Source organism: Schistocerca serialis, chromosome 2 (genome assembly GCF_023864345.2).
Source record: "Schistocerca serialis cubense isolate TAMUIC-IGC-003099 chromosome 2, iqSchSeri2.2, whole genome shotgun sequence".
NCBI lineage: Eukaryota > Metazoa > Arthropoda > Insecta > Orthoptera > Acrididae > Schistocerca > Schistocerca serialis.
This window is the reverse complement of record NC_064639.1, coordinates 1,163,162,868-1,163,451,225: the sequence shown is the minus strand read 5'-3', so window position 1 is coordinate 1,163,451,225 and position 288,358 is coordinate 1,163,162,868. Positions and strand designations below refer to the sequence as shown.

The 288,358-nt window shown below is 42.1% G+C and overlaps 2 protein-coding genes across 2 annotated transcripts; both read right to left on the bottom strand.

Moving 5' to 3' along the window:
- Positions 1–29,323: 29,323 nt before the first annotated feature.
- Positions 29,324–115,054, bottom strand: LOC126458635 (cytochrome P450 9e2-like). Its single transcript, XM_050095803.1, has 8 exons — positions 114,961–115,054; positions 88,266–88,653; positions 76,986–77,123; positions 40,556–40,764; positions 40,265–40,457; positions 39,312–39,533; positions 33,669–33,932; positions 29,324–30,102 (listed from the first exon to the last, which is right to left on the bottom strand). Exons 2-8 carry the CDS (start codon positions 88,648–88,650, stop codon positions 29,933–29,935), a joined length of 1,581 nt encoding a protein of 526 aa, XP_049951760.1. The 5' UTR covers positions 88,651–88,653; positions 114,961–115,054; the 3' UTR covers positions 29,324–29,932.
- Positions 115,055–134,978: 19,924 nt separating this feature from the next.
- LOC126458634 (cytochrome P450 9e2-like) lies at positions 134,979–266,705 on the bottom strand. Its single transcript, XM_050095802.1, has 8 exons — positions 266,665–266,705; positions 218,880–219,273; positions 207,096–207,233; positions 192,495–192,703; positions 192,216–192,408; positions 179,682–179,906; positions 167,689–167,958; positions 134,979–141,314 (listed from the first exon to the last, which is right to left on the bottom strand). Exons 2-8 carry the CDS (start codon positions 219,271–219,273, stop codon positions 141,151–141,153), a joined length of 1,593 nt encoding a protein of 530 aa, XP_049951759.1. The 5' UTR covers positions 266,665–266,705; the 3' UTR covers positions 134,979–141,150.
- Positions 266,706–288,358: the final 21,653 nt, after the last annotated feature.

Here is a 288,358-nt window from a genome sequence, read left to right as displayed (position 1 = left end):
TGTATGCGATCATTGATGAGCCATTCATGCCGCAGTGAATTACATTTTTGTCCCAGTAATAAACTTATGATCACTACAATAATTTCGTCATCCTGTCTGTTAACCGTTACGAAGTATCTCCGTTAGTGTCATTTACTGACTAATGGATCTAGGTTTCTGTAGCGACGTTTTTCTTAACAAGTGAGTCAGATTTTGCATACGATTTTAAACACAACAGGAGATCACACTGTGTTGTAATCAGTGTGCCACATTGTGCGCGGTATCATACAAGGGCGGCACAATTTCTCTGTAAAGGGCAAATTTAACGATCAGTGAATTTGTTACGGTTTCACGAAAGAAATACACGTTCATCGGCTCTAGCGCACAGGCTGTTTGCAGCGGCAGAAGGTGTTAGCCTTCCGCTGATGACGTCATAGTTCCGCCGTGAGGCCTGTGTATCAGAAGGTGCTGGCTGGTTCTGCCCGTTACCGCCGCTATCTTAGCGCTGCGAGAGCTCCCTTGTTTTCCCTCAGTGCCGTGTGTGCCCTTGGTACGTCGCATCGTTGTTTGTCTCTCAGCGTCTCGTGTTTGTGACTCAATTCGGACGTGGCGCTGTCTTGCGTCATGATGACGCCAGTGGCTCCCAGGAACATTCCACGTACTGGTACTGGCAGTTTTATTTTTGACAAATCCACACGGCATGTGCAGCCAAGTCCGTTAGAAATTCATGATTGGCTTGTAGACACGGTCAAGGCAACTTCAAAACAGGCTCACATGCTTATTTCGATTCTGAATCGTGTGTATTTTATGTTAAATTTCTAGACCAACTTCAGGTTGACAGGCTCCTTTTGCAGCACGGCCAGCACATTCATTGCGATGGATCCAAGAGTATGGCTGTTCTGGCGAACGCGGAGGGGAATATACGAATGTTAAGGTGTTTAACCTTGTGCCCGAAGTTGATGACAGCTTCCTCAAGACTGCCCTGCCTCTGTTTGGGGACATACGGAATATGCGACGGGAACGGTGGTCCGCTCAACACAGTTTACATACGGAATATGCGATGGGAATGCTGGTCCGCTCAACACAGTTTACAAATTTATAGTGGTGTTCGATCCGTGTACATGGTGGTCAAACGGAATATCCCATCTCATTTGCAAGTATATGGATACTGGGTACATATAATTTATACACAACAAAAAAGGATCTATTTTATATGTAATGAGAGTGGACACCTCCGCATAAATTGCCCAGATCGTGTCGTGGTATTAAAATACACTTACGATCAAAAGTCTGTGATAGCATCTGTGACAACGGGTCTTACGAAGAATGTTAAGAAAGTATGAACATATTTTTGCTTGGCAAGTGACAAGATACAAATTTAAGAGTATCTGACCAGTCAGCATCAGGTATTCGGTGATGGGGACGAACAAATGGCAAAAATTCAGAGGCATCGTGCATTATTATTTAGCGTATGGCTAATACAGACATATCATGATATTACATATACATATGTACATATTGACACACAAGAAACGTAAGTATGACTTTACAACTGAATATCCAGTCCTTCAATCCAGCGCACTGCACCTGGAGTTGCTAGCAGGAAGTCCTCATTGGCGCCGTGATAGGCTCGAATCCTGCATTCACTGACAATGTGGTGAACAGTCTGGTATGGAGCCCCGCAGTCACAAGCTGGATCAGGCAGCTTGTTCCACTTAAAGAGAGCATCCCTGCATCGCCCATGGCTGGTACGGATTCTGTTGAGAGTAGACCACGTCTTGCGTGGTAAGTCGAATCCACTTGGAAGTTTAGCACCTGAGAAGATGTTATGCAGGTGCACATCTGTCATTGCTTCCCACCGACCTTTCCATTCTTCAAGAGGTTTGAAATTCTTAGCAACCATGTCAGCAGCATCGCACAGAGTTGGATGACGTGATTTCAGTCTCTTGCGATTTAAAAGTGGCAGGTCGCTATGCACGGGTAGGTTAGAATTCCTGGAGATCTTGTGGAATTCTCTCACAAGGGCAGTACATCTGCGTAGATCAGGAGGCATTATACCGGTTAACAGTGGAAGCCAATAAACTGGAGTAGATCTGATTGTGCCAGATATTATGCGCATTGTCGTATTCAGCTGGGTATCTACAAGCCTTGTATGATGACTATTCATCCAAACAGGTGCACAATACTCAGCACTTGAGTATACCAAGCCCAGAGCTGAAGTTCGCAGGGTGGTTGCTGAAGATCCCCAGGTAGTTCCGCATAGCTTATGGATGATGTTGTTTCGAGTCCTCAGCTTTTGAGCTAAGTTAAGAAGGTGTTGTTTGAAGCATAGTGTTCGATCCAGGATGACACCAAGATATTTTGGGTTCCAGTTGTGATGAAGAATTCTGCCTCTGAAACTTACCTCCAGTTTTACGTTCGCCAACTGGTTATTTAGATGGAAGCAACACACTTCTGTTTTACTCACACTGGGTTGGAGTCTCCAGATTTTGAAGTAATTGTCTAATGCAGACAGGTCATTGGCTAAAATCTCTTCTGTTGTCTTCATTTCCTGGTGTTTGACGGCTAGAGCCAGGTCATCGGCATAGCAGTATTTTCTGGACGAAGTGTCAGGTAGATCAGATAGATATAGGTTGAACAGTAAGGGTGAGAGAACTGATCCTTGAGGCAATCCGTTGTTCAGCTTCCTCTCCTTACTTATGTTGCTTCCAGTGATTACCTGGAACTTCCGATCACTTAGCATGCTGTTAATCAGCCGAGCCATTGTTCTGCAGGGTATGATGCGGAGAAATTTGTAGATAAGGCCTTCCCTCCACACCGTGTCGAAGGCGGCAGTTAGATCAACAAATGCCACTGATGTTTTCTGCTTCATTTGGTATCCTGACTCTATGAAGGATGTGAGAGACAATACTTGGTCGCAGCAGCTACGCCCTGGTCTGAAGCCTGCCTGATCAACTGGAACGTTCTCTAAGATAGCGCTACTTATTCTGTTATATATTAGCCTTTCAAAAAGCTTGTAGCAGCAGCTGAGTAGGGAAATGGGGCGATAGTTTTCTACCCTGTTGCTGGGTTTGGCAGGTTTCAGAACAGATATTATCTTCACCTTTTTAAACTCAGATGGAAGTTGACCAGTCAGCAGGATCTCAGTGAAGAATTCTGCCAGCCATTTCTTAGCTTTTCCTCCCATATGGATCAGGAATTCTGGGTGGATACCATCGAATCCAGGTGCCTTAAGAGGTTTGAGGTCCTTCAGTCCAGAGTCAATGTCTGAAACTGTGAAGGGATGGGTATACTCAGATGAGGGAGATGCCTTCTTTTTAAGGTCACGAAGCTGTCGTCTGATATGTCTTGTATGTTTCTTGTCAGGAGGTACTCTTGAGGTGGTAATGATGTGGGAAGCAATTTGGTCTGGTGTTACTTCCGAATTTTTTCTGCATGCTGGTGCACTTCCTCCCAGTTTTCTCAGAAGAGTCCATGCTTTCCTGCTCGAGTGGGTAAAGTCCATAGTTTTGACTGTTTCTGCCCATTTCTGCCTCCGAGACATGTCCAAGCTGGACAATAGTTCCGTAGCTATCTCTGGGTCACCACTTTGCTGGAAGTATTGGTACAGTGTTTCACTTTCCTCATTCCATCCTGGAACATATTCTTTTCGGTATCCTCTTGGCATACACTTTTTAGCTGTTGCTGTTACTGCACCAATGAAGCGTTGATAGTTATTATGTGATGGAGGTATCCATCGAATGGTCTTATCCAGTTCCGTTGAAAACTTCATCCAGTCGGCTTTCTGGAAATTCCATCGAGCATGCGGAGTTGATCGTATGACAGGAACAGTGCAGCCAATTTGTATTATTACAGATCTGTGTTGGCTGTGAGGAAAGGCATCTATCACTTTCCTTGTGGTGTTGATGGGAAAGCCAGTTTCGTTGCAGCTAACAAAGCATAAGTCAGGATTTGAATCCTTGTCCCAAGCAGCTGACCTGAAAGTGCCTTGATCTTTGGCATCAAACACTAGATGAAGATTATTCTCTTCGATCCATTCTGCAAGCATGCTCCCATTTTCATCATTTTGAGAGTACTTCCAAAGTTCATGGTGACTATTGAAGTCTCCTATGTAAATTGCAGGATGTTCTGCTGTGTGTAGGACAAAATCAGGCCATGTTGTTTTGGGTGGTTTGTAAACATTTGTAATAGTAATGCCGTGCAATTGTATGACAACTGTATGTATATCTGCCTCCACACTTACAGAAATCAGCGAAGCTTCGTTTATGTTGTTACGGACATACGTAGCAATTCCATACACCTCGTGGTAAGTTACACCAAGTGCAGAATATCCAGGAATTCGACCTCGGCTTCGGAATATTTCTTCGCTGGAAACACGAGTTTCTTGAATGGCGACGACATCGATATTATTGTCCAGCAAAAATTTTGACAGATAGTCACACTTTGCCCTGCTAATGCTTTCGATATTCAGTTGAAGGAGTCTGATAGTTGGTCCAATGTTTCTTGTTAATGAGCTCTGAAAAGAACTGTTTCTGCTATTTAGTTGATATGTCATTGCCAGGAGATCCTATGGATAGTCTGGCTGCCTGTAATCACTGTTGCTCAATTAGCACCACCCAGGAGGCACGTGTAGGGTATTTTAAGGTTAAACCTACGGACGTGAGCAACGCTACCTCCCGGCATCGTGCAATATGCCCTAGACAAGTATGTTCTGAGTAATGTCTTAAGGGATGGGAAAGACCCACCATGGTGTAATAGCCGTATAAAAAAAGAGAACTTCATTCCAGATTCAAGAGAATTAAAAACTTAGCTGACAAACAAATGCTGAACGAAGCGAAAATGAGCGTAAGTTGAGCAATGAGAGAAGCGTTCAATGACTTTGAAAATAAAACTTTGTCAACCGACTCGAGTAAAAACCCTAAGAGGTTTTGGTCGTAAGTAAAATCAATAACTGTGTCAAAATCATCTATTTATTCACTCATTGACCATGCTGGCACCGAAACGGAAGACAACAGAGTGAAGGCCGGAATACTGAATTCGGTTTTCCGAACAGTTTCACGTCGGAAGGTCGTAACACGGTCCGTCCCCCCAATCGTCGTACGGACGTCGGAATGGGAGATAAAGGGATAACCGGTTGCGGAACAGAAGTACAACTACAATCGCTTAGTGGTGGAAAGGCTTCAGGTCCAGGTGAGATACTTACAAGATTCTACAAAGATTATGCTAAATAATTCACGCCCTTTCTAGCACTAATTTATCGTACATCACCCGAACAAAGAAGGGTACCTAGCGACTGGAAGGTCCATAGGACTGGAAGGTCCGCAGGACAGATTCGCACAGTTGTTGACCTATATCGTTGACGTCAGCCTGTTGTAGAATTATGGAACATGTTCTACGCTCAAGAAGTATGACGTTTTTGGGGAATGAAAATCTCCTCTATAAAAATCAACATGGATTCCGCAAACACTGGTCCTACGAATCTCAGCTCGCTCTTTTCCCCCATGAGATCCACAGCGCCGTACACGACGGAGCTCCAGCTGATGCCATGTTCCTCGACTTCAGGAAGGCATATATGATACCGCCCAAAACTGCCGTTTTGTGAAAAAAATACGAGCTTATCGAATATCAGAGCAGATTTGCGACTGGATTCAAGACATCCTTCCACAGAGAACTCAACACGTCGGACATAACGGAAGAAAATTGACAGATGATGTAAAGGTAATTTCCAGAGTACCCAAGAAACTGTCACAGGGCCGTTACTATTTATTATATATATATATATATATATATATATATATATGATTTATTAGAAAGCATCGCATGCTCTTTAAGGGTGTTCGCAGATGATGCGACTGTCTATAACAAAATAGCAATGGCAGAGGATAGTAACGATTTGCGGAATAACCTCCAGAGAACTGATGAATGGTGCAGGCTCTGGCAGTTGACCCTGAACGAAAATAAATGTAACAAGAATCAATACGCAAAGAAGTGGGATGCGGAAGTACTAAGGAATGACGAGATACGTTTGAAGTTCTCTAACGCTATAGATACAGCAATAAGGAATAGCGCAGTAGGCAGTACAGTTGAAGAGGAATGGACATCTCTGAAAAGGGCCATCACAGAGGTTGGGAAGGAAAACATAGGTACAAAGAAGGTAGCTGCGAAGAAACCATGGGTAACAGAAGAAACAGTTGTTTGATGAAAGGAGGAAGTACAAACATGTTCCGGGAAAATCAGGAATACAGAAGTACAAGTCGCTGAGGAATGAAATAAATAGGAAGTGCAGGGAAGCTAAGAAGAAATTGCTGCAGGAAAAATGTGAAGACATCGAAAAAGATATGATTGTCGGAAGGACAGACTCAGCATACAGGAAAGTCAAAACAACCTTTGGTGACATTAAAAGCAACGGTGGTAACATTAAGAGTGCAACGGGAATTCCACTGTTAAATGCAGAGGAGAGAGCAGATAGGTGGAAAGAATACATTGAAAGCCTCTATGAGGGTGAAGATTTGTCTGATGTGATAGAACAAGAAACAGTAGTCGATTTAGAAGAGATAGGGGACCCAGTATTAGAATCGGAATTTAAAAGAGCTTTGGAGGACTTACGGCCAAATAAGGCAGAAGGGATAGATAACATTCCATCAGGATTTCTAAAATCATTGGGGGAAATGGCAACAAAACGACTATTCACGTTGGTGTGTAGAATATATGAGTCTGGCGATATACCATCTGACTTTCGGAAAAGCATCATCCACACAATTCCGAAGACGGCAAGAGCCGACAAGTGCGAGAATTATCGCACAATCAGCTTAACAGCTCATGCTTACAAGAATAATATACAGAAGAATGGAAAAGAAAATTGAGAATGCGCTAGGCGACGATCGGTTTGGCTTTAGGAAAAGTAAAGGGACGAGAGAGGCAATTCTGCCGTTACGGCTAATAATGGAAGCAAGGCTAAAGAAAAATCAAGACACTTTCATAGGATTTGTCGACCTGGAAAAAGCGTTCGACAATATAAAATGGTGCAAGCTGTTCGAGATTCTGAAAAAAGTAGGGGTAAGCTATAGGGAGAGACGGGTCATATACAATATGTACAACAACCAAGAGGGAATAATAAGAGTGGACGATCAAGAACGAAGTGCTCGTATTAAGAAGGGTGTAAGACAAGGCTGTAGCCTTTCGCCCCTACTCTTCAATCTGTACATCGAGGAAGCAATGATGGAAATAAAAGAAAGGTTCAGGAGTGGAATTAAAGTACAAAGTGAAAGGATATAAATGATACGATTCGCTGATGACATTGCTATCCTGAGTGAAAGTGAAGAAGAATTAAATGATCTGCTGAACGGAATGAACAGTCTAATGAGTACACAGTATGGTCTGAGAGCAAATCGGAGAAAGACGAAGGTAATGAGAAGTAGTAGAAATGAGAACAGCGAGAAGCTTAACATCAGGATTGATGGTCACGAAGTCAATGAAGTTCAGGAATTCTGCTACCTAGGCAGTAAAATAACCAATGACGGACGGAGCAAGGAGGACATCAAAAGCAGACTCGCTATGGCAAAAAAGGCATTTCTGGCCAAGAGAAGTCTACTAATATCAAATACCGGCCTTAATTTGAGGAAGAAATTTCTAAGGATGTACGTCTGGAGTACAGCATTGTATGGTAGTGAAACATGGACTGTGGGAAAACCGGAACAGAGGAGAATCGAAGTATTTGAGATGTGGTGCTATAGACGAATGTTGAAAATTAGGTGGACTGATAAGGTAAGGAATGAGGAGGTTCTACGCAGAATCGGAGAGGAAAGGAATATGTGGAAAACACTGATAAGGAGAAGGGACAGGATGATAGGACATCTGCTAAGACATGAGGGAATGACTTCCATGGTACTAGAGGGAGCTGTAGAGGGCAAAAACTGTAGAGGAAGACAGAGATTGGAATACGTCAAGCAAATAATTGAGGACGTAGGTTGCAAGTGCTACTCTGAGATGAAGAGGTTAGCACAGGAAAGGAATTCGTCGCGGGCCGCATCAACCAGTCAGTAGACTGATGACAAAAAAAAAAAAAAAAAAAAAAATGCGCGTACATACGGAAAGAAACCTACTACTGTACAGCTATACTATTGATGACAAACGGCTGGATACAGTATCTGCCGTAACTATCCAGAGCGACCTTAAGTGGAACGACCACAGCCGGCCGGAGTGGCCGAGCAGTTCTAGGCGCATCAGTTTGGAACCGCGCTACCGCTACGGTCGCGGGTTCGAATCCTGCCTCGGGCATGGATGTGTATGATGTCCTTAGGTTAGTTAGGTTTAAATAGTTCTACGTTATAGAGGACTGATGACCTCAGACGTTAAGTCCCATAGTGCTGAGAGCCATTTGAACCATTTTTTTTGAATGACCACATAAAACAAATATCAGACTTAGATTCATCGGAAGAATCTTAAGGAAATGTAACTTATCCACGAAGGAAGTGGCTTAAAAGACACTTCTTCGACCGATTCTCGAGTATTGTTCTTCTGTGTGGGATCCCTACCAGAAAGGACCGATACAAGAGATAGACCAGATCCAACGAAGAGCGGCGCGTTTCGTCACGGGATCGTTTAGCCGGCGCAAGAGCGTTATGGCGATGCTCAACAAACTCCAGTGGCAGACGTTACAAGAGAGGCGTTGTGCATTACACAGAGACTTACTATTGAAATTTCGAGAGAGCGCTTTGCGGGAAGCGTCCCGGCACATATGTCTCGCGTATTGGCCACGGGAAGAAAATTCGAGAAATTAGAGCCAATGCAGAGGCTTACCGACAATCATTCTTCCCATGTGCTTTCGCGAATAGAACAGGGTAGGAGGGCCCATTAGTAATACAAAAAGTACTCCCCGCCACACACCATTAGGTGGCTTATGGTGTTTGATGTAGGTGTAGATGAACATCGTAAAAGGCTAACTTTAGTGGCGTGCCATTGTGCCTAACCAAGTTTCTGAGGGGCAACACGGGTCATTGCTTGATGGTCCCAGTGCATTTCTGCCGTTAACCTCGCGTAGCGACTTCGCCACTGTAGCTTCCGCGCCACCGCCATGTCCACTTAAAAACAAACGTAGACGGACTCAGGTCAACGAGGAGTGAGACGATTCCTCTTCCCATCTCCGCTCTGCTGAAATTTTTTTTTAAATTTGTGGTAAGGTCTTATGGGACCAAACTGCTGAGGTCATCGGTCCCTAAGCTTACACACTACTTAATGTAACTTAGACTAACTTACGCTAAGGATGACACACACACCCATGCCCGAGGGAGGACTTGAACCTCCGACGGGGGAGCAGTGCGGACCGTGACAAGGCGCCCCAGACCGGTTGGCCACCCCGCGGGGCGCCGGAAAAATTCCGTCGGAAGAGTCCTTTCTCCTCCGCGAGTTCAGACCAGATGATAACATGTCAGCTGCTATTCAAGATTCGAAAGCGCCCAGCAACCACTCCGATGTGCCCCCGAGAACACCTCTTCAGAATCACATGAGGACAGACCATTTCCGTAGCTCTATACTATATCGACGGACTTACCGGACATCCCTGAGTCTGTAACGTGTTCCCACCCTTCTGCGAACCCAAGCTTGGGGTCCAAACCTCTCGAACGATAACCTCGAGTGAAGATGTGTTCAACATCCAGAGGAGGCGATGCAGTTTTACTTTAATTATGGTCTGCCTCATGTGCCATGATGTCCATATGGTTTTATAAATGTTAATCCACGATTCAGATCCGATGATGGCACCTTCAGAGTGCTGAAACCGGTCATCTAGTAAACGATATTGAAGCGATCGTGGCTTTTCAATTGTTTTAAAAACAGAGTGATCGCCGCACGACACACCATGTGTTCACTGCAAAACAGTTTTACTGGTTGAGGCACATGATCTAAGATTACAGCTGCGGCACAGTCATCAGTGAAACAAGCGGGTATCACGTCTATCGCTGACAGTTGTCCACATAAAAATTCGGAAAGATAAAAACGATCGAGTTTGCTGTTGGAAGTAGCCGTAAACTGCGTATATCCGACGAGACTGGAATAGTGACAAATCCATGCTTAGCGTATTTGCGCAGAGCGCACCGAACCTTCTAGGTTCGCACTGAAATTAAAACTGGGGGTCTGATATACAGGACGCAAAACACTATTAAAATTTCCGCCTAACAGAAGTTTTGCGGAGTTTTGCGAAATAAATAAAGTATATCCTATTCAAAAAACGCGCGCGGTTTTTGGAACAGGCAGATCCTGAAGGGGGATAAAGAATAATGAACGTAAAGTCACAAAAGTCCAGCCTATCCCTCGTCCGTCATCCATAACTTCTAAATCAGTCCCTCTCTGTAAAATTACACAGTACCAATAGGTAATTCAGGAGCCACATTAAGGAAAGTAGGAAAGGCGGGGATATTCAAGGTAAGAAAGGTATAGGCCTGCGTCTAGTTATTACCAAAATAATTCAGCTGGTTACCTGCAAGTGACATTTAAAGTCGTGTATCACAGTCCATGCTAGAGTCAAAGGATGAATCTTGTTGTAAAGAGGCTGCTCCTTCACTTCACTGGTTGTTTCTTTTTTCGCCATGCCGCACGCTCTGGTTGTAAACACCGCTTGTTGCAGCTTTGCAGGAAGGCGACTGTCGCATTGGGCAACGTGCAACGTGGGGGGGGGGGGGGGGGGGGAGGGGGGAGGGGAAGAGGGGCAGAGGGGGGGGGGAGGTTCTGTGGAAATTAGTATCAGGTGCAGAGGACACACCCCCACTCTTCGACAGGTGGGCGGTGCGGCTCTGGAGAATCAACGGAAACCAAACTTGGCGGTATGTCTTTTACCGTTGCCACGTGTTCTACTGCCACGTTTGTGCCGATCTGGTACCGATACGCAACGGTCTGTGGCATACTTTCCCCATCTGTGGGCGTGAATCCAGCACCAAACGGATTGAACCATCCGGCTTTTCTGCTACCGCGAGGGGCTAGTTGTAAATGGAGGTGGTTGCTGGTTCAATAACGTCATCGTCTAGCATCCTCTTGACCGCTAAGAAAAGTTTACGACAGTAGGTCAGGTGGATCTGGTAAGGTACCACGAAGAATTTTGTGCGCTCGTGCACTAGGAGTGCATATTCAAAATTACGGACAGCTTCCGTTTTTGGCAGAAACACATCCTCGTTCTCAAGTAACATTTCTTTCAGGTCTTCCTTGTCACTCATTGGAATGTTTTCTAGACTCTCTAACACGTTGTAAATCGCATTGCGTAACTCCCTACGAGTTTGTTCATGTTCTTGCACGGTGCGACAACGCTTATCACGCCACAATCGATTACCATCTCCCTCCCGTTTTGTAGTGTAATTTCGGTTGAGGCATTCAGCAGGAATTTGTGCCCGTATTGCAAGATCAGCTAATGTAATTTTCTTGACAACATCTTTCTGCAGTCTGAGCCCTCCTTGACATCCAATACGGCCTGATGTTGGTTCAGGAGAGCCATGCTGAATATTATTTCAATTGCCAGGAAAGTGACGACCAGAAAGTTCGCTTCCAACGTGTGCCCTTTGCGGCTGAATACCAACCATGTTTGTATCCGCGCTTCCGTGTACTTTCCTCTCAGTGCGCCAGTGATTTTCGTTTGCTTCAGCATGAGTGCTGGACGTCGATGTTCCGCAATACATCTCTTGTATGCAGAGTCCGATATCGCCGTAACGTGGCTTCCATGGTCCACAGTTCCGGTTACATTCTGTTGCCTACGGTAAATATTAAGATGTAGATCCGGTCGTGTCATGATTTCCTTCTCTTCATACAAAAGCTCTGTTGCGTCTTCATATTCTAGCACGTTGATGTTTTCGTTCCGACTGTTCAAAAAATGGTTCAAATGGCTCTGAGCACTATGGGACTCAACTGCTGTGGTCATAAGTCCCCTAGAACTTAGAACTACTTAAACCTAACTAACCTAAGGACAGCACACAACACCCAGCCATCACGAGGCAGAGAAAATCCCTGACCCCGCCGGGAATCGAACCCGGGAACCCGGGCGTGGGAAGCGAGAACGCTACCGCACGACCACGAGATGCGGGCTCCGACTGTTCCTGCGGCTTTGTTTAGAGCCGTGTTGCAGCAGACGAGCACCAGTTTCTATTTAAACTTGTGCTTCGTTTTCTCTGCAACGGATTGGATGGCCTAATCTGAATATTATGATCTTGTTAGTTTTCTTGCTACTGTCAACTGTTGCTCTCCCAGTTGTTTCTTATCTGCTGTGGTTCTCCAGTACCCCGCTGGAACTGGTTGGGGTTTTGTAGTTCTCTCCAGTTTCTTTTTGCTGTTCGTTGTAATTGTCGTTGTAATGTCTCGTCTACCTTTGTCCTCCCACGGTGGTTGGTTATTCCCTCTATAGTTCACATTTTTGTTTTCCCGTGATCTATAATTTCCCCCCTTTCGTTTTCTGTCGTTCTGAGGAGTCTTGCCAAATGCGGTCATTGTTTCTGTTCCTGTCTCTTGGGTCTTGCATGTTGTAGATACAGTTTAATTCACCTAGCGCGCTCTTGATGCATTCAGTGGAACTGTTGCATCTTTCAATGAGGAGTTGTTGGCAGTGCAGAGGTTGTGTGAAGCAACAGTGCCTCATAATTTTCTTGGGACTGTACGGCTGGTCCGAAGACCGATTCTTCTTAAACAAGCGACTCGGAGAACTTCACTGGACTAAGGAATCCTGACGCTTCTAGATGTTGGCCCAGCATAATCTTCCGCTTGATTCTTTCTTGCTTGTCCTGCGACCAACACGTGTTACGGAACGCAACCTTGAATTCTGCCGATGAGCGACAGCACTCAGCAACACTGCGCGTGTACTTCGGGATCGAACCCTCTACAAGGCCGCAGATAAATTCCATCTGGTATTTTGTGGTCACGATTCTGGTAGCACATTATCGTCCTAAGCTATCCAACTATTTTGGATGTAATGTATTGTTATTCTCTGTGTACACTTGGAAACCTTGTATGGAAAAGAAATGTTTGTGGCCGAATGGTTCGACATTTCTTGCGAACGAATTTTCCCTTGTTTCTGCAGCAAATGTCTCCTTAGATCGGTGTCCAAACGATCCTTGTTCACTGTTAAGGCCCCTTCTTGTATCGTAAGATTCACGGAGCAATGATTGCGTTCGCCGCAGACGTACACAATTGTGTTCAGGTTCGTGTCTGCCATACTTTCGTCACCGACGGCGCGCGCTCTGTCGTGGGCACTATGATGGCTGGTGTGTTCTCCTTTGTGCCGGTGACGTAGCCTCATGTTGCGCATGACATGTCGTAATACATGCTCTTCTCTCCTCCCCTGATCACGGGGGAGTGCTGGCGTACCAGACCGTGGTTCTAACTGCGCAATCCGCTGACGTGCTTGCTGGACATCTTTTGGTAGGTCGTTTTGCCGTGCGGTGATCCGAGTCTACTCTTCTTTGACCTCTGATACTTCTGCGTGTTTGTTTTCGGTCTGCTCGATGCGCTTGACGTTCTCGATAACCTTTTCTTGCGTTTCCTGGACGCTCGTTCGTCCGCGTTTTTGGAGCGTGGCGAGAATCTTTTTGATTTTGCACATCTCGATTTTGGTATGTTTTAGTTGTTCTTCAGCTAACAAGGCGTTCTTGCGTGCACCTTGGGCTACTAATGTTGCCTCCAGGGCATCGCGTTTTGCCTCGTTCGCGACCTCTTGCGCCTCCGTCGATGTTTTCTTGAAGCATTCTACCTGTTGTTTAACTACCGCGTTTTCCTTCTTAATCTGCTCTATACTTTCTACAAACTGTTTAGCTACCATCTGATCTCCTTCGACTCCGTATTGACTAATTCCTTCATCTCCTTTGAGGTTACCTTTTCTCTCTCCTGCCTCTTCTCCTCCGCTTTTTGTCTGTCCGCTCCGCTTTGTGCATGAATCGTATGAGGGTCTCAAATTGAGAATTTCCGCTTATATCTCCAGGACTAGAGGAACGCGACTCCATCGCTCTGTGACGTTTTGTTCGTGTATCTGCTACGCTACTCTCACTGACGCTACGTCTTGCCATGCCAGCAGATTCTGTATGGCACTCTGCCACGATTTCACCTTCGTGCTCAATGTCTGACTGAGTTTCGTCGTCACAAAAGAGAATTCCGCGTTTGACATATCCGCAAGGTCAGCTACTAAATTCGCCTGAGAATTCTCCGCAACTTTCTCCTGATCAATACTACCGGTCCGCAATCGATCCACATGTGACGAGATTCGAATATTCTCGCTACCTTGGAGCAAATGTGCCTTGCTTCTAGTGAGCATCCATTCAGGTTTCTACTTCCCAGAGATTTCAATTGCTCTTTGTCGCAATGCCACACAATTTTACCCTGAAATTTGCTCTAGCGAGCCACTAATTCTAAATCGCTGACAAAGCATATCACATAAAAACAGCCCTATCCTACGATAAAATGAAAGAGCCACTAATAATCTACCATCCCGCACGTGAACACAGCGCCATTCTCCGCCAGGAACAATCAACAAGTGACACAGAAATCACAACAAATGAATAATAATACAAACAAACAACACACATAAAATTTAGAAATCATCCATGTATTTAGCGCTAGCAATTCTTATGGTAATGCGAAACTAATTTACCTCAGTGCTCCAACTGAATTTCCACATGTGAAAACAGAAGCCTTGTAACGGAAATTGCATCTCACGGTCACAGAAGATGCCATCAATTCAGGATCCTGGCAGGTGTCGTCAAACTGCAAAACCACAGTGGACTTGCAGTATGTTTTGGAAGACGACAGGAAACTCTTAGTTACCGCCCTGACACTAGTCACGGTAACTAGTAAATCTTTCACTTGGCTACCTGCCCCATGCATCTACTAAATTGATTTTGGCCTTTGACAATGTTTGTTGTTGATAGCCTGCATTAGAAGTTACCATATCTATCAGAATCCAAATGAACTTGAATGCTAAAATAATATTAATGAAATAGTGGCCCTTTCATTATTTTAGTCAATTGTTGATGGATGGTTAATACATCAACACGGGATTGATCTTTCGTAAAAGCTATGGCACAAGTTTATTTATTATAGAATGGGACAAAAAGATACATGTTAAGTGAGATGAGAAAATAAAACATGATCTGGTGGCAGCATAAATATGCAACGAACACTTAAGCCTCCCTTGGGTGGTGGCTGGTTGGCAAAGACTATGGTTTGTGTAACTGAAGTATTTACTCTGGCTCAAAACATGGATAACGAAATCTGAAATTATCTAACATTGAACAGACTTCGAGGGATTTATTCTAAACAGAAACTATACTACGCTGGCGCAGCTGAGAACAAGTGGCGAGATTGTGATCCTGTTTGCCCTAACAAGCCTGTACATCAATACAAGACTCATTTTCTCGATGTGTGGCGCTGTCTCAGGTGACGGTCACGGTTCCAGCGTCTGCCGTGCAGCGATGTGTGGCGCTTGTGATGCCCCGTCTTGGGCACGAAATATACCAAGTTGCAGCTAGGGATCAGTTAGACGGATCGCAATTACTCTCTAATGGAGCCCTGAAATCTCGGCAGATTTCAGTGTAGTACTGGTGCGAAAGCAAATTCAGGACAAGTGTCCCAAGTGCACACCATTCGTAACAAAAGTCGAGACCAGAATCCTCTCCAGACTGAAGTCTGAATCAGAAGACCAGTTTTTCCTCTCCTCACTTTCCGTCAAACCTCGGTAAACTCCACGAAAGCCCTCCCGCAACTGCCCCCACAGGGGTTTCGTGCCAGTCACAAAACTCCATGAGCTCCAAGTCTACCCTCTAGCTCAGCTGCTCTGCTCAACGGCCAATTCTAATCAAAGTTAACAATATTGTTCTCTTTTCAGGAGAAGTAGCCAATCCCTGACTCGCAAATTCCCATGCAGACAGGAGAAGAATTTGTGCTCCTGCTTTTTTCCATGGACGCTTTAGGCAGCATGTTATTTTGAGTTTATGTATAGCTCTAAAGTGAGCAACACATTTACCTTGGATATCATTATCTGGATCGCCCGAATGTTACCTCGTGTCCAACCAGAAGCCCGGCTAAACTTAGAGAAGTGCTTTTGTGTCCCAACATACATCATTTCAAAGCCGCCATAAATGTTGGGTTCCTTCTAAAATTGTTTTGAAGGCTTGACGTTTCCCAAAAAACTCTGTAGGCTAAGGGGCAACACCACATGATGGCTCTCTCCATAGCGTCCGGTCCACTGTGAACATGGAAACTTGTGCATTTTTATGGCCACCATCGTTGTTCACAAAGAGCGTTTATGACACTGTAGTAACTCGCTGGTTGGGCGACATAGCTTTCTCTCACGCCCCCTGCCCCTGAGGCGCCTAGTGGGTAGGTCCGCGTAGGCCATTTTTCGCCTCTTCGACCGAATGCATTGTCTGCACGTCGGTGCGAGAAATTCTTGGGCCCAGCATTCTGTACCTAGCAAGTGCTTTGAGATGTTTCTTTCCCTAATAGCTGCACATGGCTTCCAAGCCCCAAATGTTCACTGAAGGATTTGCTGTTAAATGACCAAACTGCCTACTTGTTCTCAAATAACTATTCGAAGGACAGCCACCATAAAGATCCCACAGGCAATAATAATGTACACGCTTCCATTCAATGCGTGCTCATGCTGACAATTTCCTGTCGTCTCATAAACATTATGACTTGGGTGAAAACTCGACATAAAATTGTACCCTTGAACGTGGGGAATAAGACTCGTCCCCTTCTCAACCCCATACATTACATACACAGTATAGTCACATTAATATGAGCCTGCCTGTGTTCGACGCCGGTGTGCAGACGACAGGTGGGGGCACCAGCAGTGGAGGGTACATAGACTGTGTCGTGGGGTGCGGGAAACAGTGCGGTCGTTGTCGTAATGCGGAAATGGGGCGATTTATCTGATGTCCAAGTGGGCATGATCATTGGCTTTCGGTCCAGGTGTCGGAGCATTTCACAAATGGCTAAAGTTTCAAATTATTCACATGACGCCGGGGCGTGCATGGCAAAATGGCGCTTTAGTGTTTGGACAAATTTACAATGTAAGTTCTCATGTAGCACCGACATGTATGGATATATAAACATTTATGGTTAATTTTAGGTAAAGGTAACAAAGACGAATATGTTGTCCTCAAAAAAAAAAAAAAAAAAAAAAAAAAAAATTAAGAAATACTTGACTGAACCCAGTATCATATTTTTTATGAGAGACACTAATGATCATGAAGTACCTCGGAAATGAGCGATTTAATCCCTGTTTACATTCCAGAATATCAGATAAAAACGTTATCAGATTTTAAGCAATTTGTAAAACAGACGGCAGCGTTCACATGAAACATTTAATACTTAATTAAGTATTAAATGCCTTAAATACGAAATAGATAAAGTGACCAATTTTTAATTCGAAAATGAATTATAGCAGAAAGACGTGCCTAGAAAATACATCCATCAGTCACTAGATCGAAGGAAACCTCGAGAACTGGACAGCACCATGATTGCAATCTTTTATTTATTAGTCGCCGTTGTCATGCATCACCTGCACTCTAAGAAACTATTACAGATAGTGTTTCACAAAGCACTGCAACAGCTCGTTGCGATAATACCTATAAAGGCCACTAGATCGCAGTCCGATCTAAAGGTAGAACAGAACCTGAGATTTCCCAAATTGTGACGTAAAATGCTCAAACAATTCGAGTCGTGTTCACACACAGCCCTAGTTGTCACATTAGTGTCATTGGACAATGTACATAAATGATGTAGTGAGCTGTCGATTGATGATGCTATTGATTGGTTGGTTGATATGGAGAGAGGACCAAACCGTGAGGTCTTCGGCCCCATCGGATTGGCGAGAGACGGGGGAAGGGGTCGGCCGTGCCCTTCAAGGAGGCCGTCCCGGCATTTTACTGAAACGATTTAGGGAAATTATAGAAGGCCTACATCAGGATGGCTGCTCGCGGGTTTGGACCGTCGTCCTCTCGAATCCGAGTCCAGTGCGCCACCTGGGTTATGAAGCTACCAGTCGTTCTCTTGTTCACAACTGATTGTCAAAGAAGTTCTACTGACTGCTGCTAAAAATTCAACTGCGAGAAATTCTGTAATATCAAATTGAATATTTAACATTATTTATTCACGCAAATAAAAAGGGACGTATGTACAGGTATGCGACTGTATCTCTAATGTAGTTATACACATGAAGATCAAAGTTACATTAACTTCTTACAGTCTATTTCTATTCTCTTATTACAGCAGTATGTTAGACATGTCTAAATAAAGATCTAAGGGATCTACTTCTGATAGTCCATCTTCTCCTTGTGTTTTTAGCTGCTGTTAGGAAGAATTCGTCGAATTTAGTGACCAGTGATTTGAATCTAGCGCCATGATATGTGCAGCTATTATCACCAAGGAGATGAACAATATTTGCTCTGTCACGTTTATTAGATTCATGCCTAATGATTGCCCAAACGGTCTCTGCTTTCTTAGCGAAATTCTTTTAGTTTCAGCCCCGGATCACACAAATGATGTGATAACCGATTTCGACTTCCTAATGAATGATCATCAGATAGTGATACCGTTTGTGTGACCTGAAATTGGAAAATAGAATTAAATAAATTTGGTTACAAGGCGGTCACTGTGTTCCCATAAGGTAGTATGCCTTGTCTGTGTAAGTATGCTTTGTTCTTGGAATTTTCACTTTTTTTTTTGCGCTGTGCATTGTTCTTGATTGTGCAATGACATGAGGAAGAACTTTGTGGCAGTGTTTGTAGTCCACCCACAAGTCTTGATTACAGCTAGTCCTCTACATTAATTAAAGATCTCTCTTGTTGCAGGTAGAAGGTACATCGAAGAGAGATGTTAACAATCTTTTCTATAAGCATGCATTACAGTTGCCACGGATCTGTTGTAAAGGAAACCGAAGTTTACAGTGTTGAAAGAATATTTTAAGGGAAGTGCTGAATTTCTCATCTCTCTCTTAGTAAACCTATTCCCACTGATCAACCACAAAGTTCTCCCTGATTAGTGTGACTGAGTCTGCGTGTATAATTGTATGAAACTATATTTTCTCCTTCTTAGATAAACCTAGCCCAGTCGTGACTTGTTGTTGGGGTCTGCGTACCACTTCAGGGTCTCACAATTAATTCTTGAAAGCTTGGGTTAAAAAGCAGTTACATAGTTCAGTGATGAAACTCCTGCCAGCACTGTAAAACAGATAAAATTACAGAGCAAAATTTTAGAGTCCTTTGGGACAAAGACTGACTTCAGATCAAAAGATGGACTTAATCCGCTTGTCTTCAATTGTATCTTAAGAAGTATCATTCGAGAATGGAGAATATCGCTGAACAAAGAAGAAGGAAACGCAATTCAGGTTCGGTTAGGACCCAAACTCAGTGGACTCTATGTTACCTGTCTGGCTTTTGCGGATGAGTTGGCTACTTTAGCAATCAGGAAATAAATCATCTTAAAGGAAAAACAGAGAGAGAAAAACTATAAATGTGAGAAGGTGAATTACATGATGAACTCAGTGATGGGCCAAAATTGATGGTAACTGACTATGGGAAGGTTGGAAGAATACCTGGGACAAGCAATCCAGCAGAATGGGCTAAAACAAGAAGCGAGTAGTATCCGTTTCTGGATATTTGATCGGGTGTATCAACTGAATAACAAAGTTTCTTACTGAAAGCACAAGTTTGTCGCTGGCATAAATCATTTTTGCAAGGCAGAGAACATGTTGATGATGAACCTCGCTCAGTGAAACCTTCATCTTCGAAAACCGACGAAATCGTCGGAGGTGTGCGTGCTCTCGTGAGATCAGGCCGACATTTAAAAATAAGGATGAGTGAGCTGTTAAACACTTTCACTGCACTTCAAATTTTGACCCAAGATTTGCACATGCGAATGGTTAAAGCAAAATGGTGCCAAGAAACCTCACAAATGAGTTGAAAGTCAATCAAAGAAAGGTCTGCTAGATGTACGTGAGAGGATTGCCAGTGACGACAAACGATTCAGTCGTGTAATTTTGGATTTTTTAGTAGATCCAAAGACCAAGCACACTGAGACATCTTCTTGACCAAAAAAAAGCTCGGATGAGCAAATTAGAGATCGAAACAATGCTGATTTACTGTTTCAGCAGCAGGTGTAACGCGCATAAAGAATTTGTTCCTCCAGGACAAACTGTCAACCAAGTGTTTCACAAAGATGCCCTTGAAAGGTGCATGAATCTAGTGAGGCTGGACATTGCAGACACGTGGATACTGTTGCAAGACAATCCCACATGCCACACAGCCACTTCCATCACGGAATATTTGACCACAAAAGGCATTTATGTTGATCCACAGACGCCCTGACCACCTGATCTGAGTCCCTATGAGTTTTTTCTTTTCCTGAAAATGAAAAATGTCTTAAAAGGACGTCGTTCTGAGACTCCGAAGAACACTCATAAAATGTGAGCGACATGTTAAAGGCTCTACCAGATAATGCCTTTCAGCGCTGCTACCAAGACTAGGAACGACGACTCCGCCGGTACTACTTCGAAGGGGACAATATTGTACACTCCTGGAAATGGAAAAAAGAACACATTGACACCGGTGTGTCAGACCCACCATACTTGCTCCGGACACTGCGAGAGGGCTGTACAAGCAATGATCACACGCACGGCACAGCGGACACACCAGGAACCGCGGTGTTGGCCGTCGAATGGCGCCGCCGTCAGTGTCAGCCAGTTTGCCGTGGCATACGGAGCTCCATCGCAGTCTTTAACACTGGTAGCATGCCGCGACAGCGTGGACGTGAACCGTATGTGCAGTTGACGGACTTTGAGCGAGGGCGTATAGTGGGCATGCGGGAGGCCGGGTGGACGTACCGCCGAATTGCTCAACACGTGGGGCGTGAGGTCTTCACAGTACATCGACGTTGTCGCCAGTGGTCGGCGGAAGGTGCACGTGCCCGTCGACCTGGGACCGGACCGCAGCGACGCACGGATGCACGCCAAGACCGTAGGATCCTACGCAGTGCCGTAGGGGACCGCACCGCCACTTCCCAGCAAATTAGGGACACTGTTGTTCCTGGGGTATCGGCGAGGACCATTCGCAACCGTCTCCATGAAGCTGGGCTACGGTCCCGCACACCGTTAGGCCGTCTTCCGCTCACGCCCCAACATCGTGCAGCCCGCCTCCAGTGGTGTCGCGACAGGCGTGAATGGAGGGACGAATGGAGACGTGTCGTCTTCAGCGATGAGAGTCGCTTCTGCCTTGGTGCCAATGATGGTCGTATGCGTGTTTGGCGCCGTGCAGGTGAGCGCCACAATCAGGACTGCATACGACCGAGGCACACAGGGCCAACACCCGGCATCATGGTGTGGGGAGCGATCTCCTACACTGGCCGTACACCACTGGTGATCGTCGAGGGGACACTGAATAGTGCACGGTACATCCAAACCGTCATCGAACCCATCGTTCTACCATTCCTAGACCGGCAAGGGAACTTGCTGTTCCAACAGGACAATGCACGTCCGCATGTATCCCGTGCCACCCAACGTGGTCTAGAAGGTGTAAGTCAACTACCCTGACCAGCAAGATCTCCGGATCTGTCCCCCATTGAGCATGTTTGGGACTGGATGAAGCTTCGTCTCACGCGGTCTGCACGTCCAGCACGAACGCTGGTCCAACTGAGGCGCCAGGTGGAAATGGCATGGCAAGCCGTTACACAGGACTACATCCAGCATCTCTACGATCGTCTCCATGGGAGAATAGCAGCCTGCATTGCTGCGAAAGGTGGATATACACTGTACTAGTGCCGACATTGTGCATGCTCTGTTGCCTGTGTCTATGTGCCTGTGGTTCTGTCAGTGTGATCATGTGATGTATCTGACCCCAGGAATGTGTCAATAAAGTTTCCCCTTCCTGGGACAATGAATTCACGGTGTTCTTATTTCAATTTCCAGGAGTGTAGTTTGAACAAAATAAAACAGTTGTTAAATAAAAGATCTGTCTCATTATTTTTCTCACACACCACCTACATTTATTCATTAGTTTTTGCTCGATCACCGCTAATTTTTCAAAATTTCTGTGGTTACTGTGATGATGTTCACACAGCACGTGGCAACAGTCCATACAGACATTCCCACTTAATACCTCCCACGCTCGAATATGATTGTTGTCTTCTGTCCGAAGGCTGGTTTCATGGAGCTCTCCACACCATTCAATGCTGTGCAAGCCTCTTAATCTCTGAATAACTGCTGCAAGCCGCATTCATTTGAACTTGCATACTGTTCTCGTCTCTTGGTCACCATCTATAATTTTTACTCCCCCCCCCCCCTCCCAGTACTAAATCGACGATTCCTTGAGGTCTTAGAATGTGTCCTACCAACTTACCTCTTCTTTTAGTCAAGCTATGCCACATATCTCTTTCTGATCAGTAATTCCTCATTAGGTCCTTTATGTGATCTACCCGCTTAATCTCCAACATTCCCCTGTAGTACCGCAATTCAAAAGCTTCTGTTGTCTTCTCATTTTCCAAGATTCATTTCTGTACAGGACACATACCAGAAAAATTCCTTCAGAACAGAATTCCGAAACCTTAAATCTATATTCACTGTCAACATAATTGTATTCTTCAGAAACGCTTTTCTTGCCGTCGCCAGTCTACATTAAATATCTTTACTTTGCCGGTCATAATAAATTATTTTACTGCCAAAATAGCAAAACTCATCTATTACATTACTATTACTCATTCCCTAACCTAATTCCCTCAGACTCGCCTACTTTCCTCTTATTTTGCTTCCCACCTTTCAAGATACACTACGTGATCAAAAGTATCCGGTCGCACCCAAAAACATACGTTTTTCATATTAGGTGCATTTTGCTGCCACCTATTGCCACGTACTCCACATCAGTGACCTCAGTAGTCATTAGACATTATGAGAGAGCCGGATGGGGCGCTCCGCGGGTCTCCGGACTTTGAACGTGGTCAGATGATTGCGTGTCAATTGCGTCATACGCCTGTACGCGTAATTTCCTCACTCCTACGCATCACTAGGTCCACTGTTTCCGATGTGGTAGTGAAGTGGAAACATGAAGGAACACGTACAGCATAAATGCATACAGGCCGACCTCGTCTATTTACTGACAGAGACAGCCGACAGTTGAAGAGGGTCGTAATGTGTGATAGGCAGGCATCTATCCAGACAATCACACAGAAATTCCAAACTGCATCAGAATCCATTGAAAGTACTATGACAGTTAAGCGGGACGTGAGAAAACTTGGATTTCATGGTCGAGCGGCTGCTCGTAAGCCACATATCACGCCGGTAAATGCCAAACGACTCCTCGCTTGGTGTAAGGAGCGTAAACATTGGGCGTTTGAACAGTGGGAAAACGTAGTGTGAAGTGACTAATCACGGTACACAATGTGGCGATCCGATGGCAGGGTGTGGGTATGGCGAATGCCCGATGAACGTCATCTTCCAGGGTGTGTAGTGCCAGCAGTAAAATCCGGATGCGGTGGTGTTACAGTGTGATCGTGTTTTTCATGGAAGGGGCTTGTACCCCTTGCTGTTTTGCGTGGCACTAACACAGTACAGGCCTACACTGTTGTCTTAAGCACCTTCTTGCTTCCCACTGTTGAAAAGCAATTCGGGGATGGCGATTGCATGTTTCACCACGATCGAACACCTCTTCATAATGAACGGCCTGTGGCAGAGTGGTCACACGACAGTAACATCCCTGTAACGGGCTGGCCTGCACAGAGTCCTGATCTGAATCCTACAGAACACCTCTGGGATGTTTTGAAATTCGGACTTCGTGCCAGGCCTCACTGACCGATATCGATACCTCTCCTCAGTGCAGCACTCCGTGAAGAATGGGCTGCCATTCCCCAAGAAACCTTCCAGCACCTGACTGAACGTATGCCTGCGAGAGTGGAAGCTGTCATCAAGGCTGTCGGTGGGCCAACACCACACTGAATTCCGGCATTACCGGTGGAGGGCACCACGAACTTGTACGTTATTTTCAGCCAGATGACCGGATACTTTTCATCACATAGTGTAGTACTGTCTATTCTGTTCAAGTGCACTTTCAGTTCCTTTGCTACCTATGATAGAATAACAGTTTCATTGGCAAACCTCAATTTTTTGCTTATTCTCCCCGAACTTTAATTCCTTTTACAAATTTTCTTTGGTTGTCTTTACTGCTTGCTCTATGTAAACATTGAATAACATTAGGAATGTCTACAATCCTGTCTCATTTCCTTCTCAACAGCTCTTTCGTTTTCACGCCCCTCGACTCTTATAACAGCCGTCTGGTTTCTATAAAAGTTCTATAGACGACAACCTTTCGCTCCCTGTATTTTATCCCTGCTATCTTCAGAATTTCAAAGAGAATGTTCCAGTCAACATGGCCAAACCTTTATGCAAGTCCACAAAAGCTACAAATGCAGGTTTCCCTTTCTTTAACCTGTCTTCTAACATAAGTCGTAGGATCAGTATTGTCTCGTGTGGTCAACATTTCTCCAGAAAGGAAACCGATCTTCCACGAGGTCAACCTCCACCAGTTTTTCTATTCTTTTGTTAAGAGCTTGTGTTAGTATTTTGTAACCATGTATTATTGAACTGATAGTTCAGTAACATTCACATCTGTCAGCACTTGCATTTTTAGAATTGGAATTATTGCACTCTTCTTGAAAACGCGTAGAATATTATAAATCTCGGAGACTCTTTTACCGGTCACAACGTTCCGTAAAATTTTTGTAGCCGTTTCGGAATCAGGACTGATTTCTTTCTTGTTTATCATTCTTCTCATAATATTCGTAGTTGAATCACCGAATGGAAGCCGCAATATGTTTAGATCACTCCGTTCAACTAAGACGGAGGACGAGTACAAAGTGTGATTTTCAATCTGCGGAGCCACAAAAAGTAAGTTAAGGAGAGTCAGGGAGAGTTTCAAACACGCAGACCTGGCTTCCGGCTCCTTGTATAGTTGATGCCCCACAACTTTTATCGAAAACCATGTTTTACCACCATCAAATGTTATGGTAGCCTTTATTACTCGTATTACTGTCAGGTAACCAATCATCATCAGATACAAGAATTTTTTTTTGTTAATTACAATAGCGACGTGGAACGTGATGTTCCGTGCTAATCTACATAACGTTAAAAACACGACAGAACAACTGCAATCGTAGCAGCCGACGACGGTACAACATGAATTTCGACAAATATCTACAAGTTGTGGGGCAATATATACTGAAAATGTCTTTTCAGTTATTATGGGCACCATAAGATCTTGCTTAAACGGTGGAACAGCGGAAAACCGTGGGTTAATCTGTGGTTTTTATGGAGAATAGCATGAATGTTGTGGATTACATTGGCGTAATTTACGTCCAGCTGCATCTCTTTATAATTGATGTCACTCGTCTCATCAGTCCGTGCCAAAAACCAGAATAATGCTACAGGCTTGGAGAAGCATAATGCCGAATTGGGAATGTTGGCTTGCCTCCCAAATTGCTGCTTGTCAACCCATCTAAACATATCTGGGATGTAAGTGACTGCCGACTGTTTCATCACGAAACATATCATCGTAATAGGCAGAAACTGTGCGTTAATGCCCGCCACTATCCACTTCTCTCCATAACAGGAAACAAACCCAGTCCGCACTGTTAACGCGGGTGCTTAAACCAATATTCCCACTGGAAAACACTACGCCGCATTCACCGAACGAACCGAATAGATTTAGGGCGATTTCCTTTCCTATACCCGTACAAAAGAGCAAATCTACCGTCTCTAAAGAATACGCCGTCGACACGATGTGAAATTCTCTGTTTTGACCCTCTTACACTGCTTTAGCTGTACTACGTCTTCTAAAAACTCTGTTACCGGGAAAGCGTCATGAGTCATACCGCACGTGATTTTATCGAATGTCCTAACCTCTTTAGGTCATCAGCAACAGTGAGATCAAATGCGCTCGTCATGTTTACAAATGAGATGCTGATAGGCTTTTCTTCGTTACCAGCGGTTGTTTACAGCCTCCGGCTTTAGGCGTCAGGCTTACTGAATTTTCTGTCAACACATCGCAGATATTAGCAGACGACTGTGATACTTCTATCAGATATTAAGAGTATTGAGAGGAGAGCGGCATGTGAATTGTGTTACAGTGGGTAGTTTCTCCTTTGTTATGAGACACTCATAGTAGATGTCGGCGCCCGTGTTTAAGCATTAAGGGACGGGCATGGTAGGAGGATTTGCAACTGATGTGAAACGTGTTAAGTCTCATTCTTTCTTTATCAAAACAACTGACTGCAGTAGTCACAGAAGCTATTCGTACAGCGCGCGTTGCCGCATCGTCATGTTTAGTGATGCCAGATTTACGTGGAGCCCTTTAGTAAATGTCAACGATACAACGAATTTGTAGTTACTACTGAGGAAAATAACGCTACGTAGAGAGCTGAAACTCAAACAGCAGAGAAAGTATTCGTGCAGGAACTTCCTTATAAAGTACAGTGGAGTCAGGTACATACCGTTTCTGATGCCCAGAGATAACATTTTATATGCATCCTTTTCATGCCAATTATTGCTTTAAGATCTCTAACTGCTGACTGAGGAAATGTTTTGGTCTCATTTGACCTCACGTTTCTCGAGTCTATATAAAAATAATCGTGTGGAGTCCATTACTGTGAGAAGTTTTTGAGATTTGTATACAGTGCAAAAAATATGAAAAATTATCTATGAAAAATTTAAGTGATTTGTTGCTCTCGTAAATATACTACATTAAAATAAGTTACAGCCGCCATAGGTATAGCTGGGGCAACTTTGGGACATATAAATAAATACATTAAAATATTTACGACTATTAATGTCGAACAGCGTGATGATATGAGACGTAGGCGCCAAAATATTTATTGAATGAAACAAAATATCTAATATTTTGTATGGGTTCTACACACCTATACCAAGAGAAGATCTGTTTAAGAGTTAAGAGTACAGACACTTCCATCTCACAGTACATTTAATCTATGTGAATAATCATCTTGAGGTTAAAGCTCTTCTGTTTGTATTTGTTTCCAAACAGATTTGCTTTTGTAGAGGGCCTACTTCAGCAAAACCCAATTTTTATCTTTATCTTTATTTCCCAGACATATTTCGCTGAAGTTTCAGTATCATCAGTGAGTTTTTTATTGTCTTCGTCTAAAACAGGAAAAAATACTCTTTACTACTTGTACACATACAAATTTAAGAGAGTACTTACATATTTGAGGAACCGACAAAGTTTTGTATATGTACCTTGTTACCACAGGCTGCAGTTTTCCTGGATTTTTACGTTTTTTTATTGCAGTTGCTTTGTTCAACAGTTTGACATTTGCAGCCATATAACTTAATGTAGAATAGTTATTTACTTCGAAATTTTGCGACTGAGAATGTTATGGTTGTGTCTACCATTAACTAATTCTATTTTGAAGATTGTGTATGTGTATGTGAATGTGTGTGTTTGCAATATGTTTCACTTACTTTTTATGGTTTCTCCACTATCTTCAATGGGAAGGCCTGCACTAATAAATTTTTGTTGTCACTGTTTACAAACTGCAGAAACAAGATGGCGGAAAGCTGAACAGTTGAATGTATTTTGGGTGTCAGTTTTGGATGTTTGTGAGCTGTATCTACCGTTTTGTGTGTGTAAATATGTATGTAGATGAATGGGCGTGAGCTTCATTTACTTAATTACTACTTTTTATTTTTATTTATTTTTAACTTTTTTTTATTGTGGTGTGTGTGTGTGTGTCTGTGTGTGTGTGTGTGTGTGTGTGTGTGTGTGTATGTGTGTATGTGTGTGTATAGAGGGAGATTTGGGGTATATATGGGTTGGTGTTGTTTGATGGTTCTTTGAGTGCAAAGTACAGAGTTACATTGCACAGAACAGTATATTAATTTACTACTTTTTTCCCTTCAATTATGACTTTTGTGTTTGATAGTCTTCTCCAGTTATTACTTTTTGTGGGAGACTGTTGCTGCATTTGAGCATTTAGAAGTCATTGTTGATGTTTTTCGGCTGTGTTTCATGTCCATAAGATGTAGAATGACAGATGTTACTTTTTAATGCTTTTCTGTGTTCTGTGTATCTGGTATTAAAGTTTATGCATGTATATCGTATGTGAATTGATTTGCAATCCTGGCATGTGAACTGGTAAATACCAAATGTGTTATGTTTGTCTGTGTTTGTAATGGTTGCTTTTAATTTTTTCTGTAGAGAGTTGTCTGTCGTGTGGGCTACTTTATGTCTTTTTTTTTTTAGTATGTTTCCTATTCTATGGGCTGCTTTGTTGTTGTAAGCCACAGTGCGCTGTTTGCTTGTTGCTATGTGTGTTTCTTGTTCATGTGTGCCTGTGTGTATGTTCTGTGTGTTTATATTCTGTGCCTTTGTGATCTGTGTGTTTATGTTCTGTGTGTCTTGCGTTTGTAAGTTGACGACAGGTTTTTATTTTTGTGTGCTAGGTGTCCCCTTTATTTTCGTTTTATTTCGTGATTTAGTTTCTCTATAATGTTTATATCATATCCATTCTCTATAACTATTTGTCTGATTGTCTGTAATAGGTTTTTGTATTTGTCGTCACAAAGTGGAGTTTTGTTCAGACTGTGTAGCATACATTGCAAAATGGATAGTTCGTGCATAAAGAGAGATTATGTATAGACGGTGGCCTTCCTGAATATGGAAAACTGGGTTTGCTTGTTTTGTCTGTTCTGTGGCGAATTTTATTTTTGCGTGAACTGCGTTTATATCATTGTGGAGTTGTTGGATGCGACTGGGTATTTCATCTAGAACGCACATGATATCATCTACATAGCGATACCAATATACTACTCTTTTTGTTTGGGTCTTATTGTTGTCTCAAATATTTTGTTTTCAATGTGATTGAGAAATATGTTAGCTAGGAGTCCACTGACTGGTGACCACACGGGAAACCTGTCCTGTTGTGAGTTGAGCTGGCTGAGTAGAACAGGTTGTCAACGAAAAAGAAAAACTGTGTTTTACTCAAGGTGGACGCTTTCTAGAACCAAATGAATCTATGTGAAATTAGTTTTTAACAATTCATGCAAAACTACTAGCAGGGAAATCTCTGTCTGTGACTTCGAAATGTGTGACATACATAGGTGAAACCCTTAGATGATCTACTAACAGAAATAAAATGCTTGAAAGACGGCAGTATTTACTTGGCAATACATTCTGTACAGAATATGAATACTGGTATATAAACAAGTTGTCAGTTACCTATAAACAAACTGCATGTTTATGTAAATAGCACAACTGCTGTCTTGAGGATTATGTACAAAAATGTGTAATTAGTACAACTACAAATCAATAAAAGTACCACAACGATAATTTAAAAACTATTTATTGAATGTGACAGCAATAAAGTTGAGAGTTTACATTATCATTGTCCAGGTGTTTCACTGAGATACACTCTAGCTGCAGTTTCACAACACTATTTTTTATTTTGTTTTAGATACGAATATCATGAGAAAAGACGTGAACAAATGATTCCTTATACACTATACCTGCATCACAACATAGTTTAAATGCTGACTGTAACACTCGAAAAGGAATAACTCAATTCATATATGATTGGTATCAGTTGATTGCGCCGTATCTCCTTCTCCAAAGCCTTTGCGAAGTATGGAACGAGTTCTGAGTCATCAAGTCATGTACTGGGAGTCATCTTAGTGTCTTAGTTTGAATAGCATCCAAAAACTACCGTTATGACAAAGTCCATTATTTGTTTTCAAAACTGTTCCACTATACCCTTTTTGCATCCGAACCATAAAGTTTCCTATACTCAAGTCAATAACTGGACGTACAATAGCGATTATCGCTTTTTTCTATGTGAACAGGGACGATGTCGGTGTGGAGGCATCCCTTGGTGCTCTGAATTACCAGTTGAACAATACTGTGAGATCTCCTTCGTTCTGCTGAAAGTGATGTACGTGTTAGGATCTCTGTCGAATGCCAAGCCACGCACCACCCTTTATAGAGAGCGACACACTATTGCCTGGATCGAGTTTTAACGGAATTAGTGTCTTGGAAACAACTTCTATATTAAACTGGGACATGAGGTACAGCAGCAAAGTTTTTGCCTCCATGGTAGCGAATCTCTGGGCTGCAACAAGGAAACATTAACAACGTTATTCTCATATCACATACAATGAGAGCAATATGATGGTAAATTTGTTCATACACCATAGATTTATGGTCTGTGAATTTCTTGCATTTTGAGCTGCTAACGGTGAGAAACTACAATTTTTGTCGGTGTGAAGTTGAAGTATTTGTAAACATGAGTCACAAGAGAAAGCATAGGACTAGCCACTTTACGCTGAGCAGGGCTCAATGTAAAGTGGCTAGTCCTATCCTGTCTGTTGTGACTTATGTTTACAACACAGTTTAACTTCACACCTACAAAGATCCATGCTGAAGCGAGTCTGAAACATTGGTACATAAATAAACCAGTACATGAAGCACGAATGATGACCAGAAATACACAAAACAGGAAAATAGGTTTTGTTAGTGCATAACATTTTACGATACAGACTCAAATTTTCTCTGAATCTAATTACTGTTTTTTAGAAAAAGATGAGTAAATTTACTTTTGCGGCTACACCAGCGTCAGTCCTTGGGTGAAGTGCACGTTTAGTCGTTCAGACAGCTAAATGTATTTACGTTGCATTTTTTTTACCAACAGTTCAAAAACAGCCATGTATCAAATAAGATTGGCGGTGGCGTAACATTTATGGTGTACAAAAGGTCATAATCAACTTTTTCTAGGAATAACAGCAAACAAACGTATCACCTTACGTACTCAAAGTAGGTACAATACAGAGTGGAGTAGTTGCGAATTAACGCGGCGCACAAGTGTGTTACAGGACGGATTTGAACTTCACTGATAAAGCTTCAGAAGTAGTTTAGAGCTGTTTTGCGAAGTAGAACCGTAACACTTCAAAAAATGGTTCAAATGGCTCTGAGCACTATGGGACTTAACAGCTGTGGTCATCAGTCCCCTAGAACTTAGAACTACTTAAACCTAACTAACCTAAGGACATCACACACATCCATGCCCGAGGCAGGATTCGAACCTGCGACCGTAGCAGTCACACGGTTCCGGACTGCGCGCCTAGAACCGCGAGACCACCGCGGCCGGCGTAACACTTTACTTAGTAATTATTTCTTCTTACTGATCTGAATTTGGCCAACTCTGGGCCATGTAAAGCAATATTTATAATTCAAATTGCTTTGAGCACTATGGGACTCAACTTCGGAGGTCATCAGTCCCCTAGAACTTAGAACTACTTAAACCTAACTAACCTAAGGACATCACACACATCCATGCCCGAGGCTGGATTCGAACCTACGAGCGTAGCGTTCTCGCGGTTCCAGACTGTAGCGCCTAGAACCATACGGCCACTGCGGCCGGCAAGATTTATGATTTAGTCTTTCGGTTGCTATTTATTTTCCTTTTTTCAAGTTTTTTTCATTATTTCGCTGTCATGGCTGATTATTTGCATTTTTTTCTTCTTATTCTTTAAAATCCTGACTGTTTTTCATTATGCTCTTAATATTTCTCTGTTTTGAAACTCTTAACCCCGTAGAGACATTTCTTCTAACTTTGGTCTTTTGACGGTTATTGACCCACATTTTTTTTCTTTTTGTTACTGAAATAATTGTTTGCTTAATCAGTGTTATTCCGTTCCTTTTACGTAGACGAATACGTGGGGAACTGCTTACTCTCCAACAAGATCGGCGGTGGTGGCTACTTTACTACCCCTATCTGTACTTCATAGACATCAACATCCTCTCTGATAATGAGTATAGTCTCCTCGGCCTTTACATAACGCATCTACAGTGACCTCTATACCACCTGAACGTTGAACTTCCGCTGTCTGATCGTGCCAGCCATAGATGATTATGTTTCGTTTCTTGCCGAACTACAACATGGATGCTAGGAAATGTCACTAGAACACGAAAAGGAAATACTTTCAGATTCCGCTCTCATATCAACCTGTTATATCACAAATTGACATAAAGTTCAAAACAAGAAATCGGTCTGCAATTCTTTGTCACGCACAGGCCGACCGATATTTCTTGCCAAACTGCAACATGGCGGACGATGCAAAGCACATGAATTTGCATACTCGCTGCAGTTCTGTACTCAGAGACCAGACTTCTACATCCAGGTTGTATAGAGATCTCTGTATTCGACCAATAGAATAGAAATATCTCTGGAGTGAGCATTCAGATGCGCAGAATTGATTTTCTATTATCAACATACTTTGCCACCATTGTCACGGGACGACGTAGATTTGTACGTAATGTGTCCTATAAATTTCGAATAGCGTCATATCACTCGTACCGTTAGTACAAACAGATTAACTTCGTAGGTGCCATGGACTTGGTATAGGCGATTTGTAGACACCATAGCAATATAAATTTGATGCCTGGAATAAGCTGGACTCGTAGTTTTGACCAGCAAAATGAACGGGAATCACGTCACGGTATCGTCACATCAGTTCGCTTAGCCCAGTACCGAAAGACGTAAATATATTTATGAGCCAACATCTGTGATACAAAATGTCAAAGGAATTGAGGAACTAACAACGTCAAAGGTTATTAATGGCCTAAACAAAATTCATAACGTATGTTCTTGACAAGTTTTGTTCGGTAATGTGCTGAAAAGTGAAACATCATTTAAAAACACCGACATTTAATTGCTAGAGGAAATATACACATACAAACACGTCAAGCAATAGCTATAAACGAAGAAATGGAGCCTGTTTACCTCATCCGTTATGTTTTTTTCTAACGTAGCTAATAACGTCATGAACAACTACGTTTTCTCCTTCATTAGAGTTGACGTTTTCACTTAACATGTTAGGTAGTGGAAATTGCTTCGTTAACTTATGTTCTTATTTACATGCATGTCAGCTCTGTTCTGTTATTGTAAAAACTGAATAATTTTTCGCTTTGAGATATCTGACATCGCTGGTGTAAGAACACTCAATATAAAAAGTATCCAAGTCGTCACGGAACATTTGCAACTTTCCACGAATGCAGAACAATAAGAAAATAAATATTACTATATTACGACACAAAAACACAGCAGCGAAAATAGGTTAACTTACGATGTTAGCAGGCGACGACACCGTCAAAACTTCCTTCGCGAGAAACTTTGTGCCGTGATGTAACGGTCCGTTGACGAGCAGTGTGAATGCCTCTATTTGAAATGCATTGTGAAATGTTTACACGTGACGAGACGTGACGCCCATTGAGAAATGGCCTTAAGAAAATAGCGTCGTCCCGAGAGATCACGTGACACTTCCGGTTTAATGCTGACAAGATGCTCTGAACGCAATGCTCGAGATATTTCTACTCAACGATTCGACCGACCTTTACATACACAACGCTCCTGCAGCACGAATTACGACAGTCGTTTTCCTTCGATGACGCAGGAGGAAATCACGGAAAACTTGAGTTCTCATTTGAACTTGACACGACACAAAAACCGAGGGAATTTCATCAATGATATTGCACTACTCGCTTGCAAAATCTCTGTAGTGTCTCCTCATACTTTTTGTTTTCCATCGTGTGTTTAACGTGTCTTTAATGTAGTGATGCTGATCCTGCTTTTCTTTAAGAACTGACATAATTCAAAATAAAAAATAAAGTACAGCTTACCTATACAAACACGAGGTCCTGACCCGAATGGAGAGTATGTGAACGGTACGATGAGCTGCTTGTTCTCCGGAGTGAAGCGCTCAGGCCTGAAGCAATCTGGCTCTGCGAAGTATTTGGGATCGTTGTGGATTCCGTGAACGGGCACCCAGATCCCGTCTCCAGGTCGCAGTTCGACGCTCGGGCACGAATCCGTGGCTGGTAGGCGGTACGTGCGGACGCATTCTCGGTCCAAGAAAGGCGCAGGAGGGTACATGCGCAGAGTTTCTGGAATGTTCATTAAGAAAACCATTGGATATTGCAGCTGTTCCACAACAGTTCTTTTCATTAATGTGAAGCAACGATCCCACAGGATTTACACATAGTAAGTAATAGTATACTAACAATCAGATCAGTTTGTAATTCGTTGTGTTTTCCCTGTGTTGTATTTGACTTTACAAGTGTGCAGTGAAGTTACAGTGTCTTTCTGCCGTTTATATTTTATTTCTTGGAAACTGCATAATCTACGTACTGTATAACCCGTTGCAGCAGTGGATCGTAACATTCTATAAAGTTGGTAAGGCTCTTGTTTTCCAAATACATCATTTTGTCACGAAGAATATTGTTTGACAGATATCCGAGAAGTGTTTAGAAAGACAAAGAGAAGCAGTACCACGTAGGGCTAAAAAGATGTAGAGACCGTCCACTACGTCAGCCATACCAAAATAAAACAACAACGCAACAAAACATCATGTGACATTCCGGTGACGGATTACACTGCAATCATCATATGGCACGCGAGATATCATCTGATTACGAACGTGACGTACGTCGCCGAGAAAGTGAGCCTACAAGAGACTATCACCCGTTACACACCGAGGAATGGTTCAAATGGCTCTGAGCACTATGGGACTTAACATCTGAGGTCATCAGTCCCCTAGAACTTAGAACTTCTTAAACCTAACTAACCTAAGGACATCACACACATCCATGCCCGAGGCAGGATCCGAACCTGCGACCGTAGCGGTCGCGCGTTTTCTGACTGAAGCACCTAGAACCGGTCGGCCACATCGGCCGGCTACCGAGGAATCATTTGAACAAGTTCCTGATGTTACTTGATCGTTGCTAGGAGTAATTCTTGCTCTAGGATCTCGAACAATCGAATTTTCTAACAGTGTGACTCGGGCCACCACAGATCCACTTGACGTTTCGCATCAGGAATTAAGAAGTCAGAGTTCTTCACATTTAAGCGGCCGTGACTAGAAATACGTGTCGTTTAACCAGATTCCTTCTTTTCACTCGGCAACGAACCAAATGTCATACTTCACGAATTATCTTCTCTGTTATACTTTGTGTTCTGTGATTGTAACTGGTTTAGATGTTGCTTTGCTACAGTGAGGTGGCAAAGCTCATGCGATATGTCGTAAAATCGTGTCGGAGCTCCTTCTGCGCGGCGTATGGTGGTTCAAAAAATGGTTCAAATGGCTCTGAGCACTATGGGACTCAACTGCTGAGGTCATTAGTCCCCTAGAACTTAGAACTAGTTAAACCTAACTAACCTAAGGACATCACAAATATCCATGCCCGAGGCAGGATTCGAACCTGCGACCGTAGCGGTCTTGCGGTTCCAGACTGCAGCGCCTTTAACCGCACGGCCACTTCGGCCGGCGGCGTATGGTGGTACAGCGTGCAATGTGTGGTTTTCATGAGCAATAAAAATGGAGGAAATGATGTTTATGTTGATGTCTCTTCCAATTTTCTGTACAGTTTCCGGAACTCTCGGAACCGAGGTGATGCAAAACTATTTTTGATGTTTGCATTTACCTAGAGAATGCTGCTGCTGATAGTCTGTTCTCTGACATTGCTGCTGTGTGATCAAACCAGGTCAACCTTCGCTCCTTTAGCACTTCTACGATATTACGGTGCTTGTTCAACTACCGCAGTTGTTCTTTCTATCTTATTCTCCGTCCCATGTTATTTTCGTCGAATACAAGCTGATTTTTTAAAAATGTTTTCGTTTTGGATATTAATAGTTTTTGTTCATCTCAGTTTCATTTTCTTCTTCTCTCAGTTTACAAGACGGGGCCTGTAGGAGTTTTTTAAATATTTTTTTGTCTGACGTCAGTTGTGATCAGTAGCCTCATAATTTCTCATGTAGCCTGGGGTAGCATCTTGCATGAAATGGGAATATGGCGACTTAGATACGAGTCAGAAGCAGTTCCTTACTTTTATTCTTGAAACCTAGGGAATGTTCGCCGGCTGCTTTTAAACCTAGCCGGTGGGTACGAATTTCAACTGCAGAGGTGTAACTTCGCGCCTACTTAAAAATCAATCAAGCAATCAAAATCAAGCCTTCGAGAAAATTCTGTAAGTTTTTTCTGTTAAGAAAGGACTTTATTACAGTTTCTGGCGTGCTCTTCCTGAACCCTGACTGGGCGAGCAGCTGACGCTGTTGTGTGTTGGCCTCTAACCCCCCCCCCCCCCCCCCACCACGCTCCCCTCCATAACATGTACAAGCAGAACGTCGCGTCAGGGAAGAAACGAACAAGAGATTCTGTGGTCACTCTTCTCAGAGTATCTGGAGAGTACGGACATTATGTTGTAGGGAGGAGACGTAACTTTGAGTCAGCTCTCAGTAAACCCTGTTGGTGTCAGCACCTTTAGCAATAGGTTGTGAATGACGATCGTTAATTTATATTTTGCCGTGTAAAATTTGCTTTCTCGTGTGAAACTTGGTACCATGTACTCAACATGATGTAGAGACTTGCACCCACTCATTTGAACGCCCCTACCGTCTCTGGTAGTCAATCTTGTAATTAGTTATCAGCTACTATTACTAGAGAGATTATACGCCCTCCACCTGTTTATCAATTTTATCGTCCGTATTCTACAAATCCTTCTAGAAACCGACGTGTCCGCCAGTCACAGTTTTCTCTTATTATCTTTCACTGTGCAACTAGGCCTTCATAACTGGTGCGTGAGTTGTAATCCACCCGTACGTACATCTTGATCCCACATAGCGAAGGAGGCTCCTTGCTGCTGATCGTCACACAAATTGTCATTATCCTCTCACCACATGTGAAACCTCGTGACCTAGTCACCTACGTTTGGTGATAAGATTGCTGGTTATAACTACGAAGGGTTCCGCGGCCAGTGTTATAATGATTAAGATTCTTCTGGGTGTTGTACCGCTTCGTCGAATAAAATACTTTAATTACAAACTTAAAACCGATGTTTCGACTGCATTACAACGCCCTTCCTCAGGGCAAGACTGGCTTTTCTGGAGGAAAGGTGGCTCTGTTTATTGCAGGCGGTCGGTGTCAGTATGACTTATATTTGAAACTTTAATGGGTCGAGTGTATAATAGGCTAGTCATGACGGAAGGCGGAGCGTAGGAAAGAAGCTATTGATTGGCTAGCCTGCTTGTCAGTGGTTGACGACAGTCTGCAAATCAGTGCCTGGCTTCTGGCGAGCACGTTTTCTTCATAGTGCGCGCGTAAATGCCCTGACAGTTCCCCTGTAGCTGTTTGTGTAGGCTGTCCCGATGCATGACTTCAGATTTTTCTATTTGCATCCAGATATTCTGTCTTCTCTTCATTAAAACTTAGTATAGTTTTTTCAGCCATTTTTTATTCTTTTGATTAATTATGTTTTGGAACTACTTATTAATACTATAACATCTACATTGGCAAGTGTAATAATGCTTACATCCCGCAGTTGGGTCCATTAGGGTCACTTTCAGTAGATTATCCACCGATCTTCTGTAAGGCGAGGTTAATATAAGTGAAATGGCGATCCCTTGTCTCAGCCCAGTGTAGACTTTGAAGAGCCTCAATAAATCTGAAGAAGGGCATGATTCCAACAAGCCTTATTTAAATTACTGTATTTGCACTACTAGTTTCAGACACTTTTCGTTTTCAAATGCATCTACATGTGCAGATATGGTCTCATCGTTATCAGTTCGTCAAAAACTCGCGCGTCATGCAGATCTGTGCTCAGCACGGTCGTCAACGATCATCTTATCAAATCACATTATATGCACTTGTGTGATTTGTAGTAAAAATTACTAGAAGATGACCGTTGACGACCGTGCTGTGCACAGATATGCATGGCATGAGGTTTTGTTTAACGAACAGATAAAGATGTGTCCATGTCTGTTACTGTAGATGCACCTGAAAATGGGACAGTGTCGGAAACTAGCAGTTCAAGTAATTTAAAACACAGTCTGAAAGAATCATGCAGTTTTTCATCATCATCATCGTCATTGCCGCCGTAGTCGTCATCAATATCTTCATCTTATACTGCTTCTTACTCGTCTTCCTCCTAAAGCCTATTTCCTTCACTACTCCAGAGTCTACCCGACCGGTTGTCGATCCATCTTTTCCTTGGACGTCCAGTATTTCCTTTACCTATTAGTGATTTATTTCTTACGGTTTTCACAATCTTCCGTTTATCCATGCCATCTGTTCGTTCCATTCATGATTTCTGTTATGTACCAACTCATTAAAGGAGCCCAATCTACGTTCTTTTCTAATGCTTTCTCTTCTCTCTCTGTTTCTCAGAGCCTTCCCTGTAATCCTTCGAAGAATGTTCATTTCTGTGGTTTCCAAAAGTCTTTGTTGATGTTTCAGGTCTTGTCTCAGCTGTGTATGCCATAACTGTCTCACTATTGTTTCATTTATTCCTGCCTTTACATCTTTCCATATATGCTTACCTTTCCAATTTATATATTTAAGAGCCGGCCGAGCGGTTCTAGGCGCTTCAGTCCGGGACCGCGCTGCTGCTACGGTCGCAGATTCGAATCCTGCCTCGAGCATGGTTTTGTGTGATGTCCTTAGTTTAGGTAGGTTTAAGTAGTTCTAAGTCTAGGGGACTGATAACCTCAGATGTTAAGTCCCCCAGTGCTTAGAGACATTTGAACCATTTTTATATATTTAAGCACTCTGACACTATTTTTGCTTTTGTTACTTGTTCTCTAACTTCCTTCACGACATTTCCACTGTCGCTGGACAGTCTCTTTCTTCCATTAGCCTATTGTGCCAGGCGGCAGCTTTGAAGGTCTGAGCTGACGAGAGAAAAAGAAGTACTCCCTCGGGCCCCGAAACCTAATGCCGTTGTGGTCGAGAACATAGGAACTGACCAAGAGAGTCCGGCAGGAAAGGCAACGGGAGGGGCTTGACGCCAGTAATTTCAAGTACCGTCGTCAAACTCAGCTCACGGACCTACGGTCGCTGACGCGTGTATTCCCGTAGTTCTTTTTCACATTTTTTTGATATTTTCAGTTTCTCCTACCGGTGTCTGTACATGACATAAAGTTTTCTCTCTACCAATTTCAACGAATCTGGTTAATTTCGAGGATATTTGAAATTTACAAATCGTGCTTAGACGTGTCTAACGGTGTATGCTATCACAGGCCTTTTGAAATATGGAAACATAGGAACATCTGCATTGTAACTTTTCTCCCCGTGAATAAATGATCCAGTGTGAATTTTTTTCTCCGGAAAACGTACTGTTAGTCATCAATTAGTTATTCAGTTAAGTGGAATAGCCTGTTTAACAACCAAATAAAAGATCTAAAGATCTAAAGATATCAGGAAACAAAAATAAGAAATAACGTTCAGAAACGACCGGCTGCAATTACTCGGCTTCGGTGTCATCCCGACTCACCGGAGAAGACCATGTCGAGGTACTGGCAGCCCATGACCTGCTCGTAGCTGGGCTGCCCCCCGCTCTTCTGCATCAGCTCGTCCACCTCCTGCTGCAGCCGCCTCTGGACGTCCTGGTGTGTGGCCAGCAGGTAGCTGCAGAACGTCAGTGCAGTGGACACGGTGTCGAAGCCGGCGAAGAAGAATATCATCGCCTGGGCCGCTATGTCCTCGTCCGTGAGATCTGCCGCAATGAGAGGAACACTGTGGGCCAAGTAAGGAAAAAAAAAATGCTCTAATAAAGATTCCGTTCTTTATTTACAGCTCTCTCTGGTAACCACATTGCAGAAATAATGAAAGTGAGGTCCCCTCTTATCGTAGAATGCCAATCTTTTTTTCATCTATACGTGTTTCGGGACTTACGGGACAAAAAACGATTCTTTATTTAAGTTTAAAAGAATAAAAATAAATTAGAAAAACAGAAGTTACGTCTTCGCGTTTGCTATTGTCGTCTTCTTATTCCGAGAAGATATTTTGTGTTGTTCAAGCCATGTTCAAGTTTACTCGGGCCTCAGAAAGTCTTTTGTTTGTAATGGTGTTTTCGATTTAGTTAAACTGGTCTTTGCATTGTAAATAAGTTCATAAAAGTACTGAGTCCCACTTCTGTACAACAGCCAGTCCCAACTCTAATCCACGTCAATCCGACACTAAATCTTTTAAGATTCTATGGAAAGACCACATCACGACAAAAGACTGTCTCGTTTTAAATTTTTGTGATGTGGACCCCCAGGCCGCAACCTAGAAAGCTGTGCATAAATTCGGCCCTGCAGTGTAGAACTATACCGTGCAAACCAATGTGACGTGCACGGCAGAGGGCGCGCCTCGTCGTATACGGCTAATCAGTGTAAACTCGCAGAAAGTTTTACCTGACCAGTGCTGTTCTTAACATAACGCTTCCTCCTGCCGGCTACTTACACCTGCGTTTGCCCTCGGCGGTGCCGTTCTTCTGCCCGTCCTCAGGTGCCAACTCGCCACGGCGCGCCTGCATGAGCAGGTGGATCATGTCGTGGCGGATGATTCCTTGCTTCTCTCGAGTCTGAATTGTCTCTACCACCAAAGACTTGAAGAAACTCACCGCCTTCTGACTGAAGAAGGGAATACCCAGCATCTGAAGTTCATAAAGTAAATTAAATCATTCTTTTGCTACACTGTAACTAAAGTGCCTCTACATGCCTGCGTAGTTTACAAACGGTACATATTACGAACCTCCATCATCCTTGCAGATATAAAATAGCCGAAACTGACGAATGGGCTGATATTGGACAGATCTCGGCCCGTGGTGAAGAACTCGTTGTCAGGTTCGGACAATGAGTCCACTTTGACACCAAACGCTGTAGTCGCAATCACGTCGTTAGTGACACGCCTGAAGAAGTCCCTCAGCTCTAGTGCTAGGACCTTCTCCTTCTGGGAACAAACTGGACCAGAAAGAGTAATGATTACATAGAGACAATTCTTACGAGTTGAAATCATAAAAATTCTTGTCAATAGTAATAAAGAAACAAAAATAAAAAAAATCCAATCGCGAATGAATAATGTGTAAGTAGGCCGTTTAGGTTTCTATGTTGGTAACGCCATGTAGCGCTCTGTATGAAAATCACTGGCTGTGCTGTGTGCAGTCTGCGGCTGGTTGGCATTGTTGGAATGTTCGCCATTGTAGTGTTGGGCAGTTGGATGTTAACATCGCAGTTGGAGGTGAGCCGCCAGCAGTGGTGAATGTGGAGAGAGAGATGGCGGAATTTTGAGAGCGAATGATCTGGACGTGTGTCCATCAGAGACAGTAAATTTATAAGACTGGACGTCATGAACTGCTTTTGAACACTATTAAGGTAAATACATTGTTTGTTCTCTATCAAAATCTTTCATTTGCTAACTATGCCTATCAGTAGTTAGTGCCTTCAGTAGTTTGAATCTTTTATTTAGCTGGCAGTAGTGGCGCTAGCTGTATTGCAGTAGTACGAGTAACGAAGATTTTTGTGAGGTAAGTGATTTGTGAAAGGTATAGGTTAATGTTAGTCAGGGCCATTCTTTTGTAGAGATTATTGAAAGTCAGATCGCGTTTTGCTAAAACTCACTGGAATCTTCTGATTTTTCTTGTAGTTTCTGTAATTAGTGTAGCTATTGTTTATTGCTAGCACATAATTATAGAGAGAAATTCCTTTGTAGTTGTAGGTTTTAGTTGTTGTACAGTAAAGCAGTTGTGGCATGCATGTACATTTGCACCAAGTATTTCGCAGCTGCGCTTGCAGTTAATGAGATATTATTTTCAATGCTATGTTAATGTGTTTTCTTATTTTGCTCTTCAAATTGTGCTTTTCTGTGTTATCATGTGAAATATTGTGACAATAATGGCGTGTGAAAAACGTAATACTAGGCTCCAAAGTAAACTGAGAAATGACAGTGAAGACGAAAGCAGTGTGTTAGCGCCACCATGTAATGAATCAACTAATGTTCAAAGTAGTAATTTGGTAATTGTGCATAGGGAAATGGAGCGGGCTGCAAATAATGGTGTAGACAGTGAAACAATTAGTGAACAGGGAAGCATTATCGATCGATCGGTCGGCAGCAGCTCGCCTCAGGAATCCGAAATGACAGGACACAATCTCGCAAATACTGTAGATTCAGGTTTTGGGTCCTCACCGTTTTCTCAAATAAGTCAAGACACATTTTCTGCTTGTCCAAATGTGAATGTTGTTGGTGCAAATTCACTGCCAAAAACACTGAGGAACATGTTTCATACACCAGTGCATTGTTATTATAATTAATACAACAAATGGGACAAAAGCTTCAAAAGTTAGACACAATGGAACAAAATCTTCGAAAGTTAGACACAATGGAACAAAATCTTCAAAAGTTAGACACAATGGAACAATATCTTCAAAAGTTAGACACCACGCTTGAACAAACACGTGAAGATTTAACTACTGAGTTACATAACATCGAATCGAAATGTCAAAAAGTCTGTAATGACGTAAAAACACAAATTTGTGAGCATTTTCAACCTATTTTCTCGCGGCATGAAAATGCATTACAGAATCACGAAGCAGCCATAAAAGAACTGCTAACTATTATTCATGAAATCATGAGGTTAAGCTACTTGCAAAAACTCAGGAAAACTTAAAGGACACAGTAGATACTCTGAAAATTGGTTTAGAAAGACACATGGAGGAAATTGGTTCATTATCAGAGGAAGTAGTCGAACTTTCGGATCAGCTAAATAATTTATCTACGAAGGTAGATGATAATCTGAATGACACAAGACCGGTAGTCTTTGATGACACAGAAGAGTACTAACAAATTAGGAAATTCAAACAAAATCAGAATCAAATTAATATGCAACACCAAAGAGAAATCTGGGAAGTAAAAGATCAGTTGGCACAGGCAATACAAGTATTACATATTTCAGAGGACACTCGCGATCCAATACGGGAAGAGGGGCATAGAAATACGGAACAGCCACAAAATAATAACACAGGGCACTTCGGAAATTATGAAAGAAATTGGTAAGGTACACCGAATTTTGAGATGGAACCGCCGAAACGACGCAACAATGACCGACATGCGACTCGCCGACATGATTTTAACTATAAGCTGTTTATTACTACACATAAATTCAAAACATTTAAGAATTCCGGCAACGACATTCGTCCACAAGCGTGACTTCATTAATTCTCTCATTGTTTTCCTCCCAACTGGTCACTAGAGCACAGATTAGAACTGATATGTGGCTATTTAGAGACTGAACCAGCTGGAAGAATGCGATCGGTCATTTATGATTGTCACAGTGAAGGAGAATTTTATCATGCCTTCCTCTCAGCATATTGGTCTCAAGCTACACAAGACCGAATAATACATAGCATCATAATGATGAAACATTTCGAACAATCTGAATTTTCCAGTGTTGTGAAATATTTTGAAGACATGTTGCACAAGAGTCAGTACCTGTCAGACCCATACAAGCCCCTCAGAACTCATCCGCATTTGCTTAATCAATTTGCCTGAACATTTACGACATATTATTTTGGCAGGACGTTGCAAAAACGACATTGAAGTTTTTCAGGGACTGTTATAAGAACTGGAAATTGATACTGACAATCGCGGGACGCGATAACAGGAACACAACAATTACAGGTCACATCCGTCACAACTCCGCGATGAAAGAAATAATAACTGGACACGACAAGGCTATTCTTACAACGTAAATCGTGACCAAAACAGACACAACCCGTATGACAACTGTTGGCAGAGTAGTAATAATTACAGGGAAAGATCACCTCTCCGCGGTAATTACTATCACAGAGACAATCAGAGAAACAGACAATATGGGAAAATAATTATTATCAAGAGAGACAGAATAACGTCAGACGCAACGGTTACGGTTACGATTCTGGGAGAAATTCTCCGCGGTAATGACTATCACAGAGACAATCAGAGAAACAGACAATATGGGAACCAAAATAATTATTATCAAGAGAGACAGAATAACGTCAGACGCAACGGTTACGGTTACGATTCCGGGAGAAATTCTCCACCACATGACCGACAAAAAAAAACTACGTAAACTACCGACAAAACGATAGCCCTGAATTTCATCAGAACTGGCGGGATTCAAACAGGGCAGGGCCCTCTTGAAAAGGTGAATTTGTAGAAGTTAGATCTCCAAATCCCAATAACGACGCGCGCCAACAAAGAGACAATAGGCAATGCCTCAGACCGCTGGCAGCCACAAAACGTACTTATGAAGCTGACGACGTAGCTGACGTGGCTAGTAATTACATATAAATGGAAGACATTAGGGACATCTTACGCCAGAAACATTACGTAAAACATAACAACATTGCATATCCTGTGATTCACATTACAGTAAATGACGTAAAATTTATGGCAGTACTTGACTCTGGCAGTCCCGTTTCAGTAATTAGTGAAACAGCCTTTAGCAAATGCAACAAATCGAACGATTGCCCCACACTTCCGTTGCGTAAGATTAAATTACAAGGTGCAATCTTTGGAAAAAGTGTAGATGTACGCCAACAAACCAATTTGAATTCTTTTGTCAAAGCCACAGCTTCTCTATGAACTTTCTTATTGTTCCATTATTGTCGACGAAAATTATATTGGGAGTAGACTTTTTGAATGAATACAGAGCAATCTTAAACTTTCACGATGCTGAAATAAGTTTAGAGAAAGAAGGTAAGTCAATAGCTTTGAAATTTGAAGATTGTCTCTCAAACCATGACGAGGAAATTAATCAGCTTTACCTTCTGTTAGACAACAGTTCGGAATTTTCGACGGAACTAGTCACTAACAATCACTCTGCAAGTACTGACAGGGATGATATCGACGGCATATTTGATATTAATGAGTTAATTCAGTATAAAATTCAAACAATTGAGAACTGTAATGACGCTGATAGGCAGGACCTTTTTGAGATTTTACAAGCACATTCCACAGTTTTTTCTCACAAAACAGGAACAATCAAGGGATTTCAATACCAATTTCGTGTTCGTGAGCATACTAAATTTTGTGTTAGACCATACGTAATTCCAGCACATTATGGGGACCGTGTTAGAACAGAAATACAATCTATGCTTCAGGAGGGCATTATTGAGCCTGCAGTAAGCTCATACAACAATCCATTACATGTTGTTGAGAAGAAAAATGGATCGATCAGGCTTGTCTTAGAATCGAGACAAATCAATACTATCATCATTCATGAAACAGACAGCCTGCAAACGGTGGAAGAACTTCTTCAAAATTTTAATGGTGTAAAAGTGTTGTCTTCTATTGATCTCAGTTCCAGCTTTTATCAGATCGAACTTCATCCAGAGTGTAGAAAATACACAGCTTTTCTTTGTTTCGGCGTTTATTATCAATTTCGGAAACTTCCTTATGGTTTGAACATTTCTTCGGCATCGTTCATTCGCGGGCTAAATTCCATATTACCTGATTTCTTAAAACGTCACATCACCTTATATGTGGATGATATTCTAATAGCAGAAGCCTCATGGGAACAACATAATCGCATCCTCAACAGTTTGTTACGTATTTTTGCAGAATCTGGAATTACAGTTAACTTGGAAAAGTCTCAATTCAGTAGGTCAAAGGTGAGGTTTTTGGGACATATTATTTCTTCTGAAGGCATTCAGCCGGAGCCTGAAAAGTTAGAAGCAAGCAGAGCCATTCCAGTTCCATCCACAAAAAAACAAGTCCGCAGTTTTCTAGGTCTCGTAAACTTTTACCGTCGTTTTCTGAATATGCAAATTCTAGTTACACCAAAACTTTGTTCTCTCACTGGAAAAAATACTATTTGGAACTGGAACGAACAAGCACAGTTGGAATTCAGTTCTTTGAAAGAATTGCTACTTAACGTGTCAATACTAGCTCATCCAGATCTGTCACAAGATTTTCTGCCTTAGCACGGATTCTTCTCAAGTTGGTCTTGGTGTCCATTTATTTCAAGAAGCCATATAAAATGACACTACTGTTCAGAAAACCATTGCTTTTGCTAGCCGAGTGTTAACAAAATCTGAAAAAAATTATTCCGTTACTGAACTAGAAGCTTTAGCTATCGTTTGGGCATTTAACAAATTCCGTTTCTTTCTTTCTGGTAAGTACGTAAAATTATACAGTGATCATCGCGCACTACAATTTCTTATGTCTTCAAAATTAAATTATGGCAGATTAAAACATTGGGCATTGTTTATGCAAGAATTCCACTTCACAATAGTCTATATTCCCAGCAAGGAGAACGTTGTTGCGGACGCACTGTCACGCGCACCAGCTGGGCTTGAGAAAAGTAACACAGAAGGCAACCTAGAGAAAAATTTCAGTATTCTTTTCATTCAGAAAGTCGCCTTTGAAAACTTCATCACCACACCTTTAAAGGACATTGCCCATGAACAAGATAAAGATCCGATTTGGAGAGACAGCAAAAGTAAATGGCATGAAAAGACACACACCCAGATTCGGCATTATTATCTGGTTAGAAACAACATATTCTTCAAACGCTGCACTGTTGAGGACAAGCTATGGGTACTTTATGTCCAGACGATTTTGTTAATAAGCTTATTTGGTACATTCATTTCAGCTGCGCACATTTTGGTCCACGAAAATGTCATATTCTTCGAACGACTTGTTATTTTAACAATATGGAAAAGAGAATTCGAAGAGTCTTGTCTATTTGTAAACTTTGTCAAAAGGCGAAACCATCTACTATCTCACATCGTGCTCCGTTGTTTCCTATCATTCCATCTCAATTAAAAGAATTTGCTACTGTTGATCTCTTGGGACCCCTTGTCAGAACATCGAATGTATTTTCGTACGTTCTAGTCGCTGTTGAACTTACTTCAAAATTTGTTTCTTTCACTCCGTTACGTAAAGCCACTGGACGGTCTGTATCCAACGCCTTTGTTAAAAATTTCTTACGTGAAGTTGGACATGGTAGTAAAGTCATTTCAGATAACGAACCACAATTCAAATCTGCTGTTTGCTCCCGCATGCTTCGGAACCATAAAATCAAACCTGTTTCTATTTCATTGTACTCACCACATTGTAACCCGTCTGAACGGATTATGAAAGAAATCAATAATTTTTGCAGACTTTACTGTCACAGAAAGCAACAGCATTGGGACAGATATTTACACTTATTTCAAAACGTGCTGAATGAAATGCCTCATGACTCCACTGCTTTACCACCTACTCTTGCACTGAAGAATGAAGAACCACCGAACAGATTCGGAGAGCTTGTACCTTTCCCGAATACACGTAAACTTCGACACAAAGACATAATTGATTTGGCTATTAAAAATATAAAATCTGCAGCAGACAAAAGGAGAAAACTACACGGTAAAGCAAATGCAAATAAATTATATGTTGGTTAGAAAGTTCTCATTAAAGCTCATTCATTGTCATATAAGAAGAAACACTTGAGTCACAAATTCTTTCTGATTTACAATGGACCTTACAGAATCCGATTTATACCACATGATAATTGCGTCGAAGTTGAAACTCTGCGTACCAGGAAGAGTAAAGGATTGCACCACATTTCACACGTAAAACCGTTTATTGAAAGATAATCTGCTTTTTAACTTAGTCTTTGCCATAAAATTTTTCACTTCACGCTACTAGTACGCTTTGTCACACTTAGAAACTGTTATCATGCAACAATGTTTTGAAGTTAACTATCCAGTCTAGAACATAGGGAACATATTTAGACAGTTATTACCACTGCATAGTGATAGTGAACAGAGGACACAGTGTTACTGTGTATGTGTATATTCTTGCTTGTTAGTTGCACTATTACGTAATGAATATAAGGCTTACATACTTAGAACATATACTGCTAATGAGATTTTAATGCAACGTTTTGGTCTACTTGAAAAGACATTCTTTATTTGAAGTACTTTCTGTGAGATTAAAGATGACTTAGTATTTGGTTTCTTTGACAGCTACATGATTATATCACGAAAATACTAATGTGTGACACAATTTACATTGTTGCTTTTGTGCTGTATCTGCTTTATATCTGCACAGTTTTTCTGAATTCTTCTGGAATGTAAAACATGTTTTAGTAGTAACTTTTGTGGTATTGCTACAATGAGACAGCCTTTTTTGTAGCACAACAATACGTTACAGTGTAGTACTTTCTTGATCACGGTACTGTACGTAATAACTACGAAATCTATACGCATAGCATTTCGCTTTTGTTTATTACGAGGTAAGTACATTGACTTCCACAGAACTTTGCTTACGGACGACGATAATTACGACACTTGGCACATTTTTTACCCTTAAGTAACGACAGAGAATATGTTACAACAAGGCGCACAATTTAGCGCGGCAGTACACGTATTTGAGTGATTAATTTTGTACTTAAAACATTTATTTTTAAAGATTTTTGAATTACAAAGAAAGTTTTTGGTGATACATTTCATTCCATTGCTGTAATCTGTAACACCTGAGGGTATAATTACATTAATTCTCAGGGGGTACACGCTTACTTTGTGTACCATGTGTGTAGCAAGCACAAGGAGCCCTAGCTAATATGGTATTTGCTTATACAACTTTACACATCGGTACCATATTTCTCTAACACATAAATTACACAGCTATCTGATCATTTAACTGAGAGAGACAAACATTTTCTTTACTACATCATTGACAGATGTTTATGTAATTACACAATTGGAAAACTTCAGACTTATGAAATTGTATATAGTCTGTACTGTGTGAACTGTTCATATTTTTTCGGAACCATTGTGATACTATGAGAGCTTTGAATGATGTGTTTGGTATGGGATCACGATTTCAAAGTATGATTGAGGAAGGTGACACTACTGAAATGAGCAGAGAATTTTTTTACATTTTGGAATTATTGCAGACAGCTACGACGCTTTTGAGATTTGGCTGAGTTTTTATGATGTTATTATTATGATGACAATGTGCATTATGCTGTTGACGTATGTTTATGATCAATAAGCTGATGCTATATGAGGAATTTGATTATGCTATGTATTTATTATGATGAAATATTGAAGTGTCTACTAATATGTATATGTAATAAAGTAAGGAATAATGAGTAGTGGTTAGGGACACTGGTTTGTGAAAAAGGATGTTGGAAACCAAGAATCGTACTTTAAGAGTTATGAAATGTGTGTATATGTGTGAATCTATCACAATGCTGGCGAAATTTTTTTGTACACTGTTAAATTTACAGGATTTTGTTTCTACACATTTGTAACGCAAATTCTCGACCTGTGAAATTTTTATATGAGGCTGTCACTGTAGCGGAAACTGCTGTCGTAAATATTTCGGTGAGAAAGGTAAGTGACGTTGACGTAATGCGTTTTGCGCGCCCAGCTGAGAGATAGTTGCCTGAAAAAAAGAAAGCCATTAGGTGGAGAAAAAAAGAGGCCATTATCCTCGCTATTGACATTTCTTTGTAGAAAGCATCACAAATACGACATGCTCAAACTTGAAAACACATGATTACACTGTGGAGCTCTTAATTTATGATATTTACTAAAATGCCTAATGAAATGATGAGAAACATATTACATCTATTATCTTTCTAGATGAGAATTTTTTTTGCCTTTGGAGACGTCATTTGCCTAGTGAAGACATTTCATATGTTGCTTTATATATATATATATATATATATATATATATATATATATATATATATATATGATCTACTTAAAAAAAAAGACGAGGGAGCACAAAAAGACACTTCCCTTCATAGGAATTGCATACATAATTTTTGTCAATGACTGGGTAACTTGTTTTGTAGAGTAACTTATCGTGATGCATCAGCCTAGTGTTAAGATGTGACATAGGTATTAGACATGGCCATATTTACTGTAATATTTTCTCTGCTTGAGCTTTGTCATGATTAGATATAAGTTATTGCATTTGCTGCTGCTGTTTTCCAGGCATAGTGCTACTGAAGTTCACTTTGTATTACTCTGTTAAGCCAGTTTCACTACTGATTTATTTATCTTGTTTTCTGCACATTGCCTTATATTAGTTGTAAAATTGCATTTACTTTGCTAATTTAGATTTACTGCTGCTAGCTTTGCCAATTTACATTTTTTTCATGCTGTTTGTATAATTGTTTTGTGCTGCTGCATTGCCTCGTCCCTTAGTTTATGCATCTGAGCTCAGTAGATTTACGTTAGCTTAAGAGGGGGTAGACTGTATAAGAGAATGAGTTGCGATGAATTGGAAGAAATGCATTGAGGAGTTATACGAAAAAAGTACAGAAAGCAGGTATAGATAGGACTTTTTGGAAATAATGAAGAACGAAGGGAGATCTCCAAGAAGTAAAGAAAGTTTTGTTTGCAAAATACTGCAGTAAAACAAACCCTGTCCTTTCCTTTTATGTTATTCCGCTATGTGTTTGTGTACCCTTGTGTATTTGTGTTCTTCCTGTCTTTATGTGTTTATCTGATGAGAGTTATGTTGTAGAATTTTTCCAATAATATGTCATTTTCTTTGTAAAGATGTTTCACATTATTAATTCTGTTCTGTTTCAATTCTTATGTGTGAAATTAATGTTTCAAAAAGTATTCTCATTATTTTATTTATTTACTTATGTCATAATTCCTGTAACACTGATGTATATGTCTATTTATATTCTTTTGTAAAGCCTGTATTAGTACAAATGTTATCTGTGTTGTTACATTCTTTAGTGATGTACATTTTACCTTTGTAACTATATTCTTATGTTGTAAATTTATAATTATATAGACACGAGTTCTTCAAATTAAGTTTCCTGTCACTGTACACATTTCACATGTCATAGTATATGAACAATATGTGAAAAAAAGAGGACTGTTAGTGTTTGGACGTGTGTTAATAATTCGGCGAGGGACTGATTAACAGCATTGCTGGTTCTAAGGACATTTCAAAAAAAAATTTTTTTGTGAGTGGACAAGTGGTGGTTTATGGACTTGCTGTATTCTCCGCAAGACTCTTTGATGGTGATTGTGCACCTGCACAGTCGCAACAGATGGCTGCTGGCCGTCTCTACAAGGACTACAGTGGGTCTGCACCTTTGATGACCCACCAATACCATTATTTCTGCAAGGACTGCAGTGGGTCTACACCTCTGGTGGCCCACCAATACCGTAATCTCTAACAGGACTACAGTGGTCTGCTCTGTGATGACCTACCTACCAATATTCTTCAACTCTGACTGACTCTGCTGTGGATTTGCTCTGTTGTGGCCCATTACCTGTCTGCATGTCAAGAGTCAGCACTGTCTTTCTGTTGGAAGGACTACACTACTTCTTCAAGACTGCATGGAAACCCACTACTTCTGTGTGCATTTTCTTTTACTACTCAGACTTTGAGAAAAACACTGCAATTTTACTGTGATGAATGATCAGGACTGTCTTTCTGGACTGTGAGAAAATTTTAGCTCTTGACCAACATTGTATCAATAAGTGTGTGCATTTGATATCTTTGTTATTGTAATTATGAAAATTTTTTTCAAATTTGTATTGGCCACTGCCCAAAACAATTTGTAAAATTTTTTGTGGGGAGCATGTGGGCTATGTAAGAAGGCTGTTTAGGTTTTTATGTTGGTAACGCCATGTATCGCTCTGTATGAAAACCACTGGGTGTGCTGTGTGCAGTCTGTGGCTGGTTGGCATTGTAGTGTTGGGCAGTTGGATGTTAACAGCGTGTAGCGTTGCTCAGTTGGAGGTGAGCCGCCAGCAGTGGTGGATGTGGGGAGAGAAATGGCGGAGTTTTGAGAGCAGATGATCTGGACGTGAGTCCATCAGAGACAGTAAATTTATAAGACTGGGTGTCATGAACTGCTATACAGGGTGTTACAAAAAGGTACGGCCAAACTTTCAGGAAACATTCCTCACACACAAAGAAAGAAAGAAAATATGTTATGTGGATCTCTGTCCGGAAACGCTTACTTTCCATGTTAGAGCTCATTTTATTACTTCTCTTCAAATCACTTAAATCATGGAATGGAAACACACAGCAACAGAACGTGCCAGCGTGACTTCAAACACTTTGTTACAGGAAATGTTCAAAATGTCCTCCGTTAGCGAGGATACATGCATCCACCCTCCGTCGCATGGAATCCCTGATGCGCTGTTGCAGCCCTGGAGAATGGCGTATTGTATCACAGCCGTCCAGAATACGAGCACGAAGAGTCTCTACATTTGGTACCGGGGATGTGTAGACAAGAGCTTTCAAATGCCCCCATAAATGAAAGTCAAGAGGGTTGAGGTCAGGAGAGCGTGGATGCCATGGAATTGGTCCGCCTCTACCAATCCATTGGTCACCTAATCTGTTGTTGAGAAGCGTACGAACACTTGGACTGAAATGTGCAGGAGCTCCATCGTGCATGAACCACATGTTGTGTCGTACTTGTAAAGGCACATGTTCCAGCAGCACAGGTAGAGTATCCCGTATGAAATCATGATAACGTGCTCCATTGAGCGTAGGTGGAAGAACATGGGGCCCAATCAAGACATCACCAACAATGCCTGTCCAAATGTTCACAGAAAATCTGTGTTGATGACGTGATTGCACAATTGAGTGCGGATTCTCGTCAGCGCACACATGTTGATTGTGAAAATTTACAATTTGATCAAGTTGGAATGAAGCCTCATCTGTAAAGAGAACATTTGCACTGAAATGAGGATTGACACATTGTTGGATGAACCATTCGCAGAAGTGTACCCATGGAGGCCAATCAGCTGCTGATAATGCCTGCATACGCTGTACGTGGTGCGGAAACAACTGGTTCTCCCGTAGCACTCTCCATACAGTGACGTGGTCAACGTTACCTTGTAGAGCAGCAACTTCTCTGACGTTGACATTAGGGTTATCGTCAACTGCACGAATAATTGCCTCGTCCATTGCAGGTGTCCTCGTCGTTCTAGGTCTTCCCCCGTCGCGAGTCATAGGCTGGAATGTTCCGTGCTCCCTAAGATGCCGATCAATTGCTTCGAACGTCTTCCTGTCGGGACACCTTCGTTCTGGAAATCTGTCTCGGTACAAAAGTACCGCGCCACGGCTGTTGCCCCGTGCTAATCCATACATCAAATGGGCATCTGCCAACTCCGCATTTGTAAACATTGCACTGACTGCAAAACCACGTTCGTGATGAACACTAACCTGTTGATGCTACGTACTGATGTGCTTGATGCTAGTACTGTAGAGCAATGAGTCGCATGTCAACACAAGCACCGAAGTCAACATTACCTTCCTTCAATTGGGCCAACTGGCGGTGAATCAAGGAAGTACAGTACATACTGACGAAACTAAAATGAGCTCTAACATGGAAATTAAGCGTTTCTGGACACGTGTCCACATAACATATTTTCTTTATTTGTGTGTGAGGAATGTTTCCTGAAAGTTTGGCCGTACCTTTTTGTAACACCCTGTATATATTATGACTTTTGAACAATTCCCGGCGGGGTCAGGGATTTTCTCTGCCTCGTGATGGCTGGGTGTTGTGTGCTGTCCTTAGGTTAGTTAGGTTTAAGTAGTTCTAAGTTCTAGGGGACTGATGACCATAGATGTTAAGTCCCATAGTGCTCAGAGCCATTTGAACCATTTGAACACTATTAAAATAAATACATTGTTTGCTCTCTATCAAAATCTTTCATTTGCTAACTATGCCTATCAGTAGTTAGTGCCTTCAGTAGTTTGAATCTTCTATTTAGGTGGCAGTAGTGGTGCTCGCTGTATTGCAGTAGTACGAGTAACGAAGATTTTTGTGAGGTAAGTGATTTGTGAAAGGTATAGGTTAATGTTAGTCAGGGCCATTCTTTTGTAGGGATTATTGAAAGTCAGATTGCGTTGCGCTAAAAATGTTGTTTGTCAGTTTAGTGTTGATCAGAATAGGCAAAGAATGAAATGTCTGAGTACGTTCAGCTCTGCTCAGCTGTTTGAAAATCAAATAATGTAAGAGGTTTATCAGCACAGTAATTCATTAATTTTTCTAAGGGGATGTTTCAAATGGCACAGTTTCAGAATCACCAATTTCAATGCCGCAATGCCAAAGTTTGCTAGCTGAGACAGTATTGACATGAAAGCCTCAATGTTTCACTTCAGGCTCTGGAGAGTGCACCAAACAAGGTAGTTAAGACAATGTACTCGTATTTTAGGGGAGGGAAGACCAAATAGCAGTCTGATAACCATGAGCAAGATTTCTGGCGGTTCCCGCAAATCGTTTGAGGGGACTGCTGGGATGCTTTATTCATCGAGGTTATGGCAGACTTCGTTCCCACCTACTGGGCAAGGTAGCGCGTGGTTAGCAAACTGGTCTCGCATTCGGGAGAAGTGGGGTTCAAATACCTGTGTTGGCCATTCAGATTTAGCGTTTCTGTGCTTTCCCTAAATCGATGAAGACGGAAACCAGGATATTTTTTTTTTAAAAGCCGATGCCAATTTCTTCATCCAACCTTGTCGTACCAGAACAAGTGCTCCGTCTGTAATGACCTCATCGTTTATTTGACGCAAAGCTACGAGCTTCCTGAATTTTAAAATTTTCTCTGCTAAGGGAGCGTTCGGAGAAATTTCTAGCTTACAGGCGGTCATCGTCACCTACACTCCACGATATTTGAACTTGGCACCAGGTAGTAATCCACACGTGAACCATCGAAGACTGACGAAAACGTCTCCTTCATTCCGCAATATATGTCAGACTGTGAGTATTCCGCGCATGCGTCTGAATCACGTTGACAGACGGACCGCAGCGCCCTCGCTCGTGCAGCCGCAGAACTCACAGTCGGCTGTCCTCGGGTCGCCGCTCGCCGCGTGCGTCGGCGCGCTCTGTCGCCTTCAGTTTGAGCAAATTGTGGAGAGGAGGGGATTCCACGCATTAGCCAGCTGGTAGCCGCTGCCGCCGTTCATCAGATTTTCCGCCATGCGTATTTTCAGTAGTGGGATCCCAAACAGACGTTGCCGTGGCCAAAAATTATTTTTTTATGACACTCCCTCGAATCTATGTTAAATGCAACATTCTTCCACAGTGCATGCGGTCTGACCTCTATAAACCGTACCACACTGGCAACGTATTTTGTAAACTCCATTCTTCCATAATAACAAATGTCCTTGCTGAGGACACTGGTGGGTAAATGCTTACATTTTATACGAAACTCGGCCTGTTTAACCAACACAATGCGGATCATCTGTCTAAATAGTTCGCACCGTTTAATTAACTTTCGTATTATATCACTTTTTTGAAAGGCCCCTCTCGCAAATTCTTTCTACGAATTGGTAATAAGTTTCAGGAGAACGTCCAGGCTTTGTTCTTGTGTGATTTTCCTCACTTTTGTTTTGTTTCCCTCAACTTTTGCTGTATGTTCAACCATGAATATTTTGATCAGACTGACGGCGTCGCCATGGGTAGCCCTGTGTCTTCCCTGGCGTTCAACATTTGTGTGGAGATCATTGAGGAGAGAGAGCTTGAATCAACAGATCTTAAACCAACTTTATTTTGTAGGTACACTACGTGATCAAAAGTATCCGGACACCCACAAAAACAAACGTTTCTCATATTATGTACAATGTACTGCCACTTACTCCCAGGTACTCCATATCAGCAACCAAAGTAGTCATTAGACATCGCGAGAGAACAGAATGGGGCTTTCCGCGAAACTCACGGACTTAAATCGTGGTCAGGTGATTGGTTGTCATTTGCGTCATACGTCTGTACGCGTGATTTCCTCACTCCTACACATCCCTAGGTCCACTGTTTCCGATATGATAGTGAAGTGGAAACGTGAAGGGATACGTACATCACAAAACCGTACAGGCCTATCTCGTCTCTTGACTGACAGACACCACCGACAGTTGAAGGGGATCGTAATGTGTAATAGACAGACACCTATCCAGACCATCACACCGGAATTCCAAATTGCACCAGGATCAACTGCAAGTACTATGACAGTTAGCCGGGAGGTGAGAAAACTTCGATTTCATGGTCGAGTGGCTGCTCGTAAGCCACATATCACGCCGGTGAATGCCAAACGACGCCTCGCTTGGTGTAAGGACCGTAAACGTTGGACGATTGAACGATTCACAGTACACAATTTGGTGAACGTCATCTGCCAGGGTGTAGTGCCAATAGTAAAATTCGGAGGCGTTGGTGTTATGGTGTAGCCATGTTTTTCGTGGAGGGGGCTTGTACCTCTTGTTGTTTTGCGCGCCCGCCACTATCACAGCACAGGCCTACACTGATGCCTTAAGCACCTTCTTGCTTTCCACTATTGAAGAGCAGTTCGGGGATGGCGATTGCATCTTTCAACACGATCGAGCACCTCTTCAAATGCACGGCCTGTGGCGTAGTGGTTACACGACAATGACATTCGTGTAATGGAGTGACCTGCACAGAGTCTTGACCTGAATCCTGTAGAACAACTTTGGGATGTTTTGGAACGCCGACTTCGTGCCAGGCCTCACCGAGCGACAGCGATACCTCTCCTCAGGGCAGCACTCTGTGCAGTTTGGACTGTGATTCCCCTAGAAAACTTCCAGCACCTGATTGAACGTATGCCTGCGTGAGTGGAAGCTGTCATCAAGGCTAAGGGTGGGCCAACACCATACTGAACTCCAGCCTTACTGATGGAGAGCGCCACGAACTTCTTTTCAGCCAGGTGTCCGGATACGTTTGATCACATAGTGTATGTAGAAGATACTTTCATAGTGTGGCCACATGGAGACCATATATTAATGGACTTCTAACATCACCTCCTTTCATAAGAACCTCTGGTTCACTATGGAATTAGAGAAATGTGGTTGTTTACCTTTCCTGGACATTTTCGTTAAACAGAAGAGTGATAGCTCTCTGTGGCATTCAGTTTATCATCGAGTTGTCATCATCCATCGCAAACTATGAGCGTTCTTAAAACATTGTACACAGAGCTCAAGCAGTCTCAGATGCACATAGTCTATTGAAAGTGCTCGCCCACCTAAAGACTGTTCAGGGGAGTTGGATATTCTACCCGGCAGATTAACAGGGCACTATCAATTAAAGCCAAGAACCAGGAAGTGGATAAAGAGGAGAGCGCACCTGAAAAATCTGAAATATTCTTCCCTTTGTTGGCAATATTTCGTGTAAAATAGCAAGAATCCTCCGTAATTTTTAGGGTAAATCGGTTTTCCCCCCACCATTTAAGGTTGTCTCCCTGTTGCTACGAGGATAATTTGTCGTTGTGGAAAGTTAGAATTTACAAAATACGTTGCCAGTGTCATATGGCGAGTGGAGGTCAGACCGTATGCACGGTGAAATAAAGTTGCATCAACGTTGCACTCGCCTTTTGCAACCGAGGACTCTGCTGTTGCTGAACATTGCATCTCCACCGGAAATTCAATGGCGTATGATAAAACACTAATTCTGACCACAACAACATATTTTAGTGACCCAGTATTGGAAATAGGCAAGGCGGAAAATCTGATAAACCATGACAGCAGCTAACAGCTGGATAATGCGTGGATTCCTGTGATCTCCTCGTTTTTCTCACAAGGGGAGGCCTCAACGTTGTCATTAAGGATTTACTTCAAACTTCGCACACCTTTTGTAATCCGACTCCGAGGAAATCGCAAGAAAAGTTTTTAGCCTCTATTATGTAACTGATATATCTATGTGAAAGAGCCGAACGTAGGAAGTCGGTGTGGTCAAGCGGTTAGCGTTCGCGCTTTGCGAGATGGTCGTGGGCGGGGCGACGGTTTGAATCTCATTAACGCTTATGTCTTATGATAATGATTTAATCTGAAGATATGTATTAAAATTTATGCTACGGCCAGGACTTGAAACAAGGTCTCTTTGCTTTTTAGATAGGAATGCTTAGGATTACACCAGCGCACAACAATAGGTAGCATTGTTGCACCGACTACCAAAGTCCCTGTCCCTCTTTGACACAGACTTCATACGTTTAGCTTATTTTCCCCTTGATCGTCACTATCGCCGAGGCCCTCTCGGATTGGAATAGCAGTCCACCGTTGGATGTAATGGGGAAATCCTGTAACACAAATGTAGGCGATCTCTGGTTCTTACGATTAGATTTGAGTCTCATCTTTATCGATGATAATGATGGAAACTGAAGATACGCATTACAATTTTTGCCACAGCGGAGACTTGAACCCTAGTCTCATAAACATACTAGGCAGAAATGCCACGACAGCACTCTGCCGCCCGTTGTTGCGCGCACTACCCATTACACTTAGGTACCACGTGCATTTTCATGAAGTAGTGAATTTAGTATGTTATCAGACTATTTACTATTTGTAATTAAATTTTCAAGGACGCGGTACAGGCTTGGAAAGCCCAAGTCAAACCTCGATAAATATGATACGAATGACGTCATTAAAATCAGTAATATACAGGGTGATTCAAAAAGAATACCACAACTTTAAAATTGTGTATTTAGTGAAAGAAACATAATATAACCTGTTATACGTCATTACAAAGAGTATTTAAAAAGATTTCTTTTCACTCAAAAACAAGTTCAGAGATGTTCAATATGGCCCCCGCCAGACACTCGAGCAATATCAACCCGATACTCCAACTCGTTCCACACTCTCTGTAGCGTATCAGGCGTAACAGTTTGGATAGCTGCTGTTATTTCTTGTTTCAAATCATCAATGGTGGCTGGGAGAGGTGGCCGAAACACCATATCCTTAACATACCCCCATAAGAAAAAATCGCAGGGGGTAAGATCAGGGCTTCTTGGAGGCCAGTGATGACGTGCTCTGTCACGGGCTGCCTGGCGGCCGATCCATCGCCTCGGGTAGTTGACGTTCAGGTAGTTACGGACAGATAAGTGCCAATGTGGTGGCGCTCCATCCTGCTGAAATATGAATTGTTGTGCTTCTTGTTCGAGCTGAGGGAACAGCCAATTCTCTAACATCTCCAGATACTGTAGTCCAGTTACAGTAGCACCTTCGAAGAAAAAGGGACCAAAAACTTTATTGGCTGAAATGGCACAGAAAACGTTCACCTTAGGCGAGTCACGTTCATACTGAGTTGTTTCCCGCGGATTCTCAGTGCCCCATATACAGACATTGTGCCGGTTGACTTTCCCGTTAGTGTGGAAAGTTGCTTCATCACTACACACAATCTTTGAAACGAAAGATTCATCTGTTTCCACTTGAGCAAGGATAAAATCACAGAAATCGATTCTTTTAATATTATCAGCTGCAGACAGTGCTTGAACCAATTTCAGACGATAAGGTTTCATAACTAACCTTTTTCGTAGGACTCTCCATACAGTTGATTGTGGAATTTGCAGCTGTATGCTAGCTCTGCGAGTCGATTTTCCTGGGCTGCGAACAAATGCTTGCTGGATGCGTGCTACATTTTCATCACTCGTTCTCGGCCGTCCAGAACTTTTCCCTTTGCACAAACACCCATTCTCTGTAAACTGTTTATACCAATGTTTAATACACCACCTACCAGGAGGTTTAACACCATACTTCGTTCGAAATGCACGCTGAACAACTGTCGTCGATTCACTTCTGCCGTACTCAATAACACAAAAAGCTTTCTGTTGAGCGGTCGCCATCTTAGCATCAACTGACGCTGACGCCTAGTCAACAGCGCCTCAAGCGAACAAATGTACAACTAAATGAAACTTTACAGCTCCCTTAATTCGCCGACAGATAGTGCTTAGCTCTGCCTTTTGTCGTTGCAGAGTTTTAAATTCCTAAAGTTGTGGTATTCTTTTTGAATCACCCTGTAGTAAGTCACAATGTGCCAGACCACAAGAGCAACGTACAATTACTCGTGAGACGTGTTCTCGACATGACACGTTGCTGGATGGTATTTGACATACAGACATGGGAAACATAAATTGAAAGTTGATGCAAATACTGCATGCAAATACCGTGATTTGTTTCGTTAAATTACTTCTCGAATGTCATGAAACGTAAACAATATGACCAGTGATTAAAAAAAATGATTCGTAATTACTTTTCAGCGGGAGTCGAACCTTGGCGTCGTATTCATTCATCTTACGAAGCTCGAACACTAATTACTTGACCAACAGGAACTCTAACGTCCGGCTTCTACGCACAGAGAAATAAGCACAAAATAGACGCGTGAAACTTCTCTTGAGATTTTCTCGAAATTGCCGCAGTAGAGCACCTTACTAATTGCACATTACTTTGTTTTAATGGCCTCCTAAAGGTGTACAAAGTTTGAAGTAAATCCCAACGTCGTGGCCTCCCTTTGTCAGACCGAAGACGACGGTGCGGCAACTCTGACAGCCGAGTTCCGCCGTTGAACGAGGCGGCGCGCTGCCACGGGGCAGTGGGGGCGAGACCTGTCTGTGTGCGCCTAGTACTGCGCAATACAGGGCGAGTCACTGACTGTTGCCACCAAGAACAACTCCGAAAGTATGAGAGGAGCTGAAAAGCTTGTGGGACAAAAGTGGCATGGGACAACGGGGGCCAGAATATGACGTTGGTGTTTTGTTGCTAGGTGGGGTCGCTTCAGGGATATGAAGGTCAACTTTGTTTTTTTAAATGGGATGCTACAGTTTGGTACTTATTTTCTGATAGTGGCTATCGAGACGAATCCAATGATGTGCAACAGTAAGGTCTTTGAACGCCAACGAAGGTCACAAAGGTGGCATGAACGTCCATTTACAGAAGGTGTTCGAAGTGCTGACCATTGGTATCACGTCTTATCACGGATTGAGTGGTATTCCTTATCACATCGGCACTTATCGAAGCACATGCTCTGACAATTTTCTCTCGCATATCTTATACATCTACATCTACATTTATATTCCGCAAGCCACCCAACAGTGTGGGCGGAGGGCACTTTACGTGCCACTGTCATTACCTCCCTTTCATGTTCCAGTCGCGTATGGTTCGCGGGAAGGTCGACTGCCGAAAAGCCTCCGTGCGCGCTCGAATCTCTCTAATTTTACATTCGCAATCTCCTCGGGAGGTATAAGTAGGGGGAAGCAAAATATTCGATACCTCATCCAGAAACGGACCCTCTCGAAACCTGGACAGCAAGCTACACCGCGATGCAGAGCGCCTCTCTTGCAGAGTCTGCCACTTGAGTTTGTTAAACATCTCCGTAACGCTATCACGCCTACCAAATAACCCTGTGACGAAACGCGCCGCTCTTCTTTGGATCTTCTCTATCTCCTCTGTCAACCCGACCTGGTACGGATCCCACACTGATGAGCAATAATCAAGTATAGGTCGAATGAGAGTTTTGTAAGCCACCTTGTTTGTTGATGGACTACATTTTCTAAGGACTCTCCCAATGAATCTCAACCTGGTACCCGCCTTACCAACAATTAATTTTATATGATCATTCCACTTCAAATCGTTCCGCACGCATACTCCCAGATATTTTACAGAAGTAACTGCTACCAGTGTTTGTTCCGCTATCATATAATCATACAACAAATGATCCTATTTCTATGTATTCGCAATACATTACATTTGTCTATGTTAAGGGTCAGTTCCCACTCCCTGCACCAAGTGCCTATCCGCTGCAGATCTTCCTGCATTTCGCTACAATTTTCTTATGCTACAACTTCTCTGTATACTACAGCATCATCCGCGAAAAGCCGCATGGAACTTCCGACACTATCTACTAGGTCATTTATATATTATGTGAAAAGCAATGGTCCCATAACACTCCCCTGTGGTACGCCAGAGGTTACTTTAACGTCTGTAGACGTCTCTCCATTGAGAACAACATGCTGTGTTCTGTTTGCTAAAAACTCTTCAATCTTGCCACACAGCTGGTCTGATATTCCGTAGGCTCTTCCTTTGTTTATCAGGCGACAGTGAGGAACTGTATCGAACGCCTTCAGCATCTACATGAGAGCCTGCATCTAATGTTTTCTGGGTCTCATGAACAAATAAAGCGAGTTGGGTTCTCGACGATCGCTGTTTCCGGAATCCATATTGATTCCTACAGCGAGATTCTGGGTTTCCAGAAATGACATGATATGCGAGCAAAAAACATGTTCTAAAATTCTACAACAGATCGGAGATATAGGCCTATAGTTTTGCGCATCTGCTTGACGATCCTTCTTGAAAACTGGAACTTCCTGGGCTCTTTTCCAATCATTTGGAACCTTCCGATCCCCTAGAGACTTGCCGTACACGGCTGTTAGAAGGGGACAAGTTCTTTCGCGTACTCTGCGTAGAATCCCGTCAGGTGCAGTGGACTTTCCTCTGTTGAGTGATTTCAGTTGCTTTCCTATTCCTTGGACACTTATTTCGATGTCAGCCATTTTTTAGTTCGTGCGAGGATTTAGAGAAGGAACTGCAGTGCAGTCTTCCTCTGTGAAATAGCTTTGGAAAAAGGTGTTTAGTGTTTCAGATTTAAGCGAGTCATCCTCAGTTTCAATGTCATTATCATCCCAGAGTGTCTGGATATGCTGTTTCGATCCACTTACTGATTTAACGTAAGACCAGAACTTCCTAGGATTTTCTGTCAAGTCGGTACATAGAATTTTACTTTCGAATTCAACGAACGCTTCACGCATAGCCCTCCTTACGCTAACTTTGACATCGTTTAGCTTTTGTTTGTCTGAGAGGTTTTGGCTGCGTTTAAATTTGCAGTGAAGCTCTGGTGGTGGTTAGTGTTTAACGTCCCGTCGACAACGAGGTCATTTGAGACGGAGTGCAAGCTCGGGTTAGGGGAGGACGGAAGGAAATCGGCCGTGCCCTTTCAAAGGAACCATCCCGGCATTTGCCTGAAACGATTTAGGGAAATCACGGAAAACCTAAATCAGGATGGCCGGAGACGGGATTGAACCGTCGTCCTCCCGAATGCGAGTCCAGTGTGCAGTGAAGCTCTCTTTGCTTTCGCAGCAGTCTCCTAACTTTGTTGTTGAACCACGGTGGGTTTTTCCCGTCCCTCACAGCTTTACTCGGCACGTAGCTGTCTTAAACCCATTTTACGATTGCCTTGAACTTTTTCCATAAACACTCAACATTGTCAGTGTCGGAACAGAAATTTTCGAATTGATCTGTTACGTAGTCTGAAATGTTCTTCCTATTACTCTTGCTAAACAGGTAAACCTTCGTCCCTTTTTTTAAAAATTTCTATTTACTTCCATATTCACGGATGCTGCAACAGCCTTATGATCACTGATTCCCTGTTCTGCGCTTACAGAGTCGAGAAGTTCGGGTCTGTTTGTTATCAGTAGGTCCAAGATGTTGTCTCCACGAGTCGGTTCTCTGTTTAATTGCTCGAGGTAATTTTTGGATAGTGCACTCAGTATAATGTCACTCGATGCTCTGTCCCTACCACCTGTCCTAAACATCTGAGTGTCCCAGTCTATATCTAGTAAATTGAAATCTCCACCTAAGACTATAACATGCTGAGAAAATTTATGTGAAATGTATTCCAGATTTTCTCTCACTTGTTCTGCCACTAATGCTGCTGAGTCGGGAGGTCGGTAAAAGGAACCAATTATTAACCTAGCTCGGTTGTTGAGTATAACCTCCACCCATAATAATTCACAGGAACTATTCACTTCTATTTTCACTACAGGATTAACTACTACTAACAGCGACAAACACGCCACCACCGGTTGCATGCAATCTATCAATTCTAAACACCGTCTGTGCCTTTGTAAAAATTTCGGCAGAATTTATCTCTGCTTTGAGCCAGCTTTCCGTACCTATAACGATTTCAGCTTCGGTGCTTTCTATCAGCGCTTGAAGTTCCGGTACTTTACCAACGCAGCTTCGACAGTTTACAATTACAATATCGATTGCTGCTTGGTCCTCGCATGTCCTGACTTTGCCCTGCACCCTTTGAGGCTGTTGCCCGAGGCCATCTAACCAAAAAAAAAACCGCCCAGTCCACTCCACACAACCCCTGCTACCTGTGTAGCAGCCTGCTGTGTGTAGTGGACTCCTGACCTATCCAGCGGAACTCGAAACCCCACCATCTTCAGATGTAGTTGGAACGTCTTCATAAAAAAATGTCTTTTACGAATATCCACAAGAAAAAAATCCAGAGGCGTCAAGTCTGGTGAACGAGCTGGCCACGACACATCTCATCCGAGTCCACTCCAACGATTTGGGAATTGTCTCTGCATCTCATTTTTAGGTATCAGCGAAAAATGTGCCGGACACCCATCGTGTTGATACCAAATTCTGTCCCTTGTTCCTGAAGATATTTCTTCCAATAACAGACCTAATGTTTCTTGCAAGAATGTGGTGTACTTCCTACCATTAAGATTTCCTTCGATGAAATAGGGGCCTATAATTCCATCCGCCAGAATCTCACATCATACATTCACTGACCACGGTTTTTGGTGTGCAACTTGCCGGAGCCAACATGGATTTTCAGTTGCCCAATAACATAACATTTCCATGGTTCGTGAATGTAGCTTCGTCAGTAACTAAAATCAAATTAATCTGAATTTGAGCCAATCGGCAGAATTCAATGCGACGCATACAATCCGTACCAGTTAATTCTTGGTGGAGACGATACGGTAAGGATGATATTTTTGGCGACGCGGAACACTAACAACACTACTCTGGCTCATGCCAGATTCCCTTGCAATCTCATTCGAACTAACACAAGGATCTTGAACACAGTGGGAAGAGTACCAATTTCCGTTTCCTCTAGTAACTTTCCTTCGCCGGATATGTTTCCGATGCGTTAAAGATCCAGTTGTTCTCAATTTATCATACACATATTTAAATGTACGACGTTCATGATGAATACGTTGAGGATATCTTTCAGTGCACAAGTCTCTACCTCTCACTGAATTTCTTTGGTATTCTCTGTAAATGAGAAACATACAGACTTGTTCTTCGATGGAATACGTCATTCACATTCGCTTGATTCGACGATACTAGTCTAGTGTTGTATTGCGAAACTGTCGAATGGTGTTTACATGTCAATGGCACGTCAGATGGATACGCCGTATTCGGCGAATATTTACTATTTGCACGATATACGAGAGAGAATTGTCAGAGCATGTGCTTCGATAAGTGCCCAAGTGATGAGGAATACTATGCAATCCATGATAAGAAGATTACAGCACTGCATTGATACCAATGGTCATCACTTCGAAGACCTTCTGTAAATGGACGTTCATGACAACTTTTTGACCTTTGTTGACCTTCGAAGACCTTACTGTTACACATCATTGGGTATGTCTCAATAACCGCTATCAGAAAATGAGTACCAAACTATAGCATCCCTTAAAAAAAAAAAAAACAAAGATAACCTTCATATCTATGACGCGACCGCATCTAGTGAAAGGTCTCTGTTGGATTCCTTTCATGTTTGATTTCTTAAATCTGTTGTCATTTATGGAATAAATTCCTCTTCTAAATTTACTGTGGCGTTTCTGACTATCTGGGAGGAGACTGAGTAGTGGAACGTGTTACCTTTACACGTAAACAAGAACGATCTGTCACACTACTACACTTTAAAACACAGTTTATATGTAATTCATGTCACACAGTCTCATACGGAACCTACATCCGCTTTCTTTTATATACTGTATATGATAAGATACTGTCATCCCCCTTCCCTTCTGTGTGAGAGTATGAATGAGCAAATGTATTTGTAGTTGCATGCTTGAGGGTAGCAGACAAGCCTGTCTGCTAGAGAACAGTAGGACCAACGTCGGAACAGGTAGCTACGGTTCCTAAAAGCAAAGAGGTTTCTATCCTTAGTATGGTTCTGTCCGTCCGTTGTCATGTTGGTATAGGAAGCTGCCCCTCTGGCCACTTCCGTTGGTCTTGGTGAGCCACCCTCAGGAAGCACGCTCGGCTGTAAGGCAGTTGCTGTGGGACCGTGGCGAGCGTCTGAAGTGGTAAGATCTCCGGCTAAGTGCGTGTCTGCTAAGTCCGTAGGACAATGGATTTGTTAAGTTCAGCCTAACTGAAAATTTAATCATCTTTATTTCGGGTTTAGCTCTAAAATATCTAAGGTTATCTTAAATTGCAGCGTAGTGTAATTATAACGTCTCGTCTTGACAACATTTTACAATATAGCAACTTTTCTTTATGCTTTTCGTTATGTTCAACCCACGTGGAGCGTACTTTGCGAGACCAGTACCACGTGCTTATATAACTGTTTGACCCATCAGGTTAATAGTAAGACGTTAGTAACCAGTTCAAGGTTTTTCTTTTGTCAATTGCTTTTCGATCGAACTTATTTTAATTATCAAAATTACTGTGGAGTTATACGCTTTCTGTAAACCAAGTTGACCACGTGGAGCATGTGGTGTAATCATCAAAGTAGCCTTCAGCTATTCCTTTTGGGAAGATTTTACAAAGAGTTGATATGAATTTAGTATACCAGTGTGTGGTAATTACATGACGGACAGGATTGTGTTACGAACGTAATTTCTTTGGGTGAAAACTGAATCTGTTGGTTGTGGTTAATTTCTCCTTGCTTATGTTTCAACGTTCTTTGGGTGTTGTTTTGTGAATGCAGGGTTGTATGCAGTCTCCCAATCTTGGCTCCATATTTGATGTGTTCCATAAGATTAAAATCTCACATTTTTACAATCCTTAAACAAGGCACCAGCTCAGTTATAACTCACGTATAATATGCTGAAATTTCAATGAACAATCTTAAAATAAATTTCCAAATATAAACTGATTTCTTTCTTTTTATTTAAATTCTCCTTTTTATATATAGATATATTACCGGTTGTTGTATGACTGTAAAAGATTATAATCAATGTTAGTCTGTTTGGGAATTTGGTAAACTTAGACTAGATACCTGATGAAACAGTTGCTTAGTAATACAAGATTAACTTCGCCAGACAGCTCACAGCTTTTAACCCGCTTTTATTCTACTATTAGCACCCGATTTCAGCATAGCAAATTCATGTAGCAATATTACGCATGGCGACCCTGTTCTGTGATTCCGCTAGACTCTGGAATCTCTGAGACGTTAGATTGCAAGCGTTGTATAATCTTAATTTTTTTTCCCTACAGCGCTCAAACAACTTCTGCGTTGTTTCTGAGGAGACTTTCTAAAGATTCACTGCGTTGTTGAGCGGCGTTGTGTTGTTTGTCTTGTTGTTTTGTTTTCTATATTTGTGTGTTTTATATGTGTGTGTGGTTTTTTTTTCTCGCTTATAAATTCCACTGTTTCGATCAAAGATAAAAATTTGTTTTGCGTGTGAAAAAGTGAGTACTAGGTTGGGTACCTTTCGTGTAACTGTCGAAATTTTTGGGGGATACATTTACTGTGATTAGTGTGTTGCGTACTGGGTATAAATTGAACTAATGCAGACACGTAACCAAACTAAAAGTAAGCGGTCCGACAACTTAAGCAACATGGACCAAGGGGATAATTTGATTTCGAATGTTAACGCGTTGGGCGGTTCCGAAAATGCAATGGGAAATACTTCAGACGAAATGCAGAACAGCACGAACGGGTTCACATCAGAGCCACAAATTAATTTGCCTCCTACTAACCAAAATGATTTGGCAGAACTCATGAAAGCCTTATTGCAACAAAATAAAGAAAACGCACAGAAATCTGAAAAATGGATCCGCGAGCTAGGGGAACAAATGACGCAGAAATCTGAAAAATCGATCCGAGAGCTAGGCGAACAAATGACGCAGAAATCCGAAAAATCGATCCGCGAGCTAGGCGAACAAATAGACGAAAAACTAATCCAGCAGACAAATAAAGTCGACAAGTCGATGCAGAGAGTGTCCGATGATAGCTCACAAAGAATAAACAATCTGGCAAGTGAAATAAAAAGTGATATTATGAAAGAATTAGGCCGTACATTTGAACAAATCGATGATCGTCTGCAAGCCTTAGAACAGAGCAAGCGGAGTCGCGATGCCGAATCTAAAGAAAGCGAAAAACGGCTACTTAGGAATTTCCAAGAGCTGAGGGAAGAATGCCAAAGGGAACATCAGCAGGTACTCTCGAGGGTCCAAGATGCGGAAACGCATTGTCCCACGTCCGTTAGCAACACAATAACGGACAACAGTTTAGCGATCCACGCATTGGAACAGCAAGTAGAACAATTGAAGCAGACTGGGGCGGAGGACAAGAGACAAATAGATGATAAGATTGCGGCATTAGCGGACATTGTAGGCACGATGAAGCTGACGGAAGGCGAGAACAATACTACACCGGTAGCGGCCGCAGAGACCGAAGAAGTGCGTTCGCTTCTGAGATTTCAGAAGGGACAATTCGAAGTGAACAGGCAACACAAGGCTGTAACAGGCGAATTACAAGAACGCGTGGCGCATCTGGAAAACCGCATGGCGTGTGATTCCGAACTCGCCAATAGCACTAAAAATAGCCGTACGAACAGTGCAGAGAGGGACTCCGGCCACGAGGGAGATTTTGACGACAGGGAAGAATGTAATTTGAGGGGCAGACATGAGAAAAATAGAAACATTCAAGGGCCTCGACAGGAGGAAATGCGGGGATTTGATTTCAAACATTTCCTTACGGTAAGAAAGTTTGAGATATTCCGAAATTCGCAAAAAGGAATACATCCACGAGCATGGCTCGAGCAATTTGAGTTCTGTCTTCCCCCCGACTGGGCAAGTTCACATAAGATAGAATATATGTGTGGCTATTTGGAAGGCGAAACGGCGATTCGCATGAGGTCGGCAGCGCGTCACTGCAACTCCACTCGGGAGTTTCGACAAGCCTTTCTCTCCGCCTATTGGTCGGAAGCGGCACAAGATAGGGTCAAACATGGCATAATTATGCTGCCAAATTTGACCCAGTCTGGTTTCGGCAGCCCTGCACGCCTATTCGACCACATGCTGCAGGCAAATCAATTTTTATACGATCCATACGGGCCTGCGGAACTAATTAGGATATGCATCACCAAATTGCCGATGCACTTGCGGCACGTCATTCTTGCGGGACGATGCAAAGAGGACGTCGAAACGTTTAAAACACTTCTCCAAGAGTTGGAATATAATATAGCAGAATGCCCGCCTAATCAGCCACAAAAGTTATTACGGGGCACAGCATCGCGACCGCAGTCGTGGCCGTATTACTAATCAACGGCGTGACTGGTCGTCGCGACGCGAACGGAACAATAATCGGGACCGGCCGTATAGAAACTGGGGTAACAGTCGCGAAAACAGGTGGAACAACAGAAATGATCGAGGACGTGGACAAGACCGTGAACGCAACAGGTACGGCAACCAGAATCGATACTACGATGAATACGGTGGGAATAGGACTGTAGGCGGAGCACCTCATGATGTTGAAATTCGGCCGGCCAACCCTAGACATAATCCAGCAAATGGAAATGAACAAAACCGACAATGATAAATGATCAGCGCAGAAGGCGCCCAATCGGAACAAATGAGTGACATGGCAAATGAGTAGAAAGGACAGTGAGAAGTAGAGAGGACGGTGAGGAGAAAGAATTGATTAGTTTAAATTTGTGACATGCATTTTGAATAATATGTTGGTAAAAATTAATGATAAAGATGTTTTTATGTGATTGATTGAAGTGATGTTGTTAATTTGTTTTCTTTCCTTGTGCAATTAGGATTTAGTTTGATTCAAACGTAAAGATAAAAGGTTTCCTTGTGAGCGAGTGAAATGCTGTTTATGTTTTTTTTGTGTAAATTGAAAAGAGTCGCTCCTGAGGGAAGCAAGATCTGTGTTGAATTAATGCAAAACTCAGGGGAATATCCGATCTGTGGGTATTATGGGTCTGGCAAACCCAGGTCCCCAGCTGATAGTAGCCCTGTTTCCGATTTTCTACTTTCAGTGCTACTATCTATCTATTACTATTCTATATCTGTCAGTATAAATGAGGATCTCTTACTATAGTATGCGTGCTGTATGAATATTTTAAGATAGGAGAACTCTGAGAAAGGAATGAGTAAGTTCAGAATCTTGAAAACAGGATGCGATAATACGATTGTTTAACCATTGGCTTCCCAATATGCGATGATATGTTAATATTGATGATATATGTACTTTTTTGTTCTTTATAGCTGAGTACGGAAAGTGCTGTCTGTGGATTTCGTAAGTAGATTGATTCCCTTCAAGGTGAAAGAAGAATTGTGGTTTGTGTAATTTACGTGGCCCTGAAATATTATTGTGGTAGTCAAATACGAGCAGTTTTTCAGCAAATGGAGACTGGTACAGAAATATGGATCCTTTTTGTAGTCTTCACTGATGTTGAGCCAAAGCCTAAAAAAATTATTCTGCGTTAATACTTGTCCTAGAAAAGCGACGTTTATGTGTTTTGCTGATGCTGTGAGCATTACAGCTTACTGTTTTCGCTGGTGCGGGATGCACTGCAGCCTATATGATTTGTACTGAGGAAATTTCCCTCTTGAAGGTAGAGGATGATTAAATAATTTTGATTATGGGAACGAAGGAAAGCTTGGTTTAAGGTAATAAGGATAAAGCAAAACATTTGTCATTTAAACTACAGGAGGATTCGGATCTTTTGTGTCTGTTGTAAGTTCAATATGTTAAGATGATACTGTTTTACAGAATAGAGGTGACCACAATTTTGCCATTCATGAGAAATGAATCCAGAATAACCACCACAGGCGAAATGACTGATTTGGAAGCGAGAGGTAACTTAAAGAAGGAACGAAATCGCAGCAAAATGGGTAAGAAAATGTAGTATAACCTGTATAGTGCAGACATTTTTACCGTTCTCAGAGCCATCTGTGTGATTAATTCTTGTAATAACGTAATTTTAGATGAAATTTTCTTACTGTTTTATGTGTGAATATATGAGTATGATAAATGTATAACTGCGAGTCTCTTTTCAGGTGTGCGAACTGGTATAAATGTTTTGGTGTGTAAATAACCATTGTTCTTTTTACTGTGTATGTTTAAGGAAAGTTTCTTCATATTTATCATGTGACAAGACGCATGCCGCGAGCGTCAAGAAGAGGACGAATTAGAACAATGTTGTAGTGGTATATACACGGTGTTGAAATAGCATTGAAGTAGCTTATTGGCTTAACTAGTAGTGGATAGAAGTAGAATATTGAGTAATGCATGTTTATGGGTAGTTAGTTTCTAGAATAGACAACAGGTGTGCATGTATGTGTGTGTAAATACCATGTGAACCCTATGCTGTCCTGACCTATACTTGCACAAGGCATAATCCTATTCATTTTAGTGAATTAATAAGTAGCATTGGATTTATTAAAACGTAAGTGAACCGCATTAGTGATGTGGATTTAAATATTATATTGTCAGTACATTTAATTTTTTATTTTTTTTACATTGTTAAGTCATTTCACTTTTATTTTTTTTACATTGTCAAGTCATTTAAATTTTATTTTACATTGTCGATTCATCTAATTATTTTTATAAAAAAAATAAAAAAAAATAAAAAAAATAAGTCTCACTTTGTTCTTAAAAATTGTGAAAGACAATACTAAGTGGTATTATGTATGACATTGTGTAATCACATAAGGATGATGAAAAATTTCTGTGAATGCAGTTGAGAACGTGAAAGCGAACCGGCTAAACTCTTACGAGACAGCGGGAGCAGCCGGACTAGTTGTAATCTAGCGGGTTTCCCAGCAGGACACGCTGTCAGCCAGGCCACTTCGGGAGCGCGGCCGACAACAAAAGAAGGTACGCGGCAAACACTTTCCCTTGCACCTGGAGCTAATGGGCGGCCGCCCCGTGCGACCCTTCCTGAAGGCGATGACCTGAGATGGGCGAGCGGTCCACCGCGCGGAAATCCATCTGCTGGCAACGCACCACACGCACGCGACCGTGACGAGACGGCCGCGGAGAAACAACACAAGGGGCGTAGAGCCTTTTGACACATACTGTCCAGAGAAACTTGCAGACGTCAACGACGCCTATCGACATTTCCTGACGGATGCCTACTGTCAAGCGACAGTAAATCATGGTTCGATGTTCTCTGGTCGCTAAGGGTGGAACAAAAGAAGAGCCATTAAGTGTCATCCTTGCCCAGGAATATCAAACCGGCGAGCCAATTGAGGATAACTCAAGAATGTAACAACACAAAGGGCGTGGAGCCTTTTGACACATACTGTCCAGAGAAACTGGCAGACTTCAACGACGTCTATCAACATCTCCTGACGGATGCCCACTGTCAAGCGACAGTAAATCATGGTTCGATGTTCTCTGGTCGCTAAGGGTGGCACAAAAGAAGAGCCATTAAGTGTCATCCTTGCCCAGGAATATCAACCTGGCGTGTCAATCGAGGATACCGCACGAATTTGACAACACAAACATGGAACCAAATTGAGATGTACGTGACACAGACCACCAAGAGAAACTTCATGAGAGGGCAGAGACGGCGGGATTGCACGCAACAGATGGACAAAAATCCCTACTGACAGCTGCGGCGACGAACCCCCTCCCCCACCCCTTATACTGTGCCTCGGAACAGTGGAACTAGTGAGTGTATCAGTGAACAGTGATTATACGGTTCTTAGTTCAATGCATATACGTGTGTTTCTGTAACAGAAACTTTGACTCGTGTGTTTTGCAGGGATTCGATTTATTGGTGTTTACTAGACTGACTCTTGTATTTTGCAGGTGTTCTATTTATTAATTTTTTTTAGACTTTGACTCTCGTATTTTGCAGGTGTTCTATTTATTGTTTATTTTAGACTTTGACTCTTGTATTTTGCAGGTGTTTTATTTATTGGTGTTTTTTATTAGATATTGACTATTGTACTGTTTTATTGATCAATGTTTGTTCTTGTGTGATGTATTAGATTTGTGTTATTTTGTTTCGTAAATTCATTCATGTGGCATTGCTTCGTTTATCAGTCAGATTGCTATTCATTCTCATTGGACTGTGATCGATTAGCCTTTGCATGGGGCATATTTATAGTGAGGAACCCCTTAAGGGTAACAATCACATAATTAATTGTATTTTCAGTATAATGACACAGTGCTCATTGTTTGCTAACTAACTGAAATATAGTAGAGTGATTAAATTAATGCCACATAATTATGTTAATTCTACAAATTAATAGTTTTATAAGATATAGAATTTTTTTTGCGATAACCACTTTGTAAAACATGTTTTTTTTCTTATCAATTTTTGCTTTTGCGGATTGTGCATTGTAATGTTCTGCTTTATAATACTGATGTTATTTCATGTTCTTTTTTAATTGCTGTGGCACCTTTGCTATTTCCATAAATTTTGCTTGTTAATAAACAGTCATAAATTTGCCTGTGATCAGTTGGCTCTTGCAATGAGCAAACACTGGTGAACTCCATAAGGGTAACAACCAGAAATTGTTTTCATATTAATGACACAGGAACCATTGTTTTTACTTGCTGACCGAATTAGGTCTACACGATCTTTTAAATAGGTGTCACAGATTGTGTTTTTTTTTTGTTTGAAATTAGTAGATTTTAAAGATTTGTTGAAATTATTGTGTTTTAGCAAGTAGCTGGTGACCTTTTGCCTTTTCTTTACACTTTTGGTTTAAGTAGGGTGTGAGAAGCCTGCTTGGGAATGTCCTAGCATGGCCAGAAAATTCCCTGCACAGTCTTTTCCCGGAGCGTTGGAGTTATGAAAGGTCTCTGTTGGATTCCTTTCATGTTTGATTTCTTAAATCTGTTGTCATTTATGGAATAAATTCCTCTTCTAAATTTACTGTGGCGTTTCTGACTATCTGGGAGGAGACTGAGTAGTGGAACGTGTTACCTTTACACGTAAACAAGAACGATCTGTCACACTACTACACTTTAAAACACAGTTTATATGTAATTCATGTCACACAGTCTCATACGGAACCTACATCCGCTTTCTTTTATATACTGTATATGATAAGATACTGTCATCCCCCTTCCCTTCTGTGTGAGAGTATGAATGAGCAAATGTATTTGTAGTTGCATGCTTGAGGGTAGCAGACAAGCCTGTCTGCTAGAGAACAGTAGGACCAACGTCGGAACAGGTAGCTACGGTTCCTAAAAGCAAAGAGGTTTCTATCCTTAGTATGGTTCTGTCCGTCCGTTGTCATGTTGGTATAGGAAGCTGCCCCTCTGGCCACTTCCGTTGGTCTTGGTGAGCCACCCTCAGGAAGCACGCTCGGCTGTAAGGCAGTTGCTGTGGGACCGTGGCGAGCGTCTGAAGTGGTAAGATCTCCGGCTAAGTGCGTGTCTGCTAAGTCCGTAGGACAATGGATTTGTTAAGTTCAGCCTAACTGAAAATTTAATCATCTTTATTTCGGGTTTAGCTCTAAAATATCTAAGGTTATCTTAAATTGCAGCGTAGTGTAATTATAACGTCTCGTCTTGACAACATTTTACAATATAGCAACTTTTCTTTATGCTTTTCGTTATGTTCAACCCACGTGGAGTGTACTTTGCGAGACCAGTACCACGTGCTTATATAACTGTTTGACCCATCAGGTTAATAGTAAGACGTTAGTAACCAGTTCAAGGTTTTTCTTTTGTCAATTGCTTTTCGATCGAACTTATTTTAATTATCAAAATTACTGTGGAGTTATACGCTTTCTGTAAACCAAGTTGACCACGTGGAGCATATGGTGTAATCATCAAAGTAGCCTTCAGCTATTCCTTTTGGGAAGATTTTACAAAGAGTTGATATGAATTTAGTATACCAGTGTGTGGTAATTACATGACGGACAGGATTGTGTTACGAACGTAATTTCTTTGGGTGAAAACTGAATCTGTTGGTTGTGGTTAATTTCTCCTTGCTTATGTTTCAACGTTCTTTGGGTGTTGTTTTGTGAATGCAGGGTTGTATGCAGTCTCCCAATCTTGGCTCCATATTTGATGTGTTCCATAAGATTAAAATCTCACATTTTTACAATCCTTAAACAAGGCACCAGCTCAGTTATAACTCACGTATAATATGCTGAAATTTCAATGAACAATCTTAAAATAAATTTCCAAATATAAACTGATTTCTTTCTTTTTATTTAAATTCTCCTTTTTATATATAGATATATTACCGGTTGTTGTATGACTGTAAAAGATTATAATCAATGTTAGTCTGTTTGGGAATTTGGTAAACTTAGACTAGATACCTGATGAAACAGTTGCTTAGTAATACAAGATTAACTTCGCCAGACAGCTCACAGCTTTTAACCCGCTTTTATTCTACTATTAGCACCCGATTTCAGCATAGCAAATTCATGTAGCAATATTACACTAGCAACAAAAAACCGGCGTCATATTATGACCCCCCGTTGTCCCATGCAACATTTGTTCCACAAACGTTTCAGCTACTATCATACTTCCGGAGTTATTCTAGGTGGCAATAGTTAGTGGCTGTCCCTGTATATTGCGGGACGGAGGACGTCTTAGATGGCTTGCTTGACGGTGATTGGCAGGTGACCAGTTGAAATATTATGGAGTTTAGTTCACTACGACCGGGCGGAAACGTGAAATTTCTTCGGAAATGATCTTCCTTCCGTCCTTTAACCCATGTGTAACTCATTTAGCACTCTCTAATCACACTGGCACCCATGGAAAACTTAGTGTCTTCAATAGGAGTGCGATCAGCGATATCAGTTTCATAAAGTGAAATTTTTAATCTCGTTACATGAAAATTGACTCTCGTTTTATGCCACATACGGTCTTCGTTCATGGAAACATCACCAGGTCATTAGCTAAACGGCTAATTTTTTAACTGTTGGAGTGATAAGGCAAATGAATGCAATTCTGCGCTCCACAGGTACGGCAAGAAAGAAGGGATTTTTAGGGTCCGGAGGGGGTTGGGGGGGGGGGGTGGTAAAGGTCAAGAAATGAACCACACAAGCACCTTCATGTTCGAGGAGTGTTCCTCAAAACCCTTACACAATATGGGATCGTTGGTGTGGTGCAGTGGCTTGTTGAAGGTGAATGTTACCTGCAGAACTTTGTAAGCGAATAAACATATGTACATGATCAGGGCAGAGGTTCCTGCATCGTTCTCCTGCGAATATAGCAGAGGATTAGGGGCCCTCATACATTGCCGTGTCAAACCCCACACAGAAAAATATGTCCACCGCCCGCCTGAACAATGAGCTGTTGGAATTAATTCCTTCTGTAGTTTCTGAGACTCCGCATCCTGCAATGGATGTGGACTTACTTATACATCAACTTATTTGTCCGGACAAACTCGTCCAGTGGCAGTGTTCCTGCACCCCTGTTAATCACTGTGCTCTGTGACAGAGATAAAGGTGCAGAATGGTGGTGGCGTCCGTATCCAGTAAGGGGTATGTTTCTGGATGATGCGGCAGCCTTTCAGTTGTTGATGCTCGAGTGCTCAAATGACCCGTGGCTAAAACGATGATACCCATCGGCTAGACAGGCATACGCGTCTTCCTGTCGTCGTAGCGTAGCACAGCGAGAAGGGACGGGGCTTTTGGCTGCGTAAAACCCTTTCAGACCATTTGGGGAGTGGTGAGCCTCATAAACTGTAGAAAGAGCGGAAGGCATATTTCCATTTATGGAAATAATTATAGAAAAATTATACAGCGTATACTGAATATGTTATATTCGAGACTCTTATGCGTTATTTCTCTGAATAATTTTCAGGATGAAATTGGTGTAGAAACTGAGCTACATCCTTCTGTTAGTGAAATGTTGTTCTTTGTAATCTGAGAATCAGTATTTGATATGGATAGTAAAATGTTGCAGCGGCTTTCATCGTATTCGCATAAATTCTGTAAGGACCTAATGAGGAATATATTCTTATGTTCACACCTCCACATGTACGTGGAACCGAAAGGCTGGGGATTAACAGTGGTCTAAATTACCCTCCTCCAAGAGTTGCACACAGTGCAGTTACTTCCCGAGTGCATATCTTGTTTTAGATGTTGGAAGTGATAAACGATTAGTAAGTGAAGTAAATCTGATTTATGTGTGCGATCAAAAATATAGTGGCAAGTCTTTTCGAAAGCTGACAGTTGGATCAAAGCAATGTGGTCTCTTAAATCCAATGCAGAACGATGTCTTCGTCAACGATCGTATCTTCATTTGTTCAAAGTAGGCTTTAATTTTTTTTTTACGTTGAGAAGACAAATGTAGGACAATAAAGTGACGACAATAACATAAACACTGCACATTATTGCAACAGGATAACAGTCTTGTTTTGCTACTAAGGGCAGTGTTGCTGTCTGACTTAGTCAGCGACACTGCACTAGTAACAGAAGAGTCAACAGTTTAATATGACGCATGCAATTGCACTAAATACAACGTGTAGACACTCACTTCTCAGCTCTGCCATTTCTTTCGTTAGGTGCCGGACCATCTGCTGCCCAATCTCTGATATAAGTACGAACATGTTTTTCATCTTCATAGAGGTGAAGGCTGGGCTCAGAGTAGTCCTCATGTCGTGCCACTCCTTCCCTGCAGAAACGTGTTGTACATGGAACTTTCATTTTAAAAAAATTGTTTACTTTAACATAGGTCGGAAGAACAGCTCAACATCGATTAAAAATAACGTATTTGATGACAGATTGAATGTACAGAGGGCTCCCTACTTCATACTAAAGTACTTACCGGCTTGAATCATATCCAGAAAAGATTTAGCGTAATGTTGCAATAAATTTAGCTGCACAGTTACAATGTCAATAAGGGACGCTTATGCTTTTATTTATTAAATGCTGTGCAAGATCTACTTAAAAGCGAAGAGGGGAGGAAGGGGATGGAGTGGGTAGTTTGTTAGAGCGAGTTCAAGCATCCTGCTGGAAAAATCTTTTAGAAACGAACGAACTATGGATTGTGCAGTCATCACAGGCCCGTTCTACTCTTCACAAACACCTCCCCATATTTCCGTATCGTAAGCGCTTTTCATTATTGAGTACTGCCTAGGTGACCAGATAGGCGATAGTTTGGCATTTGAGCTACCAATGATAAAATTTTGAGCAAAATTTTTGAAGGAGTGGAGACGACATCGTTTGGGCGTTATTTTTGTTGATCAACGCGATTTTTGGACCACACAGGCCAATCCAAGAGTGATTCTATGGACTGATTTTAATTTAATGTTATTTTCAATGAAGTTTACCGCTCCGCAACCTGCTGAAATACTGAAATACGACAAACCCAAAGTTCTACTAGTCTCCAAATTACGATTCCAGCTGCTATAGGTAGGTAATTAGGCTATTACAGTAGTGCATACATATTTTTAACTTACCGTCAAAATCGGTTTTCCTCTTCTTCCTTGTAACAAACCTATCTATAATTAGACAGTATCACAAAGGCAGACAGCACAGAAACGACAGCACTTAACTTGAACTCAACTGCAAGTAAGAATTGAACTGATTATCAAACCAACGGCTGAGCTCAAATAAACCCAAAAATGTACAATGGTTGGTCATGGCTAAATTAGGAATGGGTGGCAGTTGGTAGTGCTATCGGTAGCTTAAACCTACTGACGGCCTGTTGACTATCGTTCGTTGTATGACCGAAAATCAAAACATCTTTCAATTGCAGAGCACGGCAACAGCAGTACACCAGTAGAGAAAACAGCTGAAACAACGCAAAAGAACTTCTTTTTTTGAGAAACTTAATTTAGCACTCTCACATAACTACTCCTCTTTCAACAACAAAATTTACAAGCATGTCCGCGCGATGTAGCCGCGCGGTCTAGGGAGCCTTGTCACGGTTCGCGTTGCTCCCCCCGTCGGAGGTTCGAGTCCTCCCTCGGACATGGGTGTGTGTGTGTGTGTGTGTGTGTGTGCTGTCCTTAGCGTCAGTTAGTTCAAGTTAGATTAAGCAGTGCGTAAGCTTAGCGACCGATGACCTCAGCGGTTTGGCCCCTTAAGAACTTACCACAACTTTCCAGTTTTACAGGCATGACCTAGGGCTAGCAATGCGACGCGTTCTTAGTGACCTGATAGCAGAAATATTATCAACCATATAGTGAATAAAACATTGAGACTGAAACGTAGCATCACAATTTAAGTTAAATCCCATAATAGGTACGTGGATGACACCCTCATTCTATTTGATAGTACAGATGATGACGTAACAATCCTTGTTAATAAGTTCAATAGCGTGCTTAAAATATCTAGTTTATCCTTGAGCATGAAAAAAACATCATATCTTTTCTTGATATGAAAATATCAAAAAAGAACTAAAAGTTGCCTTCCAGTATTTACAGAAAGCCTGTTGGTATAGAAAACACTATACCAAACTCCTCTACACGCCCCACCTCTCACAAAAGAACTGCATGTAGGTCAATGCTATACGGAGCCCAGAAATTTCCTGTTCGACACACAGAACACCACCAAGATATAGAAACCACAAAATGTACTGAAATATGCATTAGATACGCTCCTACACCCATTAATAGGACGTCACAACAGATAAAAAATTAATTGAACGAACAACATAACGTACACTCAAAAGCGACAGCACCCCAGCACTTAAATATGTAAAAACGCCTTATCTTGGTATAATGGCTGACAAATTAGCTAGGCTGCTCCAGTACACAGATGTAAAAAATTAGCTCAAGCACCAATAACAAACTAAGTGTGAAGCTTACTCACAACATAAAACCGCCAGATATAGATCTTGATTCACTTGGCATCTACAAAATTACCTGCAGCCAACGCAACAAATATTATACAGAGCAAACACGCAGAAATTGCAGAACTCTATTTAAAGAACATATAGACTGATACAGTCTAGGTAATTGTAATAAATCGGAAGTAGCAATACACATTAAGGACACAGGCCACCCTTTAAAAATTGAATTAGTCTTGAAATTTTGCACAAAATGAAAGTTTACGCTATTAATACAAAACACGGAGGTAGTATTTTTAATGAGTTAAGCGAATTCAAAAACTCGAAATTCTTCAGCAGTCTTAAGCCAGTTTCAACGCAATAGATTTAAGATGTGTAAATGTGAAACAAATCATTACCAGCATCGTGAATATCACTGAAAAATACGATAATCGATAGGCCTACTCATTCACACGCTGCACGACCGCCGTATTGTATTAAGCGTACTGTGTTTAAATGAATGTAGAAAATTTTGTGCACTGAATTATGTCAAAAAACGGCGACGAAATAAATAATACAATATCGTAATGTTACAAACAACTCCGCCAATGTACTAAGGATGCAGAACAAAGCTCTAATACCCCAAAAATCATAAATGAAGAACTGTCAGGTAAAAAAGTGTATCATACGATTTTCGCAACGTAATAACTGATGCAAGATTCTTCGCATCAAATACCGGCTGTGGTGCAGACAGACAGCTCTGTACCAGCATAAAACATCACTGGACACCAGTTTCTCGCGAACCATTGCCCCCGTTCCCTCCAGTTACCCCAACAGCCACTCCAGCAGCGACCAGTAAACAACGTGTGCTATGTTAATTAAATTTAAGACAATTTGTTTTCAAGTAACAATTTTCTGTATACTTACAAGCCTGGAGATGGGCAGAACGTGCTCGAAATGTATTACAATTTGTTAAATTAAACATAAAATAAATTAAAATAACTTGTAGCAGAAAATACCAATTAATAATAACGAGACAGTGTGTAATTTCATTAAGACGCAGGGGAGGGGGGGGAGGGTCCGGACCCCTTTGACGCCTCCTCCCGCTTTGACGACGACGCTACGTCCTTGTACTGCCGCCCACGTCCTAGCTGGCAACGTCACATTTCTTCGCAATATTCCGGATCTTCAGTTCACATTACAACATGAGAAACTAAATGCTGTAAGTAACGGGTATAAACCACCGCAAGCGGACTTTCAGATTATTTTGTGGAAAGCATGGAATTTGTTCATGCCCCTTTTAACAATACAGCTCGTGGCGCAGTATGAAGATTTGGAGCATTGGCTGAAATACGACTGTGGAGTTGTGAACCGAAAATGTTGCGAGTTTAAACTGCGAGTTACTTCTGTGTTATTGTTGATCTGTTTTTATTAAGGCGAAATAACGACACTGAGCAACTAGGAGCAGTGATTTCCGAAATACGTCCGTCACTACACTACCTTGTCAATTTTTTAGACTAGTAGCTACGATCCAGAGTAGAAGTAGGTGTGACACCGCCATGTGGAGTATCTCCACAAATATACGATTACCTCGAAAACTGTTGACTAACAGAACCCAGAACATTATAATCTTGATCATCTTGTGCTACACAGATGATTCACTTTAATATTAAAAGAGAACCACAAAACTTGTGGTAACTCTACGACGCTGTGACGGAACATCCTCCTCTAGCATTACTTTTCCGCAATAGTAGTTGTCAGTACCAGTATTATTTTTCAAACTTTGCAGAATTCAATATTATCTCAGTTGCTTTTCTGAAAACTTTCATACAATTTTATACACAGTATGTTATGTTTCAAGCTAAGATTTATGAAAAGGAATTACTTTATAAAATATTTTAGTTTCGCTTTTATAATCGATAAGTACTAGTTCTGAATGTACAGTTAATTGTTTTTAGAAACATTTGAAGTTAAGAACTATTTGCACGCTTAAAATTTCTGTTATTAATTACACAATCCTGTACTGTTAACTATGTTTATTTGTGGATTTATTTATGAAATAACAATCGAAATTAATAATGTAACGAAAACTAGTAGGAATTCATTTGTTAAGAAAAATTGTAAACCCTTTGAAATATTGTTATTTCCGCAGGGTATGATCGGACGTATTTTTGTATAATAGACGGGAACAATGAAATTTCGACTTTGTTAATGTGAAAAATCAAAGTACTGTATGATATACCAAAATGTGAGAAAATTGTTTAATGCATACAATAGATGGAAGAAGGGAGGAGGGAGGAGATTACAACGCCCAGGCTTTTTTGCGTCTGTAACGGATGCCGAAGGGGGCGCGGGGTGTCGGTGAACTCTCTGGCATTAAAATAATCTGCTGATAAAAAATTATAACTTTCAAGAGGTTTATGTATTATAACTAAGGCAGTAACTTATAAATATTGTTAATAGCTGTAAATGCTAGGCGAGTCAATGAAAATTGGCAAGTTGCAATAGAAAATACAAATGACTGTGCTGATATATTACACAAACTACTCCTCAGCATCGTGACAGGAGACACACTTCACAATTCTTTCTGAATGTGTGTTACATACGTGATTATGACTCGGTCCACAATACTGTTTTGGTGAAAACCAAAACAGTATTGTGGACCGAGTCATAATGTTGTATGTCTTCTTGTTTGTTTTAGCTTGTTACGCACAAAAAGGCTACAGGCCTTTCCATACAGGAGGCTGATCTCCAGGTGTTGTCGTTTCTTCGATTTTATTTTGTGGAATACTTTCCACTGACTGGACGATTTGTTTAAAAACCTGCTTACATTGTCAAAATGAAGCAATGGGAACTCCAGATTGGAATATGAACCCTGTAAGGAAAAGACAGTTGCTGTTTACCATAAAGGTGACAGGACGAGTAGCAGACAGGCACAACGAAAAGACACAACATTAGCTTTCTGCCGAAGCCTTCTGCAGGAGAGGAAACGCACACGCACACACAACGTATTCATTCGTAGAAGTAAACACAGCTCACGCTCACATGACCTCCTCCTCTGGCAGCTCCGACCGGAATACTTGTTCCTGCTACCTGTCGATACACTGATCCCAACCTAGCACGCTGAAGGAAAAGTTTCTGATTGCTATGAGTCTTCACGTTGCATCTTGGATATTGCTGGGTGAAATTTGTAGTTTGCACTGATAGCAAAGATATCGATGAAAGAGTAAAACATTGATAGAGGCCATATCTTTGTTCTCCTCTCGCAGGCGTACACAAGAGCCATTTGATCAATGGCATCAGTTCCACCTTTCGTGGAATTGTAATATGAATTTACGTGGGTTTTGTACCTCTTTCCTCCTTCAGTGCTTTAATCTTGGCGCGTTGTTGATAATATCAGCAATTTTAACTAGGTTTTGTTTTTATTCTGTATGATACCAAAATAACTGGTGGACTACCAGTTGTTAGGTCTTGAACAATAACATTGATGAATATAGATCTCGATTTGATGCGTTCTTCATTGTACCTGGAATTTGCTTCCTGTCTGAGTGCAGAGTTCCTGCTGTAGTAAATTTATATAGCCTTGGTGTAGCTCTTCCGTCAAATCCACCGATGTGTAGTATCGATCTGTAGTAATATTTCGACCAGTATTTTTCACAGACACTGCCAGACGTTTAACGACAGCTTTTGAAAATCGTTCTTTCTCGGACAAACTTTGTACTTTAACTGCATAGCGTTCCATATTAGTGACGTGTCTGTCTATTGCGTCTGACATCACGCGTACAGTGATGCCATACTTGCCCGGATTCTCCTCGTTCTCTGAGGGATTAACGTCCTGTAAACAAGCCGAGCATCTCATCAATGCTGAGGTGCACTCCTGGTTTATACAGTAGTGGAAACCTATCGTTCACTTCGTTGGAAATGGTTTACTATGAACTTGTCTGATTGCTTGCTTTGCTGGTGGGTAGTTTTGTCATGAAACCTAATGATTCTAATAAGTTTCTTGAAACGTTATCTTGGCATAATATCCCTGTAAACAGGCCGACACATTGGGTTTGATCGGAGATAGTGTAAAGTGACTGAATTGTCCTTATTTGCACCCTTTGTATCAGTATTCCTATAAACAAGTACAATTGTTTCTCATTAGTAGAAGTGACACTCTGCCTAACTACCTCTTCATTTGAATGTTTTAGTATAACATTCAGCATGTTACGTGTAAACGCCAAGGCGTCTCCAAGAGAACACCAAAAGTTACTCCAAACTCCTCCCTTGCCACATACATCAAAAAAAGTTTTGCGTAACCCCGATTCCCAGAACTCCTAAAGATAGACGTAGACTGTGGATATTGTATCACACAGTCCCTTTGACTGTTCAGAGATGTCATTAAACCTGCCCAAAGATATAAACAACCATGCATGAGCAGCGCCTGTTAGACGGAAGGGATTCGACAGCCGATCAGTTCCAGTCATTCCACCAGGAATGAGGTACCACGTCTCGTGTTGTCTGTAGTTCAATTACGCCTAAACGCTCAATACCGCGGTTAGATCACGTCCGTATTGTTACTTTACGCCAGGAAGGGGTCTCAACAAGGGAAGTGTCCGGGCGTCTCGGAGTGAACCAAAGCGATGTTGTTTGGACGTGGAGGAGATACAGAGAGACAGGAACTGTCGATGACATGTCTCGCTCAGGCCGCCCAAGGGCTACTACTGCAGTAGATGACCGCTACCTACGGATTATGGCTCGAAGGAACCCTGAAAGCAACGCCACCATAATGAATAATGCTTTTCGTGCAGTCACAGGACGTCGTGTTAACGACTCAAACTGTGCGCAATACGCTGCATGATGCACAACTTCACTCTCGACGTCCCTGGCGTGGTCCATCTTTGCAACCACGACACCATGTAGCGCGGTACAGATGGGCTCAACAACAAGCCGAATGGACCGCTCAGGATTGGCATCATGTTCTTTTTCACTGATGAGTGTCGCATGTGCCTTCAACCAGACAATCGTCGGAGACGTGTCTGGAAGCAACCCGGTCAGGTTGAACGCCTTAGGCACACTGTCCAGCGAGTGCAGCAAGGTGGAGGTTCCCTGCTGTTTCGGAATGGCATTATGTGGGGCCGACGTACGCCGCTGGTGATCATGGAAGACGCCGTAACGGCTGTACGATACGTGAATGCCATCCTCCGACCGATAGTGCAACCACATCGGCGGCATATTGGCGAGGCATTCGTCTTCATGGACGACAATTCGCGCCCCCAACGTGCACATCTTCAGAATGACTTTCTTCAGGATAATGACATCGTTCGACTAATGTAGCGAGCATGTTCTCCAGACATGAGCCTTGGATAGATTGAAAAGGGCTGTTTATGGACAATGTGACCCACCAACCAATCTGAGGGATCTACGCCGAATCGCCTTTGAGGGGTGGGACAATCTGGCCCAACAGTGCCTTGATGAACTTGTGGGTAGTATGCTACGACGAATACAGGCCTGCATCAATGCAAGAGGACGCGCTACTGGGTATTAGAGGTAGCGGTGTGTACAGCAATCTGGAACACCACCTCTGAAGGTCTCGTTGTATGGTGGTACAACATGCAATGTGTGGTTTTCATGAGCAATAAAAAGGGCGGAAATGATGTTTATGTTGATCTCTATTCCAATTTTCTGTACAGTTTCCGGAACTCTCGGAACCGAGGTGATGCAAAACCTTCTTTTTATTAGTGTATATTAGCAAGAGACTTCCTAGGTATTCTGGACTGTGTAATTATACACTTTATTCTGAGCTGTGTGATTACATATCTTCTTTCAGACTTGGTCACAGTTACATGCCGATGGTCACTACTTTACGCTGCATTACCTTCATCGTCTTCATCATCTCTAATGTCCACATTACTTTCCCGATCTGAATCATACTCCGTAACACCATCTTTCACTTTCATTCCCTGAGTTAGAATTTTCATCTAAAATATCATTCAAAAATCTTTCCAAAGATGGTTCACGTATTCTTTTAAACATTGCTGAGTCTCGATGTGAACAGTAGTGAATTGAAGCAACTTACTGGAAATATATAAGATAAATACAGCCGAATGTCATCAACAATCACTTCCTCTGAAAATAAACTGATTGCGGAAATTATCAAGAATTCCAGCTAACAAGAACATAGACTTGCATTGTTTCAGACATTGGAAACAAAAAATCTTACACAGAAAATTTTTCAGTATCTTGGAAACCTAATTAGTGGAGGAGAGTGCGGGTTGTTGAACGCATATTAAAAGTTTCATTTTTCTTGTTTCAAAGGACGAGAATCCTGCAAAATTGGCCGTGCGGTTCTAGGCGCTACAGTCTGGAGCCGAGCGACCGCTACGGTCGCAGGTTCGAATCCTGCCTCGGGCATGGATGTGTGTGATGTCCTTGGTTAGTTAGGTTTAATCAGTTCTAAGTTCTAGGCGGCTGATGACCTCAGAAGTTAAGCCGCATAGTGCTCAGAGCCATTTGAACCATTTTTGAACCTGCAGAATTGATGGCCAATTAACGTTTCGTACAATGTTCAATAAACAATAACTCAAAGGGAAAACTTTCTATGAGTAACCCGGGCAACATAAGCAGTAAGGAATATTCCCCCTCCAGCGTCCTAGGGTAAGGTACGTTTATGGTCAACACAAGTTTCATTCAGTGAACATCAGGTGACACTGCCAACAGTGAGAATCTGTTATGAAGGCTGTTGGTAGTATCATAGCATGATGTTTACTTAGCAGTGTATCCTCTCCTAGCGACGTGGTCGTGGTCTGCCGAGAGTGTGGTTTATCATTCAGTGATATTGATGCTCTCGTTGATCGGGACCTCACCACTGTCGTGTGAGTAGGGAATCGATGGGTTCAAGAGGATCGTACTCAACCCCATGCTGGTTCTTGAAAGCTCCACACGTCCAGTGCTTGGGTTGACAGATATATTGATCGCTTGGACATGCAGTATCGCACAGCCACATCACGTTTCCTTGGTCAGGAAATGGGCTTGGCTGTAGCTAGTCAAGTATGCACACTGACAGTCCGAGGTAGTCTGGAGCACCATGGAGTATCAGCGTCGCGATCGCTGTTGAGAGGAGAGAGGGGAGCGTCTACAGTGGTGCGACCAGCAACAACTCTTGACACCAAAGTGGCCCTGCGTCGTCTTTAGAAAAGTCCCAGTTCTGCGTGCAGCGTCACGGCGGTCATGTCTGTGTTTACGCTCCCAAGAAACCGAACACTGTCATGTTTCTGTCGACATCGTCACTTCGGCTCAATACGTTGGCATGATGACACAGTATACAATGTGGTCACCTCTGGTTCATGCAAACAGTAATTTGGAGAGCATGTGATACATTTTCGACTTTTAGAGGCTGGTGACATGAGTCCTACTATTGAGATCTCCGTGACGTTGCCTTCCAATAAGATATTGTTGTTCTGACCTACATTGCTACAGAGGATTTTCTGCTGTTGCCCTGGGCACAGCTTTCTCTAGATCTTTCAGCCACTAGCCGAGAGACTGGCATGTCGCCATTCACCAGCCTCTACAACTGATGAACTCTGGCATCGAGATGAAGCAGCATGGAATCTATTATCTGAACAGTCCGGCTCGAAGCTAGCTGGGTTTGAGCCCTTTTTAGCTGCCGTAGGTTGCTCTGTGATATTTTGCTTCCTATGTTCTTTCAGATCACCTACAAATTTAATCATCACATACACCAGACAGCGAGGCCCTTCAAAGTTAGATATGAAAAGGACCTGCTAAATAACGGTGGGGCAAATGTGCACAGTCCCACCTGTGCTGAACCCATCAGCTTCTTTTCCAATGGACATCATGGTGACTAGAAGACTTAGAACTTTTGTATAAAAGACAGGCTTGACCTGTTAGAAGAACGGGGAATTATTAAATATTTTGCTCACAAAGACGGGTCAGTTTCAAATGAATAGGTGTAATTGAACGACAGGAATTTTGTGGATATTTTCAGAGTCCTAATCTCATTAACATACCAGAGAGATTGCTCGATATTCCGGATGACTATGTATATGTAATTTTCCTCGTCTTTTAATGCTGGTGTTCTGCTTATTCTTTGTTACGCTGTTAATGTATTCCTTGAAGTTTTGATGTTCAGATATGTATATTTTTAAATTATATACTGTTTTATCATCTTCGTTCCCCCTCCCCACTCTTTGCAGCCTCCTTTTTCTCCCACTGGTTTTTGCTGCCTACCCCTTTGATTTGTTCCCCCCCACCCCTTTTTCCCCTTCCTCCTTTTCTCCCCTCCCCTTCATCTTCTTATTGTATTGTTTATTATTTATGATATCTTACAGTATATATGCTTAGATTTTACCACAATAACTTTCCTTGATGGTAACTTATTAATTATTTGTGATGTTGTAAATTTTACGTAAGTACGTAGCCAAACATGATATGGTCTCAAATGCCATAATTTTAATTTTTAATGTTTTAAACTAGTTTAGTGTAATAAAGGTCATCCACTACTGCAAACTCTCCTCGCCTGTAATGTCAGAGTGCCGTTTCTAGCCAGAAGCTTTCCTTAGCCCAAGCGTTACGTAAATGAGGCTAGTGCATTAGCTGTACGTTGTTGAAGTACTGTTCAATGACGAGCACCATGTTGCGCAACTTTTTAATATTGTTGAATTTTGTATTTTACTGACACCGTTCAGCTATACAACGTACCTCCTCTACTACATCCAACACAATAAGGCTGAATAACATTTGTATTCGCAACGAGTCATTAGTGTAGTATGTATAATTTAACATGTATTCAGTGTTAACCGGTTTAGTCACTCTTTTTCTCCTGAAGAAGATATTTTCATAAACTTTGAAACCATAGTGAAGGGATTTACTATTTCTTCACAAATATTTTATCCTACGGTTGCTGCATCAACCATGTGCAAAATTTTAAAATGTAATCACCTATTGTTCCTACTATATGGTAAACATACAACATGGAAAGTTTTCTTATTTGCTATTTGATATTGCTGTTTTAATGGTTAATAGGGTATGTGAGCGTATTACCTTTCAAAGCGAAAAGCATTCTCGTTAGCAGGGGATTGGCCTTGTCAGTCGTAAAGAAGTCCATGTGGTCGGTGAAGTGGTCGAAATCCTTGACGGTGACAGATCGGATCAGTTCGGGGTCTCTGACCATGACTGCCGGGATCGTGAAGGAGAAGATGCCACCGTACGGAAACGGGTCGAGCTTCTGGTACAGGTCTTGGACGATGTCGGTGAAGGACTTCCTGTAGAGCACCACGTCCAGCATGTTGCCCACGAGGGGCAGCGGCGGCACGGAGGGCACCCCGAGGCGGGCAAAGTGCTGGCTGTGACGGCGCCACCAGAGGAAGAGCACCAGCGCACCGCCGACGGCCAGGGACGCACATAGCGTGAGCCAGTCAGCCGCCATGTCCTGCAGGGGTCACCAGCAGTCAATCGTTTAGGCAAAAATTAAAATGCACATTGATTATAAATCAAATGATGATTTTAAAAGGATGTATTTCCGTCAATACTTAATATAAAAACACGACACTACCGCTGTTACAAAGAGGGAAGTTTGTCCCGATGCTGCCTTTCGTCTGTGTACGTGGTGTTCTCATCAACTCACTTTCTATAATCGAATATCAGCAGCAAGGACGCAGTCTCCAGGGTTAAAACACGCACTGACCAGCCAGAACACTGGGACCACCAACTTAGTACCCAGTATGCCCACCTTTGGCACGGATAACAGCGGCGACGCGTCGTGACCTGGAAGCAGTGTGGCCTCGGTAGGTCGCCGGAGGGACGTACCACCACACCTGCACACACGAGTAACCTAGCGACGATGAGCCCTCACACCACGTTAAATCGCATCCCGGATGTGTTCAGCCGGGTTCAGATCTGGCGAGTTGGGGGCGCAGTACATCAGTGGGAACTCGCCACTGAGACGCCAGCTTGTATCCGTCTCGTAGTACAGGTGTCAAGGAGCCGCTGCCCTGGAAGACGACAGATTCGCGCCCTTCCACGGCAAGATGAAGAAGTGTCGGAAGTCATCAGACTACGCAACGCATCCAGGGAGGATGGTGACGCGTGCATCTCAGCAGTAGCTGCCGATGTCGTGGTGTTAACACTGGCACACGCGTGGGTTGTCTGCTGCCGAGTCCCATCGTTAGGAGTGTTCGGTGCACTATCTGTTTAAACACACTTGTATTATGCGCAGCAAAGTCTGGTGTTAGTTCCGCTGCAGTTCGCCCCCTGTCATTTTTTACCATCAGAGTACAAACATTCGCTAATGAAATTCGTTATAAATAATCCATCTCAATTCGCGAAGAACAGTGATGCTCATACGTAAAACACTAGAGGAAAAAATGACCTTTCCTATCCGTTATTGAAGCTGTCAGTTGCTCAAAAAGGAGTACATTATTCAGCAACATAAATCTTTGATCATTTGCCCAACAACATAAAGTGTCTGGCAGGTAGCAGATCAAGTTTTAAATCTAGCTTAAAATCATTTCTTTTGGACAACTACTTCTATTCCATGGACGAGTTTCTGTTTCAGAACTGGTTAAAAAAAAAAAAAAAAAAAAAAGAGAGAATTTGTACCTCTAATTGTAGTTGCATGTGTAGAAGTAAAAAGTTCAGTAACACTATTAGCACTATTCGCGTGTGTATGTATGTATCTTCTAATGTGACTCGTTCCCCAGTCTGCCCAGCCTGCGACGTCCGACGTCTTTAGTGAGCGGTGGTCGCCCAGCCTCACGTCACCTGGACGTGTTTCCACCCTGGTTTCCCCAGGTGCTGAAGACGCTCACCACAGCACTCCTCGAACACCCGACAAGTCGTTCAGTTTCCAAAATGCTCGTGCTAAGCCTACGGCCCATCACAGTCTGTTCTCGGTCAAACTCAGATAGATCGCACGTCTTCCCCGTTCTACAAGCGGACAGCACGCTTATGTTATACTAAATGCAATGTATTTGTGTCTGACTGGCAGTCATACCTCGCCAGATGATGCTGCTATCGCCTGGACAGGTTTATATCGACAGCAGGTCGTTGGTCATAATGTTCTGGCTGATCAGTGAATGATAATAGAAGCAAGTTGTTCCAGTAAATATGGGCCCGCAAACAAGCTCTATGCTAGATAATTATGAATATATAGCGCTTTAGTGAGTTAGGTGACTATGGACAGTGTACTGAACATTATTTAATTTACTAGCACGCTGATAATTGTAGCTATTAAGAGTAATATATTTTCAGATTAATTAGTATCTCCAAGTACATGTGGCAAAAATAAAACATAGTTCCTTATCTTCCCATAGGCAGCAGGTGGGGTGTTGAAGTGTGCAAGTATGGACGCAAAATGGTTAGTCTATACTGGCAGGCGTAGTCCAATTACAAGGGACACCATTGACCTCGAACGCTCGAGGCCGTACGAAACCATGCCTAGAATAACACTCGATCATGAGAAAACAGTGGTATGTGTCATTTCCAAGCAAAAGGTTGCTTTTCGCCACAAGTGCCATTTTAATACAGAGAAAAAAAGGAAAAAGATATTAATACCATTGGAGGGAAACTATATGTAATTCAATGACGTCAGTACATCATTACATTTTCATTCAACAGTGCCAAAAACCCCCTGCTTAAAATAATTATAATAACGGAAAACACACATATCCTACGCACCTGTCAGTGCTTATATTAATCCTCATAGCGCAGTTTCGTGTTTCCGATTAAGTGGTTAAAATAAAGTGGAAGAGAACATAGTGCACCTCTCGTTAAAGCCACTGTTTTACATTCAAAATCACTTTCGCATTAAGCAGTCCAATATCAAAAGCCACACTAATTACATTTTCAAATGATGCATGGGTATGTCAATGTCATAACCTGTCTTTCATCAGGTAGGATTCGTTATCAGCAGGAAGGTTTTAGAGAGCGTTACTGTGAACAGTTTAGTGATAGGGCTGGTCTCATCAGAAGCGACAGCAACCTAACACAACATAGACGTATACTTCAGTCCACAAAATTGTTTGTAAATCACAGAGTGAAGTCTGATGATGAAATAACAATCACGTAAATCACGTATCTTCACTTGCGGTGTGGCACATTGTAGCCTTACAGAATTAGCAGTCCTGATACAGAGCTTATACTACCGGAAGAAGTAAACATCGAGAAGTAGGCAATATTTTGTTGTTTTCGGTGGCAATGTCTTCGGCATAACACCTTTATTTGCAAAACTTGCGTTGAGAAGGGTAACATCGAGAAGGGTACGATCTGTGTGACCTGACCAGGAAGCACACAGCAAGAGTCTCTTTTCCACTTGTTCTCCAAGGACTGAAGTTGGAAAACGTTTCATTAGTTCTTTAATCATTTTTCCATTTTTGCTTGCCTCCACGTGAAGGTTCCGTGGGCAGATTGTTTCAAGTTTGTTTAAAATATTTGGGCGGAAAGTGTCTTGTGCCTGTTGAAAACAGATGTACAACCTGTTTGCTAGTCGACCTGTCATTGATGAAGCTGCATCAGTTGTGTAGCTGTGGATAGAACTATGTACAGACTTCAGCACACTAGCTGTAGTTTTCTCTCTTCTGTGAGGCAGTGTTGGTGATGAAGACATTGAATTAACTCTGGTCACTGTTACACACATTCTTTATCGCCACACCCAGCTTTATCAAAACCAGTTCACTTTTTCCACAAACCGTTGTGCGTGCTGACATATACTAGTCTCGTCTTCTACGTCCTTATGAGTGACAAATGTAGTAATATGTCTATACGAAATGCCATATTCAGCCTTAAAACTGTCGATAAAAGAAACTGAAGCTATGAAATTGCCTACGTCAACCATTTTAGACGCATCTAGTGTTCGTATTTGCAGATACCAATACTGAATTGTAGATCTGTACGACCTTGCACAATCGAACTGCGATAATCGAATTAAGAAAAGTGTACAACTGAGACGGAACAATAAATGAGAATTATCTAAAATGCGTACTCCTATGCAGCTACTAAATTCACTCGAGACTATTATATCGGCTGTAGTGAAGACACATTTGTAACGTAGCTATATCATTCACGCAACTCGAGCATTTGTTAGTGCAGCTACGACATACGCTGTGATGGTGCTAGCAGGTAAGTGCGAAGTTTTGTATGGAAGTCACACAGACCACTGTAGTTTTTACGATCGAGTTATAGTATAAGCATGGTTTCGTGCGGTTCCGAACTTTCGAGCTCCAGCGTGTCCCTTGTTAGTGGTGCTGTTACGATGGTGCAGAAAACACCAAGCAGTAAATTATTATCGTGATATCAACAGCAACAGAGAGTGGTATAACGAGAGTAGGATTCGTTATCAGTAGGAAGGTTTTAGAGAGCGTTACTGTGAACAGTTCAGTGATAGGGTTGTTCTCATCGGAAGCGACAGCAACCTAACACCGACAACAATAGTGCAGGTATACTTGCCGACGTCGCAAGCAGAAGGTGGAAGAGATAGAGAAAGTACATGAGGATATTGATCGGGTAGTTTAGAACGTAAAGGGAGACGAAAATCTAATAGTCGTGGAGGATGAGAATGCAGCTATACGGGAAGCGGTAGAACAAAGGGTTGCGGGAGAATGTGGGCCTGGGACAAGGAATGAGGAAGGTAGAACAAAGGGTTGCGGGAGAATGTGGGCCTGGGACAAGGAATGAGGGAGGTAGAACAAAGGATTGCAGGAGAATATGGGCCTGGGACAAGGAATGAGGGAGGGGTTGCTGTTCCCTGTGGAGCGGTGTGGCGGTGCGTGGCGTGTCGGACACGCAGCTGGACGGGCGAGCCTGACTACTTGGCGTGCAGCAAGTTAACACCGTTCACCACTGGGCTGTGGGGGCCCGAGTTTTCCTGCAGCGCTGACGGTTGCCACCGGCGACTTTAGTGGACAAGGAGCGGCTCTCGTCGCGTGCAACTGGTTACGACGTGCACCAGTCCACTGTGGAGTGCTAACTACGCCGAGATGTAGTGAACAACCTGTTAGCAGCCACGAGCAGCAGCGCAGTATTATCCAGGGCCTACCTACCTGCAGTTCTGAAGCTATTGGCCTCCTTGATATTTGTTTGAAATTATCTATGAGGCTGTTTAGTAAGTAATGTAATTAAAGATAGTTAATTCCGCCCCGTGTGAGGTGGCCAAGAATCCAGTTTCTTATGCCTTTCGCTGACCCCCTTGGCACTGTGTGTCTCAATCTGGAGGTTTATGTATGTGCCAAACTAGTATTTTGTAATGTTACCTTGTATTTGAAATCATGGTTTGTTATTATTGAGTATTTAATAATGCTGATTGTAATTTCTGTCTGTTGTAGACCTCATGGCCCTTCCTGGGGCGAGTTGTAGGATTTGGCCTGTAACTGAGGTTGTGTGTGCTCAGCGTAAAGGTACGTATTTGTGGGTCATGTGCATGTGCGTGCTTGTATTTGCACACTCTCTTGCTCCGTGTTGTGAATCACTTCGGGTTATAGATGTAACCGGCCGTCTGCCATTTGGTGCCTATACCAATTACAGCATCTGTTAGCCCCTGAGAGACCCCAGTAAAGGTATACCCTGATTTTTTAAATCTTGTTTGAGTAATTATGTAATTATTCTTTTAAATGACCTCGTGCATTGCTTCTTGTTATGGCTGGGGAGGTAAACTTGCAATGTTATTAGCGGGCCCCTCCATACTGAAGTTCTAATAGTTGAACTATCGATTGCCCGTTTCAGTATTACTATGCACGCTAATTTTCATCAGACATGTTTTGCTGCTTGTTGTTGTTCGGTACATGTCGGCAGCAGTTGGCGCGTTTCTGCGTCGCTGCTCCGGGGCAGGGACGCATTTTCCTCCTGCTTCGGCGGCTTCCCCGTCGTCGCAAGAGGTCTGAGTACTGGAAGGTCAGACGCGATTCTGCGGTTCTACAGTTCCAGCCCCAAGTTGAGTGGTTTGTTGTTATTCTTTTGGTATCGTGCCACGGCGGGGGTATCACCGGATATGCAGGTAATTGACTCAGTAATTCTGTTACTGTAAGGCCCTTGTGAGAGTGTGATGAAAGCCTGCGCAAACGGAAACTGAGTTTCTTGATTTCTTAAAAAAAAAAAAAAAAAAAAACAAACTGAGGGTTTCATTGTGATTGTCATTTTAATTGCGTTTTAGGGGACCAGTAGTTTAATTAAGTACTTAACGTGATTTATGTGGAACAGGCTTGTGCCCAATCAGTGAAGCACTGCTGTTGCTTGGGTTTTACATAGGGGTAGCCCTTGAGCAGCTTGGCTGTATCTTGTCCATATGAGAGCAGAATAACCAGTGGACATGTGTGCATCTTAATGGTTTTTATGTTCATGGTATTACCCCACAGTTGTGATCTAGTTGCGGGGAGAGAGTGCCGCCGCAGGTCTGTTTATTCAACTGTTTGTAGTTTGGCCGCCATTGTGTTGGACAGTTGACATTTTTTGAGTGCTATTTGTAATGTTATGCATAGTGTAAAGGGACTTATACATTGTGAATTTAGTTTAAGAATCGTAAGTATTTGTATGTATCTCCCAAGAATCTTGGTAACCGTCAGTTGACTCATGATTGAATTGTTATTAAATATGCCCGCATCTCGTGGTCGTGCGGTAGCGTTCTCGCTTCGCACGCCCGGGTTCCCGGGTTCGATTCCCGGCGGGGTCAGGGATTTTCTCTGCCTCGTGATGGCTGGGTGTTGTGTGCTGTCCTTAGGTTAGTTAGGTTTAAGTAGTTCTAAGTTCTAGGGGACTTATGACCACAGCAGTTGAGTCCCATAGTGCTCAGAGCCATTTTTTTGTTATTAAATAAAAATACTTGCTTGGGAATGACATTATGACGCATAGAGGTGGGCCACCCTTCCACGTGTTATCCTTAAATTAATCCCGGGCCTTGTTCAGGATATCAGGATCGGTTAGAAAAGTTTACTGAAGACCTCTATGAGGAGGAGGAATTCTGATTACGTGCAAGAAGAAGAAAGAGGAGTCGATGGGGGAGAGACGGGGGACCGAGTACCAGAATTAGATTTTAAAAGACTTTTGGAAGACTTAAGACCAAATAACGCAGAACCGAAAGATCACATTCCATTGGAATTTCTAAAACCATTTAGGAACTGACAACAAAACGATTACACACGATGGTGTATAGAATGTATCAGACTTTCGATGGATCATCAGACATTCGGAAGAACATGATTAACACAATTCGAAAGTAATTTTTTCTGTTTTCCGTCTTTCCCTTAGTTGCTTTAAATTCTTCTCTCTCCCTCTTCCCCCTTCCCTCTCCCCTCCCACAGACACACACACTCACACACACACACACACACACACACACACACACACACACACACACACACATGAACACATATTTAATATATTACTACAAAAATAAATAAATAAAATAAAATAAAAAACATTTATACACAGCAAAATACACACACACACAAACACACACACACACACACACACACACACACACACACACACACACACACACACAACAAATGGAAAAAATAATCAAACCACAATACAAACAAAAGAAAGAAAAACACACAACAGTTGGCAACACTACACTCCGAAAACACATATATCTTGATCATAAAATGCAAAGTGCAAGTGATATATGCGATGTGACAAATGTCTGTGAAAGGACGCTAGAAATCGGCCATCAGGAGTATGGAAACTAACGAATATATCTCCAGGACCACACACATGAGTTAACTGCGCTGGAAATCGTAACACACCTCAGCAGAAAGCGCTGTCGCCGCTCGCACATAGACACGACGTTTGGGACGGACAGTGGAGGTTGCTATCGGACAAGTGAAAAAGAGAGCCCGTAATCTGTCAAAAAATGTGGGACGTCGCTGAATGCGCGGGACCTACACAGAACATCGGTTTAAGGACATAAGAACGATGGACGTTGTATGTGAAACTTTCCTCAGAGTGACTGAGAGCACGGCAGTCATGAAAGGAAGCACCCTTATTGGCTGAGGAAAGACTGTTAGGAAGAATTTCACCGGTTAACCAAATTAAACATTGTCCACGAATGGAGACTTGCCTGTTAGAGACCCCATGTTAGTGGTCGCAGATCGCAAGAAATAGAATCCTGCCAATCTGGGCTAGCTCGTAACGAAAAATGCGGTAAAGCGAGGATTTATTGACGGAATCCGTCGTACGGTACACACAGCTCTCATCTGACTCTTCTGGCCGCCTGGTCGCCCCTTATGACGTCAACTTAGAAGGTGAGGTTGCAGCATTTCTGCCACCAACAGATAGAATATGGCGAGGCCGAGCCACTGAAGCGTGGCAGTAACGAAAGTCAAACAGTTACATCTTAGAGTTTGATTCCAAATTCCACAACGAGTGAGAGGCACTTTCTTCCATGATACTACGTGTTACCCTCAGCAGTTCTGTCCTTTAGCAACTCATTACATGACGACCACTCAGTACTTACGTACTTTATTTTCAGTTTCCTCCCCGACCCCCACGTCGGATTAACAGATTTGCGTTCACACAGGTTGCCTTATCGAGATGTTACCATAGGATGTCTTTATGAAATATTATTGAGAAATAAACTTTTTGTCACAGTTGTGAACAAATAATAATTAATAATACAATGCCATTCATTTTCAAACAACGCACAAAAAACGGAACAGAAGGGAACTGAAGCATCTGAGATGTGGTGCTACAGGAGAATGTTGAAAATTGGGTGGGATGATACGGTACGGAATGAGGTGGTTCTTCGCGCAATCGACGAGGAAAGTAATGTGTGGAAAACACTGATAAGAAGGGACATCTGTTAAGAATTCCATGGAGCTAGAGGGAGCTGTAGAGGGCAAAAATTGTAGAGGAAGACAGAGACTGGAATACATCCAGCAGATAGTTGACTAAGGACGTAGGTTGCAATTGCTACTATGAGATGAAAAGGTCGCCACAGGACAGGAATTTGTGCGTGCCGCATCAGACCAATCACAAGACTGATGACTTGGAAAATAAAGTAAATTATGTGACGTGTTTTCGGGAAGACTGAAAGAGGGCAGAGAAAGAACAACTAAGCCTATGAAGCAGGTATGTATCAAGGTGCCAATAATGACAATGTCTGCACTTATACTCCTCACACCCTGTGCTCTTACGAACCACCATTGGCTTCAGTATAAAATGTTGCTTCAGTCAGTATTTTAAATGTAAACTTTCTGATGAAGTCCCCATCTAAGCGGGCTCAAATTCCACTCATGCTGTATCTTAACAAGGAATACAGTACGGCTTCAGTGCGTCACATGTCACAGTTTACTGTACACCCGTAGCTCACGGAGGAGGAGTTCTACATGTCGTCCTCACATTTGTGTGCGATGCTGCTCTCGCCTCTCCATTGAGTGCTTCAGGATCATCTCGTAAATCTTGGCAAGACTGTACAGCTCGCTGCCTCCAGTTCTGCAACTATACCAACAGGAATGTTAATAACAGCAGCGAAATGTGCGGTGCGCCACCGTGCATGTATCACATCCCCAAAAGATGGGTTAGTAGTGAAATTTGATTCTGATCGGGTGGGGATGAAATCGAAAAATTTTCGTTTATGATACATTTGCGCTATCTTGGACAATTACTTCCATGAATAATGAAATGCCACTGTATATGAGGACTACTCTTTTCTACTATTAATCACTAAATTACATAGCAAATTAGCCTTAGCATAAGATAATTATGTAGTAAGTATTAGCTGACGGATTTCTCATGTTGTCGTTGTTATGAACAGTCTGCCACTGTGTGATGTGGCTCTACCCAATTCAGACCATGTGTGCTGAATATCAATATCTGGGAGAGAATGGAGCCTTGGGCCAACAATTTCTCTCTGATATTCATATAACATGGAGACGTTACACTGACAGTGGGACCTTCTTCACAGTCGAAGAAGTCAAGAAGCATCACCCCACGACACGACACTGCACACCGTACAGTAACTTTAGCACCGCTTAACCGAAGCTTGTGAAGCGCAGTTTTGTATCCAGTAACGCATGTTCTTTTTTTTTCGCTGATGTAGTTAGGTGAAAACGGCTTCATTTGACATCCAAAAACTTTCGGTAAAGTTAGCATCCTCAATTATTTTAACCAAGAGAATTCCACAGAATTGTACGTGCAACAAATGCTCATTGGGATGAATCTGAAGATTGTGGAGTATACTTCGCGCTCTCCGGCGTCAGAACCCCGATGACGGGGCGATTTTCACACCGAAAGACGACTCCATACCATTGCATCCTGCGCAGCATCAATGACTTCCGAGCTACGAACGGAAAATAAGAATCTTGTAGGCTTTATTTTTCAGAGCCGATCCATTCTTTTCAAAGAGGGATGTCAAATTAAACGTCTTTCAGCCGTCTAGTTTCCAAACTTATTTTATTTGGCTACCAGTTTCACCGATTTACTACGCCATCTTCAGGCCCGTGACCGACGTGTAGGAAGATTCCACCTCGATTCAGCAGTCCTGCTATTAGCAGATGTCTGCTTGCTATAGCGATACCTGCAACCATCATCTGCCTGCAGCCTGAACAGCCGCTGTAGCGATCAGAAATCTAGTAACACCTGTATTGGTGGCCCCCTGTTTTGATCACAACCGAGGTGGAATCTTCCTACGTTGGTCAGGGGCCTGAAGATGGCGTAGTAAATCGCTGAAACTGTTAGCCAAATAAAATAAGTTTGGAAACTAGACGGCTGGAAGAATTAATTTGACATCCTGTATCGAAAAGTCGAGTCCCGCAACCATCTCTGAAAAGATGGATATACAGAGATTCTCTGCCAAGTTACGAACCCGCGTTTTGATCGTGTGTGCAGAAGGAACTTGACCACAGGCCGAGATCTTATGGTGGCGACGAAACACGCTTTTTGCAGCTGTCACACTGTCACTCAAGACAATCACACGGTCCGCGCCGCTCCAGAGAAGGAACTTGACCACAGGCCGAGATCTTATGGTGGCGACGAAACACGCTTTTTGCAGCTGTCACACTGTCACTCAAGACAATCACACGGTCCGCGCCGCTCCAGTACCCGACTGCAACTAAATATCCATTATTATTCGGCAGTTTGGCATTTTCACCCCATTTATTGAAATCTGCGCTGCCGCCAGCATCGGCTTCAAATATTCCCATTTCTCTGTGCCACCCAATATTTGATGCAGTGTCAGTGGTAATGTCTGGTGTTGGTTCAAAGTGATGACAAAACAGGTATATATAAACTGAACCAAGTATTTAATTTACTCGTTAACTGTAAAAGGAAAGATATCTCAGACATGAACAGGACCCGAGGACCTGCAGCCGTAGAAATTTTTTTCGTTCCCTTGTTATCATACCATTGCCTCATCCCAGAAGGGCTAGTGTGAGCTGCCTGTGGAAAAATACTCCACTCTTCAGCCAAAGAAGTTTAAGAGACACAATAACGGAAAAAATTTTCAAAATGGTGAGGTGGTTCAAATGGCTCTGAGCACTATGGGACTTAACTTCTGAGTTCATCAATTCCCTAGAACTTAGAACTAATTAAACCCAACTAACCTAAGGACATCACACACATCGATGCCCGAGGCAGGATTCGAACCTGCGACCGTAGCGGTCGCGCGGTTCCAGACTCCAGCGCCTGCTCGGCCACTATGGCCGGCTATGATTAGATTAGATTAATACTAGTTCCATGGATCATGAATACGATATTTCGTAATGATGTGGAATGAGTCAAATTTTCCAATACATGACATAATTAAGTTAATTTAACAACATACTTAAGTTAATATAACAGCTTTTTTATTTTTTGTGTTTTTTATTTTTATTTTTTTTAAATATTTTTTTGTTTTTTTTTTCTTTTTTTTTCTTAATTTATATCTAAAAATTCCTCTATGGAGTAGAAGGAGTTGTCATTCAGAAATTCTTTTAATTTCTTCTTAAATACTTGTTGGTTATCTGTCAGACTTTTGATACTATTTGGTAAGTGACCAAAGACTTTAGTGCCAGTATAATTCACCCCTTTCTGTCCCAAAGTTAGATTTAATCTTGAATAGTGAAGATCATCCTTTCTCTTAGTATTGTAGTTATGCACACTGCTATTACTTTTGAATTGGGTTTGGTTGTTAATAACAAATTTCATAAGAGAGAGCTACTGTGAATATCCCTAGATCCTTAAATAAATGTCTGCAGGATGATCTTGGGTGGACTCCAGCTATTATTCTGATTACACGCTTTTGTGCAATAAATACTTTATTCCTCAGTGATGAATTACCCCAAAATATGATGCCATATGAAAGCAATGAGTGAAAATAGGCGTAGTAAGCTAATTTACTAAGATGTTTATCACCAAAATTTGCAATGACCCTTATTGCATAAGTAGCTGAACTCAAACGTTTCAGCAGATCATCAATGTGTTTCTTCCAATTTAATCTCTCATCAATGGACACACCTAAAAATTTGGAATATTCTACCTTAGCTATATGCTTCTGATTAAGGTCTATATTTATTAATGGTGTCATACCATTCACTGTACAGAACTGTAAGTACTGTGTCTTATCAAAATTCAGTGAGAGTCAGTTTCCAATGAACCACTTAGTAATTTACTGAAAGACAGTATTGACAATTTCATCAGTTAATTCTTGTTTGTCAGGTGTGATTACTATACTTGTATCATCACCAAAGAGAACTAACTTTGCCTCTTCATGAATATAGAATGGCAAGTCATTAATATACATTAAGAACAACAAAGGACCCGAGACTGACCCTTGTGGAACCCCATTCTTGATAGTTCCCCAGTTTGAGGAATGTGCTGATCTTTGCATATTATGAGAACTGCTTATTTCAACTTTCTGCAATCTTCCAGTTAGGTACAAATTAAACCATTTGTGCACTGTCCCACTCATGCCACAATACTTGAGCTTGTCTAGCAGAATTTCATGATTTACACAATCAAAAGCCTTTGAGAGATCACAAAAAATCCCAATGGGTGGTGTTAGGTTATTAAGATCATTCAAAATTTGATTGGTGAAAGCATATATGGCATTTTCTGTTGAAAATCCTTTCTGGAAACCAAACTGACATTTTGTTAGTACTTCATTTTTACAGATATGTGACGCTACTCTTGAATACATTACTTTCTCAAAAATTTTGTATAAAGCTGTTAGAAGGGAGATTGGACGGTAATTGTTGACATCAGATCTATCCCCCTTTTTATGCAAAGGTATAACAATAGCATATTTCAGTCTATCAGGGAAAATGCCCTATTCACGAGAGGACTATTACACAGGTGGCTGAGAATCTTACTTATCTGTTGAGAACAAGCCTTTAGTATTTTGCTGGAAATGCCATCAATTCCATGTGACTTTTTGCTTTTAAGCAAGTTTATTATTTTCCTAATTTCAGAGGGAGAAGTGGGTGAGATTTCAATCGTATCAAATTGCATTGGTATGGCCTCTTCCATTAACAGCCTAGCATCTTCTAATGAACACGTGGATCCTACTATATCCACAACAATTAGAAAATGATTATTACAAATATTATCAACTTCTGACTTTTTGTTCGTAAAGTTTTCATTCAGTATGATGGTAATACTGTCTTCCTGTGCTCTTCGTTGACCTGTTTCTCTTTTAATAATATTCCAAATTGTTTTAATTTTATTATCAGAGTTGCTGATTTCAGACATGATACACATATTTCTGGATTTTTTAATAACTTTTCTTAATATAACACAGTAGTTTTTATAATGTTTGATAGTTTCTGGGTCACTACTCTTTCTTACTGTCAGATACATTTCCCTTTTCCGGTTACAAGATATTTTTATACCCTTAGTAAGCCATGGTTTGTTACAAGGTTTCTGACGAGTATATTTAACTATTTCCTTGGGGAAGCAGTTTTCAAATGCATTTACAAAAACGTCATGAAATAAATTATATTTTAAATTGACATCAGGTTCACGGTACACCTCATCCCAGTCTAACTGCTGTAGGCTTTCCCTGAAATTTGCAATTGTTAAATCGTTGACTGAATGTACTACTTTGGAGGACTGTTTAGTATTGATGAATGGAGCTATGTCATATATTGTAACTAGCTGTGCACCATTGATCAGAAAGACCATTCTCAACAGGCTGAGCATTTATCTGGTTAAACGTACCTTGGTCTATAAAGAAGTTATCTATCAGTGAGCTGCTATCCTTTACCACCCAACTAGGAAAATCAATAACGGGTGTCAAATTGAAAGAACCGAGTAATACTTCAAGGTCATTTTTCCTATTACCCTCTTTCAGAGAATCTACATTGAAGTCCCCACAAATAATAATTTGCTTCCCCCTGTCCGACAGATAGCACAACAAGGAGTCCAAATTTTTCAGATGTAGATGAAAATTTCCTGATGGGGACCTATATACAGTTACAATTATAAATGTGCCTTTATTTAATTTAAGCTCACAGGCATATGCTTCTATATGTTTCTCTACACAAAACTTTTTTGTTTCTATACTTTTTGCACAGTGATAACTTTTGACATATATGGCAACTCCTCCATTCTCCATATTTTCTCTCATTACATGTGCAGAGAGCTTATATCCACTTACATTTACCTTATCCATATCAGTAACAATGTGATGCTCAGACAGGCATAGTATATCTATTTCATCCTCAGCTTCTAAAGCTTCTAAACAAACCAGAAGCTCATCTATTTTATTCTTTAAACTCCCAATATTTTGATGAAATATACTTACATTATTTTTAATTATACTTTTATGAGAACCTTTCCTTATTCTAACATTTGCAGTACTCTCCTGTCTGAGTTTCTCATTGTGCTTAGGCCTAGTTCCTATACCAGTGGTCACATGGTGTTCAGAGAGGCAGATTATGTCAACTGGGTTGGGTGACTTTAATTCATCAATGCAATTACCTAGGACTGAGATACAACTTGGTGGAGATAAAACTTCTGGTGATTGGTGAAAATTTATAATTGACAGCTGTGATTGGTGATCCAATGTGCTAGAATTGTGCTGCTTAATGTCTTTCCTAAACTGAAGATTTGTTTGAATCCTGACCTCTCGTAGAACTTGACATCTTTCTGTCTTACCTATCCTAAAAAAAAAGGTGCTGCTCCAGCACCTGTCGGCGGGGTCAGTGATTTTCTCTGCCTCGTGATGACTGGATGTTGTGTGCTGTCCTTAGGTTAGTTAGGTTTAAGTAGTTCTAAGTTCTAGGGGACTGATGACCATAGATGTTAAGTCCCATAGTGCTCAGAGCCATTTTGCACCAACATCTGTAACCACTGGTATTTTACCATTCATGGCAGTGCCTCCCCCCCTTAAATTTCCTGCTATTACCCCAGCCAGTTTCCCCTTCCCTTTCCTGTTGAGATGTAGGCCGTGCCTGGTATAGTCCCACCTACTGAGATAATCAACAGGAACCACACCAATATGAGCCCCCGCACACGACCCAAGCAGCCGTTCCAACTCCAAATTAACTCTCCCAACAGAAGAGTTCAAATGAGGCCGGTCATGGCGTCTTAGGACAGATACAAATTCAACATTGGTGTGTCTCGATGCCGACGCAATCTTTACCAGGTCACACTCTATACTGTACCCAGGATCTCTGTCGATGCTGTTCCCTGGCCCTCCCTAAATAACCACTGTGTCTTCCCTGGTAAATCCTTTACAGAGTGAACCTAAATCCTCTGTCACCTGATCCAGACTAGCACTTGGTTTGAAAAAATTTGTGACCCGGTATTCTGGTCCTAATTCCTCCTGCAGAAGTTGGCCTACACCTCTGGCGTGAGAACTGCCTAACTACAAAACTTTCTTCCTTTTCGATGACTTTCCTACATTCTTTTTCAATTTCCTATTGAAAGTTTGTTGTGTCCCGTCTACACCTACCTCTGCTTGAGGCTCATCAGTTTCTAACTGAAGCAACAGGTCAAACTTATTTTTGACATTCACCACAAAACTGTCAGACTTAGTTTTAGGCCTGTTCCTTCTGCTACCTGTTGCCACTTCCCACTTCTCTTTGCCCATCTCCCTCCTTAACCTGTCCAGATCTTCCCTAGCCTGGTCTAGCTCAGCCTGAGGGTAGCAATTTTCCCCTCCTGTTCCACTATCTTCCTGTCTCTGCTGCAAATCCTACATAACCACTGATGAGCCTGATCCACTTTCCCAACACCCACGCCACTGCAGTCCCCCCAGTGAAAAAAACTACTGCATCCATCACACCAAACCCCGGAACTAACAATTCTACGGCAAGTCAGACACTTCTCACTCATGGCAAAAATAATACTTTAGCTAGAATAAATCAATTAAATTACCGAAAATCAAAAAAAGACGTTACAAGAATTAATCATATTCACAAATGTATATAAGCAAGTTTCTGATTTAAAATTCCGCTGTTTTTCTGAGATCTGTATTAAAACAGTGAAGGTATACGCTATTTATTATATATTTCACTCGATGGAATGAAAAAAAGGACAATTAAACGAGATACTTTAAGTTTGATTCTCCAAAAACGTTACGAGAATTAGGCCTATAAACAAATGTATATAAGCAAGTTTCTGATATAAAGTTACGCTGTTTTTCTGAAATATGTATTAAAACAATGAAGTTATACGCTATTTACGGTAGTTTACTTATTTGTTACCGAGAAACTAGTTAAATTACCGTGAAACAAGAAACAAACACGTTTACAAAATTTAAGCCTAAGCGCGACTTCGCGAAATTACGATCTTTTCGTGTTTTCTGAAAAAATACGCAAAGAAAAGTCAAACCTTTAACGGCAAGACTAAACGATACACTAATGCACGTATTTAATTTGTTGTCGGCGTTAAACTAAATTACATTCCTGTCTAAATCACTTAACTTTCTTGAAATGGTTTTTGGTGTCACTTACTCGGCGGCGGCCATCTTGGAACTCCTGTGGTGAGTTGTATACAGATAATTAAAGTCAGTACCACCATTAGACTGTTGTTTATTTACAGTGTTACATTTACATTTGCACAATCATAATTTCGGCATCAAAGTGCCGTTATCAAGTTTTTTAAGAATTATAAATTGCCTAAAATGGCATACTGTCGTTATAAATTGCCTAAGATGGCATACTGTCGTATTAAAATACTGTCGTTATAAATTGCCTAAGATGGCATACTGTCGTATTAAAATACGGCAGTATGCAATCTTAGGCAATTTATAACACTTAAAACACTTGATAATGTCACATTGAAGCCGAAGTCATGATTGTGTGAATGTAACACTGTAAATAAACAACAGTGTAATGGCGGTACTGACTCTAAAGAAAAATATTATGACTGTGGCCCCGCATTATGAGAAAAATTATTAAGTGTATACAGCTGTTTTAAAAATATATTAAAAGACGCTTATCACTGATTATACTTAAAACAACTCACGGGAAAACGTCGAGTGACACTCAGAAACGGGAATACCGCAATGAGTTTCGAGTACTGCAGCTTACTCCACTACCACCGAATTGGAAGTACCAGAATTTGGTAACAATAATGAGGGGAGGGAAAGTGGATTGGTCCTTTGGGGATTATAACTATTTTGGAGGTTTGGTGTAATGTGGGAGGAAGATAACTACAAAAGCTCAGGATTCGGGTGCATGTAGCTAAGATGGGGGGCATGCCAATCTCAAGAGGAGGAAAGAAATGGGTGGGATAGATGAAGGGCAGGGGAAAGGAGAGGGCAACTCTGAGATCGGGAAGGGATAGAAAAAACATGGTTAAATCGGATAGGAGGGACGGGTGCCAGGACCAGGGAAGGGTTGATATAGACGATGCAGAACAGTGGGACTGGTAATGATTGAGGGAAGGAGCTGTAGACGAGACATTGACGCTGAATATCAAAACATAAGTATTCTCTCCATGAGAGTTATGGATCTAAGTTTCTCCTGTTTCCGTATACTGGCGCTCGCAAAACTTGTTAAAGAACTTACGTAAACCGCAGTCATAGAGCGCTGATTGCAGCTAGCGTGTTTCTGGATACGCACAAAGAGGCATTGTTAAGTGCTGTTCTTAGGGAATCTGCACGGTGTACATTAAGAAATTTACGGAAGACGAATAGAAATGCGAAAGGAAATAGAAACCATTGCTAAAGTACTAAGATGAAGAACAAGGGTCGTCTTTTTTTCCAACCTCCGATTAGTCGGGAAACGGAAACCATAGTGAAAAATCAAAAATGTTTTATTTGCAATATTTAGCAACACTTCCAGCTATCTCTAAGTAGTCGCCTCTCTGACTTAGACACCTGTCGTAGAGTGGTACCAGCTTTCCTATACCCTGTTTATAGAAAGCAGCCGCCTGTGATTTGCACCAATTCTCTGTATTGAACTGCAGCTCCTTGGTCGTGTCAAAATGTTTTTCTCATAGGCAGCGGTTCATGTGAGTGAGGAGATGAAGAACAGAGGGAACCAACTCCTGGCTGTCGGTGGATTATCAAGCACATCCCTTCGAAAAACGTTGCAGGAGCATCTCCATTGAGCCTGCAGTATGTGACCGAGAAGTGAGAAGAAGGAAACCCATGAGAGTTATATTATGTGGGCTGCTTGAAATCAGGCGAAAGCCCTTGTAGGACTTCACACTTGGCAGGGGACGCTATTTTCTGGGCATCTTTATGTGCTCACTGTGCGCTCAGAGCTGAAAAGTGTGGTGTGACGCAATACGTGGGCATACAAGAGACTCTTCACGACACATATGCACAAAGCTTCACCGGATTTTGCCCTGGTAGTAGCTGTGACCGAACGTGAGGAAGATTTTGAGTTGTTAACTGGAATGGACAATTTATGTAACATAGTCTACCACTCCAACTGTTGTTATTAATAGTTAAAATAAAAATATTAGTTACAGTGACAAATGTATTGCGGAATATAAAGCTATCTTCAACCCAGGCAATACAAGATGTTTATGAAGGAAATGACAAAGCCATCGCAGCTGCTATTTTTTGGAAATGCTGGCCAGACACGGAAATGAAATGAATGAATCAACCCATGGGTCGATTAAAACACTATAGTGTGTTAATATGAACGGTGCTGTTGGAGATGGTATGGACTTGCCGCTTTCCTGCGACCCTTCAGCTGCCAGCTGGTGGAGGAACATACAGTTTAATTTGAATGAGTCTTCTCTTCTCTCAATGTTACATCAATTTGGGTTGGGAATTGGAGAAAATGTTCTTCCAACAGCCACATTCAGCAGAGTTTTGACTTCAATGGGAAATAGACAGATGACTTTGACTCATTTGCTAATTTCATCTAAGACTTGAACATCTCTAGCTTTTTCCGTGAGATTAGTAGAATTTCACTGTGTAACTCGTTAAAAAATTTCTTATTGTTCTCTTTGGTTTATGTTGTTAACATGGCATTTGAATCCGAGACAATTTCTCTTGCCTTTCGTAGCTGTCTATCAATAAGTTTTTGGACCAAGAGTATTTCCCCACTTCACAAGTTTGTTAGGCATACACTGATTAACCAGGACATCATGACCACAGACCTACTATCGATATAAACCCGTCCACGCGATAGCAGCATCACCTGGCGAGGAATGACCGCTAGCCAGACACACGCAACGTTCATAGACTGTCACTGAGCGTGCTTTCCGCGTGTAGAATGGGGGAGGTGCACGATCTGTCTGACTTTGACCGAGGGCAGATGGTGATGGCCCAGAGGTTCCTGCACGAGAATTTAGGAAACTGAGCGGCTTGTCGGGCGTTAGAGGAGTGCTGTGGTGAGTGTCTTCAACAGACTGGAGATTAGATTAGACTAGATTAGACTAGTACTTGTTCCATAGATCATGAATACGACACTTCGTGATGATGTGGAGCGTGTCAGGTTAAAAAAAGGTGTCTATACAAGATATTACATTACACAAAATATTACATGACACTTAATATTTTTTTCGGGTGGGGGGTGGGGAAATTACCCAGTTACTATATCCAAAAATTCATCTAATGAGTAGAAGTAGTTGCCCTTCAGAAATTCTTTTAATTTCCTTTTAAATGCTATATGGCTATCTGTCAGACTTTAGATGCTATTAGGTAGGTGACCAAAGGCTTTTGTGACAGCATAATTTACCCCCTTCTGAGCCAAAGTTAGATTTAACGTTGAGTAGTGAAGATCATCCTTTCTCCTAGTGTTGTAGCCATATACACTGCTATTACTTTTGAATTCATTCGGATTGCTAATAACAAATTTCATAAGTGAATATATGTATTGGGAGACTACAGTGAAGATCCATAGCTCTTTAAATGTCTGCAGGATGATCTTGGATGAGCTCTAGCAATTATTCTGATTACACGCTTTTGTGTAATGAACACTCTTTTACTCAATGATGAGTTACCCCAGAATATGATGCCATACGAAAGGAGAGAATGAAAATAGGCGTGGTAAGCTAATTTACTGAGATGTATATCGCCAAAATTTGCAATGACCCCAATAGAATAAGCAGCTGAACTCAAACGTTTCAGCAGATCCTCAGTGTGTTTTTTCCAGTTCAACCCCTCATCAGTGCATACACCTAGAAATTTTGAATATTATACCTTAGCCAGCGATTTCTGATCGGAGTCTATATTTATTAATGGTGTCATTCCATTTACTGCGTGGAACTGTATATACTGTGTTTTGTCAAAGTTTAATGAGAGCCTATTCGCAGAGAACCATTTAATGATTTTCTGAAAAACATCGTTTACAATTTCATCAGTTAATTCTTGCCTGTTGGGTGTGATAACTATACTTGTAGCATCGGCAAAAAGTACCAGCTTTGTATCTTCGTGAATATAGAATGGCAAGTCATTAATATATATTACGAACAGCAGAGGACCCAAGACCGAACCTTACGGCAACCTATTCTTCATTGTTCCCCAGTTTGAGAAATCACGTTTTTTGCATATTATGTGAACTGTTTATTTCAACTTTCTGCACTCGTACAATTAGGTATGATTTAAATCATTTGAGCACTGTCCCATTCATACCACAGTACTTGAGCTTATCTAGAAGTATTCCATGATTTACAAAATCAAAAGCCTTTGAGAGATCACAAAAAATCCCAATGGGTGCCATCCGGTTACTCAGAGCATTTCATATTTCATTACTGAAAGTGTATATAGCACTTTTCGTTGAAAAACCTTTCTGGAAAGCAAACTGACATTTTGTTAAAACTTTATTTTTTCAAAGATGTGAAGCTACTGTACAATATACTACTTTTTCAAGAATTTTGGTAAGGCAGTCAGAAGAGAGATTGGGAAGTAGTTGTTGACATCAGACGTATCCCCTTTTTTATGCAGTGGCATACTTCACTCTGTCTGGGAAAATACCCTGCTTCAGAGAGCTGTTACATATGTGGCTAAGAATCCCACTTATCTCTTGGGAACAAGCTTTTATTATCCTGCTGGAAATGCCATCAATTCCATGTGAGCTTTCATTCTTGAGAGAGTTTATTATCTTCCTAATTTCAGAAGGAGAGGTGGGTGGAATTTTAGTTGTATGAAATGGTGTGGGTAAGGCCTCTTCCATTAACTGCCTTGCTTCTTCTAATGAACATTTAGATGCTATTTTCTCTACAACATTTAAAAATTGATTATTCAAAATGTTTTCGACTTCCGGCTTGTTGTTTGTAATGTTTCCATTCGATTTGATGGTAATGCCGTCGTCCTGTATTCTTGGTTGTTCTGTCTCCCTTGTAATAATATTCAAAATTGTTTTGATTTTGTTGTCAGAGGTTTTAATCTCACACATGATGCACATGCTTCTGGACTTTTTAATAACCTTTCATAATGTAGCACAGTAGTTTTTATAACATTTGGCTGTTTCTGGGTCATTACTCTTTTTTGTTGTTAGATACAGTTCCTTTTTATGGTTACAAGATATTTTTATTCCTTTAGTAAGCCAAGATTTTTTACATGGTTTCTTATAATTAGATTTAACTACTTTCTTCGGGAAACAGTTTTCAAATTCTCTCACAAGTGTATCATGATATAAGTTATATTTTAAATTAGCGTCAAGTTCATTGTACACCTCATCCCAGTCTAACTGCTGAAGATTTTCCCTGAAATTTCTAATTGTTGAGTCATTAATTTAACGCACTACTTTGGAGGGTAGTTTTGAATTACTGAATGGAGCTATGTCATATACTGTAACTAGCTGAGCACCATGATCAGAAAGCCCATTGTCAACAAGACAAGAATTTATGTTTTTAAACCTATCTTGGCCTATAAAAGTGTTATCTGCCAACACGTGGCGAGACCGAGGCGAGACCACGTCCTGACGTGGTGCGGTTGGGCGGCCGCCCCTCATTACAGACGTCGGACGTCGTAGGCTGGGCAGACTGGTGAAACAGGACAGGCGGCGAACTGTGGCGGAAGTAACATCGGGATTTAATGCTGGGCCGAATACAGGTGTGCCCGAACACCCAGTGCGCCGAACACTCCTAACAATTGGCCTCAGCTGCAGACGACCCATGCATGTACTGATGTCAACACCACGGCATCGGCAACTACGACTGAAATGGGCACGTGACCATCGGCACTGCACGATGACGCAGTGGCAGAACGTTGTACGTCTCTGATGAGTTCCGATACCTTCTTCATAATGCTGATGGGAGGGCGGGAATCCGTCGTCTTCTGGGGGAACAGCTCCTTCACAACTGTACTGAAGGTCGGAGACAAGCTGGCGGCGACTCCACTGTGCTCTGGGGAACATTCACGCGGACATCCATAGGTCCAGTGGAGCTCGTGCAAGGCACCATGAGGACCAAGCAGTATCGTACACTGGTTGCAGACCACGTTCACTCCTTCATGACGATCATGTTTCCCTGCGGCAGTGGCATTTTTCAGCATAATAATGCCCCATGACACAAGGCCAGGAGAGCGATGGAGTGGTCTGAGGAACACAGTGGTGAATTCTAGTTGATTTGCTGCCCCCCCACCCCCCCCACCCCCAACTCGCCAGATCTGAACCCGATCGAACATATGTGGGATGTGACTGAACGTGGCGTTGGAGGCCAGCGTCCCCTCCTCGGAATTTACGGAAAGTAGGTGACTCGTGTGTGCAGATGTGGTGCCAGCTCCCTCCAGCGAACTACCAAGGCTTCGCTGCTTGCAAGCCACTACGAGTCGCCGCAGTTATCCGCGCAAAGTTGGAAAAAGCGGCGGTCATAATGTTCTGCCTGGTCAGTGTATCTGCTACAATGCGTGAGTGTAACTGCCTCTGTAACAATGAGACACGCTGTTGACGTAATTTGTCTAGAAGAAAAAGGCAGGAAGTAGCAAATGAAGTCTTATAAGACCATGCATCACTAATTTCAATTAGTTATCGGTTGAGATTAAAGTAGCGCTCTCAGTTCTTTTCACGTTTTTTCACACTGCATCATTCTCATTACGAGAGAGAAGTGATGTGGCGGTGATAAATGTAAATTATTGTTGATGTTTATTTTTTACCATACTCGTGTGTGACCTGCAGGCAGTGCGATTTTTTTTTAAGCGACTGGTGTCGTGAAAAGGCAATTTGTAGTTTACGTCAGGAAATTCGCTTTAAGAAGCGTTATAAACAACTATTACTAAAGACAGTACTTAATAAGAACAGTGAAAAGGGTGCATTACAGAAATCGAATTTTCTCTGAAATGCCCCTTTTTTTAATGGACTGCAACGTTAGTGTCAATATTACACATGTAGTAAAGTTGACTAACTTGAATGTTTTAGACAGGGACTACTGGTTCGAAACGAGTATTTTTTTTTTAAACAAGTAACTTACACTTTGTAACAGGTAGTTCAGCTCATAGCAAATGATAAAGGTAACGGTTGCCAGTCTCGAAGAACCCATTAGTATATAATAAGTTTACAGAACTGAGTTATTGGTTCCAAATAATCTGGCCGAACCACGCGTTGTTTGTGACATGGGCGTAACGATGCTCCACAAGTGCTCTACATACTGTTTTCGTCGAAGAGTACACTTCACGGGAAAGCTGATGGATACTGTTTAATCTTTTTGTTTACTTTTCGCTGCTTATTCATCCGGGTTTCCGGAAAATGCACGCAGCCGCATCGTACAATAAATGAATGTAAGCAAATTCGAGTAACGAGTAATATATCATCTTTAACAATCAGCCAGGACCAGTAAATAGTGATAAATTCCATTATGCGCGTGTAACAGACGATTGTGGATTGTTTTTCAAGTGAGCGCCATTAACGTTAATGAGGGAGACAGCTGTTTATTGTGAAAAGTGTCTGGAAAGACGCGCTTCGCACACATCACTTATTCAGGATCTCGTTCGGCCTGAAATTCATGCAGGGGTTGGACAAATATGTGGAAACACATGGCGTTGCCATACCTAATACAGCGGAGAAAACCTGTTTGCTTTCGAAACAGCTTGTAGTCGTCTAGGACTGGATAAACACAAGTCTGGTATGGTTTCGAAGAGGACCGTGCGCCTGTCGTTCTCCCTACAAAATGGTCGCAGGTTCAGGTCACGACGGTGGAGGTGGATGGCGAACACGCACACGCCTCTCGACAGTGGACCACGGGGGCTCAGCGATGTTGAGGTCTGGTGACAGCGGTGGGCAGGGGACGCGGCAGTTCATCCTCGTGCCCGCGAAAGGCAGGCAGGTTTTGTGGCTTCGGCACAACGTTTTCCTGTTACGGTCATTGCGATAACTGAAGTGTGGGTTTGGAATTGCAGCCCGCCCTGCACTTCCGCGCTTACGGAGCTCCCTTAGTGTTGTTTTACTCAGGGGATGCGAGAGTGAGACATTCCGATCTGCAGAGACTTTTGCAATTCTTCCATGTTGTTACTTAGGGGATGATGTTTTTACAGTTTCCCAGCATGCGGTATAAATCTTCCATACTGAGCCTCTTGTATAACTAAACACCTTCGGCTCCCTGGTAACGGAAGTGGCCACCAAACGAGCACCAGTAAATTTCCCCGTGTTTGAATTCACTCAGCTGCGACGTGGTGCACTCACAACTACACAGAAGACGGCTGACACGTGAAACATACTGAGGAAACTGCACAGCCGCCGCTCGTGCTCCAGTAAAACGGCGCAACCTGTGGGCTCGGCTAGCATCTGCATTTATGTTCAAGCATGCATTTCTCGAGGTGTTCCCATATTTTTGTTCAAATCCTGTAATTTAACCACTGGATCCTTACCTCAAAACTTTCAGTTTACAATCTGTCTTCTGCATAATTTACACACTATAAAGATTTATAACCCTATGTAACGTAAATTTATGCTTCTGCGGTTCTGCCTTTCGCTAGTGTTATGGTGAAAAGTGGCTTAAAAACCAGTGGCAACATAAAGCTTTACTGCAACAAATGAATGACAATGGCCTGGGTTGACAGTTTATCTGCATTACCGTTGACTGAAAACAAAACCTCATCGATGTTATTGGAAATTCCCTTTCGATCATCAACTTTTGGATGTTGCAGCTTTTGTTACTTTTACGGTTTGCAAATGGAAATCGGAGAATTTCTATCCAGTTTTCCTATGGTTAACTATGATAGAAAGCAATGATATAACAGTACTGCCTTAAAATTCATGCTATTAGGACATGGGCTGTGATTGAGTCTGCCTCATTTTGTAATTTTCTTACTCGTTCGGATTTCTGTGATTTCGAACTCTCTCCGTTTATTTCTTATTTTTACCATGTGATAAAAGTACACGTCGCGTGCCGGGTAAACAGACGTGTAACTTGGTAGTGTAGCTTAGACGGAACAAATTGATTGTGTTCGTCGATAAAAGCTGTATCATAGAACCTGATGTCTACCTGGCCTCTCTGTAAATCCTCTACCACCAGGAAACTGCTATCGTAGATCGAAGGGTACAGAAAACGGCACAAATATATACGGTAAGAACCAAGAACACCGGCTCAGCTCGCAATATTACAATTTTTGTGTCAATCATTTTCGCTACTCCAAACATAACTTCACATCAGAATTCATGTCACTTGGGAACAAGCATATAATTCACAGCTTCAGCTCACCGCACTGTCGACAGTTGAATTAAGTACTAATTGACTTCAAAACTATAAACTGAGTTGTCCCATGCCATTATGATATATCGCACGGGTTAATTAGCTTATCACATTTGCGAAGACAGACGTATAAAAATCGTTGACGATTGTTCATTTGCATAACGTTTTTGTTAGAACTGTGCATTTAGTCATTTATGAAATGCTCTTTTCTTGTGCAATATGTTCGAGATGGAAGGATTTTCAGCGTTGTATCAAGCTCGAAGACAATACCAGGTTACGCATTCTGTGCGAAATATGCGCTGCCCCTGTGCAGCTACCAAGGGCAAGAATTATTCAGCGTTGGAATTACTTCACGGAGCGATCAGATATATGCCTAGCTGTTGGTGGAGATTATGTGAAACAGTGAAAAAGCTAATCGTTATTGAATAATAATTTTCTGCTGCCTTTTTCTCAGTGGTTACTGAACGTGTCTTGTAGCATAACCGTACACTTACAATACAGTTTTGCGAATCTTGGTACTACAGGTGTTGGAATATGGCCACTTAATACGACACTCATTGCTGACTCAGCCGGCATAAAGCATATTGCCATATCTCAAAGGTTCTGCTTCAACAAGTTCATCGTTGTATTAAAAGTACGAATAACGTGTTGTTACGGACTTTCAGATCCGGTATTGTCAAGGATTTAGATGTTTAACGGTTCATTGTACAACTGTACTTTACTACACCGACGATCAAGAAATGGTTCGTTGCGAACAGTGTCGGTGATAGCAGAAGCTTACGACGTTAGCACTCACCAGCGTAGGTGTGGCAACAGCAGAGGGAGGGCTGCCAGCGCTTTCCTGAGAGGCACTTCTGTCGACAGTGAGCGCAGAGACTGGCTGTTACATGAAGCGATGCTCTAAGGTTGGGGGGGGGGGGGGGGAGGGAAGGGGAGTAATGGCCTGAGGAAAGTCCGTGGAAGGGGGGGAGGGGGAGGGGCGGCCACCAGTGCAGTAAACGGTGTTCAGGGTCGACCTCATACGCTCCCATAAAAAGCGACGCACTATCTCCTCTGATAAGCGGCGTAGCCCACAAAAACAACTTGTTCGAATGAAATGAGACAGCAGTAAACTGTAGTCCTTGTGTTTGCAAAGAGCAGGATTTGGAGCCTCGTCATGTGGTCTAACATCTACCTTACATGTTTTCGGAAATTCGTGTTTCGAGAACGCTTATCAGTCCAGTGACAGAGCAGTCCTTATCGCAACGTTCCAGCGAGTTTCCTGCTCGTTATCTTTTCAACAAATCTTTTGGTTTCATGCGACAGTGCAATGATTTTCCCTAAACGAATACGTTTTCTGAGAAACGGCCATCACAGCAAGATTTGTGCGCTTAAAACACAGCGTACGTTCATGTTTCACCTGGAAGAATCCAATTTTGAAATGATACCTCGATAATGTCGCTGCGACACGGCTATTCATATTACTTCGTTCGTTAGACCGAGGGAGGTGCTACAACAACAGTTTCCTAAACTGCTGAACAAAATTGAATCCTGGTGGTTTTGGTGGCTGCTGAAAAATCGAAGTGTATACTGTGTCGAAGGAAGCATGGACATCGGGGAGGGAGACGCGTGGAGCGTGGCAGGAGGGCAGGAGGTGCGTGTATCTACCGCTCCCCCCTCCCCCCCCCCCCTTTAACCTCTGAATTGCGGATTACAGAGTTATTGTTCATTACAGAGTTCTCATACACTTCAACTGTCTGGGACGAAATAAGCTTTTTTGTGTTACCTATGAAATTTAGTTCATGTGGGATGACACATCTCGTAGCTGAGCAACTTATATGCAGGATGTCCTAGGAGGAATGGGCAGTATTCAGAGTTATGACAGGAACTATCATTCGAGGCAAAAATATGTAGTAAACATGTGCTCAAAAATGCGTACCTTGAGAGATATCAGCACTTCCTCATCTTTGAAGTTGTGAAACAAATGTCTTCTGCTGCAAGTCCTTTGCATTCCATATTTTGAAAAGGCGTAGTTTGAACTAAAAGAAAAGGTCCAGTAAACATGGACTCTAAGATGCATATCTTAAGGGGTATGGGTGCTTGGTACTCGTTCACCTTCGCCACTGTGAAACAAATCTCTCCTACCGAACTAGTACTCATAGTTCTTAAAGGATGCATTTTAGAGCCTATGTGCGCTAGACAGTTTTTCTTGTTTTCGTTCATACTCCCTCCTCCCAAAATATGGAAAGCAAAGATTTGCAGTAGAAGACTTTTGTTTCATAGTGTCGAAGGTGAAGAAGAGCTCACGGCTCTTAAGGTGTTGATTTTAGAGGCCATGTGGACTGGACTTCTTGCTTCGATTAATCGTTCCTGTGATATCCCCTAATATTTACCATTCTTTCTTTCACACATGTATTTAAAAACGGCAGCTTCTGCATCTACGTCTACACCTACATGGATACTCTGCAAATCATATTTAAGTGCCTGGCAGAGGGTTCATAGAACCACCTTCACAATTCTCTGCTATTCCAAACTGGTACAGCGCGCGGAAAGAACGCCTATATTTCTCCGTACGAGCTCTGATTTCCCTTACTTTATCATGGTGATCGTTGTGATCGTCTCCTGTCTCATGTCCCTCTTCATCTTCTGGATCAGTCTTTATGGACGCCCATGAAACAAAGCATAAGAATGTCAGATGCACTTAACCTCCGAAGCGATCGTGACATCAGATATGACTTTTGCTCTCCTCTGCCTGCAGAAAATTTACTAGCCTCGATTCCTGATGTATAAAATAAGCTACACTACTGGCCATTAAAATTGCTACACCAAGAAGAAATGCAGATGATAAACGGGTATTCATTGAACAAATATATTATACTAGAACTGACATGTGATTACATTTTCACGCAATTTGGGTGCATAGATCCTGAGAAATTAGTATCCAGAACAACCACCTCACGCCGTAATGACGGCCTTGATACGCCTGGACATTGAGTCAAACAGAGCTTGGATGGCGTGTACAGGTACAGCTGCCCATGCAGCTTCAACACGATACCACGGTTCATCAAGAATAGTGACTGGCGTATTGTGACGAGCCAGTTGCTCGGCCACCATTGACAAGACGTTTTCAATTGGTGAGAGATCTGGAGAATGTGCTGGCCAGGGCAGCAGTCGAACATTTTCTGTATCCAGAAAGGCCCGTACAGAACCTGCAACATGCGGTCGTGCATTATCCTGCTGAAATGTAGGGTTTTGCAGGGATCGAATGAAGGGTAGAGCCACGGGTCGTAACACATCTGAAATGTAACGTCCACTGTTCAAAGTGCTGTCAATGCGAACAAGAGGTGAGCGAGACGTGGAACCAATGGCACCCCATACCATCACGCCGGGTGATACGCCAGTATGGCGATGACGAATACAATGTGCGTTCACCGCGATGTCGCCGAACACGGATGCGAACATCATGATACTGTAAACAGAACCTGGATGCATCCGAAAAAATGACGTTTTGCCGTTCGTGCACCCACGTTCGTCATTGAGTACACCATCGCAGGCGCTCCTGTCTGTGATGCAGCGTCAAGAGCAACCGGAGCCACGGTCTCCGAGCTGATAGTCCATGCTGCTGCAAACGTTGTCGAATTGTTCGTGCAGATGGTTGATGTCTTGCAAACGTCCCCATCTGTTGACTCAGGGATCGAGATGTGGCTGCACCATCCGTTACAGCCATGCGGATAAGATGCCTGTCATCTCGACTGCTAGTGATACGAGGCCGTTGGGATCCAGCACGGCGTTTCATATTACCCTCCGGAACCCACCGATTCCATATTCTGCTAACAGTCACTGGATCTCGACCAACGCGATACGATAAACCGCAATCGCGATAGGCTACAATCCGACCTTTATCAAAGTCGGAAACGTGGTGGTACGCATTTCTCCTCCTTATACGAGGCATAACAACAACGTTTCACCAGGCAGCGCCGGTCAACTGCTGTTTGTGTATGAGAAATCGGTTGGAAACTTTCCTCATGTCAGCACGTTGTAGGTGTCGCCACCGGCGCCAACCTTGTGTGAATGCTCTGAAAAGCTGATCATTTGCATATCACAGCATCTTGTTCCTGTCGGATAAAATTCGCGTCTGTAGCACGTCATCTTTGTGGTGTAGCAATTTTAATGGCCAGTAGTGCACACACTGAATAACTGCTACTAGCTTTATTGTAATGTGTGTCCTAAACACGTTGACTCGCACCACTTCAGTTGCGCTGCTGATCGTCTGGGACTCACGGGCGTAACATATCTTTCAAATCTCCCAATAGACTCATTGGCGAGGCCGCCGTGTTGAGAACACACGTGAGAGACGGGTGACGGAAAGGCAGCAGACAACATCAGCAACTGAGGGCGCATGGTCAGTGGAAATACTTTTTTTTCTCTGTCTACTACTTGACGGGGCTGTAGCGCTCCCGTAGCTGCACAACGTATTGCTGTCCCTATCTCTGTTGTCCACAGTTCGTTCTCTCCTTCGTTGACGAGAACAATGGCACAACATAATAACGATGTCTATGACAACTTGACATTAGCGAAATACGCGTTCTAAATATTTCCTTAATCGAATATCGTCGGAACGTTTCTCTCATCATTTCTATAGGAAATATCGCAGTGTAGTGAGTATCAAAGAAGTAAGTGCTCAAACACGCTTATTGCGGTATTTGAAATTTATGAAGGCAACAGAAAGTTCTTGCCGGATCGAAATTCCAACCCAGACCTCCTACATATGGCGAGCAGTCGCGCTAACCGATCAGATCGGCGGCGGCACTCGCTGGGCTTGTCGCCTGTTGTCGTGCTGCTGACGCGGCTTGTGCAGCCGGAAGTTGTTGTACCGTCGCCGACAAGGCACCAGTTGTTTGAAATTTTTCTTTTTAAAATTCAGTCTTGATCGCACCACGTGTGCTACAAGAACATAGGTGACCGGTTTCGGTCATATCACATGACCATCATCAGTCCCATGGGATCCCTCGAAGATGGTAGGTGGAGCACTCTACTCAGCTGACGTCACAGCAGCTGAGAAGAGTGCTCCACCTACCATCTTCTAAGCATGCCGTGGGTCTGATGATGGTCATGTGATATAACCAAAACCGGTCATCTATGTTCTTGTAGCATACGCGGTGCGATCAAGACTGAATTTGAAGAATACAAATTTTAAAAAATTTTTTGATCACTGTTCCAAAAATGTTTATTAAAATTGTACCAGTTGTTTGGTTCTGGAACTGAAAAACTTGTGTTAGAACCATCGTATTGACCGTCTACGTCTGAGACACCGGAGCAGGCGGTGGAGGTAAGGGGGGTAGCCATTGTTTACACTAGTACGTTACAGCAAAAAGCAAGCAAAGACTCTGAAAAGAGAAATTTGATTACTTCTGCGGCTCCTCTCCTGGAATAAATGCAAGAACACAACAAGAAATTAGCTATGAGAAATGACCACCCCCGCCTCCCTCGCAAGCAAAAGCACAAAACAAGCAAGCAAAATCTGCACTGAATTATACTCATCACCAGTTTTTGTGTCGTCTGGTTACCACTGAAGGCTTGTAACATGGGAAACAAGGAGAGCGTGTTGTTTGATGGCTGGTATCCACTTCTATAACACAAACTGCACGCATGTATTGACAGGATGCGTTATTGATAAGAACAAGAAGTTATTTAACTTAAGATAGTCCAGGTGTTGTGGTACGAGCTCTCCGTAACAGCCCATGCGAGCCTCACTGTTGGTGTACCACAAGTCCTGCTGTGTATTCTACTCAGACTCCCACTGGGCTGCGACTGAAGACTGGACTCGTTGACTCACTCGATTACTGACTGACTGGGTCCTCCGGTTCGCTGCGGCGATCTAAATACTGTCGGTTGAGAGGGCGTTGGCGGCGCGCTTCTTGCGAGTTTGGCCTCTCTCCTGATCGGCTCGCTTGCTCCGGTGTCTATTATCGATCTTCTCGCAATCTCTTTGCCGCCTGGAGTGCTGGCGCCAGCTTACACCACCACAACATCTTTTCAAGTTGATCGTCGATTTCTTAGTTTTTTTTATTACAGAGGGCAGCAGACCTCTGACCAAACATGCTGAACTACCGTACTGTTACGGCTCCACTTGACCACAACGTACTCTAACGTTAGGCGCCTGTGCACAGATGCATCAGGTACATAACAGAGGCATTAAACTTCTCTTGCAATTTTCTTGGTACTGACAGAGTAGTACACCTTACTACTTGGTCATTATGTTGTTTTAATGTCATACTAAAGGTGTACAAAGTTTGAAGTAAATCTGTGATCCCAATTTCATGTCCTCTCCTTGATAGCTGGAACTGGGTGTGGTGGAAATGGTAAGGATAGTCAGATTTTCTACTTCTTCCACTGTAGTGTTAATGCCTAACTCTCGAGAAATCATTTAATCTTCTTTTTTATTCTGAGAAACTTGACTTCACAAGACTGGTTCTGGCACCGAGGGGCGTCAGCCATACAAGATTACAAATTTATATTGATTCTCAAGTTGCATGGTCTTCTAGTCACTGCAGTCGTCAGCTACTTAAAGTAAAGAAATCCTGTGTGACATTTTTATAGATCGTTTTGTCAAACTTGGTAGCAAAACACAAAATTTTACGTCGTTACCTTGTATTACGCCAAGCATTATTTTATTACTGTGAAGCTATGAAACTTCTGAAATAGATAGGAAAAAGTGATAACCATGTGTTACATATTGACGCAGTTAAAGGATAATTTATGAGGGATCGAGTTTTTGATGCCAGTATTTATGTTTAGATCATCAGATGTGTCGTGAACTGCACAGGGGTTTAGGAGAGGATGAGGCCCCAGAGTCATAGTCCAAAACTGTCCCCTAACTTGTTTTATAATTTGATATGTAGATCCGAATAGTCAGCCAAGTCAGATTATTAATGCTGCATGGCAACTGCATACAGCATTCACTGCTGACAATGACTGCATTGCAGATTATTCCTTTTTCTCCTTTGCTCATGATATGGTAAGGCGGTCTTGGTATTTCGGCAGCCTTACGTGCTTTTAGTTAGCTCGTGAAAGGGAAGTTGACCTAGGTGTACAGAAGAGTTGTAAAGTTGACGTTCAAATCCGTCCTGCACACAGGAAAAGAGCAGGGGAAGACAGCTAGCATGTCCGCCCTGCAGGGGCTTCGAGGAGACCGAGCAGCGTGCAATAAAAACTGCACTGTGCGAGAAGCAAAAAGGAATCCCTTTTAACTAAGATCAGAATCTGAAGGACAGGTCAAAACACAAGCCTTAATTGCATGGGAACATACGTGAAGTCCTTGCGCGGTCTGCTGGAATGTTTGTTCCAATTCTTTTAAGAGGTTATCTGGTTGGCTCACAGTAATTATTTCGGCAGAAGAGGCAAGTTCATGGGCATGCTGCGATAGTACCTAACGGTTGCTGCTGCTGAGTGTAGTTTCGATTCCAAAACAGCAGTCCATATGAGCAAACTAGTTGCGTCTTTACCTTTAGGTGTGGGCTGTGCTCTGTTCAACAAGAACAGCTCGATGCAGTCGTAAGGTCGAGTCGCGCACGGCTGCTTTCACGCCCCGCAGCCAATTCGCTGCAGATAGTTACCTGTAACTGTGTTCCTTCAATCAAATAGTCTATGCATTGGTTAGAATTGTGAGTTGATAAAATACACAGAGATATAAAATAAAAGTTAAATGAATAATTAATAAGAAGCGTTATATTGTAACGTCTGCAATAGATGTAGACCACACGCAATTATACTGAATAATGTTTATTCAAGAATGGACCTGTAAAATAAACGGGAAGTGGTCCTACCACAGGCAGTCAAAATACAGGCGTAAAATATTCTTATGAACTGCAGTAAAGCTGCGTTGAGAGCGTTACAACAATGATACTAAATTCCCAAACTAAACAGTCATAAAAAATACGTGAAAACTATGTACGTTTTGTGTTCACAATACAGGAAATATTGACCAACTCAAAACAGTTCAGAGTTCAACATGAGGATTCACAAACGAACGCATACTCTGTCTATTCTCAGTACCGTAAATCAAGCGTCAAAGATTTAGTCTAACTCTGGCACATTCAGACTCTCGAAATATTAAGTCCCTTCAGAAGCTAAAGTGTGGTAGCTGCCGTTCACCGGCCAGAATCGATCACCTGTACCACTGAATCACGCGCTTTGCCATAGGCAGGTCTGCGCTTCATCTGGTTTGGCGGCAATCCATGGCGGAGACGCAGTTTGAGTGTCACACCGGCAGCCGCATTTTGCAGGCGGCAGATCACGTGAAAGTGACACAGCTCCATGCCAGAGCGTTAACTTGGGAAGTTTCCGAAAACCATTGAGGAAATAGGTGACTTGTTCCAGCTCTATGAGAGAGAGAGAGTCTGTACCTGTGATCTAATGTGTTTAGTTACTGCTCCAAAAGGCAGGTAGGTATTGTTTGTATGACAGTCGAGCATTTTATGATTGAGTTCCAGTAAACCAACTCCAATAGACACGCGCAGTTAACGTCCATTCTATTTGTGCTGAGTTGTATTTGTATTTGTTAATGATGACTGTGTAAAGTATATGTTATTGTTAAACGTGCCTATGGTCTAGGGGTAGCGTCTTTGATTACTAATCAATTGCCCTCAGTCCCAGGTCCTCATTCTGCGAACTACCTTGTCAAAGAGGACAGTGGAGCGCCCAGGGGTAGCAATTGGGGTGGGAAACTGCCTTTAAAGGCAGAAGAAACAGAAATGATCAACGGCATGTGGACGCAGAGGGTACTGGAAAACACTGAATTAAAGGCACATACTGTATATCCACAGGACATGTGGCCTGTAATGAAAAAGTGTCGTGATGAACTCTCCTTGGCAAAAGATGCCGGAACAGTCTCTGAGAGGGGATTGCCAAGAGGGAGTTAACCATGAGAGAAAAAGACTGAATATCTAAAGAAAGGATAACGTTTTACGAGTCGGGGCGTGGAATGTCAGAAGTTTGAACGTGAACGGAAAACTAGAAAATCTGAAAGGAAATGCTGAGGCTCAGTCTAGATATAGTGTGGGTCACCGAAATGGAAAGAAGATAAGTATTTCTGGTCAGACGAGAGTAGGGTATTACCAACAGCAGCAGAAAATGGTATAACGGGAGTAGGATCCGTTATGAATAGGAACATAAGACAGAAAATGAGTTACTGTGTACAGTACAGTGATAGGGTCGTTCTCAACAGAATCGGCAAGAAACCATCACCGACAACAGTAGTCCACGCATATGTGCCGACGTCCCAAGCCGAAGATGAAGAGATAGAGAAAGTATATGAGAATATTAAACAGGTAATTCGATAGGTAAAGGCAGATGAAAATCTCATAGTCAAAGGGGGCTGGAATGCGGTTGTAGGGGAAGGAGCAGAAGTAAGGGTCACGGGAGAATATGGGATTGGTATTTAGAGTGAAAGAGGAAAAAGACCAACTGAGTTCTGCACTAAATTTCAGCAAGTAGTAGCCAATACTCTATTCAAGAATGAGAAGAGGAGTCGGTATACTTGGAAAAGGCAGGGAGATATAAGAAGATTTAAATTAGATCACATTATGCTTAGGCAGTGATTTCGAATTCAAATACTGGATTGTAAGCTGCACACAGAAGCATATGTAGATACAAATCACAATGTAGTAGGGATGAAGAGTACGATGATGTTTAAGAGATTAGTCAGGAAAAATCAGTGCACAAAGAAGTGGGATGTGGAAGTACCAAGGAAGCAGGAGATACGCTTGAATTTCTCTGAGGCTACAGAAACTGCGATAAGGAATACGAGTAGCTCGATAGGCAGTTCAATTGAAGAGGAATAGATATCATTAAAAGGGAAATCATGGAAGTTGAACAGGAAAACCATTGTTAACACAAGAAATGCTTCAGTTGATCGATGAAAGAAGGAAGTACGAAAATGTTCAGGGAAATTCAGGAATACAGAAATACAAGTCACTTAGAAATGAAATAAATAGGAAGTACACAGAAGCTGAGGCGAAATGGCTACAGGAAAAATGCGAAGAAATCGAAAACAAATGATTGTGGAATGGACTGACTCAGAACACAAAAAAGTCAAAACAACTTTCATTGAAATTAAAAGCAAGGATGGTAACATTAAGAGTGGAATGGGAATTTCACTGCTAATTGCAGAGGAGAGAGAGAGAGAGAGAGAGAAAGAGCAGATAGGTGGAAGAGGTACACCGAAGACCTTTACGAAGGGCAGGACTTGTCTGATGACATGGGAGGAGAAGGAACAGAAGTCCATACACAAGATGTAGAGGATCCAGTATTAGAGTTAGAATTTAAAGGAGCTTTGGAAGACTTACGGTCGAATAAGGCAGAAGGATAGACAAGAGTCCAACAGAATTTCTAAAATCAGAGGGGGAAATTGCAACAAAACGACTGTTCACGTTGGTGTGGAAAATGTATGAGTCTGGCGATATACCACATGAGTTTTGGAGAAAACATCATCCACACAATTTCGAAGACTCCAAGAGCCGGCAAGTGTGAGAATTATCTTACAATCAGCTTAACAGCTCATACAGCCAAGTTGCTGACCATAATAATATGCGGAAGAATGGAGAAGAAAACTGAGGCTGTGTTAGATGACGATCAGTTCGGGCTCAGGAGAGATAAAGGCACCAGAGGGATAATTCTGGCGTTGCCGTTGAGAATGAAAGCAAGACTGAAGAAAAATCAAGACACGCTTGTATGATCTGTCGACCTGGAAAAAGCGTTGGACAATGTAAAATGATGAAAGATGTTCGAAATTCTGAGAAAAACGGGCGTAAGCTATAGGGAGAGACGGGTAATATACAATTTGTACAAGAGCCAAGAGGGAATAATAAGAGTAGACGACCAAAACGAAGTGCTCGGATTAAAAAGGCTGTTAAGACAGATGTAGTCTTTCACCACTGATGTTCAGTCTGTACATCAAAGAAACAGTGATGCATATAAAAGAAAGGTTTCGATGTGGATTTAAGATTCCTGGTGAAAGGATAATGATGCTATTACATGATCTGCTGAATGGAATGAACAGTCTAATGAGTATAGAATATGGACTGAGAGTAAATCGAAGAAAGACGAAAATAATGAGAAGTAGCACAAATAAGAAGAGCGACGAACTTAAAGTCAGGATTCGTGATCACTGTGTAGATGAAATTAAGGGATTCTGTTACCTAGGCAGGAGAGTAGCTTATGACGGTCGGAGCAAGGAGTATACCAAAAGCAGACTGGCACTGAAAAAAGGGCATTCCTGGCCAAGAGAAGTCCACCAGTATCAAACATAGATTTTCCTTTGAAGAAGAAAATTCTGAGAATGTACGTGTGGAGCACGGCATTGTATGGTAATGAAACATGGATTGTGAGAAAATCAGAAAAGAAAATCGAAGCATGTGCTGTTACAGAAGAATGTTGAAAATTAGGTGTACTGTTAAGGTAAGGAATGAGGAGGTTCTCCAGAGAATCGGCGAGGAGGGAGATATATATAAAATACTGACAAGAAGCAAGGACAGGATCGTATGGTTAGCGGTCATAGCAGGAGACACATTAAATGTCATCTAGTGTCACCCATGACTTTTCGCACACAGGATAAACCAGGGTTCATTTAATACTTAGAAGAAGAATTATTTTTGAGACATTGTGCATATTTTTAACAACTTTGACCGTGTAAGGAGAGTAGACAGTTTACTTTTTTACAATTTATAGGTGATCTTGGTAGAAGAAGAAATAACTACTAGAGTACAAGTAACTGGCAAAGCAAGTGCTCATTAACATCGTCAATATCTTTATTTAACCGTGATTCTTGAAACTTAAATTAACATTTCTGTAGTAATCCATTAACCTCCACTGAAGTTATTTCCAACATTGCTAACACGCAATTTACGTCATCCAAGATTTATCGCAGGAAGTTGTATTAGACTCCGAGCCACGGAAACGTTCGAAGTTCGCCAAATGCCGGTAAGTTACAGAATGAAAATCCCAGTAAGACTGCAGCCCTGAAGAGCCATCCAGCCAATCCCAAGAAAAGCTGAAATTTTTGATGCAATCGGTAAATGAGGCCTAAACAATTCCTTTGAAACGAAATACAACTGTCGACGAGTGTAATTGATCTGAGGTTAGGTTTGGTGTTGCATTAATAAATCTGTTTCGATATGTGTTGACTTCCACTTACCTTTTATTCGATGACCAGTAGTACGAGCAGACAGGTGGAGTTGTGGTGGGAAGCCCATTGTCATCTGTTATTGCCAATTTGCTTGTGGAAGGCTACGAGGAATGTGCATCGCATTCATGTGCGTAGACGATACTTTTGTAGCTTGACCTCATGACAGTGAGAGACTTTTTAGACCACCTGAATTCGCTCCACCAGAATACAAGATGGCTACCTTCCCTTCCTTGGCGTGTTGGTCAGAAGGAAGGTTGATGGTACATTGGGACGTGCCCTTTGTAGGAAGCCTGCTCACACTGACTTCTGTGGGGTAAGAGTTGTCACCATCTGGTTCAACGTGAAGGTGTACATCTTACCTTGGTTAACAGAGCCCCTGTCACCTCGGTCCCTGAGCGATTGTCAGCTGAGTCAGCTCTTCTGGAGGTCACCTTTCGTCAGAACGGTTGTAATGAATGATTGATTGATTTTTATTGTTGTAGAGACCTCAGAGATCATCTGAGGCATTAAGAAAGTCAGTATTACATAGTATAACTGTTACACAAATAATTACAAAAACAAGAAAAATATTACACTACACAATAATTATAGTACCTTCACACAAATACAAAACAGAGAAATTTCTGGTGCAACTGCTACTGCATAGTAAATTTAGCCAATTACAGACTTACTCAGATATAGAAGCATATAGAAACTAATCACATAAAGTGTTGTCATACCAATTTCTTTGCTCTCTTAAAAATTCACCAGGTTCATAAATGCTGAGCTCAAGAAGAAATTCGTTTACATTTTTGAATTATTGAATTGGAAGACCCCTGATATGTTGGGGTATGACATTAAAAAATTTTATGGACTCATGTAGGAAGCACTTTTGTGTTTTTTAATAGTTACATTGGAAAGGAACTATGTTCTGTTTGTTTCTAGTGTTATAATTATGTTGCATGTCATACTGTTGATAACTGGAATAGTTTCCCTTAATAAGCATTATACATTGTAGTATAAATATTGATGGTAGGGTCATAATCTGTAATTTTTTAAAGTTTGGCCTAGAGGGAGCTCTGGGTGCCAAGCTACACATCAGTTTTATTGCCTTCTCATGTAGTTTGAAGACATTAGCTGCCTTGCTTTGATGTCTCCACAGCATTGTGCCATAGAAAAAGTGACTGTGTATTAAAGCAAAGTAAACCACTTTAAGTACTAGCACATTTAGACAAAGACGAAGCTTCCTTAGAGCAAATATTCCTATGCCAATGTTGCTTCCCACCTTTTCTATATGGCTACCCCAGGATAATTTTGAATCAATTGAGATTCCAGCGATATTAACAACATTTGAGCTCTGCTCAAATTCAGAGTTATTATTCCATGATACATACAGGTCTTGTACTTTTTTCGGTTGACACAAAGGGAATTAGCTTTACACCAATTTTCAACTTTGACAGTGCGCTGGTCTGCTTCATATTTCACCTTCTGTGCTGTTTCTGCAGCTATACAGACTGCAAGATCATCTGCAAATAAGTAAGCCCTAGTTGACGGCCCAACTATGTTACATGGTAAGTCATTTATATAAATAATAAATAGAATTGCACCAAGTACAGAACCTTGTGGGACACCCAAACCTACAGGTGAGTAATCAGATTGTGCACCATTAAAAGCCACCTTCTATAGATCAAGAAAAACTACTTTAACACAGGGAAGACATTAAATTGAACAACAGGGTGCAGCATTTCAGGACGTAAGGTTACACAGACTGTGTGGAAAGGGGCTTATTTAACAGTGATACATACTGCAGATACACAGTGAAAGAAGTTGCAGGTGAAAAGAAATCAAAGGGAAAGGAAATTCCAAATGGAAGAAGGCTGCTGTTAATGAGAACATGAGTACTTCAAGTAGACAACTGCAGGAACATTACGCATTCAGCGGAATTGAACAATACTATTCAAAAATTTCGTCAAGAAGAAGTGAGAAACACAACAAAAAAATGGTAAGAGAATCGACTGAACTAACAAGGACATGAAGAATTCAACATAGAAATCACTGTTGGATAGAGACCACATTTCATCAGTTAAGATGGAAAATGCCACAGTAATTAACGACAGAACGGAATTTATACAAACAGTCCCAGATTTTTAAATGTTTGTGTAGTTCAAGAGATCAATCACAAACACAAATAGTTAATACTGAAGATAAAGACATTATTTAAGAAATGTCAGATGAGATATTTAGAGCCATTCAAGGTCTAAAGAATACCTCAGGAAGAAAATAATTCTCCTAAACTGAAGGAATATAATAACTGTTCACACTTCACAAAAATGGCCAGACAAGACAAAAGCCACTATAGACTTACAGACGTATCAACCTTCTCTTCGTGCTCCGTAAGATATTCATCAAAATTATCATTTACCGTAATGAATAATCATTTGGTTTTGATAAATCACGAGGACAAGATGGATTACAAGTCGATATAGCACGACGGATCGTCTGCAAATCGTTACCGAATTTATAGAACCGAGCAACGAGTGTAACTACTTTGTGATTCATAGATTTTGAGAAAGATGTTCACTCAATTTTAGCAGAGCAGTAAAGAATAAAAGCTGTAAACAAGCCAGTTATTGATTCAACCTGTGTTAGTTTCCGTTAGACCTCAACATGATACGACGAACAGCCATGAATGTTTAGTTATCACCTCGAAAAAAAATCAAGCTACGACAAGGAAACTAAGCAGTCGCGTTAGTTCTTCTCTGGTTACTCATCCTTCAATGCAACACATTTTTCCCAACGACTGATGACATGGCAGAGAAAGGTTGTAGAAATCTGCATTTAGGCTTATGAGGAAATATTCCACCCCGAATATCACATGTTTTTAATTATGGAAAATCCCGCATCGCTGTGGTTTCGTCATCCGAGGAAAGAAGAAAAATTCACTGGGTGCCGTGTTTGGAGAATACGGGGCGTAAGGCAGTATTTGAGAGCGCAAAGAGTCAGCATGTATAACTGCTGTGCAAAATGAGTTAGGGCGTTGTGGTGTAGAAACATCCCACTAGACATATTCATGCGACGAGCTGATTCTGTGTCTGTTTGACCCTTACGAGCAAAATCTGTTAGAACCACACCATGGCAGTCCCAAAAAACACTGTGTACCCTGTTGCCCTGTAACGGTTCGGTCTTCGCCATTTTCGGCGGTGGTAACTATATGTTTCCACCACTTGTTGTGCTCTTTTGTCTCGGGCTGATAGGGACCCATCCAGCGCTCATCCAGAGAGATCGAGTGGCTAAACAAGTTATGTGGAGTGTCCTGAGACAGCCGCAACATTTTCAATGTTGCCTTCGTTCAGCGGACTTCTTAAATGAGTGTGAGCAATCACGGAACCCAGCGGGAGGGGACTTTTGCCATGTTCAAAATGGTGCACAAGTCCAATCTCCACTTTTCCCTATCGCCTCGCGTGTGATACGCTGATCTTCGAGGCCTACGTCCTTCACAGGAAGATGGCCTACCATTCCGTTCTTTGTTATACGGACTTGTTCAACCACAATGGAAGTGTCTGTGCCACTTACGACTGTGACATATTACTTTACCTTCGGTGTGCGGGACAGGACATCTGCACTCTCTTCTTACAAAACTTTGCAGCTTTAATCCCCTGTCATTGCATGAAAGCAGGTTTTCCGCTGTGCAACCAAACTCGATCCTCGGCACATGAGTGAATGTTCAGTAGCCTGTGTTTCTCCGCATTCACTGATCATCTACAGAGTAGCCTCACTTAACGATTTTATTTTGCATTTTGCGACTCGTGTCCTTAATCTGTTCAGTGCTCTCCATGTACTATACTGTAGTTGCTGGCCTTGTGTGATTTCCGCTTTGGGGTGCAGATTTTTATTTTGCGGAGAGTCCTACTGTAATGATACTTGACGGATCTTAGGTCGGTGTTCTAGCGGTACTGCCCGCTGTATAAAGTTCTACCTTGACTGCGTGTTGCAACTGATTGGTGGTTATACATCAAATGCCGTTGCCGATTAGCTGCTTTTTCATTTGCTAATTTGCATCTGATATTTAGTGGTACTGTGGCCGCAAGTGGGTAAAGTTCGTGGAGAGGTGTAGGCGTCAGGCATCTGGTGACAATCCACAGAGTCTCATTTACGGCGACATCTACTTCTTTGTTGTGGCCAGACGGCTCCCATACTGGTTCCGAACATTCTCTGGCCTGAAAAGACTCCCAGTGCCGATCGAAAAAGTTCTCGTTGCGCTTTCTTCTTTGAACTAGTTGGTTTACGTATAATATTTTTCCTTTCATAAATTTTTCTTTTTAGATTAGTGCATTGTTCCTTAACCCCGATTCCTTAAAAAAGTTATACACATATGCTCTTTCGGGTGTTAATGAACCGCTGTGATACTTAAAGGGCATAATTATTATAAATTGTTAAAATTATTATTTTAAATGTAGGTTTATTTGTTACAATACAAACAAGCCAACATTTCAATAATTATGTAATTTCTTGCCCTCAGTGAGCAGTATAAACTTCAATCACAGCAAAAATTAAAATAGTTTTACTTAGAATTTCACAATCGGGACAGTGGTACCTAACGTGAGCATTAAAAAAATGTTTATTACAATCTGAACACTTCATTTGTGTCTTGTCGTCACAGCTTCAAGGACAGAATTTGCTTCCGGAACCTTTGCAGTTTTGGTTGCCACCGCCTAGCTTGGTGTTGAGGAACTTCCTGTATGTATTTTTCTAACAATGGCCGATGACAGCTCATTTTGTGGCAGCATTTTTCTAACTTCAATGTAAGGAGTGACTAGGAGACTTCGCAATTGTTAAAGAAATATTCTTCTCTTGTAAAGGCCTTTTTTTCTCGCCCTGGATTTGTTTCGCTCCGCAGCACAAAAGAATAGTAGACAGGAGCATCAATAATATTGTAGAAGATAATCATTGACCAGTGGTTGCTTTTCCTCTTGCATGTGTAGCTGTTATTAAGCTGATCCAATGTGCCAACTGTTCCCTTACTTGCCCTGTAGTCCAATATCATTTTTGGTTTCTTATCTTCTCTGTTGCTTATTTGCTCACTGTTGTGCTCTGTGCTCATCGGGACAACCCGTTTGTTCTCCCTTGGAACGGAAAGTACGACCGTGGTGTCCTGAGTAAAAAAGAACTCTTAGTCTGAACATCTTCTTTGCTTCATATATATGATTAGCGGGGTTTGGGCTTATTTTTTCTTACTGTCACCAGCATTGTAAGATGTCTTTTGATAAGTCCTTGGCCTAATGCATATGATGTGAAGAAGTTGTCACATGTGACACTTTTTCCTCTTAGTTCATGTTTCAGATCCACGATAAACTTCATATTTTGATTTTTTTCGGTTGCTTGTCCAGATAATTTTCCTGTATAGATCTGTGTCTTCAAAACATAAGTAGTAGCACTACCACACAATGTCCATTCTTTACCCAATACTGAGGGTTTGCTCGGCACAACGTCCTCAAAAAGCCACCGGTTGTTTATGCACGGTTGCTTACGCCAGGATTATAAGGGACTGAAAGCATTTCCACCCACTTATCCGACAGAACTCTTACAGGTATCAACTCGTCACTTACTCTTCGTGCTCTTCGATCATACTTGTCATCGACACGTGACACACGTGAGATGCAATAGGACCGTTTCAGCAACATTACGGCAGGAAAGAAGGCTCTACCTTGAAAGTTCAATCTATCATCAAAAATTGTAATTATTAGTATTAGCTTGGGGAAAGACGTACGGGAATGTGTAAAGCTCCATCTCTGACAGGACACTTTTTCTCTAAAAAAAACTTAAAGGCCATCTAATGAAACTTTACTATCGTTATCACGAAATCTGATATGTAGCCGTACAACTTGTATTATGAAAACCCTTACTCCGACATGTCAATATTCTGATAGATAACAAAACAGAAATTAATTACTCTTACTATACATAAAAAAATTCAGTTCTCTAGTATCTGACTGTGACTTTGCGAATATTCTGTAACATCTCCAAACAGTTATACTGCTATATTGATGCACGCAGCAGACAACGTACCTTATCTTACCGCTGCAACTGCATGAAAATATCGGATCCAGCAACATGCTAAAATATTTCAAAAGAAATACTACAATCCATGCAGAGTGAATTGCTGGACGCAACTACTGATCACACTTCCTTTGTTTTAGTTTTGTAGAAGTTAAATGATCAGAGGCGTTTAGTCAACAAGCCTTAAGCAGTGTAAAGAAACGAATGAAATCAATAAAAACTTTTGACTTGCTATATTCGGAAAATTGGAGATTGATAAATTGGCAGCTTTACTCAGATCTTTCTTCTCCTTGGACAGTTCGTTTAGCAAAAAATTTTAATTATTCCACAATGTCTATAATCAATAAGCATGTACCTGGTCGCTACAAAGACATGATTAATTTCAATGTATGCGTACACAAATCTGACAAAGTCCCTCCAGTGTGCAAGCTACCAACAACTACGCGCAGCAGAAAGGCAAAGCACCAAAAAAATTCTCAATTAATATCGAAATCTCCTCTGGCGCCACTAGCAGGCTGTGACGTTTCCTGGAGCGCGGCTTTTCTCCAGGACAACTGCTAGCAACTGTTTGCTCGCTACCTCTCGCGATAATAATATCTCAGTCTCAGAGTTTGTGTTTGCATGCAACAACAGAATCAATAGCCAACGTTACAGAAAAATATGAACGTCTAACTTTCAATCCGTCTCTGGATCCCACAGACTCTTTATTGATTCACCATGTGACTAATACACCAGCCCATAATAACAAGTCAATATAAGCTTCGAGCGTAATTTCATCTAATGGTTCCCAGCTATCCCCATAAACTCTTCGACTCTCGATATTAGTCATTTCCACCACAATGCTCTGATTATTTTCGTTTGTCATAACTTGGAAAAGCTCCAAGTGATACTTTGTCTTTAGAGTGAGTCAGTTGAACAGCTTACACATTGTCATTTGATGTATCAATATCTGAAATTTCTTCTGTATGAGATAAAGCACGAATGTTGTTATCACTGGTGTCATTTTATTGTTCTGTCAGATGCGTTTACTAATGCTTCCAAATGCTCATCGGAAAGAATTCGTTTTGTCATTGTAACAATAAAGAAATTACTGCGATAGGTACGTGAACTACGTCTCCACAGAACAACTGACAAAACGTAACTGTTAGAGATAATGTGCTACAATAATTTGAATGCAGTGGGCGACTTGTATTGTTACTTGAGCTTCGGACATTCAACAATAAGGAATCAGGTATTTGCTTGGCTACAAAAACAGTTATGCTTATACGTCAGGATTGTACAAATAAAACTTGACTCTGACATTTGCACATTCTGTGAATGGCCCCCCGCGTCGTACTGACCCAAAGAATAAAAGTCTAACAAATTAAGTTCTAGCAAGGGGACAAGTAATTTTTTAAATTTGAGATTTAAGGCATTTAGAAAGTTTAGAAAAACAGTCACCAGGCTTGTAGCAATACCATTTAAATGTTAAAAGGTTATGGAAGAACAAATTCCTTTTCAGGTCATACTGACCTGAAGATAACAGTAAGATTAAATGACAGTGTACGATCTAGGCTGACTCCCAGGTATTTTGGTTTGGTGCAGTGTTGCTCTCTAACACCTCTCCATTCCCATTGCAACTGTCTTGAGACTTCTTGCTTACGCAGAAGACACATTTTTTTTTTTTTTTTGCACACTTCTACCAACTCAGCAATAAGTACTCTATCTTAACTACTTTAGACGTGAACTATTGTTTTTGTAAATTGCAATGAAGAAACTAATTAAAAATAAGAAAATTTTGATGTTATCAGACTATAAGATGCTCAGGCATGCAGCAGATATCACGCTGTCTGGTAAAGGAGATGAATGAATGAGTTAACTAATAATAAATACTGTAAATATTGATTAACACTTTATTTAACTGGGTGAAGACAGCTGTAGGAAGATGGGAGGAATGGGTTGGACTGCTGGGGAAAACGCGAGTAGCGTGTTCTATAAACTGGAAGTTGTCTTGACCTGAAGCAGGGGAAGAGCACAGGGAAACCGGAGAAGTACTGACTATTAACAAACTTGTTTTTGAAACAGGAAGGGTGAACTGATGCATATTTGTGTAAGACGTAGCGAGGAGAACGTCTCAGCTGATCAGTGATGTCCGTCACTTGCATCCTCTTGCAACCGGATGTAATCTATTGCGGCCGAAGTAACCTTGGGGAACAATTGGCGGGCAGATTATTTTATTGCTGTGACGTCTGGCCGTTGTGAAGGCACAACCGTGTTCTGACTGTAACGACATCGACCCACGTCCTGGAGCCTGTGCGAAACAGGAAGAACAGGGAGGCCGGATTTAGGTGGATTTACATACGGTATTTTTTAAATTTCTTTGGCTGGTTTTATCTTGTTTACGATTGTTTACTCTTATGACATGGTTACTAAAGTATAACTTGGTGTATATAATTCTCACTCAATATTTAAGAGTGCAAAATAATTTTATATAGACTCAAGTCGATGCGTGAATGTACCCCGATCATGGGGCAAGTCTACGCACCTATGGGAGCACGTTTACGCAGACATAGAACACAGCTAATGAGCAAGTAAAACGCACTACTAAACTTTTCAAAATATGTTTTACTGGCAGGAAACAAAGTTACAGTCTTTCTTACACTAATGAACATACTAAAACAATTTGTCTGGTACCAAACAAATGTTTTGGCAAACTTCGACCTGATAGCGTAATATGGCCTACACAAAAATTTTAATCTTAATTAAAGCCCTATTCATTATTACTGTTTTAGATGCAATTTATACACACCAAAAAAATGTGTTTCCTGTGGCACAATCATCGTGAGCCCACCTTTTACAAGTAAAGCCCTAGACCAATTCTTGATGATTTATTTTTGATTGGTTGTATTGTTTCAGTCACTAAATACAAAAGCAATTTTCATTCTCTTCATCAGACTACTCTAAGCTGTAAGAGAAAGAAAGAAGAACTGGATGGGATTTTCTTTGTTGAGACAGGAGTGCTTGGTAATAGACGCTTTGGAAGGACTAGTTCGTGGGAGCAGACTGAGACTACGCAGGAGATACAAGATGAAGACGACATGAAGAGAAGCGGAAATTACAATAACCAGAAGAGTATCGCTGAAGATAGAAGCGTTACGATTTGAAGACCTGCCTTTGGTCAGAACACTGATGACATCAGAAGTAGACCTATCCACATTTTTCCTTGTTCTTACTTTCAGCAAATTCTTTCCCTTATCAGTCCATGATCCCGTAGAATTTCTTGTTTGAGAATCACTGGATTCAAATAGCGTTTTTAGCAATTGCTACCATTTATTCTCATGTGACCTCACCGTTTCCAACTGATATTGTCTTAAAGTTTCCTTCACTGGGGTATCAGTTAGGACCGCAATGCAAAACTGTGCGGAAACATTCCCACTCCGTCTGACTTTTTTCTGTGGGGACACATTAAAGATCTGGTGTATATACCGCCTCTACCACGTGATCTAATAGAGCTCCGGGAGACAGTACGGGAAGCGACTGCCACAGTCGACGATGCCGTACTGGAACGAATATGGCAAGAATTCAATTTCCGTAGTGACGTCTGCCGGGTCACTCATGGTTCGCATATCGAATGTTTACAGTGTTTAGTTCTTGTGCAACAAATAATTGAAAATTTTCCCGGGCTTTATGTACACCCTTTAGTAGTAATGTGCTCCGTGCGTAAACGTCTTCAATTACTTTGTGGATGTATTGCAATCTCTGTCTTCTTCTAGAGTTTTTACTCCTTTCATTTATCTGTCTGAAATGTTTACTGCTGTCTTTAGCGTACGTGACTCATGTTTTGCTTCTTACATATGTAAACGGCCGGTTTTGGGTGGCCAGAAAGTAGTCCACTATTTCATTTCAAGAGCTTTACTGGCTTCATGTCAATTCAGACAAACCAAAATATCTGGATGATGAGACTTTGTTGAATGTCTTGACATCGAAAAAAAAAAACAGTTTTGATTCGGACTGCACTATTTCTGTAGAACATTACCGTTGTATTAGCTTTATAAATTCCGTCGTGGTTTCCATCAGATAACTTCTTTAAATGATCGAATGCACTCTGTAAAGTGTCTTCCTATCCTTGAAGTATGCACAGAGTAAAATAAAAATTTGGTACCTTTACGATTAGAGATCCTACATCTATGAATGATATCGTTTGTATGAATTTTATGAACACTTACAGCACGTCTTTATTTATTAAAATTAGTCTGTATTTGTGCTTTCTGTGTTCACGAAAGTCAGCGAGCATTGGTGGCCTCTATTAAGTTGTTAGGATATTTATTATTTCCATTGTGAATTGTGGCAGCAATACTTTGAGAAACATCTCTACGATTTCTTCGGAGCTTTTACAATAAATTCTAGTACCACGTCCACGAAACAAATTTCGTGTGGGCCCGGGGCTATGCAGATCACTTGGATTGTAGGAAACGGGAGAGGGCAAAGGGTGAGCTTGTGGTGCCTTGAAAAGGATAGTTCGGCTCAAGATAGGAAACCCCAACAGAAAAATCCGACAGGTGTACAGGCCTAGAGCTGGCAGCGCTGTGGTTGAACTATCCTGGCGAGAGGCTGACGTTCTTTCCTGGCGGAACTTCACCGCAGTGCTAGAATTCATCACAAAAACAGCCAGACGGAAATCAACCAGATTTATCTTTAACCTATTACGCTGTTGAAGGCTTACCACTGTATTTGTGTACAATCGCTTCTCCGGGGCCTCCACCGTAGTGCTTTAATGAACAGGCGTAGCGGAAACAAAAAAAAAAAAAAAAATTACGCCTGGAAAGATCGTTTCTCTCTTTCAGTTTATTTCCAGAACTTCGTACCATTCCAGTCCGTGTCTTGTGGTTGCCACAGAGGCTGTATCATGGACCAGACAGAGCACCTCAAGACGACTTCACGTGTACGGTCAGACGTCATTCGGAATGGATCTTCGTGATTCCCAGTTTTGTTTTACTGGTGCACTTCGCTATCTCATGCACAGGGCACGCGAACGCAAACAGCACGGATATCTCTGATTGTTTCTTCGCACAGATTTTTCCCCCGCATTCAGTTCGAGATAAGAGGTGGAGACGCCCACCGTTGGCCCAGAAATGCAAACCGAGCCACGGGCCGCTTGCACGACCCGTCGTTGTTGCGCGGACACCAGCTCTGGGTTTTCGTTGCAGGTTAAATCTTGGCGAGACTCGAACCCATAACTTTTGTCTTTCGCGGGCAAATGCCCAGCACGTCGTCCCCCTCCTATCCGTTACGTCACAGCTTTACGTCTGACACTGGGGAGACTCAGGCGCAATTGCGAGGATTTCTTTCGGAATCTTCTTAAAAGAATTGGTTGGATTTATCGTGTTTAAAATAGTTTAACTTTACAACACGATTTTAAAGTAGAAATTGGAATACATACTTCTGACTCACCATTACATTTAAGAGCGCAAAACTATTTTACATAGGCTGAGGTCGAGTGCGTAAACGTACATCGGGTATAGGACAGGATTAAGCACCTGTGAGAGTCCATTTACGCGTATCCTAGAACACACTAATGAGTAAATAAAACGCACTAGTAAAGTTTTTAAATTTATTTTATACAGGTTTACCTACATCAATTAACACAAAAAACACAAAAATTATAGTGGAAATTTTTTTTCTGCGAAATTTCAGCTGTTAGCGTGCTATGGCGTACTCAGAAGACTGAATGCTAATTGAACGACCATTCATTATCGTTGTCCACGCTGCACACGAAAGATGTGTTTCCTACGATACATTCGTCATGAGCTCACCTTTTACATCTAAAGCTGTGGAACCATTCGCGATTTTTTTTGATAGGTTGTATCTTTTCAATCAATAAATATAAAGGCAGCGTTCATTCTCTTCACCAGACTACTACTGGTTGCAAAAGAAAGCAAGAAGATCTGTACGGGACATTCGTTGAGATAAGAGTGCTTGTTAACTGACGCTTTTAAAGGATTGGTTCGAAAGAGGCGGCGGAGATGAAGGAGGAGAGACAAAATGATAGACGACATAAAGTGAAGCGGACCCGAAAAAGGTGGCGGAAGACAGGAGAGCTTGGAGAGTTACCTCGTGACAGACCTGCCTTTCGGCAGAGTGCTAGGCTAGTGACATCAGAGGAGGCCTACCCACATTTTTGCCTGTTCTTGCTTTTAGCAATTTCTTGCCCTTATCAGTCGTTGATCTCATAAAATTAGTTCTTTCTGCTTCAGATTCATTACGTTCAAATACCTCTTTTAGTAATTTCTATCTCTTATTCTCCTGTGCTGCCACTTTTTTAGATTGTGTCTGCAACTGTCTTGAGGTTTTCTTGACTGGCATATCAGTTTGGACTGCAAACCAAAACAGTGCGTAAACGTGCCAAATCGTCATGTTAGAATTAGTTTCGAAACTACAGTAGTAACTCTGAGGCTTTCACGTTGTACAAATGTATCTTGTAATGTAGCATAACCTCCTGTATACGCAGATACACTAATCAGACAGAACACTATGACCATCGACCAACTATCGATATAGAGCAGTCCGGGCGATAGCAGCGTCTCCTGGCGAGGACTGACCGCTAGTTAGGCCCACGCACTGTGCATGTGGTACCAGTGAGCGTTCTGTCCGTGTGTAGAACGGGGAGAGCGAGCGATCTATCTGAGTTTGACCGAGGGCAGGCTGTGGCGGCCTGGAGGCGCGGCACGAGCATTTCGGAAACTGCGCACCACCCGTCGGATGTTCGAGTGCTGTGGTGAGTGTCTTCAACACTTGGTGAAACCGAGGTGAAGCCATGTAAAGCTGTCGTGGGGTTGAGCGGCCAGCCCTCATTACAGATGTTGGACGTCGTAGGCTGGGCAGACTGGTGAAACAGAACAGCCGGCGAACTGTGGCGAAACTAGCATCAGATTTTAGTGCTGGGCACAGTACAGGTGTGTCTGAATTCACAGTGCACCGAACACTCCTAACGATGGGAGTCCGCAGCCGACTACCCGTGCATGTGCCAGTGTTGACACCACGACACCGGCAACTACGGCTGAAATGGGCAGAAGACAATCGAAACTGGACACTGGCGCGGTGGCAGAGCGTTATAGGGTCTAATGAATGCCGATACTTTCTTACCGATGGGAGGGCGCGAATCTTTTCTCTTCTAGGTGAACAGTTCTTTCACACCTGTACTGTGGGAGAAAGACAAGGTGGCGGCGGCTCCATTATGCTCTGGAGAACAGTCACGTGGGCATCCATGGGTCCAGAGGAGCTCGCATAAGGAGCATCGTAAACTGGTTGCAGACCACGTACACCCCTTCATGACGATCATGTTTCCCGACGGCAGTGGCATTTTTCAGGATGATAATGCTCCACGTCACGAAGCCAGGAATGTGACGGAGTGGTTCGAGGAACACAGCGGAGAGTTCCAGTTGATGTGGTTGAACGTGGCGTCAGAGCTCATCGCCCTTCTCCCCGGAATTTACGGGACCTAGGTGACTCGTGTGTGCTACTGATGTGCCAGTTCCTCCAGCGACCAACCGAGGTCTCGCTGCTTCCATGTCACGATGCGCCGCCACTGTTATCCGTACCAAAAGTGGACACACCGGCTATTATATTAGGTAGGTGGTCTTAACGTACTGGCTGATCAGTGTACATTCACCTATTGTCAATTCTAAAGGTGGTGCTCCCTAGGAGCTTCGATATTTGAGTATCAGAATTTACTCACCTTGCGCATACAAATATGATCTTCACGCTAAAATGTTCATTCCGCTGAATCCACGAAGCTTGTGGCAGTACTTATCAACCATTATCGGAAGCGCTTCAGCAAGAATGATTCCCGAGAAAACTGCTCTGCATGAACGCGGACCGTGCGTAAACGTGCCAAAATCTCCCCTACCTCTCTCCTATTCTGGAATACTAATTTTTCCTCACTCATTTAACGTAACTCAGCGAGTATAATTTCCTGAAACTTCTATCTTCATATAGCTCTCGTTGTGCTATCAATTGGTTGATAGTTTCCATACATTTCCCTTCTCCTTCCATTTACTTCCATCCTGCTTGCCAAATACCGATCATTAATTATTTTGTAGGTGTTTACTCTTTCGTAAAAATCTTCGCACTGTCGCTGCAGTTTTAGTGTAGGTGAATTTCTGTGATGCCGCCAGCATTACCGGTAATATAGAGGCTGTGACTGAGTCTAAACTAGGGCCTGAGGTGCCCACTGACTGCCCGTCCACCAGGTAGAGCACCCACTTTCAAGCCATCAATTTTTGTATGGAAAAAGAGCCCACCAGTAAGTAAAGAGACTGGTGGGCTTGTCCGCTAGCAGCACTCTCAAGTAGCGAGGTAATCAACAGCCGTCGTGTCCCTCCGTCTTACGGAACCGGGTGACAGGCAGCGTCTCAACGCGACTCCCCACCAACTCAGCCACCAAGACAAGATCTGTGAAACTCTATAAACCAGTTTCTTTATTGACAAGATAGCGTAATCTGCAACATGTAAAACAGTATGAAGAAGTTACATAGGCTAGAGATTAACAAAGATGTTTGTCAAATCAGGAATATCTCGTCTGGAAGCAAGAAAACTAATTACCTCGAAAACTCATCTGAGTGAATAATATGGCGGTATTCTATACTTCGAATATCCCTGGTTAACGGCATATTATGAAACTTTTCTTTGATCCAGCAAGTAAATATTTCAATAAGTGACATTAACTTTCGGTTTCTCTTGTACATTACGCTTAATGTGACACACTGCTGAGGTCGCCATAGACTAAGTTTCGTTTCCGCACTCAATCAGTCAAGTTCGGCGTCGAAGGCCCAGCCAAGCGCCACCTTGGATCAAGAGATTTGGCTTTGGCTGAATTTTGAGCGGCACTGGAGTCTTGGGAACTATTTGCAGGCTGAATTTGGACAGCATGTGTAGCAGTACCACCTTTGTCTCCATCAGTGCGAACCTCTGAGCTGCAACAACAAAACATGAGGAAGCAGGTGAGAAATATACGTAAAAACAGGAAAAAATTTCGATGAAAGAATATCACTCTCTCAGGTTCTTCCAATAGGACTCGTTTTGCACGCAGGCGTGTGTTTTGCCATACTGAAAGGGGGAGAAGAACTCCCGTCTTTTTTTTTATTGGAACTTAGGTACTATATTTATTCTCTGAACGCCATCTTATGTCGTATGGCGGCTGGTACTGTTTGTAGAACGGTGGCTGGTAGGCCCCTGTGTGAACTATGTCTAATTTAAAAGACATGGTCCCTTCGCGAGACAGGAAGGAGCAATGTGGGTAACTTTCTAGGAAAGAACGATCTCGGAATTTTAATAGCAAACAGTACCGTGATGCAAACGGCCTCTCTTGTAACGTCTATCACTATAGTTGGATGAGCATCGCCGTGACGAAACGCGTTGCTCTTATTTGGATCTTATTTTCTCTATCAGCCCTACCTGTAAAGGATCCCAGACTGACGAGCAATATTCAGATGACGGTCGAACGAGATTTTTGTCAGCTGCCTTCTTCGCGAGTGGACTACCCTCCCTGAGGATATTTCTAATAAATTCCAGTCTGACAATTGCCTATCCTACAGTTAGTTTTATGTGGTCATTCCACTATAACTCGTTCCGTACGCTTATTCCCGGATATTTAATGGGTTTCAGAGTGATTCCGCTACAAACTTTCACGTACGATGGAGGAGGGCAAATGTACCAATTTGAGATAAGGCACCCTAGTCCGAAACCGGCCGAGTCAAAAATTATAACCAAAAATCGTTCTGATACCTTTGGAATACTTGAACTGGTACTGTTGTCCCTAAAATTGTAATTTAGGCAAATTTCAGAGGTGGTAATATGGACCTAAACAAGAAAAATGTGTTAAATAGGGGCTCTAAAATACATAACTTTGACCTATGTGCACTTTTTCGTCTTAGATACTGTAAAACATATCCCTTCTTCTGAACGAGTGATCACAGTTTTTGACGTATGCATTTTAGTGGCGATGTTTACCGGAAGTTTTTCGTTTTTTCGTCGTTAGCGCCTCCTCCTAAAACATGGAAACCAAAGAGCTTGCTGTAGAAGAGATGTGTTTACAGTTTCCAAGATGAACAAGTGCTCTTAGCTCTAAACGTATGCATTTTAGAGCTCATGCTTAGTAGGCATTTTTTAATGGAAGTTGCCTACCCACAATGCCGTTAAATGTATTGCACTCTCAATGGTGGCAGAACGATTTTTGCATATAACGTTCGAAACGATCGTTTCCGGAGCAGGGTCCCTTACCTCAAACAGGCACATTTTCCTTTTCCATTACCCCTGAAAGTTTGCAACATCGATACGGAATCACGCTGTATACGTCTTTGAAAATGTAGTTGTAGTCAGTTACGTACATGTACAAGTTTAGAAAACGAAATATGAATATTCACGTAATAAAAAATAATTTAACCTTTAAATTGAGTGCACGTAACAAAGTGAACATTCTGGATACTAATATTGATAAAAGACCATAGATATTCAGATAGAACTCGTAATATCTTCAAGGCAAACCTGTGTACTAGAAACCTGACCTTTGATTAAGAAATAGTGTAGCATCTGTCAGCCATGATATGCAACTGAGCATTAAAATAAACTTGAAGTTTCAGTCCTGTTTTCTGATGGTAATACTGTGGCCATTATACTTTATTATTAATTATCAGATTAAAATTAATCACAATTGTTTACTTGATTCTCCAATAATCCCAACTTTTTTGTTCTGACACGCAAAGAAATATGGGTTAATGAACATAATACATGGTGGTCATAAAGTCTCGATTCATTTCTAAGAAATAATGGCTGCATTACATAATACATAATTATAATATATTTCAGTGCCTATTTTTTTCTTTTCAAGGGTAATCGAGAAGAATGCTTGCGGTAGAAGAATGTGTGGCTTTTGTTACGACGCGATTGCCAGTCTGGAGATGCAACCGGAGTTTACTTCGAAATTTCACAAGCCAGCACCAACAAGAGGTGAGTCACGATCCGGAAGGCCTCCTGAACCACAAGACACTCTTCAGCGTGTCAGAGAAACAATCGAAACAAATCCCAATGCATCAAATCACCTTTAACCAACGAGTTAGACGTGCCAAAATCAACAATTTTGGATGTTTTGCACTTCACGCTAAAGAAAAAAGCGTACCACTTTGAGGTGCTTCACAAGTAGGCCGAGAAAATTATGGAACTTGCCAAACTGCTTGTTACGATTTGACAGAAGTTGCGCACAACGAACATCTAATGGGTAATATTTTTTTTTGTTTATTAACGAGAGGCGTGAGGTCGGTCGCTTGACGGCGCGGCCCTGCCCGTTGCCGGCGCGCCATAAGGCACGGAGGCTCGCACTGGGGCGTATCGCTTCTAGTCGGGTGTGACGCGGCAGTCCTCACAAGGCCTCTCCTTCCCAAGTGGCTCTTTCCGCCTTCCCGTGGTGCCAGACGTTAAGCTCGGCATTCTGCCTTGCGACAAAAGGGAGAGCTGCGACCCAACCCGGATGCGAAAGCGAAGGGTGTGTGGCACAGGGGGAGCTGTGTCGAGGGACCGAACACCAGTCCCTTTCTGTTCCCAGGGCACAGACCAGCGGGTGCTCTGCATGCCGGCGACCTCGTTTGTCGGCGTGGGATCGCGGCGCGAGTCGGCAAGGGTGCTTCGCCGCGCCCCTGGGTAACGGGGGCGTGTTCTGCCAAACCCAGGAGGTGGTGACATCGCCTGGGCCAGGTTAGATGGGTCCAGACCGCTGAACGACTGGGGGACCGACCCACCACCTGAGTGGGAGTGGGTCCTTGGCCGAGAGGTGGAAGCTCTGGCTAGTAGGCGGCGAAGGACGAGAGGTGCATCCGCCTTTCCAGAGCGCAGGGTGCAGTTGCCGAGAAGCGTCGGGTGAAATCGTCGACGACGGAGCCACCGTCGGGGACCAGTGCGCTGGCAACGGCGCGCTGAACCCAGCAGTTCGAGGGTGCCCTTGGCCTTGGGGCGAGGCCGGTGGGCGAGCTGCATCAGTCCCCCCCAATGCCAGAGGAGCTGGTCCGGGGCAAGAGACGGGCTCCCAACCTTTTTCACTCGTCAAATCAATCATGGCTGACCAAGAGACGAGTGATTCGAGTGGAGTGTTCTTTCGAGGTGTTCGACACTTACTGTTCCCACCCCTGAAGAGGGCCTGGAGCAGGGTGCAGAAAATGCAACCGAATGGGATACTAGAATCAACCAACTATTAGATTCTAGTACATAAAACGGGAGAATTAGTAATACAGTAGCACTTTCCATCAAAAAAGAACTCGCCGCCTGGGCTATCGCTAGTGCAAAGCTTGAGGGGCGACTAGAAGAATTTGGAAAAGAGAATGAACGACTGCGAAAACAGCCCACCAAAACATGGGCTGGGGTGGTCGCACAGGCGGCTACAAAAACACAGGCAACCAAAGAGACCATTGCAAAGGTGTCCAAAAGACCTGACATGGCAGTCTTCCTAAGACCCCTGCCAGGTCAGGACATCAAAAAAGTACAAGAACTCTTCACAACTACTGTAGAACCAGCAGCAGACAGGATAAAAATAAACAAGGTTAAGGCAACAAAAAATGTTGTAATAGTAGATGTTGCCACTGGAGAAGACAGAGATAAGATACTCAATCACAACAAACTTAAAAAGGTTGTTAAGTGTAAACCGCCCAAAAAGCGGAATCCCTTAGCGATCCTGTATGATGTGCCCACCGCAATAAATGAAAATGACGTTTACGAAAAAATCAACAGAACTTTGAGGACATGAGTCTGGAGAACTTCAAAAAAGAATTCAAACTGCACTTTAGAACCAGACCCCGAGAGCGCGACGTTGTGCATCATGTAGCCGAAGCTTCGGGGAGTATGTGGCGTAAGCTCACCACTATGGGCAGAATATACATGGGGTTCCACTCGATTAATGTAAGGGACTACCTCGTAGATCCCCAGTGTCACAACTGTGGAGACCTCGACCGTGTTCGCGAACACTGTGAGCGAAAGCCGGCTTGCTCCAGGTGCGGCGCTAAAGATCACACTAGGAAAACCTTTGGCAAAACAGGGATATGTATCCCTTGCACAAGGAGAGGAAAAAGGAACTGCAATGCCACAGGAAGGAACTGCCCTACATATAGGGTACTAGAACAAAGACTAATCTCGAGGACTGATTATGGCTGAGTCCATATTAGGTAACAGGAAGCCTAAAAATAAGTCCCCGAGTAAAAGGGTAAGGGATGCACTAAGGGCCAGCAGATTTAGAGAATTCTTACAAGGAGCAACCAAAACTGAGACCAAAAAAGTAGATACGAAAGATGCAGGTATACAAACTGACCCCTGTGGTCAGATAAGTGCTCCCTCTCCCCAAAACCGGGGATTAAGGTCGCTTGAAGAGCTGCAACGACCCAAAGGGCATCCTGTGGTAAAACAACAAATCGAAACACCAGAAAAACAAAAAATACAAGTTAACACCGTAAGTAGTACATCATCCTCTACAAACCCTTTACACAAAAAGGTTCGGGCTCAGATCCCAATAGGGTATACCCCAACCTAGAACACGCATTACAATTAGCACGCCTGGAGAAGCTGGCGGTCCTCACCACAGCCCTGAGACATGTGGTGCGGGTCGGTCATGAATACGGCAGAGACGTCACCTTCTCGGCAATGGAGGCTGTTGATAAAATACAGCTGAAGACAATGAATCTTCCCACTGACTTCAGAGCCCTGCGTGACCTAGTCAAAAAAGTCTTTGAAAGGAGAAACGAGAAATTCGACCTCGACGAACTTTACAGTCAATCTGTCATTACAAACGGAAGACTAGCTCACGACTGGAGCAAAAATTGGCCTGAATCACACATTAGAACATACTTTGCACGTGAACCATTTAAAAGTAGGACAGATTAATTCACACAACAGTAAATTAGTCGTGCAGGAACTCGACAGAGTCGTGGATGAGAGGAGTCTGGATATGCTCTGTCTGCAGGAACCATACTCCCAGGCCGGGCGAATCCCATTTGCAGCAGCAAATTGGCAAGTAATTCACAGTGGAGTAGAACCCAGAGCAGCAATAATGATCATTAATAAAGCGCTAAGAGCCACAGTCCTTTCTCAGTTCTCTGACAACCAGTACAACGTCGTGGAGCTACAACCACCAGCCGGAGTACTGTACATCATCAATATGTACTTCCAGTACAGCAGGCCAATAGATGAATTCTTAGATAAACTCACACAAGTAACCACGGCGCTGTGGGGGCGTCGATGTGTCATGACAGCAGATATAAACACAAAGTCTCCCATATGGTTCAGTGGCACACGGGATGATCGAGGAGAAAAAGCCGAGGAGACCATCATGGCGTTACAGTTAATGGTCGCCAACAAACAAGGGAACCCACCCACCTACGCAGGAGGTGGGGGCGAGGGCACGAACATCGATGTCACACTGGTCATGCCAAATCTCGCCACCAGAGTAACAAATTGGGTGGTCTGGGATCAAGTAACAACCAGTGATCATAACCTCATTACATTCTCATTGGGAGACGAGGAGTGCCACTGGGACATGAGGTGGGAGACACAGTTAAACTATAACAGGGCTGACTGGGACTGCCTGTCAAGGGAGTGTGAAATACCGACATTGCCAGAAGGTGACGAAAATGTCGAAGGATACGCCGAAGAACTGGTGAAAGCAGTTGTTAGGGCGGTGAAAGCTGCCGTACCAACCAGGAGGAGAGCCGTAGCGGCCTCTCGGTCACCATGGTCAACCGAACTTAGACAGATGCGCCGGTCTGTAAGGAGGGCGAGGAGGTACTACCAGCGGAGCGTCGTCTGGGAGGAAAAGCAATGCTGGTTGCAAAGATACAGAGAGGCGAAGGAGCACTTCCAACACGAGCTTAAGGCAGTAAGGCTACAGAGCTGGGAGAAGTATGTACAAACACAACTAGCTACAGACCCATGGGGCTTACCGTACAAGTTAGTACGGGAAAAGATCAGGTCACCCATGGTGCTGTCTACCGTCAGGGATCAGGGCAAGATGACGGAAACCTGGCAGGAAACTGCTGAGGTCCTCCTCCGTGAACTGCTGCCTGACGATAGCGAGAATGACGACTCTGAGGCACAACAACAGATCCGGAGACTAGATCAAGAGGAATACCGGAACAACAGCATGGTATATCCCTTCTCCGAAGAGGAAGTAGCCGCTCAGATAAAAGCCCTTAAAAGAGGCAAGGGTCTTGGCCCAGATTGCATCACTGCGGAGGTGGTGCAATTCCTGGCCCCCAACTGGTAGCACCTCTCACAAAGTTATACAACGAGTGCTTGCGGCTCGGGAAATTCCCCCAAATATGGAAACAGGCCACAGTAGTAATAATTAAGAAGGGCCCAGACAAAGACCCCCAAGAAGCCAAGTCTTACAGGCCCATCTGTTTACTGGACACACTGGGGAAACTTTTTGAGAGGTTGCCGGCAGACAGACTGGCAGCACACCGAGTGTAGTGCAGGATGAGCGACAGACAGTATGGCTTCAGGTCCAGGAGATCGGCGTCTGACGCCATCGCCCTGGCTGCGGAGGTCTGTGCCTCAACCCCGCACAAATACATGGTCGGCATCATGGTGTGCATCAGTGGCGCCTTTGAGAACCTGTGGTGGCCCTCGCTCTTCTCCCGCTTGCGAGAGAAGGAGTGTCCAGGATCGCTATATGACTGTCTCAGGAGCTATTGTGAGAATAGGGAGGTTTCGCTATCATCCCCTAGCTGGAGAATAAGTAAAGAGATCACCAAGGGGTGTCCACAGGGATCTGTCCAGGGGCCACTCTTCTGGGATATTAACATGGAACCCCTCTTGGACAACCTACAAAACAGCGATGAGGTGCTAGAGGGCATAGCCTACATGGACGACCTCCTCCTGCTGGTTGGCGGCCGCAGCCGCAAAGACTTGGAGCCAAAAATTGAGAGGGCCATATCAATCCTGAGTACATGGTGCCACATGACCAAAATGAAGGTCTCACCAACCAAGTCCACGTACTGAAATGACTATTAGTCAGGAATCCAACTGTAAGAATAGATGGCTCACCAGTTCTTCGACGCCATGAGGTGCGATACCTAGGAGTAGTCGTCGATGAGAGGTGGACTTATACATCACACATTGACACTGTCATACAGAAATCATTAGAAACACTAAACAGTCTAATAGCGATTGGACATAAACGATTCTACCTGCCACCAGAACTAATCAAACTATATCACAACGGCATTCTGACATCAATCGTAGGATATGGGTCAGGAGTCTGGGCCCACAGACTCACGAGGGTCATGCCTGACATGGCTGTGAGAAGACTGCAGCGGAACATGCTTCTCAGATCGGTAGGGGCATATAGAACAACCCCAGGGGAAGTGCTAACAGTATTAATGGGGCTCTGTCCGCTCGATATAAAGATAAGAGAGCAAGCGACGTGGTATTGGGTTAAAAAGGGAAACAGGGATAATTGATCTAATGGGGATTCACGTGGGAAACAAAATGGAAATCAAACGCAGGGGGGAAGAACTCTGGCAAGAACAGTGGGACAATGAATAATCTGGTCGCAGAACATACGAACTGCTGCCCAGTATCAGGGAGAGACTGCAATTAGAATACTTCACACTGTCACGAGGACTGCTGCACTTCCTCACAGGTCATGGACCCTACCCGGCATACCTACGCCGGTTCGGGAAACGGGCTACACCAGCGTGTGACTGTGGGGCCACACCAGGCACCCCAGAACGCGTGGTGGATGAGTGCCACCTCTTCGACGACGTAGCGGCGCAATTACGCCACCAGCTACCCAACCACGACACGTACCACCTGCTCAGGCATGAGGACCATTTTTCAATCCTGAAAAAACTAGCAAACGAGATCTCACTTAAAGTGATAAAGGAATTTCTTAGGAACAACGATTAAGACTTCATCACAACCGATCTGACTCCGCGCACCTGTCCCGTTTCCGCCGAGGCGTGGACTTGACCAGCCGCCTCACGGCTGGAATCCGCGACGTCTGTGATTAGGGGGAGGGTGCGCCCTATTACCGATCCGGACACTCACCAGTTTTGACATTAGGTTAAGTTAGGTTTAGGACAAGCTAGGGTAGCAACACTAGCAGAGTACTGCAGCGATCAACAACTCCGGCCAGCCCGGTGCCAGGGGCACGTCCATCGGGACTAGCTCGGTGTACACGGCCAACATCATAGGTTTACACAACGCTGGCACGTCTGTAACGCTGCAGGTAGAAGCAGATTAGCATAAGTAGAAATAGAACAACATAGTAAAGACATAACAGTAGTGCCCATAGTGAGAGCAAAATAACTAACATAAAGTAAGCTGTAGTATTAACACTTGAATTGTATCAATTAGGACCCACTAATTGCATAAGGTGGTGGGTTGTTATGTATCATATATATTGAAGAACAAAGATTTTGTTTTTATTAACGAGACCACGTTCCACATTTGCGGAAAGGCTGAGAACGTTTCTGTCGCATATGGGATAACGAGCCACCACACGCTGTCACTGAACGGAAAATAGACACTCCAAAAGTGAATGCGTTATTTGGATTAATTTTTGCCGGAAAACAGTTACAGGAAACATATACCAGGATATGTTGGAGCAACTCCTGAAACCACGACTTCAACAAGGAGGCATTGCTCATAATGTGTTTTTTCCAACAGGACGGCCCCATTTTGCTGTCATAATGAGTACGTAAATGGAAAACTCGCCAGCAGATGGACAGGTAAAGGTTCACCAAGACTTTGGCGATCGCGTTCACCTGATTTGACACCCTCTGTCTTCTCTGCTTGGGGGTACATGAATGAAGAATGAACGAAACAAAGCGTTCTTTAGACTCTAAGTGCACGAAACAGGGATGCAGCGTTGGTTATTAGATAAGGCACGCTTCAGATTACACTCATGTCTGCTCCTCAACGAAGGAAGCAATGCTTCAAAACGGACGGAGGTCGTATTGAAGTACGATGAAAATGTATACACAGATTGTCAATAAACTTACACATGTGCATTGTGTAAATTCATGCATTATTTCTTCGTTGGATCGACGCTTCACCCTGTATTATGTGACAGTCCTTACAAACGCTAACAGTTTTAAAATGTTTGAGGATGATAAAGAATGACATGAATGATGTATATATTATTTTTAAAGACACCAAACTGCAGTACTTTCAGTCTAAATACAAAGCCTATAGAAAAACCTTTAGGGAAGCACTTAAGACATTAAAGGCACAGAAGTATACAGAACAGATGAGTCAAACCTGTAATGTTAGCAAAACAGCATGGAATATAGTAAAGAAGGAAAGTGGGGGGAATGACAAGGCATTGTGTAACAACACAATAAGGGGCAATGAAAAACTGGTTAATGACCCAAAAGAAGTATGTGAGAGATTCATAGATCAATTTAGTAAGATGAGTAAGGAGGATGTGATCATCCCACCACAGGTGCTAAATCCCAGTAATGTCTTCCTGAGGTGTGTTACAGAACAGGAAATCCTGAGAACCATTTCCAACTTAAAAGCAAGTACATCCAGTGGCTGGGATAACATCTCAGCCAAATTTCTGAAAGTATGCGGTAATGAGTTAATAAAGCCACTGCCTTTACCGAGCGAGGTGGCGCAGTGGTTAGCACACTGGACTCGCATTCGGGAGGACGACGGTTCAATCCCGCGTCCGGCCATCCTGATTTAGGTTTTCCGTGATTTCCCTAAATCGCTCCAGGCAAATGCCGGGATGGTTCCTCTGAAAGGGCACGGCCGACTTCCTTCCCTGTACTTCCCTAATCCGATGAGACCGATGACCTCGCTGTTTGGTCTCTTTCCCAAAAACCAACCAACCAAGCCACTGCAACATTTAATAAACTGCTCTTTCAGACAGGGGTCATTTCCTGACTTGTTAAAAGTCACTGAAATAAGACCAGTGCATAAAAAGGGAAAAACTACTGATGTACAAAATTATAGGCCTATTTCATTGACATCAGAACTTAGTAAGTTGTTGGAAAGGCTATTTCTTGATCAAATGGAATCATTTTTCTCTAAGTACAATATATTAAAAAGTTTTCAACACGATTTCAGGAAGGGCAAGTCTACAATAACAGCCATAGCCAGATTTATTCAAACTGTATTGAACAAACTTGATGATGGAAACAAAGTTATTGGCACCTTTCTAGACCTATCTAAGGCTTCTGATACTGTAAATAACTCCATTCTTCTACATAAGTTGGAAACTTATTGGGTCAGTGGAGTGGCATTAGATTTGTTAAGATCATAACTTGCTGACAGGACACAATGTGTTAAGTTGTATCATACAACTGGGGGACTTATACAAACAGTAAAATCATCTTATAAACTGTGGAGTCCCTCAGGGAAGTATTATTGGGCCTTTTCTGTTCATTGTGTTAATTAATGATATAATAATTCCAAAAAATGCAGACCTTGCGAATTATGCCGACGACACCTTCATAAACTGGGGCCCTACAAAGCAGCTACCAGTGCAAAATAATATGAAGAACACTAGCCTCATCACAGAATATAAAAATAAATTGGCATTAAATATGGAAATGACAATTCTAATGGAGTTTATGCTAAATTACAAATCAAGACAAGTGGATACTGAGCCAGACTTATCAATTGAAACAACTGATAAACATAAATTTCTGGGTATTATAGTTGATGAACATCTTACATGGAAGGAGCACGTCAGCTACATGTGTAAAAAAATCTCGTGTAATACCTACCTTCTAAAACGACTTTCTAGCATAATAGCGTCACCAGTCTTAAGACAAATCTATTTTGGTATTATACACTCCCACCTACAATATGGTACTGAGATTCGGGGCGGGGCACCAACGGTATACATGGATAGGGCTTTTAGAGCCCAGAAGAGAGCAATTAGGATAATAGCGAATATTAGTAAACGTCAGTCCTGTAGAGAATACTTCATTAAGTATGATATACTAACAGTGTATTCATTGTATGTCCTAAGGACTATACTGTTTGTAAAAGAAAATATGGAGCACAGTATAATAAATAGTGATATCGATAGTTATAATACAAGGAAGAAACAGGATTACCACATAAAATTCAGAAATAAAAAAGCAACCGATCATAATCCATTTTCTGCTGGAAGATTTTTTTACAACAGACTGCCAAATACCATAAAAATGTCAAAAGGAAAGATATTTAAAATAAAATTAAAGCAGCTGATAATTGCTAAATGTTTGTACTCCATCAAGAATTTTTAATGTTGTATGTACTTTATTTCTACTGCTAAACTATTATTATTGTTTCACGTATGTACTGACTGACTATGTCCACGACTGTAAAAGTTGTTAATGACAAATAAACCATTATTATTATTATTATTATTATAAAATAAATTGGACAAACAATGCATATCATTAATTTTTGCTCTCACAGATGAATCGTTTTGTAGATATGACATAGTGATAAAACTATGTATAAGGAACAGAGCTAGATGTAGAAGAGATCCCAGTAAATGAAAAACAACTTGCCACGAGATTCTGTGATGAGAAACAAATATGGGACTAAAGTAAGAAAGTGTTATAAATAAACGGTTAATTTTTTCATAATATAACATCTCCAACCGTTAACCGTTTATCAAAATTATATGAGCGACTATTTTTAAAGAAATGCTGACCAAACATATATATGATGATAAGTATTGCCTATGGATGTCTAAGGAAATGACTGAAATAAATTATTTAAATGAATTGTACCTTGTAGGAGAAAAAGATATTTGTGCACGATTTTTTTAACTTTTGAATCTATATTAACACACTGTAGACTTTGTCAGTAATAATTTATTAAATGAAACTTCTAGTAATTTGCAACACTCTGAACGCAAAAATGCCACTTTCAATACGGTCGTAGTAATGCGTGGTTCAAAATGAATGTCGGTATTTTAAGGCTTTGTAGGATTTATTACATTCAACTTCCAATTATAAGTAATACATCAATTGAAAGAACAACTCATATAGGTTCTCTTAAAAGCATTCAATGTGAACACCCTTCGTCCGCCGACACACATCTAGTCGATAGTTGAGTTCCTCTCAAGCCCAAACAACTACTACAATCATGTTTCTGAAGTCGGGTCGATCAGCTGCTAGCGGATGCTCATACATGTGATCCTTTGTGAATCTCCAAAGGTGAAAATCGCATGGTGTTAGAGCGAGTGAACGTGGAGGCCGTGTGAAACAGGCTCGGTCATCCGGCCCCTTCCAGCCACTCCAGCGCTCGGCTACAAACAACGGCGCTTAACCAGTCGCGTGTTGAGTGACGCCAGTGAGGCGGCGCACCCACTTGCTGCCAAATAAAGTTCTGTGGTTCAGGTTCTTCCCGTTGAGGCAGGAGATACAGTTGTAGCGCATCAAGTTAAGAAACTCCACTGACAGCTGCTTTACAAAAAAAGAAAGGCCGATAAACTTTTCGTTAGGACATGGCACAAAAAACTTTAAATTTAGGGGAGTCTCGTTGCAATTGTACCATCTCGTGGGGATTTGGTGACCACCATATAAGCAAATTGTGTGTGTTCACATTCCCAATAAAGCGTAGTGGCGATGCATCACTGAAGAAGATACGATCCAGAAAATCTTCATTGTCATTCTTGGTTGCCCTGCACTCTTACTTTTGCAAAGACAGTTAGTGTCTTCAAAATGATACAATCTATTGATGATATTGTCACCTAGAGGATTATAATGGAACTTAATACACAACGCACATTGCACTGTAACAACATATTCAGCCCTTGCAATCTGTGAACGACAAAAAGCTTTTTGTTCACTAGTCGCCATATTTGGTACTATCGCTGTGTAACGGAAGACACAGGAAATAACGCATGCACGTGTGCACAGTATGCAGAGAAAACAATGTTATACCAAGTGCTACGAAATGGATTATTGGGTTTTTAAGGCTATGTGGCATTTATTTCATTCGACTTACAAAATACTCCATCAAATGAAAGAGCAACTCGAACAACTCAAGAGTGGAAGAAAACTATAGAAGATAAGGCGTCAGTGAAGCTGTTTCCTTTTTAAATCACTTCATGACGGAATTACTGCACAGGAAAGTCAAACATCTTTAAGTCTTTTGTGATTTGTGTTCAAACCAGAACAAGAATTATACTGTACTAAGGTCTCTTAATTATCTTGTGAGTGAACTGATAGTTTTGAAGACATTGAAAGTAGCTTCCCCTATTACACGATACTCTTTAATGCAATGTGATAGGAATATTGGACTGATTAACACAAAATCAGTAGCTGATGTTCCAATCGACTGGGTGCGGATCATGCTTGAAGCTCAGTGTAAACTATTGATGTTATTGTGGTCAATAAAAATACAAGACTGGAAAAGATTTCTGAAGAAGAAATATTCGTTCCTAAGAACACCCGCCAGACAGGTAGTCATCACAAAAAACATCTCCGCATCATTCACAATCGAGAAACTTATAATGGAGCTTCGATTTCATTGGTGGTAAGAGCTTGATAGAGACTTCAAGAGCAGAAGTCTGGAGAATATCCATCTCCTGCTTACAGATGTAAACTATAAAAAATATAATAAATATTATTTTAGAATAATTTTATATAAAGCTAACAATAATCGGGCTGGTAGCTAAGAAAATTTAAAAAGGGAAATGGATAGGTTAAAGTTAGATATAGTGGGAATTATTGAAGTTCGGTGGCAGGAGGATCAAGACTTTTGGTCAGGTTAATACAGGGTTATAAATACAAAATCAAATTGGGGGTAATGCAGGAGTAGGTTTAATAATGAATAAAAAATAGGAGTGTGGGTAAGCTAATACAAACAGCATAGTGAACGCATTATTGTGGCCAAGATAGATACGAAGCCCACACCTACTACAGTGGTACACGTTTATATGCCAACTAGCTCTGCAGATGATGAAGAAATTGATGAAATGTATGATGAGATAAAAGAAATTATTCAGATAGTGAAGGGAGACGAAAACTTAATAGTCATGGGTGATTGGAATTCGAGAGTAAGAAAAGGGAGAGAAGGAAACATAGTGGGTGGATGTGGATTGGGGGAGAGAAATGAAAGAGGAAGCTGTCTGGTGGAATTTTGCACAGAGCATAACTTAATCATAGCTAACACTTGGTTCAAGAATCATAAAAGAAGGTTGTATACCTGGAAGAATCCTGGAGATACTAGAAGGTTTCAGATAGATTATATAATGGTAAGACAGAGATTTAAGAACCAGGTTTTATATTGTAAGACATTTCCAGGGGCACATGTGGACTCTGACCACAATCTATTGGTTATGAACTGTAGATTAAAACTGAGGACACTGCAAAAAGATGGGAATCTAAGGAGATGGGACCTGGATAAACTGAAAGAACCAGAGGTTGTACAGAGTTTCAGGGAGGGCATAAGGGAACAATTGACAGGAATGGGGGAAATAAATACAGTAGAAGAAGAATGGGTAGCTCTGACGGATGAAATAGTGAAGGCAGCAGAGGATCAAGTAGGTAAAAAGACAGGGGCTAGTAGAAATCCTTGGGTAACAGAAGAAATATTGAATTTAATAGCTGAAAGGAGAAAATATAAAAATGCATTAAATGAAGAAGGCAAAAAGGAATACAAACGCCTCAAAAATGAGATCGACAGGAAGTGCAAAATGGCTAAGCAGGGATGGCTAGAGGACAAATGTAAGGATGTAGAGGCTTATCTCACTAGGGGTAAGATAGATACAGCCTACAGGAAAATTAAAGAGACCTTCGAAGAGAAGAGAACCACTTGTATGAATATCAAGAGCTCAGATGGAAACCCAGTTCTAAGCAAAGAAGGGAAAGCAGAAAGGTGGAAGGAGTACATAGAGGGTCTATACAAGTGCGAAGTACTTGAGGACAATATTATGGAAATGGAAGAGGATGTAGATGAAGATGAAATGGGAGATACAATACTGTGTGAAGAGTTTGACAGAGCACTGAAAGACCTGAGTCGAAATAAGGCCCTGGGAGTTGACAATATTCCATTGGAACTACTGACGGCCTTGGGAGAGCCAGTCCTGACAAAACTCTACCATCTGGTGAGCAAGATGTATGAGACAGGGGAAATACCCTCAGACTTCAAGAAGAATATAATAATTCCAATCCCAAAGAAAGCAGGTGTTGACAGATGTGAAAATTACCGAACTATCAGTTTAATAAGTCACAGCTGCAAAATAGAAATTCTAAAGGTGGCAGGGGTAAAATACAGGGAGGGAAAGGCTATTTACAATTTGTACAGAAACCAGATGGCAGTTGTAAGAGTCGAGGGACATGAAAGGGAAGCAGTGGTTGGGAAGGGAGTGAGACAGGGTTGTAGCCTATCGCAGATGCTATTCGATTTGCATATTGAGAAAGCAGTGATGCAAAAAAATATAAGGATACAAAATGTAGACTGGCAATGGCAAGGAAAGCGTTTCTGAAGAAGATTAATTTGTTAACATCGAGTATAGATTTAAGTGTCAGGAAGTCGTTTCTGAAAGTATTTGTACGGAGTGTAGCCATGTATGGAACTGAAACATGGACGATGAATAGTTTCGACAAGAAGAGAAAGAAGCTTTCGAAATGTGGTGCTACAGAAGAATGCTGAAGATTAGATAGGTACACCACATAACTAATGAGGAGGTATTGAATAGAATCGGGGAGAAGTGGAGTTTGTGGCACAACTTGACAAGAAGAAGTGACCGGTTGGTAGGAGACGTTCTGAGGCATGAAGAGATCACAAATTTAGTATTGGAGGGCAGTGTGGAGGGTGAAAATCGTAGAGGGAGACCAAGAGATGAATACACTAAGCAGATTCTGAAGGATGTAGGTTGCAGTAAGTATTGGGAGATGAAGAAGCTTGCACAGGATAGAGTAGCATGGAGAGCTGCATCAAACCAGTCTCAGGACTGAAGACAACAACAAAAGCAATAATAATATTAATCATAATAATGAACCATGGACCTTGCCATTGGTGGGGAGGCTTGCGTGCCTCAGCGATACAGATGGCCGTACCATAGGTGCAACCACAACGGAGGGGTATCTGTTGAGAGGCCAGACAAACATGTGGTTCCTGAAGAGGGGCAGCAGCCTTTTCAGTAGTTGCAGGGGCAACAGTCTGGATGATTGACTGATCTGGCCTTGTAACATTAACCAAAACGGCCTTGCTGTGCTGGTACTGCGAACGGCTGAAAGCAAGGGGAAACTACAGCCGTAATTTTTCCCGAGGACATGCAGCTTTACTGACATGCAGCTTTACTGTATGATTAAATGATGATGGCGTCCTCTTTGGTAAAACATTCTGGAGGTAAAATAGTCCCCCATTCGGATCTCTGGGCGGGGACTACTCAAGAGGACGTCGTTATCAGGAGAAAGAAAACTGGCGTTCTACAGATCGGAGCGTGGAATGTCAGATCCCATAATCGGGCAGGTAGGTTAGAAAATTTAAAAAGGGAAATGGATAAGTTAAAGTTAGATATAGTGGGAATTAGTGAAGTTCGGTGGCAGGAGGAATAAGACTTTTGGTCAGGTGATTACAGGGTTATAAATACAAAATCAAATAGGGGTAATGCAGGAGTAGGTTTAATAATGAATAAAAAAATTGGAGTGCGGGTTAGCTACTACAAACAGCATAGTGAACGCATTATTGTGGCCAAGATAGACACAAAGCCCATGCCAACTAAAGTAGTACAAGTTTATATGCCAACTAGCTCTGCAGATGATGAAGAAATAGATGAAATGTATGACGAGATAAAAGAAATTATCAGGTAGTGAAGGGAAACGAAAATTTAATAGTCATGGGTGACTGCAATTCGTCAGTAGGAAAAGGGAGAGAAGGAAACATAGTAGGTGAATATGGGTTGGGGGGAAGAAATGAAAGAGGAAGCCGCCTTGTAGAATTTTGCACAGAGCATAACTTAATCATAGCTAACACTTGGTTCAAGAATCATAAAAGAAGGTTGTATACCTGGAAGAATCCTGGAGATACTAAAAGGTATCAGATAGATGATATAATGGAATGACAGAGATTTAGGAACCAGGTTTTAAACTGTAAGACATTTCCAGGGGCAGATGTGGATTCTGTCCACAATCTATTGGTTATGAACTGCAGATTGAAACTGAAGAAACTGCAAAAAGGTGGGAATCTAAGGAGATGGGACCTGGATAAACTGAAAGAACCAGAGGTTGCAGAGAGTTTCAGGGAGAGCATAAGGGAACAATTGACAGGAATGGGGGAAAGAAATACAGTAGAAGAAGAATGGGTAGCTCTGAGAGATGAAGTAGTGAAGGCAGCAGACGATCAAGTAGGTAAAAAGGCGAGGGCTAATAGAAATCCTTGGGTAACAGAAGAAATATTGAATTTAATTGCTGAAAGGAGAAAATATAAAAATGCATTAAATGAAGAAGGCAAAAAGGAATACAAACGTCTCAAAAATGAGATCGACAGGAAGTGCAAAATGGCTAAGCAGGGATGGCTAGAGGACAAATGTAAGGATGTAGAGGCTTGTCTCACTAGGTGTAAGATAGATACTGCCTACAGGAAAATTAAGGAGGCCTTTGGAGAAAAGAGAACCACTTGTATGAATATCAAGAGCTCAGATGGCAACCCAGTTCTAAGCAAAGAAGGGAAGGCAGAAAGGTGGAAGGAGTATATAGAGGGTTTATACAAGGGCGATGTGCTTGAGGACAATATTATGGAAATGGAAGAGGATGTAGATGAAGACGAAATGGGAGATAAGATACTGCGTGAAGAGTTTGACAGAGCACTGAAAGACCTGAGTCGAAACAAGGCCCCGGGAGTAGACAACATTCCATTAGAACTACTGATGGCCTTGGGAGAGCCAGTCCTGACAAAACTCTACCATCTGGTGAGCAAGATGTATGAGACAGGCGAAATACCCTCAGACTTCAAGAAGAATATAATAATTCCAATCCCAAAGAAAGCAGGTGTTCACAGATGTGAAAATTACCGAACTATCAGTTTAATAAGTCACAGCTGCAAAATACTGACGCGAATTCTTTACAGACGAATGGAAAAACTGGTAGAAGCCGACCTCTGTGAAGATCAGTTTGGATTCCGCAGAAATGTTGGAACATGTGAGGCAATACTACCCTACGACCTATCTTAGAAGAAAGATTAAGAAAAGGCAAACCTACGTTTCTAGCATTTGTAGACTTAGAGAAAGCTTTTGACAATGTTAACTGGAATACTCTCTTTCAAATTCTGAAGGTGGCAGGTATAAAATACAGGGAGCGAAAGGCTATTTACAAATTGTACAGAAATCAGATGGCAGTTATAAGAGTCGAGGGGCATGAAAGGGAAGCTGTGGTTGGGAAAGGAGTGAGACAGGGTTGTAGCCTCGCCCCGATGTTATTCAATCTGTATATTGAGCAAGCAGTAAAGGAAACAAAAGACAAATTCGGAGTAGGTATTAAAATTCATGGAGAAGAAGTAAAAACTTTGAGGTTCGCCGATGACATTGTAATTCTGTCAGAGACAGCAAAGGACTTGGAAGAGCAGTTGAACGGAATGGACAGTGTCTTGAAAGGAGGATATAAGATGAACATCAACAAAAGCAAAACGAGGATAATGGAATGTAGTCAAATTAAATCGGGTGATGCTGAGGGAATTAGATTAGGAAATGAGACACTTGAAGTAGTAAAGGAGTTTTGCTATTTAGGGAGTAAAATAACTGATGATGGTCGAAGTAGAGAGGATATAAAATGTAGACTGACAATGGCAAGGAAATCGTTTCTGAAGAAGAGAAATTTGTTAACATCGAGTATAGATTTAAGTGTCAGGAAGTCGTTTCTGAAAGTATTTGATTGGAGTGCAGCCATGTATGGAAGTGAAACATGGACGATAACTAGTTTGGACAAGAAGAGAATAGAAGCTTTCGAAATGTGGTGCTACAGAAGAATGCTGAAGATAAGGTGGGTAGATCACGTAACTAATGAGGAGGTATTGAATAGGATTGGGGAGAAGAGAAGTTTGTGGCACAACTTGACTAGAAGAAGGGATCGGTTGGTAGGACATATTCTGAGGCATCAAAGGATCACCAATTTAGTATTGGAGGGCAGCGTGAAGGGTAAAATTCGTAGAGGGAGACCGAGAGATGAATACACTAAACAGATTCAGAAGGATGTAGGTTGCAGTAGGTACTGGGAGATGAAGAAGCTTGCACAGGATAGAGTAGCATGGAGAGTTGCATCAAACCAGTCTCAGGACTGAAGACCACAACAACAACAACAAGCAATCATTATTATTATTGTCTTTACACGACCTCTGGCAACACTTAAAGAAAAGTATGAGGACCTCCAGGTATTGGAGGAGTGTAGTGGACAAGAAGCTAGAGCGTTTTCTACCAAGTTATATGATGCGACAAAGTGATACTAAATTTTATTCTTATTACCACTTTATCTAATAAAGTTAAAAAGACAAAGAGAATTTGTTTAAACAGAAGTTTCTGAGTTGTTTCAATCACAGTTTTTCACTATAAAACAATCTGATACAATATTTAACAAAAAATACAGTTTTACTTGCAACATCGTCTATTATGCTACAAACAAACTGAATTTTTTCTCTTGTAATTCATGCTGTTACTGTACATAATTAGTCAATAAAACCAACATTTAAATATTTAAGAATCAGTTTGTATTGAAACTTCCTTGCAGATTAAAACTGTGTGCCCGACCGAGACTCGAACTCGGGACCTTTGCCTTTCGCGGGCAAGTGCTCTACCAACTGAGCTACCCAAGAACGACTCACGCCCGGTCCTCACAGCTTCACTTCTGCCAGTACCTCATCTCCTACCTTCCAAACTTTACAGAAGCTCTCCTGCGAACCTTGCAGAACAAGCACTCCTGAAAGAAAGGATATAGCGGTGACATGGCTTAGCCACAGCCTGGGGGATGTTTCTAGAATGAAATTTTCACTCTACAGCGGAGTCTGCGCTGATATGAAACTTCCTGGCAGATTAAAACTGTGTGCCGGACCGAGATTCGAACTCGGGACCTTTGCCTTTCGCGGGCAAGTGGTTTACCAACTTCTTTTCTTTCAGGAGCGCTTGTTCTGCAAGGTTCGCAGGAGAGCTCCTGTATAGTTTGGAAGGTAGGAGACGAGGTACCGGCAGAAGTGAAGCTGTGAGGACGGGGCGTGAGTCGTGCTTGGGTAGCTCAGTTGGTAGAGCACTTGCCCGCGATAAGCAAAGATCCCGAGTTCGAGTCTCGGTCCGGCACACAGTTTTAATCTGCCAGGAAGTTTCATATCAGCGCACACTCCGCTGTAGAGTGAAAATTTCGTTCTAGAAATCTGTATTGAATTTAATGTATGTAACATGTCCTTATAATGACTTCAGTATTCATTAATTTTGTCCATGGATAGCCCTGAAATTCGGATTCAGGCTTTAAAATTGCTCTATTGAACAGTTTCATAATGTGTGAAAGCACGTTCTTTTCCTATGCTCTTCATTTGAGACAGTAGTAAGAAGAAAATACTTGTACAGAAGGGTCCTTGAATGGAAGCCGGCCGAAGTGGCCGTGCGGTTAAAGGCGCTGCAGTCTGGAACCGCAAGACCGCTACGGTGGCAGGTTCGAATCCTGCCTCGGGCATGGATGTTTGTGATGTACTTAGGTTAGTTAGGTTTAACTAGTTCTAAGTTCTAGGGGACTAATGACCTTAGCAGTTGAGTCCCATAGTGCTCAGAGCCATTTTTGAACCTTGAATGGAACAAAATGACATACCATTAAAGCTGCTGCACGGGGGAAGGTTATTTTATGTGTTCAAAGTGATCCCCATTAGCTGCCCAACAAGGTCAATGCAGCTGAACTGCTGACCGAGCTATGGCTGTCAGTGTTGCCGGTATGGTAGGTGCACTGGACGCCTCGGTGGTTTCCCGTAGCCCTTTCGGTTAGCTGGCTTCCGTTGACGAAGTTCATTTCTTAAGGTCCCCCATAGGTAGAAATCAAGAGTTGCAAAGTCTGCAGACTGTGGCGGTTACTCATCAGCTCCTCTCTGATCTATCTATCGTCCCAGTCGATTTTCATCCAAGGCGGCGGAGTGCTACCTTGTTGTAGGTAAAACCTTTCGTTTCCAAACACCTATCGGATGGCGGGTAAACTCGATGTTTTCAGCATATGACGATACAGCTAACCAATTACGTAACCCTCAAAGAAGAATGGGCCAATCAAATCGGTCGATGACAGACCACACCACACATTAACACCCGGCAGATTAACATATTTGTCCACGTGAATTTGAGGATTGTCAGGATCCCAGTACATGCAATTGTGGCGGTTGACACCACCGTTCAATTTGAACTGCACCTCGTCACACGAGATAACCATCCCATCTCGCAAAGCATGCCTTCAAACCACTCGCAGTACTCCATCGCTCTATCCGGCTCGTCCTCGTTCACAGCGTGCAGCGATCTTGGAATGTGCACTTTCCACTTCGCAGTCTTCACAATTCGTCGTATGCTTGATTAGCTTACTTCTTTTCCATGTGCACCCTGCTTCACAGATTTTTGAGATGACCTAGTAAAATGTTGCAACGCAGTAGCACTGGAAGCTGGACTTGTTGATGTTTTTATTTGGCCTGATCTTTCCTTATGTACATCCTGAACAGTAACGTCCACTTCAAATTTAACCCGAATACAATAAATTGTTGCAGCTATTGGCGGCTGAGTTACGTACACGTTGCGCCATTGCCGTTGTACCTCCATCATATTTTCGTACTTCCAGAACCATTTCAATACGGCATTGCGTCGCTCAAACCACAATCTTACTTCATTCATTGCTGCACTGTCGTATGCTGGAAAACGCGCGCCAGAAAACAATGGACTATGCTACCGCGCAACATTGCAACGATATGTCATTTTGTTCCGAAGATACTGACTATCAAAGAGTCTCTACATTTTCCTGAACCCCTCTGTACATGATGTGCTTCGTTCCCATGTACCGTGACCGGCAAAAAATAGGCCTAGGCAACAAGGAACGACTTGCTCTTCTGGTAATGACACATGTACCAGGCAAGCTGGTAGTGGGACAGAGGGAGCACTCTTTTACTTCTTCTTCTTCTTCTTCTTCCTATCTGGAATTAGACCGAGTAAGCGTTATGGTCTCGGTCCATGTCCCTGCTGGTCTTCCTGCACCTGTTCTACCGCAGGACTGGCAGTTGGAGATTTTTTGGGGATCCTGCCGGTCTTCATCCACAGTATATGGTTTTTTCAAGATTAATGTAGTTCTATTTTGCTATTATACAGTGTGTAGCCAGTTCTTCTCATTAACCGCATCTCGTTAGCCTCCGTTCGTCATCTCTACGGAGTGTCCAAGCTTCGCTGCTATACAAAAGGGTATGTTCGGCCAGGGTGTCGTATAGTTTGAGTCTGAAGAGGAGATGGTCTGAAGATGGCATTTATTAGTTTTGTGACTTTTTTGAAGTTTCTGATTTTGTGGTGCATGTGGTTTTCTAGAATGTAGCTGAGCATGCACATGATGAACCCTGTGTATCTGAATGTATTTACTCGAAGGCTATGTTGTCTATTTACATTTTGGTTCTCTTATAGTCTTCCTCCATGAAGGCGACAACTTTAGTTTTATTGAACGAGACCTTCAGATTGCACATTTTTGCAGCTGGATGCAGGTTACACATTCAACCCTGTAGACTAGTAGTGAAAGTTGCAATTTGAAGTATTTGGGCGGAGGTTTCCTGTTCTGGGATAGGCCTTACAGCCAACAGATACCCTCCCAAAGCCCTTGGTCAGAACAGGAGAATTGGAGTTACTTTTAGTTTAATTCTGAGATGGCCCAGACCGGAAAAGCAAGCCCGGTGTATTTGATAGTGTATTTGTTTATGAGTATACAGGGTAAAGTCGGTGACTTGCCTTACCTGTGCAGTGTGCCAGCGTCGCTGTCAATCGCCTGCAATGGGAACAAGGAACGGTGAGTGAACCACATTAACTGTGGATAGCTGACCGAAACAGGTTCATAGTAAAACAAGTGGATAAATTACCAGAGCGATCGGATAGCGGCTGTCACTAAACCTGCTCGATCTTTGCAGACGTCAGTAGGAAAGGTAACATATGAAGACGATGCTAAAAGTTCTTGGGTATTAGTCCGCGTCATTCTTGCAGTATCTTCCGATCCGACGTTTTGGCCTATCGTTAAGCCCCTTTTTCCGGGAACACGCTGCACACTTTTATCTTTTGAATATTGTGCAATCAGTTTAACCTGCATTGTTAACGAAGTAGGTAGTCATGGTTGATGTTATTTTATGCTGGATGTATTCATTCAAGAGTCGAGCCAGCAAAATAAACAGTTCACCATATTTGCGAATTACCGTTATCTAATAGACAGTATCAGGTTGATCTTTGACTTCCTGTTTCCTTAATCGATAACCGTACTACAATGTCCCAGTTCGGAATAAACACACGAGACAAATATTAGTTATCCTCAGGTGACACCACATTATGTTGTGTGGTCTTCAGGCCGAAGACCGATTTAATGCAGATTTCCATGCTACTCTGTCCTGTGCATGTCTTTAAGTGCCGCAACCCACATCCTTCTGAATCTCTTCACCGTATTCATCTCTTGGTCTCCCTCTAGGATTTTTACCCCCTACATTTCTCTCCGGTACTAAATTGATTATCCTTTTGCGTCTCGATATGTGCCCTATCATCCGATACCTCCTTTCAGCTGGTTTGTGCCACAATTTTTTTTTCCTCACCCGTTTCTATTCAGTACCTGCTCATTAGTTACGCGATCTAATCTTCCGCATTCTTCTGCAGCACCACATTCAGTAGCTTCCACTCAGTAGCCAAACAAGGATCATGGAATGTAGTCGAACTAGACCAGGCGATGCTGAAGGAATTAGATTAGGTAACGAGACACTTAAAGTAGTAGATGAGTTTTGCTATTTGGGCAGCAGGGTAACTGATGATGGCCAAAGTAGAGAGGATATAAAATGTGGAGTAGCAATGGCAAGAAAAAAACGTTTCTGAAGAAGAGAAATATTTTAACATCGAATATAGGTTTAAGTGTCACAAAGACTTTCTTGAAAGTACTCCTAGGGAGTGTAGCCATTTATGGAAGGGAAACGTGGACTATAAACAGTTAAGGAGAGAACAGAAAGCTATTAAAATGTGGTGCTATGAAGATTAGATGGGTAGATCACGTAACTGATAAGGAGATACTGAATAGAACTGGTGAGAACAAAAAATATGGCACAACCTGGCTGGAAGGAGGGATCGGTTGATAGGATACCTGCCGAGACATCAAGGGATCGCCAATTTAGTACTGGAGGGAAGTGTGTGAGTGTGTGTGTGTGGGGGGGGGGGGGGGGGGGGAGGGGGGGGGTAAAAATCTCCGAAACCTACTGCAACCTGCATCATTCAGAATCTGTTTACTGTATTCATCTCTTAGTTCAAAATGGTTCAAATGGCTCTGAGCACTATGGGACTTAACTTCTAAGGTCATCAGTCCCCTAGAACTTAGAAATACTTAAACCTCCTTTCAGCTGGTTTGTGCCACAATTTTTTTTTCCTCACCCGTTTCTATTCAGTACCTGCTCATTAGTTACGCGATCTAATCTTCCGCATTCTTCTGCAGCACCACATTTGAGTAGCTTCCACTCAGTAGCCAAACAAGGACATCACACACATCCATGCCCAGGGCAGGATTCGAACCTGCGACCGTAGCGGTCGTGCGGTTCCAGACTGTAGCGCCTAGAACCGCTCGGCCACCCCGGCCGCCACTCTTAGTCTCACTATATAAATCGAAGTGATACTTGCTACTAGATAATGGTAATTTGCAAATAAGGTGAATTGTTTCATTTTGTTGGCCCGACTCTTGAATAAACACTTCCATCGTATAACAACATCACCCATCACGCTTCCCGCCACCGTTCCAAATGGTGCCAGACATCGTCTGTGTGACAACGATGGGGGTCGTTGAGCGGGTTATTCGAAGGGCGATGCGGTGCCTCAGTATTCGTCGGAGCAGGAACGTATTCGTACAGCCCTGTGAACGTGGCTGTTGTCATCTTCGAAGACTGATGTGCCTGCAGCATGCTCATCATGAAGGTGCAGAAAAAAGAGTAACACCGGATCATGGACGATGTTAAATTGACATCCTGGTTCACCTGAATAATCCTGGCTCGAGTCTTGGTACGAAAAACACGTCAGAAGCATCGTAGACTCACCGCCGCCGCGAACTGCACTCCATAAACGGTGGATAAAATGTCTCATTGGGTCATCGATGCATTCGACGTCGGGATTACATATTACTCCTCCTTTTAGCTACCGTACATGTTCTGTCCTGTTTGCCTGATGACGACGTGGAACGTTTTTTGGCAATGTGAGCATTGCTCTTTTGTGTGGTTCCCGACTCCGACATCGATTTACATACAGGTCCCTTCACAGTGGCCTCTGCTTGAAAGGTACCCCCGTTCAGCGGCAGTAGCATTACCTGTTGGGTTTGATACCGATTGTCACGGTTGAAACATGTAACTAGTATCAAATTCCAGTCGGTTGGAGTGTTCTTACGACCACTGTCCTTAGGCCATGTCGCGTGGTTACGATTGGTACATCAGCCCTTGTAAAGGTGTTGGACAGTCCGTTCTGATACACCAAGAAACCGTCGTCCACAGTATTGTCATGGGTAGGTCCAAATACGGTAATTCCTTTCTGCCAATCTGCCACAAAGCAAGGTGGCGCAGTGGTTAGCACACTGGACTCTCATTCGGGAGGACGACGGTTCAAACCCGCGTCCGGCCATCCCGTAGGTTTTCCGTGATTTCCCCAAAATCGCTTCAGGCGAATGCTGGGATGATTCCTGTGAAAGCGCACGGCCGATTTCCTTCGCCATCGTTCCCATTTCCGATGTGACCGACGATCTCACTCTTTGGTTCCCTCACCCGAATCACCCAACCAACCAATCTGCCACGTCGAGCCATGTTACTGCACTGATTCCATTCAGTCTAGCGGAACTTACATACCATTTCATTGCCATTACCTACATCGGCGGCGGGAGGTCATGTGACCTGGTACCTCTTTTACACCATCTACAGCGCTCCAAAGCGCCCAACGTACTCTTTTAAAGGAGTGACTATTAATTTGTCTGGTGAATTTACTAGACGGATAAACTCGCACTGTGTGTGTTGATACACACCTGTCAGAATTGTGAGAGTCGGTTGTGCATGTCTGAGACGGCCCCAGTCGTATGTTACACGGTATGGTGCTTCTGGAGTCACTCACGTATTGAATCGAAACGAACGAGATATACGAACAGGAAAGCCAGAAAAAAAACTTACCAATGCAGAAACGTGGTCCACACCCGAACGGAAAGTACGTGAACGGTTTGATGAGGTGCTTGTTCTCCGGACTGAAGCGTTCCGGGTCGAAGCGGTCGGGATCAGGGAAGTACTTCTCGTCGTGGTGGATGGCGTGCACCGGCAGCCAGACCCCGTCTCCGGGCCGCAGCTCCAGCCCTGGACAGCTCCCCCTCCCCACCGCCGGCAGCCTGTAGGGGCGGACGCACTGGCGGTCCAGGGCCGGCAGCGGCGCGTACATGCGCAGGGTCTCTGCGAACATGAATTACACCCAGCAGCTTAGTAGCGCTTGCACAGAGCTCCCATTTGGCACTGATGAAGACAGCAACGAGACGTAGATTGGACTCCGCGAGACGCTGCAAGTGATGGTGAGGTGGATGGGGCCAGGAAACACCCTGACTCGTGGTCACGCAAAGGTCGCGCAGAACGTCGGAGACGGGTCGACGAACAGTCGGAGACTGAAGACAGATTGTAAGACTGCAGCCCATTGCCTCACATACTTTTCAGATACTTGAATTGTCGAGTTTATAACCATTTTTTGTAAATATACCTATTAATGAATTTTTTTCAGTAAGTAGTGTTTATCAAAATGTAATTGATAGGATAAGTATCATTTTTCTCAAATCGCTGTAGTAAACACGCTGGGCATGTCGGTAAAGTCAGTTGGCGCAAGTGCGCGCAGTTGTAGAGATGAGGGAAGAGAAGCTATTGCGAAGAATCTACATCTACATCGAAATTCCGTACGGCGCATGGCGGAGGGTACTCCGTACCACTACTTTTGATTTCCTGGCGCAGGTGGTGAAGGCCTCTAGCCTTTCGCGTGGGGTGCTAGCAGAAATAACAGTTCCCAGCATTGTGCACAGTTGATCGGGGTCCTTTGGTCTAGTGCCAAGTGGAAGGGCTCAACCAAACGTCTCTTAGAATCTGTGACTGCCTTGGACGCAAATTTGTTGGCATGAATTATGGAGTGCGCAAATGTAGGACTTCCCCTGACAGGTCAGCGGTGCGCTACTCAAAGGAAGGAGCTACTCAGGAAGCAGAGTACTTCCTGAAGGCACGCGGTTTTTTTATGTTAGGCGGTAGTTGGAGGTGTTCTGATCAACAACGCCAAACGACACGCACATAAACCACATTGACTGTCAAAATTTTATCAGTAAATAGTCGAAGTATTCGTACAAAATTACAGAATTTACTGCCCTCCAAGAAAGTTCTCGCCCTCAAATTATTATAGTGACTGAGAGCTAGCTGGAATACAAAATGCAAAGCTCAGATATTTAGCGAGTCATGGATCGTATATCGGAAAGACAGTTTATAGGCCATAGAAGGGGGAGTGTTCATTGCAACAGACAAAAATACTGTCTCCATTGAGGTCTAAGTTGAGTGTGACAGTGGAGTTATCTAGTCACTTATAATAGGTCTAGCTGAAACCAAGCTGATTGTTGGATGTTGTTACCGGGCACCCAATTCTGCTGATAGGTCTAGAGTCATTCAAAGAAAGTCTACGGTCATATCACGCAATATTGGTTGGAGGCGACTTAACTCTACCCAGTATAGACTGGAATGTCTATGGATTCATTGCAGCGGGTATAAAGAGACAGTCGTGCGAAGCACTTTTGAACACGTTTTCCGAAAACTGTCTTGAGCAGGTAGTTCAGCAGCCCACACGCAAAGCAAATATTTTAGACATTGTAGCTACTAACAGTCCGGACCTTATCGAGAACGTCAGTGTAGAAACGGTGATTCGCGACCTTTATGTCATTATAGCAACTATGATTACGGAAGTTAATAAATCATTTAAGAATGAAGACATTGTAGCTACAAACAGTCCGGACCTTATCGAGAACGTCAGTATAGAAACGGTGATTCGCGACCTTTATGTCATTACAGCAACTATGATTACGGAAGTTAATAAATCATTTAAGAATGCTAGGACAGTGTTTCTGCTAGAAAGAGCAGCTAAGCAGTTGTCAGTAACTAACTTAGACAATGGACTGGCGCTACTTATTTCCAGTACGATAGTAGTTGAGAAATTACAGGTTAAGTTTATGCAGAGTGTAAATCGTGGACTGGAGAATTATGTGCCTAGAAAGTGGATTAAGGACGCAAAAGACTCACCATGGTTTAATAGTGAGATACGGAAGCAGAGGCTGTTGCACTCTAGGTTCAAATGAGAACGCGTGAATGACGAGAATCAGAGATAGGTAGAGATTCATGCGTCTGTGAAAAGATCTATGCGCGAAGCATATCATAACTACCACCGTCATACGTTACCAAAAAATCTGGGAGAGAACCCGAGAAAATTCTGGTCCTGTGTAAAATCGGTAAATGGGTCTAAGGTTTCCATCCTGTCATTTACAGACCGGTCTGGTGCCGCGGTTGAAGATAGGAAAACGAAAGCCAAAGTTTTATATTTCATATTCAAGACATCGTTCGCGCAGGAGAATCGTACAAAAGATGCAGTCGTTTGACCATCGAAGAGACTCCAGTACGGACGATATAGTAAGAAGCATCATTGGCGTAGAGAAACAACTGAAAGAGTTGAAAATAAAGAAGTCACCAGCTGCGGATGGAATCCCATTTCGGTGTTTCGGGGAATACTAAGCGCTGGCCCCTTAACCTAGGTTGCGTTTACCGCGAATCTCTCGCCCAGCGCAAAGTCCGAAGAGACTGTAATGAAGCGCAGGTGACAGCTCATATAAAAAGGGCAAAATAACGGACCCGAAAAATTACAGACCAATATCTCTAACATCGTTCTGCTGCAGAATCCTTGAACGCATTCTCAATTCGAATATAATACGTTTTCTTGCGACCGAGAATCTTATACCCACGAATCAGCAGTGCTTTAGAAAGCATCGCTCGCTCGAAACTCGGCTTGCCCATTTTCACATGACATACTGCGAACTATGGATGAAGGGCAACAGGCAGATTCCATATTTCTATATTTCTGGAAATCATTTGACACGTAGCGCCATTGCAAGCTGTTAAAGAAGTTACGAGCATATGGAATAAGTTCACAGATATGTTAGTGGCTCGAAGACTTCTTAAAAAAGTTATAGAATCGAGTATGTTGTTCTCGACTACGAGTGTTCATCAGAAGCATGGGTACCGCCAGGAGTGCCCCACGGAAGTGTGACAGACCGCTGATATTCTCTGTATGCGTAAATGATTTGGCGGAGAGGGCGGGCAGCAACCTGAGCTTGTTTGCTGATGATGATTTAGTGTACGCGAAGGTGTCGGAGGTGGATGACTGTGAGAGAACATAAGGTAACTAAGGAATATATTTGGCGCTCAAATTCTAGAGCTCTAAGATTTTGGAAGTAATGAAGAATGCAGACAGAGAAACTTCATTGGCCCGGGTCGTTAACAATCACAAGGGTTTTATTTTTTCAGCATAAATTCTGAGTTAGTCCCAAGTGAAAGAAATAGTCAAAAGAAGCCAAAGGTGGTTAAATTTACAGTTGATTTTCAATCACTTATTGTGTTCAAAAGCAGTTGTAACTAAAGAGATTCAGAGAGTATTGCACTACTGCTGCAGATAATTAGGTTAAATTAAAAGTGATTTAATTGAAATTCATTTTAAGTTACTGAAGTATGTTGGCTTCCTTGTAGTCAAGGTAGTTTTAGAATTTTATGTTGTATTTTGTAAATGATATTATGTGTTCGTCTAAGCAACTTTGGTACCGAAAAATAGTCATTGCCATGAATGAAAGTAATTAGGGCATTAATCTAAGACGCAGTCACTTGCAAAATAATAAGTAAAGAATGATGAACAGTTTTTGTCACGTTCAGCTGTTGTTTGAAAGATAACAATCATGAATTACACAACACAGTACAGTTTCCATAAAGTGTTGCTAGTCATTGATGATTACTGGTTATGGCTAACGGTAACTAACATCATTACATTCCAAATTGTCTCTTGTGTTCATGGCACATGTGTCTTTTACAAGTAAGCTAACGCATGTGCATTTTGTCAAGTTGCTACTTTCCTACATGTTTTTAGAGTCATTACAGTCTCTTACGAAAGATAAGTTTTTGCTCGTTTTGGAGCTGGCGACCATCTCATTCTGCAGTCTAAATTTATTCAAACCATATTCTGGCATTCAAAACTCGGCTAATTACAGTGAAACTTTAATTTATTACCATTTTTTTTTACGTTTAGGTCATTGTTGTACGCAGTAACCCGAACGATAGCGATCAGGTTGTGACTATATGCGTTCTGTCAGTAAACACTGATCTTCGGATACGACATCTTGTCTCCACTAACCGCGTGACATTAGAGACATGTGTCACAGTAAAACCTTACATACACCTTAATTCTAATAGGTACGTTATAAGGTGAACTAAAAGGCAAAAAGTAACCCTCATCTCTTTTGTTTGTTGCTCAAACCATTATGACACGATTCGGTAGTGACGGTGTCGTGAATTGACTTGCTTCACGTACGTGTCGGAAGTGGGATACTGCAGTCGAACGAACTGGTGTGCGGTTCGTCTCAGTACCGTTCGCTGATGAGAGATGATGTCAGAGCTACCAGGATGCCGTTTCAAAAGACAGTATCTCACTCACACATCTGTGTGCCTTCACCACCCGTTTGGACGTTCGCCTGTCGTCAGAGGGTATGCATAGCCTCGTGCGGCTTTTGATGTTCTCGTGGCTTGTTATCAGCACATTATTGCACTTCTTTTTGTATTTATGGAATGTAAATCTGACCTTGGCTACTTCACTCTTAAAGTCTGTGGAGGAAGTGATTGGTCAAAGATAGTTCTTGCCCGTACATCTAGAGGAGATTATTTTGGCATCGAAGCTATGTGGACAACCACAAAAAGAAAAATTTATTGTATGATTATTTATTATATGTTGGGGACAGTATAGATAATATAGTACCACACAACATAAAAATTACAGAAAAAAACCAGTAAACTGAACGGACATCTGGTCTTATCCAGTCTACAGATCATAAAGAAACTCCACATGCAAGCCACCAGAAAGATTCATTCACCAAACAAGGGAACCACACAAGGCGATTTTCAATTACACGCTGATACATAGGAAACTATTACGAATGGTTCGGCAAGGGAGAAATAGTGAAATGATATTAATAGTGCAACGTATGTTTTAAATGATGGACAGTGGTTATCTGCAGTAACTGTAAATGAAATTAAGTATACAGTGTGATTTGGATGATTTATTGAAGTCTCTTGGTCTATTTATGGTACGTATACTTCTTTTTAGATTGAAAATTTCCTCCACTTGGTATCAACTGTTCACGTCTCTATAATTTCACTTGTCTAATATTAATCTAACAAAATGGTACAGGAACAAATGAAAGAAATTGTTACTACTACTATCACTATTATGAAATCATCTGCAAATCAAACGCCCGTCTCCTAAACGCCGTAATGCTGAAATCTTTGCGTGAAAAAGAAAATGGCAGGAGAAGTTTGGGTAATGGCCTGTTCGTCTTACTCTGTCATGTAATTGTATTTCGTGAAATGGGCTTGTCCGGAGGCAATAAAAGTAACTTGTAAAACTTTCGTGGGAAGATTCAGCCTGTCGGAGAATGCTACCAATGGACTGCTAAGAGTTATTTCAGTATGAAACATTGATTTCAGAACGCCCCTTCAAAAACTTGGCAGTTACGCTAAAACTAGACAGTCCGTAAATAACTTCTACAGTTCGTGAATGACGTAACCAGCGAAACATACTTTTTTGAATGTTTTATTTTGTTCCCTTAGCCGGTTTCGGCCTATCATGCCCTTCTACAAATGGATAATATTTTTCATTACATAGATGTTTTGGTCAACAGCTTGTCGTCTGCTCCAAACTGCACAAGAATATTTAAGTATTTAGTACCACTTTGTCTGTTGTTTCGTTAATAAAAATACGCTAAAGTGCTGCAAAATAGTTTTCTTCGCTTACATATGTTGCAGGAGACGGTGGTTCGTTTTGTGGTGTTCCATGTGGTTTTCTAGCTCGATGTTTATGTTCCTGAATTCCACCGTAACACACATATTGCAAATAAGTTACTGTAGCACACTTCACAATATTCTTTAAACTCATGTTGAGCACCTCACTTGTGTTACACACTTGGTGTTTTTCTTTACAGTGCAAAGATTATCATTAAGCAAAGATACAAAGATATCATTCATTAAATATTCCGGGATGGTTCCTTTGAAAGGGCACGGCCGACTTCCTTCCTCTCCTTACCTAATTCGATGCGACCGATGACCTCGCTGTTTGGTCCCCTCCCCCAAATCAACCAGCCAACCAACCATAAAATATCGACCAAGGATGTAAGCAAAGCTGATTTGTGGGATGTGTAAAATGTAACATGTTAATAACAGGAAAATATTTGCACCTTAAGCATGAACGTATTATTAAAAGACAGTAGGATAATGATAAATTGTTGTTACTATGATTTTTTATACTGTCAGTGGTAATTATTAATGAAATACTACAAAGCTAACCTATTACATATTACAAAGTAGACATATATGTACACAAATTTACACATACAGATATTTGGACATCACTACTAAGGATGTAGGCTGCAGTAGGTACTGGGAGCTGAAGAAGCTTGCACAGGATAGAGTAGCATGGAGAGCTGCATCAAACCAGTCTCAGGACTGAAGACCACCACAACAACAACTGTTCATAACTTAATTGCAGGAAAAATAAAATTAAAAAGTTGGAGAGTGGGAAGAGAGCGACTCTTTTGTTCATCATCGTGGTTTATATTTACGCAATAACAAACTGGTATCTCAAAATGCAGTGATGTGACTGTTAGGGGTGTAATTTGTGTCTGATTTTTGTGAACAGCCTAAGGAAATTCACAATATCCAACATGGATAAAATAACAACTTCTATTATACAAAACTTTTTGTCAAATAAAATGCTGCGCCTAATGCCCGTGATTTGCTAGCTATGGGGCATATTCATAGAAAACGTTTGTTCAGTTACGGCAGAACTGATTTCAAGCAGCATTTAGTATAACTTCACTGGTCGCGGGGAACACCGTGCAACTAAGTGGAGAATTCCTCCGATCAATGTAGAATAGCTCGTGGGAATACTGTAGGAAGATTCCTTCGTAAAATCTGCCTCAATATTTTTAATCGTGGCTGCAAGAGTTTCAGACAATAGCATACATCATTAAACGGATAAAAGAATATGAGCTTCCTGCATATTCTAGCACTGTGATCATCAGTGGTACAGAATATTACTGTTGTCTTCAAAGACCACACTTCAGAAAGCATACTTAATCCCAGGTTTCGCATGTACTTTGGAAACAATGATAGTGAGTATCTCAGCTGAGGTTGTTCGAGGCAAATTACTTGAAGCTGTTGTGGTCTTGCTTTCAAGAGATCAGAAGGATAAAATAAAAAAAAATGAGAACATACGACAGCGGCTTTATTTAGAAAGGATTTTGATATTACTACCATCAAAAGACTGCACTGGTATAATCATACCAAAAGACCATTTTTAAGTACAAATCCGATACAGTGTTTTGGAAGAGGTGCGCCATTAAGCCTTGGATGCATGAGTGGCTTGATTCTGTAACACCTGTTTTGAAACAACTCTAAATGCTGTTATTAAAACAGATATTATCAAAATTAGAAGGGGTTAGTGATAGAGAATTAATAAGAAAGTATTTATTATGATATTGTGACCTTTATTTTAGTATAATATGAAATACCGTATTATAAATTACATTATAATTTCCCTGAATTGAATAACTAACTCTCAGTTTTACTGATACACAACAGAAGACTTGCTCACAAACAGTAAAGCACCTCACAAATAATTTCACTGAGTTCATTGCAAATAGATTTTGTTCATTTGCAGAATAATGGACCACATTTCTGTCTAATCGATGTGTGCACCGGAGGCATCTTCTTCTTGATGATTTCCAGTTTCCGCAGTAAGCGAGTAACCTTATTCTGAATGTGTGAGTATTTGGTTATCCTCTCTGCATGAGACAATTTTCATTTTATCAGATTGACCTTCCATATCGGTTGCGATGTTGTGAAAATAAAGCACAAGATACTTATTGCTTCTATAGAAAACAAATTTGTCCATAAGACAAAATACCTTCGTTTCAACTGTTAGTTGCAGGTATACATGCCTTCTGGTCGACCAACTCCTGATTTAGATTCATCACGCAATAAAACTCTCTCTCAAGTAAATGTTTTTACTTCCTTCATCTGCAGAGGTGCTGTGATGCACTGAACTTTCGCAATATCATACTATTGTTCTTTTTGGCCGCACGAAGAACTCTTGTCGAATTGTCTTTCAAGCCAAAACAATAATCATAAAACTTCTCTGGACACTGAGCCTTCATTCCGAGTAGAATTTCCTGTTTCTTTTGTTACGCTACCTTTCATTGGAGCCGGTGGAGTTTTGAGGACACTGTTGATTGGCGGCAGTGATTTACTCTGCTGAATTCCATCATGACTGATGAGAAACTCAGTAATTCTGTACTGATTCACCACTGTTTGCTTCGCTCGGTACGCTAGAAGACATGAGCCTATTATCCTGGAGACCACCAGTGTCCTAATCTCTGCTATCACTTTCATCGAGGACAGCTTCATCTTCAAGCCACTCAGTAACGGTTCATTCAAAATTTCGATCACTTCGCTGACTTCAGATGATAGGGATAGTGTGGTATCCATGTTATAAATGAAGAATAAAAGTTACTATCCTGTTTATAAAAAAACCCTAACGCTGATCTGAAAGTATTTCGGCATTGACAATGAGGAATACACCTACCTTCAAAAGAGCACTCGGTTGTAGCTTTTACAATACCTTTGACCTCTCAGCAAAGAGTATAACTGTGCCTAACTGATAATTGTTATCAGAAATCTAGCTACTTTAACGCACTATTCAGGTAAAAGGTATATAAACCTAGGAAAGACACTTAGTTTGCTGAGGGGTCTAAAAGACCCAGTCACGCGTTAGACGTGTAGGATTACTAAATTCAAAATGTAAATAAATTAATTGTGCTACAACAAATAATGCTTCTTATTAAGAAAGTCTATTGTCTTTCCAATGACTGCACTGGACATAAACTACAGTATACATATTTTAATACTTTTGTTGTGAAAATGAAACGTGGCTAGGTATAAAAGATGTTTTTTTGAAAACGAAACGTTGCTGGATCTAAAAGGCCCATGTTATGCATCCAAGGGTTAGAAAGACGAAGACCCTATGATATTTAGGAGAGACAAATCCTGACAGACACTCGCAAGAGATGTACAAATATCAGTAATGACGTAAGGCAAGAACTTCCGATGCGTAAAGCAGCCCGGGAGGGACTCACACACAACCACACCCGACTTGCTGGAACGAAGAACAGATGTTTCACAATATATATAAATGACCTAGTAGATAGTGTCGGAAGTCCCATGCGGCTTTTCGCGGATGATGCTGTAGTAAACAGAGAAGTTGCAGCATTAGAAAATTGTAGCGAAATGCAGGAAGATCTGCAGTGGATAGGCACTTGGTGCAGGGAGTGGCAACTGACCCTTAACATAGACAAATGTAATGTATTGCGAATACATAGAAAGAAGGATCCTTTATTGTATGATTATATGATAACGGAACAAACACTGGTAGCAGTTACTTCTGTAAAATATCTGAGAGTATGCGTGCGGAACGATTTGAAGTGGAATGATCATACAAAATTAATTGTTGGTAAGGCGGGTACCAGGTTGAGATTCATTGGGAGAGTCCTTAGAAAATGTAGTCCATCAACAAAGGAGGTGGCTTACAAAACACTCGTTCGACCTATACTTGCTCATCAGTGTGGGATCCGTACCAGATCGGGTTGACGGAGGAGATAGAGAAGATCCAAAGAAGAGCGGCGCGTTTCGTCACAGGGTTATTTGGTAACCGTGATAGCGTTACGGAGATGTTTAACAAGCTCAAGTGGCAGACTCTGCAAGAGAGGCGCTCTGCATCGCGGTGTAGCTTGCTCGCCACGTTTCGAGAGGGTGCGTTTCTCGATGAGGTATCGAATATATTGCTTCCCCCTACTTATACCTCCCGAGGAGATCACGAATGTAAAATTGTAGAGATTAGAGCGCGCACGGAGGCTTTCAGACAGTCGTTCTTCCCGCGAACCATACGCGACTGTAACAGGAAAGGGAGGTAATGACAGTGGCACGGAAAGGGCGCTCCGCCACACACCGTTGGGTGGCTTGCGGAGAATGAATGCAGATGTAGATGTTGAAAGAGATTCACGAAACATGTTGAGGGCACATAGAATATGAAATGATGGGAGTTTGAATAGAATTGTCTAACTTAACAGCGTGTAAAATTAGCGAGCAACAAACGAATCTGCCGCGCAGGATTATCCAAACGGTCTGAGGCGTTGCAGTCATGGACTGTGCGGCTGATCCCGGCGGAGGTTCGAGTTCTCCCTCTGGCATGGGTGTGTGTGTTTGTCCTTCTGATAATTTAGGTTAAATAGTGTGTAAGCTTAGGGACTGATGACCTTAGCGGTTAAGTCCCATAAGATTTCACACAAATTTGACCATTTTTGAACAAACGCATCTACACTGAAGCGCCAAAGAAACTGGTATAGGCACGCATATTCAAATATGGAGATACGTAAACAGGAAGAATACGGCGCTGCGGTCGGCAACGCCTATATAAGACAAAAAGTTTCAAATGGCTCTGAGCACTATGGGACTTAAACATCTGAGACTAACCTAAGGACATCACCAACATCCATGCCTGAGGCAGGATTCGAACCTACGACGTGGCGGTCGCGCGGTTTCAGACTGAAGCGCCTAGAACCGTTCGGTCACACCGGCCGGCAGATAACAAGTGTTTGGTGTAGCTGTCAGATCGGTTACTGCTGCTAAAATGGCAGGTTATCAGGATTTAAGCGAATTTCAACGTGGTGTTATAGTCAGCGCACGAGCGATGGGACACAGTTTCTACGAGGTAAGGATGAAGTGGGGATTTTCCCGTACGACCATTTCACGAGTGTACCGTGAATATCAGGAATCCGGTAAAACATCAAATCTCCAACATCACTGCATCCGGAAAAGCTACTGCAAGAACGGAACCAACGACTACTGAAGAGAATCGTTCAATGTGACAGAAGTGCAAAACTTCGGCAAATTGCTGCAGATTTCAATGCTGGGCCATGAACAAGTGTCAGCGTGCCAACAATGCAACGAAACATCATCGATATGGGTTTTCGTGTGCCCTTGATGACTGCACGACACAAAGCTTTACACCTCGCCTGGGCCCGTCAACACCGACATTGGACTGTTGATGACTGGAAACATGTTGCCTGGTCGGGCGAGACTCATTTCAAATTGTATGGAGCGGATGGAGCGGATGGAGGTGTACGGGTGTGGCGACAACCTCATGAATGCATGGATCCAACATGTCAGCAGGAGACTGTTCAAGTTGTTGGAAGCTCTGTAATGATGTGGGTCGTGTGCAGTGGGAGTTACATTGGACCCCTGGTGCGTCTAGATACGACTCTCACAGGCGGCATCCTGCCTGATCGCCTGCATCCATTCATGTCCAGTGTGCATTACGAGGGACTTGGGCAATTCCAGCGGGACACCCCACAGGTCCAGAATTGCTACAGAGTGGCTCCAGGAACACTGACTGATTTTAAACACTTGCGCTGACCACCAAACATCTTCCGAGACATGAACATTTATGAGCATATCTGGGCTGCCTTGCAACGTGCTGTTCAGAAGAGCTCTCCACCCCCCTCGTACTCTTACGGATTTCTGGACAGCCCTGCAGGATTCATGGTGTCAGTTTTCTCCAGCACTGCTTCAGACATCTGTGGCGTCCATGCCACGTCGTGTTGCGGCACTTTATCGTGTTCGCGGCGATCCTACACGATATTAGGCAGTTGTACCAGTTTCTGTGGCTCTTCAGAGTAAGACAAATATTTACGGCACAAGCTGCAGCCCATGACACGAGGCTTCTGCGAGCAGTGGCTTACCGGAGAGCACCATGTCGAGGTACTGGCATCCCAGGACCTCCTCGTAGCTGGGCTGGCCGCTGCTCTTCTGCATGACGTCATCCACTTCTCTTTGTAGGCGCCGCTGCACGTCCGGATGTGTGGCCAACAGGTAGCTGCTGAACACCATCAGAGACGAAACGGTATCGAAGCCGCCGAAGAAGAATATAACCGCCTGCGCCGTCACGTCTTCATCGGTAAGGGGTGCTGTTACAGACAGAAATAAAACAAATGTGAGTAAATAAACGAACTCCTCATCCCAACATTTCCGCTACAGCTTCCAGACTAAAAAAATTGAAATTTTAGACAAATGTTACTCATGAGCAACTGTTGTACACTATTTGATATAAAGTATCTGGAGATCCCTATGTGAGGCGGAATTGACCACTAGACGTCACCAGAATTGGTTCCGGTCGTGTAACAAGAGGCGGGGAATATTGTGTTCTCAGTGGAGAGGCAGTGACAGCAGAATGGGTCAGTCGGAAGAGCTCAGTGGCTTCGAAAGTGGGTCAGTCATTGGATTCACCATGGAGTTTTAAATCATTCTAAAATTGCCCAATTCGACTGAAAAGTGATGTGACTGTGAGGTGGGAACTCGAGGGAATGACTGCAGCTGAACGAGTAGGCCAGGTAGGCCAGGTAGGCCTCCTGCACTGACAGACAGGGACCGTCAGGCGTTGAGGAAAGGTGAAAAAAAAAAAAAAAACTAATGGAATCAGCGGAAAGATTTACTCGTGAGTTCTAAAGTGCTACCAGCAGTCCAGCACAATGACTGTGACCAAAGTTAAACAGAGTGAGGTACAATGATCGAACATTTCCTCATAAGCCATAAATTTCTGCAGTCTGTGCTAAGCGACCCTTGAGGTATTGCAAAAAACGAAGCTGCTGGACAACAAATCAGTGGAGACTAGTGATTTGGAGTGATGAAGCACGCTGTGCCACGTGCCAATCCGAATGCCTGGAGAACGTGTCCTGCCGTCATGCCGTCTGGGGTAGCTCCGCGGTCTAAGGTGCCTTACCACGGTTCACGCGGCTCCGCCTGTCGGAGGTTTGACTCCTACCTCGGGCATGGGTGTTGTAGGGAAGCAGCATACTCACGCCTTATAAAATTCACAACAGTCTTTCCATTGTGTGCCAGCCAGTCCGCTGTAACTAGCTCTGACGTCATAAATATTGCGCAATAAAAAACTTTAAAACGAAGTAAATAACCTGAAACGTTTCTAGCATGTCAGGAGTAATACAAAATCAATATGTGTTGGATATCAGTTCAATAACTTTAACCATTTTCGAAATTTGGATGTTTTTCTGTAAAAATCATTGGCGCAACAGAAAAGAGCTAGAAACTTAAAAAATTATATTTAGATTCCTTTTGCACAATAATTTGGTAGAAACAGTATTCTGGACCTCACAAATTAAAATTTTAGTTGAAATTCATGATTTTCTGATTTTTATCTTAAAAATTAAGGAAGCAAGATAGATTAAGTAGGCGAATAAATAAAGCTAGGATGTTTAACTTTAAGTAGAAGGGAGATCCGCTATAATCATAAAGATGTGAGAAGTTTCAACTGAATAACTATAAAACTATAGCGATAGCGTATCTCCAAAGGGCAAGTTCAGAGCTCGTCTACTGCGTGTAGTGTAATTAAATTAATTCTCTCGCCCAAAATATTTAACTTAGCCACGTCAGACTTTTATTATGATTACTTACTTGTGTGCTGATTGCACAATTAAATTGAAAGCTTCATCGGCCATCAGCAAAGGAAGCAATGATTTATTCGATAACTTAAACTGGTGCATAAACTAGCCCAGCGGCTAGTCGGGAGAGCAGATTTTATAAGGCGTTTCCTTAGCCGTCCGCACCGCGGCTTTGTATGTAAGAACGCTGCGTGAGAGGGAGAAAGGCCCCAGTTCTCTCCAGGCGCTGATTAGCGCACCACCTGTGCCGGGAGTCGCGTCGCGTCGGTTTCGTTGATATAAACAGCCTCGGATGCAGTAATACGTTACTCGGGATACGCGTAACCATGAAATCGTTTTCGAGTGATGTGTTAATTTTGGGATGACGTTAATGATCTATCTTTAGTTTGCGTATGTCGTATTTTCACGAGCTGCCGCAGGACAGACATTCTACCATTATTAGCATGGCGTTTGATGAACATTATCATCAAATTATGGCGAGCATTCACTTAAACATTTAATTTGAACATTTACAGTTGGATCAGCGCATTAGACTCTGAACTGCTCTGGTAGTTGGATTGTGTGGATTCTTTTTGGTCTGTGACTTTCAGAATATAGCGAACATTTTAGAGAGAATGGTTTTTGATTATGAATCCCAGACAATCTCCTAATTCCTCATAGGTATAAGCTGTAGCTATAAATGTATTTCTCAGATGAAATGGGCACTAGGAATTCTAATTACAGGCTTCACGTTTTGTAGTTAGAGAGCCAATGTTGAGAACGGCAAACAACAGCATTAAATAAATAATAGGAACATTAACAATTATTCCACCCGCCGCCCCACAGTGTGTGTTAGTGTAACTTATGTTAAGTTAGATTAGTTAGTGTGTAAGCTTAGGGACCGATGATATGAGCAGTTTGGTCCTACAGGATCTTACCAAATATTTGCAAATTTTCCTGCCGTCATGTACACTGGCAATGGTGGAGTATGGAGGATGTTGTCTAACGGAATGGGGGTGTTTTTCGTGGTTAAGATGCGTCCCGTCATTACACTTAGGGTAAAGCTAAACGCGGAAGCATATTAATTCAACTTACAGCACTGTTTACTCCTTACAGTAAAGACATTGTCATTACACTTAGGGTAAAGCTAAATGCGGAAGCATATGCATTCAACTTACAGCACTGTTTACTCCTTACAGTAAAGACATTGTTGGTAAACGATTACTGGTTGTACCACCATAATAGTGCACCTTGTAATGAAGCAGCATCTGTAAGGTAATGGTTCTTGGATAATAACATCCTTGAAATGTACTGGTCTGCCCCAGACCCCGGTGTCCAACATCAATACCTTCTCTGGATTTGGCTGTTGTGGAGTAATGGGCTGTCATACCTTCACAGGCATTCAGACGCCTCATTGAAAGTGTCCTCAGCATAGTTCATTTCACTATCGATTACCTCTGACGACGTCATATTTGGTTTGTGTGTGTGTGTGTAGGTGTGTGTGAGTGCGTGCGTGTGAGTCATCTTTACAGAGTTTCTCTGAAAACAAAGATTTTAAATTCTCTGTACAGCGCGTACTTGCTGCAGTTTCGCCTTGAAAATGGCAAGGTGTGCTCCTGTCGAAACATCGGCTGTTGCCGACGACTTCACCCGGCTGCATTCCCATAAGTTATTTGCACAGAGATGAACCCTTTATAAAGGCGAAGGGTGAACACACCGCATATTGATGTCCACTAATAGGTGTTTGGACGTTTTTGTTCGAATAGTGTAGCTCTGTATTACTTCGTTATACGCAGAAGATATTTTACGACATTATCTCTTATATCAGACCCAGTGATCAGTTTAATATCAAAATTGGTGTTACGTGGCGCTTTCATAGCAAGTACCTCTCCCCCAAGTAGATATCCATGGTGTGTGTCACGGCGTCCCCTCTCTGTGGCCAAATGGAGGACCACCACAGCTAGACTTTTGGTTACACTGGCTGTAGCTTGTTGTCCGTAACTTCCAGCCATTCATACCCCCCCCCCCCCCCTCAATCCGTCACCAGGTGACTGTTTCAGCAGCGAGGCAAAGTCTTGCAAGTGTTCGGCACACTTCGTACAGGGCGTCCGCAGCAAACTTCCTTGGCTACCACAGCAAGTTTCTGATTACTGTGACTCCCGACATTCACTGGTACAAAGTCGGTTGTTATTTCGTTCCCCTGCTGCACATTTTTTTCCTGAATCGCTTGAAATGAAGTCCACTGAGTAAGTGACCCAGAAGGAAAAAATTTTCTCTCAGTCACACCTCCCGCTTCCTTGTCTTCACAACCACATACATTCTGGAGTGCAACATTTAACTCGGCCGATGGATCGACCAAGGTGGTCCAGTCACATGACCCATCCAATCAACGGACATCAGCCCCTTAGATCTATACCTGTGGGGCCCCTGAAAGAAGTCGTGTATGCAGAGACCACCTCAGATGCAGAGGCCATTCTGTCCGTCATGCCAGTCAGTTGCAGGGTGGCCCATTTGAACATGTGCGCGAGTCGCTGTCGCGTCGTGTTCGTGTATGCTCTGCTGCAAACAGCAAACAGCAAACAGCACCTGGTCTAATGATCGTCTCATCACAGCACGTCGTGCACTGATATGAGACATTAATATATACCCTATGGAATAGACACAATGTATTTTCGGACGCATATGGAGTGGCAGTTGAAGGTAACAAAACGAACTGCCTAAACTTTGCCCACAATTCCTCTTCGTCCACCTTACTAGAACTAAATGATGTCAATTCACCGTATAGGTGAGACGTTAACAACTGCTTATCTGCTCTATCAAACAGAAACACTCGCCTAGTCTTCTTAACTGATGTATAAACTTCCGAAAGCGTAGCTGCCATGACGACATCATGGTCGCTAATCCCCGTTTCTGTACTGACGTTTCCGATAAAGCCCGATCTATTTGCAGCTAAAAGGTCTAAGATTCTAAGATACATCCGCTCCGAGCTAGATGCTAGAGACAGTTTTCAGAAAACACGCCCACGTATTTTGCGCGACTGTTTGTCTGCACCCCCCGCAATGAATCCGTAGACATCCTGCTCTATACTTGGTAGGTTAAATTCGCCTCCAACTAGTATTCCTTGATCTGGGTATTTACGCGGTACTGACCGTAGACTTTCTTTAAATGACTTCCGAGCTGTCACAGCGGAATCAGGTGGCCGGTAAAAACAGCCAACAATTAACTTGGGATCAGTTACACCTGTTATACTTTTCCAGATAACTTCACTATCACACTCAACTTCGACCGAAATAGAGACAATATTTTTGTGAACTGCAGTGAACACTCCCCCTTCTATGGCCTCTGACCTGTCTTTCCGATATACGTCCCACGACTCGCTAAATATGTCAGCGCTTTCCACTTCGGGTTTTATCCAACTCCCGGTCCCAAGAATAGTTTGAGCGCAAGAACTTTTCTGGAGGGCAGTAAGTTTGGGAACTTAATTAAAACTTTGATAGTCACAGTGTCGTTACTCTGGACGCCATCTGACTTCCCTTGCTGCTTCACAGTAAGCATGTCTATGTGGATGTAAGTTACAGTTGTTATGTAAAGATGAAGAGCGTTTAAGAGGACCGACTACAATGGGGAGCTGAATCAAACCAATTTGCCGACTGAACAACATAAACAACAGCATGGAATGTGTCAGTAGAATTAATATTCAAATCTTCAATACAATCTTATTTGTCTTCCATTTTAGACGTGTTTCCACCTCCACAGAATCGACCTGTGGCTTCCCAACACGTGGCCCGCTATTGTCAAAGCACTGTGGTGTTGCACAGAATCATCCTGGTAAGCATTCTCACACAAGAACAGAAACTGTCACTGATTTAATTCTACAAAGAGCAAAACGATCATGTCAAACCTCACTCTATTCGCAAGTAACATAGCGCTGCATTAAGACACTGTCATTGGACTTGAGTTGATGACAGATCAAATCCTCTCCCATGATCGAGATTTAGGTTTTTCTGCTGCTTGCTTAAATCGCTTCATCAATTTCCCGAATGTCTTCTTTGAAACGGATGAGGTCCACTTTCTGCTCTGTCCCTCCCTCTTCTGAGCCTGTGGTGCTCACGCAGTAGAGTACTCGCCCCTTTATGTGCCCTTACTTACCTAAAGTATTTTATCAGTATCAGGATGAGTTTACGACCATGTGGCGTAGGAGACGACATAATACGATCTCTTACGCGTGTTTTAAACTTATCATTACCAAGAAAGAGGAATGGTTCAAGACCTTCTGTTGTCGTAAGGCACGCAGCTATCTAGTACGGTGGCTGCAGGATGGCTATGTTTTTTTTTTTTTTTTTTTTTCGCTTTGCTCACAGCACAGCTGACAGAACTGCATAGCGTAACATTCAGTCGATACGAAGATTCAACCCTCTACATCATCATCATCATTTAAGACTGATTATGCCTTTCAGCGTTCAGTTTGGAGCATAGTCCCCCTTATAAAATTCCTCCATGATCCCCTATTCAGTGCTAACATTGGTGCCTCTTCTGATGTTAAACCTATTACTTCAAAATCATTCCTAACCGAATCCAGGTACCTTCTCCTCGGTCTGCCCCGACTCCTCCTACCCTCTACTGCTGAACCCATGAGTCTCTTGGGTAACCTTGCTTCTCCCATGCGTGTAACATGACCCCACCATCTAAGCCTGTTTGCCCTGACTGCTACATCTGTAGAGTTCATTCCCAGTTTTTCTTTGATTTCCTCATTGTGGACACCCTCCTGCCATTGTTCCCATCTACTAGTACCTGCAATCATCCTAGCTACTTTCATATCCGTAACATCAACCTTGTTGATAAGGTAACCTGAATCCACCCAGCTTTCGCTCCCATACAACAAAGTTGGTCGAAAGATTGAACGGTGCACAGATAACTTGGTCTTGGTACTGACTTCCTTCTTGCAGAAGAGACTAGATCGTAGCTGAGCGCTCACTGCATTAGCTTTGCTACACCTCGCTACCAGTTCTTTCACTATGTTGCCATCCTGTGAGAATATGCATCCTAAGTGCTTGAAACCGTCCACCTGTTCTAACTTTGTTCTTCCTATTTGGCACTCAATCCGTTTATATTTCTTTCCCACTGACATTACTTTCCTTTTGGAGATGCTAATCTTCATACCATAGTCCTTACATTTCTGATCTAGCTCTGAAATATTACTTTGCAAACTTTCAATCGAATCTGCCATTACAACTAAGTCATCCGCATATGCAAGACTGCTCATTTTGTGTTCACATATCTTAATCTTACCCAGCCAGTCTATTGTTTTCAACACATGATCCATAAATAATATGAACAACAGTGGAGACAGGTTGCAGCCTTGTCTTACCCCTGAAATTACTCTGAACCATGAACTCAATTTACCGTCAACTGCTGCCTGACTATCCATGTAAAGACCTTTAATTTCTTGCAAAAGTTTGCCTCCTATTCCATAATCTCGTAGAACAGACAATAAATTCCTCCTAGGAATCCCGTCATTTGCCTGTTCTAGATATATAAAACATAGATACAATTCCCTGTTCCACTCTAAACACTTCTCCATTATTTGCCGTAAGCTAAAGATCTGGTCCTGACAACCTCTAAGAGGCCTAAACCCACGCTGATTTTCATCCAACGGGCCTCAACTAATACTCGTAGTTTCCTTTCAACAATACCTGAGAAGATTTTACCCAAAACGTTGATTAAAGAGATACCTCTGTAGTTGTTACAATCTTTTCTGTTTCCGTGTGTAAAGATTGGTGTGATAACTGCTTTCGTCCAGTCTGATGGAACCTGTCCCGACTCCCAGGCCATTTCAATTATCCTGTGTAGCCATTTAAGACCTGACATTCCACTGTATTTGATGAGTTCCGACTTAATTTCATCCACCCCAGCTGCTTTATTGCACTGCAATCTATTGACCATTTTCTCCACTTCCTCAAATGTGATCCTATTTCCATCGTCATTCCTATCCCATTGTACCTCGAAATCTGAAACATTACTGATCGTATTTTCACCTACATTGAGCAACTCTTCAAAATATTCCCTCCATTTGCCCAAGGAATCCACAGGATTCACCAGCAGTTTTGCTGACCTGTCCAAAATACTTGTCATTTCCTTCTTACCTCCCTTTCGAAGACTGTTAATTACATTCCAGAATGGTTTTCCAGCAGCTTGACCCATAGTCTCCAACCTGTTTCCAAAGTCTTCCCAAGATTTCTTCTTGGATGCTGCAATTATCTGTTTGGCTTTGTTTCTTTCTTCAACATAACTTTCTCTGTCTACCTGAGTTCTAGTATGTAGCCATTTTTGGTACGCCTTCTTTTTCCTTTTACAGACTGCCTTGACTGTGTCATTCCACCAAGCTTTTTGCTTCATCCTACTTTTACGCACTACTGTTCCAAGACATTCTTTAGCCACTTCTAGTACTGTGTCCCTGTACTTTGTCCATTCCTTTTCCAATGTCTGTAATTGACTACATTCAACTAACTGGTACCATTCTGAGATCACTGTTATGTACTTGTGCCTGATTTCCTTATCCTGAACTTTCTCCACTCTTATCCTCCTACATATGGACCTGTCCTCCTGCACTTTCGGCCTCACAATCCCAATTTCACTGCAGATTAAATAATGATCAGTGTCATCAATCTATAAATCTGAATAATCCATATTAGTTATTTTGTTCAAATTTGGTGCACAGCCTTTTGTTATTAATGGAATGATGTCAAAATTTCAGATTTTTCTTTATTATAGTTCTGCAGATAAAGAGAATTACCTAAAACTCCCAAAACCTACGCCTGTTTTTTTTTAAAATCTAGTTAGGAACAATAACAGATGGACTTTCATTATCATTTGAAGGCATTCGAAAGTTATCAATGCATAAAAATCAATTAATTAGAATTTTGTTTTTAAGACTTCTGTCACTGTGCATTACGTAATACAAAAATCAGTCAAAATTATTATTTGATTATGTTTTGCCGTGAGAATTATTGAGAGAGTGTATGTGGGACATACGTTTAAATTTAATATCTCATTTTTCGTAAAACCTTGTACAAACGAACTGTGGGAAATTATGTTGCAACCACGATTCAGGTGATCCATGTCGGTGTACGCTTTCTTTTGTATAAAAGTACCCAGAATGGAAGGTGGAGGCGGAATAAGTTTATTTCTCAAATTGAAGAATATTTCACACTTTGTTTATTTTAATTAAATAAAATACAAGAATTTAAAGTTTTGCTGATATTAATTACTATCAAGTTAGGGATTAGATAAGACAAGATTTGCCGCGAGAATGATCTGGAAGGAAGAGTTCGTTTCTACAAGGATCGTTTAGATCAGCAGCCAATCAGAATTAAGCTATTCCCGCGCGAAAAGAGGAGTGTGCATATAGGAGAGTACCTCAAGAGGGGTCGCTTGCTAGCCGGTCTACGAATAACACGATCTCAGATCGCTCGTAACAAATACTCTGTGAGATGAGGAAATAGTGAGTTAATTTCGGTTTGAACATATCGTGACTGACGCGACTGGAGTTACGAACATTTTAATGAAAGTGTGGTGTTTCTAAGTTAAATAGTTTGAAAGATATGAGCGTGTGAACTTTCTGATCGTAGTAACAACTCCGAGTGGCGTGTTTCGTGCTCTGTACTGAATACTTTGGCGAGCACCTCTTACGAAGAAGACCACTGAAACGACCGAGTGTTTAACTCGCGAAGAGTTGTGGGTCTGTGACTGGTAGAACGTGAAAATTGTCGGGTCGGACTTAACTACAATTCTGGCTGCTTTCCGAGTGAATTTTTGTTATACAGACAGTGAACCTCGAATGATAACGTTTTACCATATTAAATAAGGACTTGATAGCTATTTCACGTGTTTCAATGTGAACAAAAAGCAGAGTTAATCTAATGTTAAACGCTTTTCTGTAAGTAGACCGAACATCCCGAACGCGCGATTTTCTGATCATGAACTTTCAAGAACTAACTTTCAGCTAGAGTTACGCGGCCTGTGTGCGGTAGGTGTTAGATGGTGGTTTCATGAACGCTGCTTTACACTGCCTAGCACGTATCTGCTACCACAGAGTGAAAAGACGTCGGCAAGAATCCTGTCGAGGTAGGATAATAGCGATTACAAAAACGTAGACGGCCGACCCCGCCCGGCAACTGGCAGAAACCTGGAAAGACGTCGTCGACTTTGATCCGACGAGGGCAGCTGCCACACTGGGGACAGTGGATGAACTGGCCAGGCAACTGAGCGAGTCTGAGAGGGGTCGTATTGTGGGCTTCAGAGTGGCGGCATGATCCTTTTGGAGAACTGTCACAAGTTGGACGATGTTGGTATCAACGGCCACTCGAACGTTTTCACACCCGTATACGTGATTCCGGGCGCACACAAAGCACAGACGCCCGCAAAAACCGCCGTATTGTAAGGGCAGCAGTGGGAGATCGTACGGCCACCACAGCACAGATAAGAGGCCTTGTGAGCCCATCCTCCACTCACGCCACAGAACCGACATGCCTGAATCTACTGATGCCTCAGAGGATCACTTAGAACCGCGCACCGTGGTCTTCAGCGATGAAAGCAGATTCTGCCTATACGAAACTGGTGGTGGTTGGGACGTACTGCGGAATGCCATTAGACCTGCTCTTTTGCCATTCTAGCAACAGGAAGGTGATGTGTTGTTCCAACAGGATATTGCTCGCCCTCACACTGCCAGTGAAACTCAACGTGCTCTGCAAGAAGTGCAGAAAATTGTCGCCAATCGAGCACGTGTTGGATACGATTAGACGAGAACTGAACAGGTGGAGCTGGCTGGCGTGGTGTAACGTGTTCCAGGAGACTCTGTTCGCAGTCTGTACGATCCAATGGACGTCAGAGTCAGCGCCTGCATTGCCACCCGTGAAGGCCGCACCACATACTAACAGCACTACGGGTGTTTCAGCGTGGGTCGATACCTGGTATCTCAGAACCGCTCGTCCTGTTGGTCTGTAATTATAAGTGTTTCTGCTACTCCAGATATAATGTTACAACAGTAAATAATGAGTGAATCGGAACCCTCTATAAGGGTTTACTAATTTAACTGAATCCGAATGGCAATCGCAGACTCACAGGCTTAGTGAAACCTAATTAAATTTCTTATAACTATTTCCCATGATTCTCCACATTTAACTCATACAGAGCGTGGTAATAGCATAAATGCATAATACTGATTACGGTTCTGACGTTCCACAGACGCGAATAATACCTTTCACATGCGAACTGAGCCATGCGTGCACCCATATCGATTGTGGACGCTGGTTCAACCTCTGTAGTTTCGTTCCGCAGCGACCGCCTTTTTGGCGTCTCGCTAGGGTCAGCCTTGCAGCGGCTTGAAGAATTTTAACACCACGAGTGGCTCTCTGAGAGTTTTGGTCTCGGGTATTCTCCCGCACGCTAAGGGGGTCGCTCGCCGAGGACAAGGTGGTGCCACTGTGGCCGAAGGCTGCTTACCGTGGAGAGTGCGTGGATGTCTCTTGAAGATTCAGCACTCCCCGTTTGTCTTCATGATCGCGTGTGTCCAATTCCGATTTCTGGTGCCTTGGTGAATGATTGTGATTTTGCCAGCCTTCGTTCGGCCACAGTATCCGTCGTAGAAATAAATGGCGAGATCCTCATTTGTGTATGATTGAGAGTTGAGTGCGATTTGTGTTTAAAGCTACTGTTATGCTAATTCCTGATAAATGAGAGTTGTTTTTGGTTTCACGCCTAGTTTTCTGTAGGGGCCATTGTTTGCAGTGGGCTTCAGAAGTGGATCAACATCCTTGTAATGAGAACACGGTTGAGTTATTTTTAAGACAGTTATAAAAGGGATACCAGGTTGACCGGCTATAGTTCCATTATTACTCCATTAGGTACAGACGCTGTTCCCGTAAAATCTGAACCCGTGCCTTATTTCTAACCACTCGGGGGCGCAAACCTTATAATATCTATTGTGTTTTGTTTATATCTGCATGATATGACGTTCAGATGGTTTTAAAGTATTTTTATCTTCAACTGGCTATTCGTGTTTGTGGTCTAAATTGGCGCAGTCCCGTCGACCTGAGGGCAAGCGCCATTTTACGCTCTGTAGTTTGTATGTACGTCTTTACAGTTCGAGCTGAACTAAGCAACAGTTTGGTGGACGGACTGAGCTTAAGCTGTCGGCCTTTCACTGGTTCATTAATTTTCGGCCCGCTTTTAATTGTGTTATGAATCAGTCAACGCATTTGTTTTTCGCTTTGTGGTTGTTCGGTCATTTAAAATATTTTTTCAACTGAATTACTTTTGTTCTCTTAGTGAATTTAAAGGATTTGGAATCTAAAGGTTTTTTTAATTGTTATGGTGGTTAAATAATTTTGAAATCATTATTAACGCCTGTATTATGTTTCTTGTAACTGCCTTTTAAAACTGCAAGTAAATCCTTCTCATTTTCTTCTTTGGTGGATTACCTTTTAAGTGTATATTTTTTTAAATGTGTCTGTCTTACAACTTTTGGTTTTTAAAGTGTTATTCACGCGATACTCTTGAATGCCACTGGGACAATTTTTTAAATATTTGCTACATTTGAGAAAATTGAAAAGAAAAAATACTTAAAGCATGGAATATTTCACTTGTGTGCTTAGCACTTTCTCACTCCCTGCTTCAGGCCCGCTATTATGTCATTAACAAATAAATTACTTGTTAAAAATTTTGCTATTAAGACCGACTTGAATAAAAAATCAGTGTTGACAAATATTGTTAAAAAGACTGGGAAAAATTTGTAATCTATGATGCTGTAATAATTAACAACTCTGAAACGTGTAAATTACTTACGCTTTCCTTTGACTTCCGTGGTTCCGTTTACCTCTTCTTCCTGCGATGTTAGTTCGCCTCGTCGCGCCTGCATCATTAGATGGATCATGTCGTGGCGAATGATTCCGTGTTTCTCTCTCGTTCGAATAGTTTCTGAGATTATGGACGTGAAGTAGTCCACGGCCTTTGGGTCCAAGAATGGTATGCGCAGTAGCTACAACACGAGGAAAGCCATAAACAGCGTCTTTATTTGCTAAAGAGAATAAATGCTAATTTTTGTACTCTGCACAAGTTACTCACTTCCATTAGTTTCGGTGATATCAGGTATCCAAAAGCGACCGTCGGTCTGAAGGTGGTGAGATCACGACCCATCGTGTAGAAAGAGTTATTGGGCTCCGAAAGCGAGTCCACCTTGACTCCAAATGCTGTGGTTGCAATAATGTCGTTGGTCATGCGTGTGAAGAAGTCCTTCATCTCCAGGGTGAGGGTGCCTTCCCCGCCAGAAGAAACTTCAGGAAGAGAAGTAAAAAGCGTGTACGTTATTATTTTTATGACAGTGGATGAACAATATTTTTATAATCGAAGCAGTACTCATCACTCAGGAGAAGAAAATACTACTGTGTTTATCTGCTAAGGAGGAACCATGAGTAACGGGGTCGGTTCTGCCTCTAGATGTCTGTGCTGCACGACGTTGTGAATAAATTAATTGTTACAGGGTAGGGAAGGGTTGGTGAAAGGAGAAGTTCCCATATTCATGAGAAATTTTCATATATTGAAGGATGCACGTAGTCATAAATTTTGCGTAGAGCAGCATATGGGAGCATGGGCGAAAGAAGTAGGATTTCATAATATTCCTTCATGGTAGAAAGTACATATACACTCCTGGAAATGGAAAAAAGAACACATTGACACCGGTGTGTCAGACCCACCATACTTGCTCCGGACACTGCGAGAGGGCTGTACAAGCAATGATCACACGCACGGCACAGCGGACACACCAGGAACCGCGGTGTTGGCCGTCGAATGGCGCTAGCTGCGCAGCATTTGTGCACCGCCGCCGTCAGTGTCAGCCAGTTTGCCGTGGCATACGGAGCTCCATCGCAGTCTTTAACACTGGTAGCATGCCGCGACAGCGTGGACGTGAACCGTATGTACAGTTGACGGACTTTGAGCGAGGGCGTATAGTGGGCATGCGGAAGGCCGGGTGGACGTACCGCCGAATTGCTCAACACGTGGGGCGTGAGGCCTCCACAGTACATCGATGTTGTCGCCAGTGGTCGGCGGAAGGTGCACGTGCCCGTCGACCTGGGACCGGACCGCAGCGACGCACGGATGCACGCCAAGACCGTAGGATCCTACGCAGTGCCGTAGGGGACCGCACCGCCACTTCCCAGCAAATTAGGGACACTGTTGCTCCTGGGGTATCGGCGAGGACCATTCGCAACCGTCTCCATGAAGCTGGGCTACGGTCCCATACACCGTTAGGCCGTCTTCCGCTCACGCCCCAACATCGTGCAGCCCGCCTCCAGTGGTGTCGCGACAGGCGTGAATGGAGGGACGAATGGAGACGTGTCGTCTTCAGCGATGAGAGTCGCTTCTGCCTTGGTGCCAATGATGGTCGTATGCGCGTTTGGCGCCGTGCAGGTGAGCGCCACAATCAGGACTGCATACGACCGAGGCACACAGGGCCAACACCCGGCATCATGGTGTGGGGAGCGATCTCCTACGCTGGCCGTACACCATTGATGATCGTCGAGGGGACACTGAATAGTGCACGGTACATCCAAACCGTCATCGAACCCATCGTTCTACCATTCCTAGACCGGCAAGGGAACTTGCTGTTCCAACAGGACAATGCACGTCCGCATGTATCCCGTGCCACCCAACGTGCTCTAGAAGGTGTAAGTCAACTACCCTGGCCAGCAAGATCTCCGGATCTGTCCCCTATTGAGCATGTTTGGGACTGGATGAAGCGTCGTCTCACGCGGTCTGCACGTCCAGCACGAACGCTGGTCCAACTGAGGCGCCAGGTGGAAATGGCATGGCAAGCCGTTCCACAGGACTACATCCAGCATCTCTACGATCGTCTCCATGGCAGAATAGCAGCCTGCATTGCTGCGAAAGGTGGATATACACTGTACTAGTGCCGACATTGTGCATGCTCTGTTGCCTGTGTCTATGTGCCTGTGGTTCTGTCAGTGTGATCATGTGATGTATCTGACCCCAGGAATGTGTCAATAAAGTTTCCCCTTCCTGGGACAATGAATTCACGGTGTTCTTATTTCAATTTCCAGGAGTGTATTGTATATACCGAGCACCCACAGATAACTTAAATATCGCCATTAAGCTCTCATTGGCTTATTTAACAGTAAAAACTAACGAAACAGAGGTTACCAGCGCTTTTAATACAGATTGTCTTAAGGATTTCTCTAGTACGATAACTTTTTATTGCAGTCGGTAATATTGTCATTAAATTAATTCGTACTGTAGAGTTCTCAAATAGGGTAGCTAATTTCTCATTGATAATATCTTTAGAGATGGTCTAATGAACAAAATTATATTACAAAACAAACAAAACCGTTAGTTAATGGCCTCTCAGACCATGACTTGTGTTTCTTATGTTAAACATTAATACCGATAATACTGATTAGGGTGCAAATCTACAACACCCGAGTTCAGGAGGGTGGTCAGTAAGCCATAAACAATCTTATGAAATTCAGCAAAGACATGAATTGGAGCTCATAACATGAAAGAAAAATGTCTGTTCATCCAAACGTGCAGTATATACAAGTAAAAAAAAATTAAACACTTCCAGTAGTGAAGTCCTTATCTTATAATAGCTGTTCACCCCCACAAGGAATGCAGGCTACAGCCAAAACAAAGACAAAAAAAAAAAATTGGATCAAATGGCTCTGAGCACTATGCGACTTAACTTCTGAGGTCATCAGTCGCCTAGAACTTAGACCTACTTGAACCTAACACATTCTGAGGCATCAAGGGATCATCAATTTAGTATTTGAGGAAAGTGTGGAGGGTAAAAATAGTAGAGGAAGACCAAGAGATGAACACACTAAGCAGATTCAGAAGGATGTAAGTTGTAGTAGTTGCTCGGAGTTGAAGAAGCTTGCACAGGCTAGAATAGCATGGAGAGCTGCATCAAACCGGTCTCTGGACTGAAGACCACAACAACAACAACAACTGCCAATGAAAAACAGCTCTGATGTTGATGTTATAGTTCGTTAAAAGATATGCTGATAAATACTCAAGATATTAGTACATACATTAAAGCAAATGAATTACGGGCAACAGATAGTCATAACACGTACCAAAATAAAGACACTGTAGGATATAGGAAGAAAGTGATTAACACAACCAGAAATGAAAAGCACCAGCTAGAATTAACAGTAACTAATACGATGGTGACAAATATGTGCAATGTAGAGAAAATTTTTAACAAGCATCTTATCAATGTTTCTGAAAAGTTATGGTTATCAGCTTCAGTAGATGAAGCCAAGGAATAACTTGGCCCAGCCAGTTCAAGTAACTTCTGTAATATGAATATGTCCGTCTCCACATACGGCTGACGTAAGCCATTGTATAAAAAAGACAAAGGAATACCGACAAACTTAACCAGGTTAACCTTTGTCTGAAATCTCGAACATTTTAGAAAAGGTAAAAGCCCAGTCAACAAATATAAGAAAAAGGCGAATAGGAGAACAAGAATGGTATAGTCGCTAATTTTTGTACATTGGTACGAGGGAGTGTCATAAACAACATATTAAAAATCCGCACTGGTGGGGTGTCAACGTCACGGTGGGTCACTTCTTTATGTTTTTCTTGAATAACTCGGAAACCGCGGTTTCGAGAAAAATTGTTTATCAACTAAAAAAATAAACTACATTAAATTTGCTGTAAAACATCCTATTCACTTTTTCTTTGAGACTGAAACGTCCCCTTTTTGAAGAATTATACACGACTGTCCTTAAACTGACACACAATATTTTGTTAGCGCAACGCAATCTCACTTTCAATAATCCCTACAAAAGAATGGGCCCTGACTAACATTAAACTATACCTTTCAGAAATCACTTACCTCACAAAAATCTTCGCTACTCAAGCTACTGCAATACAGCGAGCGCCACTACTGCCAGCTAAATAAAAGATTCAAAGTACTGAAGGCACTAACTACTGATAGGCATAGTTAGCAAATGAAAGATATTAATAGAGAACAAACAATGTATTTACCTTAATAGTCATAATATATATAGCAGTTCATAACAAATTACAAAACTCTGCCATCTCTCTCCCCACATCCACCACTGCTGGCGGCTCACCTCCAACTGCGCAACGGTACGCGCTGTTCACATCCAGCTGCCGCTGCCCAACACTACAATGGCAGACAGCAATGCAAACTAGCCACAGACTGCACACAGCACAGCCAGTGATTTTTATACAGATGTAGCGGAAACTGGTGTCGTAAACCTAAACAGCCTGCTTACATAGCCCCCATGCTCCCCACAAAAAAGTTTACAAATTGGTACATTGGCTTCTGCAGAACTTAGCTTTCGGAGGACGATAACTACGACACTTCCACAGAGATTTAACTTACAGCAAGACGCACATTTAGCGCTACAGGACACGTATTTGAGTGATTAATTTTGCACTTAAATCATGTATTGTTTAAGATATTTGAAGTACAATGATACAAGGGTTTTCCGTGATATATTTCATTCCATTGCTGTAATCTGTAACACCTGAGGGTATAATTACATTAATCCTCATGGGGGTACACGCCTACTTTGGGTACCATGTGTTTGGCAAGCACAAGGAGCCCTAGCTAATATGGTATTTGCTTATACAACTTTACACATCGGTACCATTTTTCTCTAATACAGAATTACACAGCTACCTGATTATTTGACAGAGAAACAAACATTCTTTTTACTACGTCAGTGACAGATGTTTACGCAATTACACAGTTGGATAACTTCACACTTATGAAACTGTATTTTGTCTGTACTTTGTAAACTGTTCATATTTTTTCGGAACCATTGTGATACTATGAGAGCTTTGAATGATGTATTTGGTATGGGATCATGATTTTTAAAGTACGTTTGAGGCAGATGACACTTTTGACATGAGCAGAGAATTTTTTTTTAGGTTTTGACACTGTTGGAGGAAGCTACGACGATTTTGAGATTTGGCTGAGGTTTTATGATGTTATTATTATGATGATGATGTGTATTATGCTGTTGCCATATGTTTATGATCAATAATCTGATGCTATATGAGTTATTTGATTATGCCACATATCTGTTATGATGAAATATTGAAGAAGTGTCGACGAATATTTATATGTGTAATAAGGTAAGGAGTAACGAATAGTGGTTAGGGACTCTGATTTGTGAAAAAGGTTGTTGGAAACCAAGACTCGTACTTTAAGAGTTATGAAATGTGTGTAAATGCGCGAATGTATCACAATGCAGGCGAAAATTTTTTGCACACTGTTATATTCATAGGATTTTGTTTCTACACATTTGTAACGTAAATTTTCGACCCGTGAAATATTTTTATATGAGACTGTCACTGTAGCGGAAACTGGTGTCGTAAATATTTCGCTAAGAAAGTTAAGTGACCACCTGCACGTAATGCGTCGTGGGCACTCAGCTGGGCGACAGTCGCCTGGAAAAAAGCCATTAGCGTGTGCCCCTTTCAGAGGTACAGGTGGAGAAAAAAAAAAGGGAGGCCATTATCCTCGCTATTGACGTTCCTTTGTAGAAAGCATCGCAAAAACGACATGGTCGAATTTGAAAACATATGATAACACTGTGGAGCTCTTAATTTGTGATATTTACTGAAATGCCTAATGAAATGACGAGAAATATTTTATGTCTATACACCTGATTATGACTACTGTCTTTCTAGTTGAGAGATATTTTTTACTACCTTATGAAATGCCATATGGCTTGCTTTATGTATTTATTTACTCATTTTGTTTAATATCTAGTTTCTAGCTGCACTGCAGCATTGGTTAAAATAAAATTTTATAGATGTACTAATATAAATATTTTCTGTCTACAGATCGAGTAAATAATAATTTTTTCAAAAAAAGAGGGAGCACAAAAAGACATTTACCTTCACAGGAACTGCATTCATAATTTTCTTTTCAATTACTTGGTAATTTTTTTGGTAGAGTAACTTCTTGTGGTGCACCACTTTAATTACATAGACATTAAGATGTGAATATACATTTCCCTTGTCTGCATTATTGTCTTTAGTGTAATGTTTTTTTACTGCTTGAGCTGTGTCATGTTTAGATATAAGTTATTTCATATTCTGCTGCTGGTTGCCAGGCATAGTGCTACTGAATTTTAATTTGTGTTACTCTGCTAAGCCAGATTTATTTTTCTTGTTTGCTGCACATTGCCTTATGTTAGTTGTAATATTGCAATTGCTTTGCTAATTTCTATAATGCTGCTTCCTTTGCAAATCTGCATTTTTTGTCATTGCTGTTTGTGTTAATTGTTTTGTGCTGCTGCATTGCCTCGTCCCTTAGTTTAGCATCTGAGCTCAGTAGATTTAAGTTAGCTTAAGAGGGGGTAGACTATATAAGAAACTAACTATGATGAATTGGAAGAAATGCATTGAGAAGATATAAGAAAATGGTTTGGCCAAAAAAAAAGTAGTGTACAGTGGAGAAAAACTGTTTTGAAAGAGGATGTGAACAGAATACAGAAAGCCGGCTTAGATAGTACTTTTGGGAATAATGATGAACAAAGGGAGATCTCCATGCAAAATACTGCAGTAAAGGAAACCCTGTCCTTTCCTTGTGTTATCCCACTATGTGTTTGTGTTCCCTTGTGTAGTTGTGTTTTTCCTGTCTTTATGTGTTTAGCTAATAAGATTTATGTTGTAGAATTTTTCAAATACTATGTTATTTTCTTCATAAAGGTGTTTAGACATTATTTATTCTGTTTTGTTTTAATGCTCATGTGTGAAGTTGATGTTTCGAAAGTTATTCTGATCTTTTATGTATGTACTCATGTCATAATTCCTGTAACACTGACGTATATGTTATTTCGATTCTTTTGTAAAGCCTGTACTACAAATGTTCTCTGTATTGTTATGTTCTTTAATGATGTTTTTGTACCTTTGTAATTGTATTCTTATGTTATAAAATTGTAATTGACACTAATTCTTCAATAAGGGGACGTTTCACATTTATCCTCAGGGGGGTACACGCCTACTTTGTGTACCATGTGTTTGGCAAGCACAAGGAGCCCTAGCTAATATGGTATTTGCTTATACAACTTTACACATCGGTACTATATTTTTCTAATACACAAATTACACAGCTATCTGATCATTTAACTGAGAGATAAACTTTTTTTACTACATCAGTGACACATGTTTACGCAATTTCGCAGTTGGGTAACTTCACACTTATGAAATTGTATTTTGTCTGTACTTTGTGAACTGTTCATATTTTTTCGGAACCATTGTGATACTATGAGAGCTTTGAATGATGTATTTGGTATGGGATCATGATTTTTAAAGTAAGTTTGAGGTAAATGACACTACTGACATGAGCAGAGAATTTTTTTTTAGATTTTGAAACTATTGGAGGAAGCTACGACGATTTTCAGATTTGGCTGTGGTTTTATGATGTTATTATTACGATGATGATGTGTATTATGCTCTTGCGGTATGTTTATGATTAATAAGCTGATGCTATATGAGTTATTTGAGTATGCTACGTATTTATTATGATGAAATATTGAAGAAGTGTCGACGAATATGTATATGTGTAATAAGGTAAGGAATAATGAGTATTGGTTAGGGACTCTGACTTGTGAAAAAGGATGTTGGAAACCAAGAACCGTACTTTAAGAGTTATGAAATGTGTGTAAATGCGTGACTGTATCACAATGCTGGCAAAAATTTTTTGGACACTGTTATATTCATAAGATTTTGTATCTACACATTTGCAACGCAAATTCTCGACCTCTGAAATTTTTTATATGAAACGTCCCCTTTTTGAAGAATTATACACGACTGTCCTTAAACTGACACACATATTTTGTTAGCGCAACGCAATCTGACTTTCAAAAATCCCTACAAAGAATGGGCTCTGACTAACATTAAAGTATACCTTTCACAAATCACTTACCTCACAAAAATCTTCGCTACTCAAGCTACTGCAATACAGCGAGCGCCACTACTACCAGCTAAATGAAAGATTCAAAGTACTGAAGGCACTAACTACAGATAGGCATAGTTAGCAAATGAAAGATATTAATAGAGAACAAACAATGTATTTACCTTAATAGTCATAATATATATAGCAGTTCATGACAAATTACAAAACTCCGCCATCTCTCTCCCCACATCCATCACTGCTGGCGGCTCACTTCCAACTGCGCAACGCTACGCGCTGTTAACAGCCCAGCTGCCCAACACTACAATGGCAGACAACAATGCAAACTAGCCACAGACTGCACACAGCACAGCCAGTGATTTTTATACAGAGGTGGCGTTACCAATAAAAAAACCTAAACAGCCTACTTACAAGACTAATCGTTTCCGCTTTGTAGGGGATGTAAATGTCTCAGATTATTAAAAATAGTGTTTTACTAGCATGGAAACAAGGTTTAGTTAAAACAAGTAGATATAGAGCAAATATTAAATGTGTGTATCACGTATAAGTGCAGCAGAGCTCTGTTAGGGATAAGTTATGTTCTCAGGGGTATAACATGTGGGAGGAGGGGCGACGTGTGCCGTGGAAATGGGAGGTAAGGTAGATTGCTGGACTGTGGCCATGCAGGCCCCTTCTTCACAGGTCTGCAAAATGAGAGCGAGCCGGTGATTCCGCACCCTATCTACCCAAGTACATCACAAGAAGCAAAATATAGAATATTTAACAAATTTATACCGACTCTCCGAAGCTTGCCTAATGAATCACTGGTGACGCAGGTGTGTGTGTGTGTGTGTGTGTGTGTGTGTGTGTGTGTGTGTGTAGGGGATGGGGGGGACAGGAAGGGGATATTTATTTTCCACAAAATACGTTAACACTACATGGAACACAGATAGGGGTTACTAATAATACTATTGTGCAAGAAACGCATACTACATAAATCTTCGGAAATAATTGCCGTTAAACTAGTTTTATACCCTTAAGACACTACTTCTAATAATTTGAAATTCTTCTGTTCCTTGCAACACGGAGACTAAGTTCTAGAGAATATATGAGTAGGTCTTTTGTAGGTGATATGTTGTAGCTTAATGTTGCACTGGGAAATATTTACGTTAGAAACCGCAATACACGAGTTATTCAAGAAGAACATGGAAGGTTGTCTTTAAACGCTCACCCTCCCCTACATTCACACCCCATCGGTGGGAATTTTTAGCAAGTTGTTAATGACACTCCCTCCAACCACTGTACAAAAATCTGTGACTTTCAGATTAAAAGATCATGCATCTAAATTGTTGACCAGAATAATATACAGAAGAAAAGAATGGATCTGTTACACGACGATCAGTTTGTCTTCAGAAAAGGTAAATGCACCAGAGAGACAGTTCTAACGTTGCGGTTGATAATGGAAGCAAGATTGAAGAAAAGTCAAGATACGTTCATAGGATTTGTCGACCAGAAAAAAGTGTTCGACAACGTTAAATGAACAAAGATGTTCGAAATTCTGAGAAAACTGTGATTAAGCTACAGAAAAGATAGGCTATACACAATATGTGCAAGAACCAAGAGGGAACAATAAAACTGAAATACCAAGAAGCAAGATGTCGGATTAAAAGGGGGGAAGGACGGGGATTTAGTCTTCCAAACCTACTGTTCAATCTATACATTGCAGAAGCAATGACAGGAATAAAAGAAAGAGTGAGTGGTTACCAATGATAAAACTCGCTGACGACGTCCTCAGTGAAAGCGAGGAAGAATTACAGGATCTGCTGAAAGGAATAAACAGTCTAATGAGTACAGAACGTGGTCTGTGAAGAAATCAAAGAAAGACTAAAGCTTTTGAGATGCGGTACGGCAGAAGAATGTTGAAAATTAGGTGGACGGATAAGATAGGGAATGAGGGCATTCTTTGGAGAATCAGCGAGGAAAGAAAATATGGCAAACACTCACAAGGAGGAGGGACAGGATGCTATGACATCTGTTAAGACGTCAGCGAAAACTATGGTAACAGAAAGTACTATAGAAGATAAAAATATACAAGAAGACTGATTTGAATACATCCAGCAAATAATATTTAGGACGTAGGCTGCAAGTGCCACTCTGAGATGAAAAAGTTACCACAGCAGAGGAATTCGTCGTGGGTTGCATCAAACCAGACAGAAGATTGAAGACTAAAAACAGAAACTTACACATTATTAACAATTTCTGGGGAACAAATAAAACCTCTTCTTTGTTATACATCATACTGTACAAATGTGTGGTAGCTCCTGTAAATAATAAAATAAAAATTTTGTTTTATTTTCAACTGTTTTGGAGAGATTATACAATTGTTTATTTGCTTCAAACATATCAGTTTTATGGGCAATATTTTATCGCAGTATAATTCACTTAAGTAATATTCTTAATACTGGCTCAATTTTATTAAACCTACTTGCAGTGTTATACTGTTTGCTACTTGCAGTGTTATACTGTTTGCTAAATATGTGTAGCAAGATAGTTTGTGTGTGTGTGTGTGTGTGTGTGTGTGTGTGTGTGTGTGTGTGTGCGTGGGGGGGGGGGGGGGGATGAAGTGTGGCGCAGCATTGGGAATTCTGCCGAGGACAGAGCATGACCTAGGCACTCTTGAGAACCATTTCGCTTTTAGATCTGTGAAAGGATGTACACATTACCATATCTTTTTTTCTTTTTCGTAAATGTGCATTAGGTATTTTTGTCTTATGACATATTATAAATCCTTGAGGATAACGTCAGTTTGGATTTGTGAAACAAGTAGCGCATCTAGTCTATAATGAATCTGACCATTTGCGTAGAAGCAGTTGAATACGAAGTCGCTGATCATCACAGAACAATGTGATAGCTTCGAATTCTGTTTCCATAAGCTCTGCACGTGACCTCCGGTGACATCTGCCTGTTCTCTACGATGAAAAAGGACAAAAACAGAAACGTTTTCAGGACACTGAAGTGATTACATGGAAGTCACTGGAGGCATTATTGTACTAAATTTGTACTTGTTTTGTAGTCAGTGCTACATGTGCCTGCGATTTGAGAATGGACGACTGTTTTATTAGCATTCGCGGCTTGAAATGAATGAAAATTTAGAGTCGATGCCCGTGGCCTTTAGTTACTCGGAATTTTTTTCTTTATGAATAATGATAATAGCATAGCCCTTCCCCCACCCCTTTCCCTCGTTTCTGTTGTGAACTACAACTCTTCTAGTATGATATAAATATAAATGAAAATTTTTTCTAACAGTCCTATATGGTATAGTATTCACCAAGAAATTTCAATTGATGGATTCTAGCAACACAGATGTAGTTGACTTTACGAATATGTGCCACTTTGAGTACGTGACTTGCAGCATGTGCAATTGTTTTATTTTTGTAAAAGTGTGCAAAAGCTGATATGTTAGTAACCGACTTTAATATGACTGCTGCATGAGAGATTTGACGTGAAATTGACGTTGTCTTTCTATCTCGACTCGTGAACATGACAGCAGCGGATGTTCACCATCAAATTTGCGACGTTCTGTACACAAGGCAATGCTTGAAGCAACGTCTCTTAAGTTCGAAGGTTCGCAGCGAAGGAAGTGGGTAATTGGCAAATGACGGAGGCACTGGCGCAAGTGGTGTGGTGGTTACAAACAACAGATGTTTCTCAGTAACTACTCAATAAACTACTAAAATAAGAAAGGCAGATCAAGAGAGATGTTCTTGAGTTAAAAAGGGGATATGAAGAGATGCAGTGTTTCTGCCCTACTGTTGAAGAAGCAATGACGGAAATAAAAGTTCCGATGTGGGATTAAAATTTGTGGTGAAATGATGCTGTTGATAAGTTTCCCTGATGACAGTGCTGTAATATATTAAAGTGAAGAAGAGTGGCAGGATACGGACTGAGTGTAAACCGAAGAAAGATGAATGTAATTGGGGGACTGGAATATGGACTGAGAGTAAACCGAGGAAAGGCAAAAGTAATGAGGAGAAGCGAAATGAGATTAGCGATAAACTTGAACATCAAAACCGGGGACCATATAGTAGACAAACTGAAGATTTTGTGCTACCTTCGTCTTTCTCTTTCATTGTGGTCTAAGCCATAGGTTTGTTCCGATTTCTGAGTATCCAGCTATCTTAATCTTGGTCTTCCTACGGATCTCTTAGCTAACAGTCTGAAATTTAAGGCTTGTTTTCGTATCTCGTATCTGGCATTCTATGCAGCGGTTGTAACCAGCTTTGTTGATTAGATTCGATCGTCTAATTTGTAGCATATACTCCAAGATTTGCTCTTACGTATTCTTTTCTTAGTGTATCTAATTTTGTGCAGCCTTGTACGTGTTTCAGACATTTCATTTCTGCCACTTAGATTCTACTTTTTAGTAGTTGTCCAAGCTTCACTTCTAAAAAGCAATATGGCGGTGGCAATTACCTTATAAAACTTGTTTTTTGTGTCGTTTCTCTCTTTATTGCTCAGTGTTCTGTTGGCTGCTCTGCACTTTATTTGATATGTCTGTAGTTTGTTCTCAGTGTCGAATTCTTTCCCGTGGCTTACGATAATTCCCACGTAACTGAAACAGTTAACTTTTTCAATGGTTTTGTTTTCTATTATGATCTTAGTCCTCAGTGGTTTTGTCCCTTTGAAAGCCATCACTTTTTGTTTTTGCAACGGATATTTTTATCTTATGTTCTTTAGAAATTTGGTTAAGTCTGTAGACGGATATTTTTAGCGAAGTTTCGCTATCCTATACACTTGCAAGGTCGTCTACAAAAAGCATTGTGATTATATTAAAAATATGTCATGTACTAATTTCAAGCCCAGAGCAATTTCTTGTTTCCATGTCTCAGTCTGCTACTTTAGAAACAAAACAACGCATGACCATGCCACGTTAAAAGACATCTACCAGTTAATATGAAACATAGGCATTAATTTAAGGACAATATTTTTGTGCGTATTCCTCTGGAGCTCGGCATTTTATATAGAAGTGAATCATGGGCTGCAGGGAGGCAGTAAATGGAGAGAACCGGGGCGTTTGCTGTAGTTTTGCAGAAGGTGGTCTGTTAAGAAATGACGAGATTTGCTACAGAACTAGCGAGAAGAGGAATATGTGCAGAACACTATATCAAGAAACAAGATGACGAGACGTGTTATAACATCCATGATCAACTTCCACTGCACTAGAGGCAACCGTAAAGGGAATAAAGCTGTACGGTAAGACAGGGATTGGAAAACACTCAACGAATAATGGAGGACGTTGGGAAGAGATTGGCGCAGGAGTACAAGTTGCGGCAGGCTGCGTCACATCAGGGAGAAGACAGATGATCCGAGAAAAATAATGAACAGCAAATTCAGTTCCACACATTCTGTCAGTAGGACAGTAATTTTCTTGACGCAAATTGCGATTACGGAAAAAATCTTGGTCGGACAATTCTTTATTAAATGTTACGCATTTCAAAAAATCATCGGGAGACGTAAACAGTGAACAATGTACAGAAATTATGAAAAATACGTAACACAAACCAGTATAACGCATAATCGTGACAAACACTGTTTGAGTAATTAATTCAATACTGAATCTAACTTGGTCTCAAGAAACTGAGCACATGAACTGTATATAGTATTAAAGTTCTCATTTCATAAATATTTCACAAAGAGCAATCTTTATGAAATGAGAAATGCGTTGCTATATACAGTCCATACGCTCAGTTTATTGAGCCTAAAACTAGATTCATGAGTAAGTACTGAAAAAATTGAGCATAGAATGTTTTTTCACGATTATGTGTTACTTATTTTTCATGATTTATGTACATTTTCCACAGCTTATGTCTGACGATGATTTTTCTAAACCCGTAACATTAAATAAAGAATTATGCGATAAAGACTTTTCCATGATTGCAGTTTGTATTAAATCTGAATGGTTGCCTACCTCTACCATGGAAGAATCCCGGGATCGAGTAATGGAAATAAATTTTTCCTAATTTCTTAAAAGTACAAGTAAAAAAGGCTCTTTTCACATTTGATTTTACAATGTCGAAATTTTTTGCTGCTAGTCAACGATTTGTAGTTTTTAAACCTTGTTCCGCTAGAATTATTCCCATTCTCAGTATCACAGGTAAATTATAATCCTGTCATGTATGTTATAACCGTATTTACTGCTAGATACTACTCATAACATTTTTTCCATATTTGCTTGTAACAATGTGGTGATCCTCACGCTTCATCCAAAACAGAGATTTAGCATACTCTATAATACTGCGATTATTAAGAAAAGCCCACCTAAAAAGATTTTAACGAAAGAATGTCTGCAGTAATTATTGTATGCAGGAGGATTTGCGGTAAGTTCCAGAACCCACAATCCTTACGGGAAGTAGAGGCGATAATCAGGCTATATTTATTTGCATAAATTAATAATCCGGTTAACACTAAATAAACCAAATAATTTTGCAAAAAGATATTAAATGGAAGTGATTGGTGATGTTAGTACAAAGGGAAAAAATGACTGGTGGGCACAGATAATCCTATACTTTTTCATGGTAACCCACATTAAACATATTAGTAAGAACATATACTACTATTAACCCATGTGAAGTGTGTTTCATATTATCATCTTAATTAGTACATTTCGTAAGTCCAATTTCCATCTCAAAGCTGCACCTGGTTAAAAGCGGGGACATCCGTTCGCATGTCCAAACAGATTTTGTTTATTAGCCTCACATACTCACTCTCATGCTCCGCTGTTTTCTTCGTCAAATACTCGACCATCTGGTGTCCAATCTCGGTCATCAGTAAGAACATGTTCTTCATCTTCATCGAAGAGAAAGCTGGGCTCAGGGTGCACCGCATGTCGTGCCACTCTCTACCTGAGGTGGAAAAGTGACGTGAAGATTATGCAGTGCATTTGTTCCCTACAAAATGGGCAGAATTGTAACTGGAACAAAAGAATGCATATTCTACGCTGATCTTAGCTTTTAGCATCTGATTAAGGCCATGATGCTCTTTCCTTAAGATACAAAAACATTTTGTGATTGCGTTTAGGCAGTACCTAAACTACTTAGAGTAAGTTGTGATATCTGATTAGCATGTATCACGGAGTGTAATTAAAAGAAGATACGAGACGTGCCTTGTTAACTTTAATTACGCTGAACAAAATTTATGATGTAGTATAGTAATAGACTTAGAGAAAGCTTTTCACAATGTTGACTGGAGTACTCTCTTTAAAATTCTGAAGATGGCAGGTGCTAAATATAGGGAACGAAAGGCTATTTACAATTTGTACAGAAACCAGATGGCAGTTATAAGAGTCGAGGGGATGGCAGGGAAGCAATCGTTGGGAAGGGAGTGAGACAGGGTTGTAGCCTATCCCCGATGTTATTCAATCTGTATATTGAGCAAGCAGTAAAGGAAACAAAAGAAAAATTCGGAGTAGGAATTAAAATCCATGGAAAAGAAATAAAAACTATGAGCTTCGCCGATGACATTGTAATTCTGTCAGAGACAGCAAAGAACCTGGAAGAGCGCTTCAACGGAACGGACAGTGTCTTGAAAGGAGGATACGAGATGAACATCAACAAAAGCAAAACGAGGACAACGGAATGTAGTCGAATTAAATCAGGTGATGCTGAGGAAATTAGATTAGGTAATGAGACACTTAAAGTAGTAAAAGAGTTTTGCTATTTGGGGAGCAAAATAGAGAAATTTGTTAACATCGAGTATAGATTTAAATGTCAGGCAGTCGTTTCTGAAAGTATTTGTGTGGAGTGTAGCCATGTATGGAAGTGAAACAAGGATAAATAGTTTAGACAAGAAGAAAATAGAAGCTTTCGAAATGTGGTGCTACAGAAGAATGCTGAAGGTTAGGTAGGTACACCACATAACTAATGAGGAGATATTGAATAGAATTCGAGAGAAGAGAAATTTGTGGCACAACTTGACTAGAAGAAGGGATCGCTTGGTAGGACATGTTCTGAGGCATCAAGGGATCACCAATTTAGTATTGGAGGGCAGCGTGGAGGGTAAAAATCGTGGAGTGAGACCAAGAGATGAATACACTAAGCATATGCAGAAGGATGTAGGCTGCAGTAGGTACTGGGAGATGAAGAAGCTTGCACAGGATAGATTAGCACGCAGAGCTGCATCAAACCAGTCTCTGGACTGAAGACAACAACAACAACATGGTAATAATTTCAGAAACAAAGCCATTGCTCAGTGATAAGACCATAATTTGACGTAAATAGCTTATAATAGTTTTGCTACTGTTGGAATCTCCTGTCGACGATTTTTTCCGTGTTTGCGAGTTAAATGTGAGTTTTTAAAATTCAGGTTCTGAAAATCATGCTTTTTATGTTTACACCAACATTATTCGACACTCATGTATCACCTTCCGTATATGTCGATTTATTTCTGTAAAAAAATTAAACCAATTTAGTGGTGGTTTTTCTATTTAGAACCTAAAAACTGTAGCATTTGCATTTATTTTTTTTCGATTGCTCACCTGAAAATTACGTTAATTGTGGAATTTGATTTGTAGATGTCGGCTAGATTTTATGCCTTTTTATCGTTTCATATAGAGTCATCTGCAAAGTAGTCGGAAGAGTATGCTTAAGAAGTTGTTTATCATGAAAATACCTTTTCAAGAGTAATAGTTGTGTGTGTCTTCTACTAACGTTTTAGTTCAGTTGTCTTTCTATTGTGGGTATATACTGTTTTCCTCATCTGTTACATAAAAAACGAGATCGGAGAAAACACTTACGTCGCTACTCAAAAAAATGGTTCAAATGGCTCTGAGCACTATGGGACTCAACTGCGGAGGTCATTAGTCCCCTAGAACTTAGAACTAGTTAAACCTAACTAACCTAAGGACATCACAAACATCCACGCCCGAGGCAGGATTCGAACCTGCGACCATAGCGGTCTTGCGGTACCAGACTGCAGCGCCTTTAACCGCACGGCCACTTCGGCCGGCTTACGTCGCTACTCGCATCGAGAGACGCTTATTACTGTCGCCGCTCATTTGTTCGGTTTGTTTTTGTTCAAATTTGGCGCCAGTTTCGACTGTTTGACGCATATTGTTGTGATGGCTGCTGAAGGAAAAATCATCTGACGTCTGTGCATGTGTGTGTAATCCGAGAGAGAGAGAGAGAGAGAGAGAGAGAGAGAGAGAGAGAGAGAGAGAGAGCGAGGGTTGGGGAGAGACTGAGAAGCGCCAGAAGTTTTCCATCAATCGAGAATGGTTGATATACTCTTATTTCATTCGAGGAAGCGTGTTTAATTCATTAAGTGTTGCAAATTGTTTTATTGCACAGTGTCACGCCTGTTTTTAAAACATTATTTACGGGAATTAATACTTTTTATGTGCTGTTTTTCGTCTATTGCAAGTTTTCCTTAGAGTCTATTGCTTTCTTCGAGTATGTTGAGATCAGTGGTGGATTTCCTATATGAAGCAGTCTGCAACAGTGGAATGTGTACCGTCACTTTTTGAGGCTCTGAGGTATTCGGAATTCTTAGTATTAAAATTCATGTATGTTTGTCCTATGTAGACAGACTGGCAGGAACTACAACTTAACTGACAGAATCCATGTTTGATAAATTTAAATGTGGAGGCTTCGTTACTTTTTAGATTTTTCTGTAACGTACTTGTTTGGGAGGAATGGTATTTGTAGTCCTTATTTTTGCAGAATGTTCCACAATTTGTGGAAATTTTTGTTGTTGTTGTGGTGTTCCTTGCAACGTGTTCCTGTTTCCTTTTGTTCCAACACTTGACAAATACAGGTTCGTCACTGGGTCCTAACCCGCGATGATCAAAGTTGATTCAAGGTGAGAGTGGCTTTTATTACACTAGTTACACCCTATTTACAACACAGTGTTGATTTACTTTTAGCAAGCACAGGTTAAATACTAAACCTATAACGTACAGTAAAACGGCTAAACGACGAGTTGATAACTAATATACAACATCTCAAGAATGTTGTGCATCGCCATACTGAAACCTATCCGCCAATTCACGCTCACGACATCCCAACCTCAGAACAGCTAGCAACCTGGTGAACGGTAACTTCAGTCACCACGAAACTTTGGGGAAAGAATGGTGCAGTAATACTCCACAGAGCTCTACACCTTTCTCCAAGGCAGCAACAAACATGTGAACTTGACCTACTCCAGAGGACATGGTATACACTCAGCAGGATCCCCAGACTAACCGTGGGAGATACAGATGGGGGAACTGTATGACTGCATTATAGCTTCCCAAGACAGACTGTCGGACACACTGAGCAGAGTGCTTTGAAAATTCGTGTCTCGGAAACCCCTCGGACTTCTTTGACACTTTAGTCGATGTAATAAATTATATAAATGATACGTTCATATACTTGTAAAATATATGCATATGTTATTCGTATGTCTGAAGTGATGTGTAGTTGGCACACAATTAATAATAACAATATGCGTGCCATGCGATTCCTTCTTTCGACCATTCCTTTAAATATAGCTTCCAACAACTGTCCAGGTAAATGTGTCCCAGCATTCTGTCTCTTCAGTTCATTATGTTCTTTACTGGCCTTCTTTATCGTTCACCCATTACACGACTTCATTTTCCATTAGTTGATGGATACAGCTGATATTACACATTGACAGTTTCGCAGCCCAACAGTGCATGTTCGAACACAGTTCTTGGCGAATCTTTTCTTGGTTTCAGGTTTTATATTTTTGGATTTTACCAGCTGTTTTCTTTTATAGCAATGTGTTTTACCTTGTACAAAACGGCAGTTACATCTTTCTTGCATCTTTATCTGTTCCAGTAACAAGGCAGCAAAATTCGTCCACTTCGTACAATGTGTCTTGTGTAAGTTTAGCATTTAGTGATCCGGAATGTTCACCTTTTGTGCACATCATTACCTTAGAATTATTTGCGTTTGCATGCATAAAATAGATGTTAGCTTAGACAAGTCCAATTTCATTAAGGATCTGACTTCATTGTTTTCCACTTTCGGCGACTAATGCTAGGTCATCGGTAAACCATACAGTGCCAATTTTCAGTCTACATCTACATCTACATCCATATTCCGCAAGCCACCTGACGGTGTGTGACGGAGGGTACTTTGAGTACCTCTATCGGTTCTCTCTTCTATTCAAGTCTCGTATTGTTCGTGGAAAGAAAGATTGTCGGTATGCCTCTGTGTGGGCTCTAATCTCTCTGATTTTATCCTCATGGTCTCTTCGCCAGATATACGTGGGAGGGAGCAATATACTGCTTGACTCGTCGGTGAAGGTATGTTCTCGAAACTTCAACAAAAGCCCGTACCGAGCTCCTCAGCGTCTCTCCTGCAAAGTCTTCCACTGGAGTTTATCTATCGTCTCCGTAACGCTTTCGCGATTACTAAATGATCCTGTAACGAAGAGCGCTGCTCTCCGTTGGATCTCTTCTATCAACCTCATCTGGTACGGATCCCACACTGCTGAGCAATATTGGAGCAGTGGGCGAACATGTGTACTGTAACCTACTTCCTTTGTTTTCGGATTGCATTTCCTTCCAATGAATCTCAGTCTGCCATCTGCTTTACCGACGATCAACTTTATATGATCATTCCATTTTAATTCGCTCCTAATGCCTACTCCCAGATAATTTATGGAATTAACTGCTTCCAGTTACTGACCTGCTATATTGTAGCTAAATGATAAAGGATCTTTCTTTCTATGTGTTCGCAGCACATTACACTTGTCTACATTGAGATTCAATTGCCATTCCCTGCACCATGCGTCAATTCTTTGCAGATCCTCCTGCATTTCAGTACAATTTTCCATTGTTACAACCTCTCGATACACTACAGCACCATCCGCAAAAAGTTTCGGTGAACTTCCGATGTTATCCACAAGGTCATTTAAGTATATTGTGAATAGCACGGTCCTGCGGCACACCTGAAATCACTCTTACTTCGGAAGACTTCCTCCATTGAGAATGACATGCTGCGTTCTGTTATCTAGGAACTCTTCAATGCAATCACTCAATGGGTCTGATAGTCCATATGCTCTTACTTTGGTCATTAAACGACTGTGGGGAACTGTTTCGAACGCCTTGCGGAAGTCAAGAAACACGGAATCTACCTGTGAACCCGTGTCTATGGCCCTCTGAGTCTCGTGGACGAATAGCGTGAGCTGGGTTCCACACGACCGTCTTTTTCGAAACCCATGCTCATTCCTACAGAGTAGATTTCTAGTCTCCAGAAAAGTCATTATACTCGAACATAATACGTGTTCCAAAATTCTACAGCTGATCGACGTTAGATATATAGGTCTATAGTTCTGCACATCTGTTCGACGTCCCTTCTCGAAAACGGGGATGACCTGTGCCCTTTTCCAATCCTTTGGAACGCTACGCTCTTCTAGAGACCTACGGTACACCGCTGCAAGTACCGGGGCAAGTTACTTCTCGTACTCTGTGTAAAATCGAAATGGTATCCCATCAGGTCCAGCGGCCTTTCATCTTTTGAGCTATTTTAGTTGTTTCTGCATCCCTCTGTCGTCTATTTCGATATCTACCATTTTGACATCTGTGCGACATTCTAGCGAGGGAACTACAGTGCAGTCTTCCTCTGTGAAACAGCTTTGGAAAAAGACCTTTACTATTTCGGCCTTTAATCTGTCATCCTCTGTTTCAGTACCATTTTGGTCACAGAGTGTCTGGACATTTTGTTTTGATCCACCTACCGCTTTGACACAAGACCAAAATTTCTTAGGATTTTCTGCCAAATCAGTACATAGAACTTTGATTTCGAATTCATTGAACACCTCTTGCATAACCCTCCTCACACTAAATTTCGCTTCGCTTAATTTTTGTTTATCTGCAAGGCTTTGGCTATGATTATGTTTGCTGTAAAGTTCCCTTTGCTTCCGCAGCAGTTTTCTATCTCGGTTGTTGTACCACGGTGGCTCTTTTCCATCTCTTACGATCTTGCTTGGCACATATTCATCTAATGCATACTGTACGATGGAATTGAACTTTGTCCACTGATCCTCAACACTATCTGTACTTGAGACAACACGTTTGTGTTGAGTCGTCAAGTACTGTGAAATCTGCTTTTTGTCACTTTTGCTAAACAGAAAAATCTTCCTACTTTTTTTAATAGTTCTATTTACGGCTGAAATCATCGATGCCGTAACCGCTTTATGATCGCTGATTCCCTGTTTCAGATAGTTCGGGTCTGTGTCACCAGAAGATCTAATATGTTATCGCCAAGAGTCGGTTCTCTGTTTAACTGCTCAAGGTAGTTTACAGATAAAGCACTTGTCAGATAATGCTACTGCAAGTAGCTCCTATTTTGAGATCTTAACTTCGCTCACTGCCTCTTCAATATTCAAGTTAAACTCGTGGGTGACAACGTACAGCCTCGCTTTCCGCGATTGCTGATTTTGCCCTCTTGTATCACTCCGTTGGTACTGCCTACTCAAGTCTACTTCGCATGGTTTGCCTTACATTTTACTCCCTGCAACTGATACTAGACAACCTTAGAATGGAAAAATTACCCCATTTCACATTATTAAAAACCTTCTCTAAATCTGTGAATGCGATGTATGTTTCCTAATCTTTCCCAGACCTGTATTCTATATTAACCGCAGTACTAGCGTTGCTTCTCGAGTGGCTCCGGTTCTTCAAAATCCACGTGCTCCTCCCTAATCTGTTGGTACTTTCAGTTTTGCCATTCATTCTTCGATACTCTCGTACTTTTGATGCATGTCGCACTAGACTGGTTGTATCTTTCCCAGACCTGTATTCTATATTAACCGCAGTACTAGCGTTGCTTCGCGAGTGGCTCCGGTTCTTCTAAACCCACGTGCTTCTCCCTAATCTGTTGGTACTTTCAGTTTTGCCTTTCATTCTTCGATACTCTCGTACTTTTGATGCATCTCGCACTAGACTGGTTGTATGGTAATTACCTCATCTATGGGCTCTTCTTTTCCTCGGAAGTGCTATAATGCGATAACTTTCAATCGCGAGCCTGAATCGTTTTAGCTTTCCGTCCCCCTCCTTTTACTGGTGCCCATACGGAGTTCCGCTGGTATTTCATCAAAGCACGTATATTTTTTGCATCCGAAATTGTGCAAAACTTTTTTGAAGTTTAGAAATGAGAATTGTATCCTTAGCATCTTCTTACACCGTGTCCTCGTTTTCAGTGATCTTAATTTTTCCTAAGCAGTTCTAAAATTTCTTCAAGTATTTTTTCCATCTCCTCTAATTTTTTTCTGGTACGACGAAAATTGATCCCTTTAGTTTCGTGATTTGCAGTAACATTTACATTTTTCGTGGCGACGTATATTACTGCTATTTAAGAGCTTGCCTTAGCATTCATACTGTGTGTCTCCTGCCGCCTCAGTTTCATCTTTCATCAAAATAGGAGAAGACATGTGAAGATGATATGAATAATTTAACCATTCTCTCCCCGTCGCTAGGGATGATTGGTTAGGAATGACACTGGAAGAAAGATAGTTGCCATCGTAAACGTTTAAGATATACCATGTTAACTTTAAACGAAAAATGTAAAGTAGCAAATAAAAAGATATATTAAGTAAATTCTTTTTGACATGTTTCCATTTTTTCATGGCATATTTAATACTGGACTACAGTTTTTAATAGATACGGAATGGCAGTACGGCAACATAGGCCTAGCGCTAAACTAAAGAACTCGTGCTAAACTAAAGAAATCGTAAGAAAAGGTAAATATCAGTTACGTTAATAAGACGTTAATAAGATCCATTTTCATCCAAGAAAGATATTATAACTTTCATTATCAAATTACGTTCTTGGACTCTCATAAGTGTGCTAATGGTTCCGAGCAGCCTGAAACATTCTTCAAATAAATCAGAAAAAACACTTGCAATAAAAGAAATAAATAAAATAACAAATAAATAAACACCGTCTGGATCACTTCTTTTATTACCGACTACCATTTTCAATCTGCGCTGCAATTCAGCTTCAGATCTTGTTGGAATAGGAAAAACAGACAGTAAGAATAAAAATTACGAAAGGCTGACATTACAAACATTATATAAGGGGCGTTCAAAAAGAAACGAGCCGTAGTCTGGAACGCGCAAACCAGAGGAGGGTAATGTCGTGCGTGGAGCGCGTGACGATGTGGTGTGGTGCCGGCCAGAGCGTGCAAGCTCACTGCCCGGATGCCAGACGCCTTGCAGACGGAGACGTGGAGGCGTCGGAAGAAGAGCAAAGAGGTGTTGGTCGTTTCCTGACAGCGGAAGGAGCCGGAGGAACGGACAGTCACCGGCGGAAGTCACAAGGGTACGGCGAGCACTGCACGACCCTTGCAAGGGTCGAGGCGCGGCCCAAGCGCTTCAGGGAAGCACGGGCGCCGTCAGCCGATGACGCACGGTCTGTGGAGCACCACTCTGCACCACCGGCGACGTCGTCCAGCTGGTGGATCCACTCACTACCCAGGACCGCCGAGTGACGGTGGAAGCCAGAGTCCCCTCAAAAAGGCTCTCCAGGGGCGAACGACTCACCTCGGACGACGACGTCCAGCTGTACGTGCGGACCTGGCTAACATCGCAGCCCCGGGAATTTTATGAGACAGCCATTCACCGCCTTGTGTCACAGTGGGACAAGCGTCTCAACAGCCAGGGTCAGTACTTCCAACACACAGGTACTGGTTTCTGTAAATATGCCTCCGGCTCGTGTCTTTTTGAACGCCCCTTATAACGAGAGGCTGCACAGTTACCAAAAACGTATTGCGAAAAACCACACATACCCGCCGCAAATTGCAGTCTGGCAACTAACATAAAACAGGAAGATTGTGGGTGAAGTAAATTTTGTTTGTTTTATTACATGACAAATGTATATAACGTAGCCTGACAAATTTTGTATAGCCACGTGACGCGTGCGTCTGTCATAGGCTAGTATATTGAAACAGAGTCAAAGAGATTCCTCCACCATCAAAAAAACTAAAATACAGTAAGTAATGAAATCCAGGACTAAAACAGATGATAATGAAATCGATTTCCGTATTATGATGCATCATACAATATATATATATATATATATATATATATATATATATATATATATATATACATATATAGTAATATATGACACATCATACATACAGAAATCTATTTCATGATCATGTGGCCGGCCGAAGTGGCCGAGCTATTCTAGGCGCTACAGTCTGGAACCGCGCGACCGCTACGGTCGCAGGTTCGAATCCTGCCTCGGGCATGGATGTGTGTCATGTCCTTAGGTTAGTTAGTTTTAAGTAGTTCTAAGTTATAGGGGACTGACGACCTCAGAAGTTAAGTCCCATAGTGCTCAGAGGCATTTGAACTATGATCATCTGACTACAAAAAATTTGACATATGCACGTGACTACAATAATTTTTCCCCGACCCAGAACCTGTCTACCAGCATAAAGACAAGGCTTCCGATCCAGATTCTAAACCAGTCAGGTTCCTTTCAGACTATGCTGATACAATAGCTCCAGACTCAGCAATCAGATACAACCGCTCGCTCGTAGGAAGATCCGTACTCAAAGACTGAAAAGTTGCACAAGTCACACCAGTACCCAAGAAAGGAAGTAGGAGTTATCCGCTGAGTTACAGACCCGTATCACTCAACATCGATTTGCGCAGGGATTTGGAACATATACTGTGCTTGAACATTATGTTCTAGCAGACGGCATTTCCCGATGTAAGCGAGAAATCAGCCGAAAAGTCACCGTAAATACAAATCAACCTATTCCTAACGAACTGTTTTTCGATCTAAAAAGCAAACCAAAATGTAACTAACTTAATTACAGACCACTGATGATGCTTTACCTCAATAAAGCGAAACGTATCTGGTGAGAAAAACACTCATTTTTGTAGTTGCAACGACGGATCAAAAATACCATCACGAATTAGGAATCACCTCGAAGAAACGATTTATTGACAAACAGCCAACAAGGATTCAGAAACCATTGTTCTCCTGAAACACAACTAGCTCTTTATTGTCGTGAGGTAGTGACTGCTATCGACAGTGGACGTCAAATTGATTCCATATTTTTAGATGTCCAGAAGATTTTTGACACCATTCCTCACAAGCGGTTTCTAATTAAATTGCCTGTCTATGGAGTATCGTCTCAGTTTTGTGACTGGATTCGTGATTTCGTCAGAAAGGTCACAGTTTGTGATAACTGACAGGAAGTTATCAAGTAAAACGGAAGTAATATCTGACGTTCCCCCAGGAAGTCTTGTAGGCTCCCTGTTGTTCCAGATCTACATAAACGATGTGTGAGACAATCTGAACAGTCGTCTTATACTTTTTGCAGATCCTGTAATTTACCGTCATGAAAAGTCATCAGATGATGAGAACGAATTGCAAATTAATTTAGTTAAAACATGTGTACGGTGTAAAAAGCGGTACTTGACACTAGATGATGAAATGTGTGAAGTTATCCACACGGGCACTAAAACCAATCCGCTAAATTTCAGTTACACGATTAATCACTGAAATCTAAAGGCTGTAAACACAACTGAATACATAGGGATTTCAGATACGAACAACTTAATTGGAACGGTCACATAGATAAAGTTGTGGGGAAAGCACAGCAAAGATTGCGATTTATTCGCAGAACAGTTCGAAAATGTAACTAGTGCACTAAAGAGACTACTTACATTAAACTTTTCCGCCTTCTTCTGGAGTATTCCTGTGCGGAGAGGGATTTGGATCAGGTAGGATCGATGGAGAACGTTGAAAAAGTTCAAAGAAGGGCAGCTTGGTTTGTGTTATCACGAAATAGGGCAGAGAGTGCCACGCTTATGACACAATTTTTTTTGTTTTTGGGTCGCAATTATTAAACAAAGGCGTTTTCCTCTGCGGCGGGATCTTCTCATGAAATTTTAATCATCAACTTTCTCCTCAGAATGTGATGATGTTTAGTCGACGCCCATCTACGTAGGGGGAAATCACCATCATAATAAAAAAATCAAATCTCGCACGGAAAGATTGAGGTGCTAGTTTTTCCGCGTGCTGTTCGAGAGTGGAGCTGTGGAGAAGTGGCTTAAAAGTGGTTCAGTGAACCCTGCGCCAGGCAGGCACTCCATTGTGGATTGCAGAGGAATCACGTAGATGTAGATTTTACGTTAGTTGACAAACTGTAGTTTGCGGCGCCTGGTACGAGTGGGTTCTTATGATGTTTCGTTGCTAATTGTGCAGCCTGTGATGATTGTGTCACTAACGTCACATTTTTGTAACCATTTGGAGTTGCTTCTTTTACCTGTTCTAATTAAAACTGAATATGGCGTGCAGCGCAGACTGAAACTGATAGTCGGTAGTAAAAGAAGTGGTCCAGATGGTGTTTATTTATTATAACAACAGAGATAACGGTTTCCTACGACACAGTGTCGTTTATAAAAATACAATAACATTGACGCAAGCAGCTAATCACGAAGAGAAATCACGAAGTAAAACATTGGTAATCTGTAGTTCATTGTACACGGAATACCCTTTTGTACCAATGAGTTCCTCTTACCTTTCAACGAAAACAGCATCCGCCGCAACATTGGATTATGTTTACTGTTGCCGAAAAGCACAAAGTGGTCTGTGAAGTGGTCAAAATCTTTAACAGTGACCGTCCGTATGATTTCAGGGTCTCTTATCATTACGAGTGGCACAGAAAACAGGAAGAATCCTCCGTAGGCGTGAGGGTCGAGCTTGTGGTACAGCTGGATGACGATGTCGTGCATGGCCAACTTGCGGAACGCCAGTGGCAGCATGTTCCCCACGAAAGGCAGCGGCCGCAGGGACGGAGCCCCCTGCCGCGCAAAGTGTCCGCTCCAGCGGCGCCACCACACCACCACCACCACCACCACCACCACCAGCAGCGGCAGCGGCAGCGGCAGCGTCCACCAGTCAGGCGACATCATCTGCAGACAGGAGACAGGCGTGGAGCGATCTGTGAGAATAATCTGGCAATGTGGAGGTGCTATTTATATGATCAAAGAATGATTCACTAGAGACAAGGTCAGAATCAGTGAAGATCATCATTATCAGTAATTGGACATCAGTTGCTGGATAAAGGCCTCCAGCAGATTTTCTCACGTATTTTCACCTACAAGTGAATATGATACTACTGCATATTTTTTAATATCATTAGGCTGGTCGAGGGATAACGTCTTTAGTTACGAATCGAAAGGACACTGGTCTTAGGTTCGAGACCCGCCCGGGTAGCCGCGCGTGTTAACCTGACCGCTTCTGGCAAGGGCAGGCATGCCAACGCCGGATCGAATCTGCTTGATGCCCCTTGTAAAAGCTAGTTTCAAAACCTGGACAACATTACACGAGTGTCGTTCAATAAGCAATGCCCCACATTTTGTTAAAAGCCATTTATATACATAGATAAAGTCCTTGTTGGTGGTTCACATCTGATGTTTGTTCCGTGCACCAGTGAAGTTTCGAACCGTTCTGGCAGATGGCAGAACCGTAGTACAGCGTCAAAATGGCGTCTAATACGACTCACGTTACAAGCAGCCTGCTGTTATTGAATTCATGTGTCCTGAAAGAAAAACCGTGGTGAATATCCATAAACGTTTGTGTACAGTATATGGCGATGTTGCATTTGATAGGAGTACAGTTGGGGGATGGGTAAAGAAAGTTATAGACCCAGGAACTTCTTGATTATCAGCCGCGCGCGGAGTCGTGTCACAGCGACTGCTCTAGACATGCTGAATCGTGCGGATGCCATTATTCGTCCCGACCGGTGCATCACTGCTCGACAGTTGACTCTATATTTGTCAGGCAGCATTGCAAGTGCGTCTGCAATGATCGAGACTCTCGGATATTCGAAGAGGTGCTCGTGATGGGTCCCACGAATGCTCACAGCGGACCACGAGATTCAAAGAGAGGCCAGTTCATCTGAATTGTTGGAGCTTAAAGATTCTCTACCGGGACGACACTTTGAAGATGAACAAGTGTCAGTCATGCAGCGAAAACATGGCGACGGCTACAGGACAGGACAAGAGCTTTTACCAGCACGGAATGTATGCTCTTCCACAACATTGGCGTATGGTCATAGAACGTGATGGGGACTACGTAGAAAAATAGGACATGGACAAGACATGTTGACGTATATTGTCACTAATTCTAACTCTTAACGATAGATATGATCTGAAAAAAAAATGTGGGGCATTACTTAGTGAACGACCATCGTAGAAATAGAAAAAAGGTGCGCGTTTCGATTTAAATCCCGCTAAACCTTGTGTAAAATGCACCGATGCATACCTTCCAATGCTGCGCTAGCATTCCAGTCACAAACGTAAATGGCACGTGCCGGTAAACAGTGAACCGGACAACGACGCATTTTTCAGCTACTGTTTGTGTGGTCTCTTTGGCATATGATGGTGATCTCGTCCAGATTCCAGGATAAAATAAGATGGGCAGCACTGCAGGAGGTGCGTTTACGATACTTCAGCCGGTCTAATTACATACGGGGGTCACCATTATTGACCTGTATGAAATAAAATCGTCACGGCTTCTGAACGGTTTGCGTTAGGACGTTCAAACTGCACCGTTGGTTGCGAGGCATGATGCGAATTAGTATGCGAAGCCCACTTTCATCTGGATTGATTCATCAATAAGCAAAATTGGCCCATTTTGGGGGACTGAGAATCCGCATTTTGTGATCGAGAAGTCTCTTCACCCGCAATGGGTGACTGTGTTGTGTGCCACGGAATAATCGGTGCGATATTCCTCGATGGCGTGGTGACTACCGAAAGGTGCGTGAACGTTTTGGAAGATGATTTCATCCCCATTATAGAAAGTGATCCTGAGTTCGGCAAGCCGTGGCTCGTGCAAGACGGAGCTCGACCCCATCGAAGCGGGGGAGTGTTCGATGTCCTGGAGGATCACTTTAGAGGCCGCATTCTGGCTCTGGGGTACCCAGAGGCCACTGGCACGGACCTCGCTTGGCCGCCACATTCTCCAGATCCGAATACATGTGATTCTTTGTTGTGGGGCTGCTGTATTGAAGTCAAGGTGAAGCAGTAACCTCAAAACCACTGCTGAGCTGAAAACAGCCATTCAGCAGGTCATCGACAGGACCCACGTTCCGACACTTCAGCGGCTCTTGCATATCTCGCTATTCGCTTGCGCCAAATCTCCAATGATGGCAGGCATATCGAAGATGTCATAACCTAACTCTGCATATCTGTGGTGACGTTTACATGTTGAATAAAGTGTGTGTATGCCGTAGTTTGTAATTAATTTACCTTTTTCTGATATAGCTCAATAATTGTCGCCATGTATATCGACTTAAAACTGAACTGCTGCGGATATTGTCCGAAATCGTTGGCTGAAAAATTTCCTGTGCGTAGCTTCGCATTTCTAAATCGCTCTCTTACTACCTTAATAGGATAGCTGACGAGTTCAAACGTATTTGCTAGCGCGTATTTTTGCGTTTATAGTGGTCGATCATTTAGCTACAGCGCAGCAGTACCACACGGTAGACGATTATTGCAGAACAATTCACAGTATTCTGCAGTACTGCCTGACGCCGGCGTCTGTTCACATGGTTTTGATGCACAGAGATGCCATAATCGAAGCTGATCCGTTGCCGATTAGTCGTCTGTCTGAAGATACACAGGAAGCCCGGAATAAAGGTATCTGGCGACGCCGAGATTTAGGAGCAAATATTCCGGCGACAAAACGATGTATCATATACTCCATCGGCTTCTGCCATGATCGGACTCACTCATCTCGAGTTCAAGGAAATGACAGAGAAGATAAACATAGGCAACCTGAAGTGAAAGATCTGCCTTTCGAACCATCTCGCAGCGGAAAACCGGACAGCGACTCTCCTGATAGCGCTGTTGAGCCAAACGACGAATTTTATTACGATTTTGACTGAAAAATGTAAAATGCCGAATAAAATGTTTCAAAGTGGCAATTTTGACCTCTACTTCGCCATCAGTGACCTTAAAATACGTTATACTCAAAGTTTTACTCGAATCTGCTACATTTATGGTTTCTGATCAGCCAAAATATTTGCCATTTGGAATTCTGCAATTCCGACATCGGATTCGTAATCAGTAACCCCAGAAATCCAATAAGAACGCAGTTTTGTAGAATTTATATCCAATTTTCTATTATGTCTAGGTTTCGAATCGAGATGGCCCACTGTGCGACGGGTTAACGATGAGAAGTCAGCATGCCGGTCAGCCCGGACATGGTTTTTAGACGCTTTCTCACATCCCAGTAGGTGAAGAACAGGCTGTTTCCCACGTTCCGCCTCAGATACTCGCTACGCAAACATTTGGTGCACTTTCTCATACTTGCACAAAGAGTTTACTCTATACGCATGTACACTGGGTATACCTCTTCGGCTCTGTTTTCATTTATTTATTTGGAACATGCTCCGTTACAATATTTGTTATAGAACTTGAATATACTGTGCGTGTATGTGTGTGTGTGTGTGTGTAGAGTGTAGTGAAACATTTATCTTATGTGATGATGACGGTGATGATGATGATGATGAGAGAGGGGAGAGGGTGGAACCCGCTGCGCTGCCGGCACACGGCCCGCCGCTTGCGAGTAACACCGAGGGGGGGCCTCCAGGCTTTGCGACCCCATCCGACGAACGGGTCACCATCAGTAGCCTCATAAGCACCTCACGAGGAACTGCGGAAAGGTGCAAAGGACTGTGGCGCAAAACCTGGCGACCAGGTTCTTAACGCCATCATGTCCCCTCCCCTTTCCGACTCTCGATTAACTGGTTAATTACCTGCTAGTTTCTAATGAGCGTATTATTCTAATCCCATGACTGTGTGATATAGGGATCATTCTAGTCTTCATAGCTCTGATTTGATAACAATATGAATTTTTTTTCTATGACAACTAATGTTTTAGTTCGAGAAGTACAACTGCAACGTGTGAGGTTACCAGATAATTCGATGATTACTGTCATGATTGCTTTTAACATCTTCACTTTCCTGCTACTACGCTTGTGACTAAAGGAAAGGTATATGTTCTTTGATCATTTTTAGAACCATCTGCCCAAATATAGTAATTATGTAGTTCCTTCCATACATAGGGAATACTTTTAGATTTAATATCGGAAAACTCCAGTTTGTCGATAATCACATTAAAATTAAGTTAATTGCTGAAACCTTTATTTGACACCAGAAATCGTGTTACTTTTATTTATTTATTTGCGCTTAGCAACGATGCTCGTAAAATGTGCAACCTGGAGATAAAACACTACTCAAAATGCAGGGATGTTAATGTCTGCCGTTAAAATCCAAGTGTACACTTTAGAGATGACTTGGTCAGACTGTTGTGAATCATATGGGAGTTACATAGCTTCTGATTAATATCTCCCTCATTTTTGTGTGTCGTGTTTAATAAACTACCGGAAAGACCATATGCAGTATGCAATATAGTAATAAAAACTGATTGCAACTTATCATGGTAACGGTACAAAAAAGTCTGCCTTCATAAGGTAAAATACCCCAAATCGTTACTAATTAGCAAGAGAAAGGTAAAAACTCATTCAGTGCCACACTTAAGACAATATTTTTGACAGAAGCAGAAAAAAAGGGATTAATATGTGTGCAATTCTGTAAAGGTTGTGTCTATACATCCACTGACTTGGGAATAGAAGTAGCGATATAATGGTGGAGAGATTTTCATTCGATGTCTTTACTGATTGTTGATCTGCCTTCGAGATTCTATTGTACAGAGGAGGGAGAAGTACTGTCGCCACCAGTAATTGAAGCGACAGCAAGCACAGTTTGAAATTTCATGTCCAAACACTTTACCCCTACGATAGCAGCAATCTGCTACAAACCTTTCCTTCTTGTCGCCTCAATTGTAGATTCGTCAGCTAAACAGCGACGTAAATAGCGAAACCAGCTGTAGTTTTTGTTGAAAATTATTCATTTGATTCCTTCTGTATCATCCTCTAAGGGAGAATCATTCAGGACATTTAATGAGAATGATACGATGTAGTGAGTGAATTTTGAAGGAAACTTTTGCACAAGTCCAGGAAGTAATTCGAAGGCCACTTGCGGCCAAATGTATGCTGCAATGTTGCCAATTCTCCATTAGACTGGTGACAGGCAGAAGACACCTGCTAACTCGAGAAGTATCTTCAGCTTCTAACTATAGCCCCGGTTGCTACTACTTTGGCAGGGACCTGAATTGACAAACGTAAAGGCCAATTAGCCACTGATTGCAACTTGAACATCAGATATAAATATCGGGGGAATAATTTACGGGGCCCTCCTTTTAAGTAGCTGTCGTAGCAATTTTTGTTATTATGTCTTATAAGAACTGCTAACTAAAATAAGTTATTCTCCAGAAGCGATTAGGTTCTGTAGTACCATCTGACGCCGTTAACAGAATGAGTACATAATATTATTTTTGCTATTAAATGCGTGAAAATAATTTTTATGAAGTAAGGGTTCTTTCGCACTACTGCTGACACAGAATAAAACAGATGAAACCACAATACAACACTGATTACAAAACACGAACATCAAGAAGACGTCTCATAAACTGTGAATAACACATTGTTCATCTACATTTCGCAAGCTGTGTATTAGTGTGTGATACAGGGCAGTTTCTACATCAATATCACTTTTTCCAAGTGTTTGCTCCAGGCAGGACTGTTTCGTGGGAAGGACAATTGCTAGCAAGTAAGTATCTATGTACATTCTTATCTCTGTAATTTTATCTTCACAGTCTTTCTGTGAGATATAAGTATGAAGAAGTAATTTATTGCCCGACTATTCAAGTTACCACAGTGAAGACTGCCTCTTTTGCAGCGCCTTCACCTGGAATTGAATGAGCAACTCTCTGACGCTTTCGTGCTTACTAAATAATCCAGTATCTAAAGGATTACTTCGATATTCTCTATTTTGGCTATCCTACCTGATGCAGATCTCAGAATGATGAGCAGTATTTAAGTATTCATCAAACGAATGTAAGAAATGAAGATTGTAAGAAGTCAAAAAACATTGCAACTATGTGGTCACTTGGTACTATTTTCTGGAATCTCGTGGGCGAACAGAGCGTTCTGAGTTGCACACAATCATTGTTTATGGAAATCGTGTTGATTTTTACAGAGATTTTCAAAGTCCGAAACTTGTTTAATTTGCGAGCATGAAACATATTATGAAGTTCTACAACAGATGGACATCAGAAATGTAGACCTATAGTTTTGTGCAATTTTCCGACGATCCTTCCTGAAAATAAGAATAACCTGTGCTTTTTCCAGTCATTAGGATGGCTCATCACGACATCTACGGTAAAATGATGTTAGGAAAGGAGCAAGTTCTTTCGTATACTTTGCGTATAATCCAGTTGGTATACTTGCAGGTGCTGTGCCCATTCTTCTGATGAGTGATTTCTGTAGCTTTACTATCCCGTGGTATCGTAGTTCTGTATCTTTTTTGTCGTTCATGCGACGATTTACAGGGGGGATGAAGTTTCGTTGACAGAAGTTACTTAAGCCCATATTTAGTATGCACTATATTCAGAAAAATGAAATATCACGATGAAGGTACAAAAAAGTCTGTCTGATTAATTCAAAGTACCCCAAATCGTTAAGGATTATCAACAGATTATATAAATTCGGCAGCGAAATGCTTTTGTCTATGTTCAGTCCACAGTCATACAGGAGCTTCACATAACTACCACAAAAGTTTGGAATTTAGCAGTGTGTGCAGATACATAAAGAAATAAAGTACAAGCAAAGGAATAAATCCGAAAATTGTTGATTTGTAGTGATACGGCATGGAAAAATACGTTTTCTTTGCCATTTGTTATCCATCTCTCTGTCTTTCCATCTGCTAAGTCCTCTTGTTCTCAGGACATGTAAAGATATGAAGTAGAAATTTATGCCACGTGCTAAGGTCTTCGGTCCTGTAGCCGTGTTAATAAATTTAAGCTCCTAAGTTATTTCTCACGAAAGATACAGCCTGGTATGTCCGACGTTCTGATACTCGCAAACGCAATCCATAAAAGCTACAGACGAATATTTGTCGGAAGTATTGGGCCTGTTGGTTTAACGGTAAAGTGCGCACCTGCAATGGATTTTTCAGGTTTCATTTTAACCTAGTGTTCACCTCTCAATGATGTAACGATTGGCCAGAAACATCGCGTGTTTCAGTTTACCAATTTAACTGTACTTGGCTTCTCCCCACTTGGATGACTGGAGTAGTTTAGGGACACACAAGTCACAGACGTTGTGTCCAATACAAAAACTTGCACCAGGGCATTAAGCAAAAGGAATTACTGCTATCTGAGTACGTAATTGTGTTTGTTCAGAATTCACATAGTGCGAGTCATACTCGCACTTTTCAAATTATTTGCTTTCGGTATTGCGTTTTCCACTCAGTTTTAAATAAAAATAATCTCTGTTCTATGCTCCTGAAGGTACTGGAGTCCTGCCTGCACAAATAACTCAAAGTAATATGCCTTCTCATTGATGTAAAACACATTCACTTTGATGGCCTCATCGGATTTGACATTCGCCATGTGAAAAAAAATATTTTCCCATAGTCCTCTTGATCTTCTTCATGAATGATCACAAAATAATTTAAAATCAATAGTCCTCTAAATGATTGAAAAAGAGTGAAATAGACTAATTGAGTTATGTGTATATTATGGCTTTCTTCTTTCAATTAAATGTCTTAGCTGGTGATGATCAGTGGTTTTCGATTTATTTATATTATACCTTCATTAAGAAAAAGTTTGAGGCAAACACATTTTCCTTTTGTTCATAGTAACGTAAAAGCTTAATAAGAGTAATCGAACGGTAAACAAAACGTCCTTTTGTCATAAAGTTTTCTCCCTAATGACACAATGGATTCAGTATCGTGTCCAATTTCCATCCTCCACTACAACAGAATTTAGCCGCCAGGGTGCAGAGGCAACAAGTTTCCGGATGAATCTGTTATTCTGCGACAGCTCTTCCCGAATCATGAACTGGTTCGGACAGCTATGCCTCGGTTGTTGGTGTAGGTCTTCTACACTTAATAATTTTCTCCATCTCTGCCCACATGTGTTCTACAGGATTGAGGTGAGCACCATTTGGAAACCAGTCCAGGAGGTCGATGTCTCCATTCATTTGAATCCATTGTTTTACACAATTCGCAGTATGGGCTGGGGAACTGTCATGTTGGAATATATACTGCCTCCCGAAAACCTCTGACGAACCGAAGGAAGCACTATGTACTCCAGTATTTGGCAGTAGTAATGAATAGCAAACGGACGGTCCAGTTCCCACAAAACGCCACAACTATCTGCTGATATCCATCCCCACACCTTTTCCTTTGATAAACATAGTTTCTGTCAAATCTCACTCCACGTGGACGATATACAAGGACAGAACTATTTGGCGCAGTGGTAAACACCTTCTAGTCCGTAAATATAACTTGCTCCCAGTATGAAAGTGACTTATTCCTGTACTCCAGAGCTTAGTTTAACCTGGCAGCCCTACGCTGCTCTTTCAACATTTCCATAACAGCAGATTTTCGTCCACACCTTCCCTTCTCGTTGAGACGTCGTCTTATGGTGGACCTGCTCACGCTTAGCTGAAGGATGTTCCTCATTTCTGCGCTGGTCCTGAATGGGTCGCCATCACTGCATCTGAGTACACTACTGTCGTGATACTCCGTGGTGGTCCGTGGACGCCCAGGGCGACGACAGCGGTAGGCGTGGCCTCCACCCGCCGACCTCTTTATCCAGACATGAATCGTAGATTTTTGCTGTGTCCTAGGGCACGGGAAATGGCGCTGATACAGTATCCATCTTCATAAAGCGCAAGAATGCGACGTTTATCGGATTCCTTGAGCTAAGACATTGCAGGTAAGTACCTAGTGACAAGGCAAGAGGAAACTGACTGCCAGACAAACGGGACAGCACTTTCATCGCCTCAGAAGTCACATTCATTCCCGTCTACATGCTACGAAAAATATTTATGTAACAAATTCCTCTTAAGTATTATTTTTAGTATCGTGGCAATTATTTTGTCTCTAATCTTCATACATAGTAATAATGTAATCGTTTTCAGAGATTTAAAGCAACATTTAGATTCATGTATTGATTCATGTCCTGGTGCTCCCGCTAAAGCACGCTACACGCGTCAGTGGAGGATCAGCGTAGCAGCTAAAGGGCTATGTTCGAAAACTTTTAGAATGAGGTACTAATCCTGCCATTACAATAATTTTTTAATTTACTGTGAACAACGAGTTATTAGTTTGGATGGACAATGCTACTTTTATCTTTTACATTATTTGTAGTATTGTGTGTAAACGCCTTCGAATGCCCTGTGGAGAAAATCAAGAACATTTAATCTCCAGTAGCTTCTGTATTATAAATACGCTTTAGTTTTCAAGATGAACTCAGCCTTCAATACATAATATTTCTGTATTTCTAGCAGTACCATACCTACAGGTGCTAGACTCTGCTTCAACTAATGATTTCTACAACTATACGACCACAACTTGTGATGCCTCTTAGGATAAGTACTTACACAGTACCGTCAGACGAAGAGATATAACTGCCCAAACTTAGGGGACTTTGATTTAAAACTGTTCCTACCTCGACAATGAGCATTTCATTTTTGGGAAATCAGAGAACGTTTTTGCTTAAGAAGTTTTAAGAGGAAACTAAAGTCCTTCACCTACAAATACATTAAAATGGCGGGCTGTGAATCTATTACATACCACATTTTGTCACATTTCGCTGTCAAGAAGGAAAAGAGCTGATCAATGAGAAAACAAATCTTCCAGCAGCAATGCAGCAATGCAATTAAACCTCTCGTGTTGGGAGGTTATGTGATTTTATTTCAGTGATTACAGAATCAAGTGAAAAGAACAGTACAGTTGACATCACGAACACACTGCTAGTGTACGATGTTGCACTACCTGAACTGGAATGGATGCAGAGTCTTAAATTCTTACATTCTGCAGTCGGTATGCATCCATTGCACACGAAATTACTGTTACGGTGTAGTGGTGGATCCTGGTTTGATAATTTCGTGGTGTGGGTTCTATTCTCAAATAGGTCGTTCACTCACTAACGGATCTACTCCATCTCTAGTAACGCCAAGTGAAGAATATTATGTCACACCATAGTTCAGAATCCGCATAAACGCCATATCCCTTTGCCAGCAACAGGGTCAGAGTCTGTTTAAACTGCGTCACAAGATAGGCGGTAGTCGCAGAAGACAGAAATTCTGTTCGAGTAAACATGTATTAATTTTTTTTTCATTTAATGACCTAATGGGCATTACGTTCACAGTGCTCATATTTAATGTACATTTGAAACGTAGAAAATTTTGGTGATGGAGTGGAGTTCGAATGCGGTTCTCTATGAATGGTACGTATCTGGTTGGAATCCTGGTCCAGTACAAAAATATGATTTCCTTATAAGCCATAGTGTGTGCACACTGAAGTATTAGCGAAACATAATTTTCATTTTTAATGTCGCTTCATGAATTGTCAACAATAACTGTCATTATTTATAGTCAAATATGTGAGCATCTTACTATTGGTGAGCAAGCAGTTAGTAGTTTACATCTGTTTATCTACATCTACATCTACATTGATACTCCGCAAGCCACCCAACGGTGTGTGGCGGAGGGCACTTTACGTGCCACTGTCATTACCTCCCTTTCCTGTTCCAGTCGCGTATGGTTCGCGGGAAGAACGACTGTCTGAAAGCCTCCGTGCGCGCTCTAATCTCTCTAATTTTACATTCGTGATCTCCTCGGGAGGTATAAGTAGGGGAAAGCAATATATTCGATACCTCATCCAGAAACGCACCCTCTCGAAACCTGGCGAGCAAGCTACACCGCGATGCAGAGCGCCTCTCTTGCAGAGTCTGCCACTTGAGTTTATTAAACATCTCCGTAACGCTATCACGGTTACCAAACAACCCTGTGACGAAACGCGCCGCTCTTCTTTGGATCTTCTCTATCTCCTCCGTCAGACCGATGTGGTACGGATCCCACACTGATGAGCAATACTCAAGTATAGGTCGAACGAGTGTTTTGTAAGCCACCTCCTTTGTTGATGGACTACATTTTCTAAGCACTCTCCCAATGAATCTCAACCTGGTACCCGCCTTACCAACAATTAATTTTATATGATCATTCCACTTCAAATCGTTCCGCACGCATACTCCCAGATATTTTACAGAAGTAACTGCTGCCAGTGTTTGTTCCGCTATCATATAATCATACAATAAAGGATCCTTCTTTCTATGTATTCGCAATACATTACATTTGTCTATGTTAAGGGTCAGTTGCCACTCCCTGCACCAAGTACCTATCCGCTGCAGATCTTCCTGCATTTCGCTACAATTTTCTAATGCTGCAACTTCCCTGTATACTACAGCATCATCCGCGAAAAGCCGCATGGAACTTCCGACACTATCTACTAAGTCATTTATATATATTGTGAAAAGCAATGGTCCCATAACACTCCCCTGTGGCACGCCAGAGGTTACTTTAACGTCTGTAGACGTCTCTCCATTGATAACAACATGCTGTGTTCTGTTTGCTAAAAACTCTTCAATCCAGCCACACAGCTGGTCTGATATTCCGTAGGCTCTTACTTTGTTTATCAGGCGACAGTGCGGAACTGTATCGAACGCCTTCCGGAAATCAAGAAAAATAGCATCTACCTGGGAGCCTGTATCTAATATTTTCTGGGTCTCATGAACAAATAAGGCGAGTTGGGTCTCACACGATCGCTGTTTCCGGAATCCATGTTGATTCCTACATAGTAGATTCTGGGTTTCCAGAAATGACATGATACGCGAGCAAAAAACATGTTCTAAAATTCTACAAGAGATCGACGTAAGAGATATAGGTCTATAGTTTTGCGCATCTGCTCGACGACCCTTCTTGAAGACTGGGACTATCTGTGCTCTTTTCCAATCATTTGGAACCCTCCGTTCCTCTAGAGACTTGCGGTACACGGCTGTTAGAAGGGGGGCAAGTTCTTTCGCGTACTCTGTGTAGAATCGAATTGGTATCCCGTCAGGTCCAGTGGACTTTCCTCTATTGAGTGATTCCAGTTGCTTTTCTATTCCTTGGACACTTATTTCGATGTCAGCCATTTTTTCGTTTGTGTGAGGATTTAGAGAAGGAAGTGCAGTGCGGTCTTCCTCTGCGAAACAGCCTTGGAAAAAGGTGTTTAGTATTTCAGCTTTACGCGTGTCATCCTCTGTTTCAATGCCATCATCATCCCGTAGTGTCTGGATATGCTGTTTCGAGCCACTTACTGATTTAACGTAAGACCAGAACTTCCTAGGATTTTCTGTCAAGTCGGTACATAGAATTTCACTTTCGAATTCAATGAACGCTTCACGCATAGCCCTCCTTACGCTAACTTTGACATCGTTTAGCTTCTGTTTGTCTGAGAGGTTTTGGCTGCGTTTAAACTTGGAGTGGAGCTCTCTTTGCTTTCGCAGTAGTTTCCTAACTTTGTTGTTGTACCACGGTGGGTTTTTCCCGTCCCTCACAGTTTTACTCGGCACGTACCTGTCTAAAACGCATTTTACGATTGCCTTGAACTTTCTCCATAAACACTCAACATTGTCAGTGTCGGAACAGAAATTTTCGTTTTGATCTGTTAGGTAGTCTGAAATCTGCCTTCTATTACTCTTGCTAAACAGATAAACCTTCCTCCCTTTTTTTATATTCCTATTAACTTCCATATTCAGGGATGCTGCAACGGCCTTATGATCACTGATTCCCTGTTCTGTACATACAGAGTCGAAAAGTTCGGGTCTGTTTGTTATCAGTAGGTCCAAGATGTTATCTCCACGAGTCGGTTCTCTGTTTAATTGCTCGAGGTAATTTTCGGATAGTGCACTCAGTATAATGTCACTCGATGCTCTGTCCCTACCACCCGTCCTAAACATCTGAGTGTCCCAGTCTATATCTGGTAAATTGAAATCTCCACCTAAGACTATAACATGCTGAGAAAATTTATGTGAAATGTATTCCAAATTTTCTCTCAGTTGTTCTGCCACTAATGCTGCTGAGTCGGGAGGTCGGTAAAAGGAGCCAATTATTAACCTAGTTCGGTTGTTTAGTGTAACCTCCACCCATAATAATTCACAGGAACTATCCACTTCTACTTCACTACAGGATAAACTACTACTAACAGCGACGAACACTCCACCACCGGTTGCATGCAATCTATCCTTTCTAAACACCGTCTGTACCTTTGTAAAAATTTCGGCAGAATTTATCTCTGGCTTAAGCCAGCTTTCTGTACCTATAACGATTTCAGCTTCGGTGCTTTCTATCAGCGCTTGAAGTTCCGGTACTTTACCAACGCAGCTTCGACAGTTGACAATTACAATACCGATTGCTGCTTGGTCCCCGCATGTCCTGACTTTGCCCCGCACCCGTTGAGGCTGTTGCCCTTTCTGTACTTGCCCAAGGCCATCTAACCTAAAAAACCGCCCAGCCCACGCCACACAACCCCTGCTACCCGTGTAGCCGCATGTTGCGTGTAGTTGACTCCTGACCTATCCAGCGGAACCCGAAACCCCACCACCCTATGGCGCAAGTCGAGGAATCTGCAGCCCACACGGTCGCAGAACCGTCTCAGCCTCTGATTCATACCCTCCACTCGGCTCTGTACCAAAGGTCCGCAGTCAGTCCTGTCGACGATGCTGCAGATGGTGAGCTCTGCTTTCATCCCGCTAGCGAGACTGGCAGTCTTCACCAAATCAGATAGCCGCCGGAAGCCAGAGAGGATTTCCTCCGATCCATAGCGACACACATCATTGGTGCCAACATGAGCGACCACCTGCGGATGGGTGCACCCTGTACCCTTCATGGCATCCGGAAGGACCCTTTCCACATCTGGAATGACTCCCCCCGGTATGCACACGGAGTGCACATCGGTTTTCTTCCCCTCTCTTGCTGCCATTTCCCTAAGGGGCCCCATTACGCGCCTGACGTTGGAGCTCCCAACTACCAGTAAGCCCACCCTCTGCAACTGCCCGGATCTTGCAGACTGAGGGGCAACCTCTGGAACAGGACAAGCAGCCATGTCAGGCCGAAGATCAGTATCAGCCTGAGACAGAGCCTGAAACCGGTTCGTCAGACAAACTGGAGAGGCTTTCCGTTCAGCCCTCCGGAATGTCTTTCGCCCCCTGCCACACCTTGAAACGATCTCCCACTCTACCACAGGTGAGGGATCAGCCTCAATGCGGGCAGTATCCCGGGCAACCACAGTCGTAGTCCGATCAGGGGATGCGTGGGACGAGCTGGCCGTCCCCGACAAACCCCCATCCGGACCCCCACAGTGATGCCCATTGGCAACAGCCTCAAGCTGTGTGACCGAAGCCAACACTGCCTGAAGCTGGGAGCGAAGGGATGCCAACTCAGCCTGCATCCGAACACAGCAGTTGCTGTCCCTATCCATGCTAAAAACTGTTTTGCAAAGAACGTCTGAACTAATCTACAGAGAGCGCAAACAAATCGACAAAATTTAAACGGTTATTAAAATACAAGATTGCCTAGTAAATGCAGTAATGCTGCTACTTGCGCACTGCTGACACTGCTCGGCGGCGGAAGGAGACTAAGCGAAATTACACTATTCAGGTACTAAAACGCGATGCTACACTCTCAAATACTATAATACGCCCGAAATTTATGAATTAAACAATGCAAGTACCAAAAACACGCACAGAAATTAAGAATTAAACTATGTAACAAATGAGTGAGCTAGGAGTATACGACTTGCTGCTCAGCTGCTTATCCAACGGCGGCAGGGAGCACACTGACTGTGACCAACCGACACTGGCCGTTCAAAACAAGTTATGGATGGATAAGGGCGACAGTGGGTGCCGGGTTCGTTTGCTGGGCAGAAATTGAGTGTATCGTTATTACATATTGATAAATCGCGCTGCTGGTGAATTCGATATTTAACATTTGATTTTACTTAGTTACCCATCCGCTAACGTGCTGGGTACAAAATACTGTCGCAAAATTTTACATCACACTATTGCAATTTTCATTCTCAGGTGGATACTTCTGAAGGAAAGTATATTAAACGGCTTTCGTAGTTAGTTAACAGGGAGATAAGGGACTTCATTTAGCACGAAAAATTCAGGTTCATGTGTGCTAACTGATGGCTTACAAATCAATCGTTTGACAAATACGCGAAAGCTACTCAACATTCTAGAAGCCAAACAAGAGAAACACCGTTAGTTACACGGTTATTTAGTAAGCACAAAGGCGTCAGAGGGTTGCTCATTCAATCCCAGGCGAAGATAGTGCAAAAGAGGCAACCTCCACGGCGGTATGGTCTTCAGTTTAATACCTACACCGTAGGTAACTTGAATAGTCGAGCAATAAATTGCTTCTTCCTACTTATATCTCGCAGAAAGACAGTGAAAATAAAATTAGAGAGATAAGAATGCACATAGATACTTACCAGCAATCGTCCTTCCCACGAAACCATCCCGCCTGGAGCAAACAATTGGAGAAGCGATATTGATGTAGAAACTGCCCTGTATCACACACTAATACACGGCTTATGAGATGAAGATGAAACAATGTGTTATTCGCAGTTTCTGTCTTTCTTGATGTTTGCGTTTTGTAATCAGTGTTATAGTGTGGTTTCATCTGTTCTATTCTGTGTCAGCAGTAGTGCGAATGAAATCTTACGTCATAAAAATTATTTTCACATAGTTAATAGCAAAAATAATATGAACCAATATGCTTCTGGAGAATAACTTTTTTAGTTAGCAGTTCTTATAAGACATAATAACAAAAATTGCTATGACAGCTACTTAAAAGGAGGGCCCCGTCGTAAATTTTTCCCCCGATATTTATATCTGATGTTCAAGTTGCAATCGGTAGCTAATTGGCCTTTACGTTTGTCAATTCAGGTCCCCTCCAAAGTAGTAGCAACCGGGGCTAGCGTGTCCTATAGTTAGAAGCTGAAGAGACTTTTCAAGTTAGCAGGTGTCTTCTGCCTGTCACCAGTCTAATGGAGAAGTGACAACATTGCAGCATACATTTGGCAGCCATGTGGCCTTCGAATTAATCATCTTGTGGTGCAGTTCTTCTTGTTGTCTCCGTGCTTGCTAAGAAAATGGGATGAAAACTTCCGCCTCATGCAAGACACCTTTTTTCTTTTGTTTCACCCACACATGTTTCAGCTCTTTTGTGCTATCGCCAGTGTGTTCTATTTTTATTTTTAAATGTAAATTTGTTGTAAACATATTAATATTTGTGTTGTTTACAGTATTATATAAAAGTTGCATTTATAAATTAATTGGCGAAAAGTAGGTGTAAGCATTAGTTAGGTACTATTTTATAAGCCAAACATAGTTTCGAATTACTTCCTGGACTGGTGCAAAAGTTTCCTTCTAAATTCACTCTCTAATCCAGAATGAGATTTTCACTCTGCAGCGGAGTGTGCGCTGATATGAAACTTCCTGGCCAGGAAGTTTCACTCTCTAATATCTAATCATTTTCATGAAGTATCCTGAATGATTCTCCCTTAGAGGATGATACAGAAGGTTTCAAATCAATAATTTTCAACAAAAACTGCAGCTGGTTTCGCTATTTACGTCGCTGTTTAGCTGAGGAATCTGCGCTTGAGGCGACAAGGAGGCAAGGTTTATTGCGGATTGCTGCTATCGTAGGGGTAAAGTGTTTGGACATGAAATTTCAAACTGTGCTTGCTGCTGGTTCAAATACTGGTGGCGATAGTACTTCTCCCTCCTCTGTAAATAAAATCGCGAAGGCAGATCAACAATCAGTAAAGACATTGAACGAAAACCTACCAACCATTATATCGCTACCTCTATTCTCTAGTCTGTGGATGTATAGACACAACCTTCACAGAATTGCACGCATGTTAATCCCTTTTTTCTGCTTCTGTCAATGACATTGGCTCAAGTGGGGCACTGAAAGTTTTTTTTAACTTACTCTTGCTAATTACTAAAGATTTGGGGTATTTTGCCTTAAGAAGCCAGACATTTTTGTACCGTTGTCATAATAAGCTGTAATCAGTTTTTATTACTATATCGCATACTGCATATGGTCTTTCCAGTAGTTCATTAAACACGACACACAAAAATGAGGGAGATATTAATCAGAAGCAATGTAACTCCCATATGATTCACAACAGTCTGACCAAGTCATCTCTAAAGTATACACTTCGATTTTAACGGCAGAAATTTACATCCCTGCATTTTGAATAGTGTTTTACCTCCAGATTTCACATTTTACATGCATTGTTGCTAAGCCCAAATAAATGAAGAAAGGCAACACGATTTCTGCTTTTAAATAAAGGTTTCAGCAACTTAATTTTAATGTGACGAACAGGGGGTTTCCGACATTAAATCGCTAAGTATTCCCTGTATGTGGAAGGAACTACATAATTACTATATTCGAGCAGATGCCTCTAAAAATGATCAAAGAGCATATACCTTTCCTTCAGTCACATGTGTAGTAGCAGCATAATGAAGATAATAAAAGCAATCATGACAGTAATCATCGAATTATCTGGTAACCTCACACGCCGCAGTTGTACTTCTCGAACTAAAACATTAGTTGCAATAGAAAAAAAAATTCATATTGTTATCAAATGAGAGCTATGAAGACTAGAATTGTCCTTATATCACGCAGTCTTGAGATTAGCATAATACATGCATTAGACACTAGCAGGTAATTAACCACTTAATTGCGAGTTCCGGATCTTTTCACAGTTTCTAGGCGCATTGTTGGACACAACAACACAATCAGGTGTTTGCCACCTGGGAGTTGCAGTGGTCTGCTGGGATGATCGTAGTTTGACAATTGCGGGGTATAGGTTCGATTGTCACTCATGGCGTCCATTTTTAACATTCACGAAAAGATCTAATTCACCTATGGTAACGCCAAGTCCAGAATGTTATGTCGCACAGTGGTTCAGAATCTGCATTAAACACAATATCCCTTCACTACCAACAGCGTCAGAGCCTGTTTAAATGGCGCCATAACAAAGGCGGCAGCCGCCGAAGGCACAAACTCCGTCGCCAGTAAACTAGCACTAAAAGTTTATTTCATTTAATGTAGGAATGGTTATTTCGTTCACCGTGTTCATATTCAATTTGAACTTGAGACGTTGCAATTTTCTGTCCTCGACTGGAATTCGAATTCGGATGTCTAGGAATGGAACGTGTCTGGGTTGCAATTCTGGTCCAGCACAAAAAAATTCATAATTTCATTTTACGCCCTAGCATGTGCACACTAATCTACCACCGGAAAAAAATTGCATAATTAATGTCTGTTCACGAATAGTCAACAATAACGTTAGGTACTGTTATTTCTAGTGAAACATGCGAGCATCTCGCTACTGATGAGCAAGCAATTGATACTTAACGTCTATGTATGGATGGGAAACAGCGACAGTATGCACTGAGTTCGATTCCCGGGGAAGCAAAACAAATTGTACCCTCATCTCGTATTGATGCAGCTCGCTGCTGGTAAATAAATTCGATTTTAACATTTGATTTCACTTAGTTAACAATCCGATAACGTGCTGAGTAGAAAATCCCGTCACAACATTTTTAATTCATAGCTTTTCAATTTGCAGCACATGCATACTTGATTGCTTGTGAAGGACAGTATATTAAACGTCTTTCATAGTTAGTTAACAGGGCGATAATGGTTTTGATGTAGCAGAAATAATTTCGTCATTTCTTTTCAAGTTCACATGTGTTAACTAATACTGGTGAAAACCTTTATATTTCACGCCTCTTTACGGCTGGTCAGCATTGATGATCGTTGCCTTGATCAAGTAGCGGGCAGGTACGAAAGTGTATTTTGGTTAGTAGTGGCTACGTGTGCTGGGTTTCTGTCCAGATCCATGACAAAACATTTCATCATGTCATTTATAGTTCAAACATGTGGCCAAATAATTCTTCATGAATAATTAGTGCAGTGATGTTACTGATTATAATCCATTAATATTGAGGTTTCTTTAGAGCGTTTACAGCTGTTTGTCGTGTTTTCTTTAACTAGGTTCTTTAACGACCAGTTAATGCAAAAACCAATCGTCACTGGGACATTTAGCAGGAGCGGGAAAACCTTATAGAGAGGAAAAATACTTCGAACTGTCATAGACCTTTATTAGTTCAGACATTGTCTCAGAATATCTTGTTCATTCAAACATTTACTTTGTTGCTACATAGTTTATGTGCATAGTCAATTGTTTCAGATTGCAACGAGATGGTAATACTTTTGAAAATTATTGTAACCTGTACAAGCGTTAAGGGCTAACTCATCTCTAATTAAGCGTTTTTCTAGTTTTTGCAGTATCATGGTGTGATGTTACATCGCACTGATTGCCTTAAAGAACAGTGTTGTCTAGTGGTCTCTCGTGCTATTCATTTTGCGTAGTCTAACGACTGTACAGCAAAGTGATTAGAGGACCCGCTAGACAGCCATTTTATGTTGGTTGCATGCAAATCAGGCGGATCTCAATCCAGGTCGTTCGGATACTTTTGCGCATGATAGTACAGTCGGAAGCAGACCGGGCTGCGGACGGTCACGTGGCACTACCGACAGCGAAGACCGCCGTGTTCGGCGTGGGGCTCTGAGTCTGCGAACCGCTCCTGCAGCAGCAATTTGAGCTGCAGTTGGCACCACCGTGACACAACAAATTGGTTACTTCAAGGATAGCTCCGAGCCAGACGCCTTGTAGCGTTCATTCGTCGACCACAAACCACCACCGTTTGCGATTTTAGTGATGGCGAGGGAGAGTTCATTGTAGGGCAGGGTGGAGGTCTGTTGTATTTTGCGTCAGCGATGGCCTTTAGAAGGGGGTCAGTTGAGGGCCTGCACACAATCTGTCTCTGAGCTACGCCTCGAGTTATGGTCTGGGGTGCGATTCCGTATGACAGCAGGAGAACTATTTTGGTTATCCCACGCACCATGACTGCAAAATTATACGTTAGTTTGGTGATTCGACCTGTCGTGCTGCCATTCATGGACAGAATCCAAAGGAGTGTTTTCCAACAAGATAACGCTTGCCGACAGACCGCTGTTGTAACCCAACGTTCTCTACAGAGAGTCGATATGTTCCCTCAGCTTGCTCGATCACCAGATCTTTTTCCAGTCGAGAACATAAGGGACATCATCGGACAAAAACTTCAGCGTGACCCACAAAAAGCATCAACCGTTCCTTTATTGACCGACCAAGTGCGACAGGCGTGGAACTGCATCCCACAAACCGACATCCAGAATCTGTACAATACCATGCATGCACGTTTTCGTGCTTCCATTCAACAGCCTGGAGTTACTGATGTATCAGCATCGCGTATTTGCAATGGCTTACCTCCCGCTTACATTAACCTCTGATCTTGCAATGTTAATCACATACGTATGTTAACTAGTCGAATGTATTCTAGAAATTTAATTACTCTACATTAATCATTTTTTGGAGTTGGGACTTTTTCCGTCAATGTAGTTTTCGATCTGAGTGTTCATGTTCCTTCTCTTTGTGTAGGTAACCTCGATGTAATTTTCAGGTGGTATTCCACTCTTTACAGGTAAAGATCGACCTGTTTGGGTGGAACAAAATATGGTGCAGGGTTCCAAACCACAATTCTTCTAATACCAATTGTATTCTCCAAATTTGCTACAGTAAATTTGTGCAGTCGTCGTATAGTATTGAATTCTTAGTTCTTAGCCTATTCTTGTTGTCGTGCTCCTCATACTCCTTTGCTGCTGCTCTCCACGCTGGTCTATCATACCCATTGTCCGTCGTCTCTGCATATCGACTGCAACTTATTTGCATTTTATTCTGCTTACTGTTGTCTAGCCTTTTACCACTACCCCCCCCCCCCCCCCACACACACACACACACACTTTCCTTCATCACCGAAATGACTATTCCCTTAAGTCTCAGTATGCGTCCCGTAAATTGATCCCTTCCGTTATTTAAGTTGCGCCTTACATTTTTTTCCTTTCCGAGTCGATTAATTATTTCTTCGTCAGTTATCCGATATGCGCTTCTGATCTTCCGTAATCATCTGTACGACTAAATTTTGCAGTATGGTATTCGTTTCATGCCTGTGTTGTTCATAGTCCGCGATTGACTTCTGTACAAGGCTACTCTCAAAAGAATACTTTCAGGAAAGACTTCCTAACACTTGAGTTAGTTTAGACGTTGACGTGTTTCCATCGTTCAGGGACGCTTTTCTTGCCGTAGTCAGTCTGTACTACGTACGCTACCCCTCCATCGCTAGTTATTTTAACCCCCAAAACAGTTGAACTCGTTTACTGTTTTCAGTTTCTAATTTCATAGTTCCCTCAGCATCGCGTGATTTAATTATTAGCCTAACCCAATAATGATTAATATGTCAATGAAATAAGAACGCTTTGATGATTTCACAAATTTTCTGAAACATATTTGGACAAGAAAAATGACATAAAAAGTTGTGGTTTGCGTAAACATGTGGAAACCAATACCATAATAAGTTAGAATAAGAATACACGTAGAACAAATGTCATACGAGTTGCAGAGAGACGATGCACCCGGCTATCTTCATTGCGAGTGATTGATGCCTGGCTACAGAATTGAAATAAAAATAGACCCGAATGGCTACTTGCTCGCCATTAGCAAAAGCTCATTATGAGCTACAGAAAGGGTTGATGGGTGAAGCGCTGAACCGCCTAAATTCGATAATGAAGGTACATGCTGACAAAGATAACTGGTGTGCTTCAAGAAATTACTTTGAAACTATCTGAGTAACCGACCTTGCCTTGGTATTCATTCCAATTCTGTACTAGTCCTCGTTCACACCCTCTCTGTCCTCCTCCAGCCCTCTCTCTGTCCACCACCTCCACCTCCTTCTCTCTCTGTCCATCTATTCCTCACACCTCTGTTTATTCTCTCCTTCCTCCTCATCTACCTTCTCCTGCTCCCCTCTAATTCCATCTTCTCCTTCCCTCACTTTTTCCATCTTCTCTTCCCACCTCTCTCTGTGTATCACTTCCTCTCCCTCTCTCTGCTCAACCCTCCTCTTCCCTCTCTCTGACGCCCACCCCCCTCCCCCAACGCTATCTGTCCATTTCACCCATTCCCGTCTCTGTCTGTCTCTTCGTTTCCCTTTCTCTCTCCGGATTATCACACTCACCCCAATATGAGGCTGGTACTTCTTACCCTCTCCCCCCCCCCCCTCCCAGAGAATGTATTTTTTCAGATCTTAACTAAATGTGTATAATTTGGTTGAAATAATTCTGTGGATCTCGGACAAGCCTTTTTACCCATGGCTTCGCTCACGTACGCATATGTCAAATATATTCCACGTATTTTAACACATTTCATACGTAAACGTACACATATTTCACATGTACCTCCAGCGAATTTCGCCCTGCAGTTTCATTTTCGCTCAACTCTACTGAACTATATGCCATAAAAATGATATAGCTTGCAGGTACATCATGTGGTATATGTGGATACTATACGTGAAATGTATTCTGAGTAGAGCTGGTAGTAAGGAAGCAGTAAATGAAAACGTCGTGCATGATACAGCAGTTTTTCATGCATCTCAGTGTCTATGACGTCATATTTCTTGCACTATATGCCGTATACTGATATAATTTTGTTGGCACTTTTAGTACTACATGTGTCGGTTAGACGGTCAGCGAAAGCGCACCGTGAGTTCCTGCTACTAATAAGGCGAGTACAACGGTCGCTTGTTACATATTTTTACGAGTTTCAAACAGGAGCAACTTATTTTCAATTATCTGTGTAGTTACTAGTTTATTTTTGTAATTTCTTATGTGTTCGAGTGCTTACTAGGCACAACCTTTTATTTCAATAACAGTATAGTGTACAGTACCGCCGTTGCGATCGACCATCGTATCGTACAGACTTTTGTCTGTTTGGTTAGAACAGCTCAGTGTCGAGAGAGCACTTCGATATCCCGCTGCTAGTAAGGCGAGTACACCGTTCCTTTGTTACGTATTTTTGCGAGCTTCAAACAGGAGCTAATGAAGTAATGGATAGGAACTGTGATTGCTGTGTACAGATGCGAGATGAGTTGGCGAACCAGCTGCAGGCTGCGATGGCTTCCGTAACACAGCTTGAGGTTGCTGCCAAGGGGCGTCACTGTGGGGGATCGAACGCGGGGATGCGAGGGACGTAGAGCACGTTTCCGATCCGTCCACTGCTGTGACTGCCCCGGGTACTGCCTGCACTGAGGTTGACCCCTCACCCGTGGCCGAGTGGGAGATCATTCCAAAGTCTGGCAGGCAGCGAAAAACTTTCCGAGGGGCCAATCTTAGGGCCTCCCGGGTTAGTTTGATGAACAGATTTCGGGCGTTATCTGTGGCTGACGATGTCTCTGAGCCGGATGCAGTCGTCCACACAGTTCCAGAGGAAGCTTCTCGGCCCGCAAGGTCTGGGCATTCACAGAGGGTGGGTTTGCTGGTAATTGGGAGCTCCAATGTTAGGCGCGTAATGGGGCCCCTTGGGACCATGGCTGCCATGGAGGGGAAGGAAGCCAGTGTGCACTCCGGTGCATTCTGGGGGGGGAGTCATTCCAGATGTGGAAAGGGTGCTTCCAGATGTCATGAAGAGTACAGAGGGCAACCAACTGCAGGTTGGAGCAGGTGGAGCAGTTTCTGTCTGGTTTCGGGCGGCTAGCGGAAACGGTAAAGATTGCCAGTCTTGCTTCCGAGATGAAGGCGGAGCTCACCATCTGCAGAATCGTCGGTAGAACCGACTGTGGTCCTTTGGTGCAGAGCCGAGTGGAGGGTCTGAATCAGAGGCTCAGGCGGTTCCGTGACCGTGTAGGCTGCAGATTCCTTGACTTGCGCCATCGGGTGGTGGGTTTCCCGGTTCCGCTTAGTAGGTCAGGAGTCCACTACACACAGGAGGCGGCTACACGGTTAGCGGGGGCTGTGTGGAAGGGACTGGGCGGTTTTTTGGGTTAGATGGTCTCAGGGAACCACAGAAGGGGCGTCCGTCTAAAAGTGGGCAGGTAAAACACAGTAAGGTAGTTGTAGAAACGACTGGTATTGTAGTTGTAAATTGTCGTAGCTGTGTTGGGAAAGAACCAGAGCTCCAAGCCCTAACAGAAAGCACTGAAGCACAAATAGTTATAGGTACAGAGAGCTGGCTAAAGCCAGAAATATGTTCAACGGAAATTTTTTCAAACGATCCAACAGTGTTCAGAAAGGAAGATTAAATACATTTGGTGGTGGAGTATTTATTGATGTCAGAGGCAGTTTGCCTTGTAGCGAAATTGAAGTAGATAGTTCGTGTGAAACAGTCGTGCATAAGGCTCACCAGTGGTAAGACGCAGTCAATACTTTCACTGCGCGATAACAACGGTGAAGTCACAAATGACAGTGTCCGAAACTCCTTCACCAAAGAAGACGAAGTAAATATTCCTGAATTCCAATCAAGAACCACTGCCAAGATGAGAAACATAGAAGTAGATATTCTCGGTGTAACAAAGCAGCTTAAATCACTTACCTTCCGGTCCAGATTGTATACCAGTCAGGTTCCTCTCAGAGTATGCTGATAAAATAGCTCCATATTTAGCAGTTATACACAACCACTCGCTCACAGAAAGATCCGTGCCTAAAGACTGGGCCGGCCGGAGTGGCCGAGCGGTTCTAGGCGCTGCAGTCTGGAACCGCGCGACCGATACCGTCGCAGGTTCGAATCCTGCCTCGGGCATTGACGTGTGTGATGTCCTTAGGTTAGTTAGGTGTAAGTAGTTCTAAATTCTAGGGGACAGATCACCTCAGAAATTAAGTCCCATAGTGCTTAGAGCCATTTGAACCTAAAGACTGGAAAATTGCTCGAGTCACACCAATACCCAAAAAACGAAGTAGGAGTAATCCGCTTAATTACAGGCCTATATCACTAACGTCGATTTGCAATAGGCTTTTGGAACATATACTGTATTCGAACATTATGAAGTACCTCAAAGAAAACGATTTATTGGCACATAGTCAGCACATATTCAGAAAATATCGTTCTTGTGAAACACAACTAGCTCTTTATACTCATGAAGTAATAAATGCTATCGACAGAGGACGTCAAATTGATTCCATATTTTTATATTTCCAGAATGCTTTCGACACCGTTCCTCACAAACATCTTCTAACCAAACTGCATGCCTACGGAGTATCGCCTCATTCGTGATTTCCTGTTAGAAACGTCACAGTTACTAGTAATAGACGGAAAGTCATCGAGTGAAACAGAAGTATTATCCGTCATTCCCCAAGAAAGTGTTATAGGCCCTCTATAGTCCCTGCTCTATATTAACGACATAGGAGACAATCTGAGTAGCCGTCTTCGATTGTTTGCAGATGATGTTGTCATTTACCGTATTGTAAAGTCATCAGATGATCAAAACGTCTTGCAAAATGATTTAGATAAGATATCTGTATGGTGCGAAAAGTGGCAATTGACCCTGAATAAATAAAAGTGTGAAGTTATTCACATGCGTACTAAAAGAAATCAGCTAAATTTCGATTACGCAATAAGTCACACAAATCTGAAGGTTGTAAATTCAACTAAACAGTTAAGGATTACAATTACAAATAACCTAAATTGGAACGATCACATAGATAACGTTGTGGATAGAGCTAACCAAAGACCGCGATTCATTGCCAGAACACTTAGAAGGTGCAACAGGTCTACCAAAGAGACTACTTACACCACGTTTGTCCGCCCTATTCTGCAGTGTTGCTGTGCGGTGCGGGATCCGCATCAGGTGGGACTGACGGATGACAACGAAAAAGTACAAAGAAGGGCAGCTCGTTTTGTATTATGGCGAAATACGGGAGATAGTATCACAGACATGATACATGAATTGGAGTGGCAATCATTAAAACAAGGGCCTTTTTTGTTGCGACAGGATCTTCTCACGAAATTTCAATCACCGGTTTTCTCCTCCGATTGCGAAAACATTCTGTTGGCAGCCAACTACATAGGAAGAAATGATTATCGGGATAACATAAGAGAAATTAGGGCTCGCACAGAAAAATTTAAGTGCTCGTTTTTCCCGCGTGCCGTTCGAGAGTGGAACGGTAGAGAGACAGCTTGAAGGTGGTTCATTGAACCCTCTGAAAGGCACTTTATTGTGAATAGCAGAGTAGTCACGAAGATGTAGGAATAGATGAATAGTATCCGCAAAATGTGTCGTGAATACAGTTAGCAGTAGTAAATAAGTAATAAATTAAAATTTCATGAGGCAGGTTTACTGTGTGAACGGCGAAAATGTGGCAAATGTTCATATTTTCCCTTTTATCATTTTGTGAAGGTTTGAAATTATGTGTTAAGTTTGTAAAGTTTATTGCAAGTCTCTGTGTGCTCTGATTCTCAAATAGTGGATGACTGAAGTACAGGTATTCACAAGTCGTGTTCCACGCTGCCTTTTCCCTCTCACCCCCTCCCCCCCCCCCCCCCTCCACTTTGATAGGTTGGTGGTTCTTACCGCACAGTGATACTTAGAATGTGGGATGTGTACCATGTTTGGTTGACACCGGTCCAGTGGTTTATGAGGAGACGTGTAACCTACATATACACTAAGAAAAAAATACCATTTGAGAAAAACTGGATGATTTAAGAGAAAGAGCTTTAGAACTGAGCAAGTCAATAACACGTTGGTCCACGTTTGGCCTTCATGGAAGCAGTTATTCGACTTGGAGTTGTTAAGTATCCTCCTGAGAGATACCGTGCCACATCCTGTCCAACTGGAGCCGTGGGATTTGGCACGATAGCCCTCAGGGCACCCAACAACTCTATTAATCAATGCCAAGTCGAATAAATGCTTCCATAAGGGCCAGAGATGGACCAAAGCGTTATTGAGTTGCTGAATTTGTGAAACTCATCCTCTTGAATGTATTATCCAATTATTCTTAAATTGTAATCATTTGTTTGTCTGTATACGTACATCACATCTACCCATTTCCGTCCCATTCAAATAATTCCTTCGTATGCGTCTGTCTTAGAGTGTACATACATACACACATATATGCGTACACACGTTATTATAATACTTACGGACTACAAATTTACAACAAAATTGTGAAAATATGTTTCGTACGGAGTTCTAACTCAAAGCTAAGGATATGTCTTGGAAGTGACTCGCCTTACATCTTCGATTTATCCATGAGAACGTCTGTGAATTTCGCCGCACATGGTGAACGTTGCATAACGGGCTGTCAGCACGTGTGGGGAACAGTACACGAGGCAGGAGCCGTTTGCCTTGACGACCTGCCGCGCCCGGGGAGCCTTGACCGACTGTCCGGCTGTCAACTGGCATTTCTTCCCTGCAAACACTATTCCTGCTGCTATTATGCGTTTATATATGTCCATACCAATCTCATCAACTATGTATAATTGCTACATCCAATATCCTTAATAGTAGTTGGCGTATGTACAGCAAAATATAGTCTAACAGTCGTTGAGTAACAAGACATTTCTTCGTTGTATGTTAGCTCACAGAAAAATATATACGTCAATACTAAACCTCCAATCAGACTTCATCAGAATCGTGGGAAATTCACAACTGAAAGTGGAATAAGTAAAAAATATCCACAACACCAAAACTGCACTCAGCAGCCATAGTTTTTAGGTTCTAACTGGGTAAAGGAAGAAGAAATACTTGTTAGTGGACATAGCGAAATTACCTTCAACTAGCTCGTGAAACTGTACTATTTAAATCTAGTGCAGATAAACGACAACATTGAATGGAGGAACTTCAGAGCCAAAATCTGAAAGCACACCTGAAAATCAGCTATAATGCTGGTACAATAATGATTCACCTGACAAATCGAGAACAAAACAGTACGAATTAATAACGAAATTATAGAAATAGCTCATGAGTCTTCCTATGCAGGTCAGATGAAGATTATGACTGAATAGTTGGCAAAAGAAATAAACAGGGGGGTTAAAAATTAGTATGGAGTGATTTCGGAAAGTTGAAGGGGTCGGCGAGATGAAATGGTAACTAACAAGTAAGTCTTTTGAGGTATTGCATGTTGTATGTTTGGTTAAATTCAAAGGTAAGAATACGAACGCAGTAAGCCAAAGGAGACAGCGTTTTCTAGCGGTACATATGGAACTATTTGTTGGCAGAATGTGGAGATAAACTGATCAAACTAACCCTTACTAAATTTATGGTCAGCACTTCGTTCATGATTTAAAACAAAGCTTTTGATGTCCCTTGAAATGAAAGAAGCTCTTGCACCAATTGCCCTCAATTATATGTTGGATGTATTCCAGTCTCCGTCCTCCCCTACAGTTTCTACCCTCTACAGCTTCCTGTAGTATCATGGAAGTTATACCTTGATGCCTTAAGACATGTCCTATCATCCTATCCCTTTTTTATTGTTGATGTTTTTCACACGTTTCTCTCCTCGCCGATTCTGCTCAGAACATACTCATTTCTTATCTTATCTGTGCGGTCCTAAAGCAACGACTGTACACCGACCAGCGCAGCGCCGCGAAACTGCAAGAAGGGGGCGCCGACCAGCCCGATAGTGGCAGCAGCGGGCAGAGCCAGCCACGCCTCTAGGAAGACGAGGGCTCAGCGCCCCCTGTCCACGCTGACTTAGCAGCCACCCATCGCTGGTAGAGCTGGAGAGCATCAGCACTGAGTAATAGGAAGACCATACTTAGCCTTAGTTCTGCGTGTAGTAATAATAGATAAAAGTAAACTGCACCCACTCAGGCCCCATGATGAACAAAAAGAAATTAACATTATCAAAGAAATTGCTTGTAGAAATAGATAAGGATACAACCCAGATGTAATTCATAAACTTATCATCAAAATCAAAAACAAACAATTCACACCTCCTAAATGAGATTCACAAGAAGGTAAAACCACAATTGCTCGCATACCCTTTAAAGGTGATTCCCATCCTCTTTCGGAAGACTGGTATTCAAATTTCTTTCAGCACTAACAACAAGCTACAACAGCACATCATCCAAAAAGTAAGACAAGTAAGCAACGCCAACTTAAAGCAGATATTTACAAACTCTTATGTGACAATCGCCCACAGTTCTACATGCGCCAAACTGGAAGGAGTTTCACTACAAGAGACTGTGAGCATATGGATGTCTTCTGGCTAAATAACTTTAACAAATCCACTTTTTCAATGCATCTAAAAGACCATGGTCACTCAGCCACAGCCATTACAGACAACCAACGAACACTACACACACTCAACAAAGGAGAGAAAATGAATTTGCTGGAAGAGCTCGAAGTTTACATCCACAGCTTTAATCACCACACCTTATTCTCAACGAATTAGTGGAGCTTACAATTTCATGAAATATTCAGAAACAAAAACTCATTATCCTCTGATATCTAATAACAAAGTAATATGTTATGGAAATCCGACGTAAGAATTCGTAAAAGTCATATTGTAAACACGAGTTTTAACTGTCGTTTTCGCGATTTGTAATAGCTTTCAAAATTTCATGTGATGAACATCATTGTACTTCCTAGATATAAGTTCTCTGACAACAGTGTAGCTCAAAACAGTTCTGTCATTTTCGTCATTTGTAATAGCTCTCAGTAAATTCATGTGTATAACATCATTGTACTTCCCATGTCTAAGTTCTGACAAAAATGTGGATTAAAAATTTCGCAATTCATAATAGCTTTTTAAGTTTCTATGGGCGCAACTTCTTTGCACTTCCTATGTCTAAGTTCTTTGACCATAACCTACATGTTTCTGTATGAGCAACATCTTTGCACCTCCTATGTCGAAGTCCTTTGACCATCATCTACATGTTTGAATGTAAACACGGGGTATATCACGAGTTCATGACACAGTAGTGAAATATGCAGCTAAAATAAAAAAAACTGAAACATGGATGTGAAAATCGTAAAAAATGTACAACTCAATGGAAAAACTGTCGCCACAACATAATTATAATAAGGATACCGATACTTGATCTTTATGTAAATGCAGATACATTTTCGACAGATGCTGCTTTGCCAGTTAACAGTTGTTCCACTTGTATCTGATTAGTCCCCAGTAAATAATTTTCTTTGTATTCAGTGATATCCAGCAATATGAACATGTACATGAATGTATAAACACCTGAGGATGGGCACAAGCCCGAAACCGGTCGTGTAACGCATAAATAGTCTTATTGTGACTTGTAGCGGAAATTTTTCTATATCCTATAAAGTATTCCATAATTGGAAAGTGTTATGCACAGATCATTTTGATTCCTGCTACTGGCCATGGCAACTTTTGTCCTTCCTTTCTTGCGTCAGTGCTGAATCCCACAGTAGCCGACACAACATTATCAGTCCACATAGTTTTCAACACCTCTGTGGCTAACGAAAATGAAATGGTTGTGAGTGGGACATAAAGCCACGCTGATTGATGGAAGACGAATGAAGTAAACTCTTTGCTGAATTAAAAGGGGCCATAACAGAATCAGACGGAGGCCTAATGGATGGTAAGTAGGTGCCATTACCAATCATGCAGGAGCGACGCGGACACGTATAGATCTTGTGACAGAAGAAGACACCGTCCAGCGTAGGAAGTCCAATCGATGTTGGCAACTATGGCCTGGTAGGCTATGGAGGGTGGTCATAAACATTCTACAAAGCTTGTAAGGGTGTTGCGGGATAGAGAAATAACTGTTAAGAAAAAACTCTATACTTGCGCTGTTTCCGAGTTAATTAGCACTGAAGTTATCCAATCAGGCCGTTGCGAGAGCAAATTCAAATGCCCCGCCAGAGGGGGTGTCGCCAAACGCATTCTTCGCTTGGTTTCATAAAAGCCAACAGGAGAGAGATTAAAAAATTGGATATGGGGAGGTAGTAAGGATCGAACCCGAACCAAAGGCTGGGCAGTCTCGTGTGCTGTCATCTACGTTGTGACAACAACTGACACTAGTAACTGTATCTAGCAGGCTGTTTGAAATGCACGCGCGACGACGTTATTGACTAACTTCAATGCTAATGGAAACGGCGCTACATATCGCCTTTTTTCCTTAAGTATTTCTCAGCAGAATCTACGCTGCAACACCCTTACAAACTTTTCAGACTGTCTCTGACCACCCTTTATAAGGCGCGTGAACAGTTTCAAATGTTGCTGGACCACTGTGGAGGACACAGAGAAGCTTGTCCACGCTTGCCACGTCTTCTGTAAACTATCTATCGGCGTGATGTTGAGATACTCCCTTGGCCAGCAAGCACCTCAGACCTGTTCTTGGATAGAACTTGTGTGCGACTAACTCGGACGCCAACTCCGTTCAGTCCCAGTACATACAATACCAACGACCAGTTACCGCAGCTGTGGGTTAGCCTGCCTCGTGAGAGAATACAACGGCTTCGTAACTCCCTTCTCAGCTAAACCAGTGTATGTGCATCGTACTGGCAAGTGGCTTCATACCGCCAAGTTCTTTGTAAATTTGACTCGATTTTTTAAGCACCGAAGTAACACGGCACACCCTCTCAACCGATGAAGTAATTTCGTTTCCTCCTTCCCTTCTCGGAGCCGTCATGTTGCCTGGTAGTGTATACTGTCCGATTACACTATCACAGTCAAATGTTTAGAGCTCATCACGACATTCAAATAGACAGAGGTTACCGTCTGGATTGGAAAAGATGAAACAGTCGCATAGGTATAGCTACTGCGAAATCAGTTGTCGAGATTCATCTGAAGGTCTATCAACAAGTACTACTGCTATTCAAAACACTTTGTTTAAGCATACTACCACCAACACATTTACGAAATTTGTTCCTAATGTCCGCAAAGGATACCAAACATAGTTAATATAAAAACAAAGAACTTTGAACCACGGACAGAGCGGTTTAAAATTGATTTCTTTGTTTCCAGTCGAAGATTGTATCAAATGTTACAGTGGTTTACTAGGTACGGCCTTGTTCGTAACTGATATGCCCTTGACTTTCTCTGACCTTTGAAATGACTTAAGTAGTGATTTATAGTTGGACCTACCTTTTGACGTGAACTCTGAACATGTGGTATTTTTCACTCTAATAAATCATTGATAGACAAAAAAGTCTTAGAAACGACCGGGGGTCGATTGCTACGCCTATGGACTTGTAATCTGGCACTTATCCTCTACGTCACTTCAGTTAGTGTGAAAACAAGAGTGGGATGTATTTCAGTGTAAGATAGTGTCATTCCCTAAAATGAATTAGAGCATTTAAACCAAATCAGAGGTTCCATCACCCTGAAGAGACTCACTTCTGATCGATAAAACTTCGGATTTAGTTTAATAGTTCACATAGAATGATACACTGTTCCGTACGAAAGAATTTAATTCGATTTGACGTTGTCTGTGCAAGCCTAATCAATTGTGAAAAAACAGGCTCACTATAGTCCACATTAACTCTAAGAAAAAAAGATGTTGATGTCTGAGGAATATCTTATTGCTCCGATCCATACCGCCAATCACGAACAGATATGCTGTGCATCTGAGGAATATCTTATTACACCGAACAAGATCGAATTTCAGAAACAAAGATGTAGGCAACTGAGGAATAAGTTACTGCACCAATCGAGACCGAGACTCAGAAACAAAGATGTTGCGTTCCTGAGGAATATCTCACTGTAGAGTGGATCTCTATTTGTGCTATCTGTGAAGATTTCGTTTCGTGCCACCAAATTCTTAAGAACTATGTAAGGCCTTTCAATGATACCTTCCTACCTACACTAGGAAGTATATGGTGACAACCCAAAAAGCAGCGATGAAAATGAGAAAGTACCAGCAGCTGAGGATATTCCAAACCGCTTACAATATCTGATGGACATCCTTACGCTTAATACCAGTAATCTTTAGGAAATCAGGCACTCTAGAGAACGATAGGCTCTTTTTCTTCAGAAAGAAAAAGTAATGAATTAAAAGAACTGATATATAATTTATAATGGAAAGCTCACTTTCACCCTGTCTCATAATAAAGTCAAATTAAGACTATTAAATGATTTAGTAATGTTTCAAACTGAAGTTCTGTGGAACGCAACCTTGTGGCGCTCTTGCTCTAGGAGCGGCACAGAAGGTGCTTGCGGGCCGTGTCTGTTTGTTTGGATTTCCTTTCACGAGCTATTTCGGCCTGTGAGGGAGCTTGGACGGGTTCTGGGAATGAAGAAGTTCTGGCAACGAAAATTCTGTGCTGGATGTTAAGCCTGAGCTGTAGAGCCAATCAGGGGGTCAAAACTCACGTTGGTGAATTTTTGTTGTCGTTCAATGAAATTAGACGTTAAGTTGAGCACTTACACAAAAAAGGGAAACTTGGCGAAAACGTTCAGGATAATGTCGAGATCAAAATACCACAAGTCTCAAAAAATCCACTTTGTGGAAAATCCACCATCTTGAAAAGATCTCCGCTATAGTGGAATTTTCGAGCTTTAAACATAGTAACTGAACCAAGCGTCCGATTGGGTTAATTTTTGTGCCAAATGAATGAGTTCATGCATCACTATCTACTAAAAATTATTTACTATAGTACAGTTTTGCCTTTCAGTTATATTTCATTTAACTCAACTAGCGCTGAGAAAAATTGAACTAAAAGTTTGCAACTTTTATCACACTTTGCTGATTTTTTTAAACTACAAGTAATGTTGTAACGTACAATAAAAACACAAAACAATGTAAATAATTTAGGCGAGAGGGAAAAATAGCGACAAAAGTAGGCAGAGTTCACTCACTGGCCAAAATTTAATGATAGGAAAACATTATCTGAAAAAAAAACTAGCTCCAGAACTGCTTTTATAAAAATGGAAGAAACAGTGGACAGGATTTTTGCATTTTGTGGTTATTACCGTGTTTATGCAAGGACTTCAGTTACCGTTTCGACGTCGTCTTCGATGTGAGTCGGCGAAGTTCATCCAGTTCGTGCACCCAGATGGCAAGCGCGGTAGCCACACACATTAGTACAGCTTAGGCAGCTTGTCCTGCCTATCCACATGTTTTCGCAAACAGATTTACAATTGCATTACATAATGTGAGGTACTTGCTCTGGTGCTGGGTCGTCTTGAGTCGGAATTGCCCTAAGCTGACCGGCATGAACGCCCCTACCCACCACCATTCTTTTTCCGGAAGGTGATTTCCCATTCGTATTTGAACCCAAAAGGAATGATAGAAATCAATTAAAGATCCAATGGTTTGTGTCTATATTAGACAAGATTAATGAAGATAACGCCTTCCTCAGCTGGTGCTGAGCTCCGTAAGAATGGTGTTTGTCCGCAGCGGATGTTGGTGGAAGTGCGGCCAAATCAAATGTTGCTGTGATGAACTGCTTTGCAGCACCCTTTTGTGGCATACAATTAAACAAATTTCCTTTTTCTGACGGACACACGTCCAGATCGTTCGCTCATAGTAACCTCTCAAAACTCTGGCATCTCTCTCCCCAAATTCACCACTGCTGGCGGCTCACCTCCAACTGCTCAACGGTACGCGCTGTTCACATCCAACTGCCCAACGCTACACCAGCGAATATTCCAACAATGAGTCCAACCAGCCACAGACTGCACGCAGCGCAGCCAGCGACTTTCATACAGAGCACTACGTGGCGTTACCAACATAAAAACCTAAACAGCCTGCTTACAACTCCTAACACTTCTCTTGCGGTTTCCTAGGATTTGCCAGAGTAGCGCACTTACTATTTGCACATTATGTTGTTTTGACGGCCTACTAAAGGTGTACAAAGTTTGAAGTAAATCCGTGCTCCCAATGACGTGGCCTCCCTTGTTAGCTGAAGTGTCTCGCAGAGTAAAGAAATAGAATCATGCCTTCGACGCAGAATAGGCGAAGTTCTGCTCTGACAGACAGTTGCGTGATGCTTACCATTTAGAAGCATGCCACCCAAAGTTGCACAGCGTGCCATCAAGATGACGTAAGGCGATTTAGTTTTACGTCGATCAAATCTGCTGCTTGGCGGTGAATTCTGACATAAGAAAAACAGAAATCTCTCCGGAAAAGAGGTCCCAGTGCGTTTGTTTCAAACGATCACTGAGACAAGAGTCGACTTCTTCCATTTCCTTAGTGATCAAGATCGCCAGTACAGCCGCACCAGAAAATGTGAGTGGATGGCTTGAGTATAAGCATGTCCGGTCATCATGTTGGTCACCGTATTCCCCACATACACAATCCCTACATCTGCATGGATACTCCGCAAGCCACAGTACGGTGCGTGGCGGAGGGTACCCTGTACAACGACTTTTCATTTACTTTCCTGTTCCACTCGCAAATCGACCGAGGGTAAAACGACTGTCTGTATGCCTTCGTGGGAGCCCTAATTTCTAGTATCTTATCTTCGTGGTCCTTACCCGAAGTGTATGTTGGAGGCAGTAGAATCGTTCGGCAGTCAGTTTCAGATGCCGGGTCTCTAAATTTTCTTAATAATGTTTCTCGAAAAGAACGGCGCCTTCCCTCCGTGGATTCCCATTTGGGTTCCCGATGCAAGTCCGTAACACTTAAGGTTGTTCTAACAGACCGTTAACAAATCTGCAGCCCGCCTCTGAACAGTTTCGATGCCTTCCTTCAATCCGATCTGGTACGGATCCCAAGCACTCGAGCAGTACTCAAGAACAGGTCGCACCAGCGTCCTCTACAGGCGAACTATTCTTTCGCAAACTCTCCCAACAAACCGAAGTCGACCATTTGACTTCCCTGTTCCACCTCATACCGTTTCGCATCGTTATGCCCAGATATTTAAGCGACTACTAGGACACTAGTAATACTGTATCCGAACATTACAGATCTGATTTTCCTACTGATCCGAATTACCTTACATTTTTCCACATTTAGGGCTAGCTGCCATTCATCACAACAACTGGAAATTTTGCCTAAGTCGTCTTATGTTTATCTACAGTCCCTCAACTTCGACACTTTGCCGTACACCACGGCATCATTAGCAACCATCTACAGATTGCTGACTACCCTTTCAGCCAAATCATTTATGTATATAGGGAACAACAGCGGTTGTGTCACACTTACCTGGGACACTCCTAAAGTTACCCTCGCCATAGCGAACAACATACTGGATTCTATTATTAAGAAGTCTTCGAGCTACTCACATATGTGTGAGCCTATTCCATATGCTCGTACCTTCGTTATCAGCCTGCAACGTGGCACCGTGTCAAATGCCTTTCGGAAATGCAGAAATATGCAAGCTACCTGTTGGTCTTCGCCGGCCGGAGTGACCGAGCGGTTCTAGGCGCTACAGTCTGGAACCGCGCGACCGCTACGGTCGCAGGTTCGAATCCTGCCTCGGGCATGGATGTATGTGATGTCCTTAGGTTAGTTAGGTTTAAGTAGTTCTAAGTTCTAGGGGACTGATGACCTCAGAAGTTAAGTCGCATAGTGCTCAGTGAACCATTTGTTGCTCTTCATCCATAGTTCTCAGTATATCATGTGCGGAAAGGACAAGCTGAGTTTCACACGAACGATGTTCTCTGTACCCACGATGATTCGTGAACAAAAGCTTCTCCTTCTCAGGAAAGTTTATTGTATTCGAACTGAGAATAAGTCCAAGGATTCTGCAGCAAACAGAAGTCAGGGATATTGGTCTTTAATTTTGCGGATCCGTTCTCTTTTAGCTTTCTTACATATTGGAGAAACATGCGATTTTTCCAGTCGCTTGGGACTTTGTGCTGGGCGAGAGATGCAAGAGAGGTAACGGGTCAATGCCGTAGAGTATGCTTTGTAAAATCGAACTGTGATTCCATCAGCACCTGCTGATTTACTTGCTCTGCAGTTTTTGGTTGTTTCTCTACGCCAGATGTGCTTATTACTACGTCACCCATACGGGGAGATGACATTATGATAGCTTATCCCCGTTTCTGTACTGACATTGTCGATAAGATTCGGCCTATTTGTAGCTGCAAGGTCTAAGATATTGCCACTGCGTCGGAGCTGCCAAGCTAGCTGCTCAAGACAATTTTCAGAAAATGTCTCCTAAAGTATTTCGCATGACAGTGTCTGTACCCTCCTCCCCTCCCCCCCCCCCCCCCCCTCCAACGAATTCATGGACATCCCAGTCTGTACTCTGGACGTTAAAGTCGTCTCCAACCAGTACTGCATGATCTGTGTATTTACGTATTATTGACCGTAGATTTTCTTTGAATGTCTCTTGTAGGTTACAGTACGCTTGTTCGCCCACTGCTTGAATACTGCTCAACAGTGTGGGATCCGTACCAGATAGGATTGATAGAAGAGATAGAGAAGATCCAACGAAGAGCAGCGCGCTTCGTTACAGGATCATTCAATAATCGCGAAAGCGTTACGGAGATGATAGATAAACTCCAGTGGAAGACTCTGCAGGAGAGACGCTCAGTAGCTCGGTACGGGCTTTTGTTGAAGTTTCGAGAACATACCTTCACCGAAGAGTCAAGCAGTATGTTGCTCCCTCTTACGTATATCTCGCGAAGAGACCATGAGGATAAAATCAGAGAGATTAGAGCCCACACAGAGGCATACCGACAATCCTTCTTTCCACGAACAATACGAGACTGGAATAGAAGGGAGAACCGATAGAGGTACTCACGGTACCCTCCGCCACACACCGTCAGGTGGTTTGCGGAGTATGGATGTAGATGTAGATAGAACTGTCACAACAGAATGGGGTGCCCGGAAAAAACATCCAACAATTAACTTGGTTGCGCCCAGACCTGTTACACGCGATCACGTGACTTCACTGTCACACTCAACTTCGACCTCAACAGAGACAGTATTTTTGTGAACTGCATTGAACACTCCCACTGCTACGGGCTCTGTCTTTCCGATATACGTTCCACGACTCGCTAAATACCTCTGAGAGATCCTCCAGTCCGCTTCCTGACGATTGCCCCAACGCTTCCCAAGAACGACATGAGCATGTGAAACCCACCGAGACGCGAAACACAAGACAATGGGCTGGCTGGCTTCCCCAGCTGAAAAAAACCATGTTCAAGAAACAATGTTGATCGAACGTCACCACACATCGGGACTGCTTTCTACCTTTTCACATCTCGAAGACAGAAAGAACACGGGTGTGAGCGATGGTACGGTTGGAAGGAGCTAGACTGACGAATGGCAATGGATGAACTTTAGACTTTTTGCACATATATTAACCGGTATTAATAACTGCATCTATTAATCCATTCCAGTCACATCCTGGCGTGTTATGGGGCTGGCACCGCGACATCCACAGGACGTTAATGAGACGAGATTTTGTTATGGGTGCTGGAATTGTGGTGCTGACGTTTTGCACAACAATGTGTGCAGTCCCGAGTCTGAGGTTAGGGCTGTTGATATTTTACAAATATCGGAAATCCGATACATCGATATTTTAAGAAGTAGTACAATCGGTCATCGATAAATTGAAAATTAATGTCAACATTTCGACGGCAAACATACTGACGTACCGGCCTGTAAAAATATTAGCTACACATAAATATATTACCTGTTTTAGTGCTGTAGTTTTAAGTATTGATTCATTATTAGATATTCTGTACATTAACGAGCTAGCAGCCTGATTATCCTCCTTAGAGGAAGAGTTGAAAGGAAAACGAGGCACGTTCACACTACGCGATAGCCACTTTGCTAACAATGGTTATTGCATGCAAGTGGCACAGTGAAAGACGTTCCATGGGTCCGTCGTTCGGTTTCGTCACACGTCGGATTTCTCGTATATACTTCGTGTCAACATACCTGTTTTTTTTTTTAATATTATTTCTGCAAAAGCCAGCGACCTGGCAGTTGTGTCAAAACTGCGTGGTGGATTTAAACGTTGCTGTTTCTGTTGGTAGCGCCGAACGCTGATTACGTCAGAGTTTATCCTCACACGTCTCCAACCACGGCAAAGAGCAGTGTGGTCATTTATATTTCTGTTCATAATTTTTAGCAACTGTTCTTGATGAATACCGACGTGAAGAAGTAGCACACTAGCTGCGATAAGAATAGTTTTTTTCACGCGCCTGGTATGCTATTTCTTCACGTATTCTACTACAATTTCTATATTTACCGAAAATTGCGAAAAAATATAACAAAATAAAAATATCGGTCCTCGATGTTGCATTTCGATATTGATATATCGATATACATAAAGCTGAAGTGACGTGTTCGATATATATCGACATAGCCGTTATATATCGACTGCTATTTACATCGACATATCCGATATGTATCGACATATCCTGTAAAAAATATCGAAATGTCGATATTTTATTAACAGCGTAAGTACCGGTAACAGATCGAGTGAACTTCAGACGCTCTAACTCTGCTGTCGAAGGTGGCTTGTTGCTTCTTGGGACCGGATCGCATGCTTCAACAACCGTTGCAGGCGTGATGCAGCAAATGCCTCCCTTTAGCGTGAAAGGTATTGTGACCATCGAATGCCCTCAGGATGTGATATATTCTTTCACTTTGGGTTGACTCTGCTGCGCAGTGGCGGTCTCAACATGTGTTTGAGACTGCAGCAACGGGCGTAAACCAAGTTCTGAAAGCACATCAGGCAAGAGCTTCGAGCCACAGCGTCTATGAAGAATTATCCCTGTTCCAAATTGCAATCGAGAAATGAACGAACGAGGGCGGGCAGCAGCAACTATCGAATGAGTGACGGTTGTGGCCTTTCTTTTCGTAACAGTGCCTTCTTGCAATGGTTTCCGAGTTTCAAGAACAACTTTCAGGGAACTCTGAAGGGTCGGCGGTATCAGTTCTGCATTTCCAGACCAAATTAGTTCTACCGTTGGATAGGTGAAACACTAGTTAACTTGGGTGCGAATCTCCTCACGGAAAACTGTTACCGCTGTTTCGACGATTCTCATTCTGTCGTCTCGTTTGCACCACGCTTCATTGAAAACATGATCATTTTCTGTAAAACAGGTAATGCTTTTCCTTTCAAGTACACGGGAATTGGGCGCAAAAATGAAGCCAATCGCACACTTCATCAGTTACACAGGTTAAAACGAAAAAATTTCAAGATGGCGGACTTTAGGTAAAGTATATTTTTGGGGATCATTGGGATTTTGATCTAGACATCATCCTGAGCGTTTCTGCCAGTTTTCAGCTTTTTTTTAAAAGGTCCATCTTGGGGAGATTTTTTGTTTAATTTGACTGGACTGTGTGAACTGCAAATGAAATAAACAGGGAATGTTTTCTTTATAAAAATCTGCTAGGAAATCATTTGTTACACGATAGATACTGATACGGCAGAAGCGCGGGTGGTGGGAGTGGAGCGTGATGGTTTTACTGGACATATCTTTAATTCACCATCAAAAACGGAATCTGAACATTGCACTTCATTGTAAGAGCAATTTCACTATAGGTGATCATAATGCGGGAGTGACAATAAAAACATATCCTGATGACATTTTCATAACAAAGAATTTTAGGACAAATATCGAAAGATACGGTAACAGCAACCTCGCAAAAGGTAGTACTTTCTGCTTAACAATCACGAGAGACATGTACAAGGAGTTAGCAATGTCCTTAAAAATAAATGTTTGACACAAAACTCTCTAAATAAACAATTATCTTGGCACACATTGAAGTCTTCACATAACCTTACGCAACTGGAACACTTAACTTTACAGAAGTAAGTGCCGAAAATCTGAGAGCAGTAGCTTCACATATTTCGAACCATCAATGTAATCTCTCTGCTACCATTACAGTAAACATTTAAAGGCAATCTAATGATGGCAAGCTTCATAATTTAATTTCTCAATAAAATATCACTTAAAATACCTACGGTTACAGACATGTAAACAAAAGACAAGCCAAACTTAAAACTAATTTTAAAACGAGAGGCGAACGAGAAGTAAACTTGACATTGCAAAACAAGCCCTTCACTTATACTATACACTAGAGTGCTCACATACAAGATTTAACAAGAACACAACTCGTATGAAGAGGCAACATTAACTCGACCCACCAAATTATACAAACATGCCTAACAGACACAACTAAAAAGACAACGCCGTAACGAACCACAATGACAGGCCAAATAATGTCGCTCGTATACAGAATCAACCAGAGTGACAGGCAAAACAACGTCGGTCATCCACATGATCAACCACAATGTACGACCAGCGATGTCACCCAACTAACAATCAACGATAATGTCTAAGGAACAACATCACGCAAACGCCAAGGAAGAGAATTTTACACCAGACACACTGCTGCACCACCCCACGGCAGTAAGGAGCAAAACACGGTAAGTAGCCCCTACCGTAACAGAACCCACGGTGAAGGACTGCGAACAAGCAGACAGTGACTTAAGTCCGGTGACATCAGTCTTCTGACTGGTTCAATGCGGCCCGCCACGAGTTCCTCTCCTGAGCCAACCACTTCATCTCAGAGTAGCACTTACGTCCTCAATTCATTACTCGATGTATTTCAATGTCTGTCTTCCTCTACAGTTTTTACTCACTACAACTCCCTCTAGTCCCACGGGAGTAACTCCTTAATGTCTTGACAGATGTCCTATTACCCCGTCTCTTCTTCTTGTCAGTATTTTCCATAAATTCCTTTCCTTTTTGCGGACGACCTCCACATTCCTTACTTCATCAGTCCGCCTAATTTTCAAAATTCTTCTGTAGAATCATATCTCAAATGCTTTGATTCTCTTCTGCCCCAGTTTTCCCACGGTCCATGTTTCACTACCGTACGATGCTGTGCTCCAAACGTACAGTCTCAAAAAATTCTTCCTCAAATTAAGGCCTGTGTTTGGTGCTAGTAGGCTTCTCTTGGTCAGGAACGCCCTTTTTGTCAGTGCTAGTTTGCTTTTGATGTTCTCCTTGCAGCGACTGTCATTAGGTATTTTGCTGCCTACCTAGTACATTTGCTTAACATCATCTACTTCGTGACATCAGTCCTGACATCCAGTTTCTCGTTGTTCTCATTTCTGCTCATTCTCATTACTTTCGTCTTTCTTCGATTTACTTTCAGTCCATTTTCTTTACTCATTAGACTGTTCATGCCATTCAGCAGATCCGGTAATTCCTCTTCACCTTTCCTTTGCCAAACTGATATCTATCTAACAGATCCTCAATTTTTTCCCGTTCTTCTGTATATTACTCTTGTCAGTAACTTGGATGTATGAGGTGTTAAGGTAATTGTGGGATAATTCTCGCACTTGTTGGCTCTAGAATTCTTAGGAATTTTTTGGATGATATTTTTCCGAAAGTCAGATGGTATATCACCAGAGTCATACATTCTACACACCACTGTGAACAGTCGTTTTGTTGCTACCTTCCTCAGTGACTTCAGGAATTCTGATGGAATATTATCTATCTCTTCTCCGTTATTTGATCTTAAGTCTTTCAATGCTCTTTCAATTTCTGTGTCTAATACTGGATCAACCATCTCTTCCATCTCGACTTCCGTTTCTTCTTCAATCACTTCAGACAAGTCTTTCTCTTTATAGACGCCTTCAATGTACTCTTCTCACAAATCAACTCTCTCCTCTGCATTTAACATTGGAATTCCCATTGCACTCTTATTGTTACAACCCCTTGTTTGTAATATCACCGAAGGCTGTTTTGACTTTTCTGTATGCTGAGTCAGTCCATTTCTTTTTCGTTATCTTCACATTTTTCATGCAACCATTTCGCCGTATCTTACCTGCACTTTCTTTTTATTTCATTGCTAAGCGACTTGTATTTCTGTATTCCTGAGTTCCCCTGAATATTTTGGTACTTTCTTCTTTCATCGATCAACTGAAGCATTTCTTGTGTTACCCACGGTTTCTTCGTAGATATCTTCTGTGCACCTGCGTTTTTCTTTCCAACTTCTGTGACTGCCCTTTTCAGAGATGCCTTTTCCTGTTCAGCTGAACTGCCTACTGAGATACTCCTTATCACAGTATCTAAATGGTCCAAATGGCTCTAAGCACTATGGGACTTAACATCTGAGGTCTTCAGTCTCCTAGACTTAGATCTACTTAAACCTAACTAACCTAAGGACATCACACGCATCAATCCCCGAGGCAGGATACGAACCTGCGACCGTAGCAGCAGCGCGGTTCCAGACTGAAGCACCTAGAACCGCTCGGCCACAGCAGCCGGCTATCGCAGTATCTATACCCGCGCAGAACTTCAAGAGTACTTCTTCATTCGATAGTACTTCCGTATCCCACTTCTTTGCGTATTGATTCTTCCTGACTATTCTCTTAAACTAAAGCTTCAGCATGATAATATGATCCTGTCACTTCCGCATCCACAATTTTCGGAACATGACAAGCACAGCCCCTACGTGGGTGCCATACTCCATACACGGCAGACAAACTGCACTCGTTTCCTTAACTCCGCAGCGCCCGTCTCGGCGGTGTAGTCCATACGTGGCAGCGAGAAGTGGCAAACAGCTTGCACTCGATGCCCAGAGCTCGTCTCTGCGCTCATGGCTCTGTGGTCACACCTACGTGATTCTAATAAATAGGCTGCCTGCTACCAACGCACTCCGGCCCACCGTGTGTTCGGTTCCTCGTCCCTAGGCAGTTTCGTGACCGAGATCCGACATTAGCTGACGATGTTTCACTTCCTAGTTGACTACAGATAACATGAGCCACATCACACACTTGGCAAGCTTCTCCGCTATCAGCTGTGAGAGACGATCCTGGAATGGTTCAGGTCTGAGAATGAAATACGCACTACAGCTGATCTAATGTTTTCTACTTCATTGCAAGCTGAGTGGCTAAAGGTATAGGAAAGCTGCTGGGTGTGACGTCACGTCACTCATCCAGGAGTCCTCAAAACTGCAGTAACACATTGAGGCAGGGATACTAAGAAGTGTTGGAAGATATATTGTTCCACATATGTTGTCATACCACTCAAATTATTCTTGTGTGTTTAATTTTCAATTCATGGAACATACAAGGTCATCCACAGTACGGTCACTTGGGTCAAGCTGGGACATGGTGAGGACAACTCAGACCATAACTAAGCAACCTCCTGCCTGGAAAAGACCTTGTTGACACTCAAGACCCACTGCATGACAAGATATGCACCACATTCAAAATGGTTCAAATGGCTCTGAGCACTGTGGGACTTAACATCTGAGGTCATCAGTCCCCTAGAACTTAGAACTACTTAAACCTAACTAACCTAGGGACATCACACACATCCATGCCCGAGGCAGGATTCGAACCTGCGACCGTAGCGGTCGCGCGGTTCCAGACTATAGCGCCTAGGACCGCTCGGCCACCACGGCCGGCGTGGTGACAGAGACGCCGATGTAGACGCCTCAGCGAAGTGACACGACCTGGAACTTTCTGCATCTGTTTGCAGTTAGAATAAGGAACAATCTACAAGAAGAACAGAGACTAAGAACAGAATCAATTTTACTACAGCATTTATGATTGACGGGGACACCAAACACTGCTGTCCAATCGCCAACTTTAACCACGTGACACTATTGTATCATTTTCAGAATAGAATTTGGCAAAATGATACACGGTTTTCAATCGTCCTTGTACCAGACTCCTCTTTTTTTTAAAAGAACGACGAATACTGTATTTGTTAGCTAACGGGTAATGAGATGTCTTAAATTCAAGTTTTTTATAGTATACAATGTAATTCTGTTTTTCAAGTTTCATACTTAAACAGATTCCGCTGCCATTGTAATTTTATCTGCGCTGCTGTTTCTAATGACCTCATAGTCAACTACGTATTACTTTGGTACTGTTTTCTATGCTGTCCTGTGAACTAATATGTTGTAATATAGTGGTTGGTTGCATTAATAGATCGTATTTCATCTTTTCTTTCAAATGAAGTTTTGTTTGCAAGCATAACATGAAGAATTCGAAAGTAATGACAAAATTGTTTACATTATTAATGTGTTTCAGTGTTATTTTAATTTTAAAACGTAGTGCAGTTCCTCTACTAAATATGTTCAGGTCATTCATATCTTTAGTATGATGTATCTTTGTAGCGACTTTAGTTGTTAAACCTACTCAAACCACGACTTTTCATATGCCATAGCTCTTGATGTTCACCTGAGTTCCTACGCCAAGCTGCCAGAGGAGAAGTCACGACGCACACAATCCAAGCGGGCCGTTGGATTCTCACGCACACCAATTTCGTCGCGCTCTGACTGCATACTTTCATGATTAAGAAAATGCTTTCAGTGACTCGATTAATTTCTACAAATGAAGTGAGATAAGAAAAATACACACAAACTGAATTGACTAGACAAGTCAGAAAAACCTTCACTTGGCAAGCAGTTTCAAGTGAGCCTCTTTGTAAGTCACCTACCTATTCACTCAGAGTTTCATATTTCTATGTCGCCAGTAAGGCCCACAACCGGGTATGATAGTGGAGAGCCTTACAGGACTGGGGTTGTACAAAAGAGTTTCTTTTGCTTGTCATCTTGTTCTGAAGTTATCTTGTCATTGCTGTATGCGACCCTGTAGCGCTGTCTGCAGTCCGGTATTACATAAATGTTTCGGATCTGTACCCCACCTTGATTATACTATTGCCTCAAAGTCTTGCTGACATAGGAAAGTTTCCAGGCATGACTAACTGACGTAATGCTACGAATGTGTTTCTGCGATATGTAGTTAATTTTAGGCAGTGGCTATAATTGATGTTGCACCTACAGATGAGTCCGTATCTCGCCTTATTTAATATCGTCCTGCTCCTTTTAGACACGCTCATATTGTCTAATTACACTCTCATTAACGGCGAACTGCACTGTGAAATCAGTGTAGGTAGACAATTGTGTGAGCTCTAAGTAAAAGTGACACAGAATTACGGTATTTCTTGAGTGGAATGAACTGTTAGTGTGCACAGAAAATGGACTGGAAGCAAACCAAAGAAAGACGGAAGTAATGAGGCGTACCAGCAATGAGACAAGCGATAAACTTAACATAAAAATTAGGGATCACATAGAAGACGAAGGGAAGAAATTGTGCTTCCTTAGAAGCAAAATAACACATGGAGCACGAAAACAGGAGTGCATAAAAAGCAGACTAGAATAAGCAAAGAGAGTATTTACTGTTATCAAACATAGGCCTTAATATGAGGAAGAGATTCCTGAGAATGTACGCTTGGAGTCGAGCACTGTATGAAAGTGATTCATGGAGATGTGGTGCTACTTAAGGGGACTGAAAATTAAGCTAATTCGTAAGATAAGAAATCAGGGGGCTCTCCGCAAATTCGACAAGGAATGGAATACGTGAAAAATTCTGGCAAGAAGAATGGAGAACTTTATAGGACTCACGTTAAGACATCAGGGAATTAATTTCTTTGCGAGTAGAGCGATCCGTAGAAGGGAAAAAGCTACTATTGGGGAAGGCAAGAGACTGGAATACATTCAACAAATAATAGAGACGCTGGTTGCTTGCTGGTGCTGCTCCGAGGTCAAAAGGTTAGTGCAGGAGGGCGCATTGCGCACTACAAAAACGTGAATTATCACAACACAAGCCACTTTCGACCTAAAAATAGTCCTTGTTGGTGAACTGCGCAACCAGCCGCAAATACTTTTTAAATGATGTATTTTAGTGCCATAATCATTTTCGGCCTACCACGCCCATTTTCGGATGGCTAATATTTTTCGTTACATGCCATACATGTTTTGATTAACAGCGTGTCAAAATGGTTCAAACGGCTCTGAGCACTATGGGACTCAACGTCTGAGGTCATCAGTCCCCTAGAACTTAGAACTACTTAAACCTAAATAACCTAAGAACATCACACACATCCATGCCCGAGGCAGGATTCGAACCTGCGACGATAGCGATCGCGCGGCTTTGGACTGTAGCGCCTAGAACCGCTCGCCCACTCCGGCCGGCAGCAGCGTGTCGTACGCTCCACACTGCACAAGAATATTTGAATATTTAGTGCAACTTTATCAGTTGTTTCATTCATAAAAATACGCTAAAGTGCATAATGATGGCGATTTATTTTGTAGTCGTCCATGTGGAGTTTATGGAAACAACTGATAAAGTGGCACTAAATACTCAAATATTCTTGTGCAGTGTGGAACAGACGACGTGCTGTTGATCAAAACATCTATGTAACGAAAAATACTACCATTTTAAGATAGGTATCTTAGCCTGAAACAGGTAAAGGCACTGAAATAAAAGATTTAAATGGTATTTGTGGCTGGTTGCGTCATTCACGGCTATCGTTAACGGCCGCGGATTCCACAAGATCCAACTTGGAAAAATAAAATGGTCTTTGTGCCTGAAATGAATTCCGTAAGACGTTATTTCATATTCCAGCATGAGACTCACGTATTCTAGCGTTATGCTTTGCACATTAAATAAGAGTTATTTTGCTCAAAACAACTTCTCCCAAGAAGCACATCACCACTTACTAAAAACAATAAATTAATACTAACCTCCACAGCGAGTGGGCAGACGAGAGACTCCCAGCGTGCGTGACGTTCGTCTGTAGTGGTAGGGCCTCCGCCGCGCACGTCAGTGCCAACGAGGAGGGGGGGGGGGGGAGGCGGTAGGGCTACACCAAGGTCAATTCAGTTGGCCGCAGATGACGCAATGGACTAGATACGGGCACACGTGACAGACAGACAGAAAAGGTTCTCATTCTGTGAGGATGCTTGGCGATTGCTGACATTCGTTTACAGTTTCTTCAGCATCCTTTGAACAAAGCGGTATTGGGGAAGGAAACTGACACGTCCTTATCATCGTTTCAGGTCGCTAGTAAGAAGGATCTACTTGTTGTTAAGACTTTTTTTTCTAAAGAGGGCCAATGTTACCTTAGATACCACTTGGCACGATACTTTGTGTGAAGTTTTCCCCCGATATTCTGATACACGTAAGTAAAAGGGCTTTGACATCAAGTTGGCCCTCGTTAAAAACGACCTACAAGCGATGATAGGGACGTGGACAGTCATTCATTTAATGCTCACAGTCCTTCTACGCGACGTTACATCGGAAGTTAAACAAAAGGCGGAGGTGACATGCGTCTTAGAAGGAAGATTTATCGCAAGGCGTTGCATCGGATTTAGTGTTTAGTGTTTGTGCAGTGTAGTATACAGGTCCTCCCTTTGAGAGAAGGAAACGCTTATCAAACTGTTTTTGCTTTTTGCTTTGTTTTCGGGCAAGGTATAATTGGCTCCGAAAATAAATGGTTACACATCCGAAGGACTGAATCCCACACAGGCTTGTGCAGTAGAAAGGCGGCGTACATCTCTGGCTTACTCTTCATGACGAAATACAGTTTGGTCGCTCGCCGCTGATCCACGCTCCGTCTGCCATCGCTTGGAGTGTGTTGTATGTCGCAGCCTGTCTGTTTTACTAAACCACTCATACATGTCCCTGATTACATTAATGAGACACGTTTTCTACAACTGAGGCATATTCGGAAAGAAAGGGACATATCACAAAATGGTTATTTGTGATAGGAAACTGTAAATACACTACTGACCATTAAAATTGCTACACCACGAAGATGACGTGCTACAGACGCGAAATTTAACCGACAGGAAGAAGATGTTGTGATAGGCAATTGATTAGGTTTTAGGAGCATTCACACAAGGTTGGCGCCGGTGGCGACACCTACAACATGCTGACATGAGGAAAGTTTCCAACCGATTTCTCATACACAAACAGCAGTCGACCGGCGTTGCCTGGTGAAACGTTGTCGTGATGTCTCGTATAAGGAGGAGAAATACGTACCATCACGTTTCCGACTTTGATAAAGGTCGGATTGTAGCCTATCGCGATTGCGGTTTATCGTATCGCGACATTGCCGCTCGCGTTGGTCGAGATCCAATGACTGTTAGCAGTATATGGAATCGGTGGGTTCAGGAGGGTAATACCGGAACGCCGTGCTGGATCCCAACGGCCTCATATCACTAGCAGTCGAGATGACAGGCATCTTATCCGCATGGCTGTAACGGATCGAGCAGCCACGTCTCGATCCCTGAGTCAACAGGTGAGGACGTTTGCAAGACAACAACCATCTGCACCAACAGTTCGACGACGTTTGCAGCAGCATGGGCTATCAGCTCGGAGACCATGGCTGCGGTTACCCTTGACGCCGCATCACGGACAGGAGCCCCAGCGATGATGTACTCAAGACGAACCTGGGTGCACGATCGGCAAATCGTCATTTTTTCGGATGAATCCAGGTTCTGTTTACAGCAACATGATGGTCACATCCGTGTTTGGCGACATAGAAGTGAACGCACATTGGAAGCGTGTATTCGTCAACGCCATACTGGCGTATCACCTGGCGTGATGGTATGGGGTGCCATTGGTTACACGTCTCAGTCACCTCTTGTTCGCATTGACGGCACTTTGAACAGTGGACGTTACATTTCAGATGTGTTACAACCCGTGGCTCTACCCCGCGAAACCCTACATTTCAGCAGGATAATGCACGAGCGCATGTTGCAGGTCCTGTACGGGCCTTTCTGGATACAGAAAATGTTCGACTGCTGCCCTGGCCAGCACAGTCTCCAGATCTCTCACCAACTGAAAACGTCTGGTCAATGGTGGTCGAGCAACTGGCTCGTCACAATACGCCAGTCACTACTCTTGATGAACTATGGTATCGTGTTGAAGCTGCATGGGTAGCTGTACCTGTACACGCCATCCAAGCTCAATTTGACTCAATGCCCAGGCGTATCAAGGCCGTTATTACGGCCAGAGGTGGTTGTTCTGGGTACTAATTTCTCAGGATCTATGCACCCAAATTGCGTGAAAATGTAATCACATGTCAGCTCTAGTAAAATATATCTGTCCAATGAATACCCTTTTATCATCTGCATTTCTTCTTGGTGTGGCAAATTTTAATGGCAAGTAGTGTACTTCTTTCTCATATGTCTGAATAACAACCTGATTCTAATATGCAAGTATTTCTGAATATAATGGGTACTACTATTAAGTAAATCTTTCTATAACACTATGTTTTAATGTGAAAAATAATATTTCTGATAAAAACTTACAGGTCTTTTTCTGATATATCAGTAGCAGTAGGTTATAATGAGCAAACGTTTCTGTCATAAAGTGTTATTTAACCCTCAGAGAACATTAACACATAACAGTAACATTATTCTTAATAATATGTACGATCATGGACTCTTCAGAAACGTACATAAACAAAATAACAGAAAGTGAAACGAAAATAATTACAACTGTACAAATAAAATATCGCTGTGTAGTCCTGACGTCCATACATTTTGACGGCCAGTTTCTCTGACATAGTTACTAGCTACTGACCTTTTGTTCCTGTTCTTGTTCCTGTTCTGCATGAATGTCTAATTTATAAATAAACATATGGAGTAATGACGAGCTATTTTCATAATCCATGCGCTTAAATAAATCACTGACATCCTTTTATTTTTCTGGTTTCGCTGAATTAAATGCCACTGTTGATAATTTCAGGTTTTTCAGTACTCTGTTACTGTATTTCTGTTTCCAAACTCGGGATGATATATATATATATATATATATATATATATATATATATATATATATATATAGTTGTAAGCAGGAACAGATCCAAACGAGCTGCCAAGACTCACTACACATCTCGTATTATGGTAAAGTGTGAATCAGTTTTAATATTGTTATTCTGTTATTGGTCTTATGTTCACTGACCAAATTTTAATTTGGGATCCTCTTTATGAAATATACCTTGTGTACGGCGAGTATTCCCTTTCTTTTTTGTTGTGGCATAAGATTGCCACGTCTGTTTTTATCCCAGAGTGATTAGATGTCCTGCGTATGTGGAAGGGGTACATTCACTTTTCAGTTACCTCATTCTGTGCACTTCATTTTAAAATTTGTCATCATCCCAATATAATTAGAGTTGTAGCTGTTACATGTTGATTCATACATTCCCCAACTGTTGTATTTACCTTTCTCTTGTGTCACAGTTTTCCATCTACATCTGCATCTACGTGCTTACTCTGCTATTCACGATAAAGTGCCTGGGAGAGGGTTCAATGAACCACCTTCAAGCTGTCTCTCTGCCGTTCCATTCTTGAACGGCACGCGGGAAAAATGAGCACTTAACTTTTTCTGTGCGAGCCCTGATTTCTCTTATTTTATCGTGATAATCATTTGTCCCTATGCAGTTGGCAGCCAACAGAACGTTTTCGCAATCGGAGCAGAAAACCGATGATTGAAATTACGTGAGAAGATCCCATCGCAACGAAAAACGCCTTTGTTTTAATGATTGCCACTCCAATTCATGTATCATGTCTGCGACACTATCGCCCCTATTTCACCATAATACAAAACGAGCTGCCCTTCTTTGTACTTTTTCGATGTCATCCGTCAGTCCCACCTGGTGCGGATCCCACACCGCACAGCAACACTGCAGAATAGGGCGGACAAGCGTGGTGTAAGCAGTCTCGTTGGTAGACCTCTTGCACATTCTAAGTGTTCTACCAATGAATCGCAGTCTTTGGTTTGCTCTGCCCACAATATTATCTATTTGATCGTTCAAATTTAGGTTATTTGTAATTGTAATCCTTAACTGTTTAGTTGAATTTACAACCTTCAGATTTGTGTGACTTATTGTGTAATCGAAATTTAGTGTATTTCTTTTAGTACTCATGTGATAACTTCACATTTTTCTTTATTCAGGGTCAATTATCACATTTCGCACCATACAGATGTCTTATCGAAATCATCCTGCAATTCGTTTTGATCATCTGATGACTTTACAAGACGGTTAATGATAGTATCACCAGCAAACTAAGAGGGCTACTCAGAGTATTTCCTATGTCGTTAATATATGTCAGAAACAATAGAGGGCCTATAACACTTCCTTGGGGAACGCCGGATATTACTTCTGTTTTACTCGATGACTTGCCGTCTGCTACTACGAACTGTGACGTTTCTGACAGGAAATCACGAATCCAGTCGCACAACTGAGGCGATATTCCATAGGCACACAGTTTGGTTATAAGACGGTTGTGAAGAACGGTGTAGAAATTCTTCTAGAAATCTAAAAATGTGGAATGAATTTGACACCCCCTGTCGATAGCACTCATTACTGCATGAGTGTAAAAAGCTATATTTCCTGAATCCGTGCTGACTATGTGTCAATAAATCGTTTTCATCGAGGTAATTCATGATGTTCGAATGCTGCAAATCGACGTTACTGATATGGGCCTGTAATTCAGCGGATTACTCCTATTTCCCTTTCTGACTATTGTGACTTGAGCAATCTTCCAGTCTTTAGGTACGAATCTTTCTGTGAGCGAACGCTTGTATATAATTGCTAAATATGGAGCTATTGTATTAGTATACTCTGAAAGGAACCTGACTGGTATGCAATCTGGAACCGGAAGCCTTGCCTTTATTAAATGATTTAAGCTGCTTTGTTACGTTGAGGAGATCTACTTCTATGTTTCTCATCTTGGTAGTTGTTATTGATTGGAATTCAAGAATATTTACTTCGTCTTCTTTGGTGGAGGAGTTTCGGAAAACCGTGTTTAATAACTCTGCTTTAGTGGCACTGTCATCAGTGACTTCACCGTTGTTATCGAGTAGTGAAGGTATTGATTGCGTCTTGCCACTGGTGTGCTTTATGTATGACCTGAATCTCTTTGGGTTTTCTACCAGGTTCCGAGACAGAGATTCGTTGTGGAAATTATTAAAAGTATCTCGCATTGAAGTACGTGCTATATTTCGAACTTCTGCAAAACTTCTCCAATCCTGGAGATTTTGCGTCCTTCTAAATTTGGCATGCTTTTTTCGTTGCTTCTGCAATAGCGGTCTGACCCGTTTTGTGTACCGTGAGAGATCAGTACCATCATTTATTAATTCATGTGGTGTATATCTCTCAATTGCCGTCGACACTACCTCTTTGAAATCATTCAACAGCTTTTCTACGCTTAGATGAGCATATCGTAAAGAGTGAAGACTGTCTCTTAAAAAGGCGTAAGAACATTTTTATCAGCTTTTTTTAAATAAATGTACTTTTCGTTTCTCTTTTGTGGTTGTGGGTGTTACGATGTTCAGCCTAGCATCATCTGCCTTGTGGTCGCTAATCCCTGTATTCGTCACAACACTCACTATTTGTCCGGGATTATTTGTTGCTAAGAGGTCAGGTATGCTTTCGCAAGTATTTACGCTTCGAGTGGGCTCATGAACTAATTGTTCAAAATAATTCTCTGAGAAAGCATTCAGTACAATTTCGGATGGCGTTTTGTGCCTGCCGCCAGCTTTAAACGTATAATTTTTTCAGCATATCGAGGGTAGACTGAAGTCACCACCGACTATAATTGTATGAGTGGAGTACCTATTTGAAATGAGACTCAAGTTTTCTTTGAACTTCAGCAACTATTTCTTCTGAGTCTGGGGGTCTGTAAAACGATCTAATTAATAGTTTAGTCCGATTGTCAAGTATAGCCTCTACCATTACTACTTCGTAGGAACTATCTACTTCAGTTTCACTACAAGGCAAACTACTTCTGATAGCAATAAATACTCCACCACCAACTGTATTTAACCTGTCCTTCTGAACACTGTTAGGTCGCTGAAAAAAATTCGGCTGAACTTACATCCGGCTTTAGCCAGCTTTCAGTACCTGTAACTATTTGAGCTTGAGAGCTTTCTATTAGGGCTTGGAGCTCTGGTTCTTTCCCAACACAGCTACGACAATTTACAACTACAGTACCGATCGTTTCTACAACCACCTTACTGTTAGTGCCATTTGTCTTAAGCGAATGCGAGGTGGAATCCAAAATTTTCGTAACTAGTGCTGCCATCTGGGAAGCAGCAGTAGTAGATCTTTCCATTGCTAGGTGGCGAGAGCTCCACATCTGATGAGGCAGTGTGCGGAGTGGCATTCAGCTGGGAGGACGTGTTGTGTGTTCACAGGCTTTTCCGTAATTCTCTGTGTTTGGTATGTGGCGATTTTACTATGTCACACCACATCTGATGATCCAGCTTTCTTGTCACGGGTTATCACCGGCGACGAGAGCTGGATTTACGGTTATGATCCAGAGACAAAGCAACAATCGTCCCAGTGGAAGAGCCCGGACTCTCCAAGACCCAAAAAAGCGAGACAGGTGAAGAGCAAAGTGAAGAGCATGATCATCGTTTTCTTTGATAGCGAGGGAATTGTGCACAAAGAATTCGTCCCACCCAACCAGACACTGAATACTGAATACTACTGTGACGTTTTGTGACGGCTCCATGAAAACGTGCGGTGACGACGGCCCGCAATTTTCGCGTCAAGGGAACTGGCTGCTGCATCACGACAACGCACCCTGTCACATGTCCTTGCTCACCAGGTGCTTTTTGGCAACAAAAAAAAAAAATATAGCGGTTGTACCCCACCCACCGTACTCGCCAGATTTGACACCTTGCGACTTCACACTATTCCCAAAACTGAAATTCAAGTTGAAAGGCCGTCGGTTCGACACTCTAAAGAGGATTCAGGAAGCATCGCTGGCGGTGATAAACACCCTCAAACAACAGGACTTCCAGAAAACGTCTGACCACTGGCACAAGCGCTGGGACCGGTGTGTACGTGCGGACGGGAACTACTTAGAGGGTGTTCGATGAGATTTCGGGATTGCACCCGGATCATGTTGACTTCTTGCCACGATATTTCGGCTGGCAATCTTCCAGCCGAAATGTTGTGAAAAGAAGTCAACATGATCCGGCTGAAATCCCAAAATCTCATCGAACATTCAATACGCCGGGAAAACTTCAAGATTACTTCGAGGGTTATGGTGACCATTAGTCAAAAGGTAAGGTTTTCAACAGATGGCAGCACCAGTCCCGAAAATTTTGGACAGCACCTCGTATCAGTTTTTAGAAAATGTTCCTAACTCTGTGGGCGAGTTGGTTGTCGTAGGTTATGGAGTGTCATTTTGTGTACACACAGACACAGACACACACACACACACACACACACACACACACACACACACACACACGCAAACACAGCGGCTCACCACCCACCATCCATCCCTACGCCAGTGCCCCATTCCAGTCTCATCCTCTACAGCTCCCGTGATCCCTCACTCAGCCCTGAAGCATGTGAGCAAGGACATGTGCAGTGTGGTACAGACTAGGTTACGTGTAGAGAAGTATTTGGATGTGACATATGAGCTGGAAGAAACCTGTACTACGTGCATTTAGTGCATACGGAAACGATGGAAGCATGAATAGGACAATAGGACATAAAATAAACGTAAGTGCAATAAAAAAAGAACCCAGATAGTTGCAGATACCAATAGTTAGATTTAAATGGCATGCAAAGAATCACTACAGACATATCAAAATATGTATAATTAAATTTTTTAAATGTTGTATACCACTGAAGATGCGTAGCATGGATTGTCGAAATATTTTTGGCATACGCACATGAATTCAGGTGCAACACATGGAATTTTTATCATCGTTATGATAAAGCATACCTGAAATTGCACACAACGAGCAATGGCTGAAAATAGTCAAATAATACCTTCAGTTTGTGAGCTTTCCAAATTTATCGACAATAGCAGGAAATTTGCACGAAATCTACAATTACTTTTTTCCACTTGCAAACAAAATGGCTTTGTGACCACCTCATGGGAAAACCTCATACTTTGCCGCGCGGGATTAGCCGAGCGGTCTCGGGGGCTGCAGTCATGGACTGTGCGGCTGATCCCGGCGGAGGTTCGAGTCCTCCCTCGGGCATGGGTGTGTGTGTTTGTCCTTAGGATAATTTAGGTTAAGTAGTGTGTAAGCTTTGGGACTGATGACCTTAGCAGTTAAGTCCCATAAGATTTCACACACATTTGAACATTTTTTGAACCTCATACTTTCAGCTTCCATCGCTAATGGTAGCACTACGAGAGAATACACAGCAAGAGAAGTATATGTTGAATGTTGATCCGATTTACTGTATTCAGGAATATGAATGTGTCCCCACTCTGAAGGAGAATCATCATCAGAGCTACATGAGATATCTGATATGACACCACTCACAGTACCTCAAAAACCATAAACTTTAAGTTTCTCCAAAATAATATGTTTTGCATAATCAGACGTTTAAGACAGATACGTGAAATCTTGTTTCTCTCTTATTTTAAAACATGGTCAGTAATGCAGAAAATGGCATTTCCAGTGGAGGAACCCTTTTAAATCCAAACTGTGACTGACTAACTTAAAAAGGTAATGTATTAAAACAAACAATTGCAGTTTTATAAGCTAGTGTTCTCTAGACATGGTTATAAATAAATAAATGATGAGTTTTAAGTGTGGAGCAAACACCGAATCGGATTTCTAACAACGCTTCAGAACAACGTATCTCGGAAACACAAAAGAAATAACGTTACAAATCGCTTGAAAACATGGTTGCAAGTAAGTGAAGCTTCTGCAAGTTACATGAATTCACAGGTGACTAGGCAGGTTCCGATCACACGTGTTTTCGAAGCAGCTTCAAAAGGGACTGTCGCTGGGGGTATATCACTTGAAACAGATTCTGGCAGAAGCTGCCTTCATTAAAAGTTATCTGTTTGTGTGGAAATCATCTATTCTTAGTTATAGGTATATTTAGGGATATTTTACTTTCTTCGACGATAAGGAAGAATTTTGCAATTAGTTTACACTGCTTTTCTGTCATAGGTTCTCAGAAACCTCCATCTGTATTACAGCCCTCTATGGGTGTGGATATTGAACAGGCTGGTCCACGGGCGGTAGAAACCGACAAGACTACCGGAAATTATGGCAGTGTCTAACGATATTTAGGGCCTGATTGGTAATAATGAGCAACGGATTCTTTTGGAAGGATCAGTGAAGGAGTTTTCTGTCATAGAAAGCAACATACCTGTTCAAGCATAGCATACTGAAGTTATTCTCAATAAATTTGCTTTATTTCTTTCATAGATGTTTCTCCTAATTTAATATAATGTTAGGTGCAGGTGAAGCCTCTTATTATTTTACACAACACGCACGCTATTTCTGGGAAAGGTGGGATTCTTAACAGACGGGGTTGCATCTCATCAGCCACTAATAAAGTTCCCGCTACTTTAATGCTAAAACACATAGGACAGGATAGACAAGAGCTCAAACTGGCACGTAGTGCACAGATTCAATACTAGCATGCAATGGGGTGAGGACAGAGATCGGCTTGGCATTAGACGATAAAGCTTTCTTCTTTATACTCCTATTCTGTACTGTATAGCAACTTCACTTAGAATTTAATCAGTATCAAAGGATACTGCATGTGCTATGACCACGTGTGTTCAAAGTGGCTTTCCACATGCTTACAAGATTTTAATCAAACGGTTGAAACTGTGTAAATGCCTCTACCGTGAGGCGGTAGCAGTTTATTTAAATAATCTACTGCTTCTACTCGAGTTTCTCTATAGGCGAGCGTAACTACCCTGTTACTAGTTCGTCACACGTGGAGCACGTGGCCCCTACTTGTAATACACAGAAAACACACATTTAAAATCTATAAACCCTTTAAAAACTCCTAACACACATAAATAAACTGAAAGTCACACGGCTTGTTACCTAACTCTATCGTATAGATCGACAATTTCACTATCCAAGCCTAACGTTGCCTACCCCGTGGCGTGAACACAAAGGCATACATATATTACTCTCAATACACAAAAATCATACAACAGAAAATAATCAAAATAACCATGAGCGAAATCATTGGTTTCGCTATTCAACGCTGGGCTGAAAAACAGTGGGTTAGTCACAAATATCTAGTATTCCAATACCTTTTTCCATTACCAAACGAGACGGACATGCTGAAGGCTCGTCCACTCGCTTACCCTTCCTTCGCAGAACAGCCCCTTACCATGGCGGAGCTCCTGAGAGCCTCTGGTATTCGGTGGAGGGGTAGCCTGTCCAACCTCTCCCCGCTAAACCCTATATTCTCACATCCTCTTTGACAAAGTTTTGCCTGTGGTCGATCTCTGCCACTCAAGCCCATGGAAACAAAGTTGGCACTACTACAGTCTACCAAGACTTGTCTGCTTCCAAACTGATGGCTGATATCGCTTCAGGAAAGATAAGAATAGGTTGTAAACGATATTTCACGTACGTGAACATATTAACATTAAATAAATATTCTACAACATAATAAATCAACGTTCCATCCTACATGACGGTAGTTTCGTGGCGCCCGCAGTGGGGCCGCGTTACGGGAGAGAGAAAAACGGCAAGTGGCCGCACCCGTGAATATCTATCGATGATGCTGTTCTTTTAAAAAGGTACGATTGCAAAACATCGTATTTAAAATGAGAATACCCGGCATTCTGCACGTGACGTCCTCACGTAAAAGACAGCGCAAGAAGACACGATTTTAACAAACTTCAACGTTGTCATGAGTCTCAGTCGTATGGATGCAACCCAAGTTCTCGCTTCTTGTTTGCCACGGATTCGTTGTTACATCCTAGGTTAGTGTTCGAATGCCTCTATATAAAACACAAGTCGAATTTCTGAAATACTGCTTTCTGCTGAGATCTGGTCGTGCCAAAGGATGAGATGAGAGTCACGACAAGAAAGTAGAGTGTGCGTTTGTGTTTCAAAGCATTACGGAACTGAAACGAACTCTGCTGGCTAGCGTTCTCACTGGCCGGCTCCGGTCAAAGCTTTTGCATCGCTATGAGTAATTCTTTGGTTTGGCAAAGATGAATCTCTCTCGCGGACAGAGGCGACCACGGAGATATAATAAGGGGGCGTGTCGTGATGCCACAAGCGTGAAGCCAACATCTACCGTGTTAGATGGCCCAAACATTAGCTTCTGGACTCTGGTGGAAGTCTTTTGATCGAAAATTCCAGCTTGCGTCATTCACGGGGATACTGACCATTATGATTATTGTCTAAAATGCAAAAGAATCACATTTCGTTCGTAAGTGGACTCGTTCAAGCTATATATACTTTCACGTATACGAAGTCTGTATTTGTAATTTACATATTCTGTCATTGTTTTATTTCTCTCATTTGGCTTCTGATTTCCTATAAATCCTTCGTGAAAGGTTCTCCAGATGAACTCTGTGAGAAGGAATGACTGGAAACCGAGCAAGTGTAGCCAAGTATGTTCTCAGCATTTTCGGAAAGGGGACTTAGACATAACATTAGTTACGTCACTTTGAGGAACACACTGGATAACGAAAGCAGCCTTTTTATGTCAGATGCTTCTTTTCTTGGTTATTAGAAATTTACAACAAACAGAAAGTTACATATGCGAAGCGAAATGCGTCGTATGATTGAATCATATACGCATTTGGACTTGTTTATCTGGTGCTGTGTTATTCACGTAGTCTAATTAAAGCAACTGTCTCGTGCACACGACATAAACTAGGGACAAAAAGCAATCGTAAACTGTAGCCTGCTAATTACTCGGGCATGTAACATGGTGGCGCCTGCTTCAATACAACGTTCAGCGTACGTCTGTAGCGTCATCTCCGCTTATTATGTGGTGGTACCTCCATGGAGGAGACTCGTGACTGATTGTGATCAACAAGAGACTTAACGCCGACCATGGTGCAGCTGTGCAGTATATTAAAGGCACTCGTCACGAATCGGCCGTCTTTCAGCTTCAAAATATCATTCTGTGGTAAGGTAAGAAATGAAAGTATAGAATTTATGTATCCGCCTGGTGCTCACTGTAGTCTATACTGCGGTCACAGAGGAAGCTGTACTCAGATTATGGGACCATTTTGAGTACTTTGCATTCACGAAAGGTCTCACTCGCAGAAATTTGGAAAATACTCCAAGACATCGACAAGAACTTTTACGATTTCGCTACTCCAGACAAATATTTTCAGAAAATACCCATTGAATCTTAAATTTGTATTCGATATTAACATATCTCTCTTTTCAGGTAAACTTCTCGGTATTACCAGCTACATTTTACATCCTTCAATGACTATCGTAGCAGTATCTTAGTGTAAGATCTCTCACAAAATCTGAAGAAATTCTGTTCACACGTAAAGGCTTTCAATGGTACTGACAGTCAGACTTGACAAAGGAACACAAATTGTTGATAGCAGAGCAAATACTGAAATATGTTTTCAAATATTCTTTTACTGAGGAAGACACAGAACTACTGCAGCAGTTTACTTCCCGCATCACTTCGAAGATGAGTGGTGGTGCTAAGTTCCAACGGGACCAAACTGCTGAGGTCATCGGCCCCTAGGCTTACACACTACTTAATCTAACTTAAACTAACTTACGCTGAGGAAAACACACATACCCATGCCCGAGGGAGGACTCGAAGCTCCGACGGAGAGAGTCGCGCGAACCGTGGCAAGGCGCCCAAGACCGCGCGGTACTCCCCGCGGCTCGAAGATGAGTGAGGCACGAATTAATGGCTCTGAGAGACAGCAAAAACTATAAAATTAAACAAGGCTGCAGACCCTTATGGAACCCTGTCACACGCAGAAAAGTGAGTTACCTCTCATTTTAGCCATACGCCAATGATTCGGAGAAACCACGGGTCACACCCCCCTGCAAGAAATGTAGCAGAAGTGACCCACAAACCTACCGTCATATTTCACTGATGTTCAACTGTTATAGTATCTTAAAAAGCGTTATGAGCTCACACTTAATGATGTATCTCGAACAGAATGGTCTCATTCATGGCAGGTGGCAAAAATTTTGGACTCATCGCTTATGCAAAACTCAGCTTGTGCTTGTCTCATATGATATCCTGAAAGTCCTGAGTCAACGCAATCAGGTGATTGCAGTAATTCTAGAATTCCGAAAAGGATCTGACTCGGAAACACAACAACAATTTTAGCAGAAAGTGCGATCATACAGGGTGACCCAGGAGGAAATGTCAGTATTGAGGGATACGACCTCATTCGAAGTAAAAAAGTATAGTAAACACGAGCACTAAAATGCTAGGCCGCTTAAGAGTTATGTATATTGCTTCATCTTCGGGAATGTGAAACAAATCTCTTCCAAAGCAAGCTCTTTTCTGTCCGTGTTTTGATAGGTGGTAGCATGGAGCAAATTGTTTACTAGACAAGTTTTTTCTTATTTTGGTCCATAGTACCTCCTTCTAAAATATGGAAAGCAAACAATTGCAGAAGAAGAGATTGGTTTCACATTATCGAAGATGAAGAAGTGCTCATAGTTCTTAAGATATGCATTTGAGAGCTCATGTTCACTAGTGTTTTTGGTTCTAATGATAGTTCCTGTCATACACCTCTGAATACTGACAATTCGTCCTGGGACACACTGTACAGGGTTTCAAACAAAATGTGTGACTTGACTGAGGATATTTTGGTGGAGTGGATGCAGCATGTTACTTTGCATGGAGAGTCATCGATAGAAGTAGAAGTAACTTCAGGAGTGTCCAAGAGAAGTGTTTTGAACTCTTACTGTTGATACTGTACATCAATCATCTGGCAGACAATATCAGCAGTAAAATGAAGAAATATCTAAAAAAAGCTGCACAAGTATCCAGTCAGATATTTACAAGATTTGAAATGCAAAGACTGGCAACTACCAAAGAAATATCTAAATAAAACTGTACAAATATCCAGTCAGATATTTACAAGATTTCAAATGCAAAGATTGGCAACTCCCGTTAACTGTTCAGAGATCTAAAACTGTGCATTTCATAAAACTACATAGTCAGTAAGTCGTAATTGGAATATTTAGGGGCATGGATGTTTGTGATGTCCTTAGGTTAGTTAAGTTTAACTAGTTCTAAGTTCTAGGGGACTAATGACCTCAGCAGTTGAGTCCCATAGTGCTCAGAGCCATTGAACCATTGAATATTTAGGAGTAATAGTTTGGAGGGATATGAAATAGAAGAATCACAGAGTCTCAATTTTAAGTAAGGCGATGGCAGTCTTCGATTCATTGGCAGAAAATGAAGCCATAGAGGGAACCATACCAAATAACACTAACTTGGGAAATTGTACGTGTATAAAGTAGGACAAGGCGAATGACCACACCTTCGTTTGACTACGGGAGAGTGTCGTGGATATGTTGAAAAACTAAACTGGTAGGCTCTTTGAGATAGATGTCAATTATGTCGCGAAAGCACAATGTTAAGTCAAGAGTTTGGTGATATCCTTCATCCCCCTCCAGCCCCACCCCTCATGAAGAAAAGAAAAAAGTTAGACAAATTACGACAGACGCAGAGACGTTTAAGCAAAGACCCCGAGGTGTCTTACACTAACCGTGCCCATGTATTTCCCTGTGGTTTGCAGAGTATGGAAATAAATGTAGATACTTTTGCTGTTGTCAGTTATACTGCCCAAACAATAAAACTCGTCTACCACTTAAAGCGTCATATTTCCTGGTCTAATGCACTCAGAATCACCTGACGTAATCCTGTTACACTCCCTTCCATCATTTTACTTTTTTTGTGTTCATGTTGAACCTGTTTCCAAGGTAACATGTATTGCGTTCATTAGATATTACAAGTCTTGGGCCATCGCCGAGTAAATTATAACTCATGGGCGAGTTTCTAAGTTTTTATTTCATCTCCTTAATCTTTAACACTAAGGAACATAAATTTCAAAAAGGAAATTACTTTTACAGTTTTGAGTGGGTGGTTCTGTGGGCAGGAACCTTTAAGTCAATAAAAGCGCGAAAATAAGTGACATATTCGAAGTGGCTGTACTATAGGATATAGTTTATATATTGATGTTGAGTGTTAAATTTGATCATCGTGTTTAGTTCGTATGTACTTCGTGGGATTGTGGGTATTAAAATTGGCAGGTTGACGCTCTAACTGAAGGACTCAGGATTACCTCGGTATGACGCCAAGCCGTCCCCTTTGCCAACTTTCTCTCCTTTTACTCTCTCTCTCTCTCTCTGTGCCCTTCCCTCCCTCCGCCCCTCCCTTACCCCACTCCCATCTTATCCCCTCCATGAAAACCTAATAACTATCTCCCGACTGCGGTTCTTACACCGCAATAAATGCCGCCTCGTGGTTACGTCTTCGACGACTTCAGTTACTGCCTTTAGAGAGGTAAGCGCCGACGTAATGCAATTACGGTTTCTCCGCTGCCGGTCGCTCATCGTGTTCTCGTATACATTTGTTTGTTTGACAAAGAGGTACCATCATCTAAAATTCTTTTATGTAGTGTGTCGGTGCTTCTGTTCAGAACTTGATGATGCAAAAGTTGAGTGTCGTGTACAGGGTAAAGTACCAAATTTTTTTCATTTCAAATACCTTATGGCACTTTAAAGACATTGACGATCTGTCTTCTCGAAGACAAATGAACATGAGGTTCAAAAATTAAAGCACGTTGTGTGTTTTCAGTCAACGATGTCTCCATTTTAAACTGTAATGTGTATCGAAACTCTGTTGTTCTTACGGCAGACTGAATCGTACAGTACTCGCCACTCTCTGCGGAAATATATGTTACTGAAATAAGAAATACGACTACTTACGTCATTAGCTTTTCAGGGTTCTAATTTGAATACGTCCATCGTGAAATACTTGTGTTTTTAAAACCATTGTTAACTTAAAAAACTTTGTTAAGATATTTTTTTAAATGAAGGATAGGATGAGGTGCTGCCACTTGATGAACAGATCACCGGTGTACAGCGAGAGTGCCGCAACCGCGTGCTGAACAGTTTCTTGGTAGTCGCGATCCGTCTGGTCTCACACTCCTGGAATCTGTCAAGAGGCTGGAAGTTTTGCTCCGGGGAACGTATTCGTAGTAAGAATGGTACCATGCAGTAGACCAACTCTTTTTGTAGTTGCTGCGTTAATACATAGGGAGAATGATATCAATCATAGATTGGTGCTTGAATTCTATACGGACGTAAATATCGTTGTATATACACCTCAACAATTATACGACACTGATTTTCAATATCGACTGAAGTGCTGTCGATAAAATGTGTAGGCAGTGATTGTAGCAGTCAATATTTCCTGTTAACTTCAAATTCTCCCAAAGACGCTACACGATTGATCACGTATGTCTTAGGTAGCGACGTATATTTCGTTGGACAGCGGTATAAACTTCTAATCATGTAAATGTATATTCACTCTAAAATTTCTTGTCAGACCTACAATCAATTGCGTCACCGAATTTCACTAATCGAACTTCTACTAAGGATGAAGAGACAAATGAGTTCTACTTGGTTACTTAGATTGGGAAATAACTTTGGTCATTTCCTTAGCTGCCCTGATATGACACTTGCATCTTCAACCTATTTGTCAACACGTTATTTAAATCGTATCGTGAAAAATATTATTTTTAGATGTACAAATTTGGCGTCCCACACGGTCCATTTCGTTGTAATGGAGGGTTAATCGTTCGTTTCTGATATCTTACTTCCTAGCAGTAGCACAATTTTTGTGGTTTACTGATTTACTTTCCTTTGTCCGGGTATTTCAAGCACTAATCATTACGTAAAACCAGGGTAGTGTTACTAAACTTCAATACACGTCGATCTGTATTTTTACTCGTTGTTCTAGTGAACTGACTGGTCGAGTAGCGCCACAGACAAGAAATGTAATGGTTCCTTGAGTTGCTGACGCAATGCCAATTAATTGTGCAGTTCGTAACTTCTTCATATTTTACAACTGTATGCCGAAAGCCGTTGTATGGTGTGTGGCGGAGAACACATAACGCACATTACTGATTCACCCCTACTCTTTAACCCTATCCTCACCCCACATCGATTTAGTTTTTAGATGGTTTTCCTTGACAGTTTGAGACAAATGCCGGGATGTTTCCTTCGGAAGGGTACTGCTACTTTTATTTCACACACTCGCCCATTCCGAGCTACCGCTCCGGCACTAATGACCTCTTCATCGATGGAACGGTAGACTGTAATCTTCCTTTCACTCTTAGTTTCTCACACTACATGCCCACCCTTCTCTATTCGCATAGGTATTGGCCTCAGTTTTTCAACTTTCATTAGGACAGATGTATGTGGCAGCAAGAAGTATTTTACCTGTATTATCTGGGAACCAATACTTTCGAGATTTTAACAGGGAGACAATAAGGGACTCTCACGTTACACTTCAACCCTTTACAGTGGGTTGAATGTTTATAGTGAAGCGTGGTTACAGTTAAATTCATTTCGACAGGTGTAGAATTATCTATACTTTTTTCTGGAGTGGGTTTTACCGACTGATAGCGGGCGACAAGCTTGATCCTTGACGCAGGATACTGATGCGTGTGAGGTCATTATGCGCCAATGGAGACAGAACCGAACATAAAATACTTCAGGGTACGTGAGCGCATTCTCAGTGTATAAAATCCCTCCAACGTTTTGGCAGCCGTTGCAAATAGCCTTCCTCAAGCTGTTTTGCAGCAGTGACTGAAACGCTGGAGGAATTGCATAAACTGACAGTGTGGGGTCACACTTTGTACCCTGAAGAATTCTACGGACAGTGGCAGCGGCTGCGGGGGCCTACGTTTAATTGGCAATAATTATTAAGCTCCTATATAATGTTTTTGCACTGTAGGTTTTGGTGACTGAACTGTGTCGTAGCCCAAGATCTACGTTAAGTAGAAAGCCGTCAGTCGGTTTGTGAGTTAACGAAACTAATGACTGTCAGTACGAAGCTTTATTTGTGTCCTGTAGCGTAGTCAGATGTCTATGTTAGCTTGCAAGGTGGCTCATTCTTTGAGAGTTGGCGAAGCCAACGAATGTGATGTCATGACGGTAACTACGAGGACTGAACCAGAAATATCGGATCTGACGTACAGATAGCGGTTGTTGTGCAAACAAATGACTGTGGTAGAAGATACCAACAGTATAAACTTTAAGTTTGATGTTTGACGATGCTACGTTGTTTAGTATTTGTTTGGTAGCCACCAACAGTGAACGCTCTCAGGAACCTTTGAACATTAGTAAAAATGATCATCGTTATGTGATACAATACTTTTATTTTAAATGTCTTAGTCAAAATAATATTAACGCTAGATTCGACTCTGGGGGAGTTTGTTCCTTCGTTTGCAACTGTAAAATATTACATCGCAGACAGGAAGTGAGGCCATATGTGCTGTTAAGATGAACATCACTGTGGCTCACCAAACAAGGTGACTACACTAGAAATAATGAAGAAATCCACAAAATGGTTTTAGATGACCGTCGACTGTAAGTAACGAGAAAGCAAACATCCCAGTCGTTTCAAAATTGCTGCACGTCATACACTGTCAGTTTGGACCTGAGAAAGCTGTGTGCGAAATGGGCGAAGCGATTGCTCGCAATGGAACGAAAACAGCGTCTTGAGGATATTTCAGTCAAATGTTTGGCGATGGTTCGCTACAATAAAGGCTAGATTTTGTGTCGATTCATAACTAGATGAAACATGGGCCCATCACCCGATACGTCATCTCATCGTCCATGGAATGGTAAACTGTAATCTTCCTTTCACTCTTCGTTTCTCACACCACATCCACTTCCTCCTCTATTCAAATACACATTATCCCAACAGTCAAAACAGTGGACTTAAAGGGGAGAATTAGCTCCAAAGAAGGCCAAGACAGTCCCATCTCAGGCAAGATCATGGCATCTTTTCTTTAGGATGCATGTGGTATAATTTTGACTGATTATCTTCAAATTGATAAATCAATTAATTGTAAGTATTATGCGTACTTAGTGCAGCGTTTGAGTAATGAAATCAAGCAAAAATAGCCGCAATTAGGGGAAACGTAAGTTTTGTTTCATCTTGAAAATGCACCAGTTCACAAACATCCATTATCGTGTAGGCCAAAATTTGCATCCTCATGGACCCTATTCGTCAGATTCAGCCCCTCTGCTTACTTGCTGTTGCCAAACTTGAAGAAATGGCTCGATGTTAGAGATTTGCAAAAATTGAGGATGTTGAGTCTGCAGTTGATGGTAATTTTGCGGAGCTCGACGGTTCCCACTACACACCGTGGTGACGAGAGTTATGGGGCAGCGATATGCACACATGCAGATGGCGGTAGTGTCGCTTACACGAAATATAAAAGAGCAGTGCATCGTGGGAGCTGTCATCCGTACTCAGCTGCGTCGTGCGAAAAGGTTTCCCACGTGATTGTGACAGCATCAAGTGAATTAACAGACTTTGAACGCGGAATCGTAGTTATAGCTAGAAGCTTGGGACATTCCATTTCGGAAATCGTTAGGGAATTCAATATTCCGAGATTCACAGCGTCACGAGTCCGCCGAGAATACCAAATTTCGGCCATCAGCTCCCACCGACGACAGCGCAGTGCCCGGCGGCCATCACTTAACGAGTGGCGGCAGGTGCATCTGCGTAGAGTTGTCAGTGCTGCCAACAGACGAGGAACACTGCATGAGACGACAGCAGAAACCAGTGCGGGACGTAAACGACGAGCGAATCCGTCAGGACAGTGAGGCGAAATTTGCCGTTAATGAGCTGTGGAGGCAGACGGCCTTTCTCCACACAACATCGCCCGCAGCGCCGCTCCGGAGCTTGTGATCATATCGGTTGGACCGTAGACGACTGGAAAACCGTGACCCGATCAGATGAATCGAGACTTCAGCTGGTAAGAGCTGTTGGTAGGATTCGAGTGTGGCCCAGTCCCCACGAAGCTACGGGCCCAAACTGTGAACAAGGCACAACAAACTGGTGGCGGCTCGACAATGGTACGGGCTGTGTTTACGTGGAATGCACTGGATCTCTTGGTCCAGTTGAACCGTCCATTGACTGGGAATGACTGTGTTCGGCTACTTGTTCCTGAACAACGATGGAATTTTTATGGATGACAATGCGCCCTGTCACCGGGCCAGAGTAGTTCGTGGCTGGTTCGACTGTCGGACGCCCAGGCTTTGCGTGCCTCTCCAGCGCCCAGAGGGGTCGTTTTAACCCCTGCGATTTAAAAAAAGGTTTCTCAACTATTATTTCGAAATTTTAAGCATTTCTTCTTCTTCTTCTGCTTTTACGGCCTCATTGGACCACTTCAGTCAATCATTTCTGGTCCTCTTCTTTGGTATTTTCCACTTCCGAGTGGCCCAGTATCTCTTCATTCGTTCCGATGCTTTTCGTCGTTCCTCATCTGTAAATACCCTTTTCATTGTATGTCGTTTGTTTTAAGCATTTATTATATTTTATTACTTAAAAAATTTATAGTCATTTTACACACATAGTTGTGAATAAAAAGAACAGACAGAAATTATATTATTTATTGACATGTAAACAAATTTCACTGAACCTGGTAATACTCAAACAAGTGTTAGCAAGTCACAGGCTTTACTTTGTTCTAAATTCATAAAAAATTGAATTTTTCATCAGCTACTACATTGTTTTACACAATGGACACATTTGTATTCAGTTTCCTTTGTACATTTTCCTCAGACCACCTTCTTACAAACACTGCACTTGGAAATAGTTTTATTACATTTGCAGAATTCCAGAACTTGTCATTTACGGCGATTCTGTCACATTTCGTCTTCATCTTCATTTTCATTATTTTCATACTTGTCTGTTGTCTTACAAGGAAAGCGACCCTTCCCATACTCAGAGCGTAGATCATCTGCAACCTGCTGAATAAAATGTCTTCTTTTGATGTTCTTCCCAGTAACGGCCCTAAATACTACATATGCATTAATTCCTGCTAGGTCGAGGATATTGTAGAAGGAGTGCACTGGCCATCTTCTTGAGGAAGCCTTGAGTCCATACTGCCTCGCCATTTTGTCTACTGTGTCAACCCCAAATTTAGTTTTGTTGTCATAACATAGGCCTACAGTTTTCGGAGTTTTTTTTCTCATGGTAACACTAGGATAAACAGAAGCCATTACTATCAAATTTTTTGCTTTCTTTCGCTGATAGACTGTCAAGGAAATATCATCATGTTTTAATACTTTTGTGGAATACAGAGGACTCTTCAAGGACTTCAGAGCATGTTACGTCTTTCATCAGACGATGAAGCAGCAGTGTCTTAGTCTACACTCAGAGGAACAGAATTATCTCCTGTTACATGATTCTTCTCGATCTACAGAGCACGAATAATAGAACAAATGTAAGAAAGCTACCATAAAATCTAATTTAAGTACAGTAGCACAATATGTAGATAAGAATATGATGATTATAAATTAGTAGCAATAATAACAATAATAATAATATACTGACGAGACTGTAAACTTCCATTATCTGTATCTGAAGAATCAGAATCATTTGTATTAGATGATTCATCTTCTCTCAATGTC

Excerpts from the sequence above, each read along its gene's own strand:
- LOC126458634 (XM_050095802.1), bottom strand. The coding sequence starts at position 219,273 with ATGATGTCGCCTGACTGGTGGACGCTGCCGCTGCCGCTGCCGCTGCTG. Across the intron at positions 207,234-218,879 it reads GATGCTGTTTTCGTTGAAAG|GTAGAGAGTGGCACGACATG; the intron begins GTAAGAGGAACT and ends TTTCCACCTCAG. Across the intron at positions 179,907-192,215 it reads CACGGAAGTCAAAGGAAAGC|CACCCCTTACCGATGAAGAC; the intron begins GTAAGTAATTTA and ends TGTCTGTAACAG.
- LOC126458635 (XM_050095803.1), bottom strand. The coding sequence starts at position 88,650 with ATGGCGGCTGACTGGCTCACGCTATGTGCGTCCCTGGCCGTCGGCGGT. Across the intron at positions 77,124-88,265 it reads AATGCTTTTCGCTTTGAAAG|GGAAGGAGTGGCACGACATG; the intron begins GTAATACGCTCA and ends ACGTTTCTGCAG. Across the intron at positions 40,765-76,985 it reads AGAAATGGCAGAGCTGAGAA|TTTGTTCCCAGAAGGAGAAG; the intron begins GTGAGTGTCTAC and ends TTTCTGGTCCAG.